At 33.7% G+C, this 288,358-nt stretch overlaps 1 protein-coding gene across 1 annotated transcript; it reads left to right on the top strand.

Moving 5' to 3' along the window:
* The first annotated feature begins 50,149 nt into the window (after positions 1-50,149).
* LOC129945244 (protein couch potato) lies at positions 50,150-282,478 on the top strand. Its single transcript, XM_056054905.1, has 11 exons — positions 50,150-50,161; positions 50,612-51,751; positions 240,257-240,334; positions 240,418-240,471; positions 243,094-243,156; positions 254,827-254,971; positions 255,817-255,959; positions 260,875-261,134; positions 265,474-265,512; positions 265,768-266,108; positions 272,835-282,478. Exons 1-11 carry the CDS (start codon positions 50,150-50,152, stop codon positions 272,906-272,908), a joined length of 2,349 nt encoding a protein of 782 aa, XP_055910880.1. The 3' UTR covers positions 272,909-282,478.
* The last annotated feature ends 5,880 nt before the right edge of the window (positions 282,479-288,358 follow it).

The following is a 288,358-nucleotide window of genomic DNA, read 5'->3' as shown; positions in this document are numbered from 1 at the left end:
GCTCTACATGACCTAGCCCTCTAAGCCTTTAAACTTTTAATCTGCTAACTAGGTCAGTGTCGCTGTCCATGGTGACGTTTTGTCCAAGACGTCGTTCTTCAATGTCGTTTTTTGATGACAGCATATAGTTGCTCTTGCCCTCATTAACCACTAAACCCATCCTCTTCGCTTCCATCGCAATGCTGAAAACGCTCCACTGACATCACGTTTTGATCTTCTAATTATGTCAATATCATCTGCGTATCCGAGTAATTGGATGGACCTTGGAAGATTGTGCCTCTAGTGTTGACGGTTAAGTTTGGCACAGTTCTTTACAGAAGAATGTTGAAGAAGTCACATCACAGTGCATCGCCTTGTCTAAAACCTTTTTTGACATCAAATGCATCGGTGAGATCTTTTCCGACATTGATAGATCAGCGTGCATTCTCCATCATCATTCTGCACTAACGGATAAGTTTGACAGGGATGGCAAAACTAGACATTGCTCTGTATAGCTCTTCCCTATGAAGCCGTCATATGCGGCTTTAAAATCCATAAAGAGATGGTGTCGATTTGAAGCTCCTGGGTTTTTTTCCAAGATCTGCCGTAGTGTGAAAATTTGGTCAATAGTGGACTTTCCTGGTCTAAAGCCACACTGATAAGGGCCTATCAGGTTGTTGACGAAAGGCTTCAGACGTTCACATAATACGGCAGAGAGGATCTTATACGCAATGTTAAGGAGACTGATGCCTCTGTAGTTAGCGCAATTTAGAGCTCCAGCTCCAGCAGCTTTGTTTGACTTCAGTTTAGATAAAGCTATCTTCACTTCGTCAAGGTTGGGTAGGCAGAATTGTTGATCTGCGTCGCCTAGGTTGATTGTTTCTATCTCCCTTACAGCGGAATTCGGGTCGTCATCGCCGTTATATAATTTGGAGAATTGGTGTTTCCATATTCTCAACATAGACCGCGGTTCTACTATGATGTTCCCCTGATCGTCTTTACAGGCTTCGGTTCGTGGCTTGGCTGGTACCCTTGGGAAGTTTTTTTTACCTTATGGTAAAATTTACGAAACTCATTCCTATTGTGACATCCCTCTATCTCTTGGATCGCGCACTTCTCATTCTCTTTTTTTTCCATCTAAGAAGCCGGTGTTCCTCTCTCCTCTTCTGCTCGTAGAGCTCGCGAGCAGCTCTGGTACTTTTGTGTAGCACCGTTTGCCGGCATTCGTCTTCAAACCAGGGGTTTCGCTCGCTTGCTGCCGCAAACAACTTTCCACTGGGGTTAGAACCCAATCTCAAGTTGAGGTACTAGGCACCCGATGTCCACCACGGGGAGGTTTTGAGAAAAACCTGTGGACGCTTGTGTCTTCTTTTATGCACATGTCTACCATTTAAACATCAGTTAATGGGTAGGCATACTTTTTTACTTGGAAACCTTGCAAAGCTGCATGGATGAAGACAAAAAAGGAGACTATTTCACTTTATATGTTCACATCATGCCCTATCGCAAACGACGAAAAGTTGGCCTTAGATACTTTTACTAAAATGATTATTAGTGATTCATTGCTACACAGCTCTAACTAGTTCATCAAGTAAGTTAGATTTTAAGTTGTGATATCACAACGGATCAATTATTATTTGAAGTGTGTTGGTTTTCCTGTCAACAGCCGCATCTTGACCCTACCTAACCGTGGGCCCGTAGGCGTAGCTGTTTAAACACGGCTGTATTGTTTTTCGTGAGGTTATTTGAAGTGGCTTGTCTACGCAGATATATATGACTATGAGAACGATTGACGTCTTGAAAGAGAATATTCAGCTGATCTATGACTCCAATTGCTTCAAAAAGTGGTCGAAAGTTGGGTGCTCGATAAGAATTTATTTTAGCCAGACGCGTCAGCGTTTTCATTTCTTCTTGAGAACTGCACGTCCAGAAAAAACATTCTTTGCTTGTTTTTGATATCAAAAGTAGTTAAACTTTCTCTTCTTGCATTTGTCTTTAAATTTAAACTATTTTTAGTAAGAAGTATAAAGGATGTTCCACTTATTTTTAAGGCAACATAATTTGTTAAAAGCCATATTACTATCTTTGCCACATATTTATGTTTGTTTAAGCATACTTTTAAGATTTTTTTAACAACATATGCATATAATATGAGATAATAAAAACGATATAACAAGTTTGTCCAAAGCCCCCTCTTGTCAACCTAGTTAAACTCTCAGTTGAAGTTGTACTATCAAAACAAATGCAACTTTAATAAGTTTTTTTTTTCTATACCGCAGCAAAAATAAAAATAGGTAAATGCATTCAACTTGGTAATAAGGTAGGAACCAACTTATACTCCTATAATACCTGCTTAAAAATGTATTCCAATAGAATGTTTTTTTTCTTTTTGTTTAATTTTGCTTATGGTTGCATTTATTTACATTTGGTGCAGTGTTTTATACTCCAAACAGGTGGTGCAATAAACTTTACCTGACAGCCACGCGAATTTACTAAAATAAAATTAAACCAAAAACAACAACAAATTAAATAATCTTGTGCCAACATCATCAGCTGGCCAAGTCTGTTTCTCTGTTTGTTGGTTGTTTGCACGTTTTTATTTTGTTGTTGTTGTTGTTGCTGTTAACGTCTCGATAAAATAACAGGTAAAAACGTTAACGTGTACTCGCATCTTTTATCCTTCTCGGTTCTCAAATATAGGTACAACTCGTGCAGAGAGGTGAATGTTTCCAAGGACACTAACTTTTCAAAAAAAAAGAAATAAAATTAAATACATTCCAAATAAAGTTAACAGTTTTAGTGCATCAAAATAGTTAGGTTGTGTTTCTAAATTTAATCAAAACTTTAATAATCCACCCTTAACTTTATCCTTTTTTACCTTTATTCTGAGCTGGTGGGAAAATAGAAAATAAATGTATTTAAATTTTTTTTTTAAATTTATTATTTATTTATTTTATTTATTTCTTTATTTATATATATATAAAAGATCTGGAAGGTATAGATATCTGGAAATTTCTGTCGAATTGCAGTTGGCGGATGGTGTAGTCTGTGTGCTTTGGCATTGATTCTAAATACCTAAGAATTACGATCGGGCCAATGCTGTTGTTAGTCCACTGCGACGAAGCATTGAGGCTAATAGCAGAGCTTGCAGCTATTTGTTTGCTTAATATGTCAAGAGGTGTAAGGTAGAGCAAGGTGTCCAGTGCCGCAGACAGGGTTGTGCGAAGCGATTCGCTTATACATAGGCAAGCTGAACGTTGGACTTTATTAAGCTTATCACTGCGTATACCTTTCTCTAAACCAGTCCACCATACTGCCACACCGTACGTTAATATCGGTCTGATTACTGATGCGTATACCCAATGCGTGATTTTGGGTTGTAAACCCCATTTTTAACCAATAACTTTTTTGCAAGAAAAGAGAGCTACAGTAGCTTTTTAAACTGTTTCCTGTACTTTGCGTTTCCAATTTAGTTTTTTATCTAAGACAAGACCAAGGTATATAGCCTCGTCTGAGAATTTTAATTGGATTCCTTTAATATAGGGAGGGTTGACAAATGGAATTTTGTATCTCCTCTAAAATAAGACCAGATCGGTTTTGTGTAGGTTAACACCCAGTCCACGCCGATCAGCCCAAAGTATTATTCTGTCCAAGGCATTTTGTAAGAGTTCTTTTAGGATGTTAAGATGCTTTCCTGAAACTGCTATAGCAACGTCGTCATCTGCATAGGCTATCACTCTGAAAACATTCGCATTCAGACTAGTTAGGATTTCATTCACCTCTAGGTTCCAGAGGAGAGGGGATAGAACACCAGCTTGCGGTGTCCCACTACTAACGAATCGTCTACTAGAAGAGTTGCCAGTTTTGAGTTAATTATTCTGCTAGTATGCATTAAATGAATTAACTCCCGAAGTGAACTCTCTACATTTAGAGATGTTAGTGCAGATATGATTGCAGATGTGTCCACATTGTTAAAGGCACCTTCGATGTCAAGGAAAGCAACCATAGTGAACTCTTTATGATGGAGTGAATATTCCACGGTGCGTTCTAATGTGGGCAACGCTGTTTCCACCGATTTACTTTTACAGAAGGCATGTTGAGACGAAGACAGAAGTCTTGTATCGACACTTGCCCTTTAATTTATATCAATCAATCTTTCCAAGGTCTTAAGAAGGAATGATGATAGACTTATAGGTCGTAGATCTTTAGGATTGACTGGGGAGAATTAACCATGCCGAGGTAACATGGACCAGATAAAGACAGTTGGCAAAAATTGCTTCAAGGATTGGTGCAATTATATCACAAGTCTTTTGTAATTCGGCTGGTATTATTCCATCTGGTCCTGCAGATTTAAATAGTTTGAAGCTGTTGAGAGCCCATTGTAGTTTATCCCTTGTGATCAGACCTTGTGGATATGTTGTATTTGAACTTGAACGTATATAATTGTTGCAAGTTTCGGTAAGAGAACTACCAGGAAAGTGAGTGTCCAATAGTAAGTTCAGCGATTCATTACTTGAATTTGTCCAGGAGCCGTCTGCATTTTTCAAGCAGCATGGCATACCTGGACTAGTTGAAAGAATTTTCCGTAACCTAGAGGCTTCAGAAGTTTCTTCTAACGTGCCACAGAAGGATCGCCAAGAAGATCGCTTGGATTTACTTAGTGCCTTCTTGTAGATTCTTAGGGATTCTTTGTAATAGTCCCAGTGAGATGCTAGTCTTGCGGCTTTGGCCCGGTTTAAAAGTTTCCTGCATTCTTTCCTGAGCGAGTCAAGCTTTGAGGCCCACCATTGTGGTTTCCTCTTTCCTCTTATGTGTTTAAGTGGACAAGCAATTTCTAGCGATCTGTTCATAGCTGAGGTAAGGACATTGTCTTTGTTGTCAAGTTCATTGGCGTTGGAGGAAGGACTAGATAGTCCAGGTTCTAGTAAACTCTGTAATGAGTTCCTGTATGAAGCCCAGTCAGTTTTCCGATAGTTTCGAAAAGTCAATTTACTCGGATTATCATCCACATTTATATTGAACTGGATATATCTATGATCAGAGAATGAGTTTTCTTTGGATACTTTCCAGTCCAAGATCATATGGTGTATAGTATCTGAGACAAGAGTTTTGTCTAAGACTTCTTGTCGAGTTTTAGTTATGAAGGTTGGTTCGTTTCCAACATTACTTACTAAGAGGTTAGTACCAAGAATATTATCAAAAAGAGACTCATCTCTGTCGTTGATATTCGTGCTGCCCCATACAGTATGATGAGCGTTAGGCGGATCCTTTGCCTTTCCGCTTCAGCGACAACTTTCTCCAGGGTTTTTTCCATGGAGAGGGCCAAGGTGGTCATGGCCAACATACGCCGACACTAGCCAACACTGGCATTATAGAACTGTCAAAATCAACTGTCATTTGAAATTTCGTAATATTAGCACTTCGAGATTAATTTGCTCGATAAACATGATAATTGACCAATTACACAAACAATTAAAAAAAATATGGAGGGATTAAAAAAGAGCATGATATCGTAAGGCCTAACGCAATGCCTGTAACTTCAATTGTAGGTGTTCCGAATTTATCGATTTCTCAGCGGTCCTAAAAAGTTTCCTGGTTTCATTCACGGTTTTCCTGGTGAAATTCAAAATGTCGTTCTGTAAAAATCGATTCATCATTCCATCAAGAAGCTCAAAGTAAAAATTGAAGTCAAACAGCTGTCAGTTTAATATTTGAATGATCTTTTTGTGTGTGGTTGTTGTGGCAGATGTCAGTGTCAAAAACATATTAAATTTCACAAATATAATCATGTATAATTTCATTATTGTATTAAGTCAAATTTGACAGAAGTTGTAAATTGAAATGCCTTCTAATCAGAACATACCCATTTTGAAATGGAAAAACTGTTAACCAATATTATATCGAATAACTGACAAACGTCAGTTTCTACAAATCCCAATTTTGACGTAAGTGTAGAGTTTCATTTCTTTGAAACAAAACCCTGACCCTTTCGACAAGTTCTGGAGTAGTTTGAGTGAAAAAGAAGTTCCAAAAGAGTAATTTGAACCTCAAAATAAACAAAATACATAAATTTTGTATCTAACTTGTTTCCAATACATGTATATACGAGTATTAGACTAAAAAAGTACATAATGTTCAATGTTCATGTTCATCATGATACATAAAAAAAATAATAATATGAAAACCTTATGAATTTTATTTTATTTTATTTGCTTGCATTATGTATTCATATATGGAAATGTTTGTGAAAACGATAAATGTTGTTCCCATAGGTGTAAAAACAACCAAGGTTTTTAAATTGAAAAGCATAAACTTTTCCCTTGAGTTGTGGATTATTTAGCTCTAGAGTTTATAACATCCTGCTCAAAACAAGCATATTTTAATCACTAACACACATACAGACTCAAATGGTTTAGTTTTTGGCAGTGTTTGTATATACATACATATAAGTGTTGTACATTTAGTAAAGGACTAAGTTTTTGAGTTTCATCCAATTATGTGGTTTAATTAAATTTTAATTTAACAAATCACTGCAATTTAAATTAATATAGGGCATGTGTGGCTTTTATATCAAGGGAAAGATTAAAAATAAAAAAATGAACAACTGTTATCATGATGAAATAGAAATTATTCGGTTTTCAACTGAAATTAAAATTGACGTTTTTTATTTTTGTTCACCTGTCAAAACTAGGTACCAACAGACCTAAATAGGTATTAGAGTTTTTTTTTGTCCTGAATGATTTGATAATTTGTTTGGAAAGAACCCACAGGGCATTTTGGACGGTGGCTTTTGTCTATTTTGAAATTTAAAACCAACTTGTCACACAATACGATACATGTAGATAATTTCATTGACAATTAAAAATGAAAAGTCATCTATGGTATTTAGGTAAAAGGAGTTTTTATTTTCCATTCAAATGAGCAGGATTATAAAGTTCAAAAGAATTTGCTTATTTTTTTGAAAATCAACTTTTTTTTTGACATTTGTAGTTTTTAAAATTCATAATACATACATACATACATGTACACAGTTATTTCAAACACTCAATTTCGTAGTATTACTAAATAAAGTATATTATTCTATAAAAAGGTTGGCAATTTTTCTGATTGTTTAACATGTTTGGACCATTTAGCCGAATATATGTACTTAATACCTTATACGTAATTGTAGTTGCAACACTTTGACAGATTGCTCGATAAATGACAGATATATCCTCATCATATAGCCATTAACTTTGACAATTTCGAGCCACAAAATGGATTTGAAGCTAAAAGAATTATTATTTTTTACCAAAAAGTCACTTCACCAATGACGCTTAATTGTATTAAACCTGATGTTTAAAGCTTACTTACTTACTTAAGGTGGACCTCAACCAACATGCGTATCCAGCCAGCTCATCTCCCGTTTCGCACGCCAAGTTGGTTGAGGTCTTCAACCACCTGCGTGCGCCACTTGAGTCGCGGTCTTCCTCTACTGCGCCGTGCCTCGTGATTGGATTGGAAGATCTTCCGGGCTGGAGCGTTAATGTCCATTCGCTCTACATTACCTAGCCATCTAAGGCGTACTTTTTGTTAACTAGTCAATGTCGCTGTACAGCCCGTTCGTCGTTATATCTTCTCCTCCATTCTCCATCTATGCGTACGCCGTACGGGACCAAACATAACCCGAAGAATTTTTCTCTCGAAGCATCCTAAGACACTTTAATCTTTTTTTGGCAGGGTCCAGGCCTCAGCGCCATAAATGAGAACCGGGATGATGAGTGTCTTATAGATGGTGATTATGGATACTCGAGAGAGGACTTTGCTTCTCAATTCTCTTCTTAGTCCAAAGAAGCAGCGATTTGCAAGAGTTATTCTTCGTTTGATTTCAGCGCCGGTGTCGTTGTCTGTGTTTAAAGCGGTACATAGGTAGACAAAGTCCTTAACTACCTCAAAGTTATAGCTGTCCACGGTGAAGTTTTGTCCAAGTTGTCGTTTTTCAATGTCCTTTTTTGATGACTGCTTATACTTGGTCTTGCAATGATCAAAAACGCTCCACGGAAATCAAGCTTTGATTTTCCAATTATGTCAATATCATCTGCGTATCCGACTAATTGGATGGACCTTTGGAAGATTGTGCCTCTAGTTTTGACGGTTGAGTTTTGCACAGTTCTTTCCAGAACAATTTTGAAGAAGTCGCATGACAGTGCATCGCCTTGTCTGCAACCTTTTTTAATCTAATCCATCGGTAAGCTTCCGACCTTAATAGAGCAGAATAGATTCTCCATCTTCATTCTGCACAAAAGAATAAGTTTGACAGGGATACCAAAACTTGACATTGCTCTGTAGAGCTGTTCCCTATGGACGCTGTCATACACGGCTTTAAAATCGATATGGAGATGGTGGGTATCGATTTAAAGGTCCTGGTCTTAAAGCTTTCTTACAAATTGAAAGTTCTAATCCTTTGCTAACTGCTTGAATAATAATTTCCTTTTTGTATCTAAACACGTCTTAAAAGTGACAGTTTGTATATACACACATTTACCAACAAAATCTAGATCTGGGGAGCGGAAATAATAAATTAAAATGTCAAATACTCAGAAGTCAGTTGAAGAACTTGATTTAAAAAATTACTTGAAGCATTTTGAGTCAAAATAATTTTGTCAAATATATTCATTCATATATATCATAGGTTTGTTCGTAGAGTATATGATAAGTAGTTCGTTGAATATCTACTTAAAAGTCGACCCATAGAATCCGTCGCGTTCTTATAAGAAGTGGCTCTTAACCAATGCATTTACAGGACGTAACGCAAGATGTAGCTGCACTATGAACTTTTCTTTTCGGAAGATCTTTCGATATCAATTTTCAATAATTGGTATGTTCGATAACATGGTGTTTCGCTGTGCTCCAAAATCGATCTGACAGGTTTCCACTCTCTAATGTAGTAAAATGTAAGTCAAAGTTAACATCAGTTTTATAATATGCGCTGAAATTCCTCGGTATTCACTGGCGTCAAGAAATCAAACAGACCTAGTAATTTGATGTTTGTCTTCTGTCATTTTTTAAATCTATAAATAAAGCTTTCAAACAAGAAATAGTATCTATTGAGTGCCGTCAATCCCTCGCATTTTGAAAAAAGCTTTATTTATTTGGCCTGTTTATGTTTATAAAATTTCTGGGAATTTTCTCAGATGCAGGTTAATTAAAGTAATCAAATTAACATTGCATTTTTTGCATCCTCTTTCGATTGGGCTATAGAAAATGTTGGAGAATCTGAATTATAAAAATACTCTTCTCAGATGTGTGACAGCTTATGCGAGAAACTTGTATGAGAAGTTTTGTTCATATTTCTGAGAATATTAAATCTCTGATATCTTAGAAATATAAACTCCTAAAAATGCTGTCGAAAGCATTTTCTAATGTGTTGGTGTCATAGAAAACTGTGTAAGTCAAAGCGTTTTTGAAGCAACAGTTTTGTTGACAGATATAAGTTGTTTGCAAAAAGTCATTGTCAACAAATACTGCGACCATTATCTAGACCATTATCTACGAACGAACCCCTTTCCTTTCGTTCTTATTTCATTCTGTTTTAATTTTCAAAGCAGAAAATTTTAAAACAAATTGAATAAATTAAAATATTCCTGATATTTTTTTTACCAAACCGTCTTCAAAATTGTTCATTTCATAAAGCTAAAAGTAGGTCCGTTCTGAATTTCGCAAAATTTTTTACAATTTTGTTCTAAATTGTTTTAACAAATGTTCAGTAAAATGTTGCTTCTTTTACTTTTTCTCAGGAATCTATTTTGAAATCAGCTGTACCCGTGGCATGATGGTTAGTGCGATGGACTGTCATGATTTTTTCACGGGTACTGTCTTTTGCGAGGAATCTCCAAAAGTAATTCTTGCCATGAGAAGTGCTTTCTCAAATTTGCAAGCTGTAGGTCCCTTCCATCCCTGACAACAGTACTCGCACACAGGAATGGTTGAGAGTAGTCAGTCACTAGGCCTTAGTTCTCAAAAGGACTGTTGCACCACCCAATTTATTTTTTATTTTGAAATCAAGTCTATAAAAAATGTTCAAAAGACTAGTGTGAATTAGAAAATGTCAATTTTTGTAAAAACACTTAAATATGAATGGGTTAAATAATTTTAATTTTGATTGAATTGTTTTACCTAACTTATAATCAAAAAGTGACCAAAAAAACCAATGACTTTACTTCAAGTCTACAATAAACCATACTTCCATTAAACCATTTTGAAGTTTATTTATCTCACACTTAATGTCTATCAATTTCTATGCAATTAGGTCCGTTTGGATAAAGCAGCCTGCTTGCCATAGTTTTGTCTTAAAGTTTTTTTTTTTAACTTTTATTATTTTAACTCAACATAGACAAGGTATATAAATAACAGTAAGTGGTTAGTTCAAGTCGTTTGGTAATTGAAAATACATCAGTCTTTTGTTTTATCTTTAGCATCGTCGTCGTCGCTCTTTGTCGTAATTGGAGTTTGGAAAATGTGTTTTTAATAAAAATAAAAAATCAATTAGCTATTTAAGTTGGTAAAGTTGTTTGCTTTTTTTTTTAAAGGAGAAAGCTTTACAAAATGTTTTAAGCTATAAAACAAATTGTGTATGCATTAATAAAAAAGTTTATTTATTTTTAAATTAAATACAAGAAAAAAATTTTACAAACATTAAATTAAGCAATTTTGTAATCTTTTTTTCGAATTCAAAGTAGTCAGTATTTTGCGGGATTCAATTGTTGTTCTTAAAGCCCCTGTTCTCCTGGTAGAACTGTTCCAATTTGGCACACCTTTCCGTTGCTTGAGTGTGATAAAGATATTTACTTAGAATGGGCAGCATCATTGAATTAATTCTATATGGCGTTTGAATACATTCTTTGATGTGGAGGTTCAGTAACTTTGACTTCCTTCCAATTAATAATAACAATGCAGTCCTTTGAATTGAAATTTTTAAATATTCTTGTATTGCAATCCGAAGAACCTATGCATTTGAGAATCCTTAGTAGAGCTATCACGTTTATTTCTTCCCGTTCATGAGAAATTTGAGATTTATGAAGGGAATTCTTTGAATGTGTCGAGGTAATAAGACTCTATCAGGCTAGGGGAAGAACAAAGACCAAATCTTGAAAATCTACGTTGAATACTTTCCAATCCATCAATATGAACGAAAAAGTATGGCACCGATACACCTCAAGCGTGTTCAAGAATTGGACTGACAAAAGATTAATTTATAATTTTATTAACATACATGAAACTCTTGGAAAAAATATTTTGACGTTACCAATTGTCTATTTAGATTTTTTTAAATATAATTAATTAGTTATTATCGTTATGTAGCTTTAGCTGTTGGCGGTGACCGCCTAACTAACGTTGGACCAAAAACTACGGACCAATTGCCGCTGGCCCAAAATCCACACCAGACGGTACCTTTTTGAAGATGCATTATCACCTGGTGAATCTCGAGTGGTTTGGTGTCGTCCCATATCCTGCAGTTTTGCTTGTTAACACAGCTAATCATCCAAAAATGAGCGTCGTCACTAAAGGTGATTTATTGGCCAAAGTTGAGGTCGTCTTCCAAACGATTCGAAGCTCAGTCAGCGAACAAATGTTGCATCCAAACGTTTGAGAATCGACATTGAAGAGTCACCACGTCTACCGTAAAATGGGCGCAATGCTCGCAACTCTTGCTTTAACGATCTGTTCAATCGTGTAACTTGCCATGATGATTTGGCATTAACAACTGAATATTAAACAAAAAGTTTGACATATGTCACCAAAACAAAATAGCAGCCACGGGCGCCAAAATCTACCCGCGCCAATTAAAAAAATCTTTAGTAGAAAAATAGTTTAAAACAGAAAAAAATCATTAATAAAGAAAATAAAAAGCAATGGACCAAGATGACTTGCTTGAGGTACACCATGAATTGATTTAAATTGACATAATAAGTTACTCCGGAACATGACGCTTTAATATAGATCTTTACAATATAACGTAATTCAAACGAAAAGGTCGTTGAGTCCAATTTTACTTAATTTATAAAGAAGAATTTCTTGCTTTAAATTATCAAATGCCTTGCTTACGTCTGTAAAGATGCAATCGACTTGAGAATGTTATTGAATGATTGCATTCAAAAGTATTCTTAAAAAAATCTACGAACATGTTTAAAATTGACTATCGGAGATGGCTTGAGGAGTTCCTTCAAATTTTCGTTTACTATTGACACATCTCCAGAACATATGTTTGTAGGTTCATTTCTAAATCACACTCAGTATTCAAAATAAATTAAGACTCTAAAAAGTTTAAAATGCGAACCAAACCAAGGCATTCTAGTATTTAAAGTTTTTAATTCGCGCAGCTGAAAATCATAAATTTGAAAATAATGTATCCCTATTAGTTTTGAGTTATAAAGTTACATTTTTTTAAGGTCGAACTCGATAAAATTCAACCAACTTTTGGATCACGGGACGTTACATTTTTAGAAAAAAATGTTCTAACAAAAGTGTGCATCCTTAATCGTCAAAATTAAAATATATAAAAGCAAAATTAATGTAATGGGACAACAGCAATTATGAAAAAATATAAATGGTTTAAAATGATTCACTTTAGGGTGCACTTTCTGGCACGCCTCGTTCATTGTTCCATTAGATTCATAAAATAACAAGACTTCTGAACAAACCGCGTAGTATATTTTGGCAAGCCTGTAGACTTTTGTTATATCTAAACTCAAATCAAGATACTACAATAACATTATAACTCCATATAGATATTATAGAAAATACCTAAAACAAAAACCTCCACCCATTCAAAATATTAGAAGGCCAGATAGATTAAATGCATTTGATAAAATGCACGTGTTCATCCATCTAATTACTATCCGTATTTCTAAACTAATTATATGCCAACGCATGCAAGTTAAACAAAAATGTTCAATTCCGATCACGAAATGCAATTTGCGCGATGGAACAATATAATATTGAGATACCTAAGCTCAGATAAAAATAAAATAAAATATTGCAATATAGAAAGGTATAGATACTTTTTTTTTGTTTTTTTGAGCTTAAAACTTTAATTTGCATTCAAAGAACACAAAATGTTTGGGATCATCAAGATCAAAAGTTGCAACAAGTGTTTAATAGCAGTAGCGGGCGGCCTGCGGTTGCTGCTGCGGCATGGTATTTACAGCACGTGTGGGGGTTTCAAAAGAAGTCACATCTTTCTTTTCGCGCCCACGATAGTGTCGCGCGCATCAAAGTTTAGGCGTTTTTATTTCAACTTGCATATACTCTTATGCATGAATACATACAAACATTTGACTGGCATCAGTTAACTATTTTGCGTGGCGAAGAAGCGACAAAAAACGTCTTCCTACGTTGAATACCTTTTCCGGTAATGTGATACCCCCACGTTCATATATCGAACCAAAATCCAACACAAATTGAATTTTTATAAATTAGTTTTCAGCTTTTTCCATATTTTTCAAAAAAAAGAAATAAAAAACACACGCTACACGGATTAGGATTATCAAAGTCAAGGTGTGAACCAGAGTTACCATGATGCAATAACTTTATTCGCATCATTAAATTAATTGGAAAGTTTTCATTTAAGGTCGAACTCGATATAATTCGAGTTTGTTAGAAAATTATGGTAGAAAATGTTGATAGGAAAATATAAATATGAAATGTCAACTCAATCAGTCATTAGTGATGATTGACTGGAAAATGTAAATTGCTGCTGGAAAGGCAAAGTGACATGTGTCAAAGTTATATTCTCATTTCTATCCAATGGAAATCTTCAAAAGACACTCGATAAGAATTAAGACCGGGTTCTTACCGCACTAAAATCATCGGTTTTTTATGACAAATAATAATTTACGTTAAGGAAAGCTTAAAATTGTGACATTTTCCCATAGCTTTAAGATCATCACCTCTGGCAGCTTAGTTCTGCTTAATCTCCGAACTAGTGTTAGAGTTTTTCTGTTTTCTTTTTGATATGCTTTTTCCGTTTCCAGTATTGGAGTCAAATAATTCGCTAATTCGGTGTTTTGCATACGCCATTTTTGTGTTCAAACACTGACGTTATCAACTGCATTTTACAATTTGTGTAACAGATCTTTCTGGATCAGTAAAAGTGGCTATGTTAGCGTTGTTTTCTACTGCAATATTCCTTGTTTTTAATAAATACAAGGTTGGTCCTAGAACACTTCCTTGTAGTACACAGGTTTCTTTTCTTTGGTTCCGAGTAATTTTGATAGTTACGTTACTCAGTATTTATAAGTACTTCCTAGGAAGGACAATATGCAGTTTTTACTCAAGTCCTATGTTTCAAACCTTGCCAAAGGTTAGAGCAATATCTTGAATTATAGCCGAGTATCCTTTTTTTTTCTGCAAGTACCTTTTACACGACATCCGTAATTCCGATATTTCGGATTTTTTAATAGAAAACTTATGCTGGCAAAATGATTCCTACTTCTCTGAGTATGACAAACAATGATGTCCAGAAAAAAGGTCGGGCTTACGACACATTTGCATACTTGAAATTCGATTCGTGGGGTTTGCGGCTAGCGCTTTTTTTAATGCTTTTCATTAAGAGTATTTCGTAGAATCATCTGTCGGTAAACTTTTTAGAAATCTACTCAGTAAATCATTTTTGAATTCACTGATTAATTTTTTAATTAGTTGTTCACACGAAAAAAAATTCGAGTTTTATTTTTTCGAAATTCTTTAGGTGTTTTTGTTGAATTTAAAAAAAGAAAATTTAAAACTGAAGCTAGGGTTTTTTTGTAACTTTTCGGATCAGTCAAACTTGATGTTGTTATTGTTGATATGTTATTTTTATATGTCAGCAATAACGTGCAGATTTTTCTCTCTTTTTTTTTCTCTTTCCTAAAAAGTAGTCCACCGGTATTAAATCTCATGACCTAGGGACCCACAAGCCACCGACGCGAGATAATACTCGTCTGAAAATCAATCAATCAATCAAGAGCATCAATTGCCATATAATTTTTATAAGCGAAATAAAGTCAATAAGAATTTAATCGAACTCAACATACAATTCAAAATATTGATTGTCACTTTTTGCTGCTGACATTTTGTTTTCAATATTATAATTAAATAGTAATATTGATGTCAATTTCACCAACATGAAGATTTCAACCCACTATAACTCTGCCAAATATTTGTTTTGGTATTTAAAAGTGCATTATTTGACACTGAATCAAACCGGTGAAAAAAGTCGTCAATATGATGAAAAAATCAATAATTCATCCATTATTATCAGCCCACTTAACATTTTCATTTATAAAATGAACAATTGTCTACCGATATGAAGAAAGTTTCAACTGATGAATCTCGTACATCATGCATCAATTTGTCTCATCAATATGATACAAATTGTATCATATTGACTGCAGCGTTCAGAAATATTGAGAACGTTTTTGAAAAATGTTCCTACATTGTTGAATTCATTTATAAACATGATAAAGCATTTTCAATATATATTATTAATATGATGAAAAAAGTCTTCAATATTATGATCAAATTAGTAATAATAATGATTGCATTCATCAATATAATAATTAATTTCATCAAAATAACGAATGTGAAGAAATGACTCATTAATATGATGAGTGATTGATGCATTACATTTGATTAAATTATATATGTTTAAGTAGGATTAGATAATTTTTCAATAAAATGAACTAAAGTTTATAAAAGCATGCATAAATGCAATGAATAAATTTGACAATTTTGTGAAGAATTTTTTTTTAAATATGATGAACGAATATAATTCTTATTTCATATTTATGATAAATGTGTCCGTCAATATGAAGATCTGAAGTTGAAGAAGTTTTTCAACAATATTTTTCTATAAATATGACTATTGATTTCATCAATATGTTAAAAGCGAAAACTTACAACGTGATGAAATGATTTACAAGAATGTTGCATACTCGTCATAAATGTTTTATAGTCAATTGTCAATATGATTACTAAATGTGAGTCACAAATATGAATATTGACTTCATAACTAGGACGAAATTCACAAATGTGAAGAACTCATTCATCAATATTATGATTGCATTCGTCATTATGATGAAAAATCTTTAGAAACTTGTGTTGACGGATAAAATTTCCTCTTCAAAGATTTGTACAGAAATGCTGGTTGAAAAGTGGATGAAACGAGATTCTTCATATTGAACTACGGTTCATCAATAAGATGAAAAGTACATCCATTTCATGATTTTCAGTTTTTCATTTTTTAGCCAAATAAAAATATTACCTGTGGTAACCCTACCATCCGTAATAAATATACAAATAGGTTCAAATTCATTTTATGTTAGTCGCCTTAGAAGGTCATTTTTTTTAAGATGATGACAATTTATTTTCTCGTTTTCATATTATTTGATGACTCGTTCGTATCGATTCATCTTGGACAGCGAACCGCACCATGATGGGACAGCTTCCCAGAGCAGAAGCAGAAGCAGAGTATCTATGTAGGTAGAGGTATGTTTCTCGTCATCATCAGCATCGACATCAACATGATGTTGTTGTCATCGAAGTCGGTCGGTTTCGTTGAAGATACATAGATTCTTTGTGTTATACTACCTCTACCTATAGTCTAAACATAAAGATTGATTTGTTATTTTATTGTCTGTCAAATGGATGCCTTTGCGCCTTATGTAAAGAAGATTGGTGTGAGAAACTCGATCAATTTTTTCTTAAATTGAAGAGACAGAGAAAAATGGAATATTTGCGGTTTTTATTTTGCAGCTATGCAAGAGACAAGCTTGAGAAAAAATATAAGAGTTGAGAAAAGGTGATAAATATAATTGAAAATACCATACCATCGAATTGACTTTAAAATGAGGATTGATAGAATAAGATTAATCGTGTATACAAGCAGCTACAATTTGTGTTTTAAATTTAAAAGAAATATTTATCTCTCTACCTACATTCATCTCATCAGCTTTGAAAGTCTGCTTATAGAAACTACGTAAGTTGATTCTGCTTCTGAAGCGAGCATTCAGTAAAAATTGTAAATATTTTTCTTTATCTATCTAAATCTAAGAGAGATAGATAAAAACTAATATGAAATTCTAATGAAATTCGTCAATTTCAGAATTCAATTTTGTTGATAGGTAGGTGGGTAAGTCTCAATAGAATTGTATCTAGATAATGGCGATTGCAAAACGTCAACCACAGAACAATATGTCGTAATATCAGTATACTTTGCTATTCCAATCTTACACAAACCTCAGATAAAAATATCGTAAGGGTATACAATATTTTTTTTTAAATATTCTTACGTCTCTCAAATAACAAAACCAAATATACAAAGGTGAACTCGAACTCATAAACTGGAACCCCTTTCAGCTCAGCTAACAAAAACCACCACAGTACTGCGCTGTAAAATGTGACAAATGACATATCTGTGGCTAAATACTATGAGAGATCAAGCAATGCGCTGCTGGAAGCTGGAACTTCTAAAATTAAAGACAAAAAAAAAACTTCGAAGTCGTAACAATTTCTGTTGAGATGTTGCATGTTATGACGACTTAGCTATATACATATGTACATATACATATGTGTACCTAGGTTAACCGCAAATCACATTTATACTTCTAACCAAAACAAAACAGTTATAAAACAAAGGAACGTATTGAATAAAAAAGTGCAACTTGAAAAACAAAACCTAAAACTATCGGGTTTATTCGATATGTAAGTTGCTTTTGCTATCAATTGCTGCTGGTATACGAGTAGTAGAAGCTGTAGAAAGGCAATCGAAAATCATTTACAATCACCACAGAGACTATTTCTTTTGTCCACTGGTTGGTTGAAGCTTTGAACTAGAGCTAGTCCATTATCTAGCTTTTTGGCTGGGTTCGCTTTTCTGTCATATCAATTTTTGAAAATCTGGTTCATAGTTTCTTGCTGTAGCTTACAATTTGCTGTGATGATATTGGTCGAATCGTGCTTGAATCGTTTGTGGGTTATTGGCATCACATGATGTCTTCATAGCTTCCCACAAAAAAGTCAGAAAAAGTCAAAATGCAGATCGGAGTCGGACATTTAACACGGTCAAGACGGCTGATAACACGGTTAATGAATAATATAAATCTAAAGTTGGTTAAAAAGCTCTGTTAGCCATTCACTATTGACAAAATACCAATCTATCTCTTGAGGGGAATCGACATCTAACATCTGCAATTCTTGACAATATGCTCATGTAGCTAATTAGTAAATTTATTTTTTTGCTATACTATGTTTTTTTTTACATATGTATGTGGCATTTTCTTATATTTTAATCACTCATATTTCCTTTGCTTTTTCGAAAACAAATATATTTTTCTTTTATCAATAATTAATCATCTCAGTTTTTAAATTTCTTTGACTTTGAAAATGTGTGTAGGTATACACTTCATGCCCTCTTCTATTTCTTCATATGGCATATGACACACATTTAAACAAAAATGTTCATCCCATCACCAATCAATCCTCGATTTGACTCAATTAACTTGAAAGTTCAAATTCTCAAGGAATTTTTAAGATTTTCAAAACATTAAAAAAAAACTACAAAATTCTTTCGAAGTTTAATTTTAACGTATGTAAATTAAAATCTTCTATAGCCTTATTGTTGTGAATACCTTAAAATAAGCATAGATATGTTTTTGCAGCTAAATACAAAAAAAAGCTCTTATCTTTAGTCTTGAAAATCTAAATAAAAACAAAACAAATGTTGTTATTTGAATTGAAACGAAAAATTCCACTTGAAATGAATACAATGTAATATCAGCTACAGGGACGGACTTGCTACATACTGGAACAAGCGGTAGTTATGGCGCCTGAATTGAAAGGCGTCCTTTTTAATGGTCGTTATAGAAAACTTTCAAAATATTCCTTTTTTTAGATTGATATTGCGTCAGTAGGCTTTTCAAACTCACGTTCAACTTTCTCAGAAGCTAGAGAGTTGTAGACAAGTCTCGTCCTTTAGAAAAGTTTAGGGTTTTCAATTAAATGTGGGTCGATTTTAAAACTGAAAAAGAGGATAGGATGCGACCCACACTGATAACTTTCCCATCCCGTCTGTCGATTTGTCTTGCTTAAAAGTTTGTCTATATGTATACTCGTATTAATTTTTACCAAATTTGCGTACTATTTTTTGTAGATTTTATTTTTATGAAAAAACGGAATGTTAGATTTTTATAAAAAAATTACTGAATATCGAAAACAATATTTTCTGTGAAATAAAAAAAGTTTGAAGACAATATTTTTAATTTTTGAAAAGATATTTGAGTCGAAAGTAAATTTTTAACAAGTTTTAGTATTATTTTTTTTTTTTAGAGTTTTATTTTTTCTAAAAAAAACTTTTAATTCGATTTTTTTCGAAATTTTATCGAATGTTGAAAACAATATTTCTTATAAGATAAAATTAGTTTGAAGCCAATACTTAAAATTTTTGAAAAAAAATTTGAGTCGAAAATCAATTTTTACCAACTTTTATGCATTTTTTTTGGTTTTTATTTTTTGTAAGAAAACTGTCAATTCGATTTATCTCAAACTTTGTCCTAATGTTGAAAATAATATTTTTTATAAGTAAAAATTAATAAGAAACTATTATCTCAAATTTTTGAAAAGATATTTGAGTCGAAAATCATTTTTTACCATTTTTTCTCAGGTTTTTATTTTTTGTACAAAAACTGTCACATCGATATTTCTCAAAATTTTACTGAATGTTGACAACATTTTTTGAAAGATAAAAGTAAATTAAAGTTAACATATCAAAGTTTTGAAAAGATATTTGAGTCGAAAATCAATTTTTACCAACTTTTATACATTTTTTCTTAGGTTTTTATTTTTTGGACAAAAACTGTCAATTTGATTTTTCTCAAAATTTTACTGAATGTTAAAAACAATATTTCTTATAAGATAATAATAAAATGTCTTGAGAGCCCTTTCTGCATCTTTTTGCCTTATTATCTGTACAACAAAATTTATTTGAAGTCGATATCTCTTCTGGTTCTTGAGCTATGGAGGACGAAAAAAACGTCGCAAACGTACGGATGTACGGACGTACAAACGTACGTACACACGCACGCACAGACATCTATCTAAAAATCTTTTATTTCGACTCTAGGGACCTTGAAACGTCGAGAAATGTCAAAATTTTCAATCTGACAAATCGGACCCATTACAATAACTTCCTATGGGAAGTTAAAAAAAAACAAGTTGTAGGTACATATATGAAATATCAATAGGTCCAGTTTTCGATCAATTTGAATCATAAATCAGGCTGAATTTGATAGATGGCATCAATTATATTGGCTTTGAGAACCACAGTGGTTTGAGGCTTTTAAGAATATACCTACAACCTAAAAAAACTCCACACGACAAAGTCTATAGAAAAAAAATCACACGATCTTGCTGGCCACTTCACCTTGACGCTAGATAAACTGCTCTCGCAGAATATCGATTGTGTCTTGGGTTGTGCGGAACGTAGTGCCATCCTGTTGAAACCATATCTCTTCGGTGTCAATCTCATGCAGTTCAGGCTACAAGAAGTTTGTGATCAACGAATAATAGCGGTCGCTGTTGATCAGCATCATTTAAGAAGAAGTACGGACCTATGACGATGACGCCTCTAGACCAAAATTCAAACAATAGCTGTATTGAGATGCATTGACACCTAGTGAATGTTGCATGAAATGGTGTAGTCTTAAATCCAGCTATGTTGCTTATACAAGTGCCTTTTCATCCAAAAATGGACCTATTCGCTAAAGATGATTTTTCGACCAACTTCCAACTGCACACAAATCTAATCAACGAACACACGACGACGCTGCGTATGGTCATTTCGTTTCAGCTCCTGACTCACTTGAATATTATATGGCTGCAAAATTCACCGAAATTGTGGTTTGCGACAGGCCAATATCCTGACTTGAATTGACCGCCTTTAATTCTGATGCACACTTTTACGAACAGTTCCGATGTTTTAGCAGATCTTGCGTTTTGTTGAAGTACGGATGTTGGCTGATTGTTCACTATGACGAAGGGGTAGAGTAGTAACCACCAAACTTTTAATAGTCAACTATGAAGCAATACCATGTACCCATGTAAAAGGTCGCATATTGTTGTTACTAGATAACACCTATTTTAGTAAGAAGTTTTTAGCGTTTTAATGTTTTGCTCGACGCTGTTATATGCATTGCTAATTTTTCTTTAGTGTAAAAGAAACAATATGGTCGCTACAAGGTGTCAAAATCAATTGGTTCCTATAGTGGAAAACCCTTAATTGTAACCTAGCCAATTTATCGTAAGCGACATTTTCAATAAACAAACTACAATAATTTATTAAAACATGTTGATAATACATGAAGTCACAAAACCTCTTGTCAAGTTTTAGCTTAAGTGTAGCTTTAAATTTTTCAATAAAGACTTCAGGAATAAATCATCTCACGGGCCCGCAGTAAACTTTTAATTGTTTTTTTTTTTTGGCCCTTACGATAATTTGGCAGAAAAGATAAACCCAGCAGGCCTATTGTAACCCAAGTACGTTCTCTATCCGGCCTAATGAACACGTTTGCATTTGCAGTCCACTGCAAAGCTATATTATTTGAGGGCCTTTGTAGCCTACTATACATACAAGAGACAACTAAATTGCATAGGTACGTTTGAAAAAAAAAACAAACACAAAAAAGAAGAAAACTAAAACAGCACAACATTGAAGATTCAAATGTGGTTTTTCAATTGAATTTTATCTTCAATCTCTTCGTTAATTCAGATATTCTTTGTCTTATAGATATTTCATTTCTTCTCTTAATCCTTCCTATACCTATTTGTATATATGATGGTATGTAAGTAGATGCACATTTTGAAGAAAAATTCCCTCAAATGGTATAAGAACTTGAACCTTGTTAAAGCAAATATAACTACAATAACTGAGAAGTCGTGCGGAAATAGTTGAAAAATAATAAAAACAAAAATCACATGGACCAAGCCATACTCCTAGAAAGTCCAAATCCATAATACCAAAGAAAACTAAGTCCAAAAACAAAGATTCAGAAACGACGCCATCCAATGCTCCAAATTGAAATCCCCCTTTTGTAACTTACCATAGTCAAGACCACACGTTCTTCATATGGACTACTTTTGAATTCAAAGGAATGACAAACATCAAGAAATGAAATGAAATTCTCTGATGCTGGCCTTTGCCTACATCATAACACAACGAACAGCTCCTTCTTCTTCTTCGCTGAAGCCTGCTTGCCATGTTAGACCAGTGCCAGCACAGCAGCAGCGCCCTGAAAAAAGAGGATGCGGGGGATAATTCGCGTGCTCTGACATTTCAAATGTCAGAAGTATGTATCTTTGTATGAAAAGATACATGGATTATGTCTAAGTCTTTATTTTTATTTTTATTTTTATTTTTATTTTCATTTTTTGTTTTGTTTTTCTTTTTGTTTATTTCTCATTGTTGTTGTTTTACGACTTTATATACTTTTGATACTTTTTCAGTTTTCTTTTTTCTTTTTGTTTTTGCTTCATTTTGCTTTTTAGCTTTTGGGTCAATAGTGCAGGGAAGTTAAGCAAATTCAAAGAGGAAAGAGTAGAATTATATTTGAATGGATTTTTCGGAACTGACTTTGAACTTCTGCTGACAGCCCTGAGCCCATGTGAGGGCCAATGTTACTCACTCAGACCAGAAGTAGAACGAGAAGTAAGTAGAATGGTTAAATGTGCTGAAGATAACCATTTCCGTAATTTTTGAAGATATATATACACTATACAGGTTAGATTAGGTTTATACAGGGATAGGTGCCTTTGTGTAAGTCGCATAGGGTATATCTAAATATATACCTCAAATGTTAATTAAACTGATTCAGGAAAGTAATATAAATGCAAAATGGGTTAATAGACGATGTACAGGTTGGTATAAACCTGTAAAAGTATATTAAGATAGGAAATGAAGTTGAAATTTTCTGATTATTCTGCAAAAACTTTTAGTAGGTTAGTTATACCGATTTTATAGCACTAACTTTTTTGTTTCTTTGTTTGAATTTCAATAGTTTGATAGGAAAAGACTAAGGAACTGGCGCCTTTGCTAAACCTACCTTTGAAAAGAGGAAATTATTAAATTTAATGAAACAGTGGGTAATTGCTTAGTGTCCAAGGCATTTGTATGAATATTTAATGGAAAACCTATTTGGTCCTACATGTTGCGGTCGTTATAGATTATATTCCCTTGGAAAAGGTTTTAATTATGTTACTTTCAATACCAATACTGTAAAGACGAAGAGTTTGTTTGATTGCTTGTTTGCTTGTTTGAAAGCGCTAATCTCAGGAACTACAAGTTCGATTTGAAAAATAAATTTAATGTTGATAGCTGATAAAAGACTATAATAGCACGCTGAGACAAATACGAGCAGAGCACCAATAAATAAAGTTCCTACATCGGGGATTTTCGTTTACCTTTGCGTGCCTTGCGGAAACTATTAAACTTTGTTAAAATAATTTATGACAGAATTGTTTCCCCTGAATAGTGAGAACATAGCGGATTATGACATAGAATGTTTGTCCCTAGAACGGGAAAATAAAATAAGCGGGACTGAATTCCCTTCGTGCCCCTGACACCAAGCAAGATGATTATAAGTGCTTTGCCCTGTGTTGGCAAGCTATGTCCGTGATGCCCTTAAAAGAAGGTTACTCACCATACAGACTAATGGGTTGGGGGAGAAGCTTTCTGTTCCAAGTAGCAGACAAGCGAACAAACAAGTTGCCTAAGCCTGTCCGTCATACACTTAGAAGAAGTGAAGTGGCGGAATAAATGTGGAGAAGGAAGAAGGTATTTTAGAGCTTAAATATTAGAAGAGCTACTTACTGTTCTCAGGAATTCTTTCCTTTGAATGTACACAAGATCAATATCGAAACTCAGTAAAGGTAGAAATTTTATGTTTTTTTATTATATTTATATTTATCTTTATTGAATTTTTTTTATATCATACAATTGTCTTAAATTAAACTTATAATTAAATATTAAATGGTTACATATTTTGTTTGCACTTACGGGGCCTATTGTTTGTTTTGATAAATTAAAGAATAAACTAAAATATATGTTGTCAGATAAAAAAAATCTATGAAAAATTTATAAATCCTTGAGGTGCTCAGGTCTGGTTGTTTGTTTGTTGGGCTGTTAGCCACGGTGGTAAGCTGACTCCATGTCAGCGTGAAATTGAAGATCTCCTTTTTCAATGGTAGGCTCGAGTTCCTCGTTCAGTATATCCATAGCACACAGATAATTGGGTTCAGGGTGACGTTGCTGGGAGTTCATCCTTCTGATTAGCTCGTTTTGTTTGTTGTTTTCATTCCTCCCGTGATCTTCATGGCTGTTTGGAACAGATACTTGTCCAAGGGAATTATTTTGGCTTCTTCGGAGACTTTTTTGTTGATGAAGTGTCTCTGCTTCTGGTAGTTGAAGCAAAGTCCAGTGCATCTCCGTAGGATTTTCCTTTCGAAGACGAGAAGGAGGTTAAGGCGTTGTAGTGCCAAATTAACCCTTCTTAGTAGAGCCCTCGATTGGGGATTGAATTTCAACAACTCGTTAAAGTGAATAGCCAGATATTTGGCGTTTCTCTTTGCTGGTATCACTGATCCATTTTGGAGTGAGATTGCAATGCTTCTGCACCTTGTTGCTGATCGACCTCTACTCTACCGTTGCTGGACCTTCGAAAACAGACTAGTTCCGATTTTGTGGTGTTGATTTGTATTCCCCATTTTTATAAAAGTTAAACAGTCTGCTAAGATGGGACTCTATCTTCTTGGCTGCAATAATGGGAGACTTCGATGAAGTGTATGTGAGCGAGTCATAAATTTTGTATGGTGAAATTTTATTTTCCCTTATGAAATGTTCTCTAAAAAGTTACTGTGAATTGAAAGCAGGTGAATGAAAAGTGCTATACCATTATATATTTTCTTGGCATATTTATAAGTGTATGCGATGGTTATGCCTTCTGCATCGGCTGTGCTATGTTTTATTGTCTCAGGTTCGGAGTGGTGTCATCTGTGATATACAGAAGAGTTATAAATGCTATGAAAGAAGTGAAACAAGGCTTTGAAATATCTTCAAAAGCGTTGCCTAAGGATTGTAAAGTATATGTTACAATCTTTTAAGCTCTAAAATCTCTTTTCAATTATTTATATTTAAAATATCTTATGAATGTGGAAAGTTCTTTGTGCTTAGAGCTTGAAACTTTTGGAAATTGAACAACGTTTTTTTCTAACCTTAGGATAGTTTCCAACTATTAAGAAGAAGACATTTATTAGAGTGGTCTTTTAAAAGAGTAAAAAGTCTGACTTCATTAATTATAAACCACTTTCTAAACTAACCTGTATTCCTTAGCCTTTCAAACTTGATAATTTATGTTTTAACTGCAAGAATATTAATTGTGGTCTTATTTATAAAAACGTTTGATAGCTACTTATCTAATTTCATTTTTGTATAAATGCACCCTTAAAATAAGTCAAGAGCTCAACAGTGATTATTCCTAAGCTTTGTATCATCACATTTAAGCTAAAAGCAATAAGGTTAACTCCTCAATTCATCAGATAGATTTCTTCTTATCTTTAAAATAGGTCTTGAATCTTAAATTCAGAAATTCTTTTTAAAACCCTTTCATTGCCAAATTAAGAGTTCCCCAGGGTATCCATTTAGAACTAATACTATTTATATAACCTATCAATTAAGTACCCTTTTTTTTGCAATACAATACAATACATTTTAATATATGGGGAAGATATTTAAGTCTCCAAAAGCATAAAATCTGGAAAACGATCATTTATAACTCCAAGAGCTTATTAACAGTATTTTTATTTAGTACAAAAGGTCTAAATTTTAACCCAACTAAATGTCAGGCAATGACTTTTTCAAAAAACGCCGATTATAAAATATCGCGTTCACAGTGAAAAAAAAAGATTTTGGAGTTCTTTTCAATTATAATCTGGATTTCACGAAACATATAGAATTGAATACAGTTTTGAAAGTGGAAAGCGAAAATTTCGGGCTGACAGCATAAACGTCTAAATTTATTTAGTCCATGTCTTTGAAATAAGCCTTGGTGGCTTCTAAATACCTAAAGATATAATAATTTTGACAGTTTTTAGATAAGTTCAGGATCGATTGTTTCATACAGAAAATTCAAATTTAAAAATGTCTGCTTAAACATCCTCCATCCGGATTAATAAAAACACGAACATTCCAATAGATAAAATAATAAAACATAAACTTATGCCTTGTATGACAATATAACGCAATAGTTATCACCACAGCTGCATTCCTAAATTGTATATAAGATTAAAACTCCTGAGAAAGCCAAATTTTCACTAAGTTAAAATCTTAATAACTTATTTCTTACCACTTCATGCTTCTTTAAAGTCAGAGGTGAAATTTTTAAATACGATAAATAATAATAATCAATTACATAGACAATTGGCGCCCAACGTGGGATTCTAAAGAAAGCGCATTAAATTATTGCTTAGCTTAACTTTAATGGTAGGTATACACTTCCTGCCATATGTCAACATGTGTAGTATAATCCTAAACTATAATCTATCATATATCATAGACTTTTATGAGTTTTTTTTGTCAAAATGTTATTTTTGTATTGGGTCAAACCGGAAATCTAAAGTTACATTCATACAAAAGATACAAATGCATACAAAATATGTTATCATTATTCATAAACTGAAAAATCCTCCCACATTATCAGGAAACGCATCTTCATCATGTTTAACAACTCTTTTTGTGGGTGGGTTTGTATTTATTATAGCTGATGCAGATTAAGGTGTAGGCCAACTTGTTACCTTAAAAGAAGAAAAAAGCCGTTGATTTTATTATACTTATGTACAACGCAGGTATCATACATATGTACAGTCATTAATTTAAAAGCTTAAATTTTGTTCCATTTTTTTTCTGTTTGTTTAATCTTAAGAAAATATATTTAAATGTCTTTATCAGAGCATGAGAAGCTTTATTATTTACATATATGTATAAAAAAAAAAAACATTCGAATGTAAATCAAAACCTTGAAAGTTGTTTAATCTTATTTTTAAAACATTTTATTGGACATTCAATCATAAAATTAAAATAAATAAGTATCTAACTTTTAAACCTAAAATTCTTAGTATAGTCGTTTGCAATATAATTAAATTTATATATCTTATATAAATAATTCAAAAGCATTTTATTCTCAAGCTTATGTCTTATTTTAAATTGTCCAGTCTTGTTAATACTTTTATTGTTGTTGTTGTAGTTGGCTCTCATAGTTTTTCTTTTTAATTCCCATACCGCATATTTTATCTTAAAAAAAAGAAATAAAATTCACAACAAGTAAAATCCACTAATTGCACATAGCTGCATGTGAATGAAGAATAAACAGATATAAGCTCAAGCCCAACAAAGAAAAACAAAAACGATAAAACAGAAATGGCAAAATAAATTTAAAAAAAAAAAATACTAAAAACCAATTGAAAGAAATTTTCCCGGCCGGCTTACTAATGACAACAAAAACCACTCAAAACGGTAAATAAAAACAAAACAACAACAACTTCTATTTGGATACAGCACCACTTCCGTTTGTATCTATCTATGCATGAGTATAGATACTTTACCTATATACTTACACAACAAAAAGTATTTCAATGCAAGCTTCATAGATATTATATCTTTTTGGATTGGGTCTCGTTTTCTTCTTCCACTTCTATAACTTTGAAGCTGTCTACAAAAATGAACTGTATGTGGATTGTGGAAAAATAACATTGTAGATAGATTTTAATCATATTCATATGAATCCAATTCGTCAAGATAATGATGATAGCTAAAAAACATATGTTTTTTCAAGGGATAGTAGATTCTTTATCTTCTCTATGCGTAGTTAAATAGACACAGATGGTGGAATGAATCATCAGAGTAAAAAGCATCATCAGATGTCGTTCTGATCAAACAAACTTTGTTAGTTTTCCGTCTTACAAATTATTAGTACAATTATTGTAAGGAGGCTTAGGTTAGGTTAGGTTGATGGGCTGGATTACGTTATCGCCACACTTAGAACAATGTAAGCCCGTTGTTATACGCTGAAGTATTGAGCTTCCCTAAAATAAAAAGAAATAATTAAAAATTACGATGACAATTGATTGTCTTATTCTAGCCTCTTAGAGCTTTTGGTAATTTACCAATTTACTTGGCACGGGTAGATTGAACCTATTGTACGGTAGATGTGGTGGCCCTTCAGAGTCGACTCATCAATGTTTGGTGGCCAAATACCAGTACGTTCAAGGAACGCAAGATCGGCCGAAAACAACTCCGCGGTCTGTGAAAGTGTACAGAAAAACCCGAAGCGGTCTATTAATTGCCGTGCACAAGAAGTCGGCCTTTCTCAAACTTTAACTTGGCGAATTTTGCGTCAGCACTTGGGCCTACATCCGTATAAGATCCAACTGACCCAGGAGCTCATGGTTCATGACCATATAGAACGCCGTTAGTTCGCTGACTGGGCTTCGAATCGTTTGGTAGAATGCCCCAATTTTGGCAATCTTTAGTGACGAGACGCTATTTTGAATGAATGGCTGTGTTAACAAATAATATTTCCGATTATGGGACTGCACCAACCCACTAGAGGTTCATCAGGTGATAGTGCATCCTCAAGAATTTACCGTTTGGTGTGAATTTTAGGCTGGTCGCGTAATTGGTCCGTACTTTTTTTAAAAACGACGTAAGAGAGGCGGTCACCGTCAATAACGAGCGCTACATAACGATGATAATTAATTTCATTGGATTTTTGTAATATCTTGTTACCAATGACCTATTTTATTTCACAGGATGGGGTTTTTGTAATTGAGTCTATACAACATTGGTTCAGATTTTCACCTAACCTAACCAGGTCATTAGTTCATTCTTTCCCAAGCACTTCACTGTGATCCGATACCCAGGAGAATCTAATGTTACGCTGTGAGCTAAGAAGCGTTAGTTCTTGGCGACAGTAATTTTTAAGCTTCGATTTGAGTGATTCTGGGCTTTCAATAAAAATGATGAAATAAGCTCGTGATAGCGCTATCTTGAGACTAGTTTTAGAGCCTTTGTCACTGCCAATACCTTGTCTTGAAAGACACTGCTTTGATCAGGGATTCTAAAAGAATTGGCAAGATTGAGTGTTTCACAGAAGAAAACTGTACCTTCACCAGAAGCTGTTTTCGAAATAAAGAATAGGAGTACTGTGAAGGAGATAAAACTTCATGCCCGAGGTTACTACGAATATGAACAACCAGAAGTCTCTTTAATGTTTTAAGAATAAATATTGTGAGACTAGTTTATCTGATGCTATTATGGAATATATTGGAAAAGCGCGGGATTACTAGATCTGCACGTCCATACCTGGCGATTTGAATAGTAAGAAGAGACTTATGGAAGATTTTATCTGATCCACTGTTATCAAATCGATAGGGACTATATTTTCAGAGCAATTTGATAGCTCTGATTCGTTATTAAAATGATTGAAGCCCGAAAAATGGGTATTTAGCAAAATTTATAAACTTTTCTGACAAAATTCTGTCCATTGACCAGTATGTTTTTTATAAGACCCAACTGTCGTAGTTTTTTTGGCTTCATAGCAACCCTACTATTGTTCTTAAGAGGTATTCTTCAACGATTGCTAAACCACTGCGTAAGCTTTTCCCCGTGGAGTGATAATTATTACGTATGGAACTCTCATGCCTAAAGTCTTGGTTTCCATTATTTTGTTCACAAGTGTTGTCTCCAGAAATAACTAGACTCTGGGATTTCTACAAAACAATTTTATCATCTTTCTTGTTCTAAAGGTCTTTTTCTGAGTTGATGGAAAGTATCATTTGTCCAGCCAATCTTTAAAAATACGAAGTCTCCCCCTCCTCCCGTTCCTTCTCTCCAAGGTCATAGAAACGCTGATAAATAATCAACGGACGTACTATCAAGTATAGAGATTCTTTTTTAACCGCACTTCGAGAATGTTATTTTCCCTATCATTTTGATAATTCATAACTTTAAGACCAATGTCCATCGGTTTCTCGTCTTTAATTGTTCCCTACTTTCCTCGCACTGTGTTTAAACTTTAAACATGGTAAGGGCATTAATAATCCCTTTAATGACCGTTAATTATAAAAAAAGACTAAAAAAAATATATCAAAGAACAAAATCTTCTTAAAGACCGATAGTATGGCTTTCCTAACAATAGGTCTACCGGTGATCTGATGGTTTATCGCACCTAACAGTGGAACAAATCTTTACATTGTTTTGGCGAAAGTAAGGTTATTGCATTTGCAAGGTGCAAACAAACGTTCACACCTTCTGATTTGGCTCTGTAATTTATAAAGCCTTCTTCGTGCACATAAACTCGAACGTAATTGGTGCTCCTAAAATAACGTTTAATCTTTTGGAAAGAATCTATAAATCGAATTAGCCAGTTGCATTTCCCTCCTCAAATAATTTACTTGTAATACTCACACTTTTGGGAATGCTCACCTTTTTGACATTGATCTTCATTTCGGACACATTGTCAATTAAAGATATTCTTTTTTTAACCGCACATCGAGAATGTGGAATGCCTTACCCTGTTTTGTCCTCCCATTTAAATATACAAAACTTTTCACTTAATATGCACCGCTATGTCCTCTTAAATCTTTCTTTATTTTCTTCAAGCTTGCACTGTGTTTACACACAAAGGCTTGTTAAAGGTATTAACCGACAAAAAAGATTCTTTTTACCTCGCAGAAACTTCAGTGAAAATTTGAATGAATTACATGTTTCCACTTATTTAAATTATTATTATAAGAACATTAAGGAGCTTTTAAGGCAGGCCAAAAGAAATTTGTACACACGTTGTCATTATGTCATACATTTTATTTAATGTACTAAGATTTAAAAAATGACACACACATAAAAAAAGCCTGAAACATTCGTCAAGTCAAATATTTTCTTTTATCATTTTTATCAAACATTAATCAGTCACAGTGCCAAAAGTATTTCATTTTCATTCATTTATTATACTTACACAAAAAAAAGGTGTCCACCTCTTCCCGAGGCTAAATTATTTATTTTTTCGAAGCAAAAGTTCAAAGTTCTAATTTACTCTCGAGTTCATCAAAATAATGCACACGACTATGACTTGTATAGCAAAGGTAAGGTAGTTGGTAGCTTGCTTAGAAAATTACCTACCAAAATGCACAACATTGACTATTTCGTCTCTTTCGCCCTTTTCCACCACTCAAGGTACCTTACCTCTTATATACCTTCCTAGGTTTATACACATCATCGTCATTATGATCATCATCCGTGATAGTAACTCCATTAAAATAATAAAAGAAAAAAAGTATCAGCTAACGACATGCAAGCACGCGAAGGTAAAATGAACAAAAAAAAGAATAATTACAACCTTACCGTGTGCAGGTTCACGTCTCGCGTGTTGTCGCGACGACGACGGCGACTATGACGCTAACGCTAACGCGAACTCTAATGCTTATACGCTATCACCCTGCTGGATGTCTGCTGAAAAGCATGGAACTCATTGCCTTGCCATCATCATCATCATCATCATCATCGTAGTCGTCGTGTTCAACCTCCAACAGTCCAACAGCTCCCTACCCTATCACCGGTTCCAATCATTTTCCATTTCATTTTGGGTTTGGTCGGCATAAGTCGGTACTTCATTGCATTTGGAGTCATTAAAAGTTGTGGCCGCGTTAAGTTATGGCTATGAGCCTCTTTTCCCTCTGCTAGGCTATATTCATAGGTGGGTTAGGCAAGTTTGAATACTATGTATAACGTTAAAAAGGTGGTTAATGGGATAAATTAACGCAGACCAACCGGGTTCGGTTTTATAACAACTAGCCGACATATTATAGATAAAATAGATTACAAATATGTTTGTATGTGTGTGTGTACAGTATTCGCATTAATAAATTTCTATTTGCTCTATCAATTTAACACAATCCTTAAACTATTAGTTATGCGTGTGCAGAATGTGGTTGATATGTATGAAATATTTATTGTGGTATGCAGATATTTTCAGCACTTTGTCGGTTTATTTTTCTGTCGGCGGCAGAAATTTAATATTGAGTTGTTGAAATTTAAGGAGCTTTTTTGTATGATATTATGTCAAATATTTAAGTTGAACCTGCGAAAACTTTAGTTGGTATACCTTTTCTTCACGATTGCGGTCTAACGCAGGTCTTTAGGTTGAACTCAAGTGTATTAGTTGTGTGTGAGAATATGAACGATTCTATTTTGAATGATGTTTTTAGTAGTATCTTAAGTTTATATAAAGCTTTCATCTATTAATCGACATCAATAAGACAGAAGACACATTATAGAAGCTGAAGAGTTTGTTTGTTTGTTTGCTTGCTTGTTTGAACGCACCAATCTCAAGACTTACTGGTCTGGTTTGAAAATTCTTTAAGTGTTAGATAGTCCACTGGGACTCCTACAAAGAATCCCTAAGAATCTACAAGAAGGCACTAAGGAAATCCAAGCGATCTTCTTGGCGATCCTTCTGTGGCACGATAAAAGAAACTTCTGAAGCCTCTAGGTTACGGAAAATTCTTTCAACTATTCCAGCTATGCCATGCTGCTTGAAAAATGCAGACGGCTCCTGGACAAATTCAAGTAATGAATCGCTGAACTTACTATTGGACACTCACTTTCCTGGTAGTTCTCTTACCGAAACTTGCAACAATTATATACGTTCAAGTTCAAATACAACATATCCACAAAGTCTGATCACAAGGGTTTAGCTACAATGGGCTCTCAACAGCTTCAAACCATTTAAATCTGCAGGACCAGATGGAATAATACCAGCCGAATTACAAGAGACTTCTGATATAATTGCACCAATGCCTGAGGCCAGCTGTCTTTCCCTGGTCCATGTTCCCTCGGCATGGAGAGAAGTTAAAGTTGTTTTTATACCTAAAGCAGGTAAATGCTCCCAAGTCAATCCTAAAGATCTGCGACCTATAAGTCTATCATCATTCCTTCTTAAGACCTTGGAAAGATTAATTGATATCCATTTAAGGGCACGATACAAGACTTCTGTCTCCGTCTCAACATGCCTACTGTAAAAGTAAATCGGTGGAAACAGCGTTACATACTTTAGTACGCACCATCGAATATTCCCTCCATCATAAAGAGTTCACTATGGTTGCTTTCCTTGACATTCAAGGTATTTAATGCTTACTAGCAGAATAATTAACTCTATCCCCTCTCCCCTGGAACCAAGTGGTGAATGAAATCCTAACTAGTCTGGATGCGGAGGGTTTCAAAGTGATAGCCTATGCAGACGACGACGTTGCTATAGCAGTTTCAGGAAAGCATCTTAACATCCTAAAAGAACTCTTACAAAATGCCTTAGACAGACTAATACTTTGGGCTGATCGGTGTGGACTGGGTGTTAACCCACACAAAACCGATGTGGTCTTATTATTAAGGAGATACAAAATTCCATTTGTCAACCCACCCTATATTAAAGGAATCCAATTAAAATTCTCAGACGAGGCTAAACACTTGGTTCTTGTCTTACACAAAAACCTAAATTGGAAACGCAACGTACATGAAAGAGTCAAAAAAGCTACTATAGCTCTCTTTTCTTGCAACAAAGCTATTGGTTATCAGGCCGATTTTAACGTACGGTGTGGCAGTATGGTGGACTGCTTTAGAGAAGCTAAATAAAGTCCAACGTTCAGATTGCCTATGTATAAGCGGATCGCTTCGCACGACCCTGTCTGCGGCACTGGAAAACTTGCTCTACCTTACACCTGTTGACATATTTAGCAAACAAATATCTGCAAGCTCTGCTATTCGCCTCAAAGCTTACGCAGTGGACTAACAACAACATTGGCCACTCCGTAATTCTAAGGTACTTAGAATCAACTCCAAAGCACACAGACTACACCATCCCCCAACTACAATTCGCCAGAAACTTCCAGATTTCTATAACTCCCAGATCGTTTTGGGAGGATAGGACATTCTGGGAGGAAGAGTCAATCCATTTTTACACAGATGGGTCAAAAACAAAAGAAGGGGTTGGTGGAGTTGTGTACTCTGAACGACTGAAATTAAGTCTCTAATTCCGCCTTCCCAATCATTGTAGCGTGTTCCAGGCGGAATTTTTGGCGATAAAAGAAGTCTTGTTTTGGCTCAAAGAAAAGGTGATATTAACATTTGATATCCGTATTTTCTCTGATAGCCAGGCCGCTATCAAATCTCTGGACTCTGTCACTACAAACTTTATAAAAGTCCATAACTGTCGATCATCTTTAATGGAGATGGCGCCATAGAGACATGACAGGTAACTGGCGAGTACTGGCATACCAATCGCTACTTGTAAACTGCTGCCAACGCAAGATGCTGTGAGGAGGGCGGGCATCAGGTGTTACAACATCACCACGTGTCAAGTCACAAAAAACATCTGGCCAACACTGGATTTAAAACGTTCAAGGTTGCTCGTTCTAAGCAGATCGCATATAAGCTCGATAAAAGGTGTCATAACCGGACACTGTCTAATAGGAAAGCACGCCACGCGACTAGGCGTATTCACAAATGTTTTTGCAGAAGCTGTATGGACGAGGAAGAGGAAGAAACGGTTCTTCTTCTTCTCTGCACATGCCCTGCTCTAGCTCGAAAATCAAGTATTACCTAGGAGAATTCTTCTTTAACGATCTAAACGATCTAAATCATATCGGTATAATCAGCCTCTCACGTTTCGAAAGGGACTCAAGCTGGTTCCATTGAGCTTAGGAGGAAGCCTCAAGATTCATATAGTATCACAATGGGCCAAGTGTATCCATTTCCATTTTGGACAGCCACTATTACCTAACCTAACCTAGATAGTCCATTTATTGATGAATTCTATAAGCTATTTAACGTCTTACTAAGACTATACGATCAGGGATTTTTTGCTTATTAAGATATTGCACTGCATGTGTTGCCGAAATGTTTTAAGTTTTGTTGCTATAAGTGTTTTGCTTGACTAGATCTTGAATCACTATAACCTTTTCTATGGTCCATATCCTTTTCCAGGAATGTTTCAAGAACAATTCGTTCATTTGTGCGTACATATCGTTCATAACCTTATAAATTGTTATGTTATGTTTTTAAATCACATGTTAAGTATTGGTATCTAATTAGTATTTTTTTAGACGTGTGTTTTTCAAGAAGAAATAAAACGCACATAATTTAATGTCAAGGCCAAAAATTAAGCTAAATTATAAAGGTACGAATTTGTTATTATATTTTAAACATGATTTCGGAAAAGAAGCTGCCACGACCAGCTCGAATGAATTCTAGTCGAAAGGCCCAATTTTCGAACAGTGTTTACCGTACACTCTACTTTGTGGCTGAATTTCGTCAATAACACTCCAAATATTCTTTAATTGTCAGGGTCTAATCGGCGTCACATGCGACTTCACATAACCATAGAAAATAGTCCAGCGAAGTTATGTCACAAGATATTGGAAGCCACACTACCGACCTCCAAGTTTCCTTCAATAAATGTATTGTTTTGTTTCAAAGCGCGAATCGAATCATTATTTTGTGTAATAAATTTGCTTTAGTAAGGCTAAGACAAACCAAACTGGTACTTAATCAAATGGCAGCTGTCAAGAAGACCAACTCAGAAAAAAGTATTTCCACATTAAAAATCAAATGCAAAGAAATAATGTCCATTACTTTATCTTTCACGTGACCGAAATGAACACATTGTTGGTTTACGAAAAGACAGCATTTTGGTCGACTCTTCGAGAAATAACACGTAGGTTACTTTTGAAACACCATTTTGTAGTAAGTTTTACAAATTGTTGTAACGTGTATCGTTCCATTTATAGTAATGACGTGTATTACTTGTCAAATGTCAAACGATGACAGCTACCTTAACTATGGGTTTTTAAATAAAAACATTTACAATTTGTTTGGAATTGACAAATTCTCCAAGAGTAACTATTGTCATGAAAAAGTGCTTTCTCAAAATTAGCCGTTCGGAGTCGGCATATAAACTGTAGGTCCCCTCCATTCCTGACAACATTACTCGCACACAGGATTGGTTGAGAGTTGTAAGTCACTAGGCCTTGGTTCTCAACGGACTGTCGCGCCACCCAATTTATTTTTTTTTATTTACAATTTGTTAACATTTTTCCATGCCATATTTTTAAATACCTTTTTAAAATATTAAGATTTCATAAATTTAATTTATGGCAAAATATTTTAAATTCTTCAAATTTAATTAAAAATTAACAACATGAATATAGTATTACCGTTAAATATACGCTGTTAACACACTTTTTAAATGAAATGTTTAACCAGCTTTAGGTACGCTATATGCGAGTATGTAAGCCTTCATATACACTTCTTTTTTAATACTGCTCTATTAAACACCTTAAAGAAAAGTTCATTGTTTTACTTAAAAACAAAAAATAAATTAAAATATTCAAGTAATTAGTGCAACTGCTTTAAACATTTTCACTTCAAAGCCACCCGCCAAATTTTTGCTGTTTAAAGCTCACATTTCTACAATAGCTAATCAGTTAACAGTTCGGTTAAACTTAAATTTCAATCTCAGTTAAGAGTTATGTAGGTAAGGTAAGGTAAGGTATAGATATCTCACATTCGTTTCGGTTTGTATTTTTCCCCAGACGCTTAGCGAAAACATTAAAGCATCTAACACACCTGTAAGGCATATACTCGTAGATATGGTTAAAGGTATAAAAATAACAAACCATCATGACTCCTCGATTTTCAAAGACTATTAGGTGACCATTTTGTCAAAATTTATAAACATGAAAGCTTGTCGTACATTTTCAGTCCAGTTTCTAAGAAAGAAATGGATGTTAAAAAACAATGTAGGGTACTTTCCACTCAAAAAAATAGCTTACTTACTGATGCTACATTCCTATGCGAACTATAAGTGTCTCACCCAACAAACTACTCCACCTAGATCGGTCTCAACCATGCCGGAGCATTGCACTCTACATGAACCAGCCATCTCAACCGTTAGACTTTTAACCCACTGTTGAAGCCTTTGTCACTGAACTGTACAAACAGCTCGTTGTTCCATCTTTTTCTCCACTCACCTTCAATGCATGCGGGACCGTAAAATACGAGAATAACTTTTCTCTCGAAACGGTCCAAGGTGTTATCCACTCTTGGCTTATCTTAGCTTCTTCACCATATAGTAGGACATATTTGATGAGGTTTTTGTATAGTGAGAGAGGACTTTTCCTTGGGCTTTCTTAGTCCAAAAAAACAGAGTAAAAAGAAATTAACAAGAGTAATTTTTCTGCATTTATACCGGAGGCCAGACAGACAAAGTCCTTAACTACCCGAAAGTTACGTCTGTCGATGGAAATATTTTGACTAGATTCTTTTTTAATGACAGAATGTACTTCGTCTTGAATCATTAAGCATTAAGCCTATTCCGTCTCTGTTTTAATACTCACAAAAGGTCCAACAACATCAACCTGAGTTGTTCCAACTCTTTCAATATCATTAACATATGCGAAAAATTGGATAGGTTTAGAGCCTACACTGCTGAACTCGGCAATATTCTTTCAAGCTTGATGTTAAAGAAATCATTTGATAGTGCATCATCTCATTTTAAGCCTCTTTTTGGCTTTAAAAGGTCCGATTAAGTTTTTTTTTGAACCTTTACAGAGCAGCGAAGGTTCTAAGTACTGACTGCTGACTGTTTTTTTGCAGTTAAAGTACTTTTGTAAGTTAAAAGACTAATTAAAAAAAGTCTTATTCGTGACTTAACTGCAGTCCCAAAAATACTGCAGTTTTTACAACTCTGTCCTGCACAAATAGACGAATTTGGCAATTATGTTAAATCAGGTTGTTAAGGCTGGGCTTAAGACGTTTATATATTGCGGTAGAGAAGATTTTACATGCGATGTTAAGAAGACTGATTCTCCTATAGTTTATCAAGCTATTAGGGTCTTCTTTTTTCCATGTCGGGCAAACAATACTTAGGTTCCATTCATTGGGAATGCTTTCTTCCGGCCATATTTGTTGAATTACCTAACGCTTGTTATTTAAACCATCTGCCTCAACGGCTTGGTTAATCTTGACTTCGTCTGAGCCGAGAAGACGGGATTGTTCGTTTTCGTCTTTTATGTTGCTTGGAATTTCTATTAGCGGAATTCCGTTCTACCGTGCGTCACCGCTGTTATAGAGTCTACAAAAGCGGTCTTCCATATCTTCAGTATTGACTATGGTTCTGCTATGGTGATGGCAAGTTTCTTGAACGCTTCTAGCCTTCAGTTTGAGGTCGATGCACTGAATTTCTTCGACAGCGCTCTTTTTGGGTCCCTCTCTGTTCTACTAAGAAGTCGGTGTCCTCTTCTCCTTCTCTTAACAGCGGCACTTTGCGTACCTGTTGTTTGGCAGGATCTGCTTGTCGATTCAAAAGAACTATAGCACTGAAAATATTTCATGATGGTCTGGTCACCCCACATAAACCGCATAGGTAACCTAACTCATGGAATAACCGTATAACATTAGTCCTGCATTCTTTTGTTTTTCTGTTTCATTGCAATTTTCTTTAACGTTTTTTTTATTTTTTTTAAACTTCAAGTGGTTGATCCATGTACCTACCACCATGGCTATGTTGTCTATGTCCTCCCATTAACGCTCATTTCGTTCCGTTTTTTCGCACTTCACTTTGGAAAGTTGCTAATGTTGAATGTTGAAGCCACTAAACGACGACGATGATGACTACAACTGCAACTGCGACTACGATATGATATGGCAATGGCAACGGTGATTATCACCGCCATGATGATGATAATGATGATGATGATGCTTAAACGAGAAGAACGATGAATTCAACTGGGAAATTCGGCTGAGATATTTCCACAGCTTTGCTCGAGAGTGCAGCAGCTCCAGCGCCTGTTTCAACTGTTTTCTCGAATTGTCAGAATGACGACGACGGACAAGACCGACGATGATGACGGAGGCAAGTGGATGGTGTGGCAAGTGTCATGAAGCAAACAATGCTAAATGACAATAGGGAAGAAATATTATACCTACTTACATATATCCATGTATGTATTTTGTATGTATATGTAAAATCTCGGATCTGTAGCTCATACATTCGTAGGTAGGTATCTATATATCTCTGAATGAATAGATACCGTTATGTAATTAAATACCAACAACAAAATTCAGGGCATTTAGATTGCACGATGCTTCTATAGAGGCTAAGTGGCATAAGATACAACATACAACTCTTGAACGTCTCTTCTTATTTCTAGTTCACAAATGCTGATGAAGATGTCTCTGATGGTGTTGTGTTAAAATTTGTTAGAAAAGATAATCGCTCCTTTTTGTTGATGTTTGTTGTTTGTTTTGTTAATTTTTCGATTTTATTTTTTGTTTTTGTGTCTTGGCACGAGAAAAATCTCATCTTGGAATTGTGTTAAAATTTTAATTGCTCCAACAGAGATTAATTAAAACAAAGCAAATAATATATAAATGCATAGATACTAGATAGATACGTAGGTACTTTCATCTAACTAAGAGTTTGAAAAAAGTTTGTGCGCAATGATAAATGAGTTTCATATATTCTTTTATTTTATCTAAGCTGAAAAAGGTGGATTTTGTTGAAGATTTTCTTGACGCAAGAGATTTATCATTGATAACGAAGCTATTTACTTTTGAGTTTTGGAAAAATTATTCGTTTTTGGTTAAAATGGGAAAGAAATGATTTATGAAATTTTTAAAAATGTCAATTATTCAGTCAAAAATAAAACGAACTAAAGTACGTTTTTAAGACACGTTTGGTTTTTAAGAAAAACAAAACCATATAATTGAATATCATGACAAAAAAGAACGAGAGTTTTTTAAAGACCAGTAGCATGGATTTCTTATCAATAAGTCTACCGGTGATCCGAAGGTTTACGGCACCCACCAGTAGAACAAATCTTTACACCGTTTAAGAGATAATATTATTGCATTTGATATTTCGAAACCATTTGGTAGAGTTTGGCACCAAGCTCTCTAATCGAAACGGAGTGTTTTTGGTATTGATGAAAATATTCTTCGTTAAGTTAAATTCGATGGTTTTACTATTTCTCCAACGTCGCAAGAAATATTCCCCCCTTCGGATGTGGCCGTAGCTTACAAAGCCTCAATTTATCTAGAACTTGAATATAACTCGCATATTTCGGCAGGTGTTCCTAAAACAAATTTAAGTCTTTTCGATATAAGCCAAAAAAGAGCTTTGAAAATAATAAGCGATGGAATTATAACGCGCGCCGTCTTTACCCAACCCTTTTTTCATTCATTTTTCATTCTGATATTCAAAATTTTTAGAAAAATGTATACCGGTATAATCCTTCCCTGTTTTTCTAAAGCTCGATGTGTTCAACCTTTAAACATGTGAGATTGTTTATAATCGCTTGAGTGCCGCAGCTGACTTGAATAAATTCTAACAAAGAGGCCTAATTTTCTACCGCTTTTTGCAGCTATTGAAGATGTATTGTATGTTGACAAGTAAATTCACATGACCTCAATAAATCAGCTGTTTCAAATCTCAAAGCAAAGCAAAGGCCATCTTTTTGGAACCAAAGGTTGTCCACATCAACATCCTGCAAATTAGACACGAAAAAGTCATAAAAAATGGCTCTATAGCGCCCCAACTGTTATATCATAGCCAGCTTACTTTTTGATAAAATAGTGAACAACGATTTCTTCTGTATCTTTTTTAGGATTAAACAATGGCTTGTCGATTATGATCATTCCAAGTACGACAATTTTGCTCATTTACGTAGCCGTTGAACCAAAACTATACTTCATTGCTGAACAAATTTCGGAATCAGTTGCCATCTCGTATTGGGCCAATAACCGACCGTGTGATAATTCGCCTCCAATTTCAGCACGAGTTGGATTTTGTTAGTCCGCCAATCAAGATCTTTTTGTAAAATCTTTCATTAAGTAGATGAACACAGCTCTTTTTATTGCACGAACTGATTGCTGACGACGGGGTCTATGAGGAAGCGCATTATCAACTAGACAAGAGTAAGCGGTCGATGGTTGATCGCATTACCAACTCTTCTGGGAGATTATGTCGATCAAATATTGCAGGCAGTGCTCGATGCGTTCCGTGAACCAAAACTTCATTTAAGTTATATATTTTAGCACGATTTTCAAGCGATTTTTAAGAGTAAGTCTTTTTTTATGAAACTTCAAACAATACATAAATCAAGTGACAGTTGTCAAAATGACTAACACCGGAAAGAGTATTACCAGATTAAAAACTAAACATCTAAAAGAACACCAGTTTTAAAACAACAATTTGAAATTAAGCCGAAAAATGTATATTGTTTTTAAGTCCATACGTGTATATTCAACAATGAAAGGTGTTTCTTTTAAAATACTCCTTTTTTAATAAACCATAGTCTTGAGCTATTAAAGTAGAAGCTGCTTCACTATAACCCAAAGTACTATAGGTTCTTAAAACGTGATATCGCAAATTGACAAACTGAATGCATTTTTGAAATGTCAAAAGACACGAGCTATAATGTAAACAAAGCTTTAAAATTCCACATTTTACATTAGGTTCTTTAAAAAAAAGCTACCTAAGTACGAACATAATCTGCAGAAAAAAAAAAAACAAACAATCCTAATTTTTTTTAACAAACCCACTTCACTTTGTCATATTAATATTGGTTAAAGAGGGATGTATTTAAGGTGCTAAGCCTACATGAAATTAATTTCATTAAAAACAACATAGCCTCTCTGCTGTGTTACATTTTTGGTCTTACAAGCGAGAACTCGCATGTTCAAGCTCCCATTCGACACATAAATTCCATTTAGTTCAGACTATATACACATGTATACGAACTCAAAAATGTTTTATATTTTACAAAGGAACACTTCCCATGGGATCCATTTACTCAAACCCTTCCTTCACTCCCCCTCTGTTACATATATTGTACATATATCTATAAATGCCTTCATTTGAAACCCTTAAACAAAAAAGACCAGAATAAAATCGACCAACCTTTGTATCATAGATTTTACGTCAAAATATGTCTATCTATGTAGATATTCATAATAATATATGTCATGTGTAGAACAGCGTAAAAAAAAAGAAACATTCTTTTGCAGCTCAACCAACATTGTGCACACTCCCCTTTAAACATCAAACAGACAAAGTGTCAAACACATAGCGGGTAGTGTGCCATAGCCACGATACTGCGGTAACTATGACAGATGGATACACAAACCAACATAACAACTATGTTCAATGCTCATAGCTATAGCAAGAGTTGGTTCACTGTGCATAGTTTGCAAACACCTTACCTAACCAGCTATTGATCTACTCCGACACTACACTATAACGCCAACAACAACCTTCAGGGACGGACTTGGCTTCTATCTCAAAGTGGAAACAATAAATGCAATATTAATAGTTCATCACTTTTTGTTCTGACGCATATTCAGTGAAAAAGCATCATACGATGTTCCCACGCAGAAGTCTCGAACTGCTCCACTTTGAGTCCACTAAAACTAACATAAAGTGTCGAAAAAAGATAATATCATTTGACAGCTAATGTCAAAATAAAATTGCAACTGTTAAAATTTTGACACAGAAGATGTTACTTAAAATATTAGAGAGTTTTTGTTTGAGCTGAAAATGCCATGAAACATTTTTTGCTATAAGACTTAAAACGTAGTGGCAATAGCATCAAGAAAGAGTTTGACAGGAACGTTAGTTCTGTTCGTTTACTTTTTTGTAAAGATGATAAGTGTAGATATTTTATAATGAACTTTTACTTTTACGAGTAAAATACAAATAAAAATAGCTATTTCTAAGAATCTGTCTTGTAAAAGAATGCAATCTTTTGCGAATGCAATCATTATAAATCATCCAATGAATTCTTAAAGATTGCATTCATTACTTTCACCTAAAGATTGGGGCTCAATTTTTTTCTAATTTATTTAATCTTAAGAAGATTGCAATATTTTGTTCTCGAATCAGTTAAGACTCCATAAGAAAACAGAATTCAAAGACTTCAAAAGAATGCAAAGACTGCAAGTGAACTAGGTCCATGTTCTAAATGCATTCATTTATTTGCTTTTTAACTGCAAAAGCCTGTTTTTTAGGAACTTTTACATACTTCTTCGATTTCCGAAATATATGAATGGGTTTGAAAATTCAATAAAATAAAAAGGCCAGTGTAATAATATTTCCCCACGGATTTTTTAAACTTCCTTATTTTTGGACTTCCAGTTTAGATATCAATTAGATGCATTACTAAAGTTTTGACTACCTTCATTAGTTGTTTAGCTAACTTTTGTTTCTAAAAATAAAAAGATGTTCATAATATTAAATTAAAATGTTAGCCTCTCTTCAGAGCCTACATTGCCCTATAAATAGTTCGACACTCATGAGAACACTGTGTCATATCCACTCAGACTTACCTTCATCATAAGAAGGGTGAGTTTCAATAATCCGCGTCACTAGTTCATGACCGCTGCTATTTCTGTGACCATTGATGTTTTTCTTTTGATTGTATGTATATTGTACAAGTATTTTTATTTTGGTTTTAAATCGACTGACTGACCGACCAACTGACCAAACGAACGTGGCCGGTACGCTGACCTTTCGTTGTTTTATTTTTATACCCAGCTTGTGTCTCTATGTATCCATATTTATCAGATATAAAATTGTCTACATATACCTTTAGTGAACTCTGAACGATTTCAAGACCGATAAGGCAGTTGCCAGTTGCCAGTGGTAGGTTTGCCGGCATTTACTATACATGTAATGCCATATGCCAGGACAGGTGGCTATGGCACTCTTTGGATGTTAAGGTTAGGCAAAGGTGATACAATTTTGTTTTTACCAAAAAGGTAGAGTATTATTTTTAATTTAGGTTATTTTTATTGCTTTATTTTGTTAGTCTTTTTCAATGTATTCAGGGTTGAATTTGGAGGTGATTCTTATGGTCATAAAAAAAGTATAAGAATAAGAATAAAACGGGAACAAATTGTATTCCCAAAGCGGAACTAGCGATTCATTCGATTGCAGAATAATAAAAAATAAATTATTTTGTTCCGGTTATAGGTTTACTGAAAAGGTGACTTAAATACTGGTGCACACTAAATATAAAATGTTACATGCACTTAGGTTATTGAAAAGAGTAAGGCTTTAATTTATCATTGAAAATGAAAATGTAATACAAAGTGTATTTTTTTAGACGTGTGGTTCTCAAGAAGAAATAAAACCAGAATAATTTAATGGTATGGCCAAGAATTTGTCTTAAACATTATCAGGGACAAGTACCTGCAAAACTTTTGACCACTTTTTTAAGACTTTGCCAGGATTATCCCGCCGAATATTTTCTTCAACGGCGTCAAATATCTCAGGCTTATTTGTATAGATCAACGACTTAAGACTTAACGCCACAAAAATATAACGGCGGTGTTGAATTGCACGGTTTTGGAAGCAACGCCACAAAGGTACAAGACGAGAGATAATGCGCTCACCAAAAGTTTCCTTCAAAGTAATTTATTGTTCGGTGCCCGTCTTGTAAGAACCAAAGGTCCATCACAATCCATCAATTCAGGCACGCAAATGTCATTAAGAATGACTCTATAGCGGTGGCTATTGGCAAAATCGGAGTCCGGACCCTCTTGTTTTGGTTACATTCCCCGAACCTGTGATGCGCTTGATTGGTGCTAGGTTTCCCGTAGGCCCGTAAACCAAACTCCTTCCGTCCAAGTCTTCTTTAATGGCGTTTTTGAAGATGTGCATTATCCACTAGAGTAAACGTGGTGCAAAACCGAAATCCGTCTAATATTGGACGCATTACACTTTACTACAGACCATTCTTCCAAAATTATAAGTAAATGTTTCGAAATGTCTTGAGTCTTTTTTGCCTCTCCATAATACATACAATGATGTTCAAATGGTAGGTGTTTCCACTAAGGCACCTCTCCTTTTCCAGGCGGCACCGAATGAATTCTCGAGATGGAATCAACGGTTCCTACAGTTCCAGTAAGGTTGAACTACTTAGTAAACACCTTATAGGGCTTCTTCGACATATTCGGGACCAGGCCTGTAAGGAGCGGTTAATCCGGCTCCCCTTCCTTTTTTTACACTTCAGAATTTCAGAAAGTAGTAAGCTTATAGCAAGCGTCAAACTACGATCAGAGGCTCATCATAAGTGCATGTGTTAGTTGTTAGTAAAAAATAATACAAATATAGCCTAACACACGCACAAAATACAAAACAAAATTAGCATTTAACTATTACAGAACAAAAAATTACGATAGTGGAACACTGGTTCTAAACAATGATTTTAATCCCACCTTATTTAAATTTAAATCTATCGATGAACAGTTTAAGTTATATAAAATGCTCATTCGACTTAAAGCTTCATTCTTGCCATAGTTAGTTCTATGGAAGTCAATATGTATAAAATCAAACGTGCGCAGGTGATGAGTTCCGCCCCGGTAATTCAAATGTACACAAGATAGCAAATAAGGTGCATCAATTTCACCATTAATGAGTTGATGAAAAAATACTAAGTCATTATTAACACGCCTTTGATGGAGAGATTGCATTTGAAGAAGTAGAATACGATGTTCATAGGGAGGCAGATCATAGGGATCTTCCCAAGGAAGACCTTTTAGAGCAAAGCGAATGAAATTATGTTGAATTGATTCAATACGTTTTCTATGAATTTCGTAATAGGGAGTCCATACCTGCGAAGCATATTCAAGATGAGGACGAACATGGCAATTATACAAAGAAAGGGTAACATAGGGATCATTGAACTCCTTTGCCCAGCGTTTTATAAAACCAAGCATAGAACTTGCCTTATTAACAATAACATTAATGTGATGTGTAAACTCTAAGTTGGAACAGAAATGTACACCTAAATCTTTAAATGTGGAGACACGACAGAGTTTTTGCTGTGATATACAGTAGTCAAATACGTTACTGATTAGTTTTTTAGTGAAAGTTATAGTCTGGCATTTTAAAGGGTTGAGTAAAAGGCTATTTTTCCCACACCAAAATGTGAAACTATCAATGTCGGCTTGCAAAAGAATACGATCATGGTTTGACTTTATTATTTTGAAAATCTTCATATCGTCAGCAAAAATAAGAAGTTCACTTGAGCGTAGACATGACGATACATCGTTAATAGACAGGATGAACAGAAAAGGGCCAAGATGGCTTCCCTGGGGAACACCAGATTGAGCAACGAAAGGTTCAGAATGACAATTCCTAAATTTTACCTCGTAGGATCTGTTTTCAAGGTATGACTTAATCCAAGCTAAGAAAAATGGTGGAAAACCAAGAGCCTTAAGTTTAAATAAAATAATTTCGTGGCTTAGTTGGTCAAAAGCTTTAGAAAAGTCGGTGTATACACAATCAACTTCATAACCTTGTTCTAAAGCGTTTGAACATATGTTTGAGAATGTGAGGAGATTAGTAACGGTTGATCTTTTTTTCACAAAACCATGTTGCTGTTCGCAAATGATATTTTTACTAAAATATGCTACGCTTTCACAAACAACTTGTTCAAATACTTTAGGAATGCAAGAAAGCTTTGCAATGGGCCTGTAGTTGCTTATATCCGACTTGTTACCTTTCTTGAAAATTGGTGTAAGAAATGACTTCTTCCATATACTGGGAAATTTGCCTGTTTTTAGGGAAAGTTTGAATAAAAACGTAAGGGGTTCAACTAAAACATTACTACACTTTTTTAGTACTATCGGGGGAATACCATCAGGACCGGCTGAGCAGTCATCATTCAACGTAGATAAAAGATCAAGGACCGTACTCTGTAGCACAGGTATGTGGCTACAGCTAGTTTGCGAAAAAGTGTGATTATTATGAAAATATACTTCATCAACTTCTTGAGGGCTATTAACAAATGACTCACGGAAAGTCGTCGCGAAAGCGTTACAGATATCAAAAGTTTTATCTAACGAAAGGTTCTTGTAATTGAAGATAACTGGAAAGTCATCTGATTTTTTCTTTGAGTTTACAAAATTCCAAAATTTTTTAGGATTCTCTTTCAAAGAGGTGCCCATATCAGTAACATAACAAGCATATAAATAATTAGAAAGAGATTTAAATTGGTTAAAGAGTTCAACATAAAAAGAGAAGTTGACTAGAGACAGAGTTTTGATATACGTTTTCCATGCCTTATTTCTTTTGTTACGCAGTAAACGCAATTCTTTCGTATACCAAGGATGGCTAAAGTTTGTATTTCTTGATTTCTTTATCGGTACATTTTTTTCAAAACAACAAGTAAGGATCCTATAAAAAGTTGAAACTGCTTCGTCAATGTTAGAAAATGATAGTGTATCAGCAATTCCAGAAATGGTTAAATCTTCAGACAACTGCTGGAAATTGGCTCTTCTGAAATCAAAATTATATAAGCAATCAAAAGAATTACTGTGATTAGTAAGGTGATTACTTAAGTCAAAAAAAATGTCCAAAGGGGGGTGATATTTGTCAATATTAGTAATTCCTGATCTAGACTCTAGAACAAGAGTACTAATAGCGTCAGAAGAAAAGACTAAATCGAGAATTCGATTTTTTGAGTTTTTAATACAGCTTGTTTGCTGTAAGTCAGTAAGAAGGACTTTATCGAGAAGAGATAGTTCCATTTGTGAAGAAGAAGGAGAGGCTTCAAGGCAGGATTCGTCTTCGGATGGAATCCAGTCAATGTGAGGTAAATTAAAATCACCTAAAAGTAAGATATTGGTGTCAGAGCTGGACAAATTTATAAGATAGTCTAATGCCAAGGAGAGATCGTTATAAACAAACTCCAAACTTTTTGGAGGAATGTAAACGTTTAAAATGAAAAAAGTCTTAGTCTGTACCATTATCTTTACACATACCAGTTCAATTGATAATACAAATGGAAAAGATACAGAAGAAGAGAAATATGTATTTTTTACCGCTATGAGAACACCTCCACCGTAATCCTTTGCATTACCAACATACATGACGATCTTTTCTGTAAACTTCGAACTCTTGACTAAAAAGTTCTGTGTCGGAAAACCTTGAATTAAGCCACGTTTCTGTCAAAACGACCCTTCCTTGGAGTTATACTAAGGATCTGGCCCTCCAGGTTGGGGGTTGTGCCGTCGGGGTGACTTCCTGGCCACGTAAAAAATACCTTTAGTTGCGAAGCACCAACAAGCCTAGGATACGGACGGATTCACTGTAGACAACCCACGCAAACGAAATAATATATTAGGTCCCTTAACAGCCAACGTGCAGCCGAACAATTAGCGGAAGCCTTAAACTGCTGCAAGGCGGATTTAACCGCCATCCAAGAAGTGCGATGGGATGGACCGGGCAAACGCAAAGTAAAAGACTGCGATATATACTACGGCGACTGCTACCGAGAACAAAGACAGCGTCTATTTGGGTGTGGATTTGTTGTTGGAACTAGACTCAGGCAAAAAGTCTTGAGTTTCAACAGTGTGAGCGAGCGCATCACGACAATCCGCATCAAGACTGAATTCGCCAACATAAGCCTAATATGCGCGCATGCCCCAACAGAGGCGAAAGATGAAGAACCCAAAGACATATTCTTCGAGCTCTTGGACAAGACATATGAGCAGTGCCCTGGCTATGACATTAAAATTGTCTTAGGAGATTTTAATGCCAAGCTAGGAAAAGAAGACATCTTTGGTGGCATAATCGGGAGATACAGCCTGCACGGCAGATTTGGCAACACTAACGTTCGTAAAGGTTAATGGCCTGGAGACTTACAACTCTCAACCATTCTTGTGTGAGAGGTGAGGGGACCTACAGTTTTATGACGACATTTTTCATGACAAGAACTACTTTTGAGTAATTTTTTAATTCTAAAAGCCAGCAACGGTGAAATACACTTTTGGATGGCATTTAATTTTCCATGATCGTCCTTATTAATATCGACACAAGGCTTGTCCAATGTTCTCTTAGACAGTGACCCCGGAATAATAGGTTGGGTTGGGTGTACGTAGTGGATGGCGAAATAATCCGAATAAGAAGTTTCTTCGATGGCCAAATATTACTAGACACAGACAGTCCTATACCTTAATTACTAATTGTGCTCAGGATTCAGTAATTCTGCCTTTTAATGAACACAGAATTAGAACTCAAAGTGGGGTAAACGCAGAAAGTTCACCTCCCAATATGAAATATAACATCAAATGTCACTTTGAATTTAGGGTAGGCGAATAGCAAAAACCTGTATATCATCATTTCTTTCGGCTTCTACCTATGTTTATTGTCTCATGTTACAGATGATTGAAAAGAAGTGTAAGGCTTTGTTTCAATATGTCAATGTTGAGACCTTTCCGCACGACAAATTAAATTCCTACTGCTGGTTCATGAAATTCTGTCTGCTAATTATGTTTTCTTTTTATTCAGTCTGCTGATAGTCCAATCTTATCTGGAAGCGCATTTAGTTAGAATTCAGAAACATTGTTTTCGAAAACGTTGTTAAATACTCAAAAAATATTTGCTGAGTTTTTCAGGAATTATTTCACTATAAGTGTGTATCTATTATTGGGTAAATGTATTAATTTTCCTCCGAACTATATTTTCAACAGACTCTAAGGACGCCAATGGTATCAAAGTGTGCAAATTCTTGTAAAATTTGGTACGTGGGTGATTCAAACCATTTCTCATTCTACTTTCTAGGAATTACCAACGCGACGATAATTTTTAATTAAAATATAAGATATTTTTATATACCAGAAAAAACATCAATTAATATGGGTAAATTACATTGTTCTAGAAATCGAATCCAAAATGTCACGAGAAAAAAACTTGTACCTTCTCTAACTTGAATATGTACCCTCGTTTTCCTCATACTCGAGTTTTGGTTGCACACATGACATATGCCTCAGTTTTGTTTGTGCTTTTTCTGCTATAACGAAGCTTATTCATCCCTTGCGTAAATATTAACTCAAACAACGAAAGCTAAGCCCTACAAAAAAGGGGGGAAGGTTTGATTAGGAATGACATTGGTTACATATAAAATCCATACTTATTTTATCACCAACCACAAGTATAATGCAATCAGAATTGTTATTAAAAATAGAATAGAAGGATTTGTGTTGATTTAGTTATAAATGCTTTTCCACGTACGCTTTATGTGTTAATTTATATTTTTTATTTAATAAACTTAAAAAAGCTATTTACTCAACTCTTAAATGGTTAAATCAAATTATAGCAACATCAAATAAAATCAACAATAAAAATAAAAACAAAAGTTCAAGTACCCTGAAGGAAAAAAAATTTAACTTCAATTATTTTTAGACTTTTTTTTACTAATTTATTATACCTAGCTGTCATGATAATGAAATAATCTTTCTCTTTTTTTTTTTTCGGTTATAAATTATAATGTAGAAATATATATTTTATTCATATTTTACATATATTTTTTCTTCTAATTACAGATAAAACTATTTAAATGCTATTGACAAATATATTGAATAAAACAAAAGTGGCGCCCAACGCCAGGTCTCTTCAATAAATAATCTCGTAATAAAGTCAATTTTAAAAGGCAACAAACTGGGAGTGTGTAGTTGTAGAGTGGTGTGCATACAACAAATAAAAGAACTCTAGAAAAAACGTTCGAAAAAGCCATCACCATTTCGTCGATTGCGATTAAACGCAGGCCAACGCTGCCGCAAACGCCAGCGAGTGCCCCACAGGTGTTGTCACCAAAGCGACAGTGTGCAGCAGTATCTGTCATTCCACAACTGCCTCCACAAGTTCAATTCGCTTCGCCGGCAACAGCAGCAGCAGCTGCCGCAGCCGTAGCACTAAGTTCAGCTGCCAAGGTAGCCGCCGCCGGTGGTGGTCATCAATTATTTAATCCGGCTGCCGTGGCCGCCCATCATCCACATCCACAACACCACCATCCACATCATCCTTCGGCAGCAACACATCATCACCAGCAACAACAGAGGGCTGCTGCCGCCGTTGCCGCTGCTGCTGCTGCACAGCAACTCCATCCAATTTTGAATCAATCACTGCATCATCAATTCCAACAGCATCACCATCATCAACAGCAACAACATCAACAACAACAGCAACAACAAGCAGTAGCTGTTGCAGCAGCAGCTGCTGTCCAGCAACAAATTCAGCAAGCAGCATTGCGTCATCATCATCACTTACAACAGCAACATCAACAACAGCAACAACAACACCATCACCATCAACAACAATTGCAGCATCATCATCAGCAACAACTGTCACACCAACAGCATCAACAACAGCAACATCAACAACAACAACAACAACAACAACAACAACAGCAAACATCGCAGGCATCAGTTACAGCAATTAAATTTACTTCAAGTATCATAAACAATAACATCAACAACAACAACAACACCAATAGTATAAGCAAACAAAACTCACCAATTGTATCATCAACAACAAATATAATCAATACCAACAACAACTCAAGTAACTGTCTTGTAACAACTTCGGTGGGAACAACAACTGTTAGTGAATCATCAATATCACCAGAAGGAAATTCAAGTAACAGTGATAATAGTAACTCACCAATTGAAAGTACAACACCGACAAATACGAATTCGAACAACAGTAACTTCAACAACAACAACACCAGCAATAACAATATGGAAAATTCAATGGCATTAGCACCCCTAGGTCTGTCGCAGAGCATGGATTCGGTGAACACAGCCAGCAATGAAGAAGAGGTGAGTCTTTTATTTCTTAAGTATAAAGTAAAAATATTAGACTAAGATCAAATTTATGGTCAGAAAATCAACATCTCCATTACCATATGTACCATGTTTTATTTTAGAACAAATTTGGTAAGCATAAATAAGTTTTTTATGAGCCAACTTTAAAAGATAGACATATGATGTGGCAGACTTTTTTTACAACTTTGAAAGGGGAACAATTCTGCTGTAAATTGTTTTAGCGAAACATTAACCTTTTCTGCAGGACATTCAGTGGAACTCTCAAAACTAAAACAAATTCCTCATTTTTAAAAATTGCTTATTGGTGCTTCGCTGTAGCTGTTCTCAATAAGTGGGCTACCTAACACTGAAACAATCTTTCAAATCTGAATAGTAGTTCTTGAGTTAAGAGCGTTCAAACAAGCAAACAAACAAACAAACGATTTTAAAACATTCTTTATTAATGCTCCTCTCCTATAAGTTATATCGTGACGTTATTCAGTCTATAGCCTTCCTTAATAAATGGGCTATCGATCACTGAACAAATATTTCAAATCGGACTAGTAGTTCCTGAGATAAACGTGTGCAAATAAACAAGCAAGAAAACAAGCAAGCAAGCAAACAAACAAACACATATTCTTTATTCTTCTATTTAAAATAATTATAGATTTAGGCATTATGTATTGGCTAGGGATTGAAATTTGATTTCCGGTGGTGCCTTTATAATCTCAAATATTACTCATACATATATTTAAATTTGTAAAATGTTGAACATATGATTCTTGAATTCCTCTGATGCCTTACATACAAAAGATAGCTTTTCCTCTTAGATTGGACTTTTCCCCGGAAGAACTTTTTAACCAATCAGATTTACAATAAATGCCAACAATCAAAAGGCCTATATCCCGGAAGGTCCAAACGAAAATAAGGTAATTCATTTACCTACCTACCTAGGTACCATCACTTTCAAAAAGGAAAAAGAGAAAATAACATATTTTTGTTCCTTGCCGACTATAAGACCACTCATATGCATGTATGTATGTATTTACGTGTGTACATATGTAAATATAATATTTATAACACACCAAAAAAAGAAAGATGGGTTCCTCTATATGTGATTCTGCTTTTTGCTTTAATTGGTTCATTTCTTATTCATTTCAACACTTTTTCCAAGCCTTGAGAATGTATAAAAATTCTATAGATTACATACAAATCTGGATCTGGACTGCATTTTCGCGTTGAGTAGATTTTTTTTCTTTTTGATTTTTATCCTTACATCGAGATTGATCAACTTTCCGGGCCAAGTGAACCATTCATACGGTATATACTATGTACACATAAGTCTAAAAAAAAAGAGGAAAAGTAAAAACCCCAGTTATCTCAATTGGTCGAGTACAGATACAATGAGAACACAGCCATATATAGCCAGTGCATAAAAGTAGGAACCACAGCAACGGATTCCCAAGCATTCATGTATAGACTTAATGAATAGCCAACCATATACATATACATTGGTATATCGAATTGAGGCTCTTACAATCCTCTTCCGGAATCCTTTCTGACACTAACACGTGGAGTGCTTTATTACACGATTTTCAGTCATTTGTCCACATCAACCGCATATATGAGAATGAAAAGGCACTTGGATCTGGATCCTTCGGTGTGTCACCCAGATTTAATATTTTCTTTTTTCCTTTTTTTTGTGTCTTTATGAGGTGGAGAAGGCTTAAGCATTATATCTGAACGCTTTTATCATGAGGTCATTAAAAATGTATCAATCACTCTTATATGACGATGATGCTGATGATGATGAAAATATGCACTCAGCACAGAATTTCGAGAAATGCATTCCATGTAGTTGTTCGGAATGTTCGAAGTCAATTAAGTGTGCACCAGTGCTGAAACATTTATTTTTGTTATGACAGTTGAGGCAACATAATGTGTGCGGCCTTCTGCAATATTTTCTGAAATAATGATGAGTGTGCAAGGTTATTTATTACCTTCTAATAATATGTATGTAGGTATATTGAAAAAGAATGACCATAGGTTTTTCAGAAGTTGGCCTTATTTTTAAGTAATTTTTACTTTTGGAATTTCCTAAATTTATTGTTTCAAAACCGTGTAGATTAGTTAAGGGTTTTCGAACAGCGACGGATTGATTTTTGACAGCTTTTGGCGGTCATATTTTTTTTCTTATTTTCTGTAAAAATATCTTCAGTGAACACCCAACACGGAAAACATTGCCGCGAAAGTGTGCAGCAGAATCCGAGACAGTCAATTCCACGTTGGAGTTGCTCACAAGAACTTGGCCTGTCGAAGACCACAATATGGTGAATTTTGGGCCTGTACCCATACAAAATCCGGCCGATCAGGAGGTAAGACCAAGTATACGCAGCGTTGTGTGCTCTCTAGTTGGATTTTGGGGCAGTTGGAAGTTGGTTCCAATTTTGGTCGAAAAATCATCTTCAAGCTAAATTGTATGATTTGAGTGCAATCAATTCTCGTAAGATCCACGAGGAGGCAATGCATCCAAATAAATTTACTATTTGGTGCGCATTTCCAGCTTCAAATGTCCGTACTTTGTCCGTAGTTTTTCGAAAATGATCCTGGCCAGGCCACCACCGTCAACGGTGATTGCTAAACTCGATGATCAGCAACTTCTTGTACCCTATATCGGATGATATGCTTTCAACAGGATGGCTCTACGTGCCACACAGCTCAAGACATCTGAATTTTGGCACCAAACTAAACTTGACTTATTGGCTACTTGACTTGACTACCCTTGGAAATGCAGAAAGTGGTCTGCTAAAGAGTTGAGACCATTTTTAATTGAATTAAACGTATTTTCTATATTCACATCTGTCCAAGGATTAATTTTGAAGTATGTACAGCACTTGTATTGTCAAACTTTAATATATCTTAAAATATGACTCTATAAATAATCCAAGTTTAAAAATTTGCATTGATATCAAGAATACAAAGTAAATGAAACGAAATTCCAAAGTCAGGGTTATGACGACCCTAACATGTCCAAACACAAAGCGAGACTTAGAAAAATAAGGAAGGTTTCACGACCAAGCAAAGATACCTGTGCACATTGGCCTTAAAGTTTTGAATACCAAAATGAAAGTGAGAAAAACATGGTTGTGCTAAGTATTCTACATTCTTGATGTGTGGTTATAAAAATAATCATTTATACTCGACAGAACTTGGTTTTCAACGCTTGTTTGAATTAGACGGGGAAATCAATCAAGAAACGCAAACGCTTGTTATATTAGTGGTCCATACTCGAACCTAAATGCCAGAAAACTTACTTTCTTAAGGTGGCGCTGCTGTCCGGGCCGACTTGGGACCCAAAAACAACATGCGTCTCTAGCCAACTAGATCCCAGGCTTAATGTCTCTATTTTTGCGCCACCTGAGTCGCGTTCTTCCTCTACTCTGCTTTCACTCGGTTCTGGATTCGAAGACCTTCCGGACTTGAGTGGTGATGTACATTCGCTATAAATGGCCCAGCCATCTAAGTCGTTGGATTTTTATACTTTTAATCACGTCCAGTCTCCATCTATACAGACTAACTTTTCTTTCGAAGAATCCTAATACGCTCTCATCGTTCTTTGACAGGGTCCGAGCCACACTGCTATAAATGCGAACCAGTATGATTAGCGTCTTGTAGACGCCGATAAAGGACTCTACTACTCAATTGCCTCCTAAGTTCAAAGAGACAGCTATTTATTCTTCGTTCGGTTTCAGCGTTGGTGTCGTTTTTTGAATTTATAGCGGTGCTTACCTATAAAGTAAATAAATTGGGTGGTGCAATAGTCCGTTGAGAACTAGGGCCTAGTGACTTACAACTCTCAGCCATTCCTGTGTGCGAGTAATAGCAGGGATGGAGGGAACCTACAGTTTAAAGCATAATACACATAATGTGAGAGAGCACTTTTCATGACAAGAATTACTCTTGGAGAATTTGTCAATTCCTCGCAAGAGGCAGTACACGTGAAAAAAAACCTAGATGGCGTAGGCGCGATCGAACCAAGACCTTTGGCATTACAGTGCGACGCACTTTTTTATTTTTTTTAAATTCATTTTTATTAATTCAATCTTAAACATATCTTAAAGCTTTTTTAATTTTTTTGTGTACATATTTTCTTTTTTGTATTCTTTTTTGTGCCACCATACCTATTCTACTTAAAACTAAACCCTAAAACTATAAAACAAGTATATAGGCTTAAAACCCCATCCCGACTACCCACTATCAAGTGCCAATTGAAGCCACCAAAACTGGTTCTCCTGCTTCACCCTATCAGTTCGGTCCCGTTCTGACACAGCCCTACTGAACCGAAGGAGCTCTGCTCCGCCTTGTGCCATGACGTCCCGATTGTACAGGAGTCGCCTATCCACGGTTGTTCGTCTGACGTGGTAGATTAACGGAACTGCCAATCTATCCTGTATCAGACCGCATCTATCTAAAAAGAGGAATGCCTCTGGGGGAATGAAGCCGCTCAAGCGTGCACTCTCAAAATACTCGTCGTTCGGATAGAACGCCCCGAAAATTAAATTGTTGGTCGAAGACATAGCTCTTGCAATATGACGTCGAACAAGTTTTATCACGAAATTTTCAATTCTGTTGATTCAAGCCCCGTTGTATAGGACCTCGTTGGAAAAGTAATGCACATAAGAAGATTCGGCTGTTCGATATAAGTCGGTACAGTGTCGTAAACACTCCCGCTCGAACACATGAAACTTCTCCATCTGGGAATGGGCAACGCTGAACCACACAGGACAACCATTAACGATCATTGGCCGTATGAGGGCCATGTAGCAAATTACCTTCACTCTTGGGTCAAGCCGACTGCTATAAAACAGCCGTTTTGTCACAGTGAAGGCTCCTCTGACCCTAGTCAGAGCAGCATTTATATGTCTGTCGAAATATAAATACTGATCTAACCAGATACCGAGGTACTTCACTACACTTTTGCTCTCTAATGGCTGCCCGTGAAGATCAACGATGACCATCTTGCGCCAATTCTTGCACGTATCCTTCGTGGCCCTAGCCAACGGAGTCCGGAACAGAATTGTATCCGACTTCTGGAATTTATTTTCAGTTTCCAGTCGTCGCAATATCGCTGAATCTTGTCTAAATCACGCTGCAAGAGAATTCTAATAACCTCACCCTTTCGGGCCGTTCTGTACGCAATTAGATCGTCGGCGTACGCAATTGCCTTTGCAAAACTACCAATCAGATAGCTATTGTAAATGCTGAAAAGAATCGGCGTATTCAACGCTCCCTGTTGAAGACCATTTTTAATTGAGAATGTTGTGGTAGAAGTTACATTGCCACTTTTGACAACAAACATTCTACCGATAAGCATATCGTAAAGTATATACAACAATGGCTTGCTTATACCAAGCCTGCTCAGTTTAATGTAAAGACCCTCTAACCATACTGTGTCAAAGGCCTTTTCGAGCTTAGACACAGCATCAATTGCATCATGACCGCCTTGAACCGGAACTGTTTATCCGAAATTATTTTGTTGTCCGCAGCCCACTTAGTCAGAGCCCTATTAATGATTTTTTCGAAAACTTTGCTGATATTCGGAGGAAGACTTATCGACCGAAGATTTGAGGGCTTGGAGTTGTCCTTTCCCTTTATCGGGAGAGGATGAACTACAGCGGTCTTCCAATGCACTGGATAATATGCGTTATTCAGTGTATTATTGAAGAATGGGGTGTAAATGTCAATTGCCTTCATCGGTAAATACACAACGTTGGATATAACATCGACACCTGCAGACGTTTTGTTTTTTATTGAGTTGAAGATGAGCTGAAGCTCAACCTTCGGTCCCTTGTTAGTGCCGAAGGTTGAGCTTCAGCTCATCTTCAACTCAATAAAAAACAAAAAGTCAGCAGGTGTCGATGTTATATCCAACGTGTCCCGTTTGCTCGGCGATTATGGCATTTGCCAAGGAATCGTCATTGAACCGCATGACGAGGTTTCAGATCGCCATTGTGTCATATCATTTCGGAGGTAAAAGTGATTAAGTAGGGCTCTGTTTTCCAGGTCGTGATTGGGCGAATGCTAACATTCACCTTGTACACTTGCTGGAAGGCATCTTCCACCGCCTCCATTTATTCCTTCGGATCTTCAATTATGTAAAAGTCATCGTCAAAGATGGCTTCTTCGGGATCTATTTGCGCTGTCTTGAGTACGTCCCTGTTCTCTTCAGTTCATTGGAGTTTCAGACTCGGAAGGTCATTATCGTTCTTTTTCCTGAATATCTTGTTGATTTTAGGGAATATACTAGGGTCATTGGAATTAACTGACCGGATCTTACGGTCCCAGTACTTGTTAATGGATAACCTGTAGTTCTCCTTGGTCAACAGATTGACATTTTTTTATTGACGACTTCAGTGTCTTAACCTCCAAGTCGTGTGGGTCTGTAAATCGTCTGTACAATTTTTTGAGTCTCGTCAGTAAGCCACTCTTGTGCTGCGTAGTGCGTCATTAATCGCGTTCCTGTTAGCGTCCATTTGGTCCCGTTCTTTGTACCTTGGTATTGTCCGTTCCATCGTTCGTTTTATTGTTTCGTCCATCTGTTGTAAATGTTGGTCAATTTCTGTATTTGTCAGGTTTCTGTTGTTTGGTGGGGCTATGTCACTCGAACGAAGTTCTCTCGCTAGGGCGTTGGTGAAACAAGGCGAACGCATCTTACTGTAATTGTAAGAGTGCGTTGAAACGTATTCCTGCAACGCGGGGTTCGTTCGGAATCTGCATTATGGCAACTAGTCCCCAGTGATCACTGTCGTACTCGACTGTCTGTAACTATCAGTCTGCTGTCGCACCGCAGCCGCTTCTTGGATACGATGGCTTTTCGGTAGCCAGCAGGTCGACGCTATATTCAACGCTGTAAAGATTCATCAAATTAAAAAGATGATTACCTCTGGGATTACTATGTTGATTTCCCCAATCTTCATGTTTGGCGTTCAAATCACCGGCCAATATAAAATAGTTTTCGTCCAAGCATAGTTTCAGTTTCCTAAAAAGAATCTCGAGTTCTGAAGCAAACTAAGTAACCTGCTGAGCTCCAGCCGCATACATTTCGACGCACTTACCATCGTGCCACGAGTACTACATAGGCTTATGTACCTCCTTTTTTAATTCTACCATTGGTGACCTTTTGCCCAATATTCCGAAATTTAAAGTATTTTTTTGATGACAACATATACTTGGTCTTGCCCTTATTGACCACTAAATCAATCGTTTTCATAATCGTCAAAAACACTCCACTGACATCACGATTTGATCTTCCATATTATTATTATATCATCGGGGTATCCAAGTAATTAGATGGAATTGTAGAATATTGTGCCTTAAGTGTTGACGGTTGAGTTTTGCGCAATTCGCAAGACTGTGAGACGATGTACTTTAAAAGCTTTGTTGATATCAAATACCTAGGCGAGATCTTTTCAGACCTGCATTGTATGCTTGGACCTGCTATAAGCTTTTAAACTTAATGTTGTCACAATAGTGATATACTGTTTCAAGACAATTTTATTTTTTAAATATCAAATCTTCGAGTCTGTTTTCTTATTAAAATACAAGACCCTTTGATTAAATAAACTATCCAAAGAAAGAAGAAATCCGGAAGTGCTTCGTACACACATACTGTACATAGTTATAAACTTAGAAATTAATTTCAAAACATTATCACAATTATTCGTTATTTCGTCCTAAAAACGAAAACCAACAAAAAAAATCTTCATAAAGTTTCCCTAAAAGCGGTGATAACTATCGTCTTGACATCGATACGTGCGTCCTTAATGGCATAGTTTTTCCATCGAACAAGACTGTCAATGTCACAAAACCATATGTTGCCACCAAAACTATATTCTCTTCTCTCTCTCCCTCCCTGTCATTCTTCTCGGCGCATTATATTAACGATTACTATCAGCAATGTAATCGAAAATTACCCTGTCAATTTCTCCAAAATGTTGACAAAATATGTATATAGCATAAAACATAAAAACAAAAATTACTACAACATCAACACGAAAAACACAGCTCCAAAAAAAAAAAACACCCCGCGTGTTACCAAAATGACGAAAAAACCCTTGAAACTCTGTCAAATAGTTTGTCCACTTTGTTACAGTTCGAGGTGCTATATACCGTACCACTAGGGTTGGTATTTTCATCCTTTAAATTATAGTCCTTGCATGTGCCACGATGACGACAACAACGACGGTCGACGAAAAAAAGTTTGTCACGGAAAAAAGCTGAAAGTAATATGAAAGTTTCTTTGTTTCTTTTTTGTGTTGCTGTCAAAAATATTTGAACATCACACAGGACGAAGTATTATGGGGTTGCAAAAGACCAAACAACAAGAACAATTTCTGTCCTTGCGGCACCCTTAAAGCAGTATAGTTATAGGTATGTGTGTTTGTGTTTGGTATAATGGACTGAGGGAGAGACCTACCCATTCAATTATTACTCATGTACCCCACAGGTTACTTTTCTGACAAGCATCAGAATAGGAGCTCAAATAGTGGAGGGAGTTCACAACCCCGTGTGGTGGTGTATAGTTATGAAGGTATACCTAAAGGTGGTATAGCCATTAGGATCTTGCTTTTGCATGCAGTATCGTAGCGTATCGTCCCTTTTTTGTTTTTGATATTGTAGGGAGTATAGAGATAACAAAAAATAATTGTGCATTTCTAAAATACCCGTTGGTTATCCGCAGGAGATTCTTCTACTCTATACCGGAGCAGCACACGACTCTCCTGATGGTCCCTGGATGATGGAAAAACTAACCCAGAATATAGCAACAGTATAGAAGACTTATATAGCTATTGTCTGTGCAAGCTGTTCGTACAACACATAGATATACCTTTATTATTGTATAATACCAGAGTGTAATAAAATATATGCTATCAACATAAGTGTGGCAGGATTAAGTGGCTGTCATAAGGAAAAAACAAATTAAATTTACCCTCGGTCATTACTCAGAACCTGAACCAGTCTTCATTCTCTTCTTCGTCTCACGTTGTTTTAAATGTGAAATTAAATTAAGATGATATATATATATTTTTTCTTGTAAGATCCTTCAATATTACTTAAGGTGTTTTGTATCTTGTTTTTTTTTTTTTTTAGTATGTTAAGCTTCTGCAGTAGAAAGAGGAAAACACTGGTATTTTCATTTGGTTTTAAATTTTCGTTAAATTCAATACTATAGCAATTAAGCTTGGCAGAAATATTGAGATAGTTTTACTCTTAGCACACTTTTACACTTTCGTATGAGCTTTTGTGTTAATATAGGAGACATTTGGTATTAATATCACTGGTCGAGAAGGTTTTCTTACTGGCATTCAAATTGCACTTTTCGAATGGGTTTTGGTAGTCTTAATTGAAATCCGACTTCAAAATCAATTTATCACGTCAGGTATTTGAGATATCACTTTTTAAAAATACGAAAAAAAAAAACAAAAATACGTACATGTAAATTATGGAAAAACCTGCAACAAATCGGTATTGGCAAATAATCTAAAAAGCCTGTTGGTGACGTCGATTGTGATGCACTCAACAAAAAGTTTACGTCCATGCCCTTAAACGTTGCTTCACCCGTTTATTCTCTTACTGAGGATGAACCAACTGCTATCAACAACTCTTTGAGCTTTATAAGAATACAAGAGGAAGACATTGTAGAGGCAATAATATCGATTAAATCTGATGCTACTGGCCTGGATGAAATAGACCCTAAGTTCTTGAGACCACTGCTTCCATATATACTGCGCTATATACCCTACATATTTAACAGCCTTATGACTACTTCCGAGTTTCCTTAAGAATGGAAGAAGGCTTAGATTTTTCCATACCCAAAAAGCAAACAGGTTCTGCTACAGAATTTCGACCATTCTTCGGTTTCTTTCGAAGGTATTTGAAAAAACTATTCTATTCACGCAATTTTTTTGAGAGTCTTTTCTGCATCTGACTCTATTATTATCTGTATATAATAATTCATTTGAAGTGGATATCTCTACTGGTTCTTGATCTATGGACGACGAAAAAAATTTCGCGAACTTACCAACGTGGTTACACACGCACGCGCACATCTTTCTAAAAATCTTTAATTTCGACTCTAGGAACGTTGAAATGTCGAGAAATGTCAAAATTTTTCAATTCGACAAATCGGACCGATTACAATAAATTCCAATGGGAAGTTAAAAACTAAGTCCAAAACGTATTTACCAAAACTATGAAGCATCAAATTCAACTTTTTTTGAACCTTTATATAAATTCTAATAAAGACTCATAACTAATAAGAATTTTCATAAACTAATTAAGAAGTATTTTAGTAACTTACTTCGTTTCTTTAAAACATAAACGTTTTTTCTTTTCAAAATCATCATACAATTTATTGTTAAGAGATATTTTGATTTTAAGCTTAAGCTTGAAGACCCCGTTTTTGGTCGTTAAAGAAAAAAATGGTTATACTTTAAAAACCTGATGTGACATAAAAAAGCGGTATTTTAATTAAAAACATTTTAATCCTTCAAATAAGTGTTGTTTCCTTGTGTTTTTAAAACTTTGTTGGTAAAATATTGAGACGGTAAAAGAACTTGATATTCGTGTAGTGCGGCTAAAGAAAGAATCTCAGTACTTAACACTAACTCTGAAATTCGGCTGAGGTAAACTGATGTTCATTCTTAGAATTACGGAGAAATTGCATGTTTTGAAAATAAAAGTACATATTAAGAAAACGACACAAGTGAAATATTGGCTTCGTCTTAACGCCCTGACACCTTCGTGGGTCTTAGCGTGTCAGCTACGGTTACACATTATCTTGCTTTATTATCTATATCAGAAATAAGTTGGAGCTTTCCCCCAACATGTTTTTCTTCTTGAAAACCACTCGTCTTAAAAAATCAAAGTTTCGGAGTGTCGAAAATTTTAATTTCAAAGTAAGAAGTTTAGAGGGATACATGTTCGATAGTATCAGAAAAAGAACCCCGTTTGCACAGTTTAAGACGATCGATACAAACGTACAAAAACAAGTTTTTTTGGTGCATTAACTGTAATAGAGATCCTTAAAAAATATATATTAATGATTCTGCAAATATTTTTAACAATTCGAAGGCAAATTGTTGTGTTGTTTTCAAAAAGTAAAACCAAATAAAAACGTTGGAAAACAAACACAGTTTAGCTTACCCATAGTTTAACTTAATTTCTTATAATATACCCATAGCTTTAAATTTCCACAAACTAATTTGAATATTAAATTCATTGGAAATTTAATTACAACTTAGATGGAAACCCTTTGAAACTTAAATTTTTAGCTCCGTTGAAACTTCGCATGACCACTTTAAAATTTAAACTTATTAAAAATTCTTCTTTAAACTTTTTCAACACCTTAATATAAATAGACAAAAAAAAAAACACTTTACCCAACCTTCAAAGTAACACGCTTAACAGCTTTCAGTTAACTTAAAAAAAAACTACAAGAATTTAATTAACTCTTTACCTGACCTTAGTTTGTGTTGAGAGAAAATAATACTTTAAAAAAAATAAAGAATAAAACAAACTTTTTGCACCCTGCAGAAAAAGAACTATAAGAATATGAACTAATTTCCAAGACCATTTTTTCTCTTCCTGACAAAGAAGCAAAATATTCAACGTTTAGAAAGAAAAAAAAGTACAAAAACTATAACTCCACAACTTACACACCCCTTAACACTAGCAGTTAAGAGAGATGGGGGCGGGGAGAAATCATACTCCTATAAAAATAGTGGATCTAAGAAAGCTTCTCATAATTCATTTCTTGGACAGTTAAAACGTTTTCCATGCATTATTTCCATTCTAAAGGTATTTTTTTTTGTAAGTGTGTGTGTGTGTGTAAAATATATTAAGATTTGAGGTAAGGTAATGTGAAAACTGTAAGAAATTTTCCGCACCCTCACAGAAAAAAAAAAAGAGATTCAAAGTAAAATTGAACTCAATTTAACAAAAAAAAAGTTTTTCTAGAAAATAAAGGTTATTTTAGTATGCAAACGAAGCTCAGGTTTTTATAACCTGTCAAACAATTTCAATCACTTTAACAGAGGGACGTTTATAAGTAAATTTCATATTGCTTATATGTACATACGGTATTACGAGGATAAAGCACGTTTTTTAACCCTACTTTGAAATTTGAATATAAGATTGTTTTTATTTTGACACATTTTGAATATTAGGTTTGACACGTTTCATATTGTGTATCTGTTTAGATAGCAAAATAGCTTTTACCTTTAATTTCAATTTGTATTAAAACGTTCGAATTCAAACAAAAATTGTCAGGTTTTTGCTAAGATGACTATAAAAGGTACCTAAAGATGCCGTGTGTAATGTGTACAGGGTATATTTTGGATTATTTTTTATTTATTAAAATCGGACATGTTATTTAAATTAGTAATAACATCCTTGGAGAAAGTCAACTTTTTTATCCCGATGATTTGAATATGCGGCATCATTGCTGAGTTATTATAAACAGTAGGTGATTAGTTGGTAAGGAGTTAGCACCAGCTCAAACATATTTTGTCAATTCCTAAAAAAAGAGATCTTCTGAACTGCGCCAACTGAAGAGGCATCAATCAGCTGACCATCACGTAAAAGATTCTTTCTAAAGCCGATCGTTTACAACCTTATACACAGAACGAAAAAAGTCATCCTATTGACTATTTTGGTAGTCAATTTTCAGCCGATAACTGCGATAGTCAATACAACATTTTTCGTTTGTCAATTTTGGGATCCGAATTTTTTTTACAATTTGGTAGTCAATATGCCACTGTAGTAGTCAATATGACAGCTTTGGTTGAAGGAATTTGAAACTCCAGTTGTCATATTGACTACCGCAGTTGTCATATTAGTCAACAACTTTGGTTGAAAGAAATTGAAACTACGGTAGTCAATATGACAACTGCGTTCGGCAATATGAAAATTTCAGTAGTCAATATGACAACTGCTTTAGTCAATTCGACAACTGTGGAAGTCCATATGACAACTGCGATAGTCAATATGACAATTGCGGTAGTCAATATGACAAATTCGGTAGTCAATATGACAGCTGCGGTAGTCAATTTTGGTAGTCAATATGACAAACTTATTTTTAAAAATTGACTCCTGGATAGTCAATAGAACAATTTTCGATTGTCAATTTTGGGAAGTCAATAGGACAACTGCGGTAGTCAATATAACAATTTCGGGTAGTCAATATGACAAATTCGGTAGTCAATATGACAACTGCGGTAGTCAATATAACAATTCTCGATAGTCAATTTTGGTAGTCAATATGACAAACTTATTTTTAAAAATTGACTCCTGGATAGTCAATAGAACAATTTTCGATTGTCAATTTTGGGAAGTCAATAGGACAACTGCGGTAGTCAATATAACAATTTTTGTTGAAAACCGAAATCTAATTTGACTACTGGGTAGTCAATATAACAATTTCGGGTAGTCAATATGACTACCAAATTTTTGTATTGACTACCACAGTTGCCATATTGACTACCCAAAATTGACAATCGTTCAATAGTTCTATTGACTATCTAGTAGTCAATTTTTAAAAATAAGGTTGTCATATTGACTATTTTGGTAGTAAATGCGACAATTTGGAAAAATTTCGTCTTTACTATTGACGATTGTTAATATGACAACTTTTTCTTCTGTGTAGGTCCATATTATTATGGCTTCTGAATAGGAAAGACCAGTTTGACCAAATATTCACATTACGGCAGATCTAAGAAAAATCTTATGAACTTTAAATCGATACATATTATATATTCATAGATTTCCAGGCAGTGTGTGACAGCAGCTATATAAAAGGGTTTTACAGAGAAATGTCTAGTCTTGGAATCCCTGTCTTACTTGTCGTTTATTGAAATTTCCGACTGATGCTCTTGATGTAAGAAAGGTTGTTCAAAGGGCGATGCACTGTTCTGCGACTTCTTCAACATCGTTTTGGAAAGAATCAACACTACAGGCTCAATCTTCCAAAGATCCTTCCAATTGCTCATATACTCTGATGTGTTTTTGAGCATTGCAACAGAAGAAAAGAAGATGTCTTGAGTTGTCAATTAGGTGTCTAAATGTTTTCCGCAATGAATTGATTATTTCGTTTCGTTGTGCAAATCGAGCCATTATTTTGGTAATAAGTTTGCAATTTTCAAAGGTTGTTCAAAATTAAGTTTATTTATTATGATATGGCAATCCAAACTGAGCACTAATCAAGTTCCAGGTGACAAAAATACCAATTATGAAAAAAACATCAAACGTAGATTGTGGTGTGGTCGGAAATGTTCTCCAATTCTTTGAATGTCTCGAAGTTTTTTCGGACACCTGTTTTTACCAGAGTTTTTCAAGTTCAAATACTACCAAAGTTAAACTAAAATAGAAACACGGTTATCTGAATTGACAGCCCGGCTTCTGCCGAGATGAACTATCCAGCCTTAACATAAACTTTTGTGTCACTCTTATTAGGGTTCAAAGTCAAAGTGGCATTGATGGAAATGAACGGGCTGAAGATCAGCCTTTCATAGCTCACTTGAGAAAAAGGTTAATCCTGCTCTTGGAGCTGTGAAAGGAAAAATGTTGGCAATTTTTCTGACAACATGTGGAACATTCTACCGGACTGTACAGTATTCAGGAAGATATGCACTAACTATAACAAAATGCGTTCTAAAATAAAAAATAATATATTTGGCCAAAAGTGGGTTGAGAACTAGGGCCCAGTGACTTACAACTTTCAACCATTAATGTGTGCTAGTAATGTTGTCAGGAATGGAGAGAACCTAGTGTTTTAAGCCGAATCCGATCGGCTTATTTGTGAAATGACTTTACATAACAAGAATTATTTTTGGAGGATTTGTCAATTCCTCGCAAGAGGCAGACCCACAAAAAACAGCTTTTGATAGCACAGACAGGGTTTGAACCTAAGACCTCTGGCATGACCGTCCAACTAGTCATAACGCCTAGGGTCACTTCAATCTAATTGAGGAGACCATGATGAAAGTGATGGTGTGATTGACTTTCTTTGTAAATTTCCTGCCCTTTTTCAGTTCTAGAACGTCGATCTCGATAAATTTTCAGAGATGAAAAAAACCTGATTTCCTTACTGAACGCGACGAAATGGCCATAGCGTCACTGAATTTAAAGAACAAATCTTTAAGGTCTAGATTATTTTTCCATTAGATAAATTAGGTGGCGCAACAGTCCATTGAGAACTAGGGCCTAGTGACTTACAACTCTCAACCATTCCTGTGTACGAGCAATGTTGCCAGAGATGGAGGGGACCTACAGTTTTTTTTGTTCAAACCGAATCTGAACCTCTGATTTGAGAACGTACTTTTCATGACAAAAATCACTCTTAGAGATATTGTCAATTCTTCGGAAGAAGCCCGTAAAAAAAAAACATTCGATGGAATAGTCAGGGATTGAACCCAAGACCTCTGGCATGACAGTCCAACGCACTAATCATCATGTCATGGGTACTACTTAATTTCTCATTGCTTATGTTAAATAATTGTTTAATGGTATCTGTCAATGATAAGGAAATTGACGAAAAAGATTTTTCTATTTTAAATATCCCATAGGATCCTTTAAACTCGGCCTTTTTCTCCATGTTCTCGAATATAGGTATGTAAAGGGTGTTTTTTAGACGTGTGGTTTTCAAGACGAAATAAACCACATACTGTCTAATGCTATTGACAAGAAAGTTTTATCTTTGCTTAAAAGATGAAAGTCCATCAATATGTTTTATAAATGGTTTCGAATACTTTTTGACATGTGGTTACACTTTGAGGCCGTATGTCACTAATAACGCGCCGCGTTCTCTCTTTCAAGAGGTCAATTGTTTCTAACTTATCTGTTTAAATTAACAATTGCTCATGTTAAATCGGATTATCTTAAAGGCCACGCCCACCGCAGGTCAATCACCAAAGTTTTCTTCAATTAATTGATTGTTTTGATGTGTCGCGTTATTAGAACCATTGTTTTCAAATGTTCTTCAAGATTAATTCTATTCATTATGAAATGGCAACATCAAACTTAGTAAAAATCGAGTGACAGCTGCCAAAGATACCAAATCCGACAAAAGTATTGCCAGATTGAATAAAAAAAACACCCGTTTTATTACAAGAGTATATTGGCTCTGTGAATGTTCCTACCTCCATAGAAGAGTATTACGTTATACAAAAAAATATCCTTTTTATTCAAAAGTAATCCATTAGGATTCCTAAATGATGTTTTTTTTATTCTTTGTATATACATGGAGTGTAAAGTTTTGACAAGGACTACAAAACATTCTATTTTCTTTGACACTCTCACCGACCACCGACCGCTCGCACCGAGCCAATTCCAAAGAAAAGAAGTTCCTTGTTAAATGTCTTCCCAAAAATTATTTAAGTCAACAAGAAAAGTAGCTTAGCTTGTGGTTTTCTTCAGCCTGTTTCCTGTCAATATATAAAAACCTACCTATTTAAAAAATAAAAAAACCCACACAAAAAGGTACGAGACAGAGTACTTTTTTTGTTGTTGTTGTTAAACACATGACGAAGGTACATCGACTTTTTTCTCTCTTATTTCTCCTGAACCATTTAAGAGTTTTTATTTTTCTTTTTAAAGTTTTTTATCTTCAAATGAATAGCTGATCAAGGGGTGTTGAAGTTGACTACCTTTTCGGTTGGGATCTGTGTGGGTATAGGTTTATATATTGGAGGTTCCACCACCCCAGAGAGTTTTATAGAAAAGAGAGAGGACGTTGAAATGCACTTGGATATTCATTGGATTTTGCTATTTTATAAACAACCCCAGGATAATCTTTTTCACTTTACCAGCTCTAGCTGTATAGGTTATAGAGATAGGTAAGTGAAGGTATATGGCAAAAGAAAGTCCAAAAGAGTTTGGGTAAAGGTAGGTAACGAACAAAGTACCTATATATAGTCATTGTAAATATAAATTTAACTATACGATATAGTGAAGTCGTCGTCCTCAACATGAGTCCTATAGCCTTTTCACCACTATTCCATATCCAACCGACATACACCAACCAACGACCGACCCACTGCACTAATGTAAAATTAAAAATTTGAACTTTATAGGTAAACTGGTGCAATATTTCTTATTATATGTATATGTGTATATGTGTGTGGGAAATTATTTCCTTGTTATATAGACGAGGCATATAAAGGTACCTAGGATACAGTTTTAAACAAAAAGGAGACAGGACAGAAGTCTTGAGAAGTCTGAGCGTGTTTCGGGAATTGGAAGAGTTAAATATTTAGGATGAATATAAAACGAATTTATGGGTGCTATTGCTATTTTTTGGAAGGTTTTCAAAAATAAATTGAATGTGGAACATTTTAAATTGTTTGAAAAGTTTCAATTTCAATATACCGAATATCAGTTAATTTTATATTCTAGGTTAAGTATGGTCATAAAACGATTAAGGACTTTATATAGCCTCAAAGGTCCATTTAGTTTAATTTATTGTTTGTGTTATTTTATTTTTATTTTTAAGTATCTTCGTGACTCATTAATATTTGAAGACTTAACGTGTTTTAAAATGTTTGATGTCCATATCTTTATGTAACAAAAATGCGCTTTCAATCCAATATGGGGTTTATTTTGATATTAAAAAAAGAGTATTTCTTCAGAGAAAAATCAATGAATTTTAACTTAAAGAGGAAGGTACGCCATTAATAATAAAAAGTTATATCAGTTTACACAGCGGCAAGCCGCTACCATCACGGTTACGGTTAGAGAACCATATCCTTCCCATAACTAAACAAAATTCGCACATTTGTGGATGCAGTTTATCGATAACTTCACGAATTTGTATATTTGACGTCTTGAGTGGCCTCAAAGAAGCAAACAAATCACAAAATTGCTATTGTTTTTTAGATTGGGGCACATAACGCTGAGGTCCGATTTGTCGAATTGAAAATGTCGACATTTTTCGATGTTTAAAGGTCCCAAGAATTTAATTCAACCAACATTGAAATTGAAATCTGGTAATTTAAGAGTAATTTAATGCCACGAAGAATAACGTTTTTGACATCTGGTAAAATTTTGAGAAAAATCGAAGTTTTAGTTTTCTTATGAAAAAAGTAAAAAAACACTACTTTAGGTTTACAAAAATTGATTTTGGACACAAAATAAAACAAAAAGGCCTTCAATATCAACGTAATAATACATTTCATTAAACTTCTGATATTAAACTAAAATATTTTATTCATAATAACAGAAAATAAGTATTACCGATTTTTTACCGTTAGCTTTGTCACAGTAAAAGCCGTTTTTTAAATATATGGCTGTTCATAAAACTAGCAGTGCATGACAAAGTACTAGATTTATTACGTAAGAAGTAAAAGAAATTGTAATAAGTTATATGAAAGTTTTAAAAATAATTAGCTTACAATTAGTTTTTTGTTGCATAAGCATTGTCCACTAAAACCTGACACCTTTCGACTGGTATTGCGTTCTACGAATCACGCACTGCTTCCAACAATTATTTCGAATTCTAGGATTTTGCTTTATGAACTGCGTTGTTAACATCCCCCCACAAATTGTAGATGGGGTTAAGGTCGGAGGATTGAGCGGGTCGCTCTATAACGGATAACTTCTTCTGCGCAAACCATCAAATCAAATGGGGTGGCGCAACAGTCCGTTGTGAACCAGGGCCTAGTGACTTACAACTCTCAACCATTCCTGTGTGCGAGTAATTTTGTCAGGAATGGAGGGGACCTACAATTTTATGCCGAATCCGAACGGCTAGTTTGAGAAAGCACTTTTTCATGACAAGAATTCTCTTGAAGGATTTGTCAATTCCTCGCAAGAGGCAGTACCCGCAAAAATTATTTTTTTTTTTAAATTAAGGTGGCACAGGCAGGGATTGAACCCAAGACCTCTTGCATGACAGCCCAACGCACTAACCGTCATGCGACGGGTACTACTGCGCAAACCATGGTTTTGCCTTTTTTGATGTATGCTTTGGGTCATAGTCTTTTTGGTATACCCAAACCAACGGCATTTCCTCCTCAGCATAGGGTTACATAACCTCCTCGAGAATGTTCACATACTGGGTGGCATCCTTTATACCCCCATGAGATAAATAAAACCGACCCCGTAATATGAAAAGCAAGCTCATATCATCATTTTTTCTCCACCATGCTTCACTGTTTTTATAGTGTACCGTGGATAGTATGCTGCATTTTAGAGTCTTCTCACATATTCTCGACGACCCTTGGACCCAAAAAGGACGACTTTGCTTTTATCGCTTCACAGAACATTCCTCCATTTCTCTTTTGCCCAATCTTTATGCGCTTTAACAAACTACATTGTCTTTGCGTCTGAATTCGGGCCGGTAGCTTCGCTCTTAAATGACGTCTTCTTATTGTGACAGCGCTAACAAACAGTTGAAATCCATTTCTTATTTTCCTAGAGCCTATGGAAGGGTTCTGTTTTGCTAACTGAACAATTTTTCTGTCATTTCTTTCAGTAGTCATCATTTTTGGGCCTGACTTTTTCGGTTTATTTTGCCATTTTAAGGCGTTACTGAACATTTTTGCTGAGCAGCCTAGGATGTCTTGAATATTTTGGTAGGTTTTTCCCTCCAAACGCAGTTTTCGAGTTTCTTCGGTGCAGTGTCTTGACCGTCCGATTGTTTATTTTTGAGCTAATATTTATTAATTTTTTATATGCTAATAATGTACAAACACTTTAATTTTTTATATAGTATAATATTTACTTACTGAAAAATAAAAAAAAAATATTTTTAACACTTTATACTCTATATCCAGACAGTTTGAAATAATGGGTGTTCACCGGGAAAAGTAGTGTATAGCTTCAAGCTAAAAGCCTCTTATATTAAAACGAAAGACCGTTCGAGGAAGTAACATGTCAATTTTTTTGTAAAAATTTCCGTTCTTAAAATAATTGACAATCTAATAAAATGTGACCAGCATTGCTATTTTTATGAACACAACTGTATATTTGTTTTTGTTAGGGGTTTTTCATCAATCTTTCTTGAATTTTCTGAGCTCCAAATGTGACAATTCTGCTTGTTAACTAGGCTACGTTAACAAGCAGAAGTCACTCAGTCGACAGACCCACGGCGGTGCTCACCAAAAGTTTCCTTCAATGAATTGAATGTTTCCAATTGATTGTAACATTATGTGCAGCTACATTTTTTAAGAAACATGGACCAATGATTCCTCTGCCAAAAGAGCATAGCAAACAGTAACTTTTAAAGTATATAAAGGCATCAATAATGATCACTCAAAAAATGATGCTTACTAACGTACCCATTCAATCAAAAATCTGCTTTTTTTCTCGCCGCAAGCAGTGTCGGTGCCCATCTCGTTTGAGCTTATTTACCAAGAGCTTAGTTTTGTAATCCCACATATTAAGATCTTTCCTCGAAATCTTCTATGAAGTGGATGGGAAGAGGTCTAATTGTTGTTCTTGATGCCGGATGGCCTCATTTCGGTTTTCTTCGATACTCTTCTCCACAACAGCAATAGTGTCTAAGTCTATGCGGATACGAAAAAGTCATAACCTCCAAAGAGTAAAAGTGTTGCAATACCGATCCATTGTTGCCCGATTTGCCGCCTCTGCTGATCGATTACGTCGACCGAAAATTTAACGCAGCGCACGACTCATCCCACAAACTAAACCTTTCAAGAAATAATAAATCTTAACGATTTGCAAACTTTGTTCACGAGTAAGTCTCTTCATCATAAAATATCAATACTGGGAATAAATCTAGTGACAGCTGTTAGAAAGACGATTTCCGAAAAAAGGACTGCCAGATTGAAAATCACACGCCCCAAAAAAAAAGCACCAGTTACACAAAATTATTACCTAACCGTTCTTTTGTAAAACAATATTTCTTGAAATAAAATTTCCAGTAATAAAAATTGACCCGGTAATTATTTTTTTTCCAGGTTTAAGTGTTTGTTGGCCTTATGTAGTTTTTAACACCAACCAAATACCCATTTTTCTTCAGCCCTGCCTACCTCTAAGCATCATATTTAATAACTGCTGACTTTGCCTGAAAATAAAATAAAATAAAAATGTTTTCTCAAGATTTCTGCTCAAAATACCATCTAATTATTATATGCATTTAATTCAAAATATTCTTTCTAATTAAATTCAATTAGTCAAACTCAAGGGAGCATATTTTTTAACAAATTAGAGTTTAAATTTCAACCACCATCATCTAAATAAAGAATCATATCTCTAACTCTCCCTTTTTTCATCATAATAATCATCATCATCATTATAGACAATCCTTGCAATGCAAACGACGACAATTATTACAGAAGACTAATTCCTTAAGTTTCATTTAAAAAATACCTTTAGTTTATGCTTGAATCTAAACTTATGATATCTTAGAATGAAAGGCAAGAAAATAAAACTATAGCAAATGATCGCTCTCCCACTAAGTGATAAAAAGAATCCCCTAAAAAATTGCCAAAGGATTTAGGCTAAGAAAAAACCTAGAGAGTTAACAAACACACAGACAAAGTGAGTGTAATTATAGGTAACTGATAGAACTCCAGATTTGGAAAAAATCTTGAATTAATTTTTGTCTGCCATCTTACCTTTCTGTCGACGACGACGTTCCTATCGTCGTTTTCGACTTTTATCGCATGAAAAAGGATTCAGAATAAAATCTTATAATCTTATTTTGGTCAATGAAAGAGGTGAAAACTTCTTAAGCTCTTAATTTAATTACGCAGAAAATGATTTTTTTTTTCAATTTGGTGAGTTTTGGGTTGCAGAGAAAGTTTTTTCTTCGTTTTATTTTTCTTCTTTCAACTAATGGATTTAGAAAGTTGACACTTTATCAGAATATCAGGAACATTTTCTTATGTCTATACCATTTTCTATATATGTACATGGGTCTTGTTAAACGAAAATTTAATTTTCGAAAATTAAGCAAAAGGATGTATTGAAGGCTACTACATGTATAATTATTGTACATGTGTTGAAGGAATTCATTTTCAGACTTAGATGAAACTGTTGACCTCGATACAATTTAGAAAATTATTACATAAAGATGAAAAAAGTAGTGTTAAACCTTCTAATCTTAATTGGTATTTCTTATTGAAATTACACTTTAGATTACGGACACTTGGTTTTTTTAGTGAAATAACACCTAAAAAAAATTAAAGTAATATGACTTTTCCGTGATGTAGCGTGATGGTTAGTGCGTTGGACTGTCATGCAAGGGGTTTGGGTTCAATCCCTGCCTGTGCCACCTAACTTTTGTCAGGGAACTGCCTCTTGCGAGGAATTGACAAATTCTCCAATAGCCATTCTTGTCATGAAAAGTGCTTTCTAAAATTAGCCGTTTGGATTCGGCATATAAACTGTAGGTCCCTTCCATTCCTGACAACAGTACTCGAGAGTTGTAAGTCACTAGGGCCTGGTTCTCCATGGACTGTTGCGCCACCTAATTTATTTTATTTAGTATTTAAAACTTAAAACTTAATAGTATAATCAAATTTGAAAAAACAAAAATAAGGTAACAGTTGGTAACAGTTATGATGAGCATTTAGTCAAATCTACCCATTATATACAATTTTACCACAAGTAACCTAGAACATGGTTTTAAATCTGATGTTATTTACACTCAAATTTCTAAAGCTTTTCAAAGCGTCAACCATGACAGCTTAACAGCTTCCCCTGGAGTTCCCCAAGGAAGCCACCTTGGACCCTTACTCTTTCTACTTTTTGTTAATGATATTCCTCACATCATTAAATCTTTTCTTTGTCTTATGTTTGAATAGCTTAAATGTATTGAACTTGTATCTGATGAAATAGTTTAGTTAGCTTGTGTTCTACACACCAGTTATATCTTTATACATACGTCTAAATGTGATTATATAATCTTTGGTCGGTACTTTGAATTATTAAACTTTACTCATTCAATAAATGGTGTCAATCTTTACATTTGGTTTTATATCTCGTAATACCAAAGAATTTTCCGAAATTTTTACACTCAAGGCTGCTATTACTGTCAATATACATGAGTATTGCTGTGTAATATTGTACCCTCTGCATTCAAATCGACTTTAAACCATTCAAAAACGATTTCCTAGAATAGCAGTGCAAAATGTAATCGTCTTGACCTGAAATAATTAAAAACCCAAAAGACGAAACTATGAGATAGTTTTCATTCGTGATTATCATTATTAAATCAATTGCTCCTTTCTTTTTGAGTTAGTAAAATTGTAGTGTCTTTTAAGAGAGCTTCTATTACGTAATTTGTTTTTGAACAATTTTATAGATTAAAGTACAGGCTCAATGAGCCGATAAGACGATGCTTGAAAAAAGGCAAATCTAGTATGTAGTTCTATTGAATTTCAAAATCAATAAATAAAATACTAATACTAGTAATTACAAAAATCGTGAGGTCTGCTTAATTTAAGAAATGACTGGAAAAATAAATTAATTTTAGAAATAATGTTTACTCATTTGGGGGCTTATTATCGGAAAAGTTGCAATTGATTTACGCAAGGCCAAATATAATAGATAGCGCTTTAGATGCAGAAATCACTTTTAAAGAATTTGTAACAGTACAGTAAGTTCTTTAGTTCTGGATCTAACGAAATACCGGCGTAATCTGGTCGAAATGCATCTTTATCATTCAAGAAAAAGCTTTTTCAAGTGCCCAATTATTAGGAAGGTTATCCATACCATCTCGCTAATTATATGGGTATTTCGATCCTGAACGCTCGTTTACAAATGTATACGTATATCTTTAACAATAGCTTCAGAAAGTGTTTCAGTAGTGAGTTTCAGTATGGATTTGGGAAGAGTATTCTACAATGGATATGAAAAACTGGGACAGAATTACCTGAGAATCTTATACAAATTTTAAAAAACCTTTGGAAAAACTATATCGAAACTAAAATGGAGTCATTAGAAATGCTGCTGAGATATCTGCTAATCTAGAGACTAAGCCCTTAGCTTTTTGAGCTATTTGTTGATGACATCGTTGAATGGTTTTCTTGTGGTGTGGTGTACAGAAATCTAAATATTTAGGTCGAAAATATGCGGCCAATATAACTTTGTTAGCAGACTCCTCGTCCTCTCTTCAAGTATGATAAACAGATTATAGACTTCTGTGAACATTGTATCTGAGAGGTAAATACTCAAAAATCTAAAGTTATGGTTTTTCAATAGAGCTCTAGTAATGATTCCACTAGACGACCATTGGTTACATGTCAAAACAAAATCGGGATTTGTTAAGGAGTATAACTATCTAGGAATGCAAATAACATCTCCAAGTAAAATCCAATGCTGTCAGAACAGACCCTGTACAAACTCAAAGAACATCTTCAATAACAATTATATTTCAATTAGTGCCAAATATAAAGTGTTTAATGTGTTTAACAGCAAAAGCAATATTCTTTTATAGTGCACAAGTCTGAGGTATTAAGAAGTATGAAAACGTCCAAATATGCTGCGTTTCTTCACAAAAAGAAATATTCTTGTTAGCAGTAAACACCCCAAATTACATGAACTATTTAGAAACTTTATTATCTACCCTTTAAATGTTCACTCTTAAAATAAGTGAAGAGTTTTTAGTGAGACTATAAAAAATGCTTGAACATATATTACTAAAACTTGTACTGATAGAAGCTATTCGGTGAAAAATGCTCTTTTCTTGGTCTTGTGGCAGGATGTGGAAGGACATTAAACTTATGTGATTGCAACCAACTCAATGTTGTTCAATATTGTTCATGCTGTCGCCGGAAATGAAATTTATACATTCATCGAACACGCCAGGTCTTCGAATTAGAGATCCATCAATGTTTCCATCAACTACAACTTTAATGAGCTTAATTACTTTAAAGAAGATTATTCTACAAAAATTATTAGCACTATTTTCAAAGTCAGAAGAGAATTGTTAAATATCAATCACATCACATTTCATTTAGGAATAATTTTCAGGAGAATATCCCTGGAAGGTATCACATTTTTAAGGAAGACTTTATTTTAGGAAAAATGTCTTGCAACAAAGAGGTGAGAAAGGTTTGCTAAAAGAAATGAGTGGGTACGATGCTAACATAGAATTTCGGTATAAAGAAGTCTGAGTTTACAGTGTATTGAAATACAGAATTCAATACTTACTAAGCACTATGACGAAACATTATCATACACAATTCGTACCGGATTGCGAAAGTAGGACCCTCTACCAAAAAACCTTACGTGAACATAAAAACTTATAATGAATTTTTGTCGAAAATGTAGGTTTTTAGGTTGTTCCGTTTAAACGGTAAATTCTACAAAAAAAGTTTGCCAGCGCTTAGAAGTAACAGCGGTTTTAAAAATGTCAACTTTTACCACAATATGGTCATTGTACCTTGTACTCCTTTTTCAATTTCGTGAAGTAAAATCTTTCGATGAATTAACACAACATTCACTTTTTCGGATCCCAAACTTGAACAGAGCTTCGACTTCTCAGGAATTTGATGCTCTGTCTAACTCCATCCAATGAATTGTCTACCTGTATCCTCACACTTAAATCGTTATTATCCTTACACTGAAATTGTTATGTTCACAATTCTTCGTGGCTTCTCCATTCGGACCAGACAAAACTAAACTATTCAGCTTGTTAGTTAGCCTACTCGAATATCAGACGTTAACGGCAGAGCAGAAAATACACTTGACTTGTTTTTCACTTCTGATCCTGTTAAGTACATAATCAATGTATTGACGCCTCTAGGCACATCGGACCACAGTGTCGTATCTACTAATTTCTCGTGTCAAACAAATCCAGTTGAAGTAAGAGCTCCAAAGAGAACAATTTGGAAGTACGAGAAAGCCAACTGGAACGGTCTCAATAATTTCTTAAGGATCTTTAACTGGTCATTATGCTTCCTCGGTATTGACGTAGACTCCAGTACAGATATGATTACTGGGAATGAAAACTTTTATCCCGAATAGGTTTAAAAGTATTGAACCTTAGACTATATAATAGTTCGATTTGAGCTGGAAAGAAGTTATCAAGGAAAGAGAGGTGAGCTTTCGGTGTTTTAAGGCAAACCCAAATGAGGAAAACCGGAAAATGTTTAAACAAGCCAGGAATGCCTGCAACGCCCATATTCGAAGGAGCAAATTTTTGCATGACCAAAATTACGGCAAAAAATACTGCAATGTCCCAAACGCAGGAAGAATTTTGGCCATTTGTAAAAAGCATGAGGAATTCTTCGGTTCCTACGCTTGTTGTTAATGACACTATTTTAGTAAGTCAAAAACCAGATAGTGTCATGACCCAAAGTTCTTGAACCCTTAAATGATTCTATGGGACCAATCTTTTTTCGTACTTGAACTGTGGCGAGAGTTCTTAAAGATCTCAACATTCATAAATCCGCTGGTCTGGATAGTATCCCCGCTATTATTCTGAAAAGGTGTCCTTCCGCGCTAGCAAAACCAGTGCGGATAGAAAACCACAATTGTCCAGGCCTATTCCCAAAACAGGCGACTCTGCTTCACCCTCCAATTACCGATCGATTGCACTTACGTCTCTTCTCTCTAAGGTCATAGAGACACGCTGATTAATTATCAGCTTAAGAAATATCTTGAGCAACGGAAGCTTCTTAATGACCGGCAATACGGTTTTCGTAGCAATAGGTCCACTGGTAATCTCATGGTTCATCTCACCGAACAGTTTTTTATATCGTTTTGGAGAAAGTGAGGTCATTACACTTAATATTTCCAAAGCATTTTGCTCAAAAATGTGTGCTTTTGGTATTGACGAATCTCTTCTTGTAGGATTAGAAAGTTTTGATGTTAAAAGGGTTACTTAGTACTTAGTTATTTTTTAAATATCGTTAGTGGCTTAAACTTCAAAGAACCTAGGGCTAGGATTCAACTTTGCAACCATTTCCTTGGTTTGATAAATTGTATGTCTATTTTGACTAAACTATATTCACAAAATTTGCTTGCTTAAGTGCAATGAAAAAGCATGTGCAACTTAAGACATTTAAAAAGCATCTTGAAAATAACTTTATCAAGTGAGGTTTGATGACACAATTTTCGAATTGAATGAATGGAAACATTCATATTAGCGTAACCATGTTCAAGAACGTTTCGGAACTCTTGATTGCCTTCTTTCGCTAGACTCTTGCCTCCTCTCCTCTCTGAGGAATGTTCGTTCTTGTGGTTTTAGGATTATAGAAAGTCTGTGATTCTTTTCAAACCGACATATTTATGACGAAATATAAAGTGAAAGTTTAAAGCTTGTGTATTTCATTTACATTTCATGATTTGCATTACAAAATGACCAATTTTTAAAATAAAATGTAAAATTGTATAAAGTCTCTCCGATATTAAATTTCTCTAAAAATACATGTTCCCAATTAATTTTAAATCAAAATCTTTAAAAACTTTTTTGAAATCATATAAATGCTGTACGATATAAAGATGGAGGTACCTTAAAAATTACAAAGTCATAGGCTTTTACTTTGTTTACATCTCCACACACACACACACTTACATTATAATATGAATTTAAATTCACAATCCTTATACTCGTATAAGCCTGCTATGGATATAATGGCTTTTAGCAAAATTCACTCTCTCATCCTGATGTTCCTATTGTTGGCACAAGGTTATAGTACCTTCTAAACTAACTATCAACCCTTCCACTATACTTTTTATACGAACATATACTCGTATATAGAAGAACATAGGTAAGGTAGAACGCGTCATACTTCACTTTTCCCAGCCTCTTTATCAACTTAACCAGAAACCAGAAGCTAGAGCATATTATATGTCTTATACCGGGTCGTTTTCAAGCCATAACATTTTGAGGTCATGTAACATTCTATTATAATACCTTTACGGGGATAGACCCTATGTTTTTCCATGGCTGTGTGTTTTTTCGTGTGGGGTGCTGTGGGGGATGTTAAAAAGAGTCAGAGCGAGCGGTTACTTTGTAATCACAGGCATCTCTACATATTATGTATATAAATGGGCGGGCGGATATGACGAGCAGGTAGGCGTGCAAAGAGCACTCATGGAGTATTGTGTTATGTTTTGCTACTACGAGTATGCCCTGCCATTACTATATGTTGCTCAGGCTCTATGCCTATCATATTTTTGCTATACTGTTTTCTAGATGTTGTTGCTTTGGAAACTGTGATGCTCGTAATGAGCTCGCTTACCTTATACACGGATTCCACCAGGAATATAATTTAGAGATAGAAAAAAAGCTAAAAATATGCGGCTGGATGTGTCACAGCTAACAGGGTTTTTACGGGTATATACGATAGTGATATGTCGAGGCAAGGTATAAAACGGAATTTAATAAGGGTGTAAAATCTGTTTTACACTGTTGATTGCAATTACAAGAGTATTTTGTTTTTTCGTTTTCAGTACTTTTTTTTATCTGGCTTAAAAATGTTCTTATGATGGTTAAGAGTTCCATAATATGTACATTGTTAATTGTTATACTTATGTTTAGTGTTAATATCAGAATCTATACTAGGATTTAATTTAAGTCTAGGTGTCTTAAGCCATTTTGTTGAAGCCAGTTTAAATTTTAAGATTAATTTGCTAATCCAAAAGCCAATTGTTTAATCCAAGTTAAGAACTTTTTTAGCATAGCTATTAAAAGCAGCGCCCCGCAGCGTTACCATAATTTATTTTAGATAAATTAGGTTAGCATAAAAAAAGTTTGCAGTGAGCCAACTTTAAAAGATGGATAGATACTGTCATGGACTTTTTTTTAGAACTATTTAACGTGAATAATTATCTAATACATTATTTTAGCAAAGCTTTAACCGTTTCCGTAGCGCACTCAGTGGAAGCTCTTTAAAGTAAAAAAATCCTTAGTTTTGAAACATTCTTTATTTCTTCTCTGCTTAGCGTGACGTTATACAGCTCATAGCCTGTCTCAATAAATGGGCTTTGTACCACCGAAACAATTATTCAAATCGGATTAGTAATTCCTGAGAATCTCTTCAGCCTAATAATTTTAGTGTAGATGTAAAATTCTTTTAAAGATTATTACTATTGTATAATATTTTAAAATTGAAAACTTGTGGAAAAAACCTTTCACTTAGTGCTTCAATCCTCCTTTCCATTAATTTTGTTTTTATTGAGATATTGTTCAGATTGTTTCTGATTTGTTCCACATTCATTTTTTTTCGAATTTCGACCAAACAAATCTTTTTGTAAACTCGAATTTTAGTAAATGATTCTTAACTCTTTTACTCTTGAAAAGGTTCCAAATGCTTGGACCTCTATATCAACAATTTGACTAGACGAATGGAAATATATAGCTTCCTGCTTCCTCGAAGCTCACTTACTTAATTAAAATTTTAAGAAGTGTTATAAGCTTTGGCTGTGACCAGAAAGAGATTGAAGATTTATCAAGTAAAGCCTTTGAGTGTATCGAGTAAATTTATCAGGCCAGAGGAAAAACGAAGACAAAATCTTACAAATCTTCGTTGAATACTCTCTATTCTGTCAATATGAACGGAATAATATTTATGGCGACTAAACAACGCAAGCGTTACCAAAACTTGCCCTGACAAAAAAAACATACCGAATTTTAGTAAAATATTGATCACGGGACTCTCGGGAAAATCTTTAGACGAAACGACCAGTAAACACTAATTTTGAGTCTAGTACAACACCAGGGTCAGAGAAATTTGATTGTCTATTTAAACGTGACGAATTCAACATAAAATCATCATTAATTATGTAATATTTCCGTGTACAACATATTTTCCTACATTTTTCAATATTGCACCATTTCGAAAACTGATTTAGGCTGTAGCTCCTAACAATCCTTGACAGAGTTAAAAATTCTACAAATTTGCGATTGAATCAATTAAAACAGAAGGCATACCATCAATAAATAAAATAAACAGCAATGGATCAAAATGACTCCCTTGCGGTACACTAAAATTGACTTTTAATTATTTTATATCTTATATCTTTCTTTAAGATTTGACGAAATCCACATAACAAAACGGTCCTTAAGTATTTATTTATTATTTATTAAGAAAAATATGACATAATTTGTCAAATGTCTTTGCTAAAGTCTGTAAAGATGCAACTGACTTGAGAGTGTTTTTCAAATGTATCCAAACAAAAAGTAGAGAATGGTAATAAAATAGTAATTGCGCATTTTTGTTAACAAGAACAATAATAAGAAATTATGTCACAAGCAAGGGCTTCCAACAATTTAGACAATTTCAAACCTTTGTTATGGATTGGCGTTAGTTTTATAAGTATTTAGACCTGATAACTTAAAACATTTCAAAGACCCTTTGAAAAGAATGAACACTATTGGAATTTTTCAACATAAATGATTGTATTGGATCAGGACCATGACTGACACATTCATTTAGCTTTAAAATATTGTCACGTATAAAGGCCTCAGAAATCTAAAAGTAATGGATGTAAGATGACTGCATCCTTATGTTTTTGAAGAAATAAAAGAAGAGGTGCTTGCAGAAGCTATATGAGAAAGCCAACTGAGACGGTCTCAATGAATTCTTAGGGAACTTTAACTGGTCACTATGCTTCCAAGATAGTGACATGGATTCTAGTGCAAAAATCATTACAAACTTAATTCTTTGTATAATGAGACATTTTATCCAAAATAGGGTAAAATCTATCAAACCCAAAGAAAACTCATGGTTTGAGAGGTTACTAGGATTAAAAATGTAAGTTTCCAGAATTACAAAGCCAACCCAACTGAGAAAAACCAGAATTAGTTCAAACAAGCTAGAAAGCCTTGTAACGCCTGACCAGAAATTACGCAAAAAATACTACAATGTCCCAAAGGTAGTACATATTTCCGATCATTTGTAAAATTTGCTGTTAATTTGACGCTGCCAGAAATTACGCAAAAAATACTACAATGTCCCAAAGGTAGTACATATTTCCGATCATTTGTAAAATTTGCTGTTAATTCGACGCTGCCAATGAGTGACATGACTCCTCCTGTACTTGAAAGCGTAAACAATTCTATAGGACAAATCTTCTTTCGAAAGGGTTCAGTTACTAGAGTACTTACAAATCTTGAAATACACAAATCCGCTGACCCGGATAGTATCTCCGCTATTGTTCTGAAGAGGCGTTCTTCAACGCTGAAAAAACCACTGCGTAAGTTTTCCATCTGTCGTATTCTACAGGTCTCTTCCCGAGTGGATGGAAAACTGCATTTGCTCATCCCCTAACTATCGTCCAATAGCACTTACGTCCCTTCCTTCCAAGGTCATGGAAACGCTGATTAATTATCAGCTTAAGAAATATCTTGAAGAACGGAAGCTTCTTAATGACCGGCAGTATGGCTTTCGTAGTAATACATCCACTGGTGGTCACATGGTTGATCTCACCGAATAGTGAAACAAATCCTTACTTCGTTCTGGAGAAAGTAAGATTATTGGACTTGATATTTCAAAGTCATTTGATAAAGTTTGGCACCAAGCTCTTTTATCGAAAATGCGTGCATTAGGTGTTGACGAATCCCTTCTTCGTTGGGGGATAGAAACTACCTTTCAGACCGTTCAATTAAGAAGTATTGGACGGATTCAAATCTGATATTCACAAAATAAACGCTGGTGTACTCCGTTTTGTCACCGACACTTTTTCTTATTTTTATAAATGATCTTTTGTAAGAATCTTCTTATCCGCTTAATTGTTTCGTTGATGACAGTACCCTCAGCTTCTCATATTCGTTTTTAGATTCGCATCCTTGTGCTTCGGATGTGAAATACCAACGGCAGTGTATGATAAGCTCATTAAATTCTGATCTTTCCACCATTGTCCAATTGGGAATCAAAAACCGTGTAGAATTTAATGCTTCGAAAGCTCAATGCTGTCTCATGTCGCAAAAGCGTAACCCTCCCACAATGCCTTTTTCCATGAGTGGTACTTGCATCGAGGAGACTGAACAATTATAAGTCCCAGGTATGTGCTTTAGAAACCACTTGTTGTGGAGTAATCATATATTTGACATTGCCAAAAATGCTGCTAAGTATTAAAGTTTTCTCCGACGATGCAAGAAGTTTTTTACCCCTTCTGATCTGGCTATAATTTACAAAGTTTTTATTCGTTCAAAACTTGAGTATCACTTTCATATGTGGGCTGGTGGTCCAATAACGTACATGAGTTTTCTGGATAGAATTAAAAAACGAGCTCTCTTACCGAGAAAATTTGGTTATTTTGAACAGCGCCGTATGGTCTCATGCCTGTCAATAACTTATCGTTATTTTTTTTAAGCAATGCCCTTATTGAAATAGCCAGTTGCGTTCCTCCACTTAAACAATTCAACCGTTATACCCATTCTGCTAGGAATGCCTATCATTTTTACCCTTGAGCCCAATTTTGGCTCAATATTTCCGACTCATTACAATGTGCAGACATTCGGTTTCTCCTTTGTAATCCTATCCTCCCTTCCTAATTGCTCGCACTGTATTTAATCACTAAAAGGGTATTCATAACCCCTTTAGTGCGCGCACAATATAAAAAAAATCCGAGTCTCAATAAATAATTGCACTAATGTTGAAGAATTAAGAAAATAGGCCTAGAAATCAAAAATCAAACTTCCTGTTTTTAAATTATAAGTATTTTAAATTTTGGAACAGGGGAGAATTTTGAAAACAGCGGTTTGTAATTTTTCGTCGATGTATTTTGAAATTTCTAATGCAATACAGACGTTAAAAGTCAACGATGATTAGATGCTTCGTCTTCAATTTTAAGCTACAAATATACTCGAATTGGGTTTTTCAAATTACATATTTCAAGACAAAGACAATTTTCTTATCCGTGATCATTCGATCTAATTGCCTTTCTTGACTTTTTTTAAATATAAGAGAAATAGATATGAAGCAATAGTTATTGTACTTTTGTCGCAAGCTAAAACCTTAAATTGTTTCATACCTTATTTTGATTTTTTCTAAAGTTTTGGGGTTTAGTAAAACCTACAATGTCCATAAGATAAAAAAGATGGTTTGGTACAAAAATATATTTTTATAAAAAATTCATAAAAGAAATATCTTTGTTTATTCATTTTCAAAAGCAATGCATTTGCGTGTCCAATTTGCAGGTTAAAAACCACAAGAAAAATGTTCCTTAAAAAAAATCTGAAAAGCAAACAGAAAAATTAAAGAAAAGTCCTGCTGGCTGAATGAATCCTTTAAATGGCAAAAGTATACAAAGAACAAAAATGTGTACCTCTATAGGTGTACATATAAATTGCCTTTTCCTCTACACACAAAAATAAAACTCTTTAGAGGCTCTCTTCTGCTTTTAAGCTTGATTTTTTCTTTTATGTGCTGAATGTTTTCATATTTTCATTTTTTGAAAATATAAAAGCTTTGCAAGCAAATCAAAAATATACATATACAGGTACGAAAGCAGCAAAAGAAAAAAATGAGTAGAGTCCATCCTTGAATGAATTGAGAAAATGAAGAGGAGCCAAGGACCCTTTACCCTTTTTTGTTTTGTAGATGTGGAAAGAGAGTTTATAGATGTTGGTTGACTGGCCAGGCTTCTGATGCTATGGCTTGAAGTGAATTTTAGTTTTTGGTTTGGGAATGGTGCGGTTGTTGGAAAAGATGAATGAACACAAAAATGGCAGTGTCCAGTGTCGGAGTGGCCTACGAATGATGAAATGTAACTTAAGTTTTTTCTTAAATATTTCAAGACTCTTAAAAACCTGAGAGCTTATAGCTTTTTCTTTAATTTGTTTGCAGATATGTAACATCTTTATGCTATAGAAGATCGACTTTCATTATATAATACGTCAAGTTATTCCAGGCTTAATTTACTGAATGATAAAACCTAATTGGGCCTCGGGAAGACCTGATCTGCCACTGCTTTCGCCCTCGTTTTCTATTCACTAGAATTGCTAATAGTTTGTTGCTGTTAAGGATTATAGCCACAATGAAAAATAAAACATTAAATTATTCTTACAACAAAAGATTATGGTTTCACTTGAATTCATTTTTATATTTTTTGAGAAATTGGTATCTCGTGGAAAAATGCACCTATTTTTATATTTTATTTATATCTTCATAAATTGTTAAAACATTCCATTCAATTTGGCACAAAACACAACTACATCAGTAAACCTAGAGTAGTCGTATCCTATAACGAGTAGAGTGATGGTAGGTATAGAATAGATCTAATGGCTTATGGTAAATATGGAGTGGCATTAGCCAAAAGCCAACGAGTGCCTATGCGGTGATGTGATAGGATGTGGGTCTGGGTGAGTTTAAGTTCGGTCTACATAATTTTCAGTGATGGCCTTTTGAGTTTTTGAAGCAAATATTTGCTTCAATCAAAATGATGAATTAGATTGAATACTGAAAAGTACTTCAGACTGTGATCCTCTTTTCTCTATTTGTTATAAATATAATGTATGTAGGGTTTAGTGTGTAGGTTAATGTCTGAAAGGCTATTCAAATGCATCTGACCGCAGATAAACCCTTTGTTGATGAAGTTTGATGAACCTATAGTATATATCTGATTTATTGTGGAGTGTGATTTCGTTTGCGTTTGTCAAATAAGAGAGTATAAATCATTGATACATTTCCTGTTACTAAACTCAATGGAAGCTTTTCAATTGAAAATTTTATAAAAGGATTAATTAAGATAGTGCTATAGAGCGAGTTATAGGCAATTGTGGTCCTTAAATCAAAATAATGACGTTCAAGTATGGGGTGGTAAGTCAATGGTTTGTTTTTGACAAATTAAATTTGTATTTTGTTTTAAAACATACTTAGGTTTTTGAAATAATTTTGGTGTGTAATGTTTTGGTTATAAAAAAGTGTATTTAATTGAATTGCTATCTTAATGTGTTAAAAAAATTAGTTGCCTTTATCCTTGATTTTGAAAAACTTACAAAATATATTATATCGAGCCCTTCCCGCAAATTTATTGTAAGCGCCAAAATTAATTTTATCGTAAACGACAAATCAAAAGCTTACTGCTGGTCCTTGAAACAACTTGTACCCATAGTCAGAAATGGAAAATTAGCAATTATCCTTAAGTTAAGAAATAGCAACAGCCTCCAAGGTTCTACGTGTTATTAGCAAATTTTAATAATTAAGTTTTCTTTTTTATTGAAAATGTCGCTTACGATAAAATGGCGGGAAGGGCTCGATATAGTCGCAACATATTTTTCTTCCGGCCTTAAAACAAAGTTGGAGTTTGATTACTTACTTACTTAAGGTGGCGCTTCAGTTCGGGTGGACCTGGGCCTCAATCAACATGCGTCTCCAGGCAGCTCGGTCCGAAGCTAGCTGTCTCCAGTTTCGCATGCCAAGTTGGTTGAGGTCCTCTCCCACCTGGGTGCGCAACCTGAGTCGCGGTCTTCCTCTATAGCACCGTCCCTCGGGATTAAATCCGAAGCATTGATGTCCATCCGCTCTACATGACCTAGCCATCGAAGCCGTTATACTTTAATTCTGTTAACTAGATCAGTGTCGCTGTACAGCCTGTACAGTTCGTCGTTATAACTTCTCCATTCTCCATTTATGCAAACGAGACCAAAAATCACCCGAAGAATTTTTCTGTCGAAGCATCCTAAGACGTTCTCATCTTCCTTTGACAGGGTCCAGGCCTCAGCGCCATAAATGAGAACCGGGATGATGAGTGTCCTATAGATGGTGATTTTAGATGCTCGAGAGAGGACTTTACTTCGCAATTGCCTTCTAAGTCCAAAGAAGCAGCGATTTGCAAGAGTTATTCTTCCTTTGATTTCAGCGCTGTTGTCGTTGTCTGTATTAATAGCGGTGCCTAGGCAGACAAAGTCCTTAACTACCTCAAATCTCCATCGTCATTCTGCACAAACGGATAAGTTTGACAGGGATGCCAAAACTAGACATTGCTCTGTAGAGCAATTTTTTAGTTATCTTTTTTATTTTTGATTATAATTGTTTGAACTTTTTTAAAAGAATACATTTGTCACTTTTTTAGGACCCTAATTCGTTTTTGTATGAACCAATTTTGTTTGACTGAGTATTTTGCCAAATATTTTAGTCTCATATATTGGGAATAAAGTTTTTTGTGAACCTTTTAAATTAATTTAAAACTTATTCCTGAAATATATTACCTAGACCTATGTAGTAGCTAGACAGTACCCGTGGTATGATTGTTAGTTCGTAGGGCTGTTATGCAAGAGTTCTTGGGTTAAATCGCTGCCTATACCAATGAAATTATTTTCTCACGGGTGTTGCGTTGTGAGTTATTCTTGTCATAAATAGTGGTTTCCTAAATTAGCCATTCGTAGTCGGTATAAAAACTGTATGTTCACTCCATCCCTGTTATGACTCGCACAAAGGAATAGTTGAGAGTTGTAATTGTAAGTCACTAGGCTCTAGTTCACAACGGACTGTTGCGACACCTTTGTTCCTATGTAAGATAAAAAAATACTGTCTAAAGCACAAAATAGAATGGACATTTTGGTCTATACATTGGCCAAATTAATCTCATTTTCTTCTGTGTGGAAACAAAACTGGTTGGCAGATATTTTGCATACTTACTTTACGTTGCGCTACAGACCTTTGTGAACTAAGGCCTCACCGAACAAACTTCTCTATCTATCTTGGTTCCTAAGCTAGATGTGTCCAGTTACTCCCTCCAAGTTGGGTGGGGTTAATTTCCACTTGTGTGTGCCAACTGATTCACTTAATGCACTGTCCTCAGGGCGTGGATTTTTTCGGGCTAGAGCAATGGTTTGCATGTGCTCTACGTGACCCATCCATCTCAGGAGTTGGACTTTTATCCTTTTGACTTAGACTACGTCGCTGTACAGAACATCAGGCATACGGGACCGTAGATCACGATAAGAACTTTTCTCACTAAACGAACACAGGTGCTATCAACCGCTTTTGTCATATTCCATGCTTCAGCACCACAGGAGTGAAATGTAAGAATCTTATACTAAAAAGATACTTTGGTTGCTCGAGAGATAATTTTGCTTCTTAATAACTTTCTAAGCCCAAAAGGGTTACAAAATAAAAACAAAATTGGGTAGCGCAACAGTCCGCTGAAAACTAGGACCTAGGGACTTACAACTCTCAACCATTCCTGTGTGGGAGTACTGTTGTCAGAAATGAAGAGGACCTACAGTTTTAAGCCAAATCCAAACATCTATTTTGAGAAAGCACTTTTTTAGGACAAGAATTACTCTTGGAGAATTTGTCAATTCCTCGCAAGAGGCAGTCCCCGTGAAAAAAAACTTTAGATGGCATGACAGTCCAACGCACTAACCATCATGGCACGGGTACTACAAAAAAAACAGGGGTTATCAAGAGTATTTCTTCCGACTTCATACCGGAAGGTAGACAGGTTCCTTAACTACCACAAAGTTAAATTTGTCGACGGTGACTTTTTAAACGAGACGTCAGAGTTGTAGGTCTTTTCTTGATGACAGTTGTAGTATGTGCCTACTTTGTGTTGGCTCCAATAACCGATCATTTTGGCTGCCTCTGTCTCAATGCCCTTTGTGTCTTTGACACTATTAATTAATTGGTAATTAGTTAGAAGCCTCTAGTTATGACGTGAGAACTATGCAGTATTATTTCAAAGGTGATGTTAAGGAAATCAAATGAGAGAGCAAGACATTGTCTAAAGCTTTTTTTTATATCAAAAGGTTCGATTAAGCTGTTTAAAACCTTCATAATGCAGCACAAATTCTTCATGATCAACGTGCAAAGAGGGCGAGTTTGGCTGGGATGCCAAACAAAAGACATAGCTCTACACATTTCCCTATAGATACTGTCATATGTAGCCTTAAAATTGGTAAAAAGGTTGTTTTGGTCGATTTGATGGTATTCGGTATTTTTCCAGGTTCTGTATAGTAATGTTAGTGAATAATTGAACGAATCCGGATTTGCTGTTCTACGGCCATACCGATAAGGACTTAGCCGGTTGTTGACGATGGGCCACAGACGTTAACATATTACGGTGGGCGATGTTGAGGAAACTGATTACTCAACAGTTAGTGCAGTTTAGAAGGGTCTCCCTTTTCAGTATAGGGCAAACAATACTTAGGTGCCATTTATCGGGCATACTAAAGCTGCTTTAAAAAGCGCGGAATTTAGGCCATCTGCTATAGAGACTTCGTTAGACTTCACCTAAGATAAGGCAATCTTTATTTCATCTAAGTCGGGAAGGCGGGGTCGTTTTCCATCGTCTTTATTGAATGGTTCATCCTGCCTCACAGGGGAATTTTGTATGTCATCACCGTTATACAGTTTGCAGAAGTTTTTCTTCGATCTCCTTAGCGTTGGCTCTAGTTTCGTCTCCTTTTGTTAGAGGTTTATGCATTTTTGAATTTCGTTTCACCTGCTCATAAAACTATGAAACTTAATTTCTACTTCTGAAGCAGACGCGATATAATTCGTTACTCAATATTTTTGATTGTATCATTCGTTGGCGTCATGCAGCCCGCACCGAACCATTCTTTGGATTATAAACTCTTACTTAGGTATTTAGGGTTTAGTATATCCATTACGTAAAGGCAAACCAATCAGAGTATAAGCCAAATGACAGCTGTCCAAAAGCCTAATTCTGGAAAAAGTATTGCCAGATTAAAAAAACTCATTTATTTTAATTTTTAATTAAGTTTATTGCTTTCATTCAATTTAACCTTAATATTATTAAAATCCTCTATACTTTATATTTTCAACACAAATCTTTTGTCTTTTTATTTTTCAGGTATGTTAATGGATCAATTTTGTGTCATTATGAAAAAATAAATACAAGCAAGTATTAAAATTATATTTTATATGTCATGCAGTCAAAAATAAAACGTATTCTTTTTTTTTGAAATCATCAGAAAATATTATTATAATAGATAAAAGGTATGAGCTAAAAAAATATTGATCTTCCATACAAAGGTTCGCTTCAGATAAAAACTTTTATTAAAATTGGCTACCTCAAATCTAGACCTTAGCTTTATTTAAATTAAACATTTTATTTGCCCAATTTATCCTTGACACAGCGGAAATGCTTTTGTATATTATGTATAAAGTAGGTAATCAAATAAAAGGAAATATTCACATCAATTCATTTGAAAAAAAAAATGATGGAAAATGTGCAATGCTCCAACATACTATGGGTTTAAAATATAATACATATAATTATTTTTATTTTTTTTTACTTTTAATAGAAATTCTCTTTAAAAATACATACAAACTTTTTGTTAGTCCATTTTATTGATCGTCTTCTCTTTCCGGTACGTAGACCTATCGCCGCATTTATTTCAACATCAACATCATGCATTTTGAAGGATACGATTTTGTAGGCATTTTCATTCTTCGAAACTATGCTTGACTGATTAATTGGGCTTCATCATCCTTAAGCTTTAGCATTATAATCATCATTACTAAACCACTAATAGAGTTGAACTTAGAAAAGTTTTTACTATTTTTTTTAATGTTTGCTTTTTGAAATATAATGGGGTTGGTAGTACATGGGAAGGGTACCTAACATATACTATATATAAAGAGGGTACGTGAAAAGAAAAGTTCCCTCTGTAGTCCTATATCAATCATTATTTGCTTCGCATACAAAAACTTTTAATTGAGTCAAACAGAAATGAAAAAAAAATATTTTATATCATTTGATTGCTAGTCGCATGACTAATTTTTAGTAAATACACAAATATTGATGTCGTTTGTTGTTTGATTTGTTATACGGGTAAAGGAATAATTTTGGTCTATATTTTTTATTAAACAAGAGTGTATGAAAGTTGTTGAGTGTCCAAAAATTTACGAAATATTTTTATTTTCCATAGATTTGTATACAAAATTTTGGCAATATTGGAAGTGATATTAAAAGAAACAAAATACTCGATTTTGGAATATTGTATACTCATGCTCCGCTCGTATTAGTCTTAGAGTTACGTTATACAATTTAAAGCCTTCCTCAATAGATAGAATAGCTAACGCTAACAAAATTTTTGAAATTGGGACACTAGTTCCTGAGATTATCGAGTTCAAACAAGCAAACAAACAAACAAGCAAGCAAACAAACTCTTCGGAATTATCAGTATAAATACACATATGTAGGTTTTTTGTGAGTTAACATTAAAATGAGCTTAAAAAATAAAATCAACTACTCTCACAACTGACCAACACAGCTTGACTATCAGATAGAAAACTTAATACTAATAATACATACTTCAAAATCGGTTAATTACTATAATTACAGAAAGCAAGAAAGCCTCGGTTTTAAAAGAAATATATTAAGAATAAAAATATTATATAACATACAGACAAATGTTATATTATGGAAAAACACGTTTTTGAATTTGATACAGTTGTTAAGTTGGTCCTTTGCTCCTCCTTTTTAAATCGGCCTTACAGCTGCTGTCTTTAAAGTAAATTTAATTTTTGATTGAGTTTTGCTCAAATTAATTAATTTGCAATTGCAAATCCTTAATCCTTATTTTCTCTCAGTGATTTAAGAATGTTATCAATCTCAGTGACATTAGTTGCATATGAAAATATTGAACTTTCCACTGTATCATTGATGTTGTATGATGTTTTTATATTGCATTTATGGATTATTTTTTCTGTCTGAGAAGAGAAAAACTCTGCCAAATACCTGTATTTCATAGCAAAGCCTTGTACAACTGATCGACTTAAACGCTCTAAGCTGAGTAAATCTATCAACATATTGTTTGCAAACAAATTTTGTCCACATAAGATTTATTACTATTTAGCTGCATCACATTTTTCTTTAATATTTGGTCAAATATCAAGGTTGTATTTTACCAGAATACAATAACGAACTCTTAAAAAAATCTTTTGAAATCATTATTTTTGAATTTTTGGAATTTATTGGGAATTCTCATAAGCCCAAAATCATTTGAGCTTATTTATTGGGTATATATTGTACGTATATAATTCACCACACCTTATTCCACATAGGAAATCTTTGTAGACATCATCAATAAACAAAGCTAAACATAATCGGACCTAACCTACAATCTTGAGGGATATCATCTCTCTTAAATTAATATTGCATTCCAAATAGCCGCACAAGTATTGGTAATAAGTACCTTATTTATGTATATTAAGGAACTTTGTCGATAAATTAAACCTAAGGTTGAAAGCTTATAGATAAAAGAGCTCTGTTCACAGTGTCGAGAGCCGACCATATATATTTTTTCTGTCTAAAGCCATTGACTATACTTGCGAACTCAAGTATATAATTGGCCCGACAAAAAGCAGAAGTAATGCATACTGGAATGATATATGAGTTGTAGTAGAAGCTCTTCAAATTAGTCTGTAAGTTTTTCAACATCAATAATTGAAAATAATAAAGTCTTAAAGCCACCAAGCATTCTCACCAGAAAGCTTTTGAGACCTTATGGGTTGAAAAGGTATCAGCAACACAATAAATATTTGGTCTCTTTTTGAAAACGAAGAGTTTTACTAAGCGCATTTGAGTCAACAAATTTCAAAAAGTCTTTTGTAAAAGGTTCAGATGGGCTAGTTAAATTACTCTGTACGACTTTTCCCCAAAATTCAGATGGAACCTCGGTTATTACTTTACTTATATTGTTGATTTGTAATGCGTCTAGATGTCGAAAATTATTCGCGTATACACGACCACAATCATCATCATGAGCAGTGTTGTGTAGCTTGGTAGCCTGTCTTGTTTTAAAAGACAAGTTATCCTCTTAGCCTGTCAAAAATTAGGTGTTCGACACACTTAATTTTTGCAAAAGTTGGAAAAAAACTATTAATTCCAACCGTCAGCGACACTTACAAAGCATTTTCGCGTATTTTTAACCATGTATTTAGGCATTCAAGCAAAAATACCATTACCACATTATCTGTCATCTCCTCTGAGGCTATAATTAAAACAAAGCATATCATGATTATTATCTATCTGAAACACCAAATCAATCTATAGAATGTTCTTCCCGCATAAGACGCTAACTTTTGTTCTACTTTTATACTTTCAATTTGCTGTAAATAGTATCTAACTACGAGTATAGATATTTATTTAGTGAAAGATATTTAAGAATTCGAAATACGAGTTCATAGTGATGGGATCTAATAGACTTTGAAGGTATTTTGTTCACCTCAGCTTTTAACATCCCATTTGAGATGGGCAATTAAACTTAAGCTAGCTCACTTCATTCAACCTAAAACGAAACGGTATGAATAGAAAAAAGTATCTATAGTATGTAACCAGGAGATACAAAAGTATCTTATTCAGTGCATACATATACATAAGTATCTATATAGCTATGGTGCGGTGTGGTTGAGTTAATAAGATTCGAATCACGTGCCAAAAGAACCTGTTAATTGTTCGCTCGGCTTCTCTTCAGCAGCTTGAGGGCGACTAAATCCGATTACTGCCACACTTCTATATATGTTTGTATGTAATACGTACTTATATCATATACAGAGAACTATCTATAGTATAGTACTCTTATGGTATTTTTATGAAAAAGATATGTAGCAAAAGTTGACAGCCAACAAGTTGGTCAACTGCAAAGCCAATTGAAATGTGATTAACTTACTGTCGGACATTAATTGAGTATGTATTTATAATGTTAAGTGTGAATATTGCAGCTTTGCTGATGACGCGATAAATATTTATTATGACGATTGTTTAACTGATCAAATTTAAGTACTTATGGCTTCCAAAAGTGGCGCCGCCGCCAACGTTCCGCCGGCACATAGCTATGGCCGCCATCCATGGCACTGCCTGGCTGCTCCCGTTGCGTCGTCGGTCAGTGATGGCGGTGTCCAATTGATCTATTGACCTTGAATTATTACTGCAGTTGTTCGTTTCAATGAACTTCAATGGTCATATTTAGAATTTTCAAAAATATATTCTGGGAGGTAAAGTTATATAAAGTATTTCTGCTGTTTGAGATCTGTCACGTCTTCTGTCATTTTCGAACTTGTAAAGTATGATTTCAAGTTGCAGTGTTGAAAGTGATTTGAAAAGCAGTGAATTTGTAACGCGTGTTTTTTTTTTGCGTGTGGTTTTTAATCTGGCAATACTTTTTCGAAGGCTGTTTTTTGAAAGCTGTCACTTAATGGCAGCATTAGTTTATATTGATTTTACTTCTTTTTGAAAATCACACCACTTAAAAAACACCCTTCATTCATGATAAGTAATGTGTCAGCGATATAGCTTGGTTATAGGGGTTTCCAATTAAAATTTTAGAGTCTTAAATCGACTGTACACCATTTTCATGGACTTTATCGTGGTCACAAAGAAAAAGACTAGACGTCTAAAAGTCTTAAACTAAAGCTTCTATAAGATGGTTAACGCATTGACTCTCTGACGTAAAAACGAAGTAAAAGTCTATCGCATAATCGTCAACAAAAAATGCTGTAAACACATTGATGGTCTAAAGATGGTTGCTTCAAAAGTTATAGTTGCTCAAATATGGGGCTATTCAAAAAGAATCATCTTGTTGGAAAACCTTCTAATCTTACTGAGGTTTCAATACAATTGATACAATACTAATACATTCTTGTGCTGAAACTTTTTCATTTCCATACAAACAAGAATTAAAATAGTCTTACTAATAAGGGTTTTCCAATAAGGACTTGACAACTCTTTCTTTCTCAACTTAAAACGCAAACTATTTGAGATATTTCAAAAACTTTATTTTGGACTTGAAGTACGATCCAAAAATTTATGAAGAGAACTAAGTTGAAGATTCATTGGACTCGATTTTTGGACTTGAAGTACGATCCAAAAATTTATGAAGGGAACTAAGTTGAAGATTCATTGGACTCGATTTCTTATGACTCGAAAAAAAATTGGGTTTTGAGCTCTTTCAACGCCGTTCGGCTTGATAGCATAATCCAATGATTTAACGTATCCGATTGTGTGATAGAAGGCTTGTGGTACCATCCTGCTGAAACCACACTTCCAATTCTGGCTAAAAATAATCGGGAACCCTGGCACGATAACGCTGTCCATTCTCGTGACAGTAGTTATTGTTTACGAACAAATATGAAAGAATAACGCCCCAGGCGTGCAAACTACGCCACACTTTTAATTTCCTGTCAAAAGAATTACGATCGAAAAATTGAACTAATCGCTTTATGGTTGTGGCTTTTATAATTTTCAGACGTCTTCGTGTTCCATACCATGATTAAAATGTTGAGTTTTTTCATAGTTTAAATTCAAAGTTGTCAGCCTCTTATTGGAAAACCCTTTTTCTTTCATTAAAGATGACAAGAAAACCGGTGAACTGTCCATCCAAGTATTCCCGCCAAGTTGTAAACGAGGTATTAATAAGGTTTTGTCTGAATTTAAGAGCTCTACCAGTGATACAATGTACGATAATACGATAATGTATCAATAAAGTTGATTTTTCAACCAATCCATCAACTTCCAACTGCTACAAAATCTAATTTGATTTCAACTTCTTGGTCAGTTGGGTTTTGTAATCACGACACAAAATTCTCCAAGTTGTGGTCAGCGACAAGCCAGGTTTTTGTGAGTGAAGCCGATGTGGAATTAACTGCCGCCAAATTTTCTGAACTTTCACGATCAGTAGGGATCTTTTGCTTTGTAAATGTACGGGTAATTGTGTATTGGATTGTTTACTAAGCCGGTGGACTCGAATTAGGCCACCAAACGTTGAATAGTTCACTTAAAAAACGCAACGCAAGCATCGTTGTGATATCATTCATCGACAAGATTTTCTTGTTGGTAATAATAATGCACTTTTCCAACGGGTTTTGATGGCCTAGAACTCAAATCCGATCTTACCTGTCTTAAAATTTTCTAAAAAAAACGTTATTCTAAAACAGTTTTCAACACAAAAAGCTTAAACGGTTTAAAAGAAAGTCGTGTTCTTGTATCGCCTCTATCAACTTAACAATTCTATTGTATCAAGTTTTTTTAAATATATTAAAAGTTATAAAAATAATTTAAAAAACAGGTTTTTTTTTAAACTTGAGCAAATAGTTAAAATTAATGTTTAGATTCAAAATCAGCACTTAAAACTAAGTCCAATACGTATTTTTTAAAACTGTGAAAGTATCAAATTCAAGGTTTTCTAAAAACTTTAGAATATAGAGTGAAATAAAGACTCAAAAGAGAGAGATTTTTCCAGAAACTAAGTAAGATACTAAAATAATTTAAATTGTAGTAAGAAGAGAAAGAGTTTTATTCTGCAAAATCATCATACAATTTATTGTTAAGAGATATTTTGAGTTTTAACTATTCTTAAAAATACAGTTTTTGGCTTGTTTTTAGCATTTTGAATGTGGTAGATATATTTTAAAAACCTGATGTGATACACAAATTTAGAGGCAAGATTTGAATTAATATAAGTCAAGAAACAATATGGCCGCCACCAGCTGTCAAAGTCAACACCTCCCTATTTAAAAACCTCTTATTTTAATAACGATAAGAAGTTATGAAATATCGACAGTATTTCATTCAAAATGAATCCTTCCAATTTCTGCAGATCTCATATTTTAAATTCTATCCACACTTTAAAAATAAGAAATATCTTCAAAAACCAATAAGATGGTCACCATATCGAATTGTTGTTTGTGTATGATGAACTTCAACTGCAACTTAAAAGTCAGTCAAAAGTCATATAAATGTCTAAATGATTCGTTATAAGGAAGCATTAACTTGGCTCGTAATATGTACAGATACATTTATAGATACATATAATGTGGTTCCAACATGATTTGGCTCTTTTTCAAATGAGTTGTCTTAAGTGAATTGGCATAATGTTTGCCTTGGCTTTCAATAAAGTGCTTGGCCATCCACATCGCATCTGGTGGTATCTGAACTACTGATTTTTATTTCCAGGTGTTTTTTCTTTTTGTATTATTTTTACTCGTTTTAAAAATGATTGATGGACATTTTTACTACAAGAACAAGAAAAGTTCAATATCAAACATAAAAATTAAAGAACTAGAGCATAACTGCAAAAGAAAATAATCGTTTTGATTTGATGGTTAACAACCAAACTCACTTATTACGTCCGTCCGTCCGTCCGTCGTCGCTCGGTCGTCCATTTAGATCTCCGGAAATTATCCATCAGTAACGGAAAGTGAGATCAATGTGATTATTGGGGATATTTGTATGTGTGTTAGTTTGTAGAATATATGTACCTATGTAGATACGTTTGGAGCTTATAGCTTTAGTGATTGATTTAGAAGAAAAAGAGAAAGCCTGGAAAAATGGTTTCCGTTTTAAGAGACCTCTTAGTTATAGATTTTAAATCACAATATTTGACCTTTTTTCTGATTGGTATCTATGTTTTTGAAGTTCCAGAGAAAAATGTACATAAAATCGAGAATATCAGCTTCTTAAAGTGGGAGACCAAAAGATATTGTGCATACAATTTATATCAACTTTATCAGCAACAAGCGGCAATATTTTAGAAACAAAATTGCAACACAATTCTTCGCAAAATAGCATTTAAAGAATTATTCAAATTCAAGTATAGTTCCAAGATTTATTGTGTAATTTTATTTATCTTTTCTTGATGGGAATGGTTTCACTTCTTATCTTTTATGTATATATTATTATGAATAATTCACTAGTTTACTAGGGCAGTAAATCAAAAGCTATGTATTATATGAAAACAATTTCCCTTGAAACAACAATGGTGGGAAAATAGGTTTTGTTGTGTATGTGTATATTTAGGTTACGACTTAGGGTGACTTCTCTTAAGAAGAAAGAGTTATAAATTTTTTGTAGGAAGTTTTAACAAATGCCACGCATAAATTTGTTAGGAAGGGAATTTATATAACTTATTGATGTTAGGTTAATTAGGTTTCTCATAGTCTATAATAAAAACTAACTAGGAAATATTATTTGTTATGTTTCACAATACCATGAACATGAGTGGTCTTTTTATGTATTAACATAAATATTAGGTAATTATCAAGTTTTCTTAAGCATAGAAATTTATGAAAACGAAATTATAAAAATGGATAAAATTCAAATTTCAAAGCATATTTTTACTAAATATTTTGTATTGGTTTTGAAAATGGTTTAAAAAAAAAAGAAGTTATTTACTTCTCATCCATGTCAGTTTGTCGATTTTTCTTAAAGTTCAACTAAATTTTAACCCTCCTTTACATCATAGGGTCCAAATGTAACCATGGAACTTTTTTTCTGTGGGAACGAAATTCAATTGTGTATTAATTTTAAAGAATCTTTAACTTCCCATAGGAAGTTATTGTAATGGGTCCGATTTGTCAAATTGAAAATTTTGAAATTTCCCGACGTTTCAAGGTCCCTAAAATCGAAATAAAAAATTTGTATAAAGATATCTGTACGTGCGTTTGTAGGTACTTTCATCCATAGCTTAAAAACCAGAAGAGATATCGACTTCAAATAAATTTTGTTATACATATAATAATGCACAAAGATGCAAAAAGTGTTCTCAAGAAAATTGCGTTTTGTTTTGTACCATAGCAGTTTAAAAAAAAATAAAATGTTGGTTAACCCTAAAAATCTCATGAACCAATGACGCTAGAGGCTTGAATTAAATTTTATATTATATATTGTACGTGATACAAAACATGTATATTTTTGGCAAAAATCCAATTAATAATTTTTTATATAAATCAAAAAAACTGAAAAAAATGTGTCACTTTGAATATTTTACTTCTAAATATGATTTCATCTCCAAAAAAATGTTGTGCCACGAAAAATTATGTTTTCGTCACCTGATAACATTTTGAGAAAAATCTAATTGACAGTTTTTTTTGTATAAAAAAATAAAAAACCTAAAAAAAACATTGCTCAAAGTTCGTAAAAATTGAATTTCGACTCAAATATATTTTCAAAAACTTGAGATTATAGCTTTAAACTTATTTTATCTTATAAGAAATATTATTTTCAACATTCTTAAAAATTTTGAGAAAATTCGAATTGACAGTTTTTTTTATAAAAAATAAAAACCCAAACAAAAATGTATAAAACTTGGTAAAAATTGACTTTCGACACAAAGATCTTTCCAAAACAATCTGAAAAATGTTGAGAAAAATCGAATTGACAGCTTTTTTCTACAAAAATTAAAAACCTAACAAAAAAAAGTCCAGAAGTTGGGAAAAATAAATTTTCGACTCAAATATCTTTTCAAAAATTTGAGATTATGGCTTCCAACTAATTTATACTTATAAGAAATATTGTTTTCAACATTCTGAAAAATGTTCAGAAAAATCGAATTGACAGTTTTTTTCACAAAAAATAAAAACCTAAACAAAAAAAATTAATAAAAGTTGGTAAAAATTGATTTTCGGCTCAAATATCTTTTCAAAACTTCGAGATATTGAATTTAATCTACTTATATCTTATGAAAAATATTGTTTCAACATTCAGTAAAACTTTGAGAGAAATCTAATTTACAGTGTTCTTACCAAAAATAAAAACCTAACAAAAAAACAATACTAAAACTTGGTAAAAATTTACTTACGACTCAAATAGTTTTCCAAAAATTAAAAATATTGTCTTCAAACTCTTTTTATTTCACAGAAAACGTTGTTTTTGATATTCAGCAGTTTTTTTGTAAAAATGTAACAGTCCCTAAAACAAAAATCTAAAAAAATACTGACGTTTCTTAAATTAATTTCATTCATCCGATTTGTAAAAATTTAACAAATTCCACTAAAATTGGTAAAAATGCGTTTTCGACTAAAAATCTGTTTAAAAAATCTAGATTTTCAAACTAAACTAATTCTTTATATGAAAAATATTGTTGGTAATTTTACAATTTTTAAGAATAATTCAACTAACAACTTTTTTAACCCAACACGAAAACCTACAAACTTTTGAGCAAGACAAATAGACAGACGGGATGGAAAGTTATCAGTGTGGGTAGCATCCCAGACTCATTTTTGTTTTTAACTTTATTTCTGTGGGAACGAAATTTAATGGTTATGAAGGTAGTTCTACGTCACATTCGACGCATGTGTTATTTGTGTAAAGATGACAACAATATCTTTCGCAACATTAACATACGGTACTGGTCTATGTGTCTTTTGCTCTTGGAGAAAGGTGATATCTACCCTTTTGCAAGAAAGTAACTTTCTTGGACTGTTATCCAGACCTCTCTCCAAAGCAGTTTTCCCTATTTTTCTTTGCGTTGCAGGCTTCACCTGTTGGATGAGATTATCATTTCTGATTACATTTTTGTTTTCACTTGGTGATTTGAATTGTCTTAAGTTGTGAAATACTACCATCGGGCAGCGTATTATTTGACGTGTCCAAAAATAAATACAAATTTTTGATCAAAAACAGCGACACAACCTTTGGTTGGTGCATACTCCAGTATTATCACAGGCTTATTTGAAAACCGAAAGTGGCTTCCTTTCAGTTACATAAGTTGCGTCGGTTACGAAACATCTCTGTTGTTTGGCTTATGAACATAAGTTTCCAACGCCATTCTTTAAGTAAATACTTCCTTATGTTATTGACTTTTACGGAACAGTTTTGGTTACCAATAAATTCGCTTACTAAGAAAGACTTCTGGTACGCATCTTTTGTTTTTACGGATTTTTCCCAAAATGGTGATTTCTTGATCGAGAAACTTTAAGGCTAAGTCTACAAATGTGAAGAAGTTATTGATTGTATGGTGTTAAAATATGATGTCACCAACGACATCATCACATCATATCCACGACGAGGTCCTGTACTTTTAACTGAGCTTTACTATTACTAACCAAAATACAAAAAAAGTTATAAGATCTTAAAATGCGAGTTATATCTCACTTTTTGCACGTTTTCTTTAATCAAGGATTTATTGTCAATTTAAATTTCAACTTTACTAATCTCATTAATGTTTAAAAATCATTTAGAAATAATTAAGAAAACTTGGAACTGAAAAATATAGCAATAATTTGAAAGCAAATTTATCAAAACATTCTGATGTAGAAATGAACTTCATGACACTATTGTACCGATTTTTGACGTGGTGTAAAGAAAGGTTTTAATATCATTATTTTATGTGAGATACGAAAAATTAAAAGCCAAAATCTGTCTTGACACTTGATTTGAAAACCATTACTTATAAGTGTTTTTGCTGTTTTTGTGTTTTGTAAAATAGTTGTCAATTGATGTTTTCTAAAAAATAACTAACTGATATGAGCATGTAATGAGAACTTTTTGATATCAATACCTTCATTTATTCACGAAATATTCGAATCTAAAGTTTTTTATAAATTTTACGTAGGTTTTTTTTTTGTAGATTTTAATTTGTATAGAAAATCTATCTGTTAGATTTTCAGTAAAATTTTAAGAGAATGTAGAAAATAATATTTCTTATTAGATGAAATTAGTTTGAAGTCAATGTCTTAAATTTTTAAAAGCATATTTGATTACATTTTTTAGGTTGTTATGTTAACAAAAAAAATCGATTTTTATCAAAATTTCACTATTTTTCAAAAACGTTAATCTTCGTTGCAAACAATTATTTTGGAGATAACGTTTTTTTGTTCGTAAAATATTAGAGATGGCAAATATATTCTTGCAGTATTTTTGATTTATTAAAAACAAGACTTTAATTGATTTCTTGTTCAAAATGTTACCAATTTCTTAATACCTCACATTATCTCATCTTTCTTAATATATAAAAATTCAGTGTCATATGTATGTTCCCAGTGAACTCTTTACCAAGTAAACCGATTTCTGTGGAAGTTGGCAATTTATGTGTAATTTGGTCTAATTTAAGATATAGGATAGTTTATATTTCCATTAATGGTCTATATTGTATGTATGTTGCATTTATATATAAAAATCCAGTGTCATTATGTATGTTCCCAGTGAACTCTTCACCAAGTCAACCGATTTCGATGAAAGTTGGCATTTTATGTGTAATTTGGTTTAACTTAAGATAAAGGATAGTTTATATTTCGAGTAATGGTATAAATTATTTACATATATGTTGCAAACGAAAAACACTTAATATAAAATCTACTGTTCTAATTATATATGATCATTATGTTTTCGGAAATATATTTTGACTTTGAAATAAAACTCAGCTGATCCCAAAGTTACCATCGGTGAGATGGACAAAATATGTAAGTATTGCCAAGCGTTAAAATTTCGCAATGAAACACCTGGCATGTGTTGTGCATCCAGAAAAGTTGTATTGCCATTACTTCCTACTCCACCTGAATCCATTGAAATCACTACTTTCTGACATTTCAAATGATTTAAAATTATTTTTGATTTAAAAAGTTTAATTCTTGCTTTCAAATAACATCATTTGGAGCATCTAAAATTTGCGATCTCTCATCTGATGGTCGTAATTTTGAAACAACATTTAAAACACAAGGCCAAGTATACCATAAAATTGGATCATTGATGCCAATGCCAAATGAAGATACTAAATTTCTCCAAATCTACTTCATGGGCAGTTGTGAAGAACGTGTGCCAACTCGATAATTATAATTTTATTGAACAAGCAGAAGAGAGAGCAATTGTAGAAATATTTTTAGAGAACCGTAATCATCTGGTTCAACTGTTCAAAAGAGTATTACCACAATTGAAAAATGACAATTATGAAATTGTCATTAAAGCTGACAAAGTACCATCAGGAGAGCACGCTGGCAGATTCAATGCGCCAACTGTAGATGAAGTTGCTATTATTATGGTCGGTGATCCAGTTGACAACAGATCTATTAAAATTACACACCGAGATAATACAGTGAGTAGAATTTCAGATATACACCGTTTGTACGACGCACTCCAATACCCATTGATATTCTGGTAAGGAGAAGATGAATATCACATCAATATCAAACAGTGTGATCCAATCAATGGTAATGAATTAAGTAAAAAAGTTAGTTCAATGAATTACTACGCGCTTCGATTAATGATTAGATATAATCAGGACAATTATATTCTTTGATATCGTCAATTGTATGTCGAAGAAAAAATGTATACAATCGGATTATGTTGGCTGTTGATGCTAAACAAAGTGGTTTCTTTTTCTTGGATGCACCAGTTGGAACGGGTAAAACATTTTTGATATCGTTGATCCTTGCGAAAGTACGGTCACAAAAGAAAATTGCATTAGAAATTGCATCATCAGGCATAGCTGCTACTTTGTTAGATGGTGGTCGAACAGCGCATTCTGCTTTTACGTTACCACTAGATGTCCATAACAATCCAAATACTATGTGTAACATTAAGAAAAGGAGTGGAATGGCTACAGTGTTACAAAGGAGTTCAATCATAATTTGTAATGAGTGTACAATGGCTCATAAACATTTACTCGAAGTATTAAATAGAACTTTGCAGGATTTAAACAGTAATGACAGACTTTATGGTGGAGCTATTCTACTATTATGTGGTGATTTTCGGCAAACATTTCCAGTGATTCCTCGCTCTACTTTTGCTGTAGATTGCCAGACAATTTCTGTACTGTTGTTGAAACTAAAAATGATCTGATCGAGAGTGTCTTCCCAGATATAATAAATAACTATCTAAATCAATTAGCAATTATACGTTGCCTGTTCACGTTTAGGGAGACCATCGAGTTTATTTGTGTTGATAAAAGACAGGCTGACGAAAAATATTGTTCATCGATTGGCACTTCAGTAAACTTTAACTGTGATTTTATTTAATTTATGTTAAGCAAAGTATTTATTAATAAAATAAAATTAAAGATGTTATGTAAATTAGTGTTCAATTTTGTCTATTAAGTCCTTCCTTAATTACTCAGCCACAGCAACGCGTGGTCGGGTCTGCTAGTATGAAATATAATTTTAGTCGCTAGCGTTATTTGTTCGGGGAATGTTTGGGGTCAACCAATAGTGTCAATGTTTTGATGTTATTACCTGTAAAACAACATTTGTTTTAAGTCTATTTTAATGACGGTTCAGGCCGACAGCATATGTGCACACGAACTCGCAGATATCTCTCTAAAAACCTTATATAAAGGTAAGAGAAATTTTAAAAAAATTAATGCGAAAAATCGTGCAGATTGCAATAACTTCCTATCTAAAGTTAATAACTCTCACCAAACAGAAAGGTTGTTCTTAAAATTCTAGATATTCTTGAATATAGGATGAAATCCCTTAGGATCAGAATGAGAGACTTTTTTTCCATTTACTTACTTACTTACTTAAGGTAGCGCTACAGTCCTGTGTGAACTAGTACCTCACCCAACAAACTTCTCCATCTAGCTTGGTCCCTAGCTAGATGTCTCTAGTTGAGTACTCCAAGTTGGGTGAGGTCACTTCCCACTTGTGCATGCGCGGTTAGCAAGAGTTATTCTGCCTTTGATCTCAGCGCTGGTGTTGTTTTCTGCATTTACAGCGGAGCCTAGGTAGACGAAGGCCTTGACTACCTCAAAGTAACGTCTGTCTATGGTGACGTTTTGACTAAGACGTCGGTGTTGTATGTACTTTCTTGACGACAGCATGTACTTTGTTTTGCCCTCATTAACCGTTAAACCCATTTTTTCCGCCTCTGCCTCAATACTCACAAAATCCCCATTGACATCACGCTGAGTTCTTCTGATTAAGTCAATGTCATCAGCATATGCTAGTAATTGGACAGACTTTTGAAAGATAGTACCTCTGGCGTTGACGTGTAAGCTCTGCACTATTCTTTCAAGCACGATGTTAAAAAAATCACATGACAGCGCATCACCTAGTCTAAAATCTTTTTTGACATCGAAAGGTTCTTTCAGGTTGTTTCCAACCTTTATGGAGCAGCGTGAATTCTCCATGGTCATCCTGCACAAACGGACGAGTTTGGCTCTATACAGCTCGTCCCTGTAGATGCTGTCATATGCGGCCTTGAAATCGATGGTGGGTGTCGATGTTGTGTTCCTGGGGTTTTTCTAGGATCTGCCGTAATGTGAATATTTGATCAACTGTAGTCTAAAACCACATTGATAAGGGTCTATCAGGTTGTTGACGATGGGCTTTAGAAGTTCACATATTACGGCAGAGAAGATTTTATAGGCGATGTTAAGCAGACTGGTTCCTCTATAGTTGGTGCAGTTAAGAGGGTTTCCTTTTTTCAGGTTCGGGCATACAATATTTTTACATTTATCTTTCAAAAAAAGTTTATTCGAATACTCTTATCCTTACTTTTTATGTCAAACTTGCTCATTTATTTAAATGAATAATTTGTTATTGAGCTAATTTAAAAACTATACTCCCTAAAAAAGCTATCAAGTGTCATTAATATTAAATTAATCTTCAAGCCTCATAAATCGCAAAAACTTTGGAGCAATATGAAAAATTAAATAAACTATAAAAATTGTTATAATTTAACAAATTATTTTTTTTGTTCATTTACTAATTTATTTCAGCCTTCATGGTTCGGTAGGCGCCACCGCTGCCGCAAATTTCTCTCTTTCCATCATATTTATTTTGCAAGTTATTTTGACACACAAAAAGCAGGTAGCGTGTTGAAAATGTTGATCTGCTTCATTTTAGTCAGCACTCAAATTATAAACTGCCAGTATATTATGTTTCATATACATTTTTGTTGTTGATGTTGTGAGAATTCATTGAGGTAATTTTATTTTGTTGCGTATTTTTAGTGTCACAAAAATTACGCAAATAAAACTAACATAAAAAATAATAATTATTATTACCTACATACACATACAAAATTACTATGAACACCTATGTATTGTATACCTACCCACTTTTGGTAAAAAAAAGAACTTAAATTAAGGCTTAAATTACATTTTTATTGTTGTGGCGTGGTTGCCACTATCATGCAAATAATTTATATAACCAATGAGTTAAGGCAATTTTAAAGTTGATTGATGACTTAGTGAAATAATATTAAAATTAAATCTCTTGGAAAACTGTTTCAATCAAAATAAATAGACCGGAAGTTCAAATATATAATAATATAATAAATACAAGTTCCATTTCGTGCTATTCTTAATAAATTATAATTTAAATCGAATTAAAATAAATATTTATTAAATACGTTTAATGCTAACTTTAAGTTTACTATTCTATCAATATAGACGGAATAGTGTAGGGCCCATACAACGCAAGCGTTTTAAAGAACTGGGCCGACAAAAGAAACATATAAATATACATTTTGAAAACTATTTCAAACACATTGGATGAATTAGCAGGAGATATGAGGTAATATTTGTCAACAATCACTGTCATGGAACAGATCAGTTCAAACCTAGTATAGTTTCTTAACTCACTTAAGCTGCCAGATGTGCCTGAAATTGTAATTAGACATTCCAGCAATGCTTATGCGGATATTTAGATGCTCCACGATAAAGTAATGGAGCAGGACTCCGCGTTACACAACTTGATCGAAAGGTTATTACTCGTAACGCTAATATCTTCACCGGTGGCATTGGGAAGAATGGCAATGCTGTTATTTCTCGAGTTCCAATAATTCTCACAGATTAACCATTCCACTTCACATGGCTTGAATTCGTTATTAAAGTTGGTTTCTCTATGACAATTAATATGATGCTAGGGAACAGAAGAAAATTGTAAATTAATAAAATAAACACCAGTGGACCAAATTGACTCACTTGAGGTACACCAGAATTGACTTTGACTTGACATGAAGAGTTACTCCTCAACATGACGCTATAATATTTATCTTTAAGATACGAAGAAATCCACATAACGATCGTTAAGTCCATTTAATGACTTATTTGTCTTTTTAATTTTAGCGATCAAATAGGTTCTCTTCTAGCTAAGAGAAAACGTGATATCAACTTCTGATATCCGCATCTTCTCTGACAGTCAAGATGCTATTAAATCTATTGACGGTGTCTCAACCAAATCTCAAACTGCCCTTAATATTGTCGATCGCCTCTTATGAAGATGGCGTAGCAATTTAACATTCACCTATGTTGGGTGCCGGGCAAAAGAGACATCACGGAAAATTGTAGAACCGATAAAATTGCTAAAAATGGAACCGTCATGCCTATTTCACCTGAAAGGGAAAAGATAGGTTTACCGATAGCTACATGTAAACTTCTGCTAAAAGAAACCGCTTTTGCGACAGCAAACTCTAGGTGGTACAATTTACCAACATGCGCAAACACAAAACTCATATGGCCTTCACTGGACCTAAAGCGCTCTAAAGAATTGTTATCTCAAAGCAGACTTCATATTAGCTCCCTAATAGGTGTCCTTACGGGACACTGTCTTATAGGCAGACACGCAATACGACTTGGTGTAGCCTCAAATGTCTTCTGCAGGAGCTGTATGGACGAGGAAGAAGAGGAAACAATCTCTCATCTTATCTGCACTTGACCTGCTCTTTCACTAAGGTGCAAAATTCATGTGGGAGAATACTCTTTTGATAATTCCAGTGAACTAGCTAAAAAGGATATCAATTATCTCCTTCGCTTTATAAAAAGCTCAATATGGTTCGACTATTGGAAAGTAATTCTCTAGATTCATGTGGTATCACAATGTGCCTTTTCTTTTGGCCTAAGTGTGTGGATTATGAATCCGCAACCACATTGACCCTACCTAATCTTAGCCTTGAAAATGTTTTGCGAGTGCATCTAAACAAAAATTTTAAAGTTTTAATAAGTTATTTGTTGTGGATTTTTCTTCCACAAAACAATTTAAAAGAATGATGTCAAAGACAAGGGTTTCAAATAATTTAGGACGATTTCGGAAGATAATTCGTAACATATTTTTTAGAACCTTATTTATGGACTTGAGTTAGGTATACTCGTATGTAGTATTTCCAAAGATTTGGGATAAGAAACATAAGACATTTGTTTACTATAAATGAACCAGGACCAGGATTGAAATATTCATAAGGCTTTACAATTTGTCACGTATAGAGTCCTTAGAGAAGCTTGTTTAATTTGATTTTGCACTGGAGATTTTAAAATTCAATTCAAATCCATCGTTGAAATTTGGCAACCCTAAACTTGAGCCATCATCGATGATGGTGAACGTAAAATTATTCAAAAATATCGAATTTCACCCAACAACGTTTGTTGACGTCGCATCTCGTCGTCGTCTGTCGTCCATCGAAAGTGAGCCTGAGCATGAGTAAAAAATAAAAAAAAGAATTTGATGAATTTGTCTTCATCTATAAAACAACAACGCGCTCGAGATACCACACCAATCCAACCGACGCGACCCACCTTTACCATCACCAGAAAAGACCAAACGAGACCATCACATGATGCCATCAGCATCAGGTTAACTAAATGTTATACCTCAGTGCCAGATTGTATCTAATAATAATGTATATGGAAATGTAGATCACTTTTTTATTATTTTTACCTCAACTATACGAATATCTATGGTATACTATATGGCCATAATACAGGTAACAGGTGCTTGACATGAAGCAGGAGGATGGAATTAAATTGCAATACGAATACACGGATGTAATTTACTTATGTATGCAATTTTGAACGTATATACCTCCTAATTTAAGTTCATTTGAATTTTAATCTTTAAAGTTTTGAAGTTTTTTCCTTGCTGACATAAGGAAGAGATTTGTGGGTGTGTAGTGTATAAGTGGGCTCATTGAATGGTTGGAAACATGCAGAAGTTAGGTGAGATAAAAGAAATTCAATTGAGTTTATAAAAGCATGTAACACTTGTTTTAAATTTTTGACAACAAAAAAATGCCATATCCTTATGCATGTTTAATTTGATCATGCATGATTATGTTGTTGAGTCTTGTCAGCTTTAAGCAAATAAAAACAGCGTTTTTGAAGGTGACGTATGCATACAGCCATTAAAAAACTAATAACTTTCTTTCCAGAAGAAAACCTGGGATTACAAACAATTTGAGTGAAAAGTTAGATATTAATGATTAATGAGTTGAGCAAAAAATTAATTTCTAACTCTATTTCATCTAACTTTATTCTCAGTACCACTTTATCAACCGAACATTATGTTCACACTTGCTTAGATTTTGTGCAATTTCTTCCAATTATTATGGTTGAAGGTGTGTTAATGATTTCAGACCAATTTTCATTTATTTTATTTCTAAAAATATCATTTAAAAACAAATAAATATAAATGTCTTATCAACGAAAAAGTGTGATGATTTCAGATAAAATTTTTATTCTACCATTTCTGTCAAATATTTTTAAAAATATCATTCAAAAACAACTAAATATAGATTTCTTAGAAACGAAAATTTATTATTTATCAAGACAATCTGGGTTCCGCAAAGAAAAACAGAGAACATTCGGAAAGCTATCAAGTGATTAATTCTGACGACACTGACAAATTGGAAGCACTTTAACATAAAAAGTTCTTTCCAAACTGGTGGATTCACCTCTCAATTTAACCATGATTGAAATTTTGACAATGCTATTATCGTCCCTAAAAATAAATTCTCTCTTCCAAGTTGTGATTTAGTTAACAGTAGAGCGGCCTGTACATAGATCCTGTGGCGTCATTCAAAAATTTCTCTCGTTTTTTATATCCACTGTGGAAATAAGCTGGTATATAGAAGGTTTTAAATCATCCTGATTATTACACAAAACTTTAAGTTCCATTCCACATTCTCTCTTCTTATTTATCCAATCAGCACATCAACTTGTTTTGGTTCGTATTACTTGAAGCGCTGCTGTCTTCGGAAGCCTATTATTGCTCAGCTTCATGACTCTCATGATGTAATCGACTTGCATTTTTAGAGTTCGTATAAACATATGTGTAATCCTGATTCCAACACAATAACACAGTTGGGTGTATTTGATGGCGGTCTTAAAATTCGTTTAACTAAGTATCGAAGAAGTTTCTCAGCTGTTTCGTATTGTTTTGTTCCTCAAGTTTGTGACGCGTAAAAAATGACAGATTCAGATATCTCTTCAAATATCTTGAACTTGCTGCTATGTGCTATACCTTTGTTAGACAAACATCTTTTCCAAGTTGCACTAATTGCTCCTTTAGCCTTAACTAGTTTCTCTCTGAGGTGAATTTCCATGCTCAAATATTTCGTTAAGTGAACTCCAAGGTATTTGAATGACCTCTCCATTATAGAACCATTTTTCTTTCGTCGATCTATTCTTGATCATGTGTTTTTTTGCTGTTAAATTATCGCAACGTCAATGACTTATTTAACATACTTCAACTTCCTTGAAAAAAAAACTGGAAGAAATCAAGCGCTGGCCGAAAGAAAATGGTTTAAGAAATACATGAGGTGGGTCTATAGTTCGTTGAGAACTAGGGCCTATTGACTTACAACTCTCAACTATTACTGTGACAAACATTTCTTTTAGTGGATTTGTTAATTCCTCCTGCAAGAATTCCATCACGCCAAGGACATAGTCCGTTAAAAAAATGGTAAAGATAAGGTCAAAAGATTCAAGTGTTATAAGCGTTTCAACGATGATAACATCACAAATCAATTTAAATGCTCTATGTTCAATATTGTCCAAGAGACTTGAAAATCAAAACATCTAACGGCATTATTGGTTACATAGCTTATATTAACATTCGAAAAAAGATCATTGGAGATATATCGGGTTTTTAAAGTTTTTTCTTGAATAAAACAAAAACGGTTTCGCACATCAATGATATTCTTTATTTCTGTGAAAGTACGTTTGATGCCATTATGTATGGAACTCGATTTCTTTTGCATGGCCACCACGGGCACACTTGCAGAAGTCCAGACGCTGAACCCAATTTTCGACCGGTTTTAAACATAAATCGGCCGATATCATATCATATCAAGTTCGATATTCGTACGAAGATCATCAATCGTCAATGGCTTGTCGGTATAGACCATAGACTTGACGTAGTCTCACAGGAAATAGTCTAACGTCGTCATATCGTCCTACAAATGCGGCCAGCGACTGGACTATTTCGTAAGATAACAACTTTTCCAAACTTGATTTCCAATAAATTGATTGTGACATTCGCTGTGTGGCTTGTAGCGCCGTTCTGTTGGAACCACATGTCTTCAAAGTCTATATCATCCAATTCGGTTATCATTGAACCGTAGAGATCTCCATTCACAGTAAAGTGTCGATCTTGATCATCACGGTAGAAGTAAGGCCAAATGATTCCGCCGGCCCATAAAACACACCAAACCATTTTTTTACGGACGTCATTATTGGATGAATCGTATTATTTTGGTTATATTTTGAAATGAGTCTCATCGCTGAAGATGATTTTTCGATGAAAATCCGAATCATTTTCAAGTTGTTGCTCAGCCCAATCCACGAATATACGACGCTTCTAGTGGTCAAGCGGCTTCAGTTCTTGTGTTAGTTTAATCTTGTAAGAATGTAGGCCAAGATCTTTTCGCAAAATTTTCCACTACGACGTTACAGAGATCCTCAACGCTTGAGAACGACATGTGAGAAGCACATTTGGGGTATCTGCAACTGAAGCCTCAGTGGCAGCAATATTCTCGATACTACGGGCACTACTTTGTCTTACTGGATTCAAATTTTTCCACTTGACTGTCAGTTGTTGATCTCCTTAGACGTTAATGATGACCATGCATTGGACGTAGTGCTCTCAACGTTGAGGTCACTGACTCCAAAATTTGGTAATAAATTTTAATAATTTCGACTCGTTGTTAGCTCGTATATCTTTCCATCATGAAATGGCAATCTTACTGAAGAGAATTATCAAAAGAGCGTCAAGAAATATGACGTCGTTTGCTGTCCCTGTCGCTCTACTTTTGTATCGTCCTGTTGAAAAACCCTGTACATGCCTAGGATTTCAAAGTTTTCAGTCTCCTTGATGCAGAATCCACGAATGGAACGGTGGCAATTCGATGCATTAAATTCAACTCGATATTTGTTTCCCGATTTAAAAGTTCTGTTCAGGTTAGAATTTAGTAAAGAATGAACGATGACCGTTAAAGATTCACTTCCCAAGAGCAGGATTTTGAATCTAAAAACGAATATGAAAAAAAGCTGAGGGTCTTATCGTTACTCCATTCCAATGCAGTATGGACTGTTCTGAAGTCGAAAATTCTAAGTCTTTTTGTCAACACTACTTCTTAAAGCAGTAACATTCTTTGTTGTTTCTGGGGTGACTTGATTTCGCTTCTCCACATGAAAAACTTATTCAAATTTCTCAAACTGTCTACCATTTTCGAAAAGGGACAGTTAAAAATTTCAAAACATTGTTGAGACGTGTATCACCCAATTTTTAGTCTTAATTTTGGTTTTAGTTTGTCAAATGTCAAAAGATGACGGGCCTTAAAAGTGACAGCACCTTTTTCCGCTTGACATCTGTTGGATGGCTAGATTTACATTCCTCTGTTTCTAAGTCTTTTCTTTGTCTCAAGTTACTGTTATTCCGTGAAGTAAAAAATAAGACATAAGTGAACATGAATATTTTGAGTGGATTTCTTCGCAGTTTATCTAAGTTTTTCTTTCAAGAACTGATAAACGTCGCCAGTGGACAACAAAACTAAAAGTGTAGACTTTTGGCCTGAAAACTTCTGAGTTGAACTATAACGTTATTGACTATATGGTTGACCTATTTATATGGCTCATCCACTTTTTAAGAGTATATGGCTGTCATGCTAGAATCCTCCTAAGATTAATCGAGCGCTGACTTTAATACATAAGTTTTTGTGCCTCTAAATTAATTTGTTAGTTTTAAACTTCAGCTATTTTTCATTTTTTATAATAACATAGCGTCTTGAGTCTCAAACTTTGATCTTCTTTTTAAATTATTTTTAAACTCTAAAAATTGTTTAAAAAATATCGTTTATGTGTAGGTATGTGTAAACAACATAAACAGCAGCAAGTCACCAATTAAAAGGAACATTTAAGCAAACATTTAACTTTTCGCATTCATCTCGTTAGAGCAATCAAAAAAGACAAAGAGCACACATCAACATCATCTCCAGAAGTTGCTGGAGCACTCACGTTACTCGTTCTTTTCTCCCACGGGAATCTAAATAATATACAGGGAACATGCAGGTGCGACAAAAGATGGTGACAGCAACACAACGATGGTAGGCGGTATGTGATGGTTGCAATGATGACGAAGACGAGTTGGTGATATGGCGGGCGTCTGAACCATCATCATCAGCCTTTTTACCACAATAAAAAGAAGATCTAAGGCGGAATGCAAGCAAAGTCACAAGCAGAATACTAGTTGAGCATTAAATATAAATGTTTTGCTATTTGCCAGAACTTCCTCGTTCTCATTTTCGGTTTTGTCGTCCTTGTCAACCTCACCCACCAGCTAAACATACATGCATAATAGTTGATGGTTTTTGTATTGTATATATAGAGCCCTTTGTTTTGTAGGCAAACTTTTCAAAAGAAAAGGACTTGTCGCTTTCTTTCTTTCTTTCTTTCTTTTTGCTTGCTACTGCTGCTGGCTGCTGATGCTCTGCTCAATGCTCAGCTCAGTTCTACCGCGAAAATTCTGCACTGTCGCTCCTATTAACCGAGTGTAAATCATCCAGGAACTAAAACTTCACTCCACCACCGGGATATATCGTTCTCTCAAACTTTAAACTTTTATAGGTATGTGTATTTAGTTAAGCTATGTGTCTTTGCGTCTTTTGTTAGCTTTGCCTGCATCAGGAATAAATGGATCGAGAGATGTTGTGTATACGAGTAGATAGGTATACAACAGTTTTGCTTGCCTTTGCATCATTCTCTAAAGGATCAGAATTTTAGCTTATCCTGGCTCTCATCCTATTCATCTTATAACTTACCTTCCTCTTTCTCTTTATAGCTCACAATACATCTTTGATGTATGTATTATTAGGTGACGTATATTATAGATATGTATGTATGTGTATGGTACGAAAGGAATATGTTTGTGGGTTTCATCATCAAAAGGTGACATATCCCGTTTTATTATTTTGTTCATGTTCCGGTGGATTTCTTGATGCTCTTCGAGCACTTTCTCTATAGCAATTAAAGGAACATAGAAGGACTTTTGTGTGCTTGTCGTATAATGTTTACACATAGGTCCTAGATGTGTATGAGTGAAATATTTCATCATCAATCTCGAACATTATTATAACGTGTTCATAGTTGTTAAGGATTTTAATAACTGTTTCTGCTTGCTAAAGGTAAACATTATTTCTTTTTTTTCATCAAAGTTCATCATATGTTGTACCTATTTATGTTTTCTTCTCGTTTCTCTCTCTCTCCATTTTCTTGATAAATCCTTATTAATTGCATCCATTCCGCTTGTTCCTCGTCCTTGTTGGTTTTTATGAGGACTTAAAATTATAAAACAAGGGTATAGTTGAGCAAAGCTACGCTGTATGAAAGTGGGTGGAACGATAGTATATGATTTTGATTATGTTTACCTCACGCAGCTGGTTCCACTTCCACTTCCACCTTTCCTTCTCCTTTTGTTATCAATTGCATCTCATGAAGTCGTATGTTTGAGGATAGCAATCGCGGTGTTATGCACGCAAGCATAAAATCCTCAACTAAATCTTCCTCGCATAGTCGTGATCGTGAATTGTGATTATCTGGAAAGTATAAGGTCTTTAGTCAAACAAAAGGCGTGTTCATCAAAGATTTCCGAAGGAACACCATCTTAAAACAATAGACCAAAATACACATATATAAATATAGGAAAATGTACCTTCCCTCATGCATATGTATTGGCAAGATGAGTATAGGGTAGGTAGATGATAATGAGGATGACGATGCCGAAGGATGAAACTAAATTTAATTGAATTCAAAGCACGATTAAGTTTGTTAATTGGTGATTAACTTAGTTGACTGACACATACACAGGACATTCTGGTTGTACCCCTCGCATATATCCTTGAGGTTTAATATTATAATTGAGGGAAATAATGGTGTGTGTGATGTGATTAAAGCAAAAAAGTTAAAATGTCTTTCGTTTGTTTCAAAAACAGTCTTTAAAGTTCTGTTTTTTTTTTTTTTAATATAGTGTTGCAAGTAATTGAATCGTAGAAATAGGTACATATATCTTATACCTTGCTTACAAAAATGTATTACGAAAGTTTTTGTATGCTGGGTTCTTAAGGAGTATTAAAAGAAATCTTTTTATTATTATTTACATACGATAATCTATTTTTAATCTTAATTTAATTTTATAGAACCTTTGAGTTTTTTAGGCCATTTATGTTAAGTTGGTACCTTTTACGCCACATAGGCCAGAGCCATTTGAGTATATTGTATTTAGAACTTAAAAAATGTCAAATAATTTACATTTACCATCAGGCAGAAATTTTGAAATTACGTCCCACTTTAATACTTAATTAAGCGTGGTTTGATTCGAGTTGTATAGAAGTTATTAGGATCAGAGATGTAAGTTTCAAGATTTATAAAGCCAACCCCACTGAGGAAAAGCGGTATAAGTTCAAACAAGTTAGAAAGAGTTGCAACGGCTACATTCGACGAACCAAATTTTTTCATGACCAGAAATTAAGGCAAAAAATACTACAATGTTCCAAAGGTAGTAAAAATTTCTGGTCATTTGTAAAAAACGTACGACACACCACGTCATCCTCGGTTCCAACGCTTGTCCACAATGACGCTCCCTATGTGAGCTCGATCGTTAAAGCCAATTTGCTTGCAGCACAGTTTGCTGTTAATCCGACGCTACGGGAGAGTGTCATGAGTCCTCCTGTTCTTGAGAGCGGAAACCATTCCATGGGACGAATCTTCTTTCGCACTCGTGCAGTTGCAAGAGTACTGAGAGAACTTGACATACACAAATCCCGGATAGTATTCCCCCTATTGTTCTGAAGAGGTGTTCTTCAAAGCTGGCAAAACCACTGCGTAAGCTTTTCCATCTTTCCTACTCTACAGGTCTCTTTCCATACGGATGGAAAACAGCAATTGCACAGCATGTCCCTAAAAAAGATGAATCATCCTCCCCCTCTAACTATCGTCCAATAGCACTCACGTCCCTTCTTTAAAAGGTCATGGAAACGCTGATTAATTATCAGCTTAAGAAATATCGGAATCTTCTTAATGACCGGCAGTATGGCTTTCGTAGCAATAGGTCCACTGGTGATCTCATGGTTTACCTCACCGAACAATGGCACAAATCTTTACATCGTTTCGGAGAGAGTAAGATTATTGCACTTGATAATTCAAAAGCATTTGATAGAGTTTGGCACCAAGCTCTCTTATCGAAAATGCGTGCTTTTGTTATAGAAAAATCCCTTCTTCGTTGGGTTAGAAATTACCTTTCGGACCGTTCAATTCAAGTAGTGTTGGACGGGTTCAAATCTGATATTCACAAAATAAACGTTGGTGTGCCCCAAGGCTCCGTTTTGTCTCCGACGCTCTTCCTTATTTTATAAATGATCTTTTGTCTGAAACTTCTAATCCACTAAATTGTTTCGCTGATGACAGTACCCTAAGCTTTTCATATTCATTTCTTGATTCACATCCTTGTTCTTCAGATGTGGAATTTAAACGGCAGGGTATGATAAGCTCATTAAATTCTGATCTTGACAGCATGGGGAATCAAAAACAGTGTAGAATTTAATGCTTCGAAAACTCAATGCTGTCTCCTATCGTTAAAGCGCAACCCACCCCCGATGCCGCTATCCATGAGCGGAACTTGCATCCAGGAAACTAATCAACTTTTAGTACTCGGTATGAATATCAGAGATCACCTCTTATGGAATGATCACATGCTAGGTGCTTAGGATTTCTCCGACGGTGCAAGACATTTTTCACCTCTTCTGATCTGGTTGTAATTTATAAAGCCTTCATTCGTCAAAAACTTGAATATAACTCGCATATTTGGGCAGTTGCCCCTAAAACAAGTTTAAGTATCTTGGACAGGATCCAAAAAAGAGCTTTGAAAATGTTAGGCGATAGAACTATAACCTAAACAATTACGTCACTTGAACACCGCCGCAATGTTTCATGCCTTTCGTTTTTCTTGATGAAACCTCAATAACCGCCAAACCTATTGTTGCCGCCTCTTTCTCAATATATTCACAAAAACCCACTTGACATTACGCTGAGTTCTTCCGATTATTTTAGTGTCATCAGCACATACGAGAAATTGGCAGACTTTAAAAAAAAGTTCCTCTTTCATTATAGAATATGGTCATCCTACTCAAACGGACGAGTTTTGGCAGGGATGTCAAAACTAGATGTGGTGATATACGATTCGTCTTTGTAGACCCTGTTATATGCTGCCTTAAAATTGATGAAGTGATATTGGTTGTCTTTTTGATGTTCTTGGGTTTTTTGCTGGAACTGTCGTAATGTGAATATTTGATCGACTGTGAACTTTACTAGCCTAATGTCTGATAAGAACCCATTAAGTTGTTGACGATAGGCTTAAGACGTTCACATATTACGACAGGGAAGATTTTGTAAGCGGTGTTCACGAGACTGATTACTCTATATATAGTCGACCAAACAATAGTGAGTTTTCGTTTATCGGAGGTATATGCTTCGGCAATCAGGCTATCTGCTCCAGCGGCTATCTTTAACTCGTCTAAGCTGGAGAGCAAGGCTGTTGGATTTGTCATCTTAATTGAATAGGTCATCCTGCAAAATTCAGTTAAATCAAACATAATTTTTGATCGTAGTCGTGTAACTGTTTAACTTTGGGAAGGTGCAGGCAGTGATCAAGTAATAAGTTGTCAATTGATTGCACTATCAAGATATGATTAATGATGAATTCATTATTTTGTTGACGTTTATTTTCAACAAAACGGCTGACACTTTATGATGCACAAGAAACGTAGCAATAGCAATTTTGCAAGAAAAGTTTCCTGATAGTCTTACTTCTCTGTGGCCACCGAGATCTTAAAATTTAATATAAGCCACATTTCCACAAACGATAAGGGATCCTAAAGCTGAAATTTTTGAATTCATTTTATGAAAATGATATGTTGCTGCAACATTAGCTGTGTCGTTTTACTATCAATAATGAGAAAAACAAACCCTTTACTATTAAACAAAAACATTCGTTATTTTTAACATCAAAATAAAACTTCCTATTTGAATACCCTACTTTATTGTGCCTGTCCAATATAAAATAACTTAACAAAAGGTAAATTAGTTTGATTGGTTTGACAAATTTTTTAGAATTTATTGTCAAACCAGAAAAATCATGAATTCTCAGCTAATTGAGAAAATTCACCTCAAGACATAGTTTTAATAATGAGTCTTTTTAAAATGATGAGCATTATGCCTGTAAGTGATTAGAAAAAACATGTGTAGAAATATTTAATGGAAGCTGTACCAAAGCCAAAAACATCTACTGATTACACTTTACATCTTTATACTGATCATCTTCTTTTTATTTTGGAATAATGTACTCGTTTATATGTGAACATAAAAAGATTCGATCTAGGTTAGTCATATGTACTTTTATGAAAATGTTTCTTGTCAAGCTGCCCTGTTGCTTCCCTATGTGTACAGTGCAGACTCGCTAAAGTACACTAAGTCTCTGAAAATGATCGTAATTTAACATCACAACATGTGCGTATAACCTCATTTTTCATTTGAAGAAAAACTACGAACTTTAAGTAAACTGCGTGTCAGTCTTATATTTTCTTTTAACCCTTGCTTTTTGTTGTTGTTGTTGTTTTTCATGGTTGAATAGAATTATAAAGTCTATGAAGAGTAGATGCCCTCACAGTCTCAGTCGCTCGTCGCATATAGTTTTGTTTCTATACATAAATTTGCTATACAGCCAGCGGAAACGCAGCTTAAATGCGATGACATAATTTTAAGTTCTAACAATGGAACTTATTTAGTTTCATACAAATTCACTTTCAATTATGTTTTATTTTTGGTTTTTCTTTTTTTGCAAAAAAAAAAAATATAAATAATGGGAAAATTAAAAGCACTTGCTCTTGTGGACAACGCGCCATTGAAGTGTGGGAGTTTTGAAACTAATTTATGGTTTTGTGGAATGCTGTATCATTTATTATATCTACATTAGACTTTAAGACTTGAAGAGCCATTATAGCTTGTTGTTGTTGATACATGTGTGATTCAATTGTTTTCTAGATAGAAATACAAAAAAATGAAAAACATCACTCTTGCTTTTTCTTTGTAATTTTAAGGTAATTTATAGATTCATTAAAAAAAATAATGTTGTGAAACGAGAGAGGGTTTCAAAGTTACGACATCATTAGCACACGCAGATCATTGTAAAATAAAGTTGAGTCAAACTTCAGAAAGAACATTAAAAAAGTTCACGTAAATATCTTTCAAAACCTCTCAAATCATATACGAGTAGATAAATTATTGTAATATTAAGAAGTAAAATCCTACGACACATTCGTCTTTTTTAATGTATGTCTCATATCTAACAATTTAACAATCTAACATCCTTCACTAACTTAATTATATAATTAGATAATTAAACGTACAAACTTGCATACATATATGTGTGTGTTAATGTAGTTAAAGACATCATTCGTCTGCGAATTGCGTTTGAATGAAACTAGGTGGTGGTTTTAACTTTATATATATACACAAACTTCTTCCCCACACACTAACTAAGTGACAGAGTATAGACTGTAATTAGTTTAATTGAGAAGCATTCTCAGGAAATATCAAAGCTGCTTCTTTAAAAACACACTAACACACAACTTTAAATTAACACAATTAAATTTGAACAAAAATTGTAATTGAAACAACGAAATGTTTGCCAGCTATTAAAACCTATACGAGAAACAGTGTTGGATTTTTGGAAAACAAAGAATTCAAGGCGTTTGAGTCTTGTTTAAGTTTGAAGATGTTAAATTATATTATATTATATTTATATTGTATTATTTTAAGTTTAGTACCAAAATGTGTGTGAGATTTCGATTACGCAAGCAATTTTTTGGAGTGTGGAAACAAAAAAAAATAGTAAGTATACGCCCAGGTGAACGATTCTAATTTTTCATAGACAAAATAGAAGTATTGAAAGTCAATGATAAATTTTTGGATAGAATCAGAGGATTTAGGTCTTTTCGCCAAATCCTTTAATGTCATAAGGTCCAAAATCAGTCAAAAGTTAAAAACAATAGCCAAAAAAAAGCAAAGCAAATGTCGTAACGCCCAAATAAATTTTAAATAAAAAATTTCAAAAAATGTTAGTATAGGTCTTATAATTTAGTTGTTCGGCTTTATGACGTTTATTTTTGGCATTATAACGACATATTTATAACCCAAATTATAAAACGACATAAAGCCCAAAAAGAGAAACGTCATAAGAAACATCACTAAAAAATTGTCTAAAAGCCAAAACCAACTTTTAATATCGTTGAGCCCAAATTTAGAAATGTCATAACCGCGGCATTACGGTGTATAAATATGTGCATGTGAGGTTTCCCTGCATCCCTCCTACTTAAGCACAATTAACAATTTGGTATATGTGCAAAGTTTCTTTGCATTTAAGGAATTTGAATTTAAAAAAAAACTTTTTGTACACACAACTTCGAGCCTAAACCAAATCCTATAATGAGCTCAATCAGAGTAATCGCAGTTGGACACATTGCCCCCGCACACATAAATACATATTTCACTGATAATAGCCATAAGGCTGGGTAGTAGCACTATGAGCAAGCAAGCCATTTCATTTTATTACACTTTGAAAATTGGCCTTTCTGAACGTGAAATAAAGACAAACCTGTTAAGGACGTTTTTTTGATGTTCCGAGTTTTGGGCTATCTAAAATTTTGTTCGCTTAATGGTTGAGAGAAAAATTTAAAACTCAAAATGTCGTAATGCTTGAAATGCATACAAATTTTGTCAGATAGCCAAATTTTGGAAAATATGTCCATCAGTTGTGAGGGAGGTATGATGTTTTAAAATTGATTTGGGAAATATGACATCCTTTTTATTGTATTTTGTTCCGAAAAAGATTTTGGTCAATAGAACCAATTTTAGGTGATACGATATTTCTAATATTGTGGAGTTTATCGTACAGCAAGTCCCTTTCTAATTTTGGACAAATCGTTCCAAAGACAGTTGGAATAAGAAGTCTTAATTGCAAATAGCTCAATATTGGGCAGATGTCACTTTTGAATCTGCTAAAAAAGCTACGTCATTACTAAAAATAGAGCAATACAATGACTAAAATTCACTAAAAAAAAAACAGAAACAACCACCAAATTGTATGTTAGCAAGAAAAGTTCCCTGACGTGTTATTTTTCACTACTCTCCAATATTTTCTGATTTAAAACCTCTAGACCTCTTTTCTTAGAAGAGACGTTCAAGATGATGAATAATTCAATGTTCCACAATTGAAGACCTCTTGATTTTAAGATGTATCATCTATTGAAACCAAGAACTTCATGAGACTATCGTAAAGATACCAACATTTTTATAATCAAAGTAAAGTTTTAGGAAGAAATATCGTCTCCACTCGTTCTTGTGTCGATTGAGAAAAAAAAACAGTAACCCTTATCGGTAAATCCGGCTCTGTAATTAAGAATCAAATAGAATGAGTAGGCAGTAATGATAATGAGTTCTCTGTAGATTTTCCTCCTACGACTCAATTTTATACACAAGTTGAACAAAGCTTTAGAATTTATCTACACATCTATACTAATGTACAATTAAAAAAAGTGTTTTTTAGATGTGTGGATTTCAATAAGATATAGAATCATATAATTTGATGCTTTTTATAAATGTAGAGTTTTGCCATTGCCACGGCCTACTCAAATAAATTTCGGACACATTTGCCTCGTAGCCGTAAGTCAACAATAAAACACCGAATATTCTTTTTCAAGGAGTCAACTGTTTAGTGTTTTTCTTCGTAGGCAAATGACTTCAAAAAACCCAAACAATGGCCCACAGACACATGACGCCATATAATGCGCTCACCAAAATTTCCATCAAAAAATTATTTTTGCGAACGTTCTTCAAACTCAGAAAAATCAAGTGACATCTGTCAAAAAGACCAATTTCGAAAAAAAAATTTGCCAGATTGAAAACAACACGTCTAAAAATAAAACACCCTTTCGTCTCAAAATTTATAAAAGCTGTGTATTAACCAAACTTAATTGTCTAAAAGTTTAAGTCTTCAGATTTTAATTGCATGTTATGCATTATATGTTAATAAAGAGCTTGAATTGGCAATATAGGTTAAGACATTTTGAGTTGAGTGGTTACGTAACAGTTTTTAAACATTAATATACTTGGACATAAACTCAATGATGGCTTTAAAAAAGTCGTATTAAAGTTTTAATTTTAATGCAATCTTTGAATAAAATATCTTTGTTCAAAGTATAGTCTTAAAAGACAAACAAAAAAAAACATTTCCAAATTATACCTAATTACCTATAAAGCAAGATAATGGATCTTTTTTGTGGGAACTAGACCCAAATCCATAAATTAAAAACAAAACAACCAAAACACAACATATCTAAACCTTGTCTAAATGAGTCTATCTAATGTTCTTAACCTTCACTACATCCATACCTAAGTCTATACCTCTATCTATATGTATGTGTGTGAATGAACAGTGAAAGTTTATGGCGTCAATAAATTCATACATTGTCTTGCCCTATGGCACAAAACCAACAAACCATGCTTAAGTTTTTGCAACTTGAATATTGAAAACCATCAAAACAGATGTTATATAGTTCAGAACAAACATCATACCTTATTATATTTTAATCAAAGAAAAGAATCGGAAACACTGTCTTCTGTTGTATAAATTATTGCTTGCTTATTATTAAAAAAAACACACACACAAACTAAATAAATATTCTATATTGACATATGATGTCTTCAAAACAATATCATTCGATATTAGAATTATTACATAATATTATATTGATATGCTGAAATAAATGAATTTCATTAATATAGGATATTACATTTTACATACAATATGAATATCTTTCTGTTTCTGTTATTATACATTTATATCAAAAAAGCGATTATTTATAAATAATAGATTTAACAATCAATTGTACTCATATACATACATAATATACACAAAGAATTTGATTTGTCTTGTAATTTTACTATCATCAGAATGAGATCAACAAAAAGAGGTTAGTGATGGTAACAGTAAGAGAAGAGAATGTAGCTTAAAGTTTTATTATTAAATTGGGTCACTGTATCACAAAACAAATAAATAGAAAGGTGAATGAGGTAAAATGGATTGCCCAGTTTGCAATAAATTAAATGACGTTGAACAAGCCCAAATGATATTCTTGACACTTAATGTCCATATATTAGTCCAAATTAGAGAATGGACCGACTTGCAAAGAGCTAACAAAGTTAGAATTCGTTTCTTTTATGTTAAGAGCTTTGTATATGTAAAAATGGTATAAAACAATCAAACATCACATACTTAAAGTAGCGCTTCAGAACAGACCTATGCCTTAACCAACATGCGTCTCCACCTAGCTAGGCCCAATAGCTTGCTGGATATCTCCAGTTTCACACGCAGATTTTTGTGGGGTCCTTTCCCACCTGCGTGCGAAACCTGAGTCGCGAACTTTCTCTACTGTGGATACGAAGACCTTTGGGCTGGATCCTTGATGTAAATTCGGTCTACATGATATAGCCATCTAAGTCGTTAAATTTGTTTTTTTTTACTAGATCAGTATCACTGTACAGTTCATCATTGTATCTTTTTCTCCACTCCCCATCTATGGACAAACGTAAAGGAGAGCCAGGAATGGTGAGTGTCTTATAGAAGGTGATTAGCTTCGTCGAGGGAGGACTTTAATACTCAAGTGCCTTATAAGTCCAAAGAAGCAACGATTTGAAAGATTTATTCTTCGTTTAATTAAGCGGTAGCGTAGGTCTTAAATACCTCAAAGTTATATCTACCCATGCGAGTTTTTTTCAATGATTACGTCATTGGATGGCTTTCTAATTGGCAGCATTATACTTGGTCTTGCCCTAATTAAAAACAAAACCATCTTCTCCTCTTTCGTTGCAAATCTCAAAATAGCGCCACAGAAATGACACTTTGGAATTATAATTCTTTCTAGAACGATGTTGAAGATGTTGTGTCTAAAACTTAGACAACAGATCTGCTGTAATGTTAGTATTTGGTCAATGGTCGATCTTCTTGGTTTGGATCTCCACTGATATTGTCCGATCAGTTGTAGTTGAAGAACGGCTTCAGACGTTTACGTAATACGGCAGAAAGGATTTTATAAGACATTTTTAGGAGATTGTACCTCTATAAGTGACGCAGTTCAGAGCGTCCTCTTTCTGGAATAATTCGGCAGCAATGCCATCAGCTCCAGCAGCTTTGTTGAACTTAAGATGAGGTATACTTATCTTCACTTCGTTGAGGTCGGATATGCGGAATTTTTGTTCTAAACGGTGTTATCTATCTTGCAGCGGAATTCAATTCGTCAGCACCGTTTTATTTTTAGTGTAGAAAAGTGATTTTTCCATATTCTTTGCATAGATTGTGGATCTATTAAGAGTTTACTACTGATCGTCTTAACATGAGATGTTTGTTGTACCGTTTGATAAAATTTCCGAACCTCATTTTTATTGTGACATTCATCTATTACCTTGATCGTGAGCTTCTCATTCTTGTTTTTTTTCTTTCAAAGAAAGCATTGTTCCTTTATCGTCCTCTGCTCGAAGAACTCGCAAGCAGCTCTAATCCTTCTGTGCATCGTCGTTTTATGTGTCGCTTGTTTAACTACGTGTGCTTACCGGTACAAATCGTCGAATCAAATTTTGATGTGATGGCCATTGTGAAACATAGCACTTAAGAAGCAATATTTCCACTGGTTTTCAATATTTGACAGGAGCTCTTAAGAAGTTGTAAGAGACTTGATCGGTTCGTGGCAATCTCTTGCAATAGTACCAGTCGAACGTCAAATCTTTCATAGTTCTTTCTTGTTTTGGCTTGGATTGGGATATCCTAGCCAGGATATGTATACCGGAGAGTATCATGCATGGATCAACCTGGTTGATAGTTTTGGATATCCACATTATGTGAATTGAGTCTGTTGGCGAAGGTGGTATCGTGCCAGGGCACTGCTGAAAGACTTTTGTCCCATTGCATTTCTTTGGGTGGCGGTAATATGTTCTTTCAGTTTGGGGCTGCCACTAATATTTGGCTCAACGTCACCTATTAAGGAATCTAAAATTCCCGGTAAAGATCCGAAGTTTGTTATCAACATTTTTTTTGATTAATTCGTCATCAGTTAATCTTTTCTTATCCTAGGTTTATTTCTGCTTCGCATGCTTCGCAGCTTAATATTTTTATCTTTTCTTACTTATTAACTCAGCCTTGCCTCGTTCGAGTGTTTTTGTCGGAAAAAGTTTATTGTCAAGCCTCATCCAGTCAAGAATTTAAAAAAAATGTTGTTTGATAGTTGTTTGATAGTATTCCTGGCAGAGGTCTTGGGGCTTAATCCCTGCCTTGTCAAACTAAAGTCTTTTTCACTTGTATTGCCTCTTGCTAAGGATTGACAAATCCTCCAAGAGTAGTTCTTGCCAAAAAAAGTATCCGTTTGGATTCGGCATTAAAACTGTAGGTCCCCTCCATTACTGACATTACTATCACACAGGAATGGGTGAATCACCAAGCCCTGGTCTCATACGACGTGTTGCACCACCTCGTGCAATAGGTACACTACATCTTAAATAATCACCATGAAGTTCTAAAAGATTTTTCACTGGTTTTCTTTGAACTATGAAAACACAATATTAAGGTAAGCATGTTTATGAGAAAAAGATTTTAAGTATTGATGTGATGCAAAAAAGTTACATTGGGTTTTTAAGTCAAGATCACGAACAAACGCCGACGCTGCTGGTCATTGACTTCATTTAATCAGTATTCAAATACCTAGTCTATTTTGATTAATATTATGCATTAATGATTTTGAGTTCATTAGTTAGCACCTTGTTCATCTATATCCGCCGCCGCGAAAAACACTCATGCAAAGTATTTTTAAACCTTTCTGATGCGGGTGTTAGTCACAGTCTTTTGTTTGTATTTTAATTTTAATTTTCTTAAGTTAAAAGTAGCAACCGTTCCAATTGAGTTATCCTCTATTTTTGTTTTGTTTTTTTTTTTTCAATTTTGCCATCAGCTTATTTTTGGTTTTTATAAAAAAAAAAGTTGGTTCCGCTCAACGAGGCATATCCGCAGCACGATTCAACACCAACCCAACCTACAGACTTCAGGGCCAAAATGTAGGTACCTAAAAGTTCTTTGTTTAGTTAGGGCATTTATTTATGTCGTTTGCTACCTCTGCTCGGCTGCTGTCTTGATGCGTATCGTAAAGATGTTCAAGTACAAGATAATCTTGCCACACCATTATAATACATATAATTCTAATAAAAAGAGGCTTGAATAGAACAGTTATCTAACGCAACTAGACTGTTAAACTGTAGAACTATTAGAGTTACTAGAAATACGGAATTGATATGAATCACATAGAGGTGCATATGGAAACATCAAAACCTATGAATGAAGATAACATGACAATTATATTGTTAACTGAAAATGAAGAGAAATAGTTTATAAATACAAAAACAACGGTACCAACCAAGTTTTCTTTTATAAACGTTGGGACAAATAATAATTGTTTTTTTTTTTTGTCTACGTAGTTTATGGGAAGGCTTTTTACTGACTCATATTTAAATGGAAGCTTTCACTGCTAAATTGATAGGTTCCTAGATTAAGGTCAAAACAATATAATAATAGGTGTAATTTGTTTTGTTCAAACTGTTTTTTTTCTTTCATACTTTTCCGTCTAATTGTTTAAAGACCTAGCAATAGAAATGACTTTTACTCCTAAACAATGGAAAATATGGAGCATTGTTGAAATTTTTGTTCATTTCGTTAAATTGAATGTACACAAACAAATTTAATATAATTATAGTTACACATGTTTTCCATAATAATTCAAATATTCTTTTTATTTTTCTTCCAGGTAAGATCTACAATAAGATACTAAAATTATAGAAAAAAATATTGGTAAGTAGGTTCACTTGTCTTCTGTTTGAAACAAATCGTTCATAACAATCGTTCAAAAAGATATATATACGCTTTAGTTGGAAAAATGACCGCACATTGAGATATAAACGTCAAAATTTATTAAAATTCGCCATCATATTTTGACCATTCTAAAAACCCTTCTATTTTTGGAAAACATCGAAATGATACCTAAAGATATAATTTCCAAATGGAAACCATGGAAAATGACCGCACATTGAGATATAAACGTCAAAATTTAGTAAAATTCGCCATCATATTTTGGCCATTATAAAAACCCTTCTATTTTTGGAAAACATCGAAATGATACCTAAAGATATAATTTCCAAATGGAAACCTACCATTGTCGGTTTTTTTTTTAATTGTATTGGTTTACAAAAAGAAATAGAGCCCATGTATTTAATGTTATGGCCAAGAATGTAGCTTTATAAGGATTTATGATATTAATCGAATAGCAATCAAATAAATTCTATCCGCTGAGTAAAAATGTGCCAAATTTGTATTCCAAGGTGTCAATTGTCTCCGACTTATTTTCGTAGACAAGTACAAAAAATATTCCCGCTGTTTAATCCTAAGATCTTAGAGGCCACTCCACAGGCCCAGGATGCAAAATAATGATCTCAAAAAAGTTTTCTTCTTAAAATTGATAGTTTCTTCGATTGTATGGCAGGTAGTGCCGACTCGTTTAAACCATTGATTGTCCACATCAACATCCTACAATTCTGTAACGAAAAAGTCAATAATTATGATTCTATAGCGTTCCTTATTGACTTTGACACTATGGCGGGTAATATGGACCAATGATTTCTTCTGTCTATATAGAGAACACCAAAACGCAATGGCTTGTGATAGTGATCAATTTCTTGTTAACTTTACCTTGCAAAAATTGGGATCGGTTTCCATCTCGTCTAACAATCGGCCCGGTAATCGCAGTAACGGATAGACTCATTGGGGTCTTCTTCGTTAATCTGCTCCACATCAGAAATATTGTCTTCAGTGCGCAATGTATGGCGTCTCTCAGGATGCGCATTATCCACTAGAGTTAAGGTGATTTAAAACCGATCCATTGTTGCTTAAATTACCGACTCTGTAAGGCTTATATGTGGACCGAATATTGGACGCATCACTCAAACCGAACCATTATTTTGGTAATGAATCTGCATAATTAGCCAACTTTGTTCAAGAGTAAGTCCATTGATTATTAAATGAGCATTAACCAAGTGACAGCTGTCAAAAAACACTTACTCCGTTATAATATACACTTTTTCCAAGAGATTTAATTTTGATTTTAAAAAACTAGTATTTTGTAGAGAACTGACAAGATAACGTTTGATTTTTGGATTTTTATTGTTAGTTGGTTGTAGACATCTTATAAAGATCTTGATCGATTGGCGCCATGCAGCGTTCTCAGAACTTTCCGCCACATATTATAAGTTTTAAAGTGATAAGTATGGTATCCGCATCTACGGTTTCATATATATCCTTTTTATAAAATTTTCAATTAACTATTCAAATTTTTGTAACTATATGTCCGTAACAACTTCTTGAAGAAGAGATCTTAAATCGATAAAAAAGGATTGACATTGATCTTATCTTACACATGGCACGAAGAATAGAGTTAAATGAAAAGACCAAGGTGGCAAATTGTAATCAAGTTCATCGAAAATAATGAAAGTTCTTTAAAAATCTGTAATTATAGCTCGCTAACGCAATACTTACACAGTTTGAGCTTCACCATCATAGTTTTCAAATAAGTAAAGTCCAACCAAAGCAAATGCCCAAAAGTCGCACCCACAAGAAGTGACATGATGGAAATGGGGGTTTATTAGAAATAATGTTTGGATTTTCCGAGTCCCAAATGTGTCAATTCTGATTATTACCGTAGACACCAAAGTGAAAATGGGATTCACCATTTTTTTTCGTTTTTTGACAAAAATTTAAGACTGAATTTTAAGAGTCTTAACACGTAAAACCTTATAGAAAATGAAGTGAAATATGTTTTGTTGAATGCCTAACTCCAAATACTGACGAATGAAGAGTAATAGCTGTGGTGTGATGATTAGTGCATAAAACTATCATGGGATCAATACCTGCCAAATGCTCCGAGAGTAATTCTTATCGTTAAAAGTGCTTTTCCAAATAAGCCGTTCGGATTCAGCAAAAAAAAAAAAACTGAAGATCCCCTCCCTTCATGTCAATACTCAGACACAGGCATAGTTGAGAGTTGTAAGTCACAGGACCTGGTTCTCTTCAAACTGTTGGGATAACCTATTTAGTTTTAAGCGACGAACAAACTTTTGATTCTTCCAATCATCAACTTGTTTTAAAAGATACAATTTCATACAATCCTTACGGACGAAACAACAGTCTTTATGTCTTCTCAATGCTGAATTGTGATGTGTTTTTGAAGCTTAAAACGTTTTATTTTAAGTAAATTCGTAGATTCAAGATGAACTGAATTCAAAAGGACAAGTACGACTCATGATCTACTTTTGTTCTACGTGAGAGGAAAATTAGTTAATTTGTCATGAAAACAGACGATACGAAAATCAAGTAATAAACATTTTTCGATCCTTTTTTCTTAATACTTGGACTCAAATGACTGAATTTTGAAACTATGTTTAATATATTTTGCTTTATATATTTTCGACAGCTTTGAAAATGATAGGCGATAGAACTATAACCGAATCAATTACGTCACTCGAACACCGCTGCAATGTTTCATGCCTTTCGTAATTCTACCGATATTTATATAAACAGTGGTATGTCGAATTAGCCAGTTGATTTTCCCCCTCAAACTTTTCAGCCGTAATACTCGTACTTCTACAAATACACCTCAGTTTATTCTTGAGCTAAATTTAGACGTACTGTCAAGTATAGAGAGTCTTTTTTTAACCGCACATCGAGAATGTGGAATGCTTTACCTGTTTTTTTTTGTCAGTTTTTCTCTATCATTTTGATATTACAAACTTTAAGACCAATGTGCATCGGTATCTCTTCTTTAAACCTTCCCTATTTTCCTAAAGCTCGCACTGTGTTTACACTTTAATCATGTTAAGGGCATTAATAACCCCTTGATTGCCCGTTAATTATAAAAAAAAACTTATGTTAGAATCTTTTTTTGTAGTTTTACAAACAACCTCAATGGAAATTATAAAAAACTACCCAATTCACTTTTATGCAGAAACATTTCTTTTAAATATCCAAAAATTAAAATTTACAAAATTTAAAGTGCCTGAGGAACTTTTCTTACAAAGTCTTCTTTATACATAAAATTTAAAATTCAATTATCCTGAATAATACTTTAATTTATTTTTTAATAATTAAAAATTTCTCCATTCTATGTATTTTGCATGCATAACCACCAACTACTATACTTACCAAAAGCCGCAAGAAAAGTCAAAAACCTTTCTTCCATAATAACTTCATCAGAGCAGAGCGACACACTAAAAATATGTCCTTTGCACTAAAACTACAAAAATATAAAAATACGTTATATACATGTACATACGTTTCTATGTACAGTACAAATATATATGTACATACTTTCTTACAGACTTTTAAAGTATAATCTCATAATGAATAATTCACCCTTGACATAACCACAGCTCTGTTAATTATAACCTCCTTCATGGAACAGTGCACTAAGAAGCAAAGAAGCTTTCCAATTTGCCGTCGGGAATTAACTTCTTTCATTACTATATAAACGCGAAAAATAAAACAGTAGGGAAGCTGCGTTGTAGGGAAAGGTAAGGTACCTGCATACCTATACTAACGAAATAGTTACGTTGTGTGGATTACCTTTTTGGAGTCCTTTTAAAGTGACATCAATGGGGTAATCAACACAAAACAAACAGCCACTGCAATTGCCATTAAACCAAGTGCATTAAAATAAATCAACACACAAAAACGGCTATATAAAAGAGTTCATCGTCGTAGTCGTCGACGACCACCACCAGCATGGCACCACCATCCGCCACGAACCATGATGACGATCATTCTTTGGAGGTTCCTGAGGATATTTTTATATGCGCAGAGGTTTGCCTTACCTGACAATGCGTAGGTTACCAGCAAAAGCAAATCAGAGACGGAAAAAACAACATTAAACAGGAAAACAAAAATAAATTGTTCCCTTAAAAACACCCACAGACTTATATACAAAGAAAAACTGACTTAAAAAATTCAGTGGAAGTTAAAAATAAAAAATCTCACTGTGGGCAACAACACCAATAAAAAATTTCTCGAATGTCCTTTTACGGTGCTTATTTTGAGTTTCTGTATTTGTACGTGCTTTTGGTAGAAATGAGAAAGAATGCGGTTGGATTATTCGTTGACTTCATGCTTGACTTCTTAGGATATTGTCAAATTATAATGTCAGAATAGCTGTCGTTTAGCTTTTTATCTCAAGCTTAGCGGGTTCTTTGTTGAAAGTACAAAGACTTGTTTTGAAACATTTAATTTCATCAGGCCAATTTTTCAAAATGAAATGTAGTGGAAATGCACTCTTCATTTCTGAGCGTTGCTTTTGAAGCTTTCTATTTTAAAATATTTGACAAAAAATTAGCAGGTTTTTAAAAGAATATGACTTTTTGAGAATTCGTTATTTTATGAGTTCAATAAAAAAATTAAATTCATTTATGTAGATATTGGGACGCCGTTTGATCTTGAAACGGGTGCAATAATTTTTGTCTATTCAATTGATTGCAATCATTTAAGACTTCATGTATTTCTTTGAAGTCTTTGTATTCTTTCGAATTTTTGCATTCACTTGAGGTCTTTGCTTACTTTTGCATTCCTAAAATTTGCAGTAAAATTTTACTGCTCTTAAATAATTGTAATCAATCAACTTAGGTGTCTGGTGATTGCAAAATTTGTTGTTCTAATCTAATTCTAGTGACGTGAATTCCAACGCAGGCATGGTTACAAACTTAATTTCTTGTAAAACGATGTATTATATCCTGAATTGTTTAAAACCTATCAAACCCAAGATTAGGTCTGATTAGAACCGTAAAGAGATTATTAGTATTAAAGATGTTAATTTCCGGATGCCAAACCCCACTGAGGGAAACCGAAATAAGTTCAACAACAGTAATTGTCCAGCCTGTCAAGCCAAAGCCATGGAAACTGCCTGCCTCCTTACTACAGTGCGGGGAAAGAAGAAATCATATTGGTGGGCTGCTGAATTAGAAATACTCAAGAAAGGTTGTAGAAGACTTTTCAATCGAGCAAAAAAGACTAAATTGGGACTCCCAAAAAGAATCCCTCAAAAAGTATAAACTAGAATTGAGAATAGCAAAAAGATCCTCATGGAGAGTCGTCTGTAAATCTATAGAAGAACCCTCGGACACATTAAGGATAAGGAAGATTCTCTCGACAAATCCAACCATGACTAGTTGCTTTAAGAACTCAGATGTTACATGGACTAACTCTTAACTTATCCTCAAGGTTTTGTTACAAAATAAAAATTGACATTGGCTCTGAATAGTTTCAAACCTTATAAATCTCCAGGTCCAGATCAAATCGTACCAGCTGAGCTACAACTTACCATTGATATAACTTTGCCCAACATTGAGATGAAGAATTTTAAGGGCACTTTCAACAACGTTGACACATCCGCTATCACTTCTGCTATGACGATCTTAAACGTCGGAAACTCAATCTGTGAGTTGATTAATCTAATGCTAAAAAGCAGGATCATCAACTCTAAGCTGGGGGATTTTTGCACAAAAAGGTCAGTCAGTATAGGCACGCCACAAGGTGGTGTTCTGTCCCCTCTCCTGTGGAACATAGTGGTTAACGAACTACTAATATCCCTTGAGAGGGAAGGCTACAGAGTGGTTGCATATGCCGATGATGCTCCTATCGTCGTCACAGGGGACCATCCTTATACACTGAGATACCTCCTCCAAAATGCACTCAATATGCTCACTAGATAGGCTGATCATTGCGGACTTAGTATTAATCATCAAAAAACAGAAATCGTCCTTTTTACAAGGAAATACAAGCCCCAGTAGTTGTACCTCCTTTAATAAAAGGTGAACCACTAATTTTTACCAATGAAGCCAAATATCTCGATCTGATATTGGACAAAAAATTAAGTTGGAAATCTAATATACACGAAAGAGTTAAAAAAGCTACAGCAGCTCTTTTCCTTTGTAAGAAAGCCATAGGAAGCAAATGGGGTTTTCAACCTCGCATAACCCACTACCTATGTACGGGCTTGCAGTATGGTGGACTGCACTGGAGAAAGCCACATACTACGCCAAACTCACCAGATTCCAAAACACTGCATGTCTCTGCATAAGCGGGGCATTGAGAACCACACCCTCAGCAGTGTTAGACGCTCTTCTATAAATGACACCCCTCGACATCTTCAGTCAACAAGTGGCAGCGAGTACAGCGATAAGACTCAACACCTCTTCTCAATGGACCAACAATAATGTGGGGCACTCCATCATTTTGAACCTCTTTGGTTCTATACCAAAGTACATAAACTACACTATTCCTAAACCCCTATTTGAAAAAAACTTCCAGGTATCCATTCCATCCAAAGATGAATGGGAAGACAAATTACTCCTGGATAACAAAAGTATTCATTTTCATACAGATGGATTCAAGACAAATGAGGGAGTTGGTAGTGGTGTGTACTCAGAAAAGCTTAATCTAAGCATCTTATTCCGCCTCCCTAATCATTATAGCGTATTCCAAGCGGAAATTTTAGCGATCAAAGAAGTTCTCTCCTGGCTAAGAGAAAACGTAATATCAACTTCTGATATCCGCATCTTCTCTGACAGTCAGGCTGCTATTAAATCTCTTGACGGTGCTTCAGCCAAATCTCAAACGGCCCTGGAGTATCGATCGCGCAGCAATTTTACATTCACCTCTGGTGGGTGCCGGGTCACAGAGACATCACGGGAAATTGCAGAGCCCAAGAACTCGCTAAAAATGGAACCGTCATGCCTATTTCACCTGAAAGAGAGAAGAAAGGTATACCGATAGCTACATGTAAACTTATGCTAAAAGAAACAGCTTTTGCGATAGCAAATTCTAGGTTGCACAATTTACCAACATGCGCAGCCACACAACTCACATGGCCTTCACTGGACCTAAAGCGCTCTAAAGACTTGTTATCTCAAAGCAGGACACTATCTCATAGCAGACACGCAATACGACTTGGTGTACCCTCAAATGACTTCTGCAGGAGCTGTATGGACGAAGAAAAAGAGGAAACAATCCCCAATAATCCCAGTGAACCAGCTTAAAAGGATATCAAATATCTTCTACGCTTTATAAAAAGCTCAAAATGGTTCGACTAGTAAGAAGTAATTCTCTAGATTCATGTGGTATCACAATGGGCCTTTTCTTTTGGCCTAGATTCATGTGTGTGGATTCTAGATCCGCAGCCAAGTTAACCTAACTTAACCTAACCAGCCTGTCTCTAAAAAAATGTATCCTGCTTCCCTTATAACTATTGTCAAATAGCACTCAAAGAAACACTGATACAATTTCAGCTTAGGAAATGTCTTGAAGAACAAAAGCTTCTTATTGACTGGCAGTATGGCTATAGTGGTGTTCTTTTGGCTTCTCTCACCGAACAGAAGAATTAAACTATACATCTCTATAAAGAAAGTAAGATTATTGCACTTGATATTTTAAAGGCATTTGATAGAGTTGAGCATTAGCATCAAGCTCTGCTATCGAAAATGTGTACATTTGGTTTTGATGAATCTTTTCTTTGTTGGGTTAGAAGTTAGCTTTTGGACAATTCAATACAAGTAGTATTGAATAGGTTAAAGTCTGAAAAGCACAAAATAAACTCTGGTGTGCCCCAGGGCTCAATTCTGTCTCTAGCACTCTTTCTCATTTTTGTTAGTGATTTCATGTCTGAAACTTTTATTTCACTTAATTTTTTCGCTAATGAAAGTACTCCCAGCTTTCATATTTATTTTTAGATTCTTATCATTGTCCTTTGGATGTCAACTGCCATCAGCAACGTATGATTACCTCATTAAACTCTTATCGTGACAGCATTATCCAATAGGGAATCAAAAATGGTGTAGAAAACTAAATGCTGACTTCTGTCGAAAAAGTGTTACCCTATCCCAATGAAACTATCCTTGATTAATAATTGCATCGATCTATCTATAGTTCATAGAGCAGATATTTTCCAAAAGTCGAAAAATAATGGGTCTCTTGGAGAGAATTGAAAAAGAGATTTTAAAATTATAGGTGATGTATAACTGAAACTTTTGTAACTTTGTTTTTTGTCCGTCATTATTTTATCGCTGTTCTAATAAACAATGTTATAGTGGAACAACCAGTGCCTTGGCATTCCTCTATTAAAAAAATTCAACCTTAATAATCGCACTTCTAGCAATGCCTTAAATTCACCCTTGAGCCCTATTTCTGATGTTATGTAAAGTATAAGTTGAATTTAATAACTGATTTCTTAAAATTGCATTCCCAAAAGATTGGATTCTTTTACATGCCTGAAAAATTTGAAGCTTTCAATATAAATAATTGTGATTCTGCATTTCGATTAAGGTGCATACGTTATAACTTCAACAAATTTCTTGAGCCTTATGATGAAGCTTACTTTCGTCGTTGTTTTTCCTTGTCTTTCCTTAAAGACAGAATATAGGATCTTATCGATCTTGGCTTGAAATAAAATTTTCTTGCTAGAATAAAGTGAATTTTCTTTTTTATACGCCTTAAAAAGTCTAGTGATTAGTAATAGTAAGTCTAGCAGTGCTTTATTTCCAATAGCATTGGCGAGAAAAAAGGAACATACATATTCATAATATCCTGTTAGGTGGTCTTATGATAATTCGCGTTCTTAGAGTGTAGATACTATATAATAAATAAGGTTCTATTAAGTTTACAGAGTTCTCACTGCCAAGGGGCGCCGCTGGCGGCGAACGGCGGCATTGTGTATGTCGTTTGAATTATAATCCCCAGGTGGATTAAGTTAAATCTCTTCTTCTCATAATCCTCAAAATATCCAGGAGTGGTGAATATTCATTAGTTGATAAATATACACCCAAAGAAATGTCACAAATCATCATTTAAAGAAAAAAGTTCTAAGCTTGAACATATACACACAATACTTAGAAAGCTCTCAAGTGCTCGTTTGCCCCATCCTTCCTAAAACTGAGCTACTATAGACACCGCATTAATAATTTTAAGTATTTCTTCAGGGGTAAGTTTAAGTCTACAATAAAAGAAATATAATATATTTTGTTTAACCTATACTTATACAGTTGTGGTTCATTATTAATTAGTAAATTAATTTTGTTGTTGCTAACATTCTATATTGTCAAATTAAGGTTCATGTTTAAATATATGGGTATAAAGGGAAGTCCCTTGAAGAGGGAAGAATATGTTCAATACGGTGAATATTTTGAAATAAATGTATTTTTATAATGCGTAGCATAGATTATCAAAAAAAACTCTTAGCAACGTGACTTCAAAACCTAGATAAACATTCAAAAAGATGAAGAATAAATACTACAGGCTTTGATTTATTTCGAAGAATATGATGACAACGACAAACCACGTCTCAAAATAAAAAAGAAATGGTTTGCTTAAAATGTTTTATATTTATTTATATATAAAATAGTCCCCAAATTTCCTTTATTTATTTTTGAACAACCAGGAAGATAGAAATATACCTACTGTCATTGATTTATGAATGTTTATATAAGAAGAAATCATTTCAACACATTGAATTAAAGATTTTTATTTTCAAATTTAGAAAGTGGAATGTATTTTAGATGTTTTATTCTTAAATCAATATTGTCGTACTTTTCTCCTACAACCGAATGGAAAGAGTCATCAGGTTTTGTGATTAGAATCGTTTTATGTTTTCATAATAAGATACATGCAATATGATTCATATCTTATAAGGATTTCGCAATATCTGCCGCTTGTTTAATACCACAAAGATTTTTTGACATAAAAGTAAAGCAGGATGGAGCTAAATTCTTGTTCAAACTAGAGCCTTAATGAAATCCTTACCACACTTGAATAGTATGGACTTAAACTAGTAGCGGCAGGACACTTCTTAACCACTATTAAGTAACTTATTAACCAAACCTTAACTAGGATTCATACTTGAGCAAAGAACTGTGTTTTGACTATTAACGCCCTTAAAACAGACTTAGTACTCGTGACAAATAGGAAAAAAAATCCCAGATTATGCAATCCCTGGCAAAGAGGAAACAAAATTAAAATTATCAGACCAAGCTAAATACCTAGGTGTAATTTTAAATACAAATCTGAAGGTCCAAAAAAGGTCAGATAACATTCTTCTCACGCAATAGGATCTTCGGTAAAAATTGGGGACTGCTGGAATGGGAGCTTGTTTCTTATTTGAGACACTCAATCTTTCTAGATTTTTCAGACTCCCTAATCAAAGCAAAATACTTCAAGCCGTATTACACAAGGGCTGCAAAACAGATTTCAATAATGGTGCTATCACAGCTGATAATAACATATTCATTAATAGCCAAGCAGCATTAAACTCGATTTCTGTCGCATGAGGATGCACAAAAAGACACAACCCAGTACTGTGCCACATCAGAAACAAATTTTTAAGCAGACACTTCTTCAATAATCTTGAAGAACTTGAAAATATTCTAAGAAGCAGCCTATTAGGCTCAACCAAAGCATGTTAATGGCGAGAATAGAACAAGACATAATATTATAGAGTCTATCTCTCTTTTAGAGAAGTTCAAAACTTTGTGTATTACAATAGATCTACATTGATCTAAGTGTTTTGATAACGTCATCAATCGCCATTCCATTAACCTAACTTTATCCAAAAAACTTTTTTATCTGACTCGGTCCATAGGTAGATGTCTCCAGTTGAACACTCCAAGTTTAGTGAGGTCACTTTCAACTTGTGTGAGCCCCCTGATCCATGGCCTTCTTCTACTAAGATGTCCGGTGAGCGTGTATTCAAAGAATTTCCGGGCCAGAGCATTGATTTCCATGAGCTCTAAATCTACGACTCTGTTCGTATCGCCAGTACACGCTTCCTCGAACTATCTTCTCCTCCACTCACTATCTCAGTAAACGGGGCTGTAGATCACGCAAAAAACTTTCTACTTGAAGCGTACAGAAGTGCTTTCATCCGCTTTTGTCATAGTTCATGCTTCTGCACCGTATAGCAAGACGGCGATGAAAAGGGTCATATTATATACTGACGCTATGATTTCTTGAGAAATCTTTTATACAGATGGATCACAATCCGATGATCCAACCGACTCGCAGAGCTTCTGGCCATCAAAGAAGTCTTTTCTTGGCTTAGAGAATAAGTGATATCGACTATCGATGTACGCATCTTCTCAGATAGTCAAGCTGTCATAAAATCGTTGGACTCTGTTTCAATAAACCTACTAAAACCCAGAACAGAAATTGCCGATCATCTCTTGTGGAAATGGTGGAGTTGTTGAACATTCACCTCATTACGGTGCTTGTTCATCACAGGAGATTTCAAAGCTGACGAAATTGCAAAAAAGTTAACAACTTAATAGGAACAAATCCATCATTGGAATACCTCTACCTACTCGTAAAGTTTTTTCGAAAGCGTGATACCATAAGCTTGGAGCTCCTCCAAACAAGAAGAAGAGGAGACTAGCTCTAACTAGTTTAACGTGTAAGATAGATCTAAAGTAAAGTGGTGTACGTGTGTTGAGTTTCTTGTCAACAGCCACCTTAACCTACGGAACCTAACCCTATTCTTAACGCCTCTGGTCCAATACTTACAACAGTCTGAAAATGCCATATCACCAACAAATGTTGGTTATTGAATAGGCTAGAGCCTCCGCTGTTGACGTGGGAGCTCTGATTCATTTTTTCAATGACGACATTAAAGAAATCGCGACAGCGCATCACCTAGTCTTAAGTCTTTTTGACATCATAGGGTTCGGTTAAGTTGTTTTCAACCTGTAATTTAGCAAAGCGAATATTTCGGACAAACAGACGAGTTTGGCAAGGATGCCAAAATTAGAAATGGCTGTATTCAGTTCCTCCCTTTAGATGTTGTCATATGTGGCCTTGAAATCGTTGAAAAGAAGGTTGTTGTCGATTTGATGTTTTTGGATTTTTCCCAGGATCTATTGTAATGTGAATATTTGATCGACTCAGGACTTTCCTGGTAAAAGCCATACTAATAAGAACAGATCAGTTTTTTGACAATGGGGTTAGGACGTTCACGGCAGGGTAAATTTTAGTTGCAATGTTGAGGGGAACGATTCCTTTATAGTTGGTACAGTTCATAGGGTTACCTGTTTATAGTATCATGGAAACAATTTGTTTTCATCAAAAAAGAAGAGCCCGGGCTCCGCACTTTGCATTTCCTAAAACCTTTTGATTACTCACAGACAAGTAAAATAACTCGAACAAAGTTGCATAATACTCTGTTCGTGCATAAATATTTTTTATTATAATGATCTTAGAGAAATATGGACTTATTGTACTTAAAATTAAAACTCAAACTGCAGAGCAAAATAAGGAAAACAACACAAAGAGAAAAAATACACTTTTAACCTTCAGAACACCGTATAAAATATTTCAAGGATAAATCGCTTTATCTACTCAAAACTCAATTCATGCAAAACAAAAATAAATATAAGTAAAACCTATAATCACTATTTCGCATTGAAACATTGAAAAGATTTGTCAAAAGAAGCAAAACCATGTTTCACTTTATTAAATACACTCTCATTTATAAGAAAATCATCAGATCAGATCATCCGCAGCCACTTCTATAGTCATCAACCGTTTCCGGTTTACTTATGAAAAGTTTAACAATATCCTGCTTTGTATAAAATGCACAGGAATAACAAAAGAAAACAGAATATTTCACCTATCGCAAAGTTTTATGAGTCTGTTTCTCTTTGCAGCAGTTAAATGAAAAAAAAAAAACATTTTCATGCAGCATGAACCGCGTCAACTTAATTCCTGCGGCATACCCGCATATATCCTTTTTCCGTGAACGAACACTACATCCATAGATTTTATTCAATGGGATTCTTTTAACGGACGAAAAAATCACAAGCAGATATTTTTTTGACTTTGATTATATTTTTCCTTTTGCAAACTTTTTCATTTGGCTTTTTGTATTTCTCCATCATCAGTTATTAATGGAGTGCATATGCCGAAGGATTTGCAATACAAGCTACAACCACCATCACCATCATCATATCCTGAAAATTCATACCTGAATTGGCAAATTCAAAAGGTATAACGGTGTATATGATATAAACGAATGAATCGTTGTGTCATGGTCGGGTCAAAGAATCACTGAGTGTAGGTAGGGTGGAGATATAGGTTAGATGCCTTCAAGGCAGTATGTTTTATATGAATACTTATTGGTATTTCTGCCTTAAGGCCTAACTTGTTTTTAGTATAATGGAATTTAAGTTAAAACTTCTTAAGAAAACTCACCTCAAAAAAATATTTCAAAATATTCTCTTTTCTCTCTTGAGTTCTGTTAAAAATTATTTTAAATAAAAATATTGAAATTGAAAAGTTTATCTTTGACTTCTTATTTTGGAAAAAAAAAAATAAAAATAACAACTCTGAAATTTTAAGAGAGATATCTTTTTGGCTATAGGTGCTAGAGTTTTCGTTTTCTATAAAAGTCATCCGGATTTATCCCTTTTTGTATGAGATGCTATTCTGAGAATAGGGAATACTTTTTTAATATTAATAAAAAGAACCAACTCAGATATGACGGACGGAAAAGGTAATGGAATTTTATCCTTTTTCTATTTTGCCCTTGGGTAAAGATGGAAAATGGAATAAGGCAAAATACTTAAAACTAAGTGGTTTGAATTCACTCAGATACAAAAAATAGCAAAACTACGGTAGGAAGGTGGTATTTAGAAAGAAAAAAAAACATAACATGAAAACAAATAAAATCTTATAATTTAATTCAAAGTCAAAGTTTTAAGTAAATCTAAATGAAAATGTTTATTTTTCGTAGGATAAAATAGTATAAAGACGCAAATAAGGAAAATTATATTAGAACAAACGTTTCATTAATTCCATTATGAATAAATTTATACATTTCAGGAATGGTTATCATTTTTCTCTTTAAAATAGATTTGAGTTCTTATTCTTTTAAAAAAGGATAATTTTTCTTGTTTTTTTTACGAATTCGATAGTTTGACAACTAACCAAAAGAATTTAATCTTTATTCAAAGCATACAAAAGTTGTTCATCAGGATCACAGTATTAAGATTTATTATAAAATTAAAACTAGGAATTTTTGTTCTTTACAGAGAAGACCAGGATTTATCCGTCTTGGTGCAAAATCTAGAGTCCTTCAGGGTTGTCATGTAGGGCCACTTCTCTTTTTTTAAGTAAAGAATTTTCAATTTTCGGAGGGTCGGTTATAAAATTGAAAACAAACAGATATATATGAGATATCTTCAAGGGTTTATCTTTATTTGAAGACCCTATTAATGACATTAATTGTAAAGCATAACATCGTTAAAATGGTCGCATAATGTGTTCACCTTATTTGCATAGAATCGACCTTAAAAAGGCCCACAAGGCAAAGTCTAAATAAGTCAAATCACATGATTTTGGTGGCCAACTCACGTCGCCACTGGTGAGTAAACCATGCCATGAAACAAGCTCACACAGAAGATCGACTGTGTCTTGACCTTGGTGGTACGTACGGCTGGATGTTGCCTCCAGCCCAATACCCTTTATTTAATTAGATGCATTGGAACCTCGCGTCCATCCGAAAAGACCAAGATTGTAATCATCCAAAATCCAATTTGTGAACACACATCGTATGGTTTCAGTTACTGGGTCAGTTGGATTCTGTGTAGACCCAAGATCGTTGTGGTCTGTAACAGGTCAAGTTCATGTGAGCGAGGCCGTCGAAAATTGCTTCACACTATCACATAGCACACCGCTTTTCTCCACAGATCTTGCGTTTCGTTGACGCTGCTTGTTTACTAAGCCGGTAAACTTGGAATCGGCTACCAAATGATGAATAGTCGACTTTGAAGGGCGCAACGCTCGCAGTAAAAAAAACTCAACGTAATAAAAGAAATAAATCCTTTTTTTAAAGAAAGGTTAATTATTTGCAACACGACGTTGAAACTTGCCATCATGATTTGTCTTTAGTAATTGAGTTAAAAACGACATTTTGACAAAAATTTAAAGAAATAATATGTACAAGCTGTCAAAATGCACCAGTCTTTATTGGAAAACCGTTTTTTTCTCGGTGCAAAAACTGGAGTTCTTTAGGGTAGTCTTGTCGGGACACTTCTATTTCCGTTAGCTACATGACATTCTATAAAATCTTTCAGTGACCGATTTCATTTCAAAGTTATCAAGTTGTTATTTGGTTAATACAGATTTTCAACTCATTCAATTTAAGGTAGGTTGTTTTTCTTTTAACACCACACCTTTTTCCGGCGTTATTGTCTTTTAGCCTATAAACAAATAAGGCAAATCTATTGTGATTTTTCTTTCATTATTTAAAATTAAGCATTTAACAAAACAACAGAAATCACATATTGTTCCGGTAAATTAACTCAAATAAATTGTTTTCATTCAAGGATTGGAGCACCCAAAATGAGGCTAGGCATTTAAATCGATCGAAATTAAAATTTTACAAAACCAATTTACCATAACGGCCAGAAAAATACTAGTGTATCTTAAAAGATCGACAAAATCACTTTGATTCGAATTCGATTTGGAATTGGGTGAAGCATGATGTGTCACTGGAATAAATAGCTAGTTTTACATTCACTTTATTGAAAAGTGGTGGTTAACATTTAGTATCATGAAGTTTCTGTTTTGTTTCTTCTGAAAGCCACGCATTGTTATGTGAAATATATTGAACTGAAAATTTCTTTAAATGGTAACCGATTTCTGGATTCTGACGATAAATAATTGTGTATATCAACAAACTAAGACCCCACACCTTACCATTATTACAATATAGTCCGATAATGGGTTTCGATGGGCTTCGTTAAGCTTGAATTCAGTTTTCAATATAATTAATGATCTATTATTTAATGTGGAATAAAACATAAAATCTGCAATCTTTAATTTTTATATTTGATTCCTGGATTTTCATCTAATTCAATTTCTAATAAGTTGAAAATGTTTTCGAAAACATTCCAAAATAAAAAACCTCTAAAACCTAATACTGAACATTTTCTTTACTTCTCTTATGGCTTTTGTTCAATAGCCATACTTTCGAATAAATACGGTGAAAACATAAGACCAGCCCCAAAAATTAATACACCAACAATCAAACCAAACATTATGTTTATGCACGTATGCCCCACAGTTAAAATGGACTTCAACACTAAAAATCAATCAATCAAAACCAAGTCAAATCTTAAGCAGTGGGTCTCAATTAAATGCACTGTTCGTTTTTCAAAAATTCGTTTTGATTACAATTCTGTGCCATACGTAACACACATTTTTAAATTTAATGGAAATTATTGAAAATTGCCCTATACCTAAAAATTCCAAAAGTGTTGAGCTTAGGCCGATTTTTTTTAATTTCCCACCCATATTGTAATGGGTCCTATTTGTCAAATTGAAAAATTAGACATTTCTCGACGTTTAAAGGTCCCTTTGACAGATGTCTGTGCGTGCATGTGTACGTACGTCCGTACGTTTGCGACGTTTTTTTTTTGTCGTCAATAGCTCAAGAACCAGTAGAGATATCGTTTTCAAATAAATTTAATTTAACGCTGAATATCTCAAGAACCAATGATGCTAGAGACGTGAATGAAATTTTATGTTTTATATAGTAACGTGATACCAAACCAGTATATTTTTAGAAAAAATCTAATTAAGGTTTTTTTATAAATCAAAAAAACTAAACAACAGAACAAAAAACGTGGAAATTTTTGTTTTTCGACTCAAATATCTTTTAAAAAATTTGAATTTCTGACTCCCAGCTAATTTTATCCTATAAGAAATATTGTTTTCAACATTCAATCAAATTTTGAGAGAAATCGATTTAATAGTTTTTTTTACAAAAAATAAAAACTAAAAATAAAACAGAAGTTCGTAAAAATTGATTTTCGACACAAATATCTTTTCAAAATTTTGAAATTATGGCTTCGAACTGGTTTTGATTTGTGGGAAATATTGTTTTCAACCTTTTTACAAATTTTGAAAAAAAAAACGAATTGACTGTTTTTTACCAAAAATAAAAACCTAAAATGTATACAAATTTTTAAAAATTGATTTTCGGCTCAAATATCTTTTTAAAACTTTGAGATATTGGCTTTAATTTAAACTACTTCTATCTATTGTTGTCAACAATAAGTAAAATTTTGATAAAAATCGAATGGACGTTTTTTTACAAAAAGAACAAAACAATACTAAAATTTGGTAAAAATTTATTTTCGACTCAAATAGCTTTACCAATTTTTGAATTTCACAGAAAATATTGTTTTCGATATTCAAAAGTTTTTTAATAAAAATCCAACAGTCCGTTTTTTCATAAAAAATTTCAAATTTGGTAAAAATTGATGTTGGTTGGCAACGAAAACCTTCAAAGTTTTAAGCAAGACAAATTGACAGACGCATCCCAGTCTCTTTTATAATTTTGTATTTCTGATGTGTTCGAAAGACTTACTTAGAAATAACTGAGTGCGTATAATCTGAATTTCGAAAAGTTGTGTTACCGCATTTTATGCAATAAACTCGTCAATGAGTTCAATTGCTCGGCAACAGATGTAAATTTCTCAAGCTGTTGAATTAAATGGATCTTTGACTAATTTTCTTTTAAATCTTAAAGGTGTTCCACAAGGGTTGAACTTATGTCCGTTCCTGTTTTATACCTTAAACACTTCTTCTTAGTTCAGTAAGCTGATGATGTGCAAATGTATGAAAGTTGCCCACAAACCAGAAAGCAAAGAAGTAATCAAGATTTAGTCAAAAGAAATAAAAACTCAGTGCTTGGTTATATCAAGAACCCCTCTCGACCTGTAATTATTCTTTACCTCAATCTTTATAAATATCGTTGCGTCATAATTAGTTGAGATGGAAAACAAAATTAGGTTTTACTTTTAATAGTGGCTTAACATGTCTTAACATTCACCATATTAATAACATTATTGGAGCTCTTCTCTACAAAGATTTCGTTTCAAGAAATTTTGTTCAAGTTGTGAATATAGGCCTCTTAAAGGCCTTGTTTTGTCCGGCAAAACATTAACCCTTTTGCTTCTAAGAAAGAATAAATATTGATAAGTTTTTACTAACTTCATAAACCTTAAATCAGAAATCTTGAATTATTCAATCTTAAATATATATGAATGACCCAATCAGAGAAATCTTACGATGTTGCTTGTGATTAGCCGGCTTTAGTTCTTGCGTTAACAATACTTTAAAAGCCTTAAGACACAAGTCCTTTTACAAAATACCTTATTCTAAAGATCAGGGAGTGTTTGACGAATCCGGAATTTTGTCAACATTATATGAGAAACAATCGCTGTTATTCTTGAACTACACACCGAGTTTCAATTCTTCTCATCGCACTAACTTTTCGCAGGAGCTCAATTTTTTAAACAAGTTTTATAAAAACAAAACTACGTTTACATTTCGAAATCACGAAACATTTACCCGCATCAACATCAGCTTACATCATTTTGTAAGTCTTAGTTCCAGTAGTAAGAAACGCAAAACTGCACATAGATTCATCAAGGATATCACAAAACTTACTGCATGTACTATTAACTACTATAAAGTCCTGAAATCAGCCTTAACGTTCTTTTTTTTCAATACTTAAGCTCTGAAACTATCGCATACATCAATTTTTATAACTGAAATGAAAAAACACAATTCACAAAAAGAGAAATCTCTCAAACAATCCCCTTAAGGACCTTCAGAGGAAAGTTGTTCCCAGTTCCCACTAGTGTACGTACACTCGAATATATATCTAATCTACTTCAGAACTCTGATTGTCTTATTTTCTTAAGTTTCTTTCTCTTGAGTTTCTTTTGGCTATTCTCTTGCAATCACTGGAATTGTCACAAAAGCAACAAAAAAAAAACAGGACGAAAAAACAAAAGAACGTACAAAATGAACAACAGGACATAGTTTGAGTTGGAGTTAAAGACAAAAGCAAGCAAAAGTGAAAATGAAAATATTTTTGCAATTTCACAAAAAAGTAAATTCAAGCTTTATATAAGGGCTTGAATAAATCGCTGTTCTCGTCCTCGTCGTGTCGTACCTTACCTTAAATATGAAGGTGTAGAAAGGTATACAAATACAACACTATAATCATACTATAGGTATGACTATAGTTTTGACTTTAAGAAGAATTCCTTGAATCTTCTTTCGATCTTTCTCTCTCTCTCTTTCTTTTTATCAAAATTTCTTTAATCAAAAAAGAAGAGGTGTAAGAATAGTTTTTCCATCGTATATCGGTAACGTATAGAGTCAAGTCAAGTCATCCTCTTCGTCCTTTTTATATGTATGATGACGACGACGACGAGTTAGGAATCTTTATTTTTGTCGTCTTCATGTTACAGATTCCCAGGGCACTTCGACTTCAGTGAGTGAGTTTGAGCGTTACCATCATCATCTATCTTTCTTTTACAAGTATGAATTGTAAGCAGAAAAACTAAAACTGATGCGACACAGGGATATAGATACCTACATATACATACAAAAAATGTCCTGTTTGCGTGAGAGGACTCTTCTATATTTTTTGTGTTGCCAAATCCGTTTTTTTTTGTCATTTTATTTTTTGGTTCTTATGATTTTTTGTCGTCAATATTTTTGGTGGCAGGAGTCATGTTCTTCGAAGTTGATACCACATCACGATAAAAAGAAGTTGAAAAAGTATTTTTTGTGTCTCCACTAACGATGCTTACAATCTCTCAGGCTCGAGAGTGGGTGTGTTGGTGGTTATGCATGATGATGGTCTCAATATTCATTTGGTATTCGCAAAACGTTTCTCAATATTTATGCCATTACAAGAAAGCTAGTGAGACACGGGTTTTCCCAAGCGACCAGCAGAGATGAGAGGGCCGGCGGCGGTGGAAGCGGGTTCCAAGTTAAGGTGCAAGTTTATGTATATAGAAACAGAAACATCTTACAACAAATATAACATCCTAGTGGATATTATATTGGTGTCGTCGTAATCACCTCGATAATCGATGTATTTCTCACGGGGGTTGACGTTGTTTTGGAATAACACTTAAAGATATTTAGTATATAAAACTAAAGTGGAAGTTTGACAGGCATTTTATTCAATCTTCGAATAACTTATGGATATTTGAATGAATTATTTTAAAGAACTTCAATTTTTGTTGTTTTGTATTATTATTTTGTGTGCTGCTTCACTTTCTATTTCCCATGCGGTAGATAGAGTGAATTATATTTCCTAAGATTTATAACTTTGTAGTCCCAAAGTGCTGTTCGGGTTTAAGTGAAATCTTAGAAATAAATAATGATCACCAAATATTACGTTAGTAATAGTTTGAAGTTTTTTCAGTGTTGTTTAATGAATGACACTGAATATAAAGTGTCTTTAAAAAAATCTATTTTATATGATGAAAAGGACACAAATAGACAAAAAAGACAGAAATATTGTTATAAGTTAGGTTGTACAAGTAACCGTTATTTGATTGGTTTATTTCAAATCTCCGTGTCAATTATTAATTTTGTATTTCATTAAAATACTTAAGAAAGCCGAAAAATGTTTCTTTCATAAAAGAATCGGTAGCTCGAGTAGTTTCTTTAACTTTCTTTTAAAATGTCTTCTCTTAATCAGTCACGAACCATCATGTCAAGTTACAGCGTCGAGCAAGACGTACAAATGATAAAATGGTTGTTCGCTAGTAACATTGTTACGCATTGCGCCCTTTAAATGAAGTCCTTCTAAGTTGACTTCAAAGTTTGGTAACCAAATTCGGCTCAGTGAACAATAAGTCAGTACTCTTACTTTAGCCATATATGAAAACTTGAGAAGTAGTAATCCACAATATGGCGAATGTCACGTACAACATGGCCGTCGTGATTTGGGTCTGAAAGCCATACAAAATCCAACCGATTCAGGAGATAAAACCAAACGACCATGAGCAGTATCGCTAGTTGGTTTTAGGAGCAATTAGAAGAAGAAAAATCGGTTTTAGAGATGGGGTCCATTTTTAATGAATAGATATTTGAATACGTAAAATTCCAGAATTTAAAATGACATTAATCCAAGTGAGACTTTCGAGGTGTTAATGCATCCAAGTAAAGTTAATGTTTGGTGTGGGTTTTAGGCTGGAGAGGAGTACTTCTAACAACACCGTCAACGATGCTAGCTACAGCTCGAAGATCACCAACTCCTTGTAGTCTGAAGGGCGCTACTTGACACACAGTAATATAGCGTAGTTTTCACGTGAATTATCAACCAAAAACTTGTGAAGTCGGAGGTCTATGCGAATAAGCTGCAAACCACAGCGGATCTTAAAGATTTTATGATATATATGCCAATGTGATCGAAAACTGAGTCTTTGTTTTTGCGGTATTCATCAAAACTGCTGCTTCAATTTAAACAAGCATAATATCATTGATAGGTCTATCAAATAAAGGTAGCACCTTGATATCTCATATATAACTTTTTTGTATTCAATTTTTATTTAATGGAAACCCGTTTATTAATTAACAAAGTAAAAAATTGTTTCAGTATCCTAACGAACCCCAAATAAGCTTTTTAGACAATTGTATTTATCTTTTTATGAAAATAATGAAATAAGGATAAGGAACTAAAACCAATTAACAATTATAAAAAACCATCAATTAAAAAGGACATTTTAATATTATTAAAATAAAACCTTTTCCTAACACAAATATTTTAATTTGAGTTTTCAAATATTAGATGTAATATATGAATGGAAAAGAGTGTCAAGTTTTTCATAAATCATCATTTTCTTATCATTAAGCCCGCAAATGGAATATCCTGTTGTTTTATGTCTACATATTAATTTATAGGAAGAATTCTATTTCTTTAAATTGTTTACTGTTCAAAATGTTCAACTTATCTTATCATTTAAACTTCATTCAAGTTACACCACCACTTTAATCCGCAGACCAAAAATTACAAAACAATGTTGGTATTTTCATTGCTATCTTTAAATAGCGATCCTATAGTAGTATTTATTAGTTTGGGATTGATTTTTGTGTTCCTACTGATTTCCATTGCCGTCGTTCGTAGTCACCGTTGTTGTTATCGTCATCATCACCATCATCATCACCATCATCATCATCATCATCGTCATCCTATCCATTTGATCCTTACAGCCATAGAACGTTCAATATCCGCATATCCTTAAAGTACCCTTCCATTCTTTATCTCTCATCGTCAATTGATTGTGAACGATTGTCGAGCATGCTGCTATTGCCATAACTCTGCTTAACTCAGCTGTGAAATATTATTATCCTTGGGGTTGTATACATATACATAGGTAGTACTGGTATAGTCCTTGTTGGATGAATCATCTTGCAATCCACGATAGCAGCCATTGCCACCACAGCACCGCACCGATATCCTATCGGAAAAGAGGATGGTTGATGCGATGGATTGGGTGGAAGCTGATGGTAGTGGTTATGTCTGAGTGTGAATTAGAGTTTTCCGTCTGGAATCGGAATTTACTTTAACGAATGAACAAACTCGGAAATCATTCTGATAAAAAAGAAAATGTAAAAAAATGAATGAAAAATGAATATTAGTGATAAGGACCTCAAACTCTTAAGTTGCTGGACAAAATCAGAATAAAACTTTGTAACTCCTGCTTTTAAATTAAAGATATCTTCAGATATTACTGACAAAGTATTCAAAGTTAAGGTTAACAGCCTCTTGTCGAATATTTTTGAAGTTATCCATACTAACGAAGTCACGTAACTCAAGACTAATTTAATGTTATGAGCTGTAGCGTATCCATCTCAATTTTAGCCATGTTCTGTTCAGAGAGGCTTAGTCTTTAATTAAGGAATTTCAAAGAATCTACTTTGCCTCTTTCTCCCTCTTCTCTCTCTCTTCACGGTATAAAAGTAATGATAAAATTTAATTAATTTTCTTTTGGGTAAAACAAAAATATTTGAATGTGTATGTTTTTGTCATTGAAAATTGCCTTGTTCCTTTCCTTAAAAGGATTTCATTTTAATATACCATGTCCCGTTTTTCTATTTTTTTTTTGTTTTCCTCTTTCTCATATTTTATATCTTTATATTCTCTCGCTTAATGGTGTGTGTATATATTTTGTTGATAAAATAATTTCCGTCACTCGTACACAATCACCTGTCAAAAAGAACACCATAACCGTACCAGTGCCAAAAAGCTCTGGGAGGCCATCTGATTATACGCAAGTACCCATACCTATACCTATCTACTTATAGCCATTTTATTTTGTGTGTTCTTATTTTGGACGAAGGAAGGAGAATATTATTATTATTATTAATGCGTCTGGTACGTTTTGTCCTATACAGGAGCACGTGTTTGAAAGAGTCTCCTCTGATGATAGCACCACCATCACTACTATAGGCGACATATGGCCCATAAGTAAGATAAACACTTAGATGCATGACGCCCTACGCACTTGTCGTCAATTTGTCCTATAAAATGACATTCCTTTTTGCTTGCTATTTGGGGCAAGTATTGGTTTTATGGATTTTCTTTAGTTTTTACAAGACACAAATATCAAACATCAAATACATTACGAGTGTCAATTGACAGCTAATAAATATTGGAAAATATTTCTTAATCTTCGTTCATTATGATATTGAGTAACTAATGGTAGCACATTTTATTCTTACAATGTTCAATTCTAAATTATCAAAACTTTCATCAATTGTGTAAAACTTTGATATTTATCAATTATCAATCCATTGGTTTGATTGTTATGAGCCAATTCTAAAAGATAAACATAAAATGAACTATGAAGGAAGAACAAACTTTAAACGTTTCCGAATCGCATGAAATGGAAGCTCTCACCTTGAAACATTCTTTATTGATGCTTGGCTCGTATTTGTCTTGTGATGTTTTGAAGCCTATAGTCTTAATCAATAAATGGAATGGGCTATATAACAATGAGAGAGTTTGCCAAATCAGACCAGTAGTTCCTGACATTAGGGCGTTCAAACAAACAAACAAACAAATAAACAAACAAACAAACAAAGAAACAAGTAAACAAACTTGAGCTTTATAAAATAAACTATAGGTATTGAAATTAATTCTCTACTTAAATCTATTGTGGTGGAAACGTCACAATTCAATTTAAAATAAAATTTTGTAATTCAAATGTATAAAAGAATCATTCTAAAATCAAGTTTATACAACCAAGTTGGGTATAGCATTTTTTATTTTGCTACATTATTTAAGTTTTGTATATAGTTTCGTTTAGCAAAAGGGTAAATCTTTTTGATTTTTCAAATGGATTTAAAAGTACATCAAAAAGAATGAGAGTGTTTACGGTGAATAATGAGATTGTGAGAAATAGAAAGAAATTGGTGAATATTTTAAGAGAATGGCGGGAAAACAAGTTCGGAGTATTATGCTGCCTCAGACAAACCTTCATTTATATGGATTTAAGTCTTTGTAAAAATGGTTTATTTTTTAAAGTAATATTCTTTGATTTTAATCAAACTATTGTGTGCAATAAATCTTTTAGATAAAAATAATTTTGGTCGAATGTCTGACATGATTTTAGAGTTTGCTTTTACAACATACTAAAGTATTCACTTTACTTAAGTTTACTGCGCAGTATCATTTTTCAAAAATCGATATTATCTAACTTATTCTGCTCTTTATTCTAAAAACTTTAAAAAATTTTTTCTGCAGGGAAATTATTGGTTTATATATCGAACTAAGAACTAAAGTATTTAATTTTTAAATCATGTTGATGTTTCTTGAAAAGTTATTTTATATCAGATTGAAATCTTCAAAAGATGCTCGGTATTAATCATCAGCAAAGTGGCCATTGAAGTGTTGATATCCCTTGTGTATAGAAGATACAATGGTGGTCCTATGATACTTCCTTGCGGTACACCGACTTCTACTTTCTAATTTTGGTCATATTATAATCTAAAAAGTCTGTTCGTAACATAGAATTTTGCAGTTTGTACTCAATACCCAAATGACAAACCTTGTATAAGGCTTGAGCAACATTCCAGGCAAGTAGCCGATCATAATTGTTTTTCTTCAAGTACCTTGTTCACCATATTCCTTGTTTGATTGATTTGATATATTGTATTCTAAATTCAAACAACTTTCTTTTATTACTTTGTTACTTCTATTTAGTAACAGTTTTGCGAAAACTTTCACCATATTTGGCAAAACCGATATTGGTCTAAAAGATATTACTTTTCTTTTTGTAGCTTATGTTATTTAGATATAACAATGACCAATGCAATTTTCTAAGTTTAAGGAATGCGTTTATTATAAATTGTAAGCTTTTGAAAGGTATTGAGGGCATCTCTTTTAAGACCTCAATAGTAATAAGATAGTACCGTTGTATGTTTATATTAAAAATCTTATGTTGACACAAGCTTCTTACTTCTTTGAGCATAACAAAAATAATTTCACATTCGTTACTGTTACTCATATTCATATACAGATTTGCCCGTATTTGTAACAATCGCAAGATTTCGTCCGCGGTTTTGTGCCTGAGGTCTTTTTTGAAGCTTGCATAAAGAGTGTTCTATAGAAAACATCTGCCATCAAACTTTTCGGAAATATACTTAGTGAATCATTTTTAAAGTCATTGATTTTTTTTGGGTCGATGTTAAGAGGGTTACAAATTAAAATTGAGGTATGTATAGCTTCATAGAAAACAATCTGAATGCTTCTAATCTTTTTATTGTATTGAATAGACTAATAATGATTGAACACACGTTCTTGGTGGATAATTCACGTGTGTACTCTATGCGAGATACTTGCTTCCTCAAAATATCGATTGTGCATTGAGCTGTATGGCATTTAGCGGCCTTTTTTTGAAATCATATCCCTTCTATGGTCATATAATTAAATTCAGGGCACAAAAAGTTGGTGATCATCGACCTATAGCGATAGTAGTTGGTGATAATAACCTTCCCAGCATCGTTTCCGAAGAAGAAGAAAGTGAAGTCTTCCAGTTGTTCCAAAGTCCAAGTAGCGAATACATGACACTGCGTATACTAGTTTGGTCAAGGACGGATCCAGGAATCACATAAAGACAAGTTTTAGGGAATTTCTTCAAAATGTTTTTTAATTATCTATAAATGAGGCTAACAAAAGTTAAAAAAAACTTAATGTGTATCTAAACCTTAAACATTTCCCAACTTAAAGTGACAATTTGTGTTATTAGATTTTTACTTCCCACCCATATTAACTTCATATGTACATATACGGCAAGCATTGCATTCGTAAACAAATTCGAACTCCAGATTTTAATCGAACATGACATTTCGATGGTAGAGAAGTCAAAAAAGTGGGTCCACCGATTCGAGAGTCTATGAGTCTGTGTGTCTGTCCAAGCCCATACAGCCAATATCAATTGGTCCATTGAGTTAGACTTTTTTTCCGTTTTTATTTAAGAATAAAAATAACAGTAGTCCCCAAAGAAATTTTCCTGGCAAAAACCGAAAATTCAAATATTTTTAAAAAACGAACCGATACATTTGTATTAAATTTTCTCCACTTTTTTAAACTTAAAAATAAATAAGGTGGCGCTGCAGTCCATAGAAATCCAGAGCCTAGACTTACAACTCTCAACCATTCCTGTGTGCAAGTAATGCTGTCAGAGATGGAAGGGACCTACAGTTTATATGCCGAACCCGAACGGCTAATTTGAGAAAGCACTTTTTCATGACAAGAATTACTCTTGGTGAATTTGTCAATTCCAGTGTAGTACCAGTGAAAAAAACTTTAGACCTCAAGCATGATAGTCCAACGCCTTAACCATCATGCCTGGGTACTTTTTTTTCTAAACATAGCTTCTTTTAATAATTAAAAATATTTTTGAATTGATCCGTTATTTTTTTTATTTTTCTCAAGAACTAATGAACCGATTTCAATGATTTAATCTCTGCGCAAATCGTTATACCCTATAATTTCATATGATCAAAAATGTCTTTTGGGATTTTTAAAGAAAGGCTGTCAATATTTTGTATCGAAAATTAAATATTAAAAGGCTAAGCTACAATTTTTTTTAATGGTTTAATGGTTTTCGGTATATTTCACACAAATATTAGAAATTGTGTTGAAACGTAGTTTTTTTTGCAAAAGTAAAGTATACTGTTCTTGTTGCCATTTCTATTATTAATGCAAAACGCCAAAAAAATGACAAAGTTTGCCAGACAAATTTGATCCTTTTTTTATTTGAAGAATTTTCTGGCTTTTTTTGGCGTATTTTTTTTATAAAACTTAAAAATTAGAGAGAAAAAAATGTTTGTTGCTCAAACTCAAGCAAGGTAGATAATTTCTCTTAACATTAAAAACAAATAATTAAAGTTTAACAAAATAACAAGTAGGAAAGAATATATACAAAGGCAGAATCTCTACTCACTATTACTCCTCAGGTCTCGTTCCGAGCTGTTGGAAAACCGCATTTGTCCAACCTATTCCCAAAATAGGAGGATCTGGAAACGGTGATTGATTATCAGCTCAAGAAATATCTTGAAGATCGAAAGGTTCTTAATGACCAACAAAACGGCTTTCGTAGCAATAGATCCACTGGTGATCTCATGGTTCATCTCATCGAACAGTGGAACAAATCCTAACATTGTTTTTTAGAAAGTAAGATTATTGCACTTGATATTTCAAAAGCATTTGATAAGGTTTGGCATCAGGCTCTCTTATCGAAATTGCGTGCTTTCGGTTTTCATGAATCCCTCCTTCATTGGATTAGTAATTACCTTTCGAACCGTTCAATACAAGTTGTATTGGATGGATTCAAGTCTGAAAACCACAAAATAAATGCTGATGTGCCCCAGTGGTCTGTTTTATCTCCAACACTCTTTCTCATCTTTATAAATGATCTCCTGTCCGCAACTTCTAAATCATTACATTGTTTCGCTGACGATAGTACTCTTAGCTTTTCGTATTCGTTTTCAAATTCACATCCCTCTTCTTCGGATGTGGAACTGCAACGACGAAATATGATAAGCTCATTAAATTCCGACCTAAACAGCATTGTACAATGGGGAACCGCGTGGAATTTAATGATTCGAAAACCCAAGTCTGTCTTCTATCGTTAAAGCGAGATATACCCCCTTGCCAACATCCATAAATGGCACTTGCATCGAGGAAACTGAACATCTCGATATTCCCGGTATGTGTATCACCAACCACCTTTTGACGCAAGATGTTTGGGTGATGCAAGAAGTTTTTCTCCTCCTCTGATTTAGCTGTTATCTGCAAGACTTATATACGTCCAAAGCTTGAGAATAACTCCCATATCTGGGCTGGTGCTCCTGCAACTTATTTAAACCTCTTGGACAGTATTGAACATAGAGTATTTAGATTTATTGGTGACATAACCATCAGAAGATCATTTACGTTGCTTGAACATCGTCAAAATATTTCTTGTCTCACCCTCTTTTACCGTTATTTGTATGGTTAATGCTTTGGGGAAATAGCCAGTTGCATTCCTCCCCTTAAACAGTTCAACCGTAATACTCGCGCTTCTAGGAATGCTCATCAATATACCCTCGAGCCCAACTTCGGTCGTACTGTCAAGTTCAGAGATTCGTTCTTTAGCCGTACTATGTGAATGTGGAATGCCTTGCCACACTCTGTCTTTCTCAGCGTATGCAATATTCAGGAATTCAAAACCTATGTGCACCGACACCTCCTTTAAACCAAATCCCTTTCCTAGAGCTCACACTGTGGCTACATAATAAGGGTAGTATTATCCTTTGAGTGTGCCCTTATTATATAAAAAAAGCGTTCTTTATGTTTTTCATTTGGCCATGAATTCAAAGAAAAAAGCCAACGATTAGTTTAAAACTCTCCTCCTTATTTTTTGTATTCCAATTATAGTGCTTTCTACTCCATCTTATGTTTTAAATTAAAATCCGCAAAGAATGGTTAGTTTAATCTCAGATAATAATCTAACTAAATCATTATCAAGATGTTTTTCTAGGCATTGTAAATTAGACCCATATTTCCATCATGATAATAATAACAAATTTGAATCTTCACCAAATAAATGTCATCTTAAAATTTATCATCCTTAACCTCTCGTCTCGTATGTGTTTTGCTACATAGCTTAGCCCAGTTAACGCACAACACTTTTTATTATCTCATTATACAAAAAATATATCCTAAAATAAAAGTCACTAAATGAACTTAATTATTTCACAAGGATCTCTCTTCACAAAAAAATATATACGTATACAATATACATTAGACCCATCAGCCCATAGTGTGAAATTATAACAAATTTATGATTAAGACAAATGTATCTGACTGTTTAATAAATTACCTCATCGCCTTCACGGAATATCATCAGATAAACCAACTAAACTTATGCACAAAGATGTATACATTTTTGGTGTAGTGTAAAGTGAAAAAGAAAAATGAAAAAGAAAAACATCATTTTGTTTTCATTTCACGATCCACTTGGGATATCCCTGATGGTAAATAATTTTTCATGTAGCACTTTTACACAAACAAAACAACCGAACGACGCCCAAAGACGCCCGACGCCCAACGACGCCGACACCAAACGATAAATGGGTGACTATAAGTAACCGAAACCAGGCAAGGTATAGCTATGACATGGTGGGCCCGGCGCCTTGGGTCAGTATAAAATGGGATGCAATATTCATAAGGACCATGAACCAGAACACAAGCACAACAGTGGGGCAGAATGCTTGGCTGGCTGGTTGGAATTGGAATTACCTGCCTTAAAATAAACTAACACAGAGATATAAATCTGAAAATATATTTTTGTTTGCATTCGCAATAATCATAACTTAAGTAAGTTTGCATTTATTAAAGGAGACAAATAGGAAACTCTTAACTTTTGTGTGTATATGTATGACCCATGGATCCTTATGCCTTATGTCTTCAGAGCTTCATAGTTTAGTTTATTTTTCAAAACTTATGGTTCTTAGAATGGTGGAGAGAAACTTTGAATCCCATTCTGGAAAAATATAGTCCTTTATATAGGATTCTATACCATATAAAAAGTTCGTACCTATGTATGTGTATATTTTACTGTCCACTTAATTCCCATTTGGGTCATTTTGTTGGATTCGAACATTTCAGCGAAAAACTGTTATTCTTAATTTTATTTATATCTACATTTCACCATGTGGAGAATGCTGAAGGGACACTTCACTGCACAAATACACACTCGTATATATATGTAGCACCTGGCCTCCTGGCAGGACTCTCGTGTTATTTTCTTTTGGGTTATAAATGGTTGAATGCAAATCTGTGTGAAAAAACAGAGAAAGAAAAGGAATCCTGTCTGATGGCTGATGGTTTTTACCATTTTCTTGTTTTTATTTTTGTAATGAAAGTGAGAATAATGCGTCACTAGGGGCGGAATATAGTGTGTCCTGTGTTGTTTTCGAAATTGGTAACAGAATATCATATCATCGAAGTTTATATGAAGCCATATATTGAGTATACCTATAAGACACGATACTACTAAAATTCAGGACACGTAACATATAACATCGACACAAACGTAAGTTTAAAGGACTGAGTGTGTGGAGGATGAATTTGTATGGATTTTTGTTGTTGTGTCTATGAATGGTTTCCATTAAATCAATGATTCTATTAGTGAGAATATATTTACTACATATATAGAAATAGCAATATACATACATACGTTTCTTGCTTTTATGTGTTTATGTTAAATGTTAGTTTTAACTATTGATAAGTTGATGTGGGAGATGTTAGGATTTTAAAGTTCTATAAAAGTTTATTTTTTCTTCAAACATTGGTATTCAAAGTTTTTAAGTTTTGTTGTGGTTTACCTGAAGATGAAGTAGTTCAACATTGTTTATCTTAAGTTTATTTTAAATCTTTATTCTTCTTAGGTAGTTGTTAAAAAGTATAAATAAGATATCTGGCTTAAGAGAAAAATTTTGTGGATACTGATTAAAAGTTTTATAGTAATGGTTTCAATGGATATATGTCTCAAAGTTAAAGGTTTTCATCTCATATTGAGTTTAGTTTTTAACACTGGCTAAATTTTAAGCAACTTTTCCTTATCTCGAAAATAGGCGAAATGGACGTGTGTTAATGGAGCTTAGAAAATTACTACAAGTGTGAAGCGGAAAGTTTTCTTGGAAAAGATTCATGATTTGAAAATAAACTTCAAAAACTTTTAATCCTCCAAGTTCCACTGAATTTTGGTTTCCTTAAAAAAAAAGTTAGTTACGAATTTATAACACTAAGCTGATGAAGGATCTCGAAAACACGAATTGTCAGCCTGCTCTTACGTCTCTGAATTCACATTTAGCTCAGGCCTAGACAGGATGTTTGAGTTCTTTGACATGTTCAACTTTTTATATCAACAAAATTTAAAAAACTGATAAAAATGAATTTAGTGTTTTTGAACAATGCACTTTCAAATGAGAGGTTTCAATTTGATATTTAAAAAGAGAATATTGTGAGAGAGAAATCAATGGATACTAATTTTACTAACGCATGATTTAATAGGAGCTGCAATGACCGAATAATGGTTCAGGGGGTAAGTCTCCGTTTTTTTTAAAGGAAACCGAACTGAAGAATACCGGAAAAAGTTAAGGAAAGCCAGATAGACCTGCAAGACCCATTTTTGAAGGACCAAGTTTATATATCACTAAAATTTGTGCAAAAATAGTGCAATGTCCGAAAGGCAGTACAAATGTTTGGTAATGAGGAATTCTTTCTCTTCCAAAGTTACTAGACTCGTTGCCAATAACACTTCATTTGTTTGCACTTTAAAGAAAGCTATTCACATTGCTAAGCAAACCGCTACTACTCTTGAGGTCTCGTTTCGAGTTGATGAAAAAACAACCTCTCATTATCATTCGTTTTGTAGAAAGTAAGGTTATTACGCTTAATATTTCAAAAGTTCTTGATAGGGTTTGACATTAGGCCCTCTTATCGAATTTGCATGATTTCGGTTTTCATAAATCCCAATTTTATTGCACTTATAATTATACCTTTCGTACAAGGAGTAAAAGATGGATTTTAGTCTAAAAAAAAATCTCATAAATGCTGGCATGGCTTAGGGCTCTGTTTTATCTCCGACACTCTTTCTTACTTTGTTAACTCTGTTTGCAACTTCTAATCCAATAAATTGTTGTGCTGAAGATATACCTTTTCATATTCGTTTCCAACATCACATTCATCTTTTTCAGATGGGGACTTGCAATCTGATTATTAAATTCTGACCTACACAGTATTGTACAATGAGGAATAAGAAACTGAGTCAAATTTAATGCTTCGAAGACCCAACAATTGTATAGTTAAAGCGTGATACGTATACGCTCATAGGAACTAACTAAGAGTGTCGATCGGAACCATAACATACGCAATGCCATAATATGTTGGGGTCTTCTGAGACGATGCAAGAAATGAGTTTATCCTTCTTATCTGGCTACAACCTACAAAACCTATTTACGTCCAAAACTTGCGCTGTGACTCTTGCTCCGTTGACTTACTTAAGCCTTTTGAACAGCATTTAAAGAAGAATTACTTATGATATAAAAAAAAGTTGCATTCCTCGGTTTAACAATTTTAACTGTAATACTCGTGCTTCTAAGATTACCCATTTGTCTACTTTTGAGACCAACTTAGGCCGTACTATGAAGTACAGAGATAAATTGTTTAGCCGAACTAAACGTATGTGGATTATCTTTGACCACACTCTGTCTTTCCCAGTCATTACAATATTCAAGAATTTAAAACTTCATTTCCTCTTCTACCTACAAAACCTCTTTTCAAAACGCTTGCAAAGGTATTCCAAACCTTTTTCGTGTGCCTTTATTATAAAACTAAAAATTATAAAGAGGAAGGTATGCCATTTCAACAATAGAAAACAATATAAGCCAAATGGAGGACAAGGCTACCGTTTTAGGAATGACTTACTTACACATTTTAAATACCTTCGATAACTTTACGAATTGCATCTCTGAAGTCTTGAATTGTGGAACATTGCCTTACACCTTATTCTGCATGTGGCTATAAAGGTGTTAAATCACAAAGAAAGCGGTGGAGAAATATGTTTATGTCATCGAGAAATATCACTGTCAAGAAAGTTCCCTTGCCGGTATTATCTGCTGATAGATATATGTCATACTCCTGAATTTTATATTCAAAAAGACGTGTTACCCAGAAAATTGTTAGCCATGTGTCTTTGCATGTTTCCTATAATCAGAAAGCCTAAAGAAATGCATTGTATTAAAAAATTTTAACACAGCAAAAACATTACACAAAAAGTTAAAATACAAAAACTTAGAAAATAATAAAGTTTATCAAGTAAAACAAAGCTTCGTAAAATGCGTGATTAAAATATACCATTATAAAAATGGTACATTGGGCGTATACGCACTTTTTTTCATTCTGAATTAATAAGCTTCATTTCAACGTCGTCGTTAGAAATCATAACTTTTTTTTATTATTCATAAAGTGTCCTGTCATAGTAATTACTGATGTTGTTGAAACATACGACTAAGTTTCTAAAAGTCCGGTCGTGTTTTAATAATTTGCTTAATAGAATTTATTTCATGACTTCATGACAAAAGACTTTTTTGGTTGATTTTACCAAATTACATTTTTAATGTGAAACTTTTACCTCAAGCTTTATAAATTAACTTATTTTGTTCATAAGCTTCAGGTATATGTTTTACCAGTTTGTATGAACAGTTGTATAAATTAATAACAAATAATATTTTTCCTCCTTTAGGCACTTAGGTGTGGTCTTTTATGATTAACCTAGACCTATTTATAGAGATTGTCGGTCATTCGAATTTTCTTACCCTTATAAATATACGTATACACTCATAGTTTGTGAGGAACAATATTTTAATTTATGTAAATTACAAAAAGAATTGAATGCGAATTGTATATTGTGTTTCAGTAAATTGTGGTATTTAAATTGGAGTAGTAAATTTTTATAAATTTACCAATTTATCTTAGTTAAAATTAAGAGACCTGATAATTTACATATGATTTAAAAATCAAAACTTTAAGAATTATGATATAAAATTTCTGCATTTCACTGCTTTCAAATAGTAAATACTTTAATTTATTATTATCAAAAGCCTGCTGATATTACACAAAATAAAAATCAAGAATTATTGGCTTTTAATAACTCTAACCCATTAAAAGAGGCGCCCAACGTTAATTTCAGTTGAAACACTAAAATCTACTTCTATGAAGTTTTATTGGCTCTGTATTTGTTTAAAAAAAAAAATACAGAAGCATATAAGCTTACAACCTAAAAACCCTGTAAATATTAACAACTTTCATTTGATGTCAAATGTCCAACAATAACAACAACAGCATCAACAAAAACACAAATCATAATCCACCGTAACTGGCAATTTTGCCCAAAATAAACAAATCCAAATTGATTTGCGGTTCGGTTAGTCGAGTCCTTGTGCTGTGCTCTCTGATGGTTAAAACCATAATCTCAAACAACTGCCCTAACTTATCTATATGTATCTAGGTGCATAGGTGCAACGCGTAAAATTGTAACAATATGAAAAATGCACATCACCTATGAATTGAACCTTTAGTTGCAGAATGTGTGCGGTTGATGTTTTCTATGGCCATCATCATCATCATCATCGTCATCAGACATCATCACTTCCATCATCACTCCTCGCCTGCCTATACATAGGTTGAAGCTGAGCTGAGCTGCTTTATAGAAAATTCAATTGATTTAATTTACATATGAAATTCGAAAATTTGCTCAACGCATTAAGAATGCAAACAACAACGGTCGTGTCCTGAAAACAAAAACCATCATTATCATCCGCACTTCGACGATATCCTTGCACATATGTAAAGTACATATATAGGGATAGGGAGTAGAGTATTTGATTATCCCTTATGGAAGTTGTTTAAGGGAAAGAGCGCAAACTTCCTCTCGTCCCTAAAGAGGTAGTCTATATGTATTTTGGAATGTAGGTAAAACGGATGCTATATCAACGCTTGAATCAATTGATTTGTGGTTACAGGGCATGCTTGATTGATGATTACATTGACGATTGATGAAATGGTGTTATTGTGATGTATACGCTACGCAATCTGTATATATTTTCCATTTACCACTTACCACCATTGCATTGCAATCAAACAAATTCAATCATCTCCCAAGGAGCAAAGTTAAGAACGTTTTACAAAAAGTAGATCTGTTTGCTTTGTATAAGTAAGATAGAATTTTCTGAAAATTATACTTTTTATTGCATTTTAACTAATTAAGTAAGTTGTTGTTATTTTTGAATCCTTCTAAGTTTCTTAGTGGTTGAGGTTTGTATAACTTCTTTGGAGAGATAGAAATAAATTCAAAGCTTTGATTATGGGTTGGGTTAACCATTCGCACAGTTTCTGTTGATTTTTTGATTTGCTTAGTTTATGTGGTAAATACAAAATAAATCAAGGATACCTACCAAAAGTGACAATTATACAAAAAACACAACATTCTTCGATTTTACGAAAAATAAGTTAACCACGCTCAAATGGTTTTTGATATGGTTCAAGACACTTTGACGAATTTATTTTCTTGTTTGAATTACATTTCCAAAGATGTTTTGTAGGTTAATTTCTTATATCCATAAAAATTGGGAAAGAAATTTTATTTTGATTAAAAAGTTTTCATTCGACTGTCAAGCTACAGTCTAAATAATATTAGGGTATGAGTTAAAAGCAGCGCATAAGTAATGTAAGCCCATACAAATATAAACATTTACCTTGATCTTGGAAATAATTTACTCAACTTTTTATGTATCCACCGCTTTTAAGTTTCTGAAGCTGACATTTGACACCTGTAAAAAAAGGCTGTTATGTGAAGTATCTCATTATTAGTAAGATATTTTCCATTTATGATAATGGATCCCTTAATATTCAAACAACGCTTTAAGATTAATTTACACATAATACAAAAGTGTATATTCAAACAATATCAGTTTTTGGGCCTCATGATCAACACAAGAAATTGGTTAGATAGTGAAGAAATTCAAAGGAAATATAAGTGTCGCAGATGTCAAGATGTAGGGCCAAAAAGTCACACAACTCGACAAATTATGGCATTATACCGTAAGAAGTTTCCTGGTCACGTAATTTTAATTCTTATTGACATCCTTTAGCATCAACATATGTTGTGATTCAACACAGTTAGATTTTTTTTCTATATGGTTTGAAACCTTGTCACATTCAAAAACTTCATTACTGAAGATTTGGCAGAAATACTGCCCTTAGTCTGCAAAAAATTGGTTAAAAAGGACCTTACAGAAACTTTAAAAAACGTCGAATTAACAAAACAACAAAAATGAAGGTCGATATAAAATTAAAATATTTCATTAACAACAAAATAATCCAGGAATTCAATCAATTATAGAAAATTCGTGAAACTTGTGCCAGAGCCAGGAAATTATTACATACATTTGAAAAAAGAACATTATCCTGTTTAATAATTACCTTCGACAAAAAATCTCTGCGATGAATTGTGTGCTTAATAACCGGCTACAACCTGCTGTGCTACCACGCCTTATTGACGACGACATGTGCAAAGGGTGTAATGATGAGGAAGAGTACCAAGATACTATTCAGTCCTTATGCCACTGCCCTCACTTCTTTAATAATCTTCAGTAATAAAACAGTCTCTTAGGCTTTACTTTAAATGGCTGGACAATGACAACATATAGAATCAAATTTTTCACACTGACTTTTTAGCAAAGTTATAAAACATTCACTTCCCTGCTATAACCAGCCATTAACCTAACCTTAGGTCGAGATAATTTAATGCTTAAAGATTATTTCATGCAAATATCGGCTGTGGCTGGGTCTCAAATGATATATCAGCTTATCCAATTTTGGTATTTTATTTCTAACATTTTGTATTGGTAGCTCTTGAAATGCCTCTATCTTCGTCAAAAAAGTTGGTCCTAGGCTGAATGAAACCCATTCACCAAAAACTCGGCTTTTTAGTAAGCCTTTCGTCTTCAATTCTTGCACCAACTGTGTTTTTGGAAAGGTTTCACATTTAAATCCTTCTGCCAAACGTTTCACGCAGTAGAGCAACAAAAGCTTAATTGCTATTAAAGTCGGTGAATCGATAATTCACGGTCTTCACTAAAATTTGCCCGGCTGTGGCTGGGTCTCAAATGATATATCAGCTTATCCAATTTTGGTATTTGCTTTCTTACATTTTCATAAAAGCCGGCCTTATAAAAATAACAGCTTCATTGTTTGGCTTAAAATGGGTCAATCTGTGCGAGCCTGTCGCTATAGATATGAGCCTTAACACAGCCCCCACAAAAAATAGTCTAGAGGCGTTAAATTACACAATCTAGGTGACCAATTGGCTAAAAACGCAAATAAACTATTCGTTTAACTTGCCTTTAATTTCCTCCAAGTCAAACTCTTCCATTTTACTAAAAAAAAGTGTTATCCTCGCAAGATGGCGCTTTTGTTACGATTAGCAATATCTTTAAAGACGTACCAATGATTCCACCAGCCTATAATTCGCACCAAACATTGACTTTTTCTAGATGTACTGGTAGCTCTTTGAATAAGTCTATCTTCGTTAAAAAAGTTGGTCTTAGGCTAAATAAAACCCGTTTACCAAAAATTCGGCTTTTGGTAAGCCCTTCTTCTTCAATTCTTGCACCAGCTGTGTTTTTTGAAAGGTTTCACATTTAAATCCTTCTGCCAAATGTTCCACGAAGTAGAGCAACAAAAGCTCAATTGCTATTTAAGTCGGTGAATCGATAATTCACGGTCTTCACTAAAATTTGCCCATACAGCTGTGATTTTTTTTTTCTCATTATGCACTCTACGAAAGAATGTAGGTGGTTTTTTGGCCAAAAATGAAAATCGTTACTGGTGCTTCGCTCACGTTTTTCTAAGCATTATGTTACCCTTCATAAATATATAAGATATTAAATACTTAACGAATTTTTTTAATCAGACTAGTAGTTTTTGAGATAGGCACGTGCAAACAAACAAACAAACAAACAAACAAAACAAAACAAAACTCTTAAGGTTTATAATATTAGTTCTGATAGTCTGTTGTGTGGTTGATTCACGACGGTATCGCGTTTGTTAGTCAGAAGAAGGAAAATGTGTTTACTTCGTGAAGTGCTTATTCCAACTTATATATAAAACAGTATGGTGGACGTAAAGCTCGCGAACCACCAAAGCCTAGTGACTTCTGACTCTCAGGAATAGACGGAATATTTCTTTTTCATGACAAAAAAGTGCTATTAAAGAATTTTTTAAAACCACGCAGGATACAATAGCCGGTGAATTTTCCTGCTAGAAATGAAAACATTAAATTTATAAAATTTAAATTTCGTTATATTGCTTTAAGCTTTAAAAGTTTTAATTTAACCACTTCCCTAAAAAGAAATTATTCCTAAGGATGTTTCTATGCCTTTGCTATAAGTGTTATAAGAATTCTGTACCCTACTTTATCCTTGACAGTTATGAACTATAATCTAATCTACAATTTATACATTCATGAGGATCTTTCTTATCAGAACAATGAATTCTGGAAAAAAAAAATCCTTTTAAGTTAAATAAAATTTCATAAATATTGTAACCTAGAAATTTCCATACAGCACACAAAGTTCCATGTCACCTTGGGTACTAAATAATTAATTTCATTTGTCAAAAAAGGAAAAAAGAAACATTTCAGTTCACATACACAAATATACGTATTGTATAATGTTCTCTACAAAAAATGTAGATGTAGATTAGATACTACTACTCTATTCACCTGACATGACCTGCCACATGTACACGATTTTACTTTTATCTCGCCCACATGAGTCATCCAAAAAGTTCCAAAGACCCACTGATGTAGAATTCCATTTTGACCTGATGACTCTTCATTCTTGTCATGATTTCTTTCTAGGTTTTTTTTCTGTTTTTGTCATTGTTTTGTTCGCCTTTATTATACTACTACCGTTTGCGTGTCGCATTTGTTATACATGTGAGTGTTTTGTGGTGTCACACACAATTATATTCGATAGACAAACGAAAAAACTAATTACAAAAAGTGTCCTTGAATTGGGCTTATACTATAGAACTGTTTGTATCCCAACTATGAACCTCTACCACACCACATCATATCCCACCACACCACAACACAACACACATTAAATCGATTTACTTTGCCCTAAAATATTATACAGAGGGTATAATTCGAGTTGTGTTGTCCTTATAGTCAGGTGGATTATGCCCTTCAACAATAAATCCACAAACTGAGAAAACAAAAAACAAACCAAAAAAACTATTTTTTGTATTGTTATAACTTTGCGATACAATCTGCTTTTGTGTATCGTATGTTATAGAAGATTACTATTATTCTCTAGTTATAAATTGTATAAAAGCGATTTCTGTAAACACTTCAAATCGCTTGATGTGGGTCCTGATTTTGGGTGCAAATTACTTCACACATAACTCAAACACGAACACAACTCTGTAATTAAGAAAATACTGATAACATAAAGCTCAGTTGTTTGCTTGTTTGTTTGTTTGTTTGAACTTGTTTATCTCAGGAACTGTTTGTCCAATTTGTTCGATCTTTCAGTGTTTTGAAGCCAATCCATTCAGAAGGGTTTTGTGCTATAAAACATCACGCTGAAACTCATACAAGCGTAGCAACAGTAAAGAATGTTTCAAAATCGGTGATTTTTTCCCTTTTGAAATCTTCCAATGCGTGCTCTGTGAAAACGGTTAGAGCTTTGCCTAAATAATTTATGACAAAATTGTTCCCCTTTTAGAGTTCTAAAAAGAAGTTCATGGCGGCATATACCTATCTTTTAAAATTGGCTCAATTTAACCTTTTTTATGATAACCCAATTTATTTTAAAATAAAGAATGAGAGTACCGCCTTCGGGCAAATCAAGAACCTTTAAATATGGAAGAATATTTTGAATAAATAAAATTCATAAGCCTTAGTTATGTGATTTTGAGTGTAAATTCACAACTACTACTGATTTTACCAACGAATTTGTTGATAATCATTATACCAGAGCCGTAATTTTCTATACCTATACGTATAAAGTAAATGTAGTATAGAGTTCGTGTTTGATGTATCTTGTATCCGATTCAGTTGGTTGCTCAAGCAAAGATTTAATTGTAATTGCGTTACTTGCACACAATAGATAAATACATATATAAACTTAAACGGAAGTGACAGCAAAAACGATAGATAATATACGACGAAGCAATCAAATTGTACATCCAATTCCATTTCCATATAATGTGTACCATACCTTGCCTTAAAACTGGGATGTTCTACATTAGATACAGATATTCTAAAACTTGTGTTTACTCAAGTCTAAACGGTTGGTTCCGATTGAAATACCAATATTGTAATCTCAACGCAATTATAGAGACCAAAATGAGATCATAACTTACAATTTAACCATAAAGTATAATAAAGCTTATTGGAACTATGAACGTGTCAATGGATTTTATACAAATTAATCCTATCGGAATTGAAAATTAATTGACAAATGCTAATAATTGCGAAGAAAAAGGATAATACTTTGCTTTTTCATTCCATAAGTCACTGCTAAAGAAAAAATAATACTCCTTTTAAGATTAAAGGATTAAAGTTTTCAGATAGACGCATCCAAGTGTCAGTTCAGTATACAGTCTTTATGTTGCATGCACCAACAACATACGGTTTCTTATATATAGATACAGTGTGCCTGATGTTCAGCACATCAAACTTCTCGAAAACCTTGCAAAATATAATTGAAGGTTTACCATTTCCTTGAACTCTCGGCTGCATTTTTTTAAGATCTTCAAAGACATATCCTTGATGTCAAAGTAGTGATACGAGTCCTTTGAACCTGAATTATAAACGTGTAAACTGAGATATCTCTTTTAGTGATATGCTGTGTGTCTGTAGGCTTTCCCTATTAGTTTAAAGGTAAAAAAACTCCCTTAGAACTTCGAGGTTAAGAGGTTCAACTCTTTATTTATATAACAAGGAAAAACCAACTAAGGATCAACTAAGGAGTGTGACTCATTATGCGGAACAGTGAAAATATTTTATTTTTGAAGAAGATTAAGAAGAAAACAGAGTTGGTAAGGCTGTTGAAGTATTAGAAACGTGAAGATAGACAACCGCCTGGTGTCAACGCTCAACTGCTCATATGTGTTGTGGGAAATTTGAGCTTTTAATTGGAGTACAAGGACTGGGTGGTTTAATAAATATATTAGATTGTCTATTTATTAAAATATGCATGCCAGCTCGAGGCCAATTAGCTTTAAATTTTGTATATTGTTTAATAAAATGGTTAAGAAATATTTATCAAAACTTTATCAATTCTCTTAAATAATTTTGAAAATATACATCTAGATGTCTAAAGTTAAGTAAGGTTGAAGTGGTACACTTAGGCTAGTTGTTGTCCCACTTTGATACGATTTGAATCTAAAGAACTTCTTTTGAGCACAAAACAAATGAAGTTTGTCATGAAACCTAAAAGTCTACTGATGGTAGTGAGATCTGAGATCATTTAGATCGTCTACGTCTTTGAGCTAAAACAGGCAGGTAGAGTGGAGGAAGAATTCTTTCTTCCTCGTTCATACAGCTTCTGCAAAACTCATTTTGAGAATACGCCTAGCCTGATAGTGTGCTTATCATTAGACAGTACCCAATTATGACCACGTTATCGAGCTTATATGCGATCTGCTTATAGACAACAATGACCTGGCCAGATATTATCTTAACCTGACAGGTGGTGGTGTTACTCCACTTTCTATTTGCCTTCTTCATAGCGTCTTGCATTAGCAATAGTTTACATGTAGCGATTGGTGTGTAACTGTACCATTTCTGATTAGTTCATCTGCCTTATAATTTCCTTTAATGTCTCTATGGCCCGGCCCCGACCCATGGTGAATATTAAACTTGAGTGCCATATCCATTAGAGATAGTCGACTGTAATAGAGTTTGTAGTGACATAGTCCAGAGATTTAATTGTAATCGGACTATCTGAAAAAATCCAGATATCAGAAGTTGATGTCAAATCTTAAGCTAGGACAAGACTTCTTTTATCGCCAGAAATGTTGCAGTCTAGCGGAGTGGGCAATTCTGTAATAAGTTCCCTATGATGAAGTTTTGAGGAGGATAACAGAGCTTGCAGCTATTTGTTTAATAATAATATCAAAACGTTGTAGATGGGGTAGTACAAAGCAATCCATTTATACTTAGGCAAGCTAAATGTTGAACTTTGCTTAGTTTGTCGCAGTTTACACTTTTGTCGAAAGCAGTCCACTATACTTTCACACCTTAAAGTAGAATTGGTCTGATTAACGATGCATATAACTAATAAGTTGTTTAGGATTGCAAGTCCCATTTATTACCCACGGAAATCTTATATTGTGGGTTGAAATCTAATCCACACCGATCTTCTCTGTACAAGCTTATTTATAGAATTTTGTAAGAGTTCTTTAAGGGTATTGAAATACTTCTATGAAACTGTTTTAGCAACGTCATCCGAAAAGGCAATCACTATTAAGCCCTCCACATTCATACTATTAAGAATTTCATTGGCTATCAGATTCTAGAGGAGAGAAGACAGTAGACTACCAGCTTGGGGCGTTCATCTGCTCACAACCGCCTGAAGGTTTGAGGTATTTATTCTGTTGGTCAAGAGCAAACTCTCTACATTCAGAGCGGATTAAATGCACATGTTATTGCAGATGTGCCTATGTTCATTAAAGCACATTCCATAGTGTACTCCTTATGATAGAAGTAGTATTCTTTGGGAAGTCCTAGAGTGTGTAACTCTGTTTCCACCGATTAACCCTTACAGTAGGCACGTTGTGAAATACATAGAAGTTTTGTAACAATGTTTGCTATGAGATGTATTTCAATCAATACTTCCAAGGTGTTGTGAAAAATTGATTGTAGACTTCTAGGTCTTATACTTGTAGGGTTGACTTGTTAGCATTTACTTCTCTACATAATGAAGGAATATGGCTTAGATTAAGGCAGTTGTTGAAAATTATCTAAGGAATAGGTGTTTTATATCCAAGACTTTCTGGTTGAAAGAATTGTTCTTATCCTACAAGCTTCGAATTAAGGTTCTAACTGATCCTCTGCTTTGTTTCCAGCTGATCAATATGTTTTTTTGGGGTACAAAATATGAATTGCATTAAATAGAGCTGAAAAACTTTAATAAAGAAAACAAATTACATGATTTGGACCATTTCTAAATGAAATATATATTTTTAGACGGAACTTGAATTTAAAGTAGCTACTCAAAAACTACATCTTGAATAAGTTTTGATATGTGCTTAGGGATTCTTGAATATTTTGGGCAAAGATAATAAGTTACCTAAAATTGTTGTAAACTTTGCTATAGAAAAGTCAGCATAACTTTCCATTTTCTAACTCTGTTAACTCGGTTTACTCGTTTTTTACAAATCAAAAATAATTCAAAAATTGTATTTAAGTTAAGCTACCAAGACCAAGCGAAAAGTTGAAACTTAGATCAAACATACTTTTCTCATCAACTGATTTTCTTATCGGGTTTGCGTTTGCTATTTCCAAATACTCACCAAACAGACCACATTACAGAAAAGTTAAAATTTTTAGATAAAATGGAAGCATAAATGGCCGACATGCATACGGTTTCAAAATGTTCAATGATCGACTCGAACGTTACGTTCATCATTACTGTAGTGAATTTTGAATCGTTCCATTTTTAGCAATGAAGTTAGTTTACTTCTCAAATATTAAAAGATATCAAAAGATATTAGCTTTAAAAATGATAGCTTCCCAAAAAAGTGGGCCATTCAAGATGAAACCCCTTATCGGAAAAACCTATATAAGAAATTGAAATTTTTTACTGCTTTGCTTTTAACTAGTTAATTCGACATATGTAAATGATTAAATTAAGTCAAACTGAAAAGAAAAAATAATTTAATTTTCGCAACAACAACTCAAAATACTTGAAAACTTTTGAAGACACAATTTAAAATAATGTTTTCAACCACGAAAAAATAAACCCAGAATCAAAAAAAAAAACATTTCCTTTTGCAAATTGGTCACTTAAAAACTTTCTTCGTTTACTTTTGTTCAAACTTTAATCATTCCATATCGCCTTGAATTACGTGCCATGTCATTCAAAAAAAAAAAAAAAAAAAAACAAGACATGTCTTACCTACCAACCTACTCGTACCTACACAACTAACTTCCATCTTTCTTATGTAATGCTTCAAGAAAAGTAGAATTTCATTTTGCCTCAAGCTCTTTTGAAGTTATACTCAAACTACATATTATACAACTACTAGTGTTTTTTTAGGTTCCGTATACCTAGCACTCCCATAGTCCAAAAACGTGCCAGGATAACTGCTGCAAACGAGTTCCTGGTAAGGAATGATTTATTCCTAGTTGTTCCCATTTTTCTCCTTTATTTTTAGTTGTGCTATTTCGTTTTTGCTTGTGATTAAACTGCAAATTAGAGAATTTTCAAAAAGGTAAACGACCCAAAGTAGAGGCTTCACTTTCATAGGAGTCTCTGCATCCAAATAGGCGACCTATATTTTTCGTATTTTCAAAAAAAAAAACACAGCATAGGGTCTTTGATGGCTTAGAGAGAAATAAATTTCCAGCATACTAAAATGGGATAGGTACCGTGAGCTGTTTTTTTTTTTTAGAAGAAAAGTAAATATAAAACTCAGGCCAAACTATGAGGTTTTCAATTTATACTTTTCTGACACGTCCTTCTTATGCACCACTCTCTGCACTCAATGTCAGCACTAAAAATTCCCAAAAAATAAAATGAGAGATGTAGAATTCTCTATTTATTGACAGTCAGCAGAACTCCTTAAAGAAGTTGGCACATATTTTCAAACTATACATACGACTTGTACAATGTATGAACAGTTATATAGGCGCAAGATATATGTGCTTTCTTATAAGAAAAAGTCGTGATTCTCCAAAATTTTCTTTCAACTTGACTACTTTCCAAATTTGTTCTTCATCTTCGATATAGTGATGTCCTACATTTCGTTTTTCTTATATAAAGTTTTCTTGTGGCAAACCAAAAGACGTGTACTGCATGAGTTAGTTATCTACATATATATATGCTGAAGGAACTTTCGTCCTTTTCAAAGAATACAAAATTCATTGGAATGTATAAGTATACAAAATAAAGTCCATTGATCCTATATACGAGTATATAAGGACATGCAATTCAATTTACTACAATAGAACAATTGGGCTTTTTCGCAAAGAGACTTTTGTGCACCTTTGTTTGGTTATCCTTTCGCCTTGTTTAACCCTTTGAAGAAACAAACTTAAATATCCTCCTGAGGGCATAGAAACATAAACTGACCGATATATCGATTTAGGCTCCCAAATTACTCAAAATTGGCCAGGATGTCATTGTTGATGAGAAAAAAATAGATAAAGTTGAAAAATAAAATTTACTGGATGAAATGAAAAATGTAAAAAGGACAACAACACGAAATATTTGACATTTTTATTAGGGCCGCATTAAAATTTAACGTCAGCTATAAATATGCTTTTTGTTTGGTATCGTCCTTTTTTTCTTCCCTTTTGCTCTTTTGGTGTTGGTTTTTCTATAAAGTTATTATTGTGTCATAAATTTAAACACAGTTCTGAGTGCAGAGCTCAGACTGGCCATTGCCGATGCCGGTACCGGTAATGTTGTGGCCGGATCTGAACATTTCTTGTGCAATACATGTCTATATTGCCTTACCTACTGTCGCATATGTGAAACGAAAAAAGCTTTAAATATATCCTTTTTATACTTTTGTGGAACTACACACATTTGTATTTTTATGTACAATTTAATAGATTGTATTCCTGTTGTATTTGTTTTTTTCATTTCTATAGGCACAAAGGATAACCCGAAGGATAATGTGGGCAACTTGCCAAACTTGTACTCACAGAGTGGTTAGAATAAAAGTCATGAGGTTCACTGTCTGATTGGGAAAATAATGTATTTTCAAATGTGTGAGAGTTAAGTTTGGTCCTTGGGTTTTTGTTTGGTTGTGGATTCTATTTGATTATTTTCATGATAAAGGATTGACTGACCAAGTAGTGCGGTGGGCAGTGTGGTGGGCAGTATATGGTGAGAAAGTAGATTGTGTGCAGAGTTATCTATGCTAATACAGTTTTAAAGTTCCTCGGAGAGATTGAAAAATGTTGATGGAGAGATGGTATACTCGTAGAGTTATGTAATGAAGAGAATATAGAAAATATAAAGTTGGGTTGAAAAGGGGATTTTACAGTTTGAACCAAACAAAACTTTTAATTCTGCAGTCAATCAAAATGAGCTGTTTAAGTCTTGTACTTTGAGCTCGTTCCTTTAATTTTTTTTCTTGCCCTTTTCCGATTTATATGTGTGTGCTTTGTATTTTTGTAAAAAGAAAAGAAATCGGTTTATACAAAATCAATTCCAGGAAACGGAATGCCTACAAAGTAGGGTCAATGGTTTCAAAGTGAATAAAAACAGCAAAACATATTATAAGGAAAATCCATCGAACCATAATTTTATGTTTAAAAGAGGAAAATGCTAAACTTTGATGTTTGTAAATTTTGTGGAAGGAAATAAGGCTTTTGTTTAACCTCCCGGTACCATAGGGGGTTTCATTTTGATATTTAAAAAAAATATTTATTTTTAAGGAAATTCAATCAATGCTTATTTCATAATGCCAAAAAGGAAGTAAGTAATTAACATGAAAACCGACATAAGCGAAATGACCTCCACTTCTACGCACATTTTCTCAAAGGTATTTGTGTACCTTAAATATGCCAAAAACACAGTGTGGGTCTTAGAAAAGGTTGGAGGGGAAGATAATGGATAGAAAGTGTCCATGTACATTGGTTTTGAATTCTTAAACATTTATTATGACAGGGAAATATAAAGCATGGTAATTCATTTCACATTCGTGTAGTACGGCTAAAAAACGAATCTCTGTTCTTAACAGAACAAACTAAGTTTCGGTCAAGGGTAAACTAATAGGCACTTCTAGGAGCGCGGATATTGAAGACGAAATTGTTTAAGTGGTTGAATTGAACTGGCTATTTTATTAAGAGTATAGTCCGTTAAAAAAATAGTGAGGCAAAAAACTTTACGGCGGTGTTCGACTGAGTATATTGTAATTTTTACCAATATTTCAAAAGGATCTTTTTTTTAAACTGTTCAACTTATGGACGTTTCTATTAATTCTGCAGTTGTTCCGATCAGAAGGAAAAACACCTTTCTTCCACCGTCGAACATCTTAGCATTTTTGACAATATCAGTTTTGTTGATGCAATTAACGCTCATAGAAAGTGGCAAAGAAAAATTTGTCGCAGCTCTTATTCCCCATTATACAATTATGTGAAGGTCGGAATTTAATGAGCTTATCATATTTTGCATGTACTTGTGGCGTAATAGTTTGTGCGTAGGACCATCATGCTAAAGGTTTTGGGTTCAATCTCTGCCTGTGTCACCTTAATTTTTTTCGCAGGTATTGCCTCCTGCGAGGAATTGACAAATAATCCAAGAATAATTCTTGTAATTACCAATGTAGTCTATCTATATTCTATCCTATATTAAAAATTCTTAAAAGAAAATCAATGCGCAGTCCAAGTGGGGGATAGCCCAGTTTCACTAATTATCATGTAGTTGGAGACATCTTTTTAGGTTGAATCTAAGTAGATTTTCTACCGATTCATATTTCCTGTAGCCCCAAAATTTTGCTGCATTCATGGTTACATATTCTGCTAATTTTGTATTTTACGATATTTCAAATAGACTCGGTAGCAAAACGGTTTTTCCATTACATACATACATTGGGTGGCGCAACTGTCCGTTTGAGAACTAGGGCCTAGTGACTTACAACTCTCAACCATTGCTGTGTGCGAGTAATGTTGTCAGGAATGGAGGGGACCTACAGTTTTATATGCCGAAACCGAACAGATAATTTAAGAAAGCACTTTTTCAACGCAAAATTGGAGAATTTGTCAATTCCTCGCAAGAGACAGTACCCGTGAAAAGACTTTAGATGGCAAAGGCAGGTGGTTTTACATGATTTTTCCATTAGGAACTGTTTTTATTTTTCGCTTTAATCAATTTGCCTTTGCAATAAGTACACCACGGTATTTATATATTTTCACAACTAAGATAATTTCATGGTTTAAATGCGATTTTTCATTTCTAGCCAATTTGACGGAACCGTTTCAACGCCTTCGATTTGTTTAAATTGACTTATAGTATACTTCGAGACGATTGATTATTAGTTCGAGCGTTTCTCGAGATTAAGCAAATCGAAAAACATCGTCTGCAAATAGGAAAACTTTAATTGAAACTCCAGAAAATTCTACCCCTCCGTTTAAAACAAATGAGGACTTAAGGCACATCCCTGTTTTACATCCGTAGTTGTTTCAAGCCAGTCAGGACTTTTATCACAATTCCACACCGTTTGTAGCTTTATTCTCATCATACAAGTTTTCTATTATATTTCCATAAAATTTTCCATAAAAATCGACAAAAAAAGTTTCTTTCTCTGCTCCAAAAAGTACTCGCAATAATAGTAAAACAAAAATATATCGTTCGCTTCAATTCTTTTAAAAAATTGGCGTTGCATATTGAAATATATGTGCATCGTTTATTGAGTTAAATAGTTTTTAAATAATTTTGAAGGTTTTCCAAAATTCCAAAATAAGGAGAAACGTCAGAAACAATACGTAGCCGTGGGGCCTACCAGCATTAATATTGTGGGCTTCAGAGTTGAATCCATCCAAAACAATTTGTTTTGCTAGCTTTCCTGAAAAGCTAATATATGTTCGTTGTGGTCTTTAAGAACTTTTACGACAGTATGGGGCATGCCAAAAAAAAAAATCAGTAAAGCAAAAACATTGGCAACAGACGTAGGAACAGAGAAATGACTAAAATTCTAACTGCCTTTGAAACACTGCAGTATTTTTTGCCATAATTTTTGATAATGCACATATTTCGAAAATATAATATTATGATCGTTGCTTAAACCTTTTCCGGTTTTTTCCTAGTTGAGTTGACTCTAAGACATCTGAAGCTTACATCTTGCTCCTTGATATCTTGTGTTGGATACTTTAACCCTATTCAGGATAAAAGTTTTCATTCAGATAAATAATACTGAGTAATTTATTTCTACTCTGAAGTAGGCGTCACTACCAAAGAAGCAATTAAAGTTTCGGAAAAAATTATCGAAATTTTTCCTGTTGGGTTTCTCGTACTCTCAAGTGGTTTTCTTTAGAGCTCTTTCCCTTATTGGATACGTTTGAGCAAGAAAGAGTTGTCGATAACTTTATACATTACTTCTTTTAGCTCTTAAATCGTTAATAAAATAAAAACCACGCAAAAAGTGAGTTTCAGTAGCCTCCCTTTTTTAAATTGAGTTTTAAATATAATTTCGTTGGAAAGCTAGAATTTTCTTATACATTTGAAGATTTGTCTTACTTGACATACTTAAATAACTAAATGAATATAAAACATCAAGCAGTCACGTTTTCATTCCGTAACTATTGTTTTTACTTTCAATTTAAGAGAGAGAGAATAGAGTGCACACATTTCTCAAAACTCTTTTGTTGTTCTAATTTAAAAAATCACAATACAAAACTAGCTTTCACTTCCTTTTCACCTTTTTTACCTTTTCATTTACAAAAAACACACACCCCATAACTCTTCCTTTCATCTAAGAAAAACCCCATTTCAAAATTGCCCTAACAATTCTAATTTTAAAAAACCATATCAACCTGTCTCTAACACAATAATCCTTACCACAGTTCTTATACTATGCTTGCTCTTACTTTAAGGAAGTGAAAGTTAAAAAAAAAATAAAGTGTGGGTAAGGATGTATCACTTTCTTTATTTACCTTCAGGGTGTTTAAGCACAACAAGAACACACATAAAAATGAGATCAAAGCAGAACAGGAACTTCCGCGGGATTTGAAGAAAAAGAAAAGAAAGTATATAAAGAAAATTATATAACTACGTACAAACGTATTTTTAAGATTCCAACGGGATATTAATATTTATCCTTTTTGAATTTATTCATACACAACAAATATGCAAGGAGACGTTGTCGTACAAATGGGCTTATATGACTTCAAATGTTTTGGTTAAGAAGTCTGATAAAGCTTTTATATTGAAGACTAATTAGTGGGAGAGAGCGTTTGAAAAGATATGTCGATCAAAATTGGTTTTCAATTCCTGAATATTGCAATGACTTGGATAGACCGAAAATACATTCGTGAAGTACGACTAAAGAACGATTCTCTTAACAGTACCACAGTTGGGCTCGAGGGATTCCTGATGAGCATTCCTTGAAGCACTGGTATGCTTCTTCTACGAATGTTTCTGGCTATTTCGCAAGGGTCTAGAAACCTTACGATGGTGATCAAGCCACATTAATAGTTCAATGATGATATCATCATTAGTCAATTTAAATGCTATACGTTCAATACTGTCCAAGAAAGTTAAGACAGTTTTGGGAGCAACTGCCCAGAGAAATATACTAAAGCCTTGGACGTATATTTATCAGTGTTAATGAAAAATAGCGAGATCAGAGGTGGGAGGGATCCAAACATCAAGCGGCGATTTTGGTGATGTCGCTTATGTGAACCTTCCACAAGAGGTTTTTCGAGATACACGTACCGAGAGTTTCGAGGTTTAAAGTCTCCTTGATGCAAGCGCCACTCATAGATAGAAGCAATTATGGTTATTTACGATTTACCGACAGTAAACAGCATACAGTTTTCTACTCGATTTTTTTGTTTCCCAATTCAACAATGCTCAGAATTTTAAAGTGCTTTTTAAACATTGCAGTTGAATATCCCACTCCAAAGAGGAGCGTTGTGATTCTAAAAACGTATATATAAAAATTGAGGTTAGTATCGTCAGCAAAGCAGGTATGTAAGTGGATTAGAAGTTTCAAACACATTAATAAAAATGAGAAAGAGTGTTGGAGACAAAGTTCAGCCCTGCGGTACAATAACATTTATTTTGAACCTAATACTACTTGTTTTGAACTGGACGAAAGGTAATTTATAATCCAACGAAAGGAATGCATTTTCGATAAGAAAGACATACCAAAATCTATCAAATGCTTCAAACTGGGAGTCCCAAACACTGTTTAATGTTTCAAAAAAGATTTGAATTGTATAGAAAGGCTGTCATTTTCCTTACTCCAAAACTATTTGACTCAAATTTTTCTTGAATCCCCTACTGCTCTTTCAGAATTTGTACAGAGTAAGAATTACTCCTTAACCTCATCAAAGACGGAAACAACTTTAAATTCTTTTCTTTCTTCAATTTAAACTTTAAACACTAAAGTGTAGTTGAATTCTCTTGTGTATTCTTTTATTCACATCGCATCTTTCAATAAAAATAAAATTGTTCATATGTTCACCCCTTTTTATATTGATCCTTTTTTCTGTGCCAGGAAATAATGTACATCGTCCTTGTATACAAAAAGCTGTGTGTTTCTTTTTCTTTGTTAGTTGTTTTGCTTCCTTCCTTTCTCTGTAATACTAAAGTAATCTTTTCATCTATTACATCCTTTGAAAAAAAGGAGGAAATAGAAAAGGCAAACCGATCTATCTCTCTGAACAAATTATTGTGGATTGTATGGAATGTTGGTGTCAATTGCAATTCAAATAAGGGATAAACCAACACAAATTGCTTGTTTGGGGGCTAGTAAATCAGAAATTATGGTCAAATTGATGTTCATTTCAATGGATATAATAACAATAACACAATTATGGAGGCGTTAGTCGTCACGCCGTAGTCGTTGGCGGCGGTGACTGTGCGGTGGACTATAAAAGTCTTGTTAACACACAACCAATTTGTTTGGGCTTAGGAACCTTTTTCGAGTTCAATTATGTGAAATATGGTTGTATTACATTAGTTTTCACGAATGTGTCAAAGGTCCAACAAGTTTATACTTATAAAAGGTTTTTTCTTGCTACACAAAGTTTCTGAAATAAAAGAATAAAGTCGTATACTTGCGACCGAAGCTTTTTATTCAATAGCCAAACTCTGAAATACAGAACTTTTAACAAACATGAACGAAGTATTTGTTCTAATGGTACAATAATTACTATAACGATTTAATGACGTCATCTAAAGTCATAACGTTAACGTAAAGTTTTGATCGTTTCTTTTGAAGATGATAACGTCACGAAAGCATATTTAATCGAAAAATAGCTCTTTTGGTTGATCCTTTGGGGTACGAGACAACTGTAGAGAGTTATACGGCAGCTTTAAAAGGGACAGTTGCCCAATAAGCGGACTATTCAAAATAAGACTTTTGTATGGATCGCAGGTATGGGGAAATAAAAAGTACAATTCGGTTACAAAACTCGTTACGCACTTTATAAAAAGAATATTTCATTTGCCGAGAAATACGCCAAACTACTTCATCATGCTGAAAACTGGTCTCAAAAATATTGAAGTTTCAAAACGGATTTCTTGCTTAAAAAATTAATAATGAATTATTTAAGGGTCATGAAAGAGTGTGGCCATAAAAACCGCTAAAAACATCTTGTATGAAGTCATTTTTAAGGTTGATGAGAAACGTAGAACTTAATACATTTTCTGCAGCGTCTAACTCCTTTTACCGACCAACTTAAAGCATATTAAATCATAACCTTGCGGGAAGAACTATTTTAAGAATTCTAATAATTTACATGTGGTGGTCAGACTGCTTAGTGAACTAATAGATTTAAATTACATTCCACACAGGCCCGATTTACCCCTAGTATAATATGAGCAACCTATCAGAAAGAGAGGATACTATCCACATCTTGGGAAAATACCCCATTCTCAGAGAAATCAGAAGGAATGTATTCAGAATAGACTCTTCTTTTGAAAGATCGACTACAGATTTTTCCTTCTCAACTTTGTAGAATCACTTTGGGAGAAGTTTAAACTTTAATACTTTCTCATGTTTTTTTAGACCATAAGCTCATGAGGCTTGGTTCTTCTTAATCTCCGAACATGGTTTCTTATATTTCAGACGTACTCCATTTCAGAATTAGTATGACTTTGCAATGTCTGGTTGTTTCATTCAGCGAATTTTTTAACAACTTTTGTAACCATTTCTATTTGTAAGTCACGATGTAGACCGGTAGTTGAGGTGCATTAACAATTCCACGAAGGACTTTGTTTCGGAATTTTTAGATGATTTCGGTATTTGTTTTCTTTGTACAGCCCCATAATTGGATTCCATAGGACCAAACAGGCTTTGGTACTTGATTATACAGCATTATTTTGTTTTGGATTGATCAACCAGAGTTTTTACCAAGCAACCAGTACATTTTTCTATATTTCAAGCTTAGTTCTCTTCTCTTTTCTTTTTGATGTGCTCTTTCCACTTTAGCTTTGCATACAAGGTAATTCCAATAAATATTGGAATAATGTTTATATTTTTATTTGTAAACTTTATATGTGAAGATTTTGTTTCATTGAGTTTGATATGCCATTTTTCGGTCCAAGCTCTCCCTGTGTCGACGGCATTTTCTAGTTTACTGTTGCCTTAGAGACACATTTGTCGAGTACCAAAATTGCGGTATCATCTGCAAAAGTAGCCATTATGGTGTGATTACCAACTGGAATATAACTTGTGTATAGTAAATACAGGGTAGGACCTAGGAAACTTCCTTGTGGTACACCGGCTTCTATTTTTTCAATTCCGAGTATTCTTGATCGTACCTAACTCTAAACAATCGGTCTGAGATGTACGATTTTAATACTTCAAAGTACTTCCTGGGAAGATCCCTTTGCATTTTGTACTCAAGTCCATTATGCCAAACCTTGTCAAAAGATGGAGCAACATCTAAGAAAATAGCTGAACATACTTGTTTTTCTTCTAATGCTTTTTCTATTACATCCGATATGAAATGAACTTGGTCTATCGTGGAATGTTTATTTCTAAATCCAAACTGATGGTTTGGGATTAACCTTCTTTTTTCTATGATTTGGCTAAGTCTCTTCAGAAGCAGTTTTTCAAAAACTTTTGCCATAATTGGTATAAGCGATATTGGTCTGTAAGCCGTCACTTCTGTAGGTGGTTTACCTTACTTTGGTATGACAATTACTTCAGCAATTTTCCAATGGTGCGGAACATACCGGTGCTTAAGAAATGCATTCATTACATATTGGAGTTTTATGAAGGCTTTCAATGGCATTTCTTTCATAACCAGAGCAGTAATTAGATCGGAACCTGGTGATTTTTTATTTGGTAGTTGATGTAAACACATACTTTTTATTTCTGTAAGTCTTACAATTGATATTTCACTTTCATCTATCTTATCAACAAACTGTAAGTTATTTTCAATCGCGTTTGATGAGTATGTCTTAAAAACATTCGCAAAATCTTCAGCGAAAAGGTTTGCTTTTTCTTTCGGGTTCATTTCCCATCTTGAGATTTCAAGGGCGAGTTTTGTAACTGCGGTCTTTTCAGGCGCTTGGCTGCTTTCCATAGCGAAAAATCGACTGAAGCATCGGTCGTTTAATTCCTTAGGAATGTACTGAGTGAATCATTTTTGAATTTGTAAATTTTTTTTTTAAGATTGTTGCTTATACGGATAAATGTTGTTTTATCATCTGGAAGTATAGTATGTTGCCAATTTTTTCGAGCTCTTCTTTTCTCTATTATCAACTGTCTTATCTATAAAGGACATTTTATTTCATTTTGTCTTCTATAAGAAAATGTTGGAGTACTTTCTTCAGCGGCCTGTTGCACATCAGCAATAAATTGTTCCACTTCATGGTCAATTTGATCGATTGTTTCTGTTTTTTTTTTTGTGAAAACAATTTTAAGCCCCTTTTTTATATTGAAATGTAATTCAATGTTTTGTTATCACCATGCTTTAATTATGTATTTTTGTAAAAATGTGTGTTCTATAACGTAAATTGAATTAGGATTCAATAAAATCTGTATCTATGAATCTATCTATCCTTACAATTTCATCAATGAGTCCTTGTCTTTCAAACCCTTGATTCTTTAAGCACGTTTTATGTCCACCAGTTATCCTGGGATTTTAACATTTCATCATGAAATCATAATTTCTTTCTGACTTACAAATACCATTATCAAAAAAACGTCAAAAGAGCATAAATATCCAAAGAAAAAAAACGAAAAAAAATATATATTTTTCACATTCTTATAAGAAGAATAAAAAAACATAATATTTCAACAGAAAAACCGTTTTAAGTCTACAAATTCTATCTTAATTCATTTTTCTGTTGTCATCTTGTCATGATAAATTGAAATGTTTGTCGAGAAATAAACAAACAGAAAAAATACACTAGGTGTATGATTTTTATTTATTTTATATTGCGCAACAAGCTGAAATACAATTATCAACACCAACCAACCAACAACACGGAAGGAAAAAGGAAATAAAAGTTACCTGTAAATACATATACATACAAGGTTATGGCTCAAAAAGTAAAAAAAAGAAGAAATATAGAAAAAACAGGCAAGGGTATACTGTATACAGGATAATAAATCATTTTTGAATCACGTTGGTTTTATTACACATTAATCTGATGGTTTATTATTTTTTCCTAAAGTGTTATAGTATTTTTTAAAACTCATTTTATGAAAAATTTAAACTGAAACAAAAAAGCAAATCCTTACGAATGTTTAAACTGTAGCAGATTTAAAAATACCCAACATTTGTACATATTGAGCATAAGGTAATAAATTATATTATGCTCTCTTTAAATATTTTACTAATATAAAATACAAATCAAAACTATTTTCTTTAATTTTGTTGACTTTCAATTAAAATTTTGTATTTTTTCTATCTTTTCCAGGTATGTACAAAAATAATTTCAATTAACCACCAAGAAGTAAGTTTAAATTTACTTTTACTTTTATTTATGAATTATTTTATTATTTAATATTATCGAAATTAATCTCATTATTTTTTTTTTTAAATGACAAAAAAAAAGAAAATATGTAATAGATACAAATTTTAAAACAATACTCATTAAAAAAATTGTAATAGACTTTTACATTTTTAACCTGCAACCTGCAACGCCCATATTCGACGGACCAAATTTTTACATGACCAAAAATTACGACACTCCATTTATTAGCTCCTTTAAGAAAGCATTTCTCTTTGCTAGGCAGTTCGCCACAAATTCAACGCTGCCAGTGAGTGTTATGACTCCGCCTGTACTTGATCGAGTTAATGATTCTATGGAGCAAATCTTTTTTCTCCAAAAAATATTTAACAAACATAAATCTGCTGGTCCGGATGGTATCCTTGCTATTGTTCTGAAGAGGTGTTCTTCATCGCTGGCAAAACCACTGCATAAGCTTTCCTCGTTCCTCGTTCCGAGTGGATGGAAAACCGCATTTGTAAAGCCTGTTACCAAAAAAAGGCGAATCTTACTCACCGTCTAATTACCGACCGATTGCAATCACGTCCCTTCTTTCCAAGGTCATGGAAACGGTGATTGATTATCAGCTCAAGAAATATCTTGAAGATCGAAAGCTTCTTAATGACCGGCAATACGGCTTTCGTAGCAATAGGTCCACTGGTGATCTCATGGTCCATCTCACCGAACAGTGGAACAAATCTTTACATAGTTTTGGAGAAAGTAAGATTATTGCACCAGATATTTCAAAAGCATTTGATAGGGTTTGGCATCAGGGTCTCTTATAGAAAATGCGTGCTTTTATTGAACGATCACATACGCGATGTCGCCAAAAATGCCGAAAGTTGTTTGGGTTTCATAAGGTGATGCAAGAAGTTTTTCTCTCCCTGTGATCTGGCTTTTATTTACAAGACTTATATACGTCCAAAGCTTGAGTATAACTCCCATATCGGGGCTGGTGCTCCTGCAACTTATTTAAGCCTCTTGGATGCTATTGAACGTAGAGCATTTAGATTGATTGGTGATATTATTATCATAAGATCATTTACGTCACTTGAACATCGTCGAAATGTTTCTCGTCTCACCCTCTTTTTCCGTTATTTTAATAGTTTATGCTCTAGAGAAATAGCCAGCTGCATTCCTCCCCTTAAACAGTTCAACCGTAATACTCAATATACCCTCGAGCCCATCTTCGGTCGTACTGTCAAGTACAGAGATTCGTTCTTTAGCCGTACTATGCGAATGTGGAATGCCTTGCCACACTCTGTCTTTCCTAGTCATTGCAATATTCAGGAATTCAAAACCAATGTGCACCGACATCTCCTTTCAAACCCTCTCTCCCTTTGCTAGAGGTCACACTGTGTCTACATAATAAGGGTAATATATCCCTTTGAGTGTGCGCTTATTATAATTAAAAAAAAAAACGAACAATACTTATTTTTTTGTGGGAAAGTGAAAAAATATGTAACAGACACATAATAGACAAATAATACTCCATTAACAAATATGTAATAAAAACATACTCAACAAACAATACTTATTTATTTTGTGAGATAATAAAAAAAAATTAATAGACAAATAAAATGAGAATAATTTTCCAATTAAGAAAAGAAATCAAAGATATGTAATAAGCACATAATAAAAAATTCATAGTTCTAACAGTATTGTACTAGTGATCGAACAGTGAAACATATCTTTGCATCGTTTTGGAGAAAGTAAGATTATTGCACTTGATATTTCAAAAACATTTGATAGGGTTTGGCATTAGGCCTTCTTATCGGCAATGAGTGCCTTTGGTTTAAACGAATTCATTCTTCGTTGGATTAGAAATATTCTTTTGGGCAGTGTAATACAAGTAGTGGGTTCAAGTCTGAGAAACACAAAAAAATCGCTGGTGTGCCACAGGACTCCGTACTGTCTCCGCTACTCTCTCTCATCTTAATTAAAGATCTCCTGTCTGCAACTTTTGAATTGTCGCTAATGATAATACTCTAAGTATTTCATATTTGTTTTCTGACTATTATCTCTATTCTTCGGATGTGGAACTGCAACCAAAAAATATGATAAGCTCATTTAATTCCGACCTAAACAGCATTGTTCAATGTGGAATAAGAAACCGTGTTAAATTTTATGATGAAGCCAATGATGTCCTTCTCATTCTTTTTCTTTCGGAAAATAATAAAAGTATGTAATAGGCACATAACTGAAAACAAAATATTACAATTAGAAAAAATATGTATTAGACACAAAATACATCAATAATGCTCCAATTTTTCAAGATCTTGTTACAAAATAACCTAAAATGCTTCAATTTTTTCGAAATTGCAGACATAATATCGGTGTTGTCCTATAAGTACAAAATAAAAGATCAAATTTCAGCTCCAAGTCAGCCTATTGACACCCAAAACACTATTGATTACACAAAATTACAGAATTTTGAGTATGTGGAGTCATTCTAAATAAACCAGTGGTCGTCAAAATCCATTTCTTTAATTTCAGAAAAAAGAAAGACCATATTAAATTGAAATATATAGGGATCCAAGAGTATTCCAAAAAATGACATTATAGTCAAATATTCGGTCATTACAATTAATAATAATAAAACGGGCTCCTAAAACTACTTGGTCAAAGTTTTCTTATGATTGATTGACATCCGTGGAACAAGTTACTCGAACCATTCAAACCCTACAATTGTTCATATGCCAGGTCATTGTTCGTATCTTAAAACAAGATGTCTCTCTTCATTTTGATCCTATTTTGCATCCGATTTTATCTATTTTAAATGGAACCGCTATTCAATTAAAACTTCAAAACGTTTTCAGAAATTACATACTTACATAATAATATGTTCATACGTTTATACATACGTAGTTCCTATACCAAACCACTTAAGCAGTCCGATTTCATTTTACAAAAATCTGTCAAATAAAAACTGTTGATTTATCAAAGAGACATAAAAACAAACAAAATAAAAATTCCAATCAAAAGAAACTGGAGTGACAAAAGCTAACACACATCAAAACGTCAGCAGTGTCTCTAAAAATCAACAGACAATCATCACAGACTCATCATCATCAACGCCATAGCCATTGCCTACGCTAAAGACCAATATAAAAGCCGCCATCCGCCGAGCTAGGCAATTTGGTAACTTTATTTCATATAAGGACACTGCCATGGTTTCACATTCATTACAGTGTCCTACCAACAAATGAAAATGAACACAGACAAAAACAAAAAAGAATCATTCCATTCAAATACTTTACAAAGTCCAAAAATCAACGAAAAATAAAAAAAGTACTAATACGCCACAGTGAACATTCGAGGAAAATAGAACTGAGTCCCCTATAATCGCGTTCTTTTTGTTTGTTTTTCATTTCATTTTGTTTCTATATCTTTTTGTTTAACTTTTTTGTCAGCTGGTCAGGTTCAAAGGTGATAAGTGATGTCCACCATCATCTGTTTTGTTTTGTTTCCTGGAGCCAGTCAGGAGTCAAATCAAATTTTTCTGAGTCAGCATCCAACAATATATCGAAGCAAATGGCTCGACGTGTGTTTGTTTGAACAGACTGAAAAAAAGGAAACAAATGACTGGCAGGACGAAAGCTAACAACGGATTTTTTGCATATGTGTGTCATATATGTGCAGAGCAGATAGTGCGGACAAATTATAATCTGCAGTCAAAAATATTCTATTTATATCCTCTTCTCATATATTAAAAGTTCTAAATGCTATGTGAATGTGACGTCCTTCGTCGTCTATGATGGTGTCCTCTTATTCCTGTGTCGTTGCCTTTTCTGATGCAATTTCAGTGTTCAAACAAGGAAATCACTGTTTGTCAGGTTAGCGCACATCATATTAAGGATCATAAAAAAAACCTATACAGTCACACACACACAACAGACAATAGTGATAACAGCAGGAAGACAAGAGGTCAGTCGTTTATTTGAACTAGGAAGTGCAGAATCAGCATCTTTTTTTGTATCCGTATCTTGTGTCAGGATGAGTTACTTTTTCCACTCATTTAGCATTCGAAAAGAAAGATAGACACACACTCAAACAAAAACAAAAAAAAACTAACAAGGATGACGACATATAGTCAACAAACTGTTATCCCTTATAAGCTAATATATCATAAAACGCCACACCTTTATGTAGTATGTTCGTTTATGAAAAGGGGGGTTTATTCGTTAGGTTTTTAATAATAATGAAGATAGGATCAACAAAAAAAAAGGAAAAGAAAACTCTGCATTGTTGTCATCCTCGTTATCTTATCCCTACTATCACGTAGACTAGAAAATAAGCTAACAAAATTGAAGAGAAGAGTTGAGATGAGATGAGAACAAAAATGAATTAAAAATGTATGGATTTAATTAGAAGTGGAAATGGCATTATCATCATGATTCAGGATAAAGCAATGACAATATACAACAACAAAAATAAAAGTTGATTCAGCAAGTTTATTTGTCTTGTATATCTTACAATGAGTTATAGAATGAAGTTTTTAGAATGTAAATTATGAAGAATCATTTCTGTTGGAAAACTAAAGAACTCGCTGAAGCTCTTTGAAAGTTAATGAATACAGATTAATAATTCTAAGGTCCAGTTTTTCTGTGTGACGTTAAATCTAAAACTCAGAAAACATGTTCTGTTTAATCCTTATTAAAAAGACTGATGGATATGTTATTTTATTTCTAAGTGTTTAAGCTATTAAATCATATGATCCCGGTGCCAAATTGTGATAAATTTTGTTACAATGATTGATTCGTTGCTTGTATTTCGCCTTCTCATGTCTGAAATATGCCATTACCGTCCAACATCTAACTTTCTTACTTAAGTCCTCAGAACTATAAACTATCCCAGTGGGAAATAGAGCCTCAAATACTCCTACGCGCCATCGTGTACGTTTTCCGGCTCCCTACAGCTCTTTTCCAATCTCGATAATTCCTCCTCGACTGTTTATCTCCACGTGATTCTCAGTCTTCAAGAGGGCAGAAGAGGTGGCTGCCCTCTTGAGTGAGTTGATTCCGCTGCATTTACCTGTTCAAAAAATGTCTCCAATCCATTGTCACTTGTCCCTTTGTATAACAGTGTTAATGAGTTTCTGACCTGCTGTTCTATAAAGTTCACTAGAGATACGATTAAGTTAGAAAACTCATGCAGTGCTTCGTAGACACCTATTGATGAGGGTCTCCAATTTCCTATTAACTGCTGATGAGGGTCTCCAATTTCCTGTTAACTGCTGGTTTATTTTCCATGTGCTACGACCGTAAAACAGTATTGATACGACGTTTGAGCGGAAAAGTCAAAGATCTTTGCTTTTTCTGTGATTTCTGAAACCCTTGTTTCATTTGATGGAGGCCTATTTTTTTATGATATAGCAAGCATACATCGTCGTCCGATCAGATATGTTCTCACAGTCCATCTTATTCATCCGTTTTCTGTCAATACTGCCCACAGGATAGCAGCCCCCGCACACCGCTGCCTGCAACACAGCCCTGTCTAACCCCACTTTGGAATTTAAACCTTTTTGACAACCTACCACGTTCCTGTAAGGCGTGCTGATCCCTCATAAGTTGCTTTTATAATAAAGATGAGTTTATCGGGTATAACCCTGTTTCGCAAAGTAAGGTGTCAAAATCCTTTTCAAAATTCATGAACAGCAGGTTAAGTGTTGATCGAAGTTCAACGCAGTGCTCGATGACGATCCGCAGGGACCAATGCAGGAGAATCCAGTGCAGAGTCTTACTTCTTCAGCGTCAAGTGTTCCAAAACAATCTTCTCTACTATCTTAGTGATTGCAGGAAAACTCAAATAACTCTCTAGTTTTTACACTTCATCAAGTTTCCTTTTTTGGGTGTTTGAAAATCAACCACATCACGGATTCCATTGTAGTCTTAAACTTTTATGAATCCAAACAAAAGCTATTACAAAATACAGATTTCGTGGTTCGGTTTTAAGGAATTTGTACAAATTTCCGACTATGATATAATTCGTGATGGTCTGAATCATTACCTTTTTCAATTTTTCGAAAAGCCTTTCAGATAGACATGCTGCTTCAATGAGCGGTTGTAGATATTTGCTCAACAAACTTGCCACTGAATTAAATTTAATTTAATTGCAATAAATTTTCCGACTACTAACAAAATACCTTCCCCTTTAAGAATATAACTTGTTTTTCCTTTTTGTATCCTTCTGCCAAATATTCCTAACTAGGGTATAAAGTTTTTATTTTCCCATCAAATATCCAAACAATTTCTTTTTCTTATCTCTGATATTCCAATAAAAGTTTTAACTGCCAGTTACTTACTGAATAACTTCCTGCATAAAATATCCTTAAGTTTCCCTTAAAAAATAAAAACATTGTTGCTATCGCCACTACCAACTTCGTGCCACGCCGCACAAGACCTCAAGAACTTCGTACCTTGATTTTAAACAAACAAATTAGTACACAACACCAATTAGTGTGGGAATAAACTTTTTTTTTTCAAAAACAAACAAAAATGGTCCCAGAGAAAAACAAAGTACTCCAAAATATTTGCATTTTTTATGATATTCCATAGGTACCTACGAAAGTTAAGGTAGGTTTGTGTGTCGAGTCGTGTCGATATAGCATCACAGGATTCACAGGAGATGTTATATTTGCATAATGTTATTATTGTCCTTTCGCATTAAACAATTAAAATTTAATTACACTGACTGTTTGCTTAACTGATTGATGTGCTGCCTTGACGATCAGCAATTCTGACGATGCGGATGACTTAATGATTGAGTGACTTTGAATTGATTGGCAGAGCAGATAGAGCACAAGTTTCTTTTGGTTTGGTCTGTAATTTTTGTCAGTCGATTTCACATTTAATTAAAAACTATTAAAGATGTGTTTATTGATTCAAAATGAAAAAGGACATCCGAAGTGGCGTTGTTAAAATTTGTATATGATGTGCTAGCTTTAGTTGTTGATGGAGAAGAGAGTTAATTCAACTTGGAAACCTTAAGTACTTATACAATGAGGGATAAACATTCATCAGATTTTATAAACACTGCGTTTATCACACAGTAAAGTTGTCCCTTCATACCTATAAAAAAGGATACAACTCAGCTCATATTCTTGGAAGAGAATTCAAGCGGCATATTGGTGCAAGCAGGAATTCTCTTTAGCAAAGAATTGAGATTGCATTTTATTCAAGAAGAGCTGAGGGTAATAAAAAGGACCAAAATTAAAGAACCATGAAAACAGTTAGATTTGTTGATATTTTAATATAATTGAGATCCTGAGAGCAAGTGGTGAACCTAAATCTCAAAAACTACATCAGATGTTGCTTTATAGTTTGTGAAACTTTAAAAATATAAAATTGGTTTCATTGATACTATTTTTGAGCTTCTCGTGGCACGTTATTTTCTGTAGCGCCGTTTATTTCGCGGTTTGAAAGTTTTTTTTTTTATCTGATGAAATCTTCAGTAATAACTGGATCCTTGACTTCTTAACTTTAAATTAACATTTGAGACACTAAAACTACCGGTTAATCAAGAAAAATCGATAACAGATTGACAAATGATTATTGTTCCTTAATTTACAATTCACTTTACGGAAGTTTTTAGTTTTAATACTTTATAATAAGTCTGGTTCTTTTAGGACTGTCTTCATTTTAGAGTTGGTATGGCCTTGCAGTCGCTAATTGATTATTCTGCGAAAAACTTTGTTTTGGAATTTTTTTAGGGGTTCTACAGTTTACCATTTGTTTTTGTCCTAAAACACTCTCTTGTCGTACACCGGCTTCTATTTCATTAAAAAAAAAACAGGGTGGCGCAACAGTCCGTTGTGAACCAGGGCCTAGTGACTAACAACTCTCAACCATTCCTGTGTGCGAATACTGTTGTCTGAACGGTGAATTTGAGAAAGCTCTTTTTTATGGCAAGAATTACTCTTAAAGGATTTGACAATTCCTCGCAAGGGGCAGTACCCGCGAAATTTTTTTTTTTTTAAATTAAGGTGGCACTGGCAGGGATTGAACCCAAGACCCCTTGTTTGACAGTTCAACGCACTAACCATCATGCCACGGGTACTACATTTCAGTTAGTTCCGACTGTTTTGGTCATACCGTACTCTAAAGCGTCGTTTGGTGTCAATATTTTGTAGTACTATCTGGGAAGGTCCTTATGCAGTTTGTACTCAAGTCGTAAGTACCAAATCGTGTCAAAAGTTTGCCTAAGATGAAAGAGACTTGTCTACCTACTTCCTTTTCTTCCAGGTCCACATTTTGGTTTGGAGTTATCCTTCATTCTTCTATTATTTAGTTTAGATTTTGGTCTGCAAGATGTTACCTAGTTTAGGTAAAAAACACTTCTGCAATTTTAAAATGTGGTACAAATTTTAGTTTAGGGCATGTGTTTATTATTGGAGCGTTTTGAAGGCTACTGAGGGAATTTCTTTCAAAACCTGAGAAATACACTGGTGATTTCTTGTTATAATATTCTTGTTGACACATGCCTCTTAATTTTTTGAGCTTCACAAAAAGGATTTTACATTCTTTATTCCTTTCAGCAAAATGTAAAAAATTTGTGCCCGTGTTTGCTAGGAAAAGTTTAAAATCTAAGATGTTCAGAAAAAAATATCAGCTTTTTTTTGGGCTTCCGACCCATTTGCCATCCTGGGATCTTAACGTTGGGTTTTGTGAATGGGTTTGGGGTCTTTTAAGACGCTTAACTGATTTTAATAAAGAGTTTTTCTTAGAAATATCTAAGGTCAGACTTTTTAGAAATTTAATTTAAGAATCATTTTTGAACTTACTGACTCTTTTTTTTAATTCACTGTTGAGACGTTTAAGGACTGTCTTATCATTTGTAAATTTCGTAGTTTGCTAGAAAATCATCTCCCTTATATTTTATTTCTGTTTCTCTTACATTCGAAATACATCATACTAATATTATAAATGCGAATGTAAGTTTGTTTGTTACGCTTTCACGCAAAAACTACCTAACCGATCATCATGAAACTTTGCACATACACTCTTGAAGGTGTTAAAAGTAACATGGGATACTTTTTATTAAAAAAAAAAAATTTGTGGGATGAACGTACAATGTCTTACAAGAAGGCTATAGAAGCTTTAAACCGGACAATCCAGGACTTGCGAGATAGTACAGATATAATGGGAGGTATTGTAGTTTTATTGGTCTGTGATTTCTGTCAAACCCTCCCAGTGATTCAAAGGGGGACACCAGCAGATGAAATTCAAGCGTGCATTAAATCATCAAGCTTATGGCCGACAGTAGAAAAACTCCGCCTGAAAACGAATATGAGAGTGCATCTTCATAATGACGTGGATTCAGGACTTTACTCAGAAATGTTGTTGAAAATTGGTGATGGTTGTTTAGGTTGTTTAGACGTTGACGCTGAAGGCTACATATCACTGTCAAGAGAATTTTGTAATTTAGTAGAAAGTGATGTGGATCTTATTGCTAATTTTTTTCCGGAATTGCAACAAAATTTGTGTAGTGATCAGTGGTTGTGTGCAAGAGCAATATTAGCACCAAGAAATGAAATTGTAACTAGGATCAACAGTGACACTTTAAACGAGGTTCAAGGAGAAATTAAGGAATATTTGTCAATGGATACAATTATGGATACGGAACTAAGTACTTCATGTCCTGTGGAGTTTTTAAATTCACTTGAACTATCGGGTGTACCGTCACATAAACTTCAATTGAAACTAAATGTACCAGTAATGCTTATGCGAAATTTAGATGCTCCTCGGCTATGTAATGCAACAATGCTTCGGATAACAAAATTGGGACAGAACATACTTGGTGCTACTATTTTAACAGGTGTCGGCAAGGGAAATAGTGTTATAATACCTCGGATACCAATTATTCCCACTGACCTTCCATTCCAATTTAAAAGGGTTCAGTTTCCCGTCAAGCTTAGCTTTGCTGTTACTATAGACAAGGCACAAGGACAAACAGCAGGAGTGCATTAAGAAAACCCATGCTTCTCTCATGGTCAACTTTATGTAGCCTGTTCACGTGTATCTAATGCCCGGAATTTACACATATTTGCACCCGACAGAAAACTTATAACATTGTCTATAAAAATATCTTAAATTAATACTTTGTATTTTATTTTTTTAAATTGTTAGAATTCAGAATTATTTATTTTTGTTACGGTGATATATATTTAAACATTTGTTGATGCATTTCAATAAGCATATATTAAGGTGCTGAAACTTCATTGTCTGTAGTAATTTTTAAAAATTGTTGATCTCGGCCAAGCAATAAAATTTAGTTATTATATTGACTCATTTCTATTACTATACACTTGTCCCTTACCCTTTATCTCTCATACTTATTTAATTTCTTCACTGCGGGCGAAGCCGCGGGTAAAAAGCTGGTATACATATATTCAGTTGAAAAACTTACGCAGCCTATTCTACATCAACAATAAATTGTTCAACTTCATTATCAATTTTTTCAAATGCTTGCATAGGAGATCACTTATTAACGAGGATAGGATTCTTTATGTTTTTATTTTCTCTTAACTCAGTGATAAAATTACTGAAGTATGATCTTATGATATATCTTAACTATCATCGACGCTCATAGGACTATTTAACTATGAAAAAGTCTATAAGGCCTGGCAATTTGTTAAAACCAGATATACAGTTTGTTGGCGAATCAGAAGACTACAATTCGCCTAGATCCTCATTGGAAGTATTTAGCATTTAATTCAAGACCAAATAAAATGTATCTGTAGACCGCTTCGGAGGGCAAGAAGATATCCTAAAATCTTCGGTTTAAGTATGCTAATCCTCCCATAGCTTTGTCAATTGGGTGAAAAGCATGATAGAATGTACCTATAGTTTGGTAGTATATTATTTTGATTTCGAAAATAGATAGATGAGTTTCAGACTCTAAACAAATGTATTTATTCACTATTTCTATAAATATGTTAAATTTTGATGTAAAAGATTGTTTGCATTTTATGTTTATATATAAAGTGATCTTTCTTCAGTTCTGTTTCGAAAGTAAAGCATTGGTACCTTCGTCATTTTATCCACTTGTTCGTTCATTTCTGGCAATATCTCAGTTGATTCCTAATGTGTCAAGAATTCGGGAAATCAATTAAATTGGATAATCAGAAGAGGTTGAATTTTTTAGTAACAATATTTTGGACTCAATTTGCACTAAAGTTATGCACAAGTCTTAAGACATCCTTTTTTCTTATATTTATGAAAGATGTTATCAATTTTTTGCGTATCCGATCGATTATGACAGACATTATCATCGGTAATGAGTCAACACCCTTGTTAGTAAGTTTTGATATTTTTAACACATTGTTTGATTTATTATCAAATATTCAAATAATATTATTGCACTTCAAATTAAAGCTGAGTTTGACAAGTGTCAAAAAGCCACGCTACCAATTTGAAACCACTAAATGAATGATCCTATAAATTGATAGACAGGATTAGTTACAAAATAACTTGCAGATTTATTACAAACATGCATTATTATCAAATATACACACAACACACACACACATACATGCATCAATAGCTAACTTCTAATTCGATGAATAACAAAATTGATTTAATTATTCAAAATTGGCTCGGAGGTAAAACCATTGAGATTGAGATGCAATTTGATGACATCCTTACATCCGATATGCCAATAAATAATTAAATATATGTATGTGTATGCTCAGGGGGTAAATCAAGAAGATGTTCATATGAATCAATTGGGAAGCAGCTGATACTACTTTAGTATACTTGTGATTTAAGAATGGATTTTCGTCAAACATTTTTTCTTTTCCTCGACTCTGTCACTTTGTGTTGAAACATAAAATTTTCTGAATAAATTAGAATCACAATCGTAGATATGTACAGTATGTGTATATACGAGATGAAAGTAGAAAACATTTTTATTTAAAGCTCAGCCCAGACCTGCTGCTCCAGCAGCTTATATAACTTTTATATCGTATCTTTACTTAAAATCTCTTTTAAAATGACTTTTGAATAATGTTTTTGTAATGGCTGGAAGTTGTTTTCTTTTGTTTTATTTCTGTTCTTTTGTTTTGAAAAATGTGATTGCTCAAGTATTATTATAACAAGAATTATGTAAGGCTCTTACTTTCCCCTGATTAATGGGTAAAAGTTTAAATCAATTTTAAAAATAATAACAAACTGCAAGCATACATTTAATAAATTTTAACTAATTTCCATAAATTGTTTTATACGGTTATTTATGTGTTTTTTTTATTGTGTCACAAGACTGGGGGAGGTTTGATATCGTTTCCTTCCTTAAAGGTTTCATGATGAAAACTGAAATGAATAAATTACACATTTTAAGACTTATATTAGCAAAACAGGTAAATAACCTTTAACGTTATGATTTGTACACAGAACGGTCATGTTCTAGGGTCTTATTCGTAACCTAAATATAAATAATAAATCAATTATTCCCTTTTCTTGTCTTTTTTTAATAATAATCAATAAATTGGAATTAGCAAAAATGATTCATCAAAACAAATGTGTTTTATTATTGCAAACACGAAAAATAAATTAAAATATAGGACCATGTGAGAAATATTGGAGCTGAACTTGGGCGTACACGAACATTTTTTTATTGGAACATTTTTTATATTGAATTAATTGCTATTAGAAAGCAACATGCACCCAACTGCACTCCACGGTTTTTTTATGGTTTATGGGATCAATCTTTTTTCGCGAACCTGAATGGCATCTCCGCTATTATTTTGAAGAGACGTTCTTTAAAGCTTCCAGTCCATACCCAAAAAAGGGGAATCCTCCTTTCAATTTAAAAATCGTCCAGAAGCATTTAAGTACCTTTACATGAAAATGCTGATTAACTACCAGCTCAAGGAATATCTCAAGATCGAAGGTTTATTTGTGACCGGCACTATGACTTTCATAGCAATAATTCCACTGGTGATTTGATGTTTTATATCACCGCACAGTGAAACAATTCCTCACATCATGTTGGAGAGTGTAAGATTGTTGAACTTGATATTTCAAAAGCATTTGGTAGAGTTTGACATTAAGCGTTTTTATCGAAAATGCTTGCCTTCGGTTTTGACGAATCCCTCCTTCGTTGAATTAGGAATTACCTTTCGAACCGTTCAATACAAATAGTATTGGATGAGTTCAAGTTTGTAAAAAATAAATGCTGGTGAGCCCTAGGGTTCTGTTCTATCTCCAATACTCTTTTTAATTTGTGTTAATGGTCTTCTGTCTAGAATGTAATGGAGATAATATAACTTTTAATCCACTTAGATAGTACCCTCAGTAGCTTTTTTTTTAGTTTCGTGGCAGTGCTCTTCGGACGTCAATCTTCAACGAAAATACATAGGACAAGTTTCTTAACCTTGAGCGCCTAAATCGAGTAGAATTTAAACATTCAAACATAATTCACAAGTTTTCCACTATCTAATAGTGACACTTGCATCGAGGAGACTGAAAACCTAGAAAACCTAAAAATCAACACTCACATCTTGTGGAACATACGCGATGTCATTGAAATTGCAGGGAAGTTATTTAAGTTTCCTGAGACGATGCTAAAAGTTGTTTCCCCCGCTGATTTGGCTATTATCTGAAAGACTTATATATGGCCAATGCTTAAGCATAATTCCCATCGCTAGGTTGGTGCTTCTACAACTTACTTAAGTCTCTTAGACATTATTGAACGAAAAATATTCAAATTGTTTGTAGTCGTCGATTTAACATCGTCGTAAAGTTTTTTTAAGCCGTGATACGGGAATGGAATATTCGGTAATACAAAACCAATGTCTATAAATCCTTCCCTATAAACCCTTTTCTAAAACTCGAACTATGTCCTAACATAATAAAGGTGTCAAAAAGCTTGATCAAAAACAAACAAAAATTGATCAACAATCTAAACACCCAAACTCCAATAAGAGACTCTATTTTTAATATCCCAATATTTTTCAAGTTGTGACTTTAGAACCGTAAGATTTGACATTAAAAAGGTAAATGTATAACCATTATTGAAAAAAAAGCACACATTAAAATTCACAGCTCGACGTATTATTTACTTATCCATCGAGATCTTAACACGGTAACACGTTTAGTCTTTTTTCGACTTTTTGTTTTTTAAGCTTTCTTCCGCCTTACATTACAGAATTTTACAGAAATAGGTAAAAGCCAGAAAAAAAGTCTAAGTCCTGAAGTACTTTTCTCGTTGACCTTGTTTACCTAAAGTTATTTATTTTTCCAATAAGCTGCTTATTTTCTTCAGAACCATTAAATTGATTTCGCTAATCACGGTGACGAAATTTTCGCACACCAGTAAAACCAAATCATCAGTCAAAGCTACCGTAAAACCTTTTAACTTTATGGGAATTTTATTCAAAATTGGATCAAAATCCAAAAGGGAGAAGGGAGATTGTATTAAGCTTGAATCCTTCAATGACTCTACTCCAAAGTGAGAAAGTAATCCGTGAATCCGTTCAATATGGACGTTATTAAAAGCGCCTTCTGTGTCTAGGAAAGCAGCAAGAGTATATTCTTTATATTAAATGTCTTCTCAATGGTACGCAGTACCTCATATATAGAGCAGGACTGTTTCAGTAAACTTGCCTTTGAGGTATGCGTGCTGAGATTCTTCTAGCGGACATTCCCTGATACGGGTATCTTAAATGCTTTCGATTGTTTTAAACACACAAGAGATCAAGTTTATTGGCCGAAAATCCTTCAAATATTCATCCATATCCACTTTCGGGATAAAAACTACTTTAACCTGTCTCCATGTCTCCGGTACTGATGATTGAGATAGAAGCATCCTTTGAAGAAAGTCTGCAGCCAAGTAACTGCTATGCCTTGCAGGTTTTGTAGCATGCCAGAATAAACTAATTTGTTTTACATGAACAAGATTGATGTTTGGTCTTCTAGGCGTTTCAGGGTTGCAATTCTCGAAGCCCGGAAAATCAGTGCTTCCAAGGACTCCGCTGGATTGGCTGTCCACAATCCATCATTTTTCTTCAGAAAAGATGGATTGCAATGTTCCTTCGATAAGACTTTATTAATTCTGTCGTAGAAGTACCCGTGGCATGATGGTTAGTGCGTTGGACTGTCATGCCAGAGGTCTCGGGTTCGATCCCTGCCTATGCCATCTTAAGTCTTTTCACGGGTACTGCCTCTTGCGAGAAATTGACAAATTCTCCAAGAATAACTCTTGTTACTAAAATGTGCTTTCTCAAATTAGCCGTTCGGATTCGGCTAGGTGCCCTCCATTCCTGACAACATTACTCACACATCGGAATGATTGAGAGTTGTAAGTCACTAGGCCCTAGTTCTCAACGGACTGTTGCGCCACCCAATTTTTTTTTTAATTCTTTCAGAATCTTTTCTGCCTTAAACAGAATGACATCATTCTTTTCAACTTCGTTTTTTGGTACTTTCCTTAAGTAAGTGTTTATGTGGTTGGTAAAAATCTTATTTGTGGCAGAAATTGAAGATCGTTCGGGCCATTTTCCTTTTAGAGCAGAAAGGATTTCGTTCCACAATTTCTTACGGCTGTATTTTGTTGGGCATGAAATCTTAAAAGTGATTGAAAAATGTAAACCCGGAATTACATATTTTCTACAGACTCTATGCAAAGATTTTAAATTTTGTCTACTTTGGGCTTAACTATGTGACCGAATTTTGTCCAGATAGTACGTTAAGTATTTCTATAGAGGATAGAAGTTTCAAACTTAAAACTTACGTTGAAGAAAAACTCTTTCTAATTCGAAATTTTCCACCAATACATTACGTTTGTATTTACTACGTCCTATTGTAAGTTAGATTTAATTTCATTAAAAGATTGTAGCTATATGTTGTCCTTTTCAAAGTCTTAGGCCCAATAAGTATTTAAAATATATATATAAAGAATATTGAAACTCCTCTATTCTTTGAAACTGGAACTTCTATTGAATCTATTTACAAAAAAGCTTAAGATAAAATGATTTAAAAAAGAAATGTAATGTAGCGTTATACCACCATCAATGAACCACTTTTATATTTCACTTAAATAAATCAAAAATTCAGGCTCATTCGACTTTTCATTAGATTATTCAAGATTTCATTCATTTGTAAAAACATCTTACTTGTAAAGGTACTTTGCAATCTTAACAAAAACAGTGTGTATAGGATAATATAAAGGTATTGATATCTTTTCAAATTTTTAAAATTAATTTCCTTTTTATTTGTACACAACCTTAGAAGTATATTGAGTTCTTCTTCATCTGATAGAAATCTTAATTCAAAAAGTCAAAGACACTGCATTGCAAAATTACTTAGATCGTGAAAATTTAATTGTTTTTTTTTCTTATCCAAGTACACAAAGGACTTCCTCAAATAAATTGGCTTTGAGTAAAGTTCAAGATGCAAAAATCCAATACATTTCCAATATAGATCTTAAAGGAATTGTATTATTGCATAATATTGTATTATTCCCGTATACTTACACCTATATCTACATACATAGAGGTACTTTAAATATTTGAACTTAATTCTCTTTGATATGCTTACATCATTATAAAGAATGAACGTCTTCGTCGCGTCGTCCTTGTTATTGTATATTGTATCCTATATCACGACTGTACAGTAGGATATGGTATTATAAATCTTGACGACGACCTGAAAATTCTTACATAACAGTTCTGTTTTAACTAATCCTACCCTAACATCGTCTTCTCTCCATATAAATACGAGTATATATTGATATACAACATATAGGATGTTATATAGCAAGAAGGATAACATGAATAATTCGTTGTGGACATACCCAGAACAAACTGAAATACAACAATGACTAATTAGAGAATCGTTTCAAGGATTAGGACAAGTATTTTGCTGTTATACTCATACTCTTGCGCCATCACAATCACCATCACCGTAACTTTACCTTACGTCGTCGTCATCTTCAGCGTCGTCGTATGTCCTTATGTACATAAGGCACACGTTTTTATGTACACAAAACTCATCATAATAGTTAAAAAATAAATACAAAGAACAGAAAACAAACTAGGTACCTTACCTACATATACCAACACTAGTATTCTTTTTCTGCAGACATCCGTATTCGTTGTCCTTCGGGTAATTCTTTTGCAAGCTGCACTTGTTTTTCTTTTCTATTCAGATTTTTGTTTTTATTTTTTTTAGTTATTTCATACAAAACGTCCCACTATCTCAGTTTTATCCTTTTTTCTGCAAAAATGTGTTGCATTTTTTATAAACAACTATAAGAAAAACAACATGGGTAATCTGGGACAAGGATAACGGTTTTATTACTTAACTCAAACACATCTTTGTGTAATAGCACATCAGAAGGTATGTATAGGTATTAGTTACCTACCTTTATAAAGAAGCGCGTTAGCATTTAACCGATTAATGCAAAAGGCTTGACAGGATAATCCTCAAGCTAAAATTTATCCCGCCTCCTGTGCTTGCTTCTTATATTTTTGTTTTAACTTATTTAATGAGTTGTAGCAGGAGCAGGCTTAAGTCTACACACACACAAAAGCTTATAGTATAAACCAAATCGCTTAATTGAATTATCAGGACACGGACGCTGTACGAATACGTCGCTACGCGACTTGAGGAAATATTTGAAGTTAGTTAGAAAAAGAAGAGCTTTATACTTCTGACCTCATTATTTTCGTTCCTAATATTTACGACGGCTTTACTGTTTAATAATGTGTGAATAATGTGGAAATATTTGAAAAGGATTTAAAACATATGTTCGTAGATGGAAGGAACACGTTTGTAAGGAACCATCTAGACCTATTTGATTTTGTATTCCTTCTGCAATGCGGACGACGAAAGTCGAAAAGTAGGTGATTGTTTTTTTGTTTTTTTATTTTTTTAGCTGTCGTCATCTTCATTTCATGTCTTAAAATCAAGTCATGTACCAGAATATAGAAAATCAGGGATTATAAGGACCATCTATGGGTTGTACACAAATGTTGGATAATACTAATATGAAATACAATAATAATAATAAGGACTACAACAGTCGAAAAAATCATGTTTTTTGTATGTCCCAAAAACGGAACAATGATTTTTCAAATGATTAAGATGCCCTTAACGTACCACGTTAGGTGTTTTAAAACGCTAAGAACTGCACGAAGTCGGAGTTTTTAAACTATGTTAAAACTCAAAATACTTCTACAATACATTTTATGATGATTTTGTAAGGTACCAATATTTGTCTTCTTCTTCTTCTTCATCAAGTTATGAATCTGCATTTGACTCTTTATAAAGTTTTGAAAAAAAATTAAATTTATACTATTGTTGTTTAGAAAAATACTTGTTGGACCTAATTTTTAGTGCTTATTTCTTATAACAACTTTAATTTCAACAATTTGGTCAAGTTTTAAAAAACCCGTTTTTAACATTATTTTAATAGTTTTATATATATTTCAAAAACTTGATGTAATATAACTTTTTAGATAATAGATTCGTTACAAGAACAACAATTACTTTAAAACCGTTTTACCTTCTTATGTTAAAAACCGTTTCAGCATAAATGGCTTAATGTTTTTTTCATATTTTTGTAAGACAGGTGAAATCCAATACGTATATGAAAAAAAAATAGGCTGAGATGCGATCCCCCCTCATAACTTCAGATCCCATCTGTGCATTTGTCTTGCTCAAAACTTTATCAAAATGTTCACAAATAATTAGAAATCAATACCTTTTTTTTCACGAAATATCGAGAATCGAACATCAATTTAAAAAAATTGAGCATACTATTTTTTGTTGATTTTAATTTTCATGAAAAAAAAACTGACTGTCGGATTTTTATTAAAATTTTACGGAATGTCGAAAACAATGTTTTCTATAATTAGTTTGAAGACAATGTATTTGATTTAAAATACTTAAGTCGAAATCAATTTTTACCAACTTTAAGTAATGTCTTTTTTGTCACATTTTTATTTTTTGTAACAAAAAACTATCAATTCGACTTTTTTTCAAAGTTTTACCAGAAATCAAAAACGTTATTCTTCGCTGCATACAAGTTTTTTGTTCAAAATAAAAATGATGTTTTTTTTAATTATAAAAAAAACCGCTAGGTAATTTTTTTCAAAGTTTTATTGGTTTGGTATCACGACATTGTATTAATATAAAATTTAATTTAAATCGCTAGCGTTACTGGCGTGTGAGATATTTTAGGTTAACCAAAATTTTCACTTTTTTTAAATTGCCCACACAATTTTTTGAGAGTCCTTTTTGCATCTTTCTGAATTATTATCTGTATAACAAAATCTATATGAAGTCGATATCTCTACTAGCTCTTAACATAAGATTCCCAAACATATATTTACAAGCATTCACACTGCACAGCCATCTCTCTAAAAATCTTTAAATTAGACTCTAGTCACCTTAAAACGTCAAGGGATGTCAAAACTTTCAATTCGCCGAATCGGACCGTTTACAATAACTTCATATGGGAAACTTATAAAATACCTTAATATTTTAACTGAATATTGAAGAAAAAGATTATAGATTTGGAAAACCATTAATGATTTTTTCGAAATAAAAAAGCTTCATATATCTGTTTTTTCGAGTTTAAGAAAGTAAGATCTCAAAAACCTGACATGATAAAGTAATTTAAAGCTTGGATTTAAATTAAGGCCTTCAAAACTCATTGTACAGTTGCCACTTAAGACAATTTTTAGAAATAAACAATTCTTGTCAATCTTGGCCTCATCTTTTTTTTAGATCACAAGGTAGAAATATTTGACCTTTTTCAGACTTATCTTACATAAAGATTAATTCATCGTAAATATCTTCTGATGTAATACAAATATCAACGGCCTCTTCTCTTTTTTTTTCCGCTTTATGATTGTTGCTTCACTGACGTTATTATAACTGCATTGACTGACTTGGAGGAAAAAAACCGTCGCTAGAGATCCTTGACATCTTTACTTTTCGCCCCCAATATTGGTCCAATGACCTTTTTTGGTTCATGGTTGCATTCACAACATTTCATCATTTCGCGATCCGATCCGATCTTCACCAAAAGCAATGCAACTGAGAACGTTTTTCGGTTCCTCCGAAAGCATCAAGCAGTTCCACTAGATCCACTATTAACAGCTTCTATTAAAGTGTCATAGACACTTCTTCGTTATTGTGAATTAATTTAACGAGTAGTTTTTGCTTTACTTCAATGTCGTATACTGTTGTTCTCTTTGCAACTCGTGGCATACTACGAGAATTTTCATATTTATTCACCTTGTAAACCATCCTTGAACTTCAGCAAATAATCCATGATCAAAATTAGCCGAATCGATCCAGCAGTTTTCATATTTTAACAAAACCTACGAATGGCAATTTATTTTTATGTATATAAGATGTTGACTTGAATTATCCTGTATTTAGAATAAGAATTCGTACTGCTTTTTTGAAAAACCTGTATCTGGGTAGAGAGTAGTGAAATTCTGAAATATATAAGACCTACTCCAAAAACAGTACCAAAAGCCTAAATGAATGCTTTGATAAGAACTAAAGATCTGAAAAGATCAAAAACAAAACTCACCAAAAACCATACATTATTTCGGTTTTGATTCTACAAAAACCCTTTTTCTCGAAGATTTTAGTTAAATTTTTTTATCATGAATCCCAAAACCTTGCCTTTAAAGTCCCTTTGCTTTCTTATAAGAGTAAGAAAAACAGAAATACCACTTTAATCTAACTCCTCTGTGTAAGAACATTACTTGATATTTTTTTTTGGAACTTTCATACATTATACATAGGCACAAACATATATGTACCTTTAAGAATAAGATCACAAATATATGTACATATATAGTTTTTGGGTCAAAACGAATTGAATAAAAAGGAATAAGAATTTGTTCTTCAATTTGTGAATTGAATCTTAAACAGGAATCGATGTATAGATGAGGAAACAAATTGAGACGTGATAGTTTGTATTTGAACCTATGTGTAATATGTGTCTTATAGAACTTCTTTTTTGGCAATTGTTTCCTAGAATTTCAATGTAGAATAGCATAGAGCAAGAAATAGTAGATAAATAAGTCGTATGTGTTTTTGAAAGAGAGAGAAATGAACTTCTTCAAAACAAAGAGGTAAGATGTTATATTAATTTCTTTAGTTTTAAAAGGAAATTGAATGTGATGAAAGGTGCTTTACCCGAAATGTATTTCTTTGTTTTATTGAATATAAAAAAAACATCTATCTTAAAGGTCTTGAATAGATTTTGGAGAATAAGCCTTAAGTGAAAAATAAAATACATTTTTAAATAAGAAGACAATAAAACGGACTCTGAACCACTTCGTTCTTTCTCTACTGTGCCGTCTCTCAGATTGGATTTGAAGACCTTCTGAGATGAAACATTGATGTCCACTCGCTCTAACTCAACTATTTAAATCGTTGAACTTTTATTCTTTTGACCAGACCAGTGTCGCTCTACTGCCCGTACGCGTATATCCCATCTATGCAGTCGGTAACAAATTCACGAAAGAAGAATCCTTAGACGTTCTCACCTTGCTTTAACTTGAGAAGGTCGAAGCCTCAGCCAGTGCCATTAATGAGAATTAGAAACAAGAGAGGACATTACTACTCAATTGCTTCCTAAGTTTCAAGGAAGCAAAGATATTCAAGAGTTAAGCACTATTCACCTGAGCACGACCAACGACCAACGAATGAACTTATATTCGTCGATTTTGACAGTTCTTTTGCATGAGAATTTTTAATTTATCGCGAATGAAGCCACAACCGAACACCATTCACCACAGAAACCAATTTATAGCTTTCCATGTACGTTTTATCCTTTTTTGATGACAGAATATACTAGGTTTTGCTCATATTGACCACTTAGTCCATCTTCTTCGCTTCTGTCACAATGCTCAAAATGCGCCACTGAAATCACGCTTTGATCTTATATATATGTCAATATCATCAACGTATCTAAGTAATTTGACGGACCTTTTGAAGACTGTGCCTCTAGTGTTGATTGAGTTTTGCAAAATTCTTTCCACAATGGTGTTGGAGAAATCGCATGACAGTGCATCGATTTGTCTAAAACCTTTTTTGACATCAAAAATATCGCAGCGTGCATTCCTCATCGTCATTCTGCACAAACGGACAAATTTGACAGGGATGCCCAAACTAGAAATTAATCTGTTAAGCTCTTTCCCATAGATGTTGTCGTACGCGGTCTTGAAATTGATGAATAGATGGTGATTATTCATTTGAAGCTACTGGGTATTTTCCAAGATCTGCGTTTATGTAAATATTTGATCAATGGTAGACCACTACCAGTGTTGAACTATCAAGTTATTAACGAACGGTATCAGAAGTTCACAAAATGCGGCAGAAAGGATGATATACTCGTATGTGATGTTCAGGAGATTCTTTTAAAGTTGTCGCATATCAAAGCGTCTCCTTTCTTGTGTATTTGGCAAATTATGGTAAGATACAATTCATGGGGCATACTTTTTTCTGACCGTATCCCAGAGAGATACCAGAGATGTCTTCATCTTCAGCAGCTTTGCTGGACTTGAGTTTTGACATATCTATCTTCACTTCGTCAATTTCGCCTAGATTGAATAGTGCTATCTTTTTAAAATGAAATTCGATTCATCATCGCCGTTATTTAGTTTGTAGAAATGGCATTTCCATATTCTCAGCATAGACTGCGGATCTGCTATGATGTTCTTCTGATCGTCTTACAGGCTTTGGTTACTGACTGGTACTTTTGGATGTTTCTTTACTTTTTTGTATACTTCAAAAACCTAATTTCCATTTGTAGCATCCCTCTATTTTTATTTCAATCTAAAATGCCGGTCTTTCTCTTTCCTCTTCTGTTCATAAGCTCGCGAGCAGCTCCGGTTCTTCTATGCAGCGCCATTTTGTGTGCTTGTTGCTTAGTTAAGTGCGATTTTGGGCACTCGTCATTAAACCAGGGATTTCGCTGTGGTGACCGTGTAAAACCTAGCACTTCAAAGGCGGCATCTCTGATTTCTGCAAGATAATATTTCCATTATCATTCAATGCTTGATGTAGGCAACATAGAACTTCTTGAGAGATTGTTTTAGACTCGATCGGAAAAAGACATGGCATTCTCTTACGATGTATAACTATCTAATCGATCTCAGCCACAATAATATCATAATTCTATTACGTCTCGTAAGGAACTTCAATTGATTGCATTGAGATCAGAAGAAGGCTTCAAGATTCATGTGTAATCAAAATGAGGCAAACACTGGCCTAAATAGTTCCTATTCTATCTTGACTCAAACAGTAATTTCAACCTAACCTAATGTTGCTACCAAAAACCTGTAAACCTTTAACCTTTCTAAAAAATGATAATTTTTGTTCTTAAAGACCATAATATGTCGAACATATAGCCATACATACCAGATAAGATTTAGGATTTACAAAAAGCATAATCAAAGTGAAATAAAGTCAAAAACTTTTTCGTTGAACCTTTATTTCTTATTACGTCCATCAACAATCAACTTAAATTTGTGTTTAAATTTAACAAAAAAATCGGAGGTCTATAATTAAGATCTTAAGACGAAAATAATTCACTTTATGGCTTAAATTTAAGCCCAATATTATTAATTACACCGTATATCTTCACCACCAACCGTTAATTAGGCTCATCTTATCCATATATAGGAACTTATACCTATATATTATATGTTCTTTAAGTAGGTATAAAATTCGTTAACAATTAAGAAAAGTTCCTTAAAGATGATGATAATTAAAGCCTCCTCTGTATACTTACTTATGAATATATACTTTATTCTCCAGAATATTGAATTTATTATTCAATATAAATGTATACGAAAGATGACGGCGAAAAAGACGCTGACGCTGCCGACGACGCACGGTGGCGAAAGCGAGGACGATGACGATATGGTATAAGAATAACGCCATTTTAACTGTTCATAATATTGTATATATAAAGAAGGATATCATCATTAGCCTTCAACCGCATTTCAGATCTGCCAATAAGTCGTTTTGGGGAATTTCCCTAGGGATAGCTTATTTACGAGTACCTATGTATGTATATACATAATTATATATACCATTAGATATAAAATGAATTTTCCACTTGAAGTGATTTTGTATATTCACTCAAGAGGAAGAAATGTTTTTGCGATTATATAAAACGTCAAGGAAACTTTATACATAGGTACTAATATATACATAACTAGGACTAAGTATGTATGTATATGTATATGGTTCTGGTTCATACTATATTTATGATGATAGAATGCAGAAATATAAATTTAGGGATATATAAGGTACCCATAAGGGATATGCATGGGTACAATACAGGTATAGGTATGTATATGTGGTGTCAGAACTAATGACAACTTAAAGCCTTTGAATATTCAAAATTGCTAATTAATTAGGAAACCTGTGAAAGGCATCACTTCAACATATATTCGTAACCTTTAATATGAAGATACGAATGTACGTATGCATAGAAAAAGCTACAAGTTGAGACCTTATTACCATACCCTTTAAATATTCTTCTTTCATCATCAAAAATAGAATTATTATTACTTCATATGGGCGTGTGTCTACTTAATGTGAAGATAGGTGTATAATAAAAGGAGTAATATGGGGGAGCTTCGTCTTTGATGATCAAATATTATACAAGATGTAAAACACTTAAACCAAAATCCAACTAAAATTCATACGTATACGCAGCGTATACCCCTTATGTTATGTGTAGAATTAGGTACAGGTTAAACAATATGATTGCATCTGCAGAATTTTGTAGTGAAAGGATGAGAAGAGGAGGAAAAATAGACAATTCTCTGTTGTGTAATCCCATGTCCTTGTCAATAATTAAAACTCATTAACACTTGCGCAAGAGTGCGCCCTAATTAGCTCATCATCCTATCTGACACCAAATAATATCCTTTCTTATGCAACACCACATTTACTACTCCTTATGCGCTGTTTGGTTGTACTATTTATATTATAGTTGTAGAGTTGTAATTCCTTTCCCATGGGTCTTCTTCTTGGTGTTTTTTTTCTTATGTAATGCTGTTGCATCCTTGGAAGGATGTTTTCTTCCTTACTTACTTACGTATGTAAGTATGATATTATGAGTATGTTATGTAGGGAGGTGGACTTGTGGAAAATATTGTGAAGAAAATTAGGAAACCTTAAGAGAAATTAAAACTATTAAAGTTTCTATAGATTTATGAAGCTTGATTGTTGAAAGAAATAATAGAGTTGATTTTAGAGTTCTAAGGGCACTATTTTCCGGAATTTTTAATATTTTAAAAATTCAATAATACAACAAAATATAGACGAAAATGTTGTCTTCTTCTATTCTATGAAAATCTTCAATGGTAATAATCCATACCGAGTAGTTTGGAACTTTTAGAAGAATGACAGATAAAATTTGTTTCTTAATTTATAATTTACTTAGACCATCACATCTTGAGGTTTTGTTCTTCTTAGTTTTCAAACATTTTTTCGAACATTATTTAAGGCGGTCTCCATTTTTGAGTTGGTATAACTTTGCAGCCGCTGCTTGTGCAATACAGCGTGTTTTTCAACCACTTCTGTAACCTTTATAAAAGATAGTCTCAATGTAAAAGGTAGTTACATTTTGAGGGCCGATGTTTTTTTTTTTTTTTTTTTTTTTTTTTTTTTATATCCGATGGAAATCTTCAAAAGACACTCGGTAAGAATCGGTACCGAGTAGTGTGGGACTCTTACCGCACTAAAACCACCGGTGAATCAGGACCAATCTATGAAAGATCGACAAATGATTTTTATTTCTTAATTTTTAAAATCGCATTAGGGGAAGTTTAAGGTTATAACACTTTCCCGTAGCTTTTAGCCCATCAGCTCATGAGGCTTGGTTCTTCTTAATCTCCGAACATTGTCTCATACATTTAATACGGTCTCCATTTCAGAGTTAGTATGACTTTGCAGCCGCTTATTGTGTGATACAGCGTGTTTCTTAACCACTTCTGTAACCATTTCAATTTGAAGGTCACGATGTAGATCGCTATTTCTTATATACCAAGGGGCATTTATTATTCCACGAAGGACCTTGCTTTGGAATTTTTGGATGGGTTCAGCATTTGTTTTCTTTGTACAGCCCCATAGTTGGATGCCATATGTCCAAACGGGTTTCAATACTTGCTTATATAACATTAGTTTGTTCTGGATAGATAGGTCAGAGTTCTTTCCTATTAACCAGTACATTTTTCTGTATTTCAAGTTTAGTTCTTCTCTTTTCTTTTTGATGTGTTCTTTCCATTTAAGCTTTGCATCCAAATTCATTCCAAGGTATTTGGCGGTATTGGAGTAAGGTACTTCTGTACTGTTTATAAAAATTGGAACATTGTTTATGTTTTTGTTTGTAAAGTTTATATGCGTCGATTTTGTTTCGTTTAATTTGATACGCCATTTGTGCGTCCAATCACTAACTTTATCGACTGCATTTTGCAATTTTTGTGTAGCCTTCGTAACGGATTTATCTGGCACCAATATTGCAGTATCATCAGCAAAGGTGGCCATGATAGCGTTGATGTCCACTGGAATATCCCTTGTATATAACAGATACAGGGTTGGTCCTAGGACACTTCCTTGTGGTACACCGGCTTCAATTTTCTTAAGTTCCGAGTAATTTTGGTCGTACCGTACTCTAAAGAGTCGGTTCGTAATGTAGGATTTCAGTATTTCGTAGTACTGCCTGGGGAAGTCCCTATGCAGTTTGTACTCAAGTCCCTAGTGCCAAACCTTGTCAAAAGCTTGAGCAACATCTAAGAATACAGACGAGCATACTTGTTTTTCTTCAAGTGCCTTTTCCACAACATCCGTAATTCGATGCACTTGGTCTATCGTGGAATGTTTATTTCTAAATCCAAACTGATGGCTCGGAATTAGTCTTCTTTCTTCAATTATTTTGTTAAGCCTTTTAAGTAGCAGTTTTTCAAAAACTTTTGCCATGATTGGTATAAGCGATATTGGTCTGTAAGATGTAACTTCTGTTGGTGGCTTTCCTTGTTTAGGTATAACAATGACTTCCGCAATTTTCCAATGATGTGGCACATATCTTAGTTTAAGGCATGCGTTTATTATAAATTGGAGTTTCTTGAAGGCTATAAGAGGCATTTCTTTCAGAACCTGAGCAGTTATAAGATCGTACCCTGGTGATTTTTTGTTTGACAGCTTATGTTGACACATGCTTCTTACTTCTTTGAGCGTGACAAAAGGTATTTCACATTCGTCGTTTCTGTCAACAAACTGTAAGGGATCTGTAGCTGTGCTTGCTGGGAATGGCTTGAAAACATTCGCGAGATGTTCAGCAAAGAGATCAGCCTTTTGTTTCGGGTTTCCGATCCATTTACCATCTTGAGATTTTATCGGCGGGTTTTGTGTCTGAGGTCTTTTTAGGCGCTTAGTTGCTTTCCATAAGGAGTATTCTGTAGAAGCATCCGTCGTCAGACTTTTCAGGAATCTACTTAGTGAATCATTTTTAAACTCACAGATTCTTTTTTTTAATTCTTAATTAATTAAGACGGTTAAAAACTACCTTATCATCTGGGAATCTCGTGGATTGCCATTTTCTTCTAGCTCTTCTTTTTTCCAATATCAACTCCTTTATTTCGATAGGATATTTTATTTCTTTTTCTCTCGCATTCGAAATAGTTTGAGTACTTTCTTCTGCAGCCTGCTGCACATCAGCAATAAATTGTTCTACTTCATGATCAATTTGTTCAATTGTTTGCATAGGGGATCTTAGGTTTATAAAATTTTCAAGTTTGTCTCTGAATTCGTTCCAGTTTGTTCTGTTATTCACGAGCTTGGGATTACTTTTTTCTATTATTTCTGTTTCGCTCAGTGATAAAATTACTGGAGTATGATCTGATGATAAATCGTAATTACCTTCGACACTTATATGATTTCGTTTAATACCTTTAACTACGAAAAAGTCTATAAGGTCTGGTATTTTGTTAGTATCAGATGGCCAATATGTTGGCGAACTAGAAGAATAAAATTCGCAGTTGTATTTTCGGCCTGCTTGGTATAGCCGTTTACCTTTTGTTGTTATGAGCCTAGATCCCCATTGGGTGTGTTTAGCATTGAAGTCGCCACCAACAAGGAAGTTATGTCCTAACAAATGTAGGAGTTCTGCATAGTCTTCTTCAGTTGGAGAGCGCCTCGGAGGGCCGATGTTGATTTTAAATAAAACACAAATTATTTGGGAAATTATTGTCATTTCTTTTTATTATGATAATATTGGTATAGCTCAATTATGTATGAAACAAATTATTGGCTAAATGGCCGCCGTTGCCTGGGTAGCATATTTCCATCCGTTGGGCCAAATTTTTGATGACGCTGAGGCTACACGAGTTTCTCTACCGTTGATGTGACGAATTACTTCATTCTTTAGCTCTTGAATTTGTACTATCTTATCGAGGTACACCTTTTATTTCAAATAGTCCAAAAGAAAGAAGTCCAAGGGTGTCAAATCACATGATCTTCGTGGCCAATTGGCATCGCCTCCACTTCAGTTATCAGGGCCACTAAATCTGTAGTGCAAAAAAGACATTGTTTTGTTAACTTTGGGGCAAGTGACACTGTCCTTTTAAAATCATCTCACAGCAATGGGCACCATTCACAGAACTGATTAGCCAGCCTCATTTTGGAAAAAATACGCCCTAATGATGCCGGCCGCCAGCCCTAAGCCGTACCAAAAAGTCAGTCTTTGTATGTACATTGGTTTTTGAGAATCAATTTTGGATTATCATTCGCCCAATTCTGCTTTTTGACGAATCCACAGAGGTGAAAATGTCCCTCATCATTGAAGATGTTTTTTTTTTCAAAAATTCATCATCCACTGTTGCCATTTCTCTCCACCATTCTGACCATTGACAGCGCTTGAAATGGTCAAGAGGCTTTAGTTCTAGCGTCAATTACAGCTTGTTAGCGTGTTAGGAACGACGACGAGTTGAAGTGGACGGCTCTTTAGACACGCTATAGCAATCAGCAGCAATATTTACGAGCACTTTTGTTTTGTTTTGGACGTGCTCCAAAGTCATTGCAAAGTATTTGACAGTATTAGAGAAAGATACTTCGAAACTGTTTTGAGAAATTAGAACATTATAAATTTAGTTTGACACACTATTATAGTGTTTAAATACTTCGTCGACTCTCTGTAGCCTTTTCAACAGATCCATCTGGTAACAATATGCGATATCTTCAACAAAGGTGGCCATAAGCATTTATATTCAGTGGAATATCCCTAGTATATCCTGAGACACTTCCTTATGGTACACCGACTTCTATTTTCTTTAGTTCCGAGTAATTTTGCCGTACCGTACTTTAAAGAGTCGGTTCCTAACTTGTCTCAGTATTTTGTAGTAATACCTAGGAAGATCCGTTTTAAGAAGTCCGAACTGTCAAACATTGTCAAAGCTTCAAAAATGTTTAATAACATAACCGAGCTTGTTAATTATTCTCAAAATGTAAAACCTATTTAAATGAATTGTATAATAAAACCTAATGAACTTTTAACAAGATCCTATTGAATATAATTTATTTTAACAATGCCTTTTCCACTACATTCGTAATTTGATAATTTGTCGAAGAATGTTTATTTCTAAATCCAAACTGACGGTCTTGTTTCTTCTATTTTTTTCGAGTTTTACCACTAGCAGTTTTTGAAAACTTTTGTCAAAATTGATAGCTTACCTTGGTATAACAATGACGTCTGCAATTTTGCAATGATATGGTACATATTTTAGTTTAAGGCATGCAGCTATTTTGGATTTAAGTTTTTTGAAACCTATTAATGGTTTTTCTTTCAAAACTTGTGAAGCGATGAAATCGTAACGTATTGTTTTTATTAGGTATGTATATAACTTATGTCGACAAATGGTTCTGTTTTTTTTTTTAGCATGACAAAATAAAGTTCAGATTCGTCGTTCCTATCAACAGACTGTAAGGAATGTGTAGATGTATTTGCTTGGAATAGTTTGATGAAAATTCGAGAGATGTTCGACATAAATATTAGCTTTTTGTTTTGAGTTTCATCTTGATATTTTATTTTGGAATTTTGTGTTTTGAAGTGTCTTTGTATTTGCTTTGCAGAATATTTTGAAGAAGCATCTATCGTCAGACTTTTCAAATGTTGTTTTCCTGTTGAAAACAATTGATAAATGGTTGTGAAATTTGAAATATTTCAAATATAGAGGTTCTGTATTACTTCTCAATTGATTTGTTCATTCCAAACAAGGTTTTGCTTTTGTAAATACAAATTCTTTCAATAAAATCACAAATCAATGGAAATTTGAGCGAAACAAAATAGCAAATGAGTTTATATTTGGTGTTCCATCAATCTTCAAAAGAAGAATGTATGACATTAAAAATGAAAACCGATGTCATGGCCACTATGGTTACTGTTGCAGCACCATATTCTTTTCCAAACGTTCTATAATTTCAAAAATTTAATATTTAATGTCTTTAATCGATATTGGAGCATTGGTACAGACTTTATCTTGCACATGGCTAACAAAAGTGGCAGACGAATTTCATTGCAAAAATCCAAACTGAATTTTAAAAATGTCAACACGTTTTTGAAAAGTGTATGTCTCCATTTTTGTTATGACATTGTTTTTACCTGTCGAAAGATGACATCTTCATTAACAAAGTACCTACTTAGCGACTGTTAAAATTTATAGAGTACATCTAAATGTATCATCATTCTTGAAATACATAGAAAGGTTTGAAATATGTAAGCCTTATAAATAGAAACTTTATGAAAATTATTACCCTTTCTTTTTTCGAAAATCAATCTATCAAATAAAGCTATTTATCCAAAATCTAGTAGATTTTGGAAAAAAAAGTTAAATAATTTTAAACACAATTCTAAAACCTTAATGTCAAGTCTGTGTTAAATGTTTTTTTTACTAATTCAGTACAATTTTCAAGAGTCGTAGGTGTAGTTATAGGGTGTGAAGTTTTAAAATTAAAAATATTTTAAATGCTGGAAAATTAACCAATACCGTATAACTACATATACTGTGTTTAAGTATTTCCAACTATACACTTATACGTTTTACCAAAACTAATTATGCATCATCAAAGTCTATCAGCTTCAGGATAAATTACACTTATTATTATATATTTCAACATGAACTTAAGACACTATAGGTATATAGAAGCTAAAGTTGTTCAAGTCCAAAAATGATTACGTCCTTCACCATGAAATTACTTGAGGCAAAATATTGTTTGTTGTTGTATAACATGCATATAGTTGTTTGACTCTTAGCCAACAACAACACAAAATCCAAAGTTGAGAAATATAATGGAGATGGAGACGTGAAGGGAATTCTATAGAATACTACCCAACCAACTTACCAACCAGCCTTATTTAGCTCACAACCTCTTTGATTTCCCTTATAATAATATCCTACATCCGTTTGCCCAAAGCAATACATATACATTATACAATCACCTCTGATGTTGTTATAGTGACCCATATTTTCTCGGTCATATACACAATATATTAAATATCAACTTAAAAGAAAAAAATTACTTTATACAAAATTAGTGCGAATTCTTTTAAAGATTTGGAGCAGAATGTTTGAATCACACGAATTAAATTTTGAAATGCGTAAAAGTGCTGTGTGAAATTAATTTGTATTTTAAGTTAAACCAAATTGGCTCTGTTGAATTACTTCCCTAGAAATAACCCCTTTTTTTAGAAATAACTCCCTAACAAGACAATGAAATAACCCCCCAACACAATTTTTGGGAATCGGAACGAACTTCCCGTTTTTAATTCATGCTCCTCTGGGAACTAACGTCTGTTTTAATTTGGATAATTATTTCCAAATAAAATAAATTTTGAAAATTAGTGTTATTTCAGTTAAATAAAATACAGATGGGCTAATTTTTCGTCAGTTTCAACGGTGACTAAAAAGCGCGTTGGAAAAGAATTTAAATGGTAAGACAATTTTTTAATTAAGGGACTTATTACAATCCATTTTAGAGACTTATGTCGTAATTTTTTGAAGACTTATTTGATCAAGTTTTGGGAATTTTTTTCATTTTCAAATTTGGGGATTAGAAAAAAATTACATTTACTAATTTATAAAATTCTCTACTTTTCGAAAAAGCTCTTAAGTCGGTTGAGACTTTAAGGCATTGTTAGAGACTTTAGCAAGGTTGTTGGCGAATGAAGTGATGAAATTTGTCTTAATAAATTGAACTTTACGACAGTTTCCATGTTTTGATTTTATCATATCTACTATATATATTATAGCGTCATGTTCAGGTGTAACCCATTACGTCAATTAAAAGTTAATTATGGTGTACCTCAAGGGAGCCACCTTACCTCATTGCTGTTTATTTTATTTATAAATGAGCCTTAGCCTTCTATTTTAAATAATTTCTTATCCCCAATTTCTGCAAATGATGTTAAAATATTTCGAATTATTAATTTCATCAAGGACATTAAAAAGCTACAAGAAGATCTAAATCAATTTTGGGAATAGGGCAGTAAAATTCGTTTCATTTTAAATGTTCACAAAAATATAATGCAATGTGTTTTACATGCAAACGTTAAACAATGAATTATGATTGTGTTGAATTCAACAGTTTAACTAGAGAATCCAGATTGTCTGACGTTAGTGTTGTACTAGACTCAAACCATTGGTTTACAGTTCACTGTATTAAACACAAAGACCTAACAAAATATTTTTATTTCGCCAAACGATGTTTCCGAGAGTTTTGTAAGTTTCTTGTAGAGAATCTTAAAGATTTCGATGGAGCGTTTCTGAAGAAAGTTATATTCGATTTTTGAATATGTAGTAATTTTGAACTGTGAACTTTAAAAAGATATCAGTTTTAAAAGTGACAGCTACCCGAAGAGCGGTCTACTTAAAATCTTTTTAAGGGATCCTGTATATGAAAGTGAAAAATATTTCCATAAGATTTGGGCAAAGAAAAAATAACATAATATTTCTTTTCCATTAACAAAATGAGAAAATGTACGTTCTTAACCCCAAACTCCCACCAGAGAACTGACAGAAAACATCTGCCAGACCTGTGCAATACATCTTACAACACTAAAAACCTCATACCATATTCTGACTGCTTTTAGTTTTATATGCATTTTATTTTCAAAAATAATTTCCCACAGCACTGTACAATGATTGACAATCAAAGAACCCCCAAGGATAAAATGTCATAATTGCCAGAAACACAAATACACTGCCATAAGTGCGACAAGCCTGATTGCCAGAACCCAAAATTGTCAACTTTACCAAAAAGTCGTATTTTTTGACAACAACAACAACAACAACAATAACATTAAAATAAAGACAGAAACAGAAAGGAGAGAAGCTGTCAAGGAAGTAGCCGCAGGGCATACTGTGGCTGTCTATATAGCATACGACTATACTTTCACATATATATATATATATATATAAATATAGAAACAACGGTACCAGCATCACCATCACCATCTCCATTCCAATCCCATCACGACACAAGGCAGAGGAAAGAAGAGTGAAAAGCGTATCTTATGTTTGGGCCAAGTGTCATAGCCAAGTTATCGACCTGTTGTCTGCGATGATTTTAATAACAATGTAGTTGTGCGTTGTTCTCTGTGTTTGTAGGTAGGTAGGTAGGTATGCAGAGATCTTTATGTTTAGTGTTATTAACATTTCACCCAGATTTTATACCGGATATTGGGATATAACAGTTTATATACACATATTGTTGTATTGTAGTTTATCGTAGAGATATTTTGTTCATTTTGCTTTTGCCAAAAAGCAGTTATTTATACCAAGGACATCGCATTTCATTGGCAAAGATGGTTTGTGTGGTTTTGTTTGGAGTTCAATGACTTCTTTTGCCAGACCTTAGTATACGTATGTATGTATGCCATCACCATGATTGTTGGTCGTGTGAATTATTTTGCTGCCAATGATAATGATAATGATAATGGCAATGGAAATTGCTGTATACAAGATTAAGTGTGGTCAATGGAGTAATATGATCTACCCGACGAATTGGTAATTGAACCCTGATTAAATTTATACGAGTATAAGGAAGCCGCATTGGTGAGAAATTCGTATATATATGTCTATAGAATGATGAAATGATTATGTTTGACCATAATTCTTAAATGATTGAAATCAATGTTGATTGTCTGGGAATTCGCAGTAATTTGTTGATTTATAAACATGTGTTTTGGTTATGTGCAAACAAACCATTTGTCAATTTCTTGATCTAAACTACATGTAAAAAACTTTTAATTTTCATTCAACTAAGTGTATATGAGTTAATTTCAGTTTCATTTGTTAAAACTACTCGTAAAAGCGGATATTTCAAAATTAATTATATTGATTGAAAAAAATCAAATCTAGAATTTCGTGAGTTTTATTTTCAATAAAGGACATGTGAAATTTAAGCACCATTCCAACTCACTCCAAAATAAATTTCTCATAGGAGACCACGAAAACAAATAAATAAATCATCATCGGCTCGACAATCGGGATCCGGTTCTGCGTTAGCATGGTCTGCCACACTATCACTTTTTCTATCTCTTGGGATGTCTACACTACTTAATTTTTGTCTCGATATCTACTTCTCGATAGATTTCATACAGTTCATGATAATAACATCTCCGGAATCATCTTTCATAGGTGCGAATACCAACAAGGCTCGGATACGGACGGATTTACTGTTGACAACCAACGCAAACGAATTAAGGACAACGAATTTCGGATATACACGTGAAATGTTAGGTCCCTTAACAGACCACGTGCGGCCGAAGAATTAGCGGAGGCCCTATCACCGCCATCCAGGAAATACGATGAGATGGGACGGCCAAAAAGAGGATAAAAATCTGCGATATTTACTATGATGACTGCTACCACGAGAACCAACAGCGCTTATTTGGATGCGGCTTCGTCATTGGAGATAGACTTAGGCAAGAAGTCTTGAGCTATAGGTGCATCAATGAGCGCCTCATGACCAAACGCATCAAGGCTAAATTCGGCAACATTAGCCTGATATGCGCGCACGCCCCCACGGAAGAGAAAGACAACAACACCAAAGATATGTTCTTCGAGATCCTAGACAAAACATATGAGCAGTGCCCTAGCTACGATATTAACATAGTACTGGGCGATTTTAATGGCAAGCTAGGAAGGGATGACGACTTTGGTGGAATAATCGGAAAGAACAGCCTGCACGACAACACTTCTGACAACGGATTCAGGCTCATAGATTTTGCTGCGGGGCGAAACGTCATGGTAGCCAGTATGCGTTTTTCACACCTCAACATCCACAAAGGAACTTGGAGTTCTCCAGATTAATCTACCGTCAACCAGATTGGCCATATTGCGATCAACTGCAGACACGCTTCCAGCATTATGGATGTACGAACTTTCCGAGGAGCTTACATTGACTCGGACCCCTTTCTTGTTGTAGCAAAGGTAGCACTTCGGATTTCCAGACCCAAGGCAAAACAAGGAGGTGCTGAGAGAAGGTACATCTTCGAACGGCTATAACCGCCAGAGATCGCCAAATTCTTTTCCGACCGAGTTACAAGCAACCCCTCTCGAAGTTCTCTGCCGCCAACACAATGTATTGAAAACCAGTGGCAACGTTGCCAAGATGCAATCAGAGAAGCCGCCTCTTATGTGCATGGTTTCAAACAGCGACCAACAAGGAACCCCTGGTTTGATGGCAGGGAAATGGAGCCAAACAACAGGGACGCAAAGCGGCGCTCCACAAAAGAACGAGAGCTGCTCATGAGCTCTATGAGCAGAAGAGGCGAGAGGAACGCCGACTTCTCAGAAGGAAAAAGAGAGGGCATGAGAAGCGTGCGGTCGAAGATGTTAAGAGGTTTAAAAGCAGGAGTTAAATTCGAAAGTTTTATGACCAGGTGAAACGAAATTCACAGGTACATAAACCTAGAACCGAAGGCTGCAAAGACGAAAGTGGAAACATCATAGTAGAACTGCAGTCAATGCTGAGGATATGGAAGGACCACTTCTGCAGACTGTATAACGGCGACGACGAACTGAATTCCGCTGTCAGGCAGGATGATCCATTCAACATAGACGACGAAAGTCAACAATCCCGTTCTCCCGACTTAGACGAAATAAAGATTGGCATATCTAAGTTGAAGTCTAATAAAGCCGCTGGAGCGGATGGCTTGAATGCCGAGCTCTTTAAAGCAGCTGGAGATAAGTTGGTTAGGAGCATGCACCAACTTATCTGTAAGATATGGTCGGAAGAAAGCAGCGCTGAGATCAAACGCAGAATAACTCTTGCTTACCGCTGTTTATTTGGACTAAGAAAGCAATTGAGTTTTAAAGTCCTCTCTCGAGGGACCAAAGTGTTCCTATATAGGACCCTTATCATCCCCGTCGTGCTATACGGTGCAGAAGCATGGACTATGACAAAAGCGAATGAAAGTACCTTGGGTCGCTTCGAGAGAAAAGTTCTTCGTGTGATCTACGATCCCGTATGCATCGAAGGGGAGTGAAGGAGAAGATGGAACGACGTGCTGTACGGGCTGTACAGCTACGTAGACTTAGCCAGAAGGGTAAAAGTCCAACGACTAAGATGGCTGGATCGGGTAGAGCGCATGAAAACCAATGCTCCATCCCGCAAAGTCTTCGAATCCGCACCCACAGGACAGCGCAGTAGAGGAAAACCGCGGATCAGGTGGCGCGCACAAGTGGAAGGTGACCTCACCCAACTTGGAGCGCGAAACTGCAGACGTCTAGCTAGGGACTGAGCTAGATGGAGAGTAAGTAAGGAATCGTCTTTCCTCACATAAGGACCTAACTATTCTTCCTGTACATTAAATACTTTTAAGTTATTAGAAGGTTTCTAGATTTGAAAAAAGCTTTAACAGAGTATAGTAGGCTCTGTTGGCATCGAGCAGTCACTTGAGGAATTCTTGTCCTCCGCTGCCTTGATTTTTTTACCAACTATCCTTCTCCCAATCGACGACAAATCGTGTTTAGATTTTCCTTCACTAATGTGCAGTTCCAGCTTGTTCGGTTCTTCTGATGATGTCGTCTGCCTTAGCCAGTATTTAGCTGGGCATTTCGACGATGGTCTTGTTGAAGTACCAGAGTCCTGGACTGCTTTCTCAAACGCTCAGTTTAAACCATCCGCATCCCACTCTCGAATTCAATTATAGATGGCCTGGACACAATCCCATTATTTTCACTTGACTCGTTTTATCGGTCATTGTCAACATAGTCGTGCCAATTTATTTGGGATGCCGAATTCTTTCATTACTTTATACAGTTCTACCATGACTACGGTATCATAGATGGCCTTAAATTCTATAAACAGTTTCTTTGTATTATGAGATTGTCGTTTTGCTCGGCACGCAACATTCTAACGTTCAGTTGCTAGCTGTATTTTGAAAGGCTTCAGACCTAAAGTCTTCCCAAATTTTTCATTTAGTCGAGTAACAGTGGTTTAATTAATTCGAAGCGATAACTTCCTTGATTTGAGCTCTTACAAGCTTGTTTCTTGTTAAATGTCCTGCTTTTAAAATTTGGAGCAAAATTTATTCACAATAGTTCGAATAGTGTTCTTAACAGAACACTCATTTTGATAATAAAATTTAGTAGTTTTATTATCAAAATGCTGGTTAAAGGTTTTTTCTTATATTTAAAATGTGAAATTCCGTAATTTTAAGATGTGTTGCATTTGTTTACGTCTTTTGTCTAACTTCTCATACCTTTCTTTTATTAAGTTCGATTTCAGTATACTCTTTCCTCACGGTTCTTTTTTTAAGCATTTAGGTGGCATGCATTTGCGAATTCTTAACTTTAGATTCTACAATTAAAGTGTCTTAAAGAATTGGAACAATGAGCCCTGATGTACTTCTTCTGGCGTGATTGTTTGTGTCATAAAGACATCATCTTTAATCATCCTTCCAAATGTGAAATAAATGGTGTTTTTTAGACGTCTCGTTTTCAAGGAGAAATAAAACATATATAATTAAATGTTATGACCAAGAATTAAGCATTATTTACTTAGAAGACGCCGCCTGAACAGACTAAAGTTCAAGCCAAAAGGCCCTATTTTTGACCACTTTTTGCCGTAACAAGCCACTTTGAGACCGTGTATCAGCAACGTCGTGCCGGTTATTCTCTTTCAAGGCGTCAATTGTCTCAAGCTTCTCTGTGTAGGATAGTTACTCCAGATAGCCCCAAAAAATATATATAAAAGGTGTTGAATTGAACGAACCTAGAGATTGGTAAACGTTATCTAGGAGTAAGTTTATTCAGCTGTCAAATAGACCAACTCTGGAAAAAGTATTGCCAGAACGAAAACACAGGTTTAAACAAATTGTATATCTATAAGATATGCCAGCGTTGACGTAAGAGTATAATGGTTGATAAGAATAGGTAAGTTAAAAGTCCTAAGGGTTAAACTAAAGCCTTTCTAAATGTTTTTATCTATTAATAACCTGATATCTCAGGTAGGTGCAAATGTAACAATAAGATATGAAATTCCCTTACAGTTTCTCTCTTTAGATTTTTTTAAACGGCTTTTGTACGAAATTGGTTCAAACCAATCGCCAAAACCTCATTTCAATATATTTACGAAAATGTCAACACCACAAAATATGACCACTATGCGCACGTCTTCGCCACACGAACGCATCACAAGCGGGACATTTGTTTCCTTCCTTGAGTTAGTCACCACCAAAAATGCATATAGCTCTGTTGTATAGGAGTGGAGCAACCACTTAAGAGTCAAATTTAAATGAAGTGGAATAATTGTGCTGATGTTGCTGATAGTGGAAGTGGGGGAGATATATGAGGCACATCACTACTTCTCACATAACCCCCTATATACTCCCCAATGATGCTGAGCCACAGCATTCCACTTTACATTGCCAAATAATGCTTGAATGGTTTGTTTCACTGATGGGAATGAGTGACTTTACCTTTCTACAACATAAAATGCTGATACTGATGATGACAACGGGACATAGACTATACAGAACTGATGATGAAGATGATGATGACAACGCTTCTTCTTCGAACACGAACACAACCACACAGACCCAGAATTAAATGGGTTGTTCTTCATGACCAAACTGCATCACTCACTATTCCTAGTATCCATACGAGTACTTGCCGTTTTCCCATGTTCTGAGCGCTTAAAAATTCCACATTCGATTCGACTCTTCCAAGTTAAGTAGAGTCCTTCGAATGTGATGTTTTATGAATGGAATTTCAAATAACGTATCTTTTCGTCGTCGCTCGTATATGTAAGAAATTACTATATGAGTCGAAAACCACCTTCACTATAAAGGTATATGCCATAATATGTATGCAGAAGTATAGGAACCTACAATACCGCATCAACACCACCCCAGAGATATACTTAGGGAAGCACAGCCGGAACGAAATGTGGTGGTGCGGCTCAAAAGTCATTCATCCGATTGGTTGCCAAATGTACTGAAACAATTTGCCATACTGTATACTATGCTAGCATATGTACATTTGTTGAGATACATTACTTATACATAATATACTTTATACGGGTGGACCAAACAACGAGCGATAGCGACGGCAACGGACCGACCTCTATGGACTGCATTTTACGTCAAAGGTGAAAAATCAACATGTGGGATCATAAATTTTACCACAAAACATACCAAGCTATCACTAAAAGATACAAGAGCATAAGCTGTATACATTTTTGTTGTTTTCCGGTTTGTCTTTTCTTATTGAAAATTAAACTCAAGCTCATTGGATTGGGCCAACGTTATGCCTCTTTAGTCTCGCGTAGTGGAATAACACACATTCATTAGGATTCGAGACGAGATGGTACATTTTGCATTGACATTTAAAATTGTTTCCTTCCGGTTTTGTCATTGCAATGAATGTGGAGCATTGAATCAAGTTAACATTCGTGAAGTGCAGCTAAAAAATAATCTCAGCATTTGAACTTTCCTGGAAATTCGCGTATTTATTAGGGAAATTTATGAGGGAAGGAATACAACTTATTATTTCAAAAAAGAATTGTTTGTTAAAAAAGCAGTAAAATAATGACAACCTTTAAATCATCACTGCAGTTCTCATAAGATCAATAAGTATGTCTCAGTCAATTAACAAGAAAAAGGCGAATTTTCTTAGCTCTCAAATTTTGACCGATCGCACTTACTTCCCTTCTTTTTAATATCATTACACGCTTTTTCGTTATCAGCTCACGAAGAACGAAATCTTCTTAAAGACCGGCATAACGGATTTCAATAGCAATAGGTCTACAGGTGATCTGAGGGTTATCTTACCCAACTTTGAAACAAACCTTACATCCTTTTGGAGAAAGTCAAACTATTACACTTATTACTTCAAAAGAATTTGATAGAGTTTTTCATCAGACCTCCTTATCGCAAAATGATTGCCTTCGGCTTAGGTAAATACCTTTTTCGTTGGATTAGAAATTATCTTTTGGATCGTTCAATACGAGTAGTATTGGATGACTCCAAGTGTGAGAGTCACAAAATAAATGATTGTGTGCCACAAGGCTCTATTTTGTTTCCGACACTCTTTTTTTTGTATTTTGTCTTGAACTTCTAACATAGTATAATAGTAACCTTATCATCTTGTCAAATTCGTTTTAGACTATCAGCACTGCTCTTCCGTAATACAATTGATAAGCTTCTTAAATTCTATCCTAGACAGCTTTGTTAAATGGGGAATCGAAAATCAAGTTCAGAAAATTCAAAGCCTACCATCGTTGATCACCTTGACCTCTTTCTCAAGGAGACTGAAAACCTCGAAATTCCCGATATGCCTCTTCTGAAAAGATCACATACGCGATTTGGCGATAAGGTGATGCAAGAAGTTTTTTTTTTCTCTCTGATCCATATATTATCTATAAGACTTATGTACATATATGCGCCCTAAGCTTGAGTAGAGTTTCCATCTTTGAACTGGAGCTCCTGCAACTTACTTAAGTCTTTCGAACAGTGTTAAGTATAGAGCCATCAAATTTATTGATAATGATATCGACATTATCATCATGAAACTCTTACGTAGCTTGAGCACTATTGTAGCCGCACTACGCGAATGTGGAATGCTACACCACATTTTGCGTTTCCCAGTAATTTCAAAATTCGGGAATTGAAAGCCTCCCTGTTTCTCTCTTTCCTAATGCTCGCACTGTGACTTAGCATAGTAAGGAGATCAAAAATTCCCTTTGCACACTTTCTTCCCAGGAAAGTATTAAAGATATTCGAGACTAAGGCAACTTCTTGTTACTTGTAAGTTACCTTATGGGTATACACGAACTTCGGAGTTTTGTACTTCATTTACAAACAAATATTCTGTCCCACATCAAACGACACGAAGTGTAAATAAAACATAAATTCTCTGTATGAGAATAAGACTGGAGCAAAAGACCCTCATCTACATTATATGAATGAATCTTTAATAAGATACACCAAGTGTGTCTTTCTTTGGAACTAAATTTTTGGCAGCAAGCTGAAACTGGAATACAAATTTGTTATGAGCCCTAACATTAACCTGATGGTGCATCATAAAAAATAGTTTTATGCTCGTTTCTCTCGACGTCGTTGACGACGCCAAGGACAACAAGGACGACGACTGTAGTATAGCTAAATTTTGCAAAAGGAATTATTTGAAGGCGGGCGTTGTATGATGGTTTATGATATGTTTTTATTTAATGCAATGCGATTTATGGACCACGAAATCTAATGGTTCATAACGTGGTTGTACAGAGTGCAAAAGAAATAAAATTGTTGACAACAAATTGCCCAAAACTGGATACAAAAAAATAAACATAACATTTCAAAATGAACATAAATGTCTACATATGTTATTTGCAAACAAAAAATAGTTTCAAAAGTCTTCCTATACTAATAGGTATTATTAGAATTAATAAAACAGGTGGTTACGTTAAAGGAAAGTGACAGCATGACAAATACGCCCAGGAATAATCGTCCCTTCATAGCACCATTGCAGAAAGAATTGAAATTCCTCTTGTGAGTACTTACTTTCTTATGACTTCGTGCCTTAACCAACATGAGTCTTCAGCCAATTTGGTCCATAGATACTTCTCCCCAATTTCACATGCCAAGTTGGTTAAGGTCCTCTCCCACCTGCGTGCGTTACCTAACTCACGGTCTTCATCTACTGCACTGATTGGATTTAATGACTTCCGAGCTAAAGCGTTGATGTCCACGACTCGGCCATTTAAGTCGTTAGACTTTTATTCACTGTCGATGTGCATATTTCTTGCACTATTTGTCATTCTCTATCTTTTTCTTCACTCTCCATCTATACAGAGGAGACCAAACACCAGTAGAAGAATTTTTCTCTCGAAGCACACTAAGATGTTCTCATCTTTCAGGCCTCAGTGAAAAACATGAGAAATAATATTATGAGTGTCTTATATAGCCTTCCTTTAGCTATCGAGAGAACACTTTACACCAAGTAGTTGAACAGACCTTTTGAAGACTGTGCCTCTAGTATTGACGATTAGAATATCCACAGTTTTTTCAGTATGATGTTGAAGAAGTCGCATGACTGCACATCGCCTTTTCTTATACCTTTTTTGATATCGGTGAGATCTTTTCCGAACTTGATAGAGTATCGTGAATTCTCCATTGTCATTCTGCATAAACAGACAAGTTTGACAGGAATTCCAAAACTAAACCGTGCTCTGTAAAGTTATTCTCTATGGTTATTGTCATACACGGATTTAAAATCGAGGAAAAGATAGTGAGTATCGATTTGAAGGTCTTGGGTATTTTCTAAGATTGTCGGTAATATAACTATTTGATCAATTGTAGACTATTCTGATCTGGAGCCCCACTGATATCGGCTGTTTGGGTTGTTTAAAAACAGCTTAAAGTTAAAATAAAACGACAAGGAGGATGTTATATGCAATTTTCTGGAGAGTGATGCCACTGTAATGGAATCACAATTTTTACAATACCCAAGAAATTTCGGAGGGTCTCCTTTCTTGGGGATTGTGAAAATTGTGAGATTTCATTTATCTGTCATACTTTCTTAGGAAGAGATAAACAGATAATTAATTCAGCAGCGAAGCCGTCAGCACAAGTTACTTTGTTGGGCTTCGGACAAAATATAGTTATCTTCACTTCCCCGAGGTCAGGGGGTCGACATTTTTGTTTTGCATCCCCAAATTTTGATTGTGGTATATTTCTCTACGCCGCCGCCGCTCCGTTGTATAGTTTTGAGAAGTGTTTATTTTCAATATTCTCAGCATAGCCTTCGGTTCTACTACGATTACTACGATGGTACCCTTATCATCTTTATATAGGCTTCGGTTCTTTGCTGGTACCCATTGGATGATTTTTTACCTTTTGTAGAATTTACAAACGTTTTTTTTGTTGTGACACGCTGTTGTGTGTTTTCCTGTTGTTCCTGCTCGTTGTTCTCGAAAAACTTTGAATAAACCTCCTTTCAACGAGACGTGCAGTGTTTTTCTTTTTGAGATCTTGACTCGACAAAACATAACAAACCCATTTCCTTATTTTCATTGCGTATTATGTTTTCCAACGTTATACGTCATAGAAGAACTAAATCAGATTGCTCAGAAATCGATTTCCCATTTAGAAATCTTGACAATGGATGCTGTCATATGCGGTCCTTAAGTCGGTGCATAACAAAATGGTGGCCCTCGGGCCTCGAGTTGAAATTTGTTGGTTTTCTTCATGATTTGTTTTAATATGACAGTTTAGTTTTTGGTCGATCTGCTGAAAAGTAGTCTATTATTTGTGTTGCAGAACAGCTTAAGATGCTCGCACAATACGCTGGGTAAACAAACATTTTTGAACAAAAAACTAAAGGTCTTTAATATTTAATACAATTTTGTTCTTTATTTGACAGAACTTCTATTTTCTATAATATAGTACAACGCAATCTCTCGTACTATTTAAGAAAACTGTCACTATTTTCTACAAGTAAACATTTTCATCCTATATAACGTCACCATCATCATTAACTTACAAATATTACATGCACAGTCATAAATTACCAACTAATTAACGAGCTAAATTCATCTCATTAAAAAATATAGGCATGATAGAACTTCTATATACGTATACCTTTACTTATAGAACGCTCACGGTCGTAGTTGTGACTAACATCAATTTTAAATTGTGACTTAATAATACAAAAATTAAAACTGAAAACCTTAAAACGAGAAGAAGTTAGGGTGCACGACTTTCAGCTTGCAAAAAAAAATCTAAGTTGTTGGAATCGTTGGAAAAATTAATGTCACAAACGAAACAGTCCAGAACTAAGTGTCTTTATCTTCATGAACCTACTTACATAAATATGTACAAAATATGTACAAAATATGTACTTATATCGTAAGAAGAACTTTTTGTGCCAAATGTCTTCAACTCATCTTCAGCACCATCATCTTTCGTTGCTTGAAATGATACAATATTTTTTTTTACAGCCTAATGCAGTCTTTTTGCCTGTTGTCTGTCTTATATGATGCTCTTGATCTCCCTCATTTCGCTTTATTTACGCTAAATTAATTTCAGTTTTTGCGGTTTATGAATTATGTGCGATAATTTGATTGAAGAAAATCGTCTTCTGTCAGCTTAAATATTGCACCTTTGCATATGTATAAATGTTTGCAGACATAATTATTGTATGTTTAAATTATATTTGGAAAGCTGAATGTGGAACAAAATTGAACGAGGATATAATTGAAATCTTAAGTAAATAGGAATACTTTAAGGACGTCAAAAATTTAAGTTCAATTTATTTACTTTTGAAGCTGTAGTCTGACAGGTAAAATTTGACATTTTACAAGTGAAATCTACACCAATAGAAATGAAACGAAACACTATGCTTGAACAACGCATTGAAACAGTTAAAGTTCACAACAAAGATAGTGACCATTTCTCAAAATGGATCTTCTTTTTTTAAAACCCTATATTACCTATGCTTTCTTTTGACTGGCGACAGTTTTAAAGGCTATAGTTTTCTGTGCAATCATTTTTCATTTGTTTTACACTTATTCCAAGCTTGGCCATTATCAGCTAAGAAGTGCCCCAAAACTGTTGGATTTGACCCGACCCTATGTAAGTTTTTATCTCTTGCAATGGGTTTTTCATTTAAGACGGCTCGATTTTTAAATTGAATAAGACAAGTTAAATGGTTTTAACTTAATTTGAGAGCCCAGTCCAGTCTTGGATGACTTTGGCGCATAACTCAGGCTGAATTTAACCGATTGAATTGATTATGTTGTCTTTTAAGGCGGCATATTCGCGTAGATCTGAAACTTAAGAAATCCCTACGAGAAAAATAAAATTCTAAAGGTATGAAATCACACGATCTTGGTGGCCAATTCACTGTCACTTCGGCGTAAATTAAACATTCTATAAAACTGCTCGAGCAGCGTATTGGTTTTGTAATAAGCTGTGTTGCACGTACAGCCGTTCTGTTGAAAGCATATGTCTTCAGTGTCCATATCATTTAATTCAAACCACAAGAAGTTGGTGATCATTGACCTATAGTGATCAGCGTTGACCTGCATCATTTTCGAAGAAGTACGGATCAATGACGCCTCTAGCCCAAAATCCACACAAAACACTAACTTTATTTAGATGATCAAGTTCTATGGGAGCAACGCAAAATGGACTGCCTCGTGTTCTGGTTCAGACTTTTACGAACAGTAGTGATGTTTTTGGCAGACCTTGCATTTTGTTGACGAACTGATTGTTGACTGATTGTTCAATAAGCGAGTGGAATTGAATTTGGTCACCAAACGTTTAATAGACAATTCGGAAGGACGACCATTGAAGGGCTGACTTTTCTTAAGTGATTAATTAAAGAAGTTATATTTTTGCAGAAAGTAAATGAAAAAATATGGCCGCCACGAGCTGTCAATATCATGATCTCACTATTATAGAACCCTTAATTAAAAATATGTCCTCTTGAGGCAATCAAGAGATAAATGTTTCCAAGAAGAACAGTTGATAACAAGATTCCGGAATTTGGAGCCCAAAAAATTTAAACGTTGCCTCATTTTCAAAAAAAAATTGTTTAATGATGCCTCCGTCAATGCACCTTCTTCTAAAGAATCAACTAATAGTTTTCCGAGCCCTGGTATGGAAATTTAGTTTTTTAACGTAGCTACCGCCCGTCAAGGTGAATAACAACTACTTTAAAAAGATGATCCGCCCAAAATCATTCCCTAATTCAAGCAGCATTACTAGATTTAACAGTGAAGCAGATCATTAAAGCTAAAAATGATCTTGCTGAGCATTTAAAATCCTTTAATGCGCATATTTTATCTCTGCGACTTATATCAAAGTGGGGCTGTGATGGGAGTTCTGCTCAAAGCAGATATAAAATGAATATGAACGATGCAGAATATAGTGACGAAAATCTCTTTTCGGTAACTTTTGTTTCACTTCGGTTGGTTGATGATTTCTATAAAAATAGGAGCAGGAAATGAAAGAAAACATTACTAACCTTCAGCTAAAAAGCCTACAGATAAATGGTGTCGTAGTCCATTGTAAACATGACCTTCTTTTGACAATGGTAGATGGAAAAGTTTGCAGTGCTTTCTCCCAGTATAGTTCTTCTCAAAAATGCTATATTTGCGGAGCCACATCAAAAGAAATGAACAACAGGGCATTAAGACTATTAGATCAGCAAAAGTTTATTTTTGGAATTTCACCATTACATACGTGGATTCGGGCTTTTGAGTGTATTCTGCATATATCTTATAAGTTAAAAATAAGAAAGTGGATTGCAAGAACAGAAATGGAAAAACAATAGGTGGCAACAAATAAAAAAATCCTACAAACCCAAAACCGGGAACTAATGGGGCTTTTAATTGATATGCCAAAGCAAATTGCTGGAAACACCAATGATGGCAACACTACCAGAAATTTTTTTAAAAATCCTGAACTAACAGCAGAAAAAACAGGTCTGAATCTTGATTTAATCAATCACTTCCGTGTTTTGCTCGAAGTGATATGCGAAAGTGAAATTGATAATGAGAAGTTTGGATTATACGCTAACGAAACAAAGGATATCTATCTTCAAAACTATTCCTTGTATTACATGCCACATTCTATACATAAAATCCATATGCACTCGAAGGATATTACTGCATTTTACCTCTTGGGCAGTTGTCTGAAGAAGCCCAAAAAGCAAGTAATAAAGAATATAGGCGTTTTCGAGAGCATTTTAGCCGAAAATCTTCACGGCAAAACTCAAATCGAGATATTATAAACAGATTTTTACTTTCCTCTGATCCTATCAAGACGAAGTATAAAGTATATTATTACATATATAATCGATTTTATAAAAATACAAAAATTTTGAACGCACAATAAATAAAGTTCGGTTAGATTGGCAAAATTGCACACTGTGCGCCGTCAAGGTGAACAAGAACCACGTCAAAAAGATGATCCACCCAAAATCATTCTTTAATTCAAGCTGCTTTAGGCCCAAAATGCAAACGTAGAATTTTCCTCAGGTTGGTAGCAAGTTGATGGTACTAAATTGAGTTCCACATTGGAACAGTCACATTCTCGTCTGTGTGAATTTTTTAGTACAAAAACAATGGGGATAATGAGTGTTTTCATTGCATATGAGTCTTACAAAAAACTTGAACACGTTGCAAGGAGGTTTGTAACTGATTTGCTGTACATCAAAATTTCAGCTGGGGAACAGCTTCCTTTCAAAATAAGACTATAATTTATTCGAATTTTAAGCACGAATTTAGGCTTTAAAAATAAAACTCGTACTCATTCGAAAAGCATGATCTTTCTCTAGAAACTTACTAAATCGTAGACTTGTAAAATAGCAACCTTTAATGACTTCAATTAAAAGGTTATATTCATTTCGATTTCAGACTGGACCTGTAGCCTCTTTCAAAAAATCTAATACAAATGAATACCAATAGTCTTGTTTTAAAAAGGCATCCTTCTATTAAAATGAAAACGAGGTAACGATTAATTTAATTTTCAATCTCACTCGAGAAATTATTGGCAATCAATATATTTTAAACATCAAAACAAGAGTCAAAAGCTGGATACAAGTACTCAATGTTTGAAAAGCAATGTCGTCTTCATAGTTTTATAATTGGCATCCTTAAATATATTATCAAAAGCCACTTGATATTTTAACAAAATAATTCTTCGATCCTCTTTTGAAAAGTGATGGTCATTCATAGTGGTTCCGAGTACATTTCTTCCAAATTTCAAACTATGTATACATATGTATAGGAGAAGGCAAAACAAGAAGCCTCAAAATGGTCAAAATGCATAGTTTCAAATTCACTCACAATGCACTTGTCATCAGTAGGTATATGTGCTGTGACTGTGATGTCTCTGAGGGTAAAACCTACTTAATTGTGTTTCCATATAAAATATGTTGATGAATTTTTGTAATTCTATTTTATCCTTTCCATTACTCGTTGTTAGTCTGTCTAGCTTATAATGTACAGTGTGTTCTGCAAAATTATACACGCAAGCAAATACATCGGGACAATTCTAAGTGAAGTTTGGATGGAAGTTTCAAAAGACTCTGAGTAAGAATAGATACCGTATTAAGGGACTTTTAAAACCACCGATTAATAAGGACCAATCTATGAAATATCAACAAGGACTAGTTTAGATATTTATAATAATATTTTCACATAGCTTTTAAAACATCAGCTCATGAATATAAGAAAGTCTTCATTTCGGAGTTGGTATGGCCTTGCAGTCGCTCATTGATTGTGTCGATACTGTGTGTTTTTTAAACACTTATGTAACCATTTTAATTTGAGCGTCAGGATGTATGTAGGTCGATATTTCTTAATATATAAGAAGGCGCATTTATTATTCTACTTGTTGTCCAAGCTCTTTCCATTTAAGCCATTAAAATTGATTCCATGACATTTGGCACAATTGGAGTAAGGGACTTCTGTAATGTTTATAAAGATTGAAGCATTGTTTATGTTTTTGTTTGCAAAATTTATTTGCGCCGATTTTGTTTCAAGCATTTTTGAGTCTAAACACTAACTTTACAGACTGCATTTCTAAACTTCTGTTATGATAGCATTGTTATTCCTTGAATAATCTCTCATATATAAAATAAACAAAATTGGTCCTAGGACAATTTCTTGGGGTACACCGACTTTTATATTCATTAGTTTCGAGTAATTTTGGTCAAAACGTACTCTACAGATTTCAGTTTTGGAAAGGTTCCTATGCAGTTTTTGCACAAGTCCAGAGTGCCAAATATAGCCGAATATACTTGCTTTAGGTGCATATTCCACTACATCTGTGATTCGATGCTGTTGGTCTGTCCTAGAATATTTATTCCTTAAATCATATTAATGTTTGGGGATTTGTTTGTTTTTAATGTACGGTTATTATTTTCCTTAGCCTTTTTAGTAGCAGTTTTTCTAAAACGTTTGCCATGATTGGTAAAAGCGATTGTCTTAGCTTGTGGTAAAACAATGACTTTTACAAATTTCAAATGATGTGGTACATACTTACTTAAGGTGGCGCTACAGTCCGGGGCGGACCTGGCCCTCAACCAACAAGCGTCTCCAGCCAGCTCGGTCCCTAGCTAGCTGTCTCCAGTTTCGCACGCCAAGTTGGTTGAGGTCCTCTCCCACCTGGGTGCGCCACCTGAGTCGCGGTCTTCCTCTACTGCGCCGTCCCTCGGGATTGGATTCGAAGAACTTCCGGGCTGGAGCGTTGATGTCCATCCGCTCTACATGACTTAGCCATCTACGTCCTTGGACTTTAATTCTGCTAACTAGGTCAGTGTCGCTGTACAGCCTGTACAGTTCGTCGTTATATCTTCTCCTCCATTCTCCATCTATGTGTACGGGACCAAAAATCACCCGAAGAATTTTTCTCTCGAAGCATCCTAAGACGCTCTCATCTTTCTTTGACAGGGTCCAGGCCTCAGCGCCTTTGCGTGGTTTGTCAACAGTGAATCCGTCCGTATCCGTGGCTTGTGATGCTTTGAAACTTAAGGTATTTTTACGTGGCCAGGAAGTCACCCCGACGCACAACCCCCAACCTGGAGGGCCAGATCCTTAGTATTACTCCAAGGAAGGGGAGCCGGATAAACCGCTCCTTACAGGCCTGGGCTCCGAATATGTCGAAGAAGCCCTATAAGGTGTTCACTAAGTAGTTCAACCTTACTGGAACTGGAGACGCCACCGTTGATTCTATCTCGAGAATTCGTCCGCCGCCGCCTGGATAAGGAGAGGTGCCTTAGTGGGAACACCTCTCCCCCCCCCCTTCTCTCGTTTGCTGCCACCAACAACTTTCCACTGGGGTTGGAACCCAATCTCCAGTTGAGGTACTAGGCACCCGATGTTCACCGCGGGGAGGTGAGAGTAGGAGTTGAGAGACAGAGGTGGGTTTTGAGAAAAACCTGGATGCTTGTGTCCTCTTGAATGCACATGTCTACTATTTGAACATCATGTGGTAAATATATTACTTCAATTTAGGCGTTCATTATAAATTGAAATATTTGAAAAGCTAACAGAGGGCCTTACTTTCAAAACCTGAGATGTAATAAAATCGTACCTTTCTGATTCCTTATTTGGAAACTTCTGACGCATACTCCTTTCTTCCTTGAGCGTCAGAAAATTGATTTTACATTCGTGGCTTGCGAAATGTACAGAAAAGTTCAGCATTTTGTTTTGGATTTGCGATCCATTTGTCATCTTACGATTTTATTAAAGGGCTTTGATTCTAGTCTAGACGCTTTACTTCTTTCCATAAACAGTATTTGGTGGAAGTTTTTGTTGTCAGACTTTTCAGAAATCTATATTGTGAATCAGTTTTGAACTCACTGACTCTTTATTGTAGTTCATTGTTTAGACGGTTAAAGATTGTCTAATCTAATAGCTTGCCAGAAAATCATCTACTTTATTTCGAAATCATCTTGATCTGGAGTATGATCTTACGATAATTGCGAAAGTATTTTAATGGCGAACTAGAAGAATTAAGTTCACATAGATCCCTATTGGATGCGTCTAGCCTTCAACTGGTTACAAAAAGGTTGTTATGTACGTATATTTTCAGGAGTTCTGGGTAGTCTTCTTCAGTTGACAACCACCTCGGAGGGCTATAAATAGTTGCTATCTAAACGTCTTTCTTTTTTATCCAATAATAATTGTTGATACTTGCTTGTTTTCATTAATAAACTTTGGTTCTTTGTTTACTAATTTATTATTAGGGCAGACTATATTGAGCAAAAAAAATGGAAAAACAATTATTAATAACAAATAAGTATCAAAGTTTTTAACTGAATGAGATCCTGATGTCAACACACTGTATATCTGCTCTGCCTCTGGTTGTTAATGAAAGACTTCTGCCATGAAACTATGCTAATGAAATCATTTGGCAGCAAAGTTCATCCATTCCCATATTTATATCTTCCCTTTCCTCCCTTATCCACATATTCATCATTGCACTCTAAATCTGAATGTGATGTGATGCTTCTCGCTGCATCAAGAGGAACTTACTGAAAAGTGTACTGTACTGTACAAGTGTACACTATACACTGTACCATACATATGCTTCGCTTGGATGTGATGCCGAAAAATATTGTACATTATTATTTATGGATGACGCATAGAGGGCACTGCTTGCATCATTTATCCTTTGTTTTTTGTGTGTTGTTATTCGTTGTAGTCGTAGTCTTTGTAGCCGTTGGTCGTTAGGTAGAAAATAATTCAAACATTTCATCGCATTTCGTGTTGTTGTCGTGGTCGTTGCATCTAAGTCAAGTCATTTCTCTATTTTCACTAAAAGCAAAGTGAAAATAGAAAATTCACCAAAAATAATTGATTGATAAATAGTTGTAGAGCTGATAGTGTTTCATAAGTGGCTGGCAAGCACGAAATACAGTAGAGCATTTTCATAGAAAATTTGATCAAGAGTAATCTAAACTAATATTATAAAGCTAAAGAGTTTGTTTGTTTGCTTGTTTGTTTGTTTGAACACGCTAATCTCAGGAACCACTTGTCCAATTTGAAATTTGTTTTTAGTTTTAGAAATCCTATTTATTGAAAAAAGCTATATACTACATTAAATCACCCTAATACAAATAGGAGAGGAGCACCAATAAAGAATGTTTCAAAATCGGGGATCGTTTCCTCTTTTGAGAAAACTGTTTTTCTTTTATAGTTCCGCAAAGGTCCGAAACAGCATAATGTCTATCTTTTAAAGTCAACATAGTAGATATATATTTGAACTGTCAAAAAAGGACATATTACATTGATGATATAATTACATTCTTTCTTAATGGAAATAATACCTCAAGTATTCTAATACTTTTTTATCAGCAGATTGAAGTTATCCAACAATAAATGAACCACCCATTTGCCACTGATTCACTAAATACCAATAAGACAACAAGCCTATAAGTCGAATGAATTTAGTGAATTTTGTCATCATCGTAGTTGTCTGTTGTATGTTTGGAATTATTGTCAGAAATGTTAAAAGCAACAACCGTGGTATTATGCCATCAAGCATACGAAAAACTGAAATTCTTCTGAAATAGAAATTTCAAAATGAATTGAGCAGCAATTAATTTGTCTCTTTAGCTTATGTCTCTCAAACCACAAGCGTTATTTTGTGGGCCATAAGCCCAGAAGCAAACCTATATAATATGGCGGAATTATGTATGTTTTATTATGAACATGAAGGACCCCTCTAGAGAACAATTTAAAATATTTATAGTGGAGAATTGTTTTATAGTGACATCTTTTTGTTCGTTTTTCTATACCTGCTGATTATGCGATTGTGATGATTTGTGTAGTTTGATCCCCTTTTATGATTGAAATTATTTTCCTAGCAATGAACTGAAAATAACTTGGCAAATAAAAACAAATTGATTTTATTTGAAACACACATTTTTGAATCGTTTCACATTCACACTTATACACAATTTATAAATGTATGATAAACGTTTTAATTAGCTTTTGCCAAATTTATCGATAAAAGGAATTAAGGACGATGGAAATAATTTTTGCAGGTATTATTTTTGAGATAAAATTGGTACAAAAATAGACAAACATAGAATATTATTGGCTTTCAGAGTTTTGGTAATAAGTTTGGCGGTTGATAGTTAAGTTTAGTTTATTTCTTCCAACACAGATACATTATCGTGTTTACTTTAGTAGCCGTAAGGAGCGCTTAAGCCATGGAGAATAAGTATTATTTTTATTTAAGTAATCTACATGTATTTCTAAACTGATGGGAAAGTCTGTTTGTTTGTTTGTTTGTTTGTTCGTCCTTCACGTCTCAACGGGGCAATGTTATGACATGATTTTTTGTGTGGAGGAAGTTACAAAGCTAAAGAATGCTTTAAGCTTCTTTTTACCACGGTAAAATATCTCATTCACAGCTCATTTGAGCAGATCCTCCGAGTGGGTAGCACTTATAATCATATATTCATTTCAGATATTTTTTTAACACGATTTAGTATTTACCATTGTTGCCTATCATAAGGCAAGTAACGAATTCGTAATAAGATCAAAAGTTTTGCTTTTATAACGTATTGCGTTTTTCTATTATGAACCCCTTTATCATAATTACTTCAGGTTAATGTGTTGCAGGGGAAAATTTAATCTAAAGTTTAAAAAAATATGACACTGAAAATGTTTAAACGGAATATCAAAGTATGCGATTATGGATCTTGAAAATCAATTAACATAGCATTACAAAGCATCAGAAAATTTTGTTGCGTGTTCTAAAAGGTTGACAAGTATTAATTTGCCTTTGCACGATTCTTTTAAATACCTTAGAAAGAAAAGGCAGTAGTGGGACAATTTTTTGCTTGCATCCAAGACTCTGGAAAAATGCCAGTTATAAGTACCGGGTTCAAAATAAATGTGATGTACAGTCAAAATAAGTGGAAGTATGGCTTTTATTAAAAAAATAAGGATGTATGTTATCAACTCCGACAGCATTTCATTTAACCAACATCAAATTTCAGCAAATTAAGAATGATTAACTTCTTGATTTATTGATCCACAAGAATTATGTGACGATGCAGTCGGATAAGTTAAAAAACGCTAATTGATATTGACGTTATAAAAAAAATCTGTTCTGACAGTTGTAAAATTAACAGATATGAAACTCCTTTTCCGTGCACTTAATATTTCACATCAAATCTATCGAGCCTTAAATTTTATTTTTCCTGAAATTTAAACATACTCAATATTTTATTTTTACTGAATGTTTTGACATTTAAAACACTATGTGTAAGGCTGTGTTCACAGTGAAAATTCCAAGTTGTCAAATCCCAATTTGAAAACAATTTTTGAATTCATATTTCTCATGGTTGACACAAATAAAAAAAAAAACTTAAACAAATCAAAAATAATGATATTCCAAGCCTTAAGGTAATGTCATACCTGTCATATTATAAACGTATACGCACTCACATATTTATTATTTATCTGCTATACCCTCAATATTTATATAAACAACAACTAAAATATACATTTTCTTTTCCTGCCACTTGAACCAAAGCAATTTGATGACATGACCCTCTTTATGTCATCCTTCTAAGAAAAGAATCTTAGGTTACGTATGTATATATTTTTTTTGCTCATGTAACATCATCTTTATTATTCATTTTATCCTGTCAATATGTACAACATACTTACGAATATCTTTGCAATTTTGATTTTCTGATATAGCACGTTTTAATCGTTATACTTTCACTCACTTTTTTTTCGTTTTTGTTATTGTGAATGTGCATAGGTGTAAGGTATAGAAATGTTAACAAGGCTGGATTAACAAATGTCATCTGTGGAGAAAAATACTTCTTTACATCTGTCAGATTCATCAAAGTATAATGGCTGTCATTATTATGACGTTGAGTGAGAGAGTTCCTCTTGGATTCAAAATCAAAAAGGCTGGTTTGTAAAATTTGTCGGGTGTATGCTGAAGGACAAAATGTATCCGAAATTTAAATGGAAATACATTTCTCTTCGTTTTTAGAGCTCGTAGCAGCCATATTGTTTCTTTTACTTTCTGTCAAAATATCTTTTTTTAATCTGTCATTAAAGACAAATCATTATGGAAAGTTATAACGTCGAGCAACTCGTGCACATGATAAAACCTTATTATAAAAATGGTTTTGAGTCGTTTCTTGGGCCATACAAGATCTTACTGACCCGGGTGCTGAAACCAAATGAACATATGCAGCGTCTTCTGTTTGCTAGTTGGATCGTCGAGCAGTTGGAAGTTAATCCTAATTTTGGGCGAAAAATCATCTTTAGCAATAAGGCCCTTTCTTGGATGGATGGGTAGATGAATAAGCAAAATTGCCGGATTTGGGAAAAGACCAATAAAATCGAGATTTACGAGGTGCCAATGCATATAAATAAAGTTACTGTTTGGTGTGGATTTTGGGTTGGGAGCGTTATCGGCCTATATTTCTTCGAAAATGATGATTGCTAGAATATCACAGTCAACAACAATCACAATAGGTCCATGGTCACCAAATTCTTCTGGCCTGCTTTGGTTGACAGGGACAACCGAAGACATATGGTCTAAACAAGATAGCGCTACGTGCCGCACAGCTCAAGACAAAATCGATATTCTGCGCGAGCGATTTCGTAGATGGATATCTTGCGATGAGGAGACTTGAATTGGCAACCAAGATCGTCTTTGGTCCCCTTTAGCCTTTTTTTATGGGGCTTTCTTTGAATAAGCCGAAAACCACCGTGGCCCTCAAATACAATATAATCGATGCCATTGAGCACGATTGAGCCCACTCAGCGAAATTTACTGAAAAAAGTAGCAGCTATCAAATCCGGCCCTTTGCATTCAAATCCTGCTTAATCATAATATCTTTGTCTTTTAACATAAAAATCGCATCACGAAACAACAACAAGGATATTATATATTTGTAAGGATGATAATGGGAAATAATGTGTGTATGCGAATAGTGTATGTTCCAGATAATTTTACAACAGTTAGCTATACCCACCTAGGTTAGATATACTCGTATCTTGATGGATAATGTTAGCAAGGATTTTTGAAGAATATCATAGACGTTAACATTGTATGTGAACAAGATACTCTCGCTCTGATGCTATGGTTCAGATTGAGAGGAAAATGTGCTGTCTGTTGATCCTTTTTGAAGAATAAAAAGCTTAGTCGACCTCATAAATATGTTTTATATATTTTTTACTTTGCTTTGCTTTGGCATTGCAATTCATAACAAAAGAAAAAATTGTTGACTCGACCTTATCTCAGTAAATATGTAGGTATAGAGGATTCTTGAAACAAACAAAAAAAAATATTTATATTCATGGTTTGTTTAAAATAACAAAGAAAACATTCTTTTATACCTCTAAGACCTTTATTTCCTTAAAAAATGATAATAACTACGTTCAAGAGGTGTAACACCTTTAATCTCATTTAAAATTATAGGTTTTTCTGTATTTTCTTTGAAGTTTTCTTAAAAAAATGTTTGAAAAAGGGTTAATGGTTTTTGAGTTGTAATAAAGATAATATTGTTTTGATTGTTTCCCTATATCTAAGAATCAACTATGAGATTTAAATTAATTTTATTACTTTTTCCTTTTTTTACTTTTAGGTTCGAACGCTTTTTGTGAGTGGATTACCAATGGATGCTAAGCCTAGAGAGTTATATCTGTTATTCAGAGCTTATGAGGTATGTTTTTTTTTACGAGCAATATCGTATGACATTTAAGACTTAATATTTTAATGATTAAATTATATTTAAATTCTTTGTAGGGTTATGAAGGATCTTTGTTAAAAGTAACCAGCAAAAATGGAAAAACTGCATCGGTAAGTTTATTATAATATGTTCTGTATTTAAAAAATATGTTAGGTATTTTGTTGCTGCCTCAGAAAACACTATCCTGAAATACATTAACCAAAACCAAATTGAAAATGCTGGCGAATTAAGAGAACTTTATTAAAAATGCAATAAAATTGAAATTAACTGCGTATACGCCAAGTTTTCAACTCAGTTTATTTCACTACTAAAGCTTAACAAAACTAACTTTTGTGTACGAGTAGTTCATCTTCATAGTAAGCATTTTAAAGAATAGCCTCAAAATGATTTAACCTCAATGCTTTCAAAACCTGCTTCAAATGATTTACCAGCTGTTTTGTGTATTAATACACTATTTTTCGCTTTAAATTGTTTAAAACAATATTGAAAACATGTCCGGTGTTGACTTTTTAAACTATCAGCAAGCTCAATATGCAGATTTTCATCCTTTATAAATTCCTATATCTATAATAAATTGATAAAATGTAAAAAAGCCAGATCTCAAACGTTTCTAGAAATTTATTTACATTAAACGTAAATCCGATGGTTTCCCTTCAACACTAAAATTACTCGATACGTCATCTATTGACCCTAAAACTCGTTATCTTATTTTTCAGCCAATTGTTCATTTATCATCACCATATCCAAACTTTCTTCAATTTCCAAGATTTTCAAAAATTGTCTCTCTCTATTTTTATTGTAGACCCATTTTTTCTTGACAGCTACTTGTTTCTTAAACAGTAGAACCACTACAACCAATTTTACAGAATGTGTGTCTAATACTTTAAAAATCACCACAGTTTTTAGTAAAGCTTTTGATAAAATCAGTCAGCCAATTCATTGATTTCACGGCTAAGATCGTACCTTGAAAACCAGGAGTTCCTTAAGGAGGCCAATTTGGTCCCTTTTTATTTATGTTTACTATTACTCACTTTATTAATATCATTGATTTATTCAACTGTCTCTATTTACTCTAATGACATGAAAATAGCAAAGGTTATTTCTGCTCCATCTGATTCTGTCTTATTCTAAACGGATCTTGACGCATTTCAAACTTATTGGGACAACCATTTTTTATAACTTAAAGTTGCTCAACACAGATTCACCTGTAAGCGATCTCATCTTCCCTCCTGAACTTACAGTCTGCACGATGTAACCATTCATTCAATTAAATTTTAGATTCTATTTAGATATTATTAACAAGTCAAATTTGTCTCTTAGGTTGGGTTAGGTTAAAGTAGCTGTCCGTGATGTAGTACGACACATTAGGTTACGAATTGTTTCCTAATCTTCCACATCCATACAGCTTCTGCAAAAGTCATTTAAAAATACTCTTTGCCATTTGGCGAGCTTCCCTATTAAAAGGTGCAAAGTTATGACACCGATTTTCGATCCGCTTTGAGATAGCAAGCACCTCGACCGCCTTAAATCTATTGTAGTCATGATGTTTTTCGTGACATGATGTTTGGCTTCTTCATAACGTCTTGCATTAGCAATAGTTTATATGTAGCGATTAGTATGTCAGCATAAGCTGAACGTTTGAAGAATCGGTTGTACTGAACCATTTCCGGCGAGTTTATTTGCCCTAAAATTTTCTGAAATGTTCCTATGGCCCAGCACCCAGCAAAGGTGAATATAATACTATTATCGATAATTATGGGCTGCAATAGAGTTTATAGAGACAGAGTACAAAAATTTGATAGCGGCCTGACTATCAAGAAAATACGGATATCAGATATTGATATCACGTTTCTTTAAGCCAAGACAAGACTTTTTTTATTGTCATAGGTTCAGCCTGGAACACGCTACAATGATTGAGAAGGCGAAGTAAAAGACCTAATTTCAGTCGTTTAGAGTACACACGTCATTCAACCCTTTCTTTTGTTTTTGATTCATCTGTGTCAAAGTGGATTGACTCGTCTTCCAGGAATATCATATCCTCTTAAAAAAATCTCAGATGTATAGAAATCTGAACATTTCTGTGGAATTGTAAACTGGGCAATAGTTTAGTCTGTTTGCTTTGGAATTGATTCTAAGTACTTAAGAATTCAGGAGTGGAAAATGTTGTTGTTAACCCATTGCTTTGAAGATTTCAGGAGAGCTTGCAGGTAACTCATCCATTGGTTTCATCAAACTTTGGTCCAGAGAATTCACGAACCCCTATGTCATTAAATCCCTATACACCACCTTTGTTATATCTCTCCTTGAATACGCTACTCAAGTCTGATGTCCTCATCAGAATTCTCACTCTCAAAGGGAATTTAATCTATGCAACCCAGATTTCTCCGCGGTCTTGCTTGGGGTGAAACTCTATTCTTAAAATCGTTTAAAATTTGTTAATCTGAAAACCCTCCAAAAACGCTTAGAAGTCGCTACACCAGCTTCTATCAGGTACCTTAGGCTCACAGTTTCTTCCAGAAAAGATTTCTATCTATTCCAATTTAAGGAACGTCAGTCGGGCCCCTCTTTTTCACCTTCCTCATTATTATACAAATTATGGCCTTTTTGAACCTATCAGGAGAATGCTGGACATAGCCAAAAAAACTTCGTACTTGTTTCGGATTTTATATATACTGTCAATAAAATTATTTTTGAATACTTACATTTAATTTCTTTTTCATTTTTCAAAACAGCCAGTTGGTTTTGTGACATTCCATACAAGAGCCGGAGCTGAAGCAGCTAAGCAGGACTTACAGGTAAAATTGAATTTCAATTCTAATTTTTTTGAATTCAAAATATTTAAACAAATTTGAAAGTTATTTATTCGATATTGATGTTTATTGGAATACAAAAAAAATGTTTTTGGAAAATTATTTTTTTTTTTAGTAAAACCGCATAACATATGCATAAATGTATATCAAATATTAAAAACTTAAAAAAAATTACAAATATTTTGCTAAGGAATGTTATAAATATTATTTCATTTAATATGAATATGATCACAAACAGGCACACGATATGACACAATAATATTTATTTCAATTTTGATTTAAGTTTTTATTTTACATTTTTTTTTGGAAATGTGCAAGTGCAATTTTTAAAATATTATGCTATAATCTGAATCAAAATTGAATTGAAATCTTTTGTTTAGTTTATAAAATAATTGAAATCGTTTTTAAAGAATTTAGAAATACTGTGTGCTTTTATTTCTATAATTAAGGAACATTGTTTTTTGATAATATACTCTCAGTTTCTTTGGATTTGAAGTCTTTATAGTTTGAGAGATTCAAAGCCCTTGCGATTTTGGCAAAGCTTTCGGTCTCTTTTAATAGCAATTTCGGTGAAATTTTAAATATCTTTCGGTTTGTGGTATTTGCCAAGGTTAGGGTTAGGTTAGGATAAAGTGGCTGTCCAAGATGGAAACGGACACACTTAGGCCAGTTTAATGGCCCATTGTGATACCACATGAATCTTGAGGCTTCCTCCTAAGCTCAATATAACCAGTTAGAGTCCCTTACGAAACGTGAGAAGCTGATTATACCGATATGATTTAGATCGTTTAGATCGTTAAAGAAGAATTCTCCTAGGTAATTCTTGCGTTTTCGACCTAGAGCAGGGCATGTGCAGAGAAGATGAAGAACCGTTTTTTCCTCTTCCTCGTCCATACAGCTTCTGCAAAAGACATTTGAGAATACGCCTAGTCTCGTGGCGTGCTTTCCTATTAGACAGTGTCCGGTTATGACACCTATTATCGAGCTTATATGCGATCTGCTTAGAGAGAGCAAGCACCTTGAACGTTTTAAATCCAGTGTTGGCCAGATGTTTTTTGTGCAGTCCACCATACTGCTACACCGTACGTTAAAATCGGTCTGATTACCGATGTGTATAGCCAATGCGTGATGCTGGGTTGTAAACCCCATTTATTACCAATAGCTTTTTTGCAAGAAAAGAGAGCTACAGTAGCTTTTTTGACTCTTTCCTGTACGTTGCGTTTCCAATTTAGTTTTTTGTATAAGACAAGACCTAGGTATTTGGCCTCGTCTGAGAATTTTAATTGGATTCCTTTAATGTAAGGAGGGTTGACAAATGGAATTTTGTATCTCCTCGAAAATAAGACCAGATCGGTTTTGTGTGGGTTAACACCCAGTCCACACCGATCAGCCCAGAGTATTAGTCTGTCCAAGGCATTTTGTAAGAGTTCTTTTAGGATATTAAGATGCTTTCCTGAAACTGCTATAGCAACGTCGTCCGCATAGGCTATCACTCTGAAACCCTCCGCATCCAGACTAGTTAGGATTTCATTCACCACTAGGTTCCAGAGGAGAGGGGATAGAACACCACCTTGCGGTGTCCCTCTACTAACGAATCGCCTGCAAGAACAGTTGCCCAGTTTTGAGTTAATTATTCTGCTAGTAAGCATTAAATGAATTAACTCCCGAAGCTGTTTCCACCGATTTACCTTTACAGTAGGCATGTTGAGACGAAGACAGAAGTCTTGTATCGATATGTGCCCTTAAATGGATATCAATCAATCTTTCCAGGGTCTTAAGAAGGAATGATGATAGACTTATAGGTCGTAAATCTTTAGGATTGACTTGGGAGCATTTACCTGCTTTAGGTATAAAAACAACTTTAACTTCTCTCCATGCCGAGGGAACATGGACCAGGTAAAGACAGCTGGTAAAAATTGCCTCAAGGATTGGTGCAATTATATCAGAAGCTTTTTGTAATTCTGCTGGTATTATTCCATCTGGTCCTGCAGCTTTAAATGGGTTGAAGCTGTTGAGAGCCCATTGTAGCTTATCCTTTGTGAACAGACCTTGTGGATGTGTTGTATTTGAACTTGAACGTGTAAAGCTGTTGCAAGTTTCGGTAAGAGAACTACCAGGAAAGTGAGTGTCCAATAGTAGGTTCAGCGATTCATTACTTGAATTAGTCCAGGAGCCGTCTGCATTTTTCAAGCAGCTTGGCATAGCTGGATTAGTTGAAAGAATTTTCCGTAACCTAGAGGCTTCAGAAGTTTCTTCTATCATGGACAAGCAATTTCTAGCGATCTGTTCATAGCTGAGGTAAGGTCATTGACTTTGTTGTCAAGTTCGTTAGCGTTAGAGGAAGGACTAGATAGTCCAGGTTCTAGTAAACTCTGTAATGAGTTCCTGTATAAAGCCCAGTCAGTTTTCCGATAGTTTCGAAAAGTCAATGGACTCGGGTTATCATCCACATTTATATTGAACTGGATATATCTATGATCAGAAAACGAGTGTTCTTTGGATACTTTCCAGTCCAAGATCATACGGTGTATACTATCTGAGACAAGAGTTATGTCTAAGACTTCTTGTCGAGTTTTAGTTATGAAGGTTGGTTCATTACCAACATTACTTACTAAGAGGTTAGTACCAAGAATATAATCAAAAAGAGACTCATCAAGAGTGTTAAATGAAATAACCTTGGCGGCTAATTGACATCGCCACCACGCAACATAATAAAAAGAGCCATTGAAACCAAATATCACATCCACATCCATATCTTGAAATTCGGGTCATAGAAATTTCGTTATCATCTCACGATAGCTAACACCATTCACAGTAACTGTCTGACCGGCCTTATTTTGGAAAAAATACGGCCCAATGATGCCGCCAGCCTCACTCTTGGATTATCATTTGCCAAAATGGGGCAATTCTGTTTATTGACGAATTCACTGAGGTGAAAATGTGCTTCATCACTGAAGATGATTTTTGTCCAAAATTGATAATCCACTGTTTCCATTTCTTGCCACCATTCTGACCATTGACAACGCTTGAAATGGTCAAGAGGCTTTAGGTCTTGAGTCATTTCTACCTTGCGGCCCTTCAGCCACACTATCACGGACAGCAGCGATATTTTCTGCAGTATGAGCTGTACAAGTATGCACTGGCGTTTTTAAATCTCCTACAGACGTGGTTTGGTAAAATTTGTACACGATTTTTCCGATCGTCCGCACATTTGGACGATTACCGAAAAATCAGGAAGCGCAAGATATGCATTTCGAATTGAACACCTATGCTCATAATAAGCCTTAATAATTTTTTCGCTTTTTTCGATTATGTATCTTTTCATAATTCAAATTTTCATAATTCAAATTTTCATAATTGAAATTGAGAAATATCAAATGAAATGCAGACGTCAATTTGACTTTTAGGTGTGGTTAACATTCACCATTGGCCCTTTAAATTTAAACACCCTTTAAACATCTTAAAAAGTGTGGGTTCACTGGGTGATGCGCAACCGAAAGGTCAAGTTTATAATGAATTTGATGCATAAATCAGGCTCATGACCATATACCTCATAAAAAGGATACAACGCGTGCATCATTGCTACTAAAGAACAGTAATTATGATAATAAAGTTTTTTCATTTGCTCGTATCTCTCGACGCTGTTACTTGCCATGATGATTTGTGTTCATTGATTAATTAAAAGAAATTATTTTGACAGAAATTAAAAGAAACAATATAACCGTCACAAGCTGTCAAAATCAACTTGTCTCCATTGGAAACCATTACAAATTCGAATGCCAACACTTAAACCCTCTTATAAGTCAAATTCGTTTAGACGAATTCCAATATTACAAAAACAGAGATTGTTTTCCTCAAACATTAATGGCTGTACAGCTTGAAAATCTACCTTTAAAGGTACTCAGTTGTATTCTCTATAATTAACTTACAAGAAGTCCTTTATCGCATTTTGGTTTTAAAACTGTTTTTATGTTATTACAAAATGTAAATTATATTATTAGAAACTTATTTTAATTTTTCTTATTTATAGTTTAAAAACATTTCTTAAAAATTGCATGAGCACAAACCCTTGTTTATATCTATATAAATATTAGAACAAATATATCTACCTATACATTTATAAATATTATATATTTTTGCATTTCTGTTTTACCAAAATATAAAAAAAATTGCGTTTGCACATTCACAAAAACTCCACAATTTATAATTATAAATACAATTTCCTTCCAAAACAAACCAAAAATTTAAAAATTGATAATTTATTATTTAAGTTTGTACTCCTTAGTAGACAGTATTTTTTTTTTTTCAACAAATGAATTTTAAAACCAGCATACATCCTTCGTATGTCACACATCAAACATATCACAATATTTTTATACAAAATAAAAATTAAGAAAAATACCGCCAAAAGATCAAAAATTTCCAACACAAAGTTTCACAAAACCAAATTTGAAAAATAAAAATAAAAAGCACACAACCCTTAAGCTATACAAACTTGTAGCTTTCCACTCTCTCTCTCTCTTCACCTCAAACAAAACAGAAAACAAAAACTTTCTCAGAATCCTTTTCACATATCTATCTTTGAGGATAAGGATTTATTTTTTCAGTTTTTTAGCCCTTCATTGGTTTTGAAATGTTTTTTTATTATTTTTTATTGAATGTCTATTCATGAAAATTGTCGGATTTTTAAGATAAATAAATAAAGCGGTATTTTTGGCGAAATATATATATTTTCTTTTTTTAAATTCTTTTATACATTTCCTTTTTGTGAACCCAACTTTCATAAGAAAGGCAGTCGTTTTATATCCTTTTCCTCTTTTTATTCCCAAAACCAAAAATCCTTTTTAACACAAACATATACCAATACCTACCCTTATAGTATAACATCCTTTTAAGTAAATGAAAACCTCTCTAACTTATATTTTTCTTTTATTTTCTCATGGTTGCATGCCGAAGAACTATAATCATTAAAAAAGAAATCGAATGATATAACGATGAATTTAGGTCGAACCAAACCTTAAAATTATGGTTTTAAACAAAATATGTACGAGTAGAAAACTCGCCTTAGTCAAGCGAATCACGAAAATGCGAAATCCTTGGATTTTATAAAATCAAAGCAAAAAGTGTGGTTTTTGGAGGATGGTTTTGTAGGTAGTATAATGGTGGTGTGTACCTTACCTAGTTGTTTGAGAAAAATAAAGAACTTCCATATAGCGTGTGCACTTGTATAAAATTTTTAGTGGTAATAGGAAGTTGAAGGAGAGTTGTAAAATGTATACGGCTAGGTCGCACGTATTTGGTATTTGAGAGCTTGGAAAATGTTTAACGAAGATCCTTCGAACATAACTACGTAGTTTTTTTTTTTGTTGCATTAAATCTAACTTGTGAGATAAGAAAAAAAAAGCAACATAATATCTTACCTTAACGACAATACACATTATAGCTCTTTATTTGCTCAATTTCACAGAAATCTGGACACAACTCTTAAAAACTTCGACCCTTCAAAAGAATCACTATTAAAACATGAACAAATTTTGTTTCAAAAAAAATATCAAAAAACATTATTTTATTTTTTTAAACACACTGCAAATTAATAATATCGAAGTAAAAACAATTTTGTAAGGTAAAGGGTGTTTTTTTAAACGTGTGGTTTTCCTTACTCTCCTATTCAAACCTGAGAGCCATAGGAAAAGATTTAATTAACAACTGCGTTAAAAATTGTATACTTTGCAGAAGTAACGACTATCTTCTTAGATAACTCATTTTTCCTCAAAACATAATTAAGCTTTGAGAGCTCTTTGTTTTCTGTAAGATGTTGAATGGAATACAGTGTTTTATTTAAAACAACTCTGAACAATTTTTTTTCCTTAAATATTTCCATTGTTTCATTGTGTTTTTTGGTGCACTTTTCGAAATCGTGTGAAGTCCTACATTTTTAACTTTTTAGTATTGGTAGCATGAACATCAAACCATTGATCATGAATTGCCGATATTTCGAAAATTCAGAAATAATAACGAAATCATTGGTATGTAACATTACCTTGTCTGTGGTTTTGTCTTAAAGTCAGTTTTTTTTGTTTGACCGTACTTTTGCAACGAAGCAATATTATGACTAACAAGGTCGTTTTTTAACTTCCCATAGGAAGTTATTGTAATGGAACTGATTTTTCAAATTGAAAATTTTGACATTTCTCGACGTTTCAAGGTCCCTAGAGCAAATAAAAGGTTTTCAGAAAGATTTCTGTGGGTGCGTGTGTACGTACGTTCGTGTGTCCGAACGTTTGCGAAGTTTTTTTCGTCGTCCATAGCTCAAGAACCCGAAGAGATACATTCAAATAAATTTTGTTATACAGATAAAAAGGCAGAAAGATGTAGAAAGGGCTCTCAAGAAACCAACGGATTTTTTTTAAAATCAAAAAAACTTAAAAAAAAAATTCACCCTGAAGGTTTTACAAATACAAAATAATTTTATCTCCAAAACAATTTTGTGCATCGAAAAATAAAGTTTTAAATAATCTGGTAAAATTTTGAGAAAAATCGAATAGACAGTTTTTTTTATAAAAAATAAAAACCTAAAAAAAAACATTACTCAAAGTTGGTAAAAATTGAATTTCGACTCAAATATTTTTTTAAAACTCTGAGATATTGGCTTTAAACTACTTTTATCTATTAAAAAATATTATTGTCAATATTGAGTAAAATTTAAAGAAAAATCGGATTGACAGTTTTCTAAAAAAAAAATAAAAACATAAACAAAAAAATTAAAAAAGTTTGTAAAAATTGATTTTTCACTCAAATATCTTTTCAAAACTCTGAGATATTGGTTTTAAACTACTTTTATCTATTAAAAAATATTGTTGTCAATATTGAGAAAAATTGAATTGACAGTTTTTTTTATAAAAAATAAAAACCTAAACAAAAAAATTAATAACAAAAGTTGGTAAAAATTGATTTTCGACTTAAATGTCTTTTCAAAAATTTTATATTGTGGTTTCCAACTAATTTTCACTTATAAGAAATATTGTTTTCAACATTCAGTAAAATTTTCAGAAAATCTATCTATTGTTGGTAATTTTAAATTTTTTAAGAATAATTCAACCAACAATTTTTTTAACCCAACCCTACAAACTTTTAAGCAAGACGAATCGACAGACTGGATGGAAAGTTATCAGTGTGGGTCGCATCCCAGCCTCTTTTTTTTTAATGACATTCACACTCGGAGCTTTGTTGAAGCCTTATTGATAATAGTAGATGGGTGATTAAAAACCAATGCCGAGGGTTATGTGACACTAACGAAAGATTTTTGTAATTTAGTACATATTAATTCTGAGGTTATTGTAAGTTTTAACCCTGATTTTCAAAATAACATTATTATTCCATGGTTACCAATAGTTTTTACAAATTTACCATCCCAATTGAAAAGGCTTCAATTCGCCATCAAAGTTAGTTTCGCAATGATAATTTTTAAGGTGCAAGGGCAAACAATAAAAGTTGCGGGGATGAACCTAGAAAGCCATGCTTCATCACTTTAACAATAGACAGCGTTATTTTTGGTTCCTCTTTATTTGTTTCGATTAATAAAATCTTACCAGCTGACTCATGTACGAGTGCCCAGAACTATTCGACCTAACAAAGAAAACACACAAAATTTGGGAAAAAATATCTTTATTTCTGTACATAGTCTCTTAGATCGATACACTTTTCCCAGCGATGTTCAACAGCTTCGACATTCTGTTTAGAGTGAGAACCGTAAATCTCATCAAAAAAGCAATCAACCACAGACTCCACTTCTTTATTTTTATCAAATCTCTTAGCACAGAGCCATTTTGTAAAGTTTGGAAACAGAAAAAAAATTGAGAGACCAATAGGTACGTGAGGAAGCAATTTGAACTGTAACTCATTGATTTTGGACATCGCAAAACAAAACTTTCTTTTTAGCCAAATACGGCCGTTTTTTCTTGACTTCATCACTCAAACACTTCAATAAGTTTAAGCAATACTCGAAGTAGATTGTTCTTAATTTCTGAGGATAATCAATGTAAATTATCCTACGCACATCCCAAGAAACTGACGCCATGGCCTTGCCTGCAGATGGAACTGTTTTCGCCTGCTTGGGATTCGATTCTCCCCTTTCAATCCATTCTTTTGACTGATCCTTCGTCTAAAGGGTGAAGTGATGGTGCCATGTTTTATCCATGGTTATGAATCGACGCAAAAGCTCTGCTTTATTGCTGTGAAACTTCGCCAAACAATCCATTGAAACATTATCACGACGCTGTTCTTGTTCCTTTGTGAGTAATCGCGGCACCCATCTTGAGCACATTTTCTCATATCCAAGTTGTCAGTCAATTGGCGATGTAAAGCACTGTTTGAAATGCTTACCTTGTCTGCTGGCTCGCGCACTTTAAGTCGACGGTCATCCAATACCATTTTGTGGATTTTCTTCACCATTTCTGGCGTTTTCACCTCCTTTAGTGGATGTAATTCTTCTTGGCAGCTCGTATGACCTAGTTTAAACTGTGCCACACAAAATTTGTCTGTTGTAAACGAAGAAGCAAACTTCCCCAGAGTAATATCATAAAACGAGGACCAAGTTTTTCCATGTTTACAAATTCACAGAGAGCGTTAACTATGAACAAAGTAGCGTCGTCCAACTTCAAACTTAAGCTTTATAAAGTTGGTACTCTCTACCGGAGTCATTCTTTCAAACAACAACCGCCATCTATATGTCAGGTCGGGCACTTCTGGGACTTCCCTCGAATACTAGCCCATGGAATGTCTGTATTTGATATTTTTATTTTCTCTTACAACTTGGTCAAAGCCGCGGCAAGTCGTGTTTAAATAAAGAAAATGATAGTGAACTTAGAAGATGTAGACATCCTGTATCTGTTTCCAACCAATCTGAATATGATTCCAAGCTTTAAAAGTTTATGGAAAAGGGCATTTAAAAATTTTTATCGCCGTCGCCGCTTTAAAGTCAACAAAAGAGAAACACGCCTTTTGGCATGCTTTGGAAATTGATTTAAGTGCAAATATCTGATCTACGATTGAATGATACTTTCTTAAACCAGCTTGCAAGTTGATTTTTCTGTTCAACTAATTAATCCAATCTTTTTGCAAAGACTCCATAGAATATTTTTTGCAATAGAATGTATATATGATATTCCCCTGTTATTTTCTATGATGTCCAAAAGACATATTTTTTATAGTGAAAAATGACAGGATTTTTAAATGAGGATAGAATTTTTAATGTAAAACTAATATAATCAAAATATGTACATATATTTTGAAATGTTTTTTTTTTTCAATCTTCGTTTTGATATTTATTTTTGTTTGAGTACAATATTTTATCCTGAACCAACAGTGTTTGATTTTCAATTGAAATACTCGTATGTTCACCAAAACTACATATTTTGATCACGGTGTTTTAATTAAAAATTCTTGCTTCAGTTAGTTCAGTTCAACAAAAGTTGGGCTATGTCTTCAATCTTTTCTTGTGGATTGGAGTTGATGTTGAGAAATGAGAAGATTACATTTCCCTTAAGTATTTCTTAACTCTACGACCTAAGTTCATTGCCTCATTAAAGCAACAGCGTTTTTCAAATTCTTGTATTTGTTTGGAAAGTTCTGAATATTTTGTTTGTTTATCTTTAGTTGCTCTATTTTCACCTAATTCCAAGTTTGGTAATTCCTCTCGATAACTGTCATAGATTTTTTTATACATAGAGAACACAAAATAGTAACTTTTTGAGAATATGACAATATCTTGATTATTAACGTACCCATTCAAAAAAAAAATGAGTCTTAGGCCCATTCAATGAACGTTCCAAGTGCTTGATGATCGTTTGGCTTGGATTTTTTAAGCTCAGAAACCAAGATGGAACGATGGCCCTCAGACTCATTCGGGTCTTCTTGGTACCAAATAGATCTATGATTGCTCGAATTACCGACTCTGCTGAGCGATTATGTAAACCTAATATTGGCTCCATAACCCGAATCCTCGCGGTAACCGAACCAATATTTTGGTAAAAATTGTACACAATTTGCAAACTTTCTTCAGAAGTGAGTCTATTCATTATGAAATGACAATTGTCAAAAAGACCAATTCCAAAATGTGGAAATTGTATTTCAATTTCTTTAAAAAATATATTAACAATGTTCTATAAAAACAAATTTTCAATATTATCGCCAAGTTTATGCGAGGAAAATGTGTCACTGTGTATTTTACACATAACTGAGCTTGAGCTTGAGTTTTTAAAAGTTATTTCAGTGTCTTATGTGAAATTTTGTATTTTATCTAACTATACTTTTATTTGTAATATTTGTACAAGGTTTTTCAATACAATGTTTTATTGTTTTTATGCAAAACAACATTTATTTTTAGTAATCAGGACTACAGTTGCATAGCGATGTTCATGTCAAAAAATTTAACATAAACAATCTGCACACTTACGACTCTATGTCCTCGATTACTCCACGAATTATATATAACTGGGCATAAAAAATCATTAATCATGGGTCCGTAGCACATTCCAATGCAAATTCGCACCACCCTCAAATAATTTAGGTCCAATCACGATATCAGACCGAAGAACCACACCAAATAGTAAAATGTTGAGGATATTCACAAAAGATAACAAAATGGTGCATTAGTAGAACTTTGCTGCAAAATCTTTACTTGTCAAAAATCTGCCCGTATTTATTTTAAATGGAACTGTTGATGTGAAACACCATTATAGAAGTTTTAGCTTCACGCAAGTGTGTTACTCGCATGCGTTACTTAAGAATAAGCATAAAGAAGGTTATAGTGAACCAACTTTAAACGATAAACGTATGATGCAACAGACTTTTTTTAGAACTATTAAAGGGCAACAATTCTGTCAAACAATATTTTACAAAAAAAACTACTGTTTTCGCACCGCACACAGTAGAAGATCTCAAAAGACAAAAAAAAATGCTGATTTTGAAACATTCATTATTGGTGTTTCGCGCGTATTAGTTTGAGACTGATGTTCTATAGCCCATAGCCTTTCTAAATAAATGAGCTAACTAACCGTGAAATTTTTTTTTTAATCGGACTAGTAGGTCCTGAGAATAGCTGGTTCAAACAGACAAACAAACAAGCTCTTAAGCTATATAATGTAAGCATAGATTACATGATTTTATTATAAAGTGAGAACTAATTAAAGAAAACACATAAAATCATTGTTCCTGAATCGATAGTCCTGTCAATAAAAAAAATTATTAAATATTATTTTAAAAATGTTTGTAATTTTTTAGTTTAGTAGTTAAGATGTACGTACGAGTAGGTGGCACTTAGGGCCTCCATTAAATAACTTATATTCACCATGTTCATCTGAGTAAGCAACTTTTAAGTCCAACAACCAACCAACCAACTTTCCTTAAAATGACTTTTTTTTTACATTTTTATCTTATTATTTATTATATGTACTTATTTCATATCCCATATATATAAAACGACTGCTTTTCACATTGAAAGTATTAAATCCCCTAAACTAACCCAAAAAAAAACAAAAACAAATCCAAATCTGCCAAAACATTTTTGAAAACTGATTTAAATATAAATTTAAGTTACAAATTAAAAAAAAAAATCCAAAAAAAACTATCCGCTGTATACCTACCGCTCATTTGCAGCAGGGTGTACGCTTCGATCCCGATATGCCCCAAACAATTCGCTTGGAATTCGCCAAGAGTAACACGAAAGTGAGCAAACCCAAACCACAGCCCAATACAGCGACAACAGCCTCACATCCTGCATTGATGCACCCACTCACTGGACGTAAGTAAAAATAAGAAACAAAAAATATAAACCAAAAAATCAAAAGAATAACCAACAAATTATTAACTTTTTTTGTTTTATATTTTTGTTCAATCAAGTAGTCGAAAAAAAAAATAAAATAAAAAAAACCTATTTGTAAATTAGTTAAAACCAAAACAGCGCACAATAACTCTATAAATAGTATAACTTTTTTATAAAAACGTATTTCAATAAAAATAAAAAGATATCCTTGTTACCAGCAATTTAAAGCTTTTATACAGCACGAAACCAACACACACCCATCACCCACATCCACCTCCCCGGTCAACAGCAATATGCAGCACTATATCACATACACCAATCACAATAAATGGGAAAACAAAATGAAATTATATAATTTTAAATCACTACAAAACAAAAATCCTTCACAAATTTGTAACTTTATAAAAATATGATAAAATACTTGTAAGATGTTAATTTTTGTTTCGTTTCTTAGTCCAAAGTTACCTAATCCAAAAGAAAAAGTGTGTCTATTTTAATTTCTATGTAAAAACAACACATTTAAGTTATTAAAAACATATAATTCCGTTTTTAAGGATATTAGGCTATGTGGTATAGGCGCATGTTGCAGTGTTTAAAAAAAAAAACATTTAATAATATTACAAAACAAAAACAAAATCGAAAAATCATTCACCCTTCAAAGTATCCTTTGTCGTTAAAATGTGTTGAACAAAACAAATTGTATACAAAAATAAACTTACTGCGCTTTTTTGTCAATAACTAGTTTTGTTAAATAATAAATAATAATTAAATAATTTTATTTTATAAAACTTTATATAAAAAAAAATCAATTAAATATTATTTAGACTTGGGTGGACCATTCTTTCCCGGTGGACCGGAGCTATGGCATCACCCATTAGCGTATTCAGCTGCAGCGGCTGATTTACCTGGAGCTGCAGCTTTGCAGCATGCAACATTAGTCCATCCGGCTCTGCACCCTCAAGTGCCGGTGAGGTCTTATCTCTGACTAAATACAGATAAAGTATTAGAACAACCTATGCATCAAGTAAGTAACTATTGTGAATGGTAAAATATTGCATGTTTTGAATAATGAATGCGCCTGTCAGTTTTTAAAAGAATATCTTAAATTTAATAGTTTAGTAGCAATAAAGTAATGTGTCGAAAACACTTGTTTATGAAAATAAAACGACTTTTATACAAGTTTCCAACTGAAAGATATCAAAAATTTGCTAGATTCAATAGGAATGAAAATTCATATGAATAACAAATACAAGAAAAAGGTAAAATCCTCCTGCGGATAGAGATTTGACGTTTGTTCGGGTAACCAAATCTTTTTTCGAGTTTTTCATTTTAAGTTGTTTCGTTGGTGCGTTTGATATTTATTTGAGGATCGATGGATATGTTCGTAGAGTAGTGTTTAACACACAAAACACAATGATGTTATTTTAAAGCTCAAGATGAACTCGCTGATATTTCGAAAGAATGTCTTTTCAATATATTCCATCAAATGTTTGATTTGGTGTATAATTTTTTGTATAAGTTCGTATTTTCAATTTTTTGCATAGTTCTACAAAATTTTCTGAATAAATTGTCCCAAAACATGGCTTAAGTTAATATTTGTGTAGTTTCACTTAACTTTTGCATGATAACATTAATAACAATTAGTTTTGAAGGAACAACACGATTTTCAACTAACTATAAACCACATTCGACAACATGAAAATAGGATCAAATGTTAGTTTTGAAATTTGGGTTTTTCCATACAAATAAAAAGCATAGAATTTATTACTTTAAACAATTTGTATGCACTTAAGTTAAGGTTGCGCTACAGTCCTGTGTGAACTGGGGCCTCACCCAACAAACTACTCCATCTAGCTCGGTCCCTAGCTAGATGTCTCCAGTTTCGCGCTCCAAGTTGGGTTAGGTCACCTTCCACTTTTGCGCGCCAACTGATCCGCGGTCTTCCTCTACTGCGCTGTCCTGTGGGTGCGGATTCGAAGACTTTTCGGGCCAGAGCATTTGTTTTCCATGCGCTCTACGTGACCCAGCCATCTTAGTCGTTGGACTTTTACCCTTCTGGCTAAGTCTACGTCGCTGTACAGCCGGTACAGATCGTCGTTCCATCTCCTCCTCCACTCCCCTTCGATGCATACGAGACCGTAGATCAAGCGAAGAACTTTTCTCTCGAAGCGACCCAAGGTGTTTTCTTCCGCTTTTGTCATGGTCCATGCTTCTGCACCGTATAGCAGGACGGGGATGATAAGTGTCTTATAAAGCAACACTTTGGTCCCTCGAGAGAGGACTTTACCACTCAATTGCTTTCTTAGTCCAAAGAAACAGCTGTTAGCACGAGTTATTCTGCGTTTTATCTCAGCGCTGGTGTTGTTTTCTGCGTTTACAGCGGAGCCTAGGTAGACGAAGTCCTTGACTACCTCAAAGTTACGTCTGTCGATTGTGACGTTTTGACCAAGAAGTCGGTGTTGTATGTCCTTTCTAGACGACAGCATGTACTTTGTTTTGCCCTCATTAACCGTTAAACCCATTTTTGCCGCTTCTGCCTCAATACTCACAAAAGCCCCATTGACATCACGCTGTGTTCTTCCGATTATGTCAATGCCGTCAGCATATGCCAGTAATTGGACAGACTTTTGAAAGATAGTGCCTATAGTGTTGACGTGTGAGCTCTGCACTATTCTTTCAAGCACGATGTTAAAAAAATCACATGACAGCGCATCATATTGTCTTAAACCTTTTTTGACATCGAAAGGTTCTTTTAAGTTGTTTCCAACCTTTATGGAGCAGCGTGTATTCTCCATGGTCATCTTGCACAAACGGACGAGTTTGGCAGGGATGCCAAAACTAGACATGGCTCTATACAGCTCGTCCTGTAGATGCTGTCATATGCGAGCTTGAAATCGCTCTTGGGTTTTTCGAGGATCTGCCGTAATGAGAATATTTGATCAACTGTGGACTTTCCTGCTCTAAAACCACACTGATAAGGACCAATCAGGTTGTTGCCGATGGGCTTTAGACGTTCACATATTACGGCAGAGAAGATTTTATAGGCGATGTTAAGTAGACTGATTCCTCTATAGTTGGTGCAGTTTAGAGGGTCTCCTTTTTTCAGGACAAGATAATAAAATATAAAGTACAAAATTATATGAACATTAAACCGTGTTTTCGGAAACCCAACCCAATTCTGCTAGCTCAATCTCTTTTTCTTTTTAGAACTGAAGTAATTCTCATGGAAGACTCGTTCTTGTTTTTGAACTAGTTTTTTAAGCTGCTAATTAATAAATCAAAATAAACTAAAAGTTATGAAAAACATCTTCCATATTTTGTAGTCTTGAAAATTTTCTTGCGAAGTTTTGTCGAACACGCTTAATGTATTTGTTTTAAGCTGACAAATCCGAAGAAAAATATTTGATTTAATTTCAGGGCCAAACATTAAAATGTTATGCACAGTTGTGGGCTTATTATACCAGTTTAACCAAAAATTTTGCGGTATTAATGCAATATTCCTTAAACCCACCTACTTTAATGAAATGACGCCTTTATTTATATTTGTTTGTTTTTCGATGAAGTACTAGAGTCTTCGATAAATCGACGGGCAAAAATCCATCGTTCGTACTTTCATATCCTCGTTTTGTTTGTCCACTGTCCCGTTCGGTTTCTAAAAAATTCATGAAATTTTGTTCTTGTTGTCTTCTACTTTTTTCTTATTTTTCTGACCTCGAGCTTGCCATTTTACTAGATACAGCAAATAGGAAATACGAATTAAAAATTAAAAAAAAATCGAATCCAGGCATGTAAAGAGGATAACCCGAACTTTGGTACTTCCCACAGTCTTTTGATACTTCTCAGCGCTTGAATTAGTTGACAAAATAATACTTTTCATCACTTTTAACTAGTTAACCTTGACCTCGAAGTTGCATTTACTCAGAATAGACTTATTCTTCAAGAGTTGCAGTTAAAACGCAAATATTCTGGTTTTTGTCCCTTCGATCTTTCGGTAAAATTCAATCAATTTGCGGCCGTCCAACTAAACTATGAGCTTGACATAAAAACGAAATTTTATTTTTTACAATTTTTTCTTAAAAAGTTGTTATAATTTCTGGATCACCGTCTCCTTTTAAGATCGTAAGCAAAAGCACTTAAAATTTTACTTGTTTGGTCTGAAATTAAAATTGGTCTAACCGAGTATCTCAATTGAAGTAAATATTTGTTTGGGTTAAAATAATCCTCTAGGAAAGTAATTTAAACCTTTTTCGTTTATTCGAGTCAACTTTCCCGTTGATGTGCAGTATGAACTAGGACTTCACCCAACAAACTTCTCCGTCTAATTCAGTCCCTGCCTCCAGTTGCGCACTACAAGCTGAGTCAGGTCACTATCGTCTTGGGCGTGCCATCTGATCCATGGATTTCCTCTTCTACCGTGTAATGTGGTTTAATTCGAAGACTTTCTGAGCCGAAGCATTAGCTCTACGACTCCAGCCACCTCAATCGTTGACTTTCATACTTCTGTTTAGTCCACGTCACTGTACAGGCCATACAGCTAGTCGCTCCATCTTCTCCTTCACTCAAATTCTATGCATACGGGACTGAAAATTTCCCTCGAAAGAGGTGCTTTCATCCGCTTTTGTCATAGTCTATGCTTCTGCACTGTTTAGCAGGATGGAGATAATAAGGGTCTTATAATACCAACATATTGACGTTGGAGATCTGCACTATTCTTTCAAGGACTATGTAAGTGAAATCGAATTACCGCGAATTATATTTTTTTTTTCAACCTTTTTGCAGAAGCGCGAATTCTCCATGTTTATCCTGCACAAACAGACGAGATTGGAAAATATGCCCGAACTTAACATGGATTTATACAGTCTTTGTATATACGGCCCTGAAATCGATTTGATACTCATGGGTCTTTTCCAAGATATGTGTAATGTGACTAGACTGTAGACTTACCTGGTCAAAAAACAGCACTGATAAGTACCTATCAGGTTGTTGACGATTGGCTGCAGTCGTCCACTACATATTGCAGCAGAGAAGATTCTGCAAGCGATATTAAGGAGACTGATTCCCCTAAATGCAGTTTGTTAAGTATCGGGCAAACAATACTAGTCTTCCGCTCATCGCGTTTTAATAATTGTTTAAATGAAGCTACGCTATTTTTAAAGCACTGAAAAACGTTATCGGTTTTTAAATCTTTTTTCAGCGTGTATAACATTTAAAATTGCTAGTCTAAATTTCGACATTTTTTTTACAATTTACATAGTTTCAATTTGTTTCGATAAATGTTCAATATCTAGGGAAATTTCTCATTGCACTCTGGAATCTCACGGCTTATTTTTATGTAACTAACAGCAAGAATTTTGCATTGAATAACAAAGTCAGTATTTTTCTTTGTGCAACCAGAAACCGTATTCCATTCTGACTTTAAATATAATCCTTAAACCAAATTTTTAAAATCAGTTTAATTTTCTAAAATGAAAATACTGTTCAAGAATTAAGCCGGATTAACAAACTCATTTGTCATAATAAAATCAATTAGGTAGTTTGATAACGATTCAAAATAAAGCTGGATCTGACTTTCACAACAATTAAAAAAATGTCCACAAATGCAGAACTGTCCCAACGAAATGTTAGGATATTTGACAGAAGTGTTACCATAATATCACCACATTTTCTAAACAAGTGTTTTCGACATTTCTCTAAATATGTATAATCATTATCAAAATTTATTTAATAAACTTTGTTTTTTAATTTTTCTATTGTATTGTGCATGAAATTTTTATTCAAAATTTGTAAGAAAATTCTACCAAATCTTAGTTATAGTTTTACCATTACAGCCAATCTCTTAACTAAGCATTACTTTATGAATAATTAGATGAATTTCTTTTAAGACCCAAATGGCTATGCCGCCCCATCATACAACAGCAATACACCCAGCCTCAATGCACATGTCAGCTGGTCTACCGCATGGTGCAACCGCTGCTGGGCATCATTTTTTATCCAGTCCCGCTTTGGCCAGCCCTGTTGGCTCGGGCGGTAACAATCATTCATCTAATCCTCCAATGGCTGCAAATGCCCCATGTTCAACGTTGTTTGTTGCAAATCTTGGACAATTTGTCTCCGAACACGAACTCAAAGAAGTTTTTTCAAGGTAAGTCAAAATTTTAATTAAATAATTTCAAAAAAAATATCTGTATTTTGTATAAAAATTGTTCGTTTATTTTTTTCTTATTATTTAATTGAAATTTTTAATTTAAACTTTTAATTTAATGAAAAAAAAAATTAACTACTACCGAAAAATATTAAAACCTATGCATTTTTACCAACAAAACAACATCATAATATCAAAAATTTAAATTATTCATCACCCTTACTTTCTCATTGTCCTTTATACTCACTTACCATAAATATTTAACCATAAAAGCAAACAAGAACAGCTGCAGTATAAAAATTTTATAGAAAACATTTACATTGTAGAAGTTTGATGCATTTACAAGAAAAAAATAAACCAAAAAATACGCACTTTGTTACTAGCACCTGATTTTAATCACAAACACACACTTCGTGTCAGCAAATTAAATTAAATTAATTTTTTTTTAATCGAAGGAATTTGTTTTTGATTTTATTTTTCCTTATTTTTTCGTATTTATAATTAACTTTATTTTTGTGGGAAAAAAAGTTTTTTCGTCCCATCTGCTCTAAACGAAAGTTGTTTTTTTTTTGTTTTTCATAATGTTTCTGAATATAGGGTTTATTGGAATTCAGCGTGGAATATTTTATGAGATTTAATTATGATTTATTCATTTATTAAAAAAGAAAAAAAAAACTATGGCATTTGTTGGGGGGTAGCTTGTACCTTTGCTGTATTAAATAATTATGGTATGGCTAAAACAACATCAATCATTTTGAGAGTTTATTCAAAATAAAATTTTGAATTTACTTAATTTTTAATGCGAAATGGAAACCTAAAGCCCTTAATTTTATTTTAAGGCTTGAGAGTATTTTTAAGTATAGCAAACTTTTGCTAGACTGTTCTATTTTTATTGTCCTTGAAAATATGTAGTCTTCAATTTTAACTCATAATGTTTTCAAATTCATTTTAAAATGTTGAATTCAGTTGCATAAAAGGTAGTTAAACTGTAAGGGCCGATGTTGATTTTGAATAAAACACAAACTATCTAAGAATTGATTGGCATTTCTTTTTATTTTGATAATATTTGTATGGTTCAATTTTGTACGGAGCAAAATATTAGCCAATATATTAGCCAAAATATTAGACAATGTCGCCACGACATTGGCAACTCACCTCCATCCGATATGCTCCAAATTTTGTATGGCAATAATTAAGCTTCTACGCCGCCGCCGTTAATGTGCCAACCATCTCATCCTTTAGCTTTGAATTGTTCCTGGTTTATCGACGTATACCTTTTTTTTCAAATAACGCCAAAGAAAGAACTGCAACGGAGTCAAATCACATGAGCTTGGCGGCCTATCACCACCACATGAGATTATATGGTTTTTTCGCACATTGCTTCGTTAGCTTTATGGCAAGTGTCGCCGTCCTATTAAATTCGTCGAGCAGTAAAAAGTTCGTTATTATCTCACGGTACAGTACCCGTGGCATGATGGTTAGTGCGTTGCACTGTCATGCGAGGGGTCTTGGGTTCAATCCCTGCCTTTGCCACCTTAATTAAAAAAAAAATAATTTTCGCGGATACTGCCTCTTGCGAGGAATTGACAAATCCTTCAAGAGTAATTCTTGTCATGAAAAAGTGCTTTCTCAAACTAGCCGTTCGGATTCGGCCTAAAATTGTAGGTCCCTTCCATTCCTGAAAACAAAACTCGCACACAGAAATGGTTGAGAGTTGTAAGTCACTAGGCCCTGGTTTGCAACGGACTGTTGCGCCACCCAATTTAATTTAATTTAATTTAATTATCTCACGGTAGCGAACACCTGACTGATATTTTGGACAAACAAATACGGTCCCATAATGCCACCCGTCCATAAACCGCACCAAATAGTAACTATTTGTAAGGGCATAGATTTTTGGACAATCACTCTTGGATTATCATTTACGCAAATGTGGCAATTCTGTTTATTGACGTATCCAGTGAGGTAAAAATGTGCCTCATCACAGAAGATTTTTTTTTTCGAATTTAATTGGTAATCCTCTGTTGCCATTTCTTGCCATAGTCAAGAGGTTTTAGTTCAAAATCTCGACATTTTGGTGTGGTTCACATTCAACATCGGCCCTTAAAATTTAAGTACCGTTTTATATAAAGGGCAACTCAAAAACAAAACAAATGTGCCGAAGCTGATATTTTTATGATGGGTCATACTTTTTTCAGACTTGGTGTTTTTGAAAGTTCTCTTGATTTATGCTCAGTTTGGATTGTCATCTCATAATTAATCGACTTACTCTTGAACAACGTGACGTTTACAAATCATATCTTCTTTTAGAACGAACTTTGTTAGCATCTCAAAGGTTAAAGTAAAAATATCGGCAAATGCTGTGAAAACTTTGTTTATACCAATCAAAGAGAAAGAGTTCTGTCATGCATTATTTAAGCAAAACTTTAATCCCTTTCCGCAGTGCAGTGGAAGTTCGCAAAAGATAAAACAAAACCCGATGTTGAAACATTCTTTATTGGTTCTTCCTTAGTATTCGTTTCAACGTGTTGTCATTAAATAGACTATCTTCCACTGAAAGAATTTTTCAAATCGGACTAGTAGTTTCTGAGATTAGGTCGTTCAAACAAACAAGCAAACAAACAAAACCTTCAACTTTTTAATATTATTAGGTAAAGATAATGTTTCTGATAGTGCGACAAAACGAAGCAATTAATTTATTGAGAGAAAATTGTAATGAGCGCAATATCTATCATCGTAAACATGGCTTAGCCTCCAAGACCGTGCGATTCAGCAGAGCTAACGTTCTTTTGTGGGGTTATGTGAATTTGCTTGGTCACGCAGATAGGCGCGAGACGACTGCCACCTTGAATAAGAATGAGTGCCGATCTGCATTTCACCCGCAGTGCACTCATTTTTGTTTGTTTTGTGAAGAAAACAAATTCTTCACTTCAAGTATTCCATCTTTAGGGTGTTTTTGGACCTTTTTTATTGAACTGAACTGTTTGAAAACTGAACTGTTTCTGCAAAATTGTCACCATTTTTAACTGAATTTTAATAATTTTGATGCGTTTTTGAAGCATGTATCAAAACAGCAGATAACAGCTTCAAAAGTGAAAGCTACCCACCTAAAGTTATATTTAAAATAAAATAATTTAATAGAAAGTCTCTTAGTTCTAGAATGTAAATATAAAATATTTTAATCGATCTGATTTTGATATTTTTCAACGTTTCAAGGTCCCTAAATCAAAGGTTTTTACAGAGATGTCTGTGTGGGGTGTGTATTTACGTTCGTACATCCGAACATACGTAGATACATTCCGAATATCCTTTTCGTCAACCATATCTCAAGAATAAGTTTTGTTTCACAGATAATAACTTCGAAACATGCAAAAATGGCTTAAGAAAATTGAGCGGGTGTTTTTTTACTTAACCAATTTAAAAAATAATGAGAGGAAACATAAAGTTGACCCCAAATTTATTTCAGGCCATAAAGCTAGCGCCTTTAATTAAATTTGATACTATACAATGTGACGTTTTATCAAATGGATATAAATTTATTAAAATTAAGGTATATGTCAAAACAGTGAACAAAATCATTTTTCACCTAAAATATTTGTCTAACAGAAAATGATATGGATCCAAGAATAATATTTTTGACATCTGTTAGAATTTTTAGAAAAATTGAGTTGACAGATTTTGTTCACAACAAATAAGAACTTAAATAAACACTCTTAAAGTTTGTAACAACTGATCTTTAATATTGGCTTCCAATTAATTTATTTTTTAAAACACATTGTTTTTAATATCTGCTAAGATTTTTAAAAATATGCAATTGACAGTGCTTTTATAAAAATCTTCGAAAAAATACAAAACATTTATTTTCGACTCGAATACGTCGAGATTATATGAAGGTTTTGAGTTCGAAGTTATTAAATTTTATTCTTTAGAATCTTTTCAAAACTTCTTGAAAAAGATTCTTACTAATTTTGGTTATACTTTCTTAGCCATATTTATTGTACTGAAAAGAGGTATTGGAAAAGTTTTTTATATACTTTTCAACTAGAATCTTGACCACACAAAATTCATAACAGTTGCCAAACTTAACTAAGTTACATTTTCTTGTTTTTTTTTTACTTAAAAAGAAAAACATTCCACGCTGAACTACAACGAACCTCTATTAAAATGATATTTTTCATTTTCAAGTTCTACTTAATCAACAAAATTATAAATGAACTTGACGAAAAATTAATAATTTGTTTTATTATAGAGTTTCTTATATACCTATAAATCTAATATTTTTATGTAAAATAACATTTCAAATATTTAAAATTAAAACAAAACAAACAAAATTGCACAGTATGCCTGGCTTTTGTCGCCTCCGAATGCACACAAAAGGTTCGCACAATCTCACTTCTACTTCTACCAGCACAACTTCTTCTACTTCTACTGCTACTACAACTGCAAATCTTGCAACAGGTGGTAACGTCGGCAACGGCAACGTCAGCAGCGGCACAATAGGCTGCGGTGGCAACAATCCCAGCATCAATATCAATCAAAACAATTTAAACAACCATCAGCAGACTCTTATAAATCAACAATTTTCCGGCAACAACAACAACAACAACAGCAACAATAATCCAAATGCCATTCTTAACAATCCTGTAGCATTTATTGAATTCAATGATGCAGCAAGTGCAAGTGCTGCCATGAACCAACTTCAAGGTAAATATCTTCTATCATCAGACCGTGGATCCATACGTATTGAGTATGCCAAAACCAAAATGGTCACAGATAATATGACGGCTTCTGGACAACCACAAGCCGTTGCAGTTGCAGCAGCAGCAGCAGCAGCATCAGCAACAGCAAACGTATCAGCTGTCAATGTCAATGTCAACAATGTCAATGTCATGCCACGCATGAATAATGTGACAGTTAATCCTGCAACAATGGCAGTATTTAATCCAAACGAATGCCATCGTCAATACATCAACGGTCAGAATTATGATATTTTTATGATGGGCGGAGGGGTTCCTGTTAGTTGCAGCACTTTGCCAACCATATTAAACACCACCACAACCACAAATTTTAACAATAATAACAATCTTACCAATAATCGTAACGCACTACAACCAGTTGTTGTAAATTCACTACAGCACCATCAAAACCATCAGCACCAAAATCATCTTTTTAGAGACGTATGTATTTCTATTTTAGTTTTTAATTTTATGTTTTATTTTAAATTTAATTTTTTAATTTATTTTATTATTTATGAGCATACCTCTATTATAATATTATCCTATGCTATTGGTTTTTGTATTAATTGTTGTTTAACTTATTTTATATATGTGTGTTTGATTGTATTTGTGTGAATTATTTAATTATTATTTTAACTGCACAAAATTTCACTGATGTTTGGAAATTGTAATTTAAAAATTGCGTTTAAAGTTTAAATGTGAACCTCTAATGCAAATTTGTAAATAAGATCAAATAATTTTAAACAAATAATAATTTACTAAGTTTGCTTTCATCTTATTTTATTTTAATTTTCATTTTATTTTTATTTTTATTTTACTTTATATTTAAGGATAACATGAAGTTTTAATAGCATCACAACATTATAAAGCTGAAAATACGAGTAGTTAGGAGATTAAAAATAAATTGGAAAGACTGATTCTTCAACCAGTTTTTGAAATCAAACAAACACTAATAATTCTTGTTGAATATCTGTCTTAATGGTATTTGAATGCTGAGCTTGGGACAAATTTATTTTTAAGGTTATGAGCTAATCAACTTTTTAACAGAACACTCTATTTCTAGGACACTCGTAATATTTTTAAAAGGTTTTCCATTAAAGGCGGGCCGATTTTAAAAATGAATAAAACAAATTGTATATGAGATATCAATAAAGTTTTATCTTTATTTGAGAGCCATGAATGACGCAGTCGGGTCTATCGTGAATATCTCTGGAAATTTTATTTCCCTCGATTTTTTTCTTAATCGGGAAATCTTCCTGGAAATACATTTCCCTCAACAAAAATTCTGTGCAGCTCAATTTCCCTGCAATTTTTTTTACCGATAGGAAGTCATTCCGAGGGAATCTTTTAAGCATTATTTCCGTTTCCGACGTCCGAGAGAGGGAAACATTCCGAGAGTTTTTTCTATTCACGATAAGTCTTAATGGCCACCACGACTTTTCTGAGTGGGGTGTATTCGAAAGGTCCAAAAATCAGGCTGAATTTGACCGATGACTCGATGTCGTCTTTTAGGGGGCGCAATTGTTTCGACTTATTCGCATAGACCTGCAAACTAGAAAAGCCCCACAAAAAAAAGTCTTTATTGTCAAATCATCCTATCATCCTATTCAAGCCACTAGAAGATAGTGATCGCCGTTGACGGCATTATAATCGAAAAAGTACGGACCGATGACACCTGCAGCCCAAAATCCGTACCAAATAGTTACTTTTTATGGCTAAAGACTTAAATTAAAATAAATAAATAAGGTGGCACAACAGTCCGTTGAGAACTAGGGCCTAGTGATTTACGACTCTCAACCATACTTCTATGCGTGTAATTTTGTCAGGAATGGAGGGGACCAACAGTTTTTAGCCGACTCCGAACAGCTAATTTGAGAATTTATCAATTCCTCGCAAGAGGCAGTACCCGTGAAAAAAAAAACTTTAGATGCCACAGGTAGGATCAAACCCATGACCTCTAGCATGACAGTGCAACGCACTAACTATCATACAAGATCAAATTACGGAGCAAAATTCGCCATATTGTGGTCCGTTGCAGGCCAAGTTCTTGTAAACAGTTCCGACGCGAATTTGACTGATGTACATTTTGATGAGCCGTGATGTTTTTGGTAGATCTAGCGTTTTGTTGTTGGCTGGTTGTTCACAGAGCCGATGGACTTATTTAGTGACTGATTGAACGAAGATATTTTGACACAGTGTAACAGCAACAAAATGGCCGTCACGAGCTGTCAAAATTACCCAGTCCCTGGAAAAAAAAAAACAATACCTTCAGCGATAATATTACATAAATGTTATTTTGTATGTTAAAAACATTTTTGACAACAAAACCTTAAATATTGCTTATTCGAATTGATAATGTGTCAGATCAATCAGTTCGTAGTTGCAAGTTGGTATAACTGACTCACCTGTCATTTTAACTGTCACAATATTAATTTTATGTCTGCTATTTTCAAATTGTATCATTAAAAAATTGAACTATGCTTTCGCATCAATTAAAATGTTAACTCTTTCTTTTTGGCTCAAAAAAAATTGTTTAATTTCCAGACGTTAAAATGCGTGTGTTTGAAGTAGCTTTGATTTTAAAACCGAAATATAAGTTACCAAAATCTAATTCCTGGTGTTGTGATTTCCAGCCTTTTAATTTTCTTTATAGAAATTATTATGAAAATGAAATAAGGCCAATAAAAGGTGATGTGAAATAATAGTGCTGAGTATGGAAAGCGGTTTTCGAGGCTTTCATTCTTAGACGTTGGTACTTGATGGCTGTGTTCGTAGCGTAGTGTCTAACATTTAAAACACTATGACGCCACTCAAGATGAACTTTGATTTTTCGACAGAATTAGTTTCCAATTAATTTCATCTAATTTTTATTAATTTGACTACTTGCGTCTGTTTTCCAATCAGCTGAAGTACTTTTGTCATTATTTGTTGTGTAAATATTTTTCGATTTCTTATAAGTCGTCTTTTAGCTTTTGTGTCAACTCCGTATGAATTATTGCACCACTACATATCAAGTATCTTGTTAAGTCCACCAAAAAAGATAATAATACACAATTTAAATGTATCGACTATAGTACCATCTATTGCAAGTGGAAAACCATTTCATTCAGACAATAATCTACGAAAGAACCCCTCTCTTTTAATTCTTATTTCATTTAGATTAAATATCAAATATGAAAAATATGAAAACAAATTAAATATGAGTAATTTTTGGTATTTTTTTCATATACATATACGCTTTTTAATATTTCTCATTTTATAATGTTAAAATTAGTTCTGGTTAGAATTACGCTAAGTTTTTTAAACTAAGACTAATTTAATCTAACTCCGAACAATTTTCTTACTGAAGTTTATTACATATCAAAAAACACGAACGACGTGGCATTGCATATACAAACCTTTTGATATCTCAATTTAAAGAACATCATATGAATGAATAAACCATTTAAATTATAATACAATGTATCGAAAAAAAAAAGTTACTAAAGTATTGTTACTCTTTTACCAATAAAAAACATCTCATTCATTATGCGTGTTTTAATAAATAATAATAAGAAAAAAATCCATAGTCCCTGCATAGCTTCTTTCATTAAGCACTTAAAATAATTTTCCTCAGCTTTCACTTTTTCGACCCTTTTCCAATCCCAAATCAAAAAAAAAATAATGAAAAATATCTTATTTAGGGAACTATCTACCTTACCTATCTACAAATATAAAACGACCTCTTCTATACCTTAACCTGATATAGAAACACAAGAAGATTAACCTGTCGGCTATTATGATTTTAGTATAATTGAAAAGGGTTAACCTTTTTTTTGCTGCTACCTTTATTATTGGAAAGTAAAAATAAACCTTAATAGCAACCAATAGATAGTATAGCCATTAGAAAGTGTGATAAGTCTTGTTAGCATGTACTTATAAATAAAGAAACAAAAGTGCAATTTTCTGTATTGAAGTTTTAAAGACGGACAGAAATATAAACACATTAAAAACAGGGATTTCCAATAAGAAGTTTCATTTTGCATGTTTGGCAATAGATGTTGTTAGGAAAAATGTTATTAACAATAGAAAACAAAATCAGCCAAATGCTTAAGATCTTAAACCGATAGTATACCTTTTAGACAATTCACTTGGGTTTAAAAAAAATCGAAATGTGTTAAATCACAAGATATCGGTGAATTGTGAATGCAGACTTTTTCGAGCAATATAACTTTCTTACAAAATTTAGATTGTTTTATTAGTTGTGTGCTATGAAAAGCTGCGTCTTGTTAATGGCAGATGTCGTCCACATAAATGTATTCAAATTTTTGCCATAAATCATTAAAAATAAAAGCTCTTCATCTCGATCCATTATCATCGTAACAGCTACACTACCTTCATTTTTGCTATTCCAAGTCCAAAAACCGCACCATACAGTGAGATGTTGGGGATTGAGAAGATTTTAAATAATCATACTTAAATTTTCCGATGCCTAAATGCGTCAATTCCATTACTGAACGTAGCATTCGAGCTGATTTTTCGATGAAAACACGGATTATTTTTGATGAAAAGATTCTATACACGTTGCTGATAATTCACCGGTCTGATATTATGCGAAAACTGAATTTTAAGATCCTTTAATGTCGGTTTATTGTCGTTTATGGAAATTTTGATTCCAAAAATTGGTGAGAAATCGACTAATCCGTGTTTTTGTAAAAACTACAGGTTTTAGCCTACGACGGTAATATTCTCAGTTGTTCTTGAACTACCACTTTGGTTTTTACATTAATTCCTAGGACTTTCTTACAAAAAACACTTAAATGAGGCTGCTGTGTGGAGACTTTTTGGAGTAAGTGTTCCGATTGTATTTTTTCATCGATTTCACTACCGCTGACCTAAAACATACTTCACAACGGTCAATAAGTGCTTCAATTTTTCGAACTATAAATGCAAAATTTCCACCATCTCTGTTGTGAATTTTAAAAATTCAAAGCGTCATTGAAGCAGGTAGTCCTTTGTTTCAAAAGAAAATTGACAGCTGTAGGCCCTTATTTTTGACATTTTTTTTAAAACAGTTTTTTCGATATATCTCAAGCAGACTTGTAAAAGAATTAATTCTTTTTTGACTTCGATAAAAAGATTAAATTCATTAAATTCCCCTACAGTTTGGGTCTTAAAATTAGGCATCACCAATTACATTGATCTTAAGAAGACTGTTATCATTTGTATTATTTGAATTAATTTGAAGTCTTTGCATTCTTTTGAAGCCTTTGCTTTCACTTGATCAATCAGTTGATTGCATTCAAATGATTAGGGAATAAATTATTGGTGATTGCCTTCATCTTATTACTTATTGAAATAAAATGATGCAAAGAGAAAATTATTAGTTGCATAGGAAAACTTATTTATAAACTTCCCATAGGAAGTTATTGTAATGTGGTCCGATTTTTCAAATTGAAAATTTTGACATTTCTCGACGTTTCAAGATCCCTAGATTTGAAATAAACGATTTTTAGAAAGATGTCTGTGCGTGCGTGTGTACGTACATTCGTACGTACGTACGTTCGCGACGGTTTTTTCGTCGTCCATAGCTCAAGAACCAGAAGAGATAATGATTTCAAATAAATTTGGTTATACAGATAATAACGCAGAAAGATGCAGAAAGGGCTCTCAAAAAAATTGCGTGGGTGGTTTTTTTACCATAGCAGTTTGAAAAAATGGTGAAAATTTTGGTTAACTCTAAATATCTTGCGAACCAAAAACGCTGGAGATTTGAATTCAATTTTATATAATATATTGTAATTTGATATCAAAGAAGTATATTTTTTTGAAAAAATCCATTTAACGTTTTTTTTGTAAATCAAAAAAAAAATGAAAACAAATTTGTCATCTCCAAAATGTTACGACTAAAATATGATTTCATCTCCAAAAAAATTGTGTGCAACGGAGAACAATGTTTTGACATCTGATAAAATTTTGAGAAAAATCGAATTGACAGTTTTTTTTCATAAAAAATAAAAATTAAAAAAAAACATTACTCAAAGTTGGTAAAAATTGAATATCGATTCAAATATCTTTTCAAAAGCTTGAAATTCAGGCTTCAAAATAATTTTATCTTATAAGAAATATTGTTTTCAACATTCTGAAAAATGTTGAGAAAAATCGAATTGACAGTTTTTTTTACAAAATATAAAAACCTAAAAAAAATTAATAAAAGTTCGTAAAAATTTATTTTCGACTCAAATATCTTTTCCAAACTTTAAAATATTGGCTTTTACTTTCACCTTTCACAAAATATTTTTTTTAACATTCAGTAAAATTTTGAAAAAAATCGAATTGACAGTTTTTGTACAAAAAAATAAAAACCTAAAAAAAATAGTACGCAAATTTGGTAAAAATTGATACGAGTACATATAGACAAACTTTTAAGCAAGACATACAGACCGGATGGGAAGTTATCAGTGTGGGTCGCATCCCAGCCTCTTTTTTATTATTGATCCGGTCGTATTAGGTTTAGGGTGATATTATAAAGCTCATAGCTTCCTCAATAAATTGAATATTTAATTCTGAAGAATTTTTCAAATCGGACTAGAAGTTCCTGAAATTAGCGCGTTCAAACAAACAAACAAACTCTTCAGCTTTATAATATTAGTATAGATGATACACTAGGGCGTTTACGAAACGTCTTTGTTATAATTTGTAAGTAAAATACTTCCTCAAGTATTTCTAAAATTATTTTTATACATAAGAAAAGTTTTGAATTGAAACTTTATGTTATCCTTTTAAAAAATTTTTGTATTATACTTTGTTTTTAACAAATGTTTGTTAATAAAACAAAAAGAATTGGGTAAAGATTAAACAAAAAAGAAGAAGGGGTACATACCACGGCTTGTCTAACTTTATTTTGTGTTAATTTTAAACTAAGGAAAAATCATCACAAATATAATTTTAACCTCTTTTTATCCTTTTTATTTTCATCTCACAGAGGAGCGGGTATGGAATCAAGGCATGATTTACTCAGTAAAAAGGCAGAACGTGAGCTTCATCATCAATTTTTAATGGCAGCACCAACTTGACCCGTTTCAACGTCGTCAAATACATCAACAACAGCAATATTTCCAGGAGCGGCGGGACCAGGAGGAGGATTGTACTCTTATTTACTACCAACAGCATCACATGTTGCGGCATAGCATATTTGTTTCCCAACTTAAAAGCAGACAAATCTGAATTTAATTTTTCTATAATTTTTTTTTCTAACTATGCGCGCAAAAATATACATAAATATTTATGTATAATCAACAAAAAACAATTAATTCATAATAATACAACAAATTCATCAGCGGCTATAGCAGACATTTCATGCATAGGAAAAGGATAACTGCTTACAAAAATTAAATTCAAAGAAATTTAATACAAAAATAAAACCTATTCAGCTTAAGTTTAAAAATTTAATTTTGAAACGAAACCAAGATCTACACATAAAATTATTATTATTAAAAAAACAAAATGTTTAAACAAAAAAGAAAGAAATTTAAAATAATAAATTGCATAGTTCTTATGACTGTGAATATTATTGTGAAAAATATAATTAAATAATATATATATATATTATTATAAATATTAGGATATTAGAAAAAAAATAATAACGCTAATATTTAATCTAACAAAACAAAATGAAAAAGGAACAAATTAAGAATCCTAAAAAAATTATCTTACAGGAACTTTTTCTAGAATTTATAATAATTTACAAGTGACGTTAGTGCAATTCAGCTTTTAATTTTATAAGTTTAAAACATTAAATTTTCTTAAAATACAACATTTTGACCAAAATTTATATAAGTATACATCAATATATATTTTTCTTTTAAATTTCTTATACTCACTTGAGCTGAATAAGTCAATTGGAACAAAAACAAAAAAACATTCTATTCTCTGTGCATTTGTTAATCAATCGGCATAATTTATTTAAATTCAGCTCAATTAATTATTTTTTGTTTAATTTACTTTCATTTATATACTTCATAGGCTGAATTGTAGTTTTTAAAACATTTGTTTTTATTTTGTAACAAAACTATTTGATATATACAAGAATATATATATATATATTTAAAGAAAATATTTAAATAAAATATATATAAATATAGCTTAACCGAATGTGCCCTTTACATAGCTCTCTTTCTAGATTTATAAAAATACAAAAATTTAAATTAAAAAAAAAATAAAACAAAAAATAAATTAATAAATAAATAAAATAAGAAACAAAAAAAGATTAGGTTAAAACTTGTATAATTTCTATATAATCGTATAAAGTTTCTTGTAAAATGTCAAACAGAAAAAAGAAAAACAAAAACAAAAAATTCTGGATAAACAACGATAAATTTTTGTTTTCTTTTGCAGATTTATTAAATTACAAAGAAGTTAATTATTATAAGAAATTATAAAAAAAATAATATTATATAGAATAATGCAACGCAGAATAGGAAATAAATTTAACAAAATTAAATTTTACCAAAAAAAAAAAATAAAAGAATAACAGTGAATGAAAGTTAAAGAAGAACTTAAGGGTTTCACATTTATTATTATCAAACATAAAGTTTAAAAGAAAAAATTAAGCATTGTAATAATTTTAAGCAAACAAAAAACTATAATTTTCATGCTTAAGTGAAAAATTAAAATGTAATTCTATTCCTGGCTTTTAAAATAGAAATTATTATAAAAATTTAAACAAAACAAAAATAGTTAAAAATGCTTAATAGGAACAAAAACTATTTTCCTCCTCTTGATCGAACAACTAAAAAAACTGTTTTCCGCCCACAGTAAAAATTATAAAAAATATATAAAATGGCAAATGACAAACTAAAAAACAAAAACAAAAAACTATAACTAAAACAACTTATACTGATAAAAAGTATATTCTAAAATGACAAAAACAAAAAAACAATGAAACATCTTAAAAGCAACCACACTTAATGCAAGAACAATCAATTTTGTACTTGGAAAAACAAACAAACAAACAAACAAACAAACTAAAAGCAAAGAGAAACTGAAACCCAAAAAACAAGAAATAAAAAAATGAATTACATCATTTACATATCATATTTCGTAGAAATTTGTGGACAGAAACAGAGAGAAAACATAAATATATACATATTATTATATCTAGGTATACAAAACAAAAAACAGTTATGTTTTATTTAAAACATATTTAAAAACAAAACAAAAAAAAAACTACTTGAAGCGAATAAAAACATTAGAATTATTATAAAAGTTATGTTTTAAGAAAAAAAAAAATGTTTTAAGTTGTGTTATGTTTTAGAAAGGCTCGTCATGTGGGATGTAAGTCAAAATAAGGGATTTGAAGACTCTAGAATCCTTTAAAAAATGTATTTAAAAATACTTAAAAATTATTAAAGTTCCAACCTCATTCTCATTTTTACAACACTGGCATCACTTTTTTTAAATAAAAATTAGCTGTGAAAAGTTTTCAATGGCACTACATATGTCACTTTGCTGTCACTTTTATTTCTATTCATATCCTAATCGAAATACGTTTTTGAATTAGAAATTCGAAGGCTTTAGAAATATTTTGTACACTTTAAAATGTCCTGAATCAGAAAAAAAGCCCTGTATCCTTTGTTTCTCAAAAAAAACTTAAAAATTATTAAAGGTTCGAGCTCATTCCAATTTGATTTAATAATCTTGTTCTTTTTCTAGTTGATAAAACTTTACAACACTGGCATCACTTTTTTTTAAATAAAAACTGTCTGTGAAAAGTTTTCAATGGCACTACATATGTCACTTTGCTGTCACTTTTATTTCTATTCATATCTTAATCGAAATACGTGGATAAAATAACATTCGTTTTTTTGAATTAGAAATTCGAAGGCTTTAAAATGTTCTCAATCAGAAAAAAAGACCTGTATCCTTTTTTACTCAAAAAAAACTTAAAAATTATTAAAGGATCGACCTCATTCCAATTTGATTTAATAATCTTGTTCTTTTTCTAGTTGATAAAACTTTACAACACTGGCATCACTTTTTTTAAATTAAAATTGTTTAGGAAAAGTTTTTAATGGCACTACATATGTCACTTTTCTGTCACTTTTATTTCTAATCATATCCTAATCAAACTACGTGGATAAAAACAAAAAAAAAAGAATTTTTTGTTAATAATTTAATAAGTAATCCAGTAATTAATGGAAAATTGACAGGTGTGATTAATAGAATCTGACAGGTGTGAAAAGATCAAGTGTAAATTTCCACAAAAGAAGGCATTTTGAGTTTTATTTTATTTCTTTTACTTGACTTCAACTTGATCAGCAAATTAAAAAATAAATGGAAAATTGACAGATGTCATTTTATGGAATCTTACATGGCGTTTTTCTTTTTTAGGTCAGAGCTGAGCACTGAGCAGAGTCTGAGCAAACAGAGTAGAGTAGGTAGAGTTCGGAGCACAGTATGCTCAGAGTTCTCGGCTTTAATTATGAAATAACTTGAGCACTAAACTGTCATGGTTTGAAATGTCGTCTGTTTGAAGGCGTTCAAAATTTTCTTCCATCAAATTAATTAAATAAACAGTCATAGCGTTGGTATATTTGACGCCTGAAATAAGTTTGATTCATAAAAATGCTATATGCAATTAGTTTTTTCTAGATTATCATTCCTTCTGCTCTTAGCGAGCAGCCTCTTCCACCATTTTATTGTTTTGACGATGATTGTTTTTAATTCCCAGGCTTTCAAACATCAAATTGTTTGTGTTCAGCATTTTACTCCGTTTACTCTGTTATTTCATTCTGAGCTCACAGAGCGCGCTCTGGACATGTTCAGAACTAAAAAAGAAACACGAATTTGAAGATCTGAACGATCAGAGCTCAAAAAGAAACACAATTATTTTTTGACAGTTCGAGCTCTGCTCTGAACTAAAAAAGAAAAATGCCAACAGATGCAGAGAGATTGAGTGACATCTTCCACAAAGTAGACATTTTGATTTTTAATCTATTTTTTCAAATTGACCTCAACTTGGTCTGCAAATTAAAATATTTACGAAAAAAATGACAGATGCCATTTTATGAAAACTGATAGATTAGAACATGTGTCACTTTTCACAAAGTAGACAAAAAGACTTTCAATGTAAGTCTTCAAATTACATTTCCCTTAAAAGGTCTTTCGTTGCGAGGTTTTGAAAATATTCAAAGAATTCACAGAAAAAAGCCGTTGTATTTCTGGTCAATCAGAGTTTTTGAAACCCATTTTTTCATTACATACCACAGAAATGTCTTTCTTTCATATAACATAATTTATTATTCATCCTTATATCATCTGTAATTTTTTTTTTTTAATTTAAACAAAATTACATATATTTTACTTTTTAAGTCATAGCAATTACCAAAGCTGTCCTTATAATATACATATATTATTTTTTTGTATAGTTTTAATTTATAACTTTAAAATATTTAATACCAAAGGCATGATTTAAATTTAATCCAAAGTTTTCATTGAAATATTATCTTATCTTATTTTTTAATTATAAGTACATAATATATCTTTTTACAAACAAAAATTATTGGATCTTAAAATTTATTTTCATTCCTTATTTATTTATGGTAAATTAATAATTAAATTTTTCAATTTTAAGTAATTTAAATGAAAATTTATTTATATATTATATATTCCGTCCAAGAGATATAAGAAAATAAAAAAAAGCAAACAAAAATTGTTTAAATCATTTCCCTAGTTAATAATGAATTAGAATACAAAGTTTATTATCAAATATTTATATGCATTGCAGAGGATCTTTGGTTTGATTTTAATCATGTTTATTTTTTTTTTGAAAAATTAATTATTTGAAAATCATTCAACAAAGCTATAAGATCTCCTAATTTCAACAAAATAAAATACTAATGCATATCATTCAATGCGCCTTTTTTATTTCTTTTTTTTAGAAATTAAGTGTAAAAATAAAATATATACATAGAAATAAATATAGTTAAGAGTAATGTCCGTGTAAGCAATCTCTACTCTAGATATAATATTGACAAGTCGTAATTTAGGAGTCGAAAGCTTTGTTAGAATGTTCGTTCAAAATTATTGTTTCGAAAATATCTTTTGATGTGTTTTGAACACACAAAATATCAAAAACTTAATACCTATGACATTAAAATATGTTTTGGTTTATTAAAAGATTCTATTTACAAAAAAATCAAAATTTCCCTAAAAAGCTGCAATGCATAAGTATTGAACTCATAAAAAGTAGTATTTCAAATCATACAGACCTTTGTTGTTTGAAAAAAAAACTTTCGACATAGACATGAAAGTTAAAATGTTGCGTGTGAACGAACCTTTAACTACATTAAATGGAAAAATACTTTACTTTAAAAACACAGACAGAAAGCATTAAAAGACAAAACTTAGTTGTTAAACAAAAAATATAAAACTACAAAATTTGTACATTAAATTAGAAACAAATTTAAAAATAACACAAAAATTAAACATAAAATATATGCTGGAATAAAATTATACAAAATTAATATAATAAACAGCATTTAATATGGGAACATTCATAAAATCTTAACATATCAAATTTTCAAAATAAATGAAAATAAAAACGGAAATTCAAAAATAAAATATCTTTGAAATAGTTTTTTTTTTTTTTAAATATATGAAATGAAAACATAGCGAAGCAAAAAACCAAATATAATTTAGTTCTAGACAAATTATTAAATAAACAGAATGGTTACATTGAAAAAAGACAAAAATAAATTAAAGAATATACATAAATTAACAACAAAAATAGGGAAATAAATTTAATAGCTTAACCATTTACAAGAAAGAAAAAAATTAACAAAAAATAAAAACAAACATGATATTTATTAATTTAATTTTTATTTTTCAATTTAATCTACATGATTATTTTTTATAGTATTTATATTTACATAGTTTTTTTTTTGTAATAAGAATAACAATTTAAAAAAAAATAATATTTTCTTGTTTTGTTAATAATTTTATTTTAATTTTTATTGAACAAAAATAATGTAATTAATCTTATACTAATTAAATGGAATTTTTTAAATTCGTTCGTATTGAATTTTACCTCTAGATTTTATGTTATTTAATTTAAAATTGTTTTATTTTATTTTTTTTGTGGTAGTATATAATAACTTTATCATAAATTAATAAAATTTTCTTCTTTAAATAAATAGTTTTGTATTTTATTTTCATTTCAATTGATTTTTGTTTTCTTTGCTTAAATTGTTCCTTGCCACTTGTAATTCAAGGAATAGTTGGAGGACAATGCATGTTTTTGTCTTATTTAAACAAATTATTCAAAGTCCGATTTTATTTAAAAGGTTTTTTTAGATTATTGCTCGAGATCCAGTGATTATGAATACTCTTATAATGAGTGATAGTATATGACAGAGAATCAGTTAAATTACATGCTATTGAACTCGCTTCTAAGTAGCGAGTCAGTAGAAGGCTAGTTTATAAACTGATAACTTCTTGTCAATTGACTTTAAGAACGTTGCCATGCTTAGGGCGTTCGCCGTTCATGTAATGTCAGAAATTCAGTAATTTTATTCAATCGATTTCGGTCGATTTAATGATAATGAACTAATGCCTCATAAGCCCTTTATTAGCATGATTAAAACTTTTAACAAGATTGATTTTTTGTCAATAAATAAAAGTTAGCACTAAAAATCATTCACGTTTGATAAAAAGGCTAAAAATTTCGACTGTCAATTCTACGAAGCTATTAGCTTCAAACTCAACTCTACTTCCTCAGATATCATAGATCCAAGCTGGTTAACTAACAATCAAGGCTTTGATCTTTTATTCATGGGGAATTGAATGATTTTTAAAAACTTGTAATACAATCTATATTGACAAGCCTAGAGGTTTGGCTATTAAATTCACACAAACATTTATATGAACACATTTATATCTTCTGTCATCTACATAAATTTCATTTATACGAGTTTAAAATTGGAATAAATAATTACTAGAAGATTATGGTACATTACCAAATACAAACTAAACTTAGTAATGCTATTAACCACCCACAAGGAACAAATATTGAACTACAGTTGTTAAACTAACCTTTAGTGATCGATCTTGTGGTCATACATACGGAATGACACAGTTAAGGGCTTTTCACACGACCAATGACACTTGCCAATTGTACTTAAACGAGTCTCGATTCATTTAATATTGATTGTTCGTAGGACTATCAATCTTACCCACAATTTAAATTGACACATTGCTGAGAATAAAACACATTTTTCAGTTTCTTCATTTCAACTTGACAGAACTATGATAGTTTGATGGGTACATAAATGTTCATGTCTTATTTGTATCAGAAATGGAACAGAATCTATCCTAATATTTGTCAGGCTGGTAAAAGAATGCAATCTTTTGGGAATGCAATCTTTTATGACTTCAATTTCACCTAAAGATTGGGACTTCAAATTTTGCAGTCACCAATCCTTTGAACTTAATATGCAATCATTAGACTGCAATCAATTGATTGCATTCATTTGAGATTTCATGCATTCTTTGCATTCACTTGAATTCCTTGCATTCTTTTGAAGTCTTTTCATTCGCTTGAAGTCTTTGCATTCACTTGAAGTCTTCGAATTCTAAAGTGAAATTTCAATACACAAAATATTATAAGGTGATCCATACACCTCGCACACTAATTTCGAGTGTCAGACACGAAAAGATTGAAATCAAAATTTCAGAGTGCGAACAATGCAAAGACTTCAAGTGAATGCAAGGACTTCAAGTAAATGCAAAGATTGTATAAAGTCTCAAATAATTACCATTAATTGATTGCATTCAAATGATTGAAGAAATAACGTTAACAGTCCTTTTAAGATTGAATGATTAGATATTGTTAAATTTGAATTCCCCACCTTAAAGTTCATTAAATGAATGCAATCTTTACATTGAAAACATCACATTCCCTAAAGGTTTTTCAAGTCTGATGTAAATCTTGATTGACTAATTACAGAATCTTGATTTTAGGCCAAGGATAACCATCATCTTTTACCAAAAGCAACACAAAAGATTATACATACCTTCTTAGACATTCTTCATTTTTTGAACTTTAGTTGAATAACCGATGAGTTAAGTTAGTATGAAATAATGTTTGGTTTTATCTCAGGACTTTATTTAATTTATTTGTTGTATGAGAATTTTGTATATTTTGTTTTTAATTTAAAACTAAAATTTTAAACATAATTTTTTATATATAAAACCAAGAAACGAATTTTAAATTAGAAATACCAAAAGAAAAATATGAATTAAAAGTAAATATGCGTAAACTCTTTAAAAAAATATCTTAAAACCCCTATTTCAGATGAGAATAAATTTAAGTTATTTACTAATAAACAAAAAAAGTAAAAAATGTAAAATGAATTTGCATGTTAAATGTAAGTAGTGCAATTGAATATAATATGAAATAAAACAAATATTAAAAATAATCTTACTACTAAAACTTATCTTATCTACAAATTAAAAAAGGTAAACAAATAAATATTTTATAACCAAGATAATTGGAGAAATTAAAATAAGAGAGAAAAATTAGGAGTAGGAACAATTTAAAAAATAAAAAAAAAACAATTAAGTATAAAAAAGGTGAAGAAAAAATTCAAAACATATCAAACTCGTGCCCGATTTAACTTATAACGAAAACAAAAAAAAATATAAATCATATTATAAAAAAAAAACAAACAAAAATATTTAAACAACTGATATTTAAAAGTAAAAGTAACAACTTAATGAAACATTATTTAACAAAAAATCTTTTAAAAACTTAAATTAAAATCATATTTACAAAAAAGTATAAAATTATATTAACAAAAAAAAAATATATTTATATTTTAAACAAATTTTTTGTTTTATAATATTATTTATACATACAGAAACAAAAAATACCTTTATATACTAATTTCAATATAATGGTGAAAATAAACTTACATTAAAACATTTGAACATCAAAAAACAAAAAACAAAAACAACAATGATTAAATTCAAATGGAAAATATAATAACTAAACAAACAAAATATTGTATTTTAGCCTTGTTCTTACATAAAAAGTAATAATTAATTAATTATTACAGAAACAAAATAAAAATGAAAAACAAAAATATTATTAAAAAATATCTTACATACATAAAAATAAAAATGGAAATATACATTTATTAATCGGAAATACTCTTTTAGGCAGATCAGATTTTTAATTAAAGGGGAAACAAACAAAAAACAAAAACAAAAATAAAGCAATTTTTTTCCCTTAGACAAATAGTAATAACGACCAGTCTTTGAAATGCTATTATTTACCAAGTTTTTTATAAAATGTGAATTATATAAAAAAAAAGCAACAACTGATTTAATCCAACAAATTTGAATTAAAAGGAAATAATAATTATTGTAATAACAGCAACAATAATACAACAGAAATTGAAATATTTGTTGTACGAAAGAGAGATATGACGTTGATATCAAAGATAAATTAAAAAAAAAAGAATAAATTAAATAAAATTAATTATTATAATTATTATATAAAAACAAAAAAATAAGAAATGATTAAATAAATGAAATTTTAAAATTGTTTTGTGTAATTGTACATAATATTTGTTTTATTATATTTTTTTTTATAATTTACAGGCACTCAAGGGGTTATTAGTACCCTTTATATGTTTATATTTAAACACGAGCGTTAGGAAAATTGGGAAGGATTTAAAAGGAGATACCGGTGCACATTAGTCTCAAAGTTCTGAACATCAAAATGGGAAGGAAAAACAGAGTTGGCCAAAGCATTCCACATCCTCGATGTGCGATTTAAGAAAGAATCTCTGTACTTGACAGTACGCCCGAAATTGAGCTCAAGGGTAAACTGATGAGCATTCCTTGAAGTCCGAGTATTACGGCTGAATTGTTTCAGGGGTGGAATGCAACTGGCTAGTTCAACGGAACATTGTTTGTAAAAATATCGATAAAACAACGAAACATTGCAGCGGTGTTCTAGAGATGTAAATGTTTCGATTATAGGTCTATCACCTATCATTTTTAAAGCCTTTTTTGTATTCTGTCCAAGAGATTAAAACTTGTTTTAGGGGCAACTGCCCAAATATGCGAATTATATTCAAGCTTTGGAAGGATGAAGGCTTTGCAAATTACAGCCAGATCAGAAGGGGTGACAAATTTTTTGCACCGTTGTTGGAGAAATCCTAAGCACCTGGCAGCATTTTTGGCAATATCAAATATATGATCGTTTCATAAAAGGTGATCTGTGATACACATACCAAGTACTGGCAGTTGATTAGTTTCTTGGATGCAAGTGCCACTCATAGATAGTGGCATCGGGGGTATGTTACGGCTTAACGACAGGAGACAGCATTGAGTTTTCGAAGCATTAAATTCTACACGGTTTTTGATTCCCCATTGTACAATGCTGTCAAGATCAGAATTTAATGAGCTTATCATACGCTGTCGTTTAAGTTCCACGTCCGAAGGACAAGGATGTGAATCTATAAACGAGAATGAGAAGCTGAGAGTACTGTCGTCAGCGAAACAGGTTAATGGATTAGAAGTGGCAGACATAAGATCATTTATGAATATAAGAAAGAGAGTCGGAGACAAAACGGAGCCCTGGGGAACACCAGCATTTATTTTATGAATTTCAGACTTGTAACCATCCAATATGACTTGTATTGAACGGTTAGAAAGGTAATTTCTAATCCAAGGAAGAAGAGATTCATCAATACCAAAAGCACGTATTTTCGATAAGAGATCTTGGTGCCAAACTCTATTAAATGCTTTTGAAATATCAAGTGCAATAATCTTAGGTTAGGTTAGGTTATAGTGGCTGTCAAAGATGGAAACGGACACACTTAGGCCAGTTTAATGGCCCATTGTGATTCCATATGAATCTTGAGGCTTCCTCCTAAGCTCAATGGAACCAGTTAGAGTCCCTTACGAAACGTGAGAAGCTGATTATACCGATATGATTTAGATCGTTTAGATCGTTAAATAAGAATTCTCCTAGGTAATTCTTGCGTTTTCGAGCTAGAGCAGGGCATGTGCAGAGAAGATGAAGAACCGTTTCTTCCTCTTCCTCTTCCTCTTCCTCTTCCTCTTCCTCTTCCTCTTCCTCGTCCATACAGTTTCTGCAAAAGTCATTTAAGAATACGCCTAGTCTCGTGGAGTGCTTTCTATTAGACAGTGTCCGGTTATGACACCTATTATCGAGCTTATATGCGATCTGCTTAGAGAGAGCAAGCACCTTGAACGTTTTAAATCCAGTGTTGGCCATATGTTTTTTGTGGCTTGACACGTGGTGATGTTGTTCCACCTGGTGCCTGCCCTCCTCGCAGCGTCTTGCATTAGTAGCAGTTTACAAGTAGCGATTGGTATGCCAGTACTTGCCAAACGTGGTAGGATGGGCTGTACTGTACCGTTCCTGGCGAGTTCATCTGCCTTACAGTTACCTGGAATGTTTCTATGGCCCGGCACCCAGCAAAGGTGAATATTAAACTGTTGCGCCATCTCCATTAGAGATGATCGACAGTTATGGACTGTTATAAAGCAATAATCTTACTTTCTCCAAAACGATGTAAAGATTTGTTCCACTGTTCGGTAAGATCACCAGTAGACCTATTGCTACGAAAATCATACTGTTCGTCATTAAGTAGCTTCCGTTCTTCGAGATATTTCTTGAGCTGATAATTAAGAAGCGTTTCCATGACCTTGGAAAGAAGGGACGTAAGTGCTATTGGACGATAGTTTGAGGGAGAGGAAGATTCACCTTTTTAGAGACAGATTGGACAAATGCTAATTTCCATCCGCTTGGAAAGAGACCTGTAGAGTAGGAAAGATGAAAAAGTTTACGCAGTGGTTTTTCCAGCGATGAAGAACACCTTTTCAGAACAATTGGGGAGATACTTTCCGGGCCAGCGGATTTGTGTATGTCAAGGTCTTTCAGTACTCTTGTAACTGTACGAGTGCTAAAGAAGATTCATCCCATAGAATCATTTACGCTCTCAAGAACAGGAGGACTCATGACACTTTCCGGTAGCGTTGAATTAACAGCAAACTGTGCTGCAAACAAATTGGATTTATCAATCGAGCTTAGGAAGTGTCATTGTGGACGAGCGTTGGAACCGAGGATGACGTGGTGTTTCGTACGTTTTTTACAAATGACCAGACATTTTTACTACCTTTGGGACATTTTAGTATTTTTTGCGTTAATTTCTGATCATGCAAAATTTTGGTTGAACGAATATGACCATTACATGTCTTTCTAGCTTGTTTGAACTTATTCCGGTTTTCCTCAATCGGGTTGGCTTTGTAACAACGGAAACTTACATCTCTGATCCTAATAACCTCTTTACAGCTCGAATCAAACCATGAGTTTTCTTTGGGTTTGATAGATTTTACCCTGTTCGGGATAAAATTTCTCATTTCACAAAGAATTAAATTTGTATCTGCGCTAGAATCCACGTCACTATCGAGGAAGCATAGTGACCAATTAAAGTTCCCGAATAGTTCATTGAGACCTTACCAGTTGGCTTTCTCATATTGCCAAACGGTTCTCATAGGAGTTTTTTCTTTAACTAAGTTTTTTAGACATGAGAATTTTGCAGATACGATACAATGGTCTGATGTACCTAGAGGCGGTAATGCACTGATTATGTATTTATTAGGGTCAGTGGTAAAAAACAAGTGCAGGGTGTTGGCGGATTGACCTGCAACGTCAGGGATTCGAGTTGGCTCATCGACAAGCTGAGTTAATTGATTTAAACTTAAACCATACTTTCTAACTTACGTAACAGGGAAAATTCGATTTAGTTTGTTTTTAAAAATGTCAACCCAATTGAAAGCTTCCAAAAACGTCATTAATGTTGTTTACGCAACGTGATACGTTTAATTAGTCCTGTGTAAAGGTAGTTTTTGTTCCCAAAGCGGGCAAATGTTCACATGTCAACCCTAAAGATCTTAGACCTATTAGCTTATTATCATTTATTCTCAAAACTCTGGAACGATTGTGTCAAGTGGTCAATGATTAAGTGAAGACTGAAGTGTACTTTTATTGAGTTGTCATAAAAGATAACATAATACAAATGTATGATTATAAGTATGTTTATATAATGTAGGTTTAGGCAGGGGTGTCGAACCTATATGACATCTTCCCTTTTATAGAATTTAAAGTTAATATTTAATTCAGCAAAACTATTTAAATTCAATATGATATAAACATTAGTAAGTGATTTTATAGTTAAGGAAATTCAAAAAAAGTAAATTAATAATGTTATGAAATGCTTTGTAATAAAAATTATTTAAAGCTTGTAGATGTGTAGCGATCGGGTTGTCTTAAGACACGTCCGTATCTTGTCGTCTTAGCTGGGGAATTGGTTGAATCTGGTGATTTGTTTATTTGTGTTGATGTAGTCGGATCTGGCGTGTTTGGTATTTTGCTACGGTTGTTGGTGTGTTTCAAAGAGTCTGAATTTGAAGGTGGTATATTTGCTGTTACTGACTTTGGTGCCTGGATGATCGATTTAGTAGGCTGAATGTGGATTGTGTTTCGTCGTAGAAGTTTGCCATCATCTGTTCGTATTACAAGCGACCTTGGTCCATGTTTTGGTGACTCTTCGACGACTCCAGTTATCCAATCTCGATGGTTTCGTTGGATACGTACCCTATCTCCAGCGTGAAAGGGTTTTGATGGAGTTGCGCTGTTGTCGTAGTTTGATTTGTAGTTTTGTCGCATTTTGGTGATGTTTTCGTGTACGTCCGGTATAATCTTTGGCTTAAGTAGTTCAGGGGAAACTGGTAAAGTTGTTCTTGTGAGTCTGCTCATGAGTCGTTGGTTTGGTGATTGCAGAACCTCATTTCGTGGTGAATTTCGATAATTCAGGAGCGCAATATAAGGATCTGATTGGTCTTTGAAGCATTTTTTTAGCATTGACTTCGCTGTCTGCACGTATCGTTCGGCCAGTCCGTTGGATCGGGGATAGTAGGGACTTGATGTTTGGTGTTGGATGTCCCAATCTTTAGCAAAGTTAGCGAATTCTCTTGAAGCGAATTGTGGCCCGTTGTCTGATTCCAGGACCGATGGGATGCCATGGGTTGCAAAACAGACCTTCAGAGCCTTAATAACCTCAGTTGATGTTGTTTGTTTGAGTTCTGTGTAGTCGAAAAAACCGGAGTAGCTATCTGCAATTAATAAAAATTCATTATTATGGAAATGAAAAATATCGATTGCTACTATTTCCCATGGGAGAGTGGGAATGGTTTTTATAATTAGTGGTTCCTTGGGTTTAGATGGCTGGTAGGATTGACATATGCTGCACCGCTCTACAAAATTTTTGATGTCGCTGTGCATTCCCAACCAAAAAACTGTTGCTCGTGCACGATGTAGGCATCTTTGTATTCCGAAATGGCCTTTGTGAATTAGTGTGAGGGTTTCAAGTTGGAGTGTTTTAGGAATAACAATTTTAGCAGCTTTGTAAATGATTTCGTCTTCATAGGTTAACTCTTCCCGGAAATTCCAATAATTTCTTATCAGGGGTGGTAGGTCGGTGATTTTTTCCGGCCAACCCTGTAATATAAATTTTTTAATAAGTAGAAGTTCATTGTCGTTTGATATTTCTAATTTTAATTTTTCTTTTGTAATTAAGGTAAGTTCTGTTAAAGCATGTATTTGTATGTTGTCGTCTGGCGTTTTATTAATTTCATTGTTGCAGTTTCTGCTGAGTGTATCGGCAAGTTTTATCTCGGTCCCTTTTCGGTAAATTACTTTTGGTGCGTACGGAAGCACGTAAAGGAGTATTTTTTGAAGCCGTGGTGAAGCTGAGCACAGTGGTTTTTTGAAGATCGTTTCCAACGGCTTATGGTCGGTCTCGATGGTAAGATTTTGTCCGTATACATACTCGTGGAACTTTTCGCAAGCAAAACGTATCGCTGTGGCCTCCTTTTCAATCTGAGCATAGCCTTTTTGAGTGTTCGTTAGCGCTCGGGAAGCGTAGGCTATCGGTTGATCGTTTTGAAGGAGGGCTGCTCCAAGGCTGTGTTGGCTAGCGTCCACTTGCAGCTTCACGTCAAGGTTGGAATCGTAATATCGGAGCAATGGAGTTGAAGAAAATGATTTTTTGAGAGCTTCAAATGACTCTTGTTGATTTTTAGACCAGAACCATGAAACTTCCTTTTTTAGAAGTTCTCGTAACGGATGGGTGATTTCAGATAAATTTGTGATGAATTTCGAAAGATATGTAGCCATACCTAGAATTCTTTGGAGTTCAGTTTTATTTGTCGGTACCTTTAGTTGCTCTATGGCGATCGTTTTTTCAGGATCAGCACGAACACCTGTTGACGTTAGTATATGGCCAAGATATTTTATTTTAGTAGCGTCAAAAACGCATTTATCCCTATTGAGTTTTAGGCCAGCATTAGAAAGTACTTTGATGACTTTACCTGTGAGTTGCTGCAGTTCCTCTTGAGTTTTCGCAT

This window comes from Eupeodes corollae, chromosome 1 (assembly GCF_945859685.1).
Source record: "Eupeodes corollae chromosome 1, idEupCoro1.1, whole genome shotgun sequence".
Lineage (NCBI taxonomy): Eukaryota > Metazoa > Arthropoda > Insecta > Diptera > Syrphidae > Eupeodes > Eupeodes corollae.
Note: the sequence above shows the minus strand (reverse complement) of the source record. Positions and strands in the feature narration are given on the sequence as shown.

What these genes read in the sequence shown, in the direction of transcription:
- LOC129945244 (XM_056054905.1), top strand. An exon ending in CAGCCAGCAATGAAGAAGAG is followed by an intron (nt 51,752 to 240,256) that starts GTGAGTCTTTTA and finishes TTTTACTTTTAG; the next exon opens with GTTCGAACGCTTTTTGTGAG. An exon ending in CTCCGAATGCACACAAAAGG is followed by an intron (nt 265,513 to 265,767) that starts TTCGCACAATCT and finishes AAATGCCATTCT; the next exon opens with TAACAATCCTGTAGCATTTA.